This window comes from Natator depressus, chromosome 27, assembly GCF_965152275.1.
Source record: "Natator depressus isolate rNatDep1 chromosome 27, rNatDep2.hap1, whole genome shotgun sequence".
Taxonomy (NCBI): domain Eukaryota; kingdom Metazoa; phylum Chordata; order Testudines; family Cheloniidae; genus Natator; species Natator depressus.
In genome coordinates this window covers 3,692,176-3,974,528 of record NC_134260.1, presented here as the reverse complement: position 1 = coordinate 3,974,528, position 282,353 = coordinate 3,692,176, and the positions used below count along the sequence as shown (strand labels likewise).

At 54.3% G+C, this 282,353-nt stretch overlaps 5 protein-coding genes across 5 annotated transcripts; 2 read left to right on the top strand and 3 right to left on the bottom strand.

Moving 5' to 3' along the window:
• Positions 1-29,250: 29,250 nt before the first annotated feature.
• On the top strand, positions 29,251-87,090 carry LOC141978708 (alpha-2-macroglobulin-like protein 1). Its single transcript, XM_074941036.1, has 36 exons — positions 29,251-29,368; positions 30,390-30,579; positions 31,026-31,188; positions 31,539-31,591; positions 32,636-32,656; positions 33,473-33,626; positions 35,513-35,597; positions 35,865-35,994; positions 45,739-45,853; positions 46,799-46,908; positions 54,681-54,845; positions 56,181-56,411; positions 56,858-56,921; positions 57,067-57,212; positions 57,609-57,758; positions 58,398-58,577; positions 64,009-64,132; positions 68,168-68,324; positions 70,358-70,583; positions 71,716-71,842; positions 72,402-72,523; positions 73,077-73,128; positions 73,736-73,810; positions 74,209-74,385; positions 74,609-74,690; positions 74,968-75,124; positions 76,359-76,433; positions 77,037-77,193; positions 79,433-79,644; positions 79,898-80,113; positions 80,264-80,388; positions 84,921-85,011; positions 85,434-85,502; positions 85,951-86,053; positions 86,490-86,531; positions 86,873-87,090. Exons 1-36 carry the CDS (start codon positions 29,298-29,300, stop codon positions 86,905-86,907), a joined length of 4,452 nt encoding a protein of 1,483 aa, XP_074797137.1. The 5' UTR covers positions 29,251-29,297; the 3' UTR covers positions 86,908-87,090.
• Positions 87,091-124,186: 37,096 nt separating this feature from the next.
• FTSJ3 (FtsJ RNA 2'-O-methyltransferase 3) lies at positions 124,187-141,894 on the bottom strand. The gene is made up of 22 exons (XM_074940802.1): positions 141,615-141,894; positions 140,016-140,193; positions 139,610-139,715; positions 138,614-138,660; positions 138,310-138,389; positions 137,831-137,930; positions 137,105-137,299; positions 136,905-137,020; positions 134,769-134,873; positions 134,416-134,516; positions 134,248-134,328; positions 133,911-134,057; positions 132,995-133,130; positions 132,527-132,723; positions 131,545-131,656; positions 130,666-130,756; positions 130,093-130,228; positions 129,825-129,901; positions 128,613-128,715; positions 127,309-127,492; positions 127,098-127,192; positions 124,187-126,537 (listed from the first exon to the last, which is right to left on the bottom strand). Exons 2-22 carry the CDS (start codon positions 140,080-140,082, stop codon positions 126,348-126,350), a joined length of 2,466 nt encoding a protein of 821 aa, XP_074796903.1. The 5' UTR covers positions 140,083-140,193; positions 141,615-141,894; the 3' UTR covers positions 124,187-126,347.
• Positions 141,895-141,979: 85 nt separating this feature from the next.
• On the top strand, positions 141,980-153,673 carry PSMC5 (proteasome 26S subunit, ATPase 5). Its single transcript, XM_074940805.1, has 12 exons — positions 141,980-142,168; positions 143,291-143,362; positions 144,342-144,411; positions 144,997-145,094; positions 147,847-147,903; positions 148,245-148,475; positions 149,477-149,603; positions 151,100-151,290; positions 151,569-151,667; positions 152,015-152,125; positions 152,527-152,613; positions 153,603-153,673. Exons 1-12 carry the CDS (start codon positions 142,130-142,132, stop codon positions 153,654-153,656), a joined length of 1,236 nt encoding a protein of 411 aa, XP_074796906.1. The 5' UTR covers positions 141,980-142,129; the 3' UTR covers positions 153,657-153,673.
• Positions 153,674-154,259: 586 nt separating this feature from the next.
• Positions 154,260-190,832, bottom strand: SMARCD2 (SWI/SNF related BAF chromatin remodeling complex subunit D2). The gene is made up of 13 exons (XM_074940804.1): positions 190,671-190,832; positions 172,107-172,291; positions 169,878-169,920; positions 168,696-168,818; positions 168,113-168,232; positions 167,240-167,335; positions 163,444-163,545; positions 161,906-162,067; positions 161,332-161,429; positions 160,699-160,834; positions 156,767-156,889; positions 156,323-156,424; positions 154,260-155,471 (listed from the first exon to the last, which is right to left on the bottom strand). Exons 1-13 carry the CDS (start codon positions 190,830-190,832, stop codon positions 155,418-155,420), a joined length of 1,506 nt encoding a protein of 501 aa, XP_074796905.1. The 3' UTR covers positions 154,260-155,417.
• Positions 190,833-206,984: 16,152 nt separating this feature from the next.
• Positions 206,985-253,000, bottom strand: LOC141978356 (alpha-2-macroglobulin-like protein 1). Its single transcript, XM_074940390.1, has 36 exons — positions 252,930-253,000; positions 251,730-251,919; positions 251,121-251,283; positions 250,603-250,655; positions 249,533-249,553; positions 248,552-248,705; positions 245,580-245,664; positions 245,186-245,309; positions 243,965-244,079; positions 242,911-243,020; positions 231,912-232,076; positions 231,137-231,367; positions 229,569-229,632; positions 229,280-229,425; positions 227,906-228,055; positions 226,791-226,982; positions 220,989-221,073; positions 219,753-219,915; positions 218,687-218,912; positions 218,323-218,449; positions 216,732-216,853; positions 216,124-216,175; positions 215,442-215,516; positions 214,857-215,033; positions 214,551-214,632; positions 214,117-214,273; positions 213,562-213,636; positions 212,849-213,005; positions 210,417-210,628; positions 209,948-210,163; positions 209,673-209,797; positions 209,153-209,243; positions 208,662-208,730; positions 208,109-208,211; positions 207,353-207,394; positions 206,985-207,019 (listed from the first exon to the last, which is right to left on the bottom strand). The coding sequence occupies exons 1-36, from the start codon at positions 252,998-253,000 to the stop codon at positions 206,985-206,987; spliced, it is 4,425 nt and encodes a 1,474-aa protein (XP_074796491.1).
• Between the last annotated feature and the right edge of the window lie 29,353 nt (positions 253,001-282,353).

The window sequence follows — 282,353 nt, the reverse complement described above, 5'->3', positions numbered from 1 at the left end:
ATGGCAGTTTCTTGAGGAGGCAAGGGGAGAAGTGAGGAGGCCTGAGTGCCTAGTGGGAGGGACGGGACTTCCACCGAACACATGGAAACCCCCAATCCGTCCCCTGGGCCTCGCCTGTATCCAGCCTCTTGAGGTAGCTTGAGGTGGGTTGAAGGGGGCGACTGCTGCCCGCGGCAGGGGGAATGGGATGTTTGTGCAGAATGGGTGGGTAGGAAGGGGGGATGCATAATGAGTGGGGAGATGTGTGTGGAATGGCTGGGTGGAAAATACGTGGCAGTGTGGGGCAGGTATGGGAAGCATGCAGCATGGGTGGGGTGCGCCCTGTGGGTAGGGGTGCACCAAATGAGCAGCTGTATGTATTCAGGGTGTGGGCAGGTTGGGTGAACGGGGCGTGAAAGGAAGCGGGGGGGAGTACATTGCGTCTGGGGATTAAGTTGCATAGTGCATGTGTGAGTGCAAAGAAGGGGTGGCGAAAAAGTAGGTGCCCTGGGCTGGCTGGAATGAATGCACGGAGGGGGTGCAAGCAGGGCAGTCAGGCAATGTGGGCACAAATGTCTGCATAGTTATGAAAACTCAGATCCCAAGCTTTTCTGTTTGCCCGTACCTGCCAGGCGAGAGAACTGTGAAGCAACGCTGGCTGCTGAGGCTTGATTCCCTTCTCCCATCACCCGGGAGCTATTCAGGAACTGCTCTCAGCAGGCTGTCAAAACCCTGCCTGACACTGATGGAATAATTGTGGCTATTTTGTTAATGCAATAAAATAGGCCAATTTAATCCCTAATTAAAAGATAGCAGTGTGCCGTTTTACAGGCCTGCCTTCCTGTCCCTACACAGCCCAATCATCTCTCCACGTCGTGGGCAGAGAGCCCCTGATTATTTTAAATGCCTGCCACACGCTGGGTTTGGAGGCTGAGCTGGGGAAGTGACGGGTGGCTCAGACATGCCAACACTAAATGGACTCTGTGCCGTTGTTTGTATAGCCAAGTGCGCTATCGCACCTCGGCGGCGGCTGCTGCTGTTGGCTGGAGTCACGGCGAGGGCAGAGCCGCAGTGCATTGGTGCTGTTTGGAAGCATGAAAAGGGACGGATTTCATTTGTGAAGCAAAAGCCGACCTGCTGCAGTCTACGTGGGCAATGATCCTAAAACCCAGCACCCCCCCTCACCTGGCCTCCGCCTTTGTGCAAAGGGGTAAGTTACTGGGGAGGGTGAGTGGAGAAGAGTCCGGCGGAGCTAAAGAAACTTCTAGGGCCACGTCTATGCTACAGACTTTGCTGTTACATCACCATGGGCAGTATGTCGCTCAGGCTCATGTGTACTTGGCTGTTTGTGTAGGCACTGCGCGTATTTACCAGGAGTGCTTGTGTCAATGCAAAGTGCAGTACGCTGTGGGTAAGTATCCCAGTGTGCCCCACGCCCCACACACCCCCCGGCACAATGCGGTTTGGGGAAACGTCACACCATATCGTGGTGCAGAAACGAGTCATGCAAGGTGGACTGGGAGCAAGGGGACAAGTTCCCATCATGCAACTTTCTCCATCCCATAATGCCACCCATATCCTATATCTTTCCCACCTCTTTTTGAAAATCCCATAAACCCACATGGGGCCTGTCATAAATATAAAGGGAAGGGTAACCACCTTTCTGTATACAGTGCTATAAAATCCCTCCTGGCCAGAGGCAAAATCCTTTCACCTGTAAAGGGTTAAGAAGCTAAAGTAACCTAGCTGGCACCTGACCCAAAATGGCCAAAGGGGACAAGTTCTTTCAAATCTGGAGGGGGGGAACAAAGGGTTTGGTCTGTCTGTGTGATGTTTTTGACAGGAACAGATCAGGAATGCAGCCTCACAACTCCTGTTAAGTTAGTAAGTAATCTACCTAGAAATGCATTAGATTTCCTTTTGTTTAATGGCTGGTAAAATAAGCTGTGCTGGATGGAATGTATATTCCTGTTTTTGTGTCTTTTTGTAACTTAAGGTTTTGCCTAGAGGGATTCTCTGTGTTTTGAATCTGATTACCCTGTAAGGCATTTACCATCCTGATTTTACAGAGGTGATTCTTTTACCTTTTCTTTAATTAAAATTCTTCTTTTAAGAACCTGATTGGTTTTTCATTGTTCTTAAGATCCAAGGGTTTGGGTCTGTGTTCACCTGTACAAATTGGTGAGGATTCTCATCAAGCCCTCCCCAGGAAAGGAGGTGTAGGGCTTGGGGGGATATTTTGGAGGGGAAGATGTCTCCAAGTGGGCTCTTTCCCTGTTCTTTGTTTAAACGCTTGGTGGTGGCAACATAGGGTTCAAGGCCAAGGCAAAGTTTGTACCTTGGGGAAGTTTTTAACCTCAGCTGGTAAGAATAAGCTTAGGGGGTCTTTCTTGCAGGTCCCCACATCTGAACCCTAGAGTTCAGAGTGGGGAAGGAACCTTGACAGGGCCATTCACCGTCTGTGACAGAAGCATGGAGCCCGCACAGCTCTGCACTATTCTCATAGATGTTGCAAACACAGCATGCAAGTATCCTGTTGCAGATCACAGGATCCACCACTACAATGGGGAACAGGATGATTTCTCGGAGGACAGTTTGCCAAGGAACAGAGCCAAAAACAAGTCAAGGTTATTGGTGGCATTCACAGGGCAGCAGGGGACAATGGAGCACCGCGTCTGGGCCGGAGAAATGAGCACTGACTGGTGGGATCGCAGTGTAATGCAAGTTTGGGACAATGAGCAGGGACTGCTGAACTTTCAGATGTGCAAAGCCACATTCCTGGATCTGTGTGCGGAGCTCACCCCAGCCCTCCAGGGCAGGGACACCCAAATGAGAGCTGCACTGGCAGTGGAGAAGCAAGCGGCAATCACACGGTGGAAGCTTGCAACACCGGATTGTTCCTGGTCAGAGGGAAATCATTCTGGAGCTGCAGGGCGTGGCTAAGTCTGCAGAGCCATTAATCATCTGTTACACAGCACTGTGACTCTGGCAATTTGCAAGGCATCCTGGATGGATCTGCAGCAATGGGGTTCCTGAACGGTGGTGGAACAATAGCACGCACATCCTGGTTTTGGCACCAGCCCCAGAGTACATCAACCGAGAGGCCTGCTTTCCTGTGGCGTTGCAGGCATTGGTGGATCTCAGGGGACACTTCACCGACATCAGTGTTGGCTGCTCGCCTCTTTAAGAGCACAGGACTGTTCAGGAAGCTGCAAGCAGGGACATTTTTTTCACGACCGGCAGATTCCCATTGGCGATGCTGAAATGCCAAGAGTGATCCTGGGGGACCCAGTCTACCCCTTGCTGCCTGGCTCAGGAAGCTGTACATCAGCCTCCTTGACAGCACCAAGGAAAGATTCAGCTACTGGCTCAGCTGGTGCAGAATGACGGTTGAATGTGCTTGTGGGTAGCTGGAAGGAAGCTGGCAGCATGTACTCGCTACACGGGGGAGCTTTTCTCATGGAGATCCAATGGTGGTAGCTGCCTGTTGTGTTCCGGGTGACATCTGCGAGGCAGAGTTGCTGCGTGGGGGGAAGTGGAGCAGCTGTCTGCTGAGTTTGAACAGCCAGACACAAGGGCTGCTGGAAAAGCTCAGCACGGATCTATGCAGCTGATGGAGGCCTTGAAAAAGCACTTCAACAGTCAACCACAATAATGGGGTGTGCCAGGCAGGGCTTTACCTGTCCCTGAAGTTTCAGGGGGTGTTAGGAATTGAGTGTGGCTTGGTGTATATTTATCACCCTGTCTTTTAATGAAGCTATGAATTACGTGGTGCTTACTGTACATTTATAATTATTACACTGTTTGTCACTGAACCTCTGAGTTTCTTTGCAAGCAGTGCGTGCTTTGAGGAGCACGAGGCATTCCGCTGCGCACTTTTTGTGAAGTAATAAAGAGGAATTGATTTCCAAAAAATAAAAATGTATTGCGTAGCAACAACAACAGCACAAAGAATAATGTGCAACTAAAAACCAAGTCTGTGCAAACTTATAAAATAAATTAATGGAACAGAACTTTAAAAACCGGACGGTAGTAAACGTTCCTCTCCAGTTCTGCCAAACATACACCAACCGTGGCGCTCACAGGTCAGTCTGTGAAGCTGTGGTTGTCCTTTACTGTCGGGGCGTCAGAACTGGCAGGGTCAGGGGCCAGTGGGGCCCATCACTTTTAAAACTGGGTTCACTACACTTTTTTCTGGTTGTTAGGCCGAGTGCAGGGGGGGTGGAGAAAAGTGAGTGGAGGGCAGGGTCTTGGGAGGGAAGGGCAGGGCGGAGGGGTGGGGCCATGGTTCAGGCATGGTGGTTCCCTCACTTTTAGGAAGCTTCTGCCTCTCCTGTGGTAAGGATAGGGGCGTGCCCTCCCCCATACCACATGAATATGGGGTGTGGGGAGCCGATGAAATGCAGTTTTCCATTGCAAAGGGAGGCGAGCTTGTGATTGTTGGACCTGTAGGGGCATCTCCCTCTCCTGGTCCGGCTGGGACCCCCTGGGCCTTTCTCCTGCCTGTTTTTTCCTTCTCCAGGCTGTTGAAGAGATTCACCCTCCAGGCCCTTTGCTCAAGGCCCACTGCAGCGCTGACTTGCAAAATCTCACTTCTTTCATCAGGGTCAGGTGTTCTGTGGGTGTGGAGGGGGATCATTGGATTCACACTCACACTGGGAAGGGAAAGAGATGTTTCAAAACTCCCTTCCCTTATTCCCAGACAAGTTTTAAATAAGACACCTTATGGACGCTTCAGCTCTGCAGGGCCCGGCTCTCCAGCCACAACCTTGATAAGGGCCGGCCAGGGCCCAACGGCGGTGGAGAGGAATGGGAGGGAATTTTTCAGTTGTGTAAAACAAAAAAAAGTGTGGCCCCTACTTCCACAGGTATGCGTGCAAGGCAATGGCCCTGAATAATGGTGCTGTCTTTCCACAGGCAGTGGTGATCATAGCTGAGATCTCACTCCTAAGGGTAACAAAGGCACAGAGAGCCCAGCTGATGCTGGCGTCCCGAAGCTGCCTGGGTCCATGTACCGTTAGCCAGTGTGCAGCAATGGTGCCAGCCGAACTCATGGCGTGGGAAAGTACCCTACTGGGAAGGAAGAAATAAGGCTGCCATCCCTAGAAACCTTCTGGAGAGGCTTGCAGAGTACCTCCATGGATGTTGTCAGCGAGATCTCTCAGGAGGATATAAGGGACATCCCTGTGTCCGTAAACCCACTGCTGTGCATGGCTCCCCTCCCCCCACCTCACCCTGCAGGGGGAATGAAAAGCAGATAACAAGGCTCCCTCTGTTTGTTGGGAGGAGACTCTTCTCATCCACGTAAAACAATGGAATGCAGATATCTGCACCCTGATAACGAGGCTGGGCCAGGTTCCATCGTCCCATTTAAACACATGTACCCAGGTTCCTTCCCCTGCCTTAGGCTTGGCTGAGCTCAGCTGGCAGGACTGACTAGACTGCAATGGAGTTTTAAAGGTCCTGGCTCACAGCATAGCTGGACACCCCCATGTGCTGCATCTCCCCCTCCTCTACCTCCTCCTCGCTGGGGCTCTGTCTTGGGCTCCTCAGAGGTATCCAGGGTGGTGTGGGGGGTGCTAGTGGGGTATTGGTCGAATACGGCAGGCAGCTCATAGCACCGTTATACAAGGCACTGGTGAGACCTCACCTGGAATACTGTGTGCAGTGCTGGTCTCCCATGTTTAAGAAGGATGAATTCAACCTGGAACAGGTACAGAGAAGGGCTAGTAGGATGATCCGAGGAATGGAAAACCTGTCTTATGAAAGGAGACTCAAAAAGTTTGGCTTGTTTAGCCTAACCAAAAGAAGGCTGAGGGGAGATATGATTGCTCTCTATAAATATATCAGAGGGATAAATACCAGGGAGGGAGAGGAATTATTTAAGCTCAGTACCAATGTGGACACAAGAACAAATGGATATAAACTGGCCATCAAGAAGTTTAGACTTGAAATTAGATGAAGGTTTCTAACCATCAGAGGAATGAAGTTCTGGAACAGCCTTCCAAGGGGAGCAGTGGGGGAAAAAGACATATCTGGCTTCAAGACTAAGCTTGATAAGTTTATGGAGGGGATGATGTGATGGGATAGCCTAATTTTGGCAATTAATTGATCTTTGACTATTAGCAGTAAACATGCCCAATGGCCTGTGATGGGACGCTAGATAGGGTGGGATCTGAGTTTTTACAGAAAATTCTTTCCTGGGTATCTGGCTGGTGAGTCTTGCCCACATGCTCAGGGTTTAGCTGATTGCCATATTTGGGGTTGGGAAGGAATTTTCCTCCAGGTCAGATTGGCAAAGGCCCTGGGGTTTTTTTGCCTTCCTCTGCAGCATGGGGCACGGGTCACTTGCTGGAGGATTCTCTGCACCTTGAAGTCTTTAAACCATGATTTGAGGACTTCAGTAGCTCAGACATAGGTCAGGGGTTTGTTACAGGAGTGGGTGGGTGAGATTCTGTGGCCTGCAATGCAGGAGGTCAGACTAGACGATCATAATGGTCACTTCTGACCTTAAAGTCTGTGAGTCTATGATAAAAGCAGCAGCTCTGCGGCTTGGCACCAGATAAACTGTTGGCCTCGCTGGCCTTGTGGTACATCTGCCATAGTTCCTCTGCTTTCCCACAGCACTGCTGCTGGTCCTGGTGGTGCCTCTTCTGCATCCCTCCCGCAATCTGCTCGTAGATGTTCTACTGTTGGTCCCTAACTGGGTCTGCACAGCCTCTTCTCCCCCCAGGCCCCGGAGATCCAACATCTTCGATCCACCCCAGGCAGGAGCACAGCTAAAGGATGTAGCCAGCACGGTCAGCTGGGCTGTTGCACACAAGAAGGGAGAGCTGATAGATGTGTGTGCCAAGCTGGGCAAGCAGGAAAATCATTTCAAAACTACATGAGGGTTTTAAAGGGGGATAGCTACTAGTCTCCATCATTTCTGGGCAGCGGAGTTCACAGTTGTGACAAGAGTGGTCGCTGTCAGGCATTGTGGGACAGCTTCTGGAGGACTGCTAAGGTCAACATAAGTCATTCAGTGTCTACCCTAGCACCTCATTGCCCATCGTACGTCAACCATGCTCCAACGCCTTTTGGGGAGGTGGTGTTCCTGCGTCCCCGTAATGGGGCACTTACATTGGCAGGAGACAAATTTCAGTGTTGACAGGTGCACACACAGTGGTCGACACACAGTGACTTAGGTTGGCCTAACTTTGTAGTGTAGACCAGGCCAAGAGTATGTTTCTGGAGGAGGCAAACGAGTGACTGAGGATTGGGAGTGAGAAGGTAAATTAATCAAGGGCTGGTCTGTTCAGTTTAGATGACTTCTTCCCATTCCTCATGAAATTATTCCAGTTCTCATTTCATGGGGCAGAAATGGCCTGAGGAGATCAACAGTCGATGGTATTTATACAGCCCATGATGCTGCACTATCTTTGATATATCGACCCTCACACCCCCACCCCCACGAGGCAGGGTGGTGCTAGGAGCCCCCCTGTGCAGATGGGGAACGGAGACACTAAGTGACTGTCCCATTTGGATGTGTGTGGCAGAGCAGGGAACTGAAGCCAAGACGCCAGTGGGCCAGGCTGGCATCCAGTCCACTAGGCCAGGGGTTATCAAACTGCATAGCACCATGACCCCCTTCTGACAACAAAAATTATGACATGACCCCAGGAGGGGGGACCAAAGCCTGAGCCTACCCAAACTCTGCCGCCCCAGAGCCGGGGGGGGGGGGGGGTCAAAGCCAAAGTCCGACCCCCATTGGCCTGGGCAGGGGGGCCAAAGGCAAAGCCCAAGGGCATCAGCCCCAGGCAGGGGGCCTGTAACTTGAGCCCCAGCATCCAGGGCAGATGCCCTCGGGCTTTGGGTTTGGCCCAGGATGGTGGGGCTCAGGCTTTGGCCCTGAGCCCCAGCAAATCTAAGACTGCCCTGGAAACCCCATTAAAATGGGGTCAGGACCCAATTTGGGGTCCCAATCCACAGTTTGAGAGCTACTGCACTAGGCCATCCTTCCAGCCACAGTGACATCATTTCGTGTGATTCTCAAGGGGAGTAACTCTGAGGGACATGGCTCCATTCCGTTCTCTGCGTTTTGGGAGGCGGGATGTTGCTGTGACATGACTCCCTGGTACATTCACCCAGGGAGATTACAGGGAGTTTATGATGTTAGCGACTCATTTTTTACAATGAGCCACCGTAGGGTTGACCACCAGCCACTGATATTGCCTGCTCCTCCCATCCCCTGCCAACCTCCAGGCCACCTCTGAAGGAGGAGGGAAGCTGAAAGGTAAGAAAAGTGAGGGGCAGGCCTCGCCTGGCCTGGCCAAGTGTCTAGGGCTCTGGCTTGATTTGGCCTCAGAAAGACCTATGTTCAAGTCACACTCCACCACAGATGCTGGGTGAGTTAGTTAGTCTCTCTGCACCTCTGTTATCTACCTGTACAATGGGGATAATAGCTGTGTCCTGTCTTATGGGGGGTTGTGAGGCTAATTACACACACTAAGTGCACAGACAGACAATAACCATGAGATGTTTTTGCTCATCAAATCTGTGAGCCTCACTGCAGAAGCTCTTCCTTTCCTCTAGAGCAGTGGTCCCCAACTTTCTTGTGGGAATAGCACAACCTTTCTTGGGGACCCCTGTTCTAGAGCAGTGGTTTTCAGCCCATGGCCCCTGGAGGTCCTCAGACTAAGTGTAAGATTTCCAAGGGGGTCCGTACCTCCATTTGAAATTTTTAGTGGTCCGCAAATGAAAAAAGGTTGAAAACCACTGTTCTAGAGTCACAAAGCTGCTTTCCCAGCAGAGCTGCCATCTGCGTCCTCAGTGCTGAGTTTCTTCTGCCCTGGGCCCTCAGTACGGTATCTCCTAGAACCACGCATGGTCACCTTGTGTCCAGCTGACCTGTGGCTGAGAGAGAATTTGGGAAGGGGGCTTGAGTGACAGTGGCTTCCATCCAGCTCCACGTCTCCGAGATTGTCGGAAGCGAATGATTTGTCAGCCTTGTCTAGACTGTGCTGGAGGCTAAGACAATTTCCTTCACCAATGCAGCTGCAAAGCTGAGGCCAGCAGACTCTGGGCAGCCTGCTGGCGCTAGTTTGTCCCCCTAGTATACGGAGCCAAGTATTTGTTGCTGCAAAGACTTTTCCATCTCCACTGCAGATGAGATCCGTGGTGTTGGACTGTCTCCAAGCTGCGGAGTTCTAGTGGGACGGGCTGCGTGCACCTGCCCTCTCTGGCTGAGTTAGGGCAGGACTTGCACCTGTTCGGCGGCTGGAGCAGCATTTTTAGACACACACCAGCAAGAGAAAAATCGTCTTTCCCCTAATGCTGCTGGGAAAGTGACATTGTTTGCGACGCTCACCGTACATCTGTCCCCGCAGGATCCTGCTGACTTCTTCAAAGAGTGAATCCACCCGATCTGACTGGGCACCCTCCTTTTCTTCCTCCATCCCCACTTCCCCCGTCACTGAAACTGAGCTCACTTGTCCCCTCTCCACCTCTAAACCCCCCTCGGCCCCCTTCCATCCTGCCTCCTGATTTCTCTTGCTCCCACTCTCCTCCCCCCGCACCTCTCTCACTCCCCTCATTCACTCCCTCCCAAGACACTTTAGCTCATCCCTCCTTCAACGTGTTCCTGACCTCACCTGCTTCTCCGGCTACCTCTCGACAGCAGGACGGGTGTCTGTCTCAAAGATACACTCCAGCTCAGCCAGCAGGGGTGAGCACCCTGCAGAATTCCTGGCTGACGTTCTCTGCCCTGTGCTATGCAAACCAGACTAGATGGCCACAGTGGTCCCAGATGTGTGAAACTATGAATCTCTCTCCCTCCAGCCCTTTGCTGGCCATGCTGTCTGCAAGCACTGGAGCTTGCCTCTCCTTCAGCTCCATCCTAGCCCATCTCCACTCGAGCTTCTACCCCCTGCGTTCCACTCAAACGCCTCTCCCCAGAGTCTCTAATGACCTCTTCCTGGCCAAATCCCAGAATCAGCTTTCCAGCCTCATCCTCCTCGGTGCCTCAGCCACCTTTGACACTGTCAGACCCGCTCCTCTCCTTGGAATCAGGTCCTCCCTCAACCTTCCTGGCTCCGTCTTCTCCTCCCTCTCCAATAGCCCCTTGTTCAGTGGAACATCTGATCTCCCTCAAGAAAATCTCTATCCAGATGCCTAGATCTGCATCGAAGGGGCTGGCAGAGTGCCTCAAACCCCCCACCACTCTTCCCCACTTAAGGGCTAGACTCCCCCAGTGGGACACAGAGAAAGGGGCAAAGAGGAAGCCGAGGGAGAGTGAGGGTGATTTCAGACAGAGCACCTCATGGAGGGAGAGAGATGGGGGTCAGAGGGTAGATTTGGCAAGGAGGGAACTGGGCCCTGGGGAATAGGAGATCCCAGATGGGGAGCTACCTCAAAGACACAGCGCAGGGGGTGTTGTGTTAATTTAGATGGAATATATGGGACAAAGGCGTTAACATAACCCAGTGACTGTCCAACATTAGACAGTGTTAAACAAGGTCAGGGGTTTGGTAAACAGAGACCTCAGCCTGCTTCATACCATGGTGAACACCCCATTAAAAGTCCTCTGAACCTGTTATTAAAGATGCAGAGAAGAGAGGAAAAGAGTTGAGTGAGGATTTTATTGTAACAACCTGACTTGTTCCCCTTCCCTCTAACAGGAGGGAACTCTTGGAAGGAAAACCCTCCTGTTTGACAGTCTCTTAGAAGGTAGCAAAGATGCTAATAACTGTCCTTGGGAATGCAGGGGAAGAGAAGAAGTTACTTGAGATGGGCTAGAGCTGTGGTTGTTAGGGTCTGATCCCATTACATCTGAGGTTCAGCTGGAGCTGGTAGGGGTGGCGATGTTACCTGGGTCCCTCTCTCTGCCCTGGTCTGGTCAGGACATCACTCAGGATTAGAAAGAAGACAGTCCGGGACCCCAGGAGAGAGTTGGGGTGGGGGATAGCCAAAATGGTGAAGCTTGCTCCAGTAGCCTCCATCTGTTCTTCTGTCTATTCCCCCAAAAGTCTCTTTCTTTAAGGACCCCGGAAGGGAGTGGTGGGTAGAATTGCCCCTCCCCTCATTATTTTGTTCACCAGTTGGGCCTAATATCTGCCATACCGATTTTGGTTCATTAAATTCCAGTTCCACAACTTCTGTTTTTACCAAGCACGGTTTCAGCACGATCCTTGAGTTCTAGCAGGAGGCCTTTTTGGCTAGACTAATTCCGTTGATCTCCCTTTCATCCCTTTTGCCATCAAGATTTATTATTATAGGTTATGGTAACATTTTATGAACTTTCAGATACTTTCTATGTGTTTCTGCTGTTGCCTGGGCCCTGGGAGCTTTGTGATCTCTGTGACACCACCTAGCTCACCTGAGAAATAATAGTCTCAGCTGATGCTTTCATGCATATCTGTGACTGTTCATTTCTGTCTGACCTTGTGTGTCTCTTTCCCCAGGTCACCCAAAAAGCTATTCCATGATCTCTCACCCCACTCCCCTCCCTGAAGCACAAATTGGCCACCAGCAGAGATTTGCAATTTATATGTTAATTGAGACCCTATCATGGGACTGTTTTGACTCTGGAGAAAGGGAGTCTTAATTGGGAAATATGCAAAAGACGCTGTTTTAACTTTATTTCCCTAGTGGAAGTTCCCTGGTGTCTGTGTAAACAGATGAGAATGTATCCGCTCTTTGGAAACATACAAGGCATCTCCGTAGATGGGAGAAGGTGGGGTTGCTAATCAGATGTCAGCCTATGTCACGTGATGGAAAAAGAAACCATGATAATTATCTTTATTCCTAGCTGCCACAGAAAAAGCTCTTTAATGAGAAACCTGGTGTACTTTGACCCTATGCTAATGATCTGACACCTAGTGGGATAATGAAAAATGTCAAAACTATCAGAGGGCTTCTGACAAAGCTAATGATTTTTATTTTTTTTTTGACACTTCTGGGAAAAATGTCAGTGGAGGAGCTCAAAATATTGGTTCACTGTCTCTAGCTGAATAACTGGAGATGCACACACATACAGCAGTGTGTAGCTCTAGTGTGATGCTGTGAAGGATCAAACTCACAAAAGCTAAGGGTTTGTATTTGCCAGAGACTGCAGCTTTCTCAGAGCCATGACTTTAGCTTACAGAACATCAATATATGTCTGCAATATGAAGGACACAGTAAACTCCAGCTGTCTGTCACATGCAGGGACCAGTGGCTGCAGTGGGGACCCTGGGGTTTGCTGCCCGTCCTGCCTGGGGCGGCAGGTTCAGTGTAAAACAAAATACAAAACCCCACCTCTTTGTGAGGCTGTTTTGTCGCTTTGTGCCTGCCCTGCTGCTGCTCCTCGCACGGCTCCTGTGGATCCTGAGAGCAGCCAGATCCTGGGACCGTGGCTCTGTCCCCTTCCCCAGCCCTTCGGTCATTGCTGTAGGGTTTGGCTTTAACCCTGGGGATGGCAGAGTCAGCGACAGCCCCCCTGCAGGTTCCAGCTCCGCTTGGCAGAGCTGTTCTTGTTACACACGTCTACATGAAAATGGAACCAGTTGAACTGAAATTAGTTTTAAAACCAGTTTACTTACACCAGTGAAAACCCCAGTGTGGATGCACTTATTGTGGTGTGAAGGAGGGTTATTTTACTTTAGGTTCAATCAATTAGGAACTGAAGCTAACCCAGAATCTACTCTTCTCTCAGACTGACAGAAGCACCTCTACCAGCTTGCATGGGTTGAACTAAATTGATTTTAAAAGCCAAGGCCCAAGAGAAAGAGGAATAGTTTGTCAGATGCCTTACAACTCTTCCTTGTTTTGTTTGTGTTTACCATCTGTTTAATTCCAGGGACTAAGGAACATGGTGGGGAAAGGCGATCTCTGTGAAAGGTCTATCCCCAGACAAGCTAGGTGTGAGAGCCTAGTGTACATGCTGTGAGATACCCAGCCAGTCCTCCAGAGACCCCAGGGCAGATCAGACTTGACATTCCTGATACTTACAGGGTAAATAGGAAGCAAGAAAAATAAATTCATAGACCGTGCAGACCCTCCCTATCCATCGTAAAGAATCAAGAACTCTTTGTGGGTCCCCTTTAAAAGCAGGAAGCTCATTTTCCTTTGTGCAGATGTTAAAGGAACCTGCTGCAGTTTGTGGCTGCAGGGGCTTTCCCCAGGGCCGGAGTGTGAAAGATTCACCAAAAAGTCACGATCACGAGCTCAGTCGCACTTGGAAAGGATGGCACAAATACATCCCAGAGGGATCTAAGAGGGAAAGAGAACTGGACTTTAATATTTGGGGAATAGGATGTGCTCCCATATTGAAAGACGGTATTGTCCTGTGTACAGCCAGAGGGCAGTCACAAAACGACATTTCTTTTTCTCTTTGCCCGGGCCTGGCTTCTGTAACAATAATGTTACACTAACACCCCTGGTAGTATTTAATTCCTGTTGCTGGTTATGTTTATAGGGGGAGCTCATAGCAACCCCTATATTTAGGCTGCCTGACCCTTTCCATGATAAAATAGTCTTGCAATCTTTTCTTTGAGACAAATCTGAGGAAAACTGTCCCAGATTGAGCTGTTAGAGGAGGTTTTGGAACAAATTGATAAACTAAACAGTCATAAGTCACCAGGACCAGATGGTATTCCCCCAAAAAGTTCTGAAGGAACTCAAATGTGAAATTGCAGAACTACTAACTGTAATCTACGAACTATCATTTAAATCAGCTTCTGTACTGAAATGACTGCTCACAAACCGGGAAGAATTAGTAGGGGAAGTAAAAGTGGATGGGAACCTGAGAGGCAGTGACCATGCGATGGTCGAGTTCAGGATCCTGACACAAGGAAGAAAGGAGAGCAGCAGAATACGGACCCTGGACTTCAGAAAAGCAGACTTTGACTTCCTCAGGGAACTGATGGGCAGGATCTCCTGGGAGAATAGCATGAGGGTGAAAGGAGTCCAGGAGAGCTGGCTGTATTTTAAAGAATCCTTATTGAGGTTACAGGGACAAACCATCCCGATGTGTACAAAGAATAGTAAATATGGCAGGCGACCACCTTGGCTTAACAGTGAAATCCTTGCTGATCTTAAACACACAAAAAAGCTTACAAGAAGTGGAAGATTGGACAAATGTCCAGGGAGGAGTATAAAAATATTGCTCAGGCATGCAGGAGTGAAATCAGGAAGGCCAAATCACACTTGGAGTCATAGCTAGCAGGGGATGTTAAGAGTAACAAGAAGGGTTTCTTCAGGTATGTTAGCAACAAGAACAAAGTCAAGGAAAGTGTGGGCCCCTTCCTGAATGAGGGAGGCAACCTAGTGACAGAGAATGTGGAAAAAGCTAATGTGCTCAATGCTTTTTTTGCCTCTCTCTTCACGAACAAGGTCAGCTCCCAGACTACTGCACTGGGCAGCACAGCATGGGGAGAAGGTGACCAGCCCTCTGTGGAGAAAGAAGTGGTTCAAGACTATTTAGAAAAGCTGGACAGGCACAAGTCCATGGGGCCGGATGCGCTGCATCTCAGAGTGCTAAAGAAGTTGGCGGATGTGATTGCAGAGCCATTGGCCATTATCTTTAAAAACTCATGGCGATCAGGGGAGGTCCCGGGCAACTGGAAAAAGGCTAATGTAGTGCCCATCTTTAAAAAAGGGAAGAAGGAGGATCCTGGGAACTACAGGCCAGTCAGCCTCACCTCAGTCCCTGGAAAAATCATGGAGCAGGTCCTCAAGGAATCAATTCTGAAGCACTTAGAGGAGAGGAAAGTGATCAGGAACAGTCAGCATGGATTCACCAAGGGCAAGTCATGCCTGACTAATCTAATTGCCTTCTATGACGAGATAACTGGCTCTGTGGATGAGGGGAAAGCAGTGGACGTGTTATTCCTTGATTTTAGCAAAGCTTTTGATACGGTCTCCTACAGTATTCTAGTCAGCAAGTTAAAGAAGTATGGGCTGGATGAATGGACTATAAGTTGGATAGAAAGCTTGCTAGATCGTTGGGCTCAACAGGTAGTGATCAATGGCTCCATGTATAGTTGGCAGCCGGTATCAAGTGGTCGGTCCTGTGGCTGGTTTTGTTCAATATCTTCATTAATGATCTAGAGGATGGCATGGATTGCACCCTCAGCAAGTTTTCAGATGACACTAAACTGTGAGGAGTGGTAGATATGCTGGAAGGTAGGGATAGGATACAGAGGGACCTAGACAAATGAGAGGATTGGGCCAAAAGAAATCTGATGAGGTTCAACCAGGACAAGTGCAGAGTCCTGCATTTAGGATGGAAGAATCCCATGCACCGCTATAGACTAGGGACCGAGTGGCTAGGCAGAAGTTCTGCAGAAAAGGACCTAGGGGTTACAGTGGATGAGAAGCTGGATATGAGTCAACAGTCTGCCCTTGTTGCCAAGAAAGCTAATGGCATTTGGGGCTGTATAAGTAGGGGCATTGCCAACAGATTGAGGGACATGATCATTCCCCTGTATTCGGCATTGGTGACGCCTCATCTGGAGTACTGTGTCCAGTTTTGGGCCCCACACTACAAGAAGGATGTGGAAAAATTGGAAAGAGTCCAGCGGAGGGCAACAAAAATGATTAGGGGGCTGGAGCACATGGCTTATGAGGAGAGGCTGAGGCAACTGGGATTGTTTAGTCTGCGGAAGAGAAGAATGAGGGGGGATTTGATAGCTGCTTTCAACTACCTGAAAGGGGGCTGCAAAGAGGATGGATCTAGACTGTTCTCAGTGGTAGCAGATGACAGTACGAGGAGTAACGGTCTCAAGTTGCAGTGGGGGAGGTTTAGGTTGGATATTAGGAAAAACTTTTTCACTAGGAGGGTGGTGAAGCACTGGAATGCGTTACCTAGGGAGGTGGTGGAATCTCCTTCCTTTGAAGTTTTTAAGGTCAGGCTTGATAAAGCCCTGGCTGGGATGATTTAGTTGGGAATTGGTCCTGCTTTGAGCAGGGGGTTGGACTAGATGACCTCCTGAGGTCCCTTCCAACGCTGATATTCTATGATTCTATGATTCTCTGACTGGAGGATAGCTAATGTGACACCAATTTTTAAAAAGGGCTCTAGAGGTGATCCTGGCAATTACAGGTCAGTAAGCCTGATTTCAGTACCGGGCAAACTGGTTGAAACTATAGTGAAGAACAAAATTGTCAGACACACAGATGAACATAATTTGTTGGGGAACAGTCAATATGGTTTTTGTAAAGGGAAATCATGCCTCACCAATCTACTAGAATTCTTTGAGGGGGTCAAAAAGCATGTGGACAAGGGGCATCCAGTGGATATAGTGTAGTTAGATTTTCAGAAAGCCTTTGACAAGTTCTCTCACCAAAGGCTCTTAAGCAAAGTAAGCTGTGATGGGATAAGAGGGAAGGTCCTCTCATGGACTGGTAACTGGTTAAAAGATAGGAAACAAAGAGTAGGAATAAATGGTCAGTTTTCAGAATGGAGCACAGGCGCCGATTCCGTGGGTGCTCTGGGGCTGGAGCACCCTCGTGGAAAAATTGGTGGGTGCTCTGCGCCCACCGGCAGCTCCCCGCCCCAGCTCACCTGCGCCTCTGCCTCCTCCACAAGCACGCCGTGTGCCCGCTTTCCCCCTCCCTCCCAGCGCTTGCTGCCACGAAGTAGCTGGGAGGGAGGGGGTTCAATAGGGGCAAGGAGGGGGCGGAGTTGGGGTGGGGACTTTGGAGGAAGGGGTTGGAATGGGGGTGGGGCTGCGGGTGGGGCGCAAGCACCCACCGGCACCATGAGAAGTTGGTGCCTATGGAATGGAGAGAGGTAAACAGTGGTGTCCCCCAGGGGTCTGTACTGGGCCCAGTCCTATTCCACATATTCATAAACGATCTGGGAAAAGTAGTAAGCAGTGAAGTGGCAAAATTTGCAGATGATGCAAAACTACTCAAGATAGTTAAGTCCCAGGCAGACTGCGAAGAGCTACAAAAGGATCTCACAAAACTGGGTGACTGGGCAACAAAATGGCAGATGAAATTCAATGTTGATAAGTGCGAAGTAATGCACATTGGAAAACATAGTCCCAGCTATACATATACAATGATGGGGTCTAAATTAGCGGTTACCACTCAAGAAAGAGATCTTGGAGTCACTTTGGATGGTTCTCTGAAAATATCCACTCAATGTGCAGCAGCAGTCAAAAAAGCAAACAGAATGTTGGGCATCATTAAGAAAGGGATGGATAAGACAGAAAATAACCTATTGCCTCTATACACATCCATGGGATGCTCACAGCTTGAATACTGTGTGCAGATCTGGTCGCCCCATCTCAAAAAAGATATATTGGACTTGGAAAAGGGTCAGAAAAGGGCAACAAAAATGATTAGGGGTATGGAACAGCTTCCGTATGAGGAGAGTTTAATAAGACTGGAACTTTTCAGCTTGGAAAAGAGAAATCTAAGGGGGGATAAAATAGAGGTTTATAAAATCTTGACTGGTGCAGAGAAAGCGAATAAGGAATTGTTATTTATTCCATCACATAACACAAGAACTAGGGGTCACCACATGACATTAACAGGCAGCAGGTTTAAAACAAACCAAAGGAAGTCTTTCTTCACACAACGCACAGTCAACCTGTGGAACTCTTTGCCAGAGGATGTTGTGAAGGCCAAGACTATAACCGGGTTCAAAAAAGACCTAGATAAATTCATGGAGGACAGGTCCATCAATGGCTATTAGAATCAGAATTTTTAGACATGTCTGTGGAGTCGCAGGGGGCCGTGGACCACAGGTTGTAAACCACTGTTCCATCGGCACCGAGTGCAGGGTGCTCTGAGGCTGGAGCACCCATGGAAAAAAATAGGGGGTGCTCAAAACCCACAGGCAGCCCTGTGGGTCAGCTCCTCTCCCTCCCCCACCCAGGGCCTCCCACCTGCCGGAGGACCCTGCTCAGCAGCTCCTCCCCCTCCCTCCCTGAGCCTCCCGCCCGCCAAGGATCAGCTGTTCAGAGGCGTGCAGGAGGCTCTGGGGGGGACTGGAAGAGGCGGGGGGGCAGAGTGGGGGAATGAAGAAGGGAGGCGGGGTGGGGGTTTGGGGGAAGGGGTGGAGTGGGGGCAGGACCTGGCGGGGAGGGGGAGGAACAGGGACAGGAAGAGGCAGGGGGAGGGGTGGGGTGGGGCAGAGTGGGGGCATGAAGAAGCGAGACGGGGTGGGGGTTTGGGGGAAGGGGTGGAGTGGGGGTGAGGCAAGAAGAAGCAGGGTGGGGGTTTGGGGGAAGGGGTGGACTGGGGGCGGGACCTGGGGGGGAGGGGTTGAGCAGCCCCAGGGAACTGTCAAAGTCAGCGCCTGTGCCCTGTTCTGTGGGAATGACGGCCTTTCGCAGACTCCTTAGACGTAGTTTGCCAGCCCCCGTTTGTCCTCGGGCCACAGCTGGAGAACCACTGACATAACCTGTTCAGAACAATCCCCATTTCCCCTCCGGCATTTGTGCTCCTGCCAGAATCGCACTGAACTCGAACCTCCCACAGAGCCGCCTCCTGCTGCCCCCACCAAAGCACGGATGGGCTCACGCCGGGCACCGCCAGGCGTTTCCTCAGCGTGAGAGCCATTAGCCTGGTCAGCAGGGGGCGCTGCAGACCCATCCCCTGAGTCATTTCAATCCAGCCCTGGGAAAGCCCTGCACTGCCCGGGGACAGGGCCGGGTCGGGAGGGGCAGGGCGAGCTGTCCCCAGTCGCTCGGTCCCAGCTCTGATTTCCGGGGGGTAAATGCTGCTCTCGGAGACGCTCCCGCAGCTGTGCCCAGACCACACTGGGGCTGTGTAGCCTGTTTGGGTCGTCGGCTGGGGCTGTCTCGGGATGCCCAGCTCTGACCGAGGGCATAATTGGGCTCTGTGATGCCAGGACTGAGACCTGAGCCGTTCCATGGATGCCGATCTAAGAGATACGGCCCCAGGCCTGATGCCTGATACTCACCCCCTTCCTGAATCACTGCCCCCGGGGCAAGGGCCTCCCACCCCACCACCAGCTTCACCAGCTCCAAAGGGCCCTGTCTGCCTGTTGGTGCTGAAATCCCCGTTATGTTTGAACAGTCCCGGAGGACAGGTAAATATTTGAGGGTAAACCAGCAAGGGGCAGTGACCTGGGGTCAGATCTCTGCATCCCTGGAGCTGACAGTGAGCCAGGGCAAGCAGGCTGCTGCCTCACTGTGGAGGTGTCTGCGGTGGTGGGGGAGGGGAGGTGACAGACCAGCCCTCTCCCCTCCCCCTCTTCCCAATCCCAACTCACTACCTTGTGTTTTCTTCTGAGTCTCTCTCTGTAGGACCCAGCCAGTCCCAATGGATCATACATCCCTCTCCCGCCCCCGTCTGCCCCCTGCACTGGACGGGACATTCATGAGACACAATGCACCCCCACCCTCACTGCAGGGATTCAGAATGGACTGGGTGTAGGGGACTCCGGGGCAGTGCCAGGTTTACTATGGTGCCAGTGACTCCATGGCCCATGCTCAGAAGGGGCCCTGGCCTGCTCTGCTTACACTGTACCCTGAAACCCCGCCAGCCCCCGCACTCCACCCCACACACCACTTCCTTCTCGTGGCTTGTCCACCAGCTGGCCGAGGACTCCTCTCCGCCCTCTGGCCCCATCCACCGGCTTCTTGTCAGTGAGTTAAAGAAGTATGGGCTGGATGAATGGACTATAAGGTGGATAGAAAGCTGGCTAGATCATCGGGCTCAATGGGTAGTGATCAATGGCTCCATGTCTAGTTGGCAGCCGGTATCAAGCGGAGTGCCCAACTGGTCGGTCCTGGGGAGTGTTCCCACTAATTTTTCCCACCCATGTGCGAAATTAATTTTGTTATTTGCACCAATATGAAGGTGATACGTGAGGGTTGGGGTGCAGGGGTGTGAGGGCCCCAGCTGGGGGTGCAAGCTCTGGGGTGGGGCTGGGGATGAGGGGTTTGGGGTGTGGGAGGGGGCTACGGGGCCACGGTGGGGAGAGAGGACTCCCCCCAGCTGTCTCTCCCCACAGCAACACCTGGGCTGTGAGGGAGAGACACCTCTCCCCACCACGGCAGCTCCGGGGCTGGGGCTGCAGGATAGGCGCCCCTCCCCCGGCCCCAGCAGGTCCAGGCCGGGGCTGGGATTGGGCCAGGGGAGGGGCGCCCCAGCTGCACCTGGGTCCGTGCCGTGCCTCCCGGGCCGTGACTGGGGTTGGGCCACACTGCCCTGGCCATGTCTGGGGCCGGGCTGGGCTGGGCTGGGCCACGCCACCCTGGGTGCTCCTGGGTCCAGGCCGGGCCACTCCAGCTGGGCCTGGGTCCACGCTGCCCTGGCTGGGTCCACACTTGGGGCCGGGCCGGGCCAGGCCTCTCTGTCCATGCTTGGGTTTGGGCCAGGCCACTCCTGGGTTTGCACTGCCCCGAGCCGTGCCTGGGTCCGGGCCCGGCTGCTCGAGCTGCGCCTGGATCCAGGCTGGTCCAGGCCGCTCCTGGGTCCAGGCTGCAGCTTGGGCTGCTCCAGGCTGCCTCAGCAGGGCTGGGAGCCCCAGCCATGGCAGGTTGGGGGCCTGGCTATGTTGGGGCCGGGGAAGAAGCTCACCTCCCTCGGCCGGTTCCAGGCCATGGCAGGTCCCCAGGCAGATTCCCTGAGCACCTGTGTCGTGCGAAATAGGCTGCTGCATGGCCACACAGTTTACAGGGAATTTAGGGTGTGGGGTCAGTTTTGTTCAACATCTTCATTAATGATCTGGATGATGGGATGGATTGCACCCTCAGCAAGTTCGCGGATGACACTAAGCTGGGGCGAGAGGTAGATACGCTGGAGGGTAGGGATAGGGTCCAGAGTCACCTAGACAAATTGGAGGATTGGGTCAAAAGAAATCTGATGAGGTTCAACAAGGACAAGTACAGAGTCCTGCACTTAGGATGGAAGAATCCCATCCACTGCTACAGGCTGGGGACTGACTGGCTAAGCAGCAGTTCTGCAGAAAAGGACCTGGGGATTACAGTGGATGAGAAGCTGGATATGAGTCAGCAGTGTGCCCTTGTTGCCAAGAAGGCCAACGGCATATTGGGCTGCATTAGTAGGAGCATTGCCAGCAGATCAAGGGAAGTGATTATTCCCCTCTACTCAGCATTGGTGAGGCTACATCTGGAGCATTGCGTCCAGTTTTGGGCCCCCCGCTACAGAAAGGATGTGGACAAATTGGAGAGAGTCCAACGGAGAGCAACAAAAATTATTAGGGCGCTGGAGCACGTGGCTTATGAGGAGATGCTGAGGGAACTGGGCTTGCTTAGTCTGCAGAAGAGAAAAGTGAGGGGGGATTTAATATCAGCCTTCAACTACCTGAAGTGGGGTGTGACGGGTTGGGTCACAGAAACCCCCTTGGGAGCTGCCACCTGATGTGCTGAGACTACCTCTGAGCCTGTTTTCCCTGGCAGCTTGGGACTTCAGTACACTGCCTTGTTGTGCCAGACACGCCAGCCTGCTATAACCACAGACCCAGGTCTGAACCACATCCCCCAAAAGCTGCAGGCTTAACTGAAAACAGCTTAAGAAGTGCTCTTGTCTCCAGCACCCAGATCCCAACTCCCAATGGGATCCAAACCCCAAATAAATCCATTTTACCCGGTATAAAGATTATACAGGGTAAACTCAAATTGTTCGCCCTCTATAACACTGATAGAGAGATATGCACAGCTGTTCCCGCCCCGCCCCCCCCCCCCGGGTATTAATACTTACTCTGGGTTAATTAATAAGTAAAAAGTGATTTTACTAAATACAAAAAGCAGGATTTAAGTGGTTCCAAGTAATAACAGACCGAACAAAGTGAATTACCAAGCAAAATAAAATAAAACATGCAAGTCTAAGCCTAATAAGGTAGAAAACTGAATAGAGATAAAATCTCACCCTCAGAGATGTTTCAATAAGCTTCTTTCACAGATTGGATGCCTTCCTAGTCAGGGCCCAATCCTTTCCCCTGGTACGGTCTTTGTTCCAGCTCAGGTGGTAGCTAGGGGATTTCTCATGACTGCAGCCCCCTTTGTTCTGTTCCACCCCCTTATATATTTTTGGCACAAGGCTGGAATCCTTTGTCCCTCTCTGGGTCCCCACCCCTCCTTCTAACTGGAAAAGCATCAGGTTAAAGATGGATTCCAGTTCAGGTGACATGGTCACATGTCACTGTAAGACTTCATTACCCACTTGCCAGCCCACAGGTATAAAGGAAGACTTACAAGTAAACAGAGCCATCTACAGTTAATTGTCCTGGTTAATGGGAGCCATCAAGATTCCAAACCACCATTAATGGCCCACACTTTGCATAATTACAATAGGAACTCAGAGTTATATTTCATATTTCTAGCTTCAGATACAAGAACGATACATTCATACAAATTGGATGACCACACTCAGTAGATTATAAGCTTTGTGATAATACCTTACAAGAGACCTTTTCCATGAAGCATATTCCAGTTACATTATATTCACGCTCATTAGCATATTTTCATAAAATCATATAAAGTGCAATGTCACAGGGGGGTCCAAAGAGGATGGAGCTCAGCTGTTCTCAGTGGTGGCAGATGACAGAAAAAGGAGCAACGGTCTCAAGTTGCAGTGGGGGAGGTCTAGGTTGGATATTAGGAAACACTATTTCACGAGGAGGGTGGTGAAGCACTGGAATGGGTTACCTAGGGAGGTGGTGGGATCTCCATCCTTACAGGTTTTTAAGACCCGGTTTGACAAAGCCCTGTCTGGGATGATTTAGTTGGGGTTGGTCCTGCTTTGAGCAAGGGGTTGGACTAGATGACTTCCTGAGGTCTCTCCCAACCCTGATATTCTATGATTCTATGATTCTCTGTGCCCCCTGCCTCTCTGCCAGTGCACCTCCAGCTCCGGGCCGTCTCTGCTTTCCACCACCTGTGTAGCCCCACCTGTCTCCCTGGAGCTGAGCTGCGTGGGACTGGTGCAGAAGCCTGGCCAGTCTCAGCCAGTTGATGGGGGGCAGGGTGGGGAGCTGTCACGGAGTCCCCGGGTGATGCTCTGGAACTGCTCCCTATGAAGCCAGTCAGGACTCTGGGGAAGTCTTCTCTCTGTGAGCAGACTGTCTTCAGGACACACAGCTCACACAGCTTCCACCTTCCTGGGTCTGACCTCGGAGCATTCAGCATCCTCTGCCCCTCCGTGCGCTTCCCACAGCGAGTCCTCCCAGGCGGGGTCCTGGGGAAGCCAGAGGGTCCTGCCCCCCAACTCCGCAGTCAGACGTGACTGTCAGCCAGCCAGTAAAACAGAAGGTTTATTAGAGGACAGGAACATGGCCTAAAACAGAGCTTGTAGGTAGAGAGAACAGGACCCCTCAGCTGGGTCCATTTTGGGGGGCGGCAGTGAGCCAGACAACCACATCTGCACTTCACTCCATGTCCCCAGCCAGCCCCAAACTGACTCCCCCTCCAGCCCCTCCTCCTCTGGGCTTTGTCCCTTTCCCGGGCCAGGAGGTCACCTGATTCCTTTGTTCTCCAACCCTTTAGCTCTCACCTTGCAGGGGGGAAGGCCCAGGCCATCAGTTGCCAGGAAACAGGGTGTTGGCCATTCTCTGTGTCCAGAGCCCTGCACACACCTGCCCTCTAGGGCTCTGCAATGATCATACACCCTTATCCCCCCACCTAGATACTTAAGAACTGCATAGGGGAAACTGAGGCACCCCCACAATATTCAGAGGAAACATTAAGAACAGTCCCGCTTCGTCACAGGAGCTTGGCTGGGGCCCCTCCAGGCAAGTGGGTCCTGAGGGAGGCTGGTTGGGGCAGGCCCTGGCCGGGCTGATCGTGCCACTCCTGAGGGGCCAGAATGATTCTCCACCCCGGGACCAGCCCTGGCTGCACTGGCAGCTCAGCCTGGCAGACACAGTCGCCTCCCAGCAGGGCCGATGAGTGCGGCCGGGAGGCAGGACATGGGGGAGTGGGTCTCTGGGGGACCGGGGGGGGTGCTGGGCTGTGAGGGGGCGGAGAAGATCTGTGTGATGGGGCACTAGGGAGTGGGGGCTCTGTGTGGGATGCTGGGAAGTTGTGGTGGGGCTGTGGGCAGGGGGTCACTGGACCGGGTGGTGGTGTGCAGGGCACTGTGCATTTGTGGCAGGGTCTGGGGCGGGCGCTGAGCATAGCAGGTCCGAGGGGGCTCTAGCCATAGGGAATGGGGGGGGTGTTCTGGTGTCGGGTGGGAGAGATGTGCGGTGCGGGATGGCCCACCCCCGAGGGAAAGGGGCATGCTGGCAGCAAAGGGCCAGGCGGGCCACTGTGTGTCTGGCAACTGCCGGTTTGTAAATAGTGCCCTTGCACTGGGCTGGGAAGAGCGGGGCCACCCCTGCCATACCATACCCCTGGCCAGCTCCTCACTCCGGGGACTGCCCCCCCCCCCCCCGCGCTATACTCCATTGCCCCCATGGAAGCCAACATATATGTTTGGTGCTGGGCCCACAAAAGGTTAATCTGGCCCTGCTTGGGGCAGTGGGTATTTCTGTTACCCAACCGATTTCCCCATTGCACAAGGAAACCCAGTTCTCTTCCCCCCCGGAGCGAGGGCAAACATGGAAACTGAATTCTCCTCCCAGCCCAGCTGGGGCTCTGCTGGCGCGTGTGTGCCCGTGTGTGAGTGAGAGCGCTCAGCCAGCTGGTAGATTTTTGCACACCAGGTAATTATTTCATACCATAAACGAACATGATTCACGTGGCGAAGCTGAGGGCTGGAACGTTAGGAAATGCCCGACTCAAGGAACGGACAGGACGTGCTTGTGTCAGAACACACTGTACTATGACGTGCTCGCACGAGGGGGCCGAATGAAGGATGACACGGGCAATCTGCCTTCTGGCATTGCTGAACTTTTCACTTCTAGACTTTGCAACCTTAATGCTCCTGGGATGGAGTTTTTGTGTTTAATTTTTGTGCTGGGGGTAGGGGTTAAAGAAAAACAAACATTTTCTGGAATGCCCCTGTAAAGACCCCACCACTACAGCCCAGGGCCATGGAGTGTAAGGCCAGGAGGGACCATTAGATCATCTAGACCAGTGGTTCTCAAACTTTTCTATTGGCGACCCCTTTCGCTCAGCAAGCCTGTGTGTGCGACCCCCCCTTATAAATTACAAGTCCTTTTTTTATATTTAGCACTATTATAAATGCTGGAGGCGAAGTGGGGTTTGAGGGTGGAGGCTGCCAGCTTGCGACCCCAACATAATAACCGTGTGACCCCCTGAGGGATCACGACTCCCAATTTGAGAACCAGTGATCGAGACTGACCTCCTGCATAACACAGGCCAGAGAGTTTCATCAGTTATCCCTGCGCTGAGTCCATTCCTTGTGTTTGATTGAAGCCCGTCCTCCCGAAAGGTATCCAGTCTGGATTTGAAGATGTCCTTTGTTGTTCTCTGCATCCAAACTCATAAATAAGAGCCAGTGGAAAAATGAAAGTTGGCTCCAAGCACAATGCACCTTCCCCTAGGCCAAGGTGTATTTCGATGGGAACCCATAGGAGGATCTATTTTGTCTGTGCCCTGACCCATCCAGGGGGTCCATGGGGCTGGCTCAGTGCGGTAGAAGAGCAGGGTGAGTGCACATGGGTCTGTGGGGCTAGGAACAGGCTCAGCGGCAGTGGGTCTGTACAACATGTTCAGTGTGGAAGGAAGAGACCAGGGCTGGAGCCACAGGCTCTGGCTTCCTCTGTACCCTGGGGGTGCTCAACCCGCTGCTCTGCCCCAAGCCCCCACCCCGCCCCTTCCCACCCAGTACCACCCCTCCCCCTAGCGCATCCTGTCCCCGCTCCTCCCGCTCCCTCCAGCTCCTCCTGCACACTGTGGAACAGCTGATTATGGAGGGTGGGAAGCGCTGGGAGGGAGGGGGAAGAGTTGATCAGCTGGGCCTAATTTTTTTCCATGGGTGCACCACAGCTGAAGTCAGAGTCGGTGCCTAGGGCTGGAGTGTGCTCAGCGCAGATGCAATGTACAGAGACTTTAGCAGCAAAGATTTATAGATTCCAAGGCCAGAGCAGACCCTTATGGTTCATCTAGTCGCACCTCCTGTATAACCCAGGCCAGGGAATTCCCCCAAAATAATTCCTGGAGCAGAGCAAATCAAGGAAAACATCCAACCTTGATTTAAAAATTGCCAGTGATGGAGAATTCATCACAACGCTTGGGAAATTGTTCCACTGGTTAATTACTCTCCATGTTAAAAACATACACCATATTTCCAGGCTCAAAATTTTTCTAGCTTCAACTTCTACCCATTGGATCGTATTATGCCTTTCTCTGCTAAATTGAACAGTCTGTTATCCAATATTTGTTCCCTGTGTAGGTACTTACAGACTGTAATCGAATCACCCCTTGGCCATCTCTGTGGAAAGGTAAATAAGTTCAGCTCTTGAAGATATCACTATAAGGCACGTTTCTAATCCATTAGTCATTCTCGTGGCTCTTCTCTGAACCCTCTCCAATTTATCAAATCCTTCTTGAATGACGGACACTGGAACTGGACACAGTATTCCAGCAGTGGTCGCACCAGTGCCAAATACTGTACAGAGATAAGATCACCTCTCTGCTCCTACTCCTGATTCCCCTGTTTATGCATCCAAGGATCACATTAAACCTTTCGGACACAGCATCACACAGGAAGGTCATGTTCAGCTGATTATCCATCACTGCCCTGAAATCTTTTTCCTGTAAGTATGGCCTACAGTCTTTGTTCCCAGATGCATAAATTTACATTTAGCCACACTGAAACTCATATTGTTTGCTTGTGCCCAGTTTACCAAATGTACCAGTAAACTGTCCTCTTTGTTGTTTACCACTCCCTCAATTTTTGTGTTGTCTGCAGGCTTCATCACTGATGATTTTAGGTTTTCTTCCAGGTCATTGATAAAAATGTTAAATATCATAGGACAAAAAAATGATCCTTACGTGACCCCCTGGAAACTCCCCTGATCAATCATGGTTCCCCATTTACAATTACATTTTGAGACCTATCAGTTAGCCAGTTTTTAATCCATTTAATGTGTGCCATGTTAATTTTATATAATGTTCCAGTTTTTTAATCAAAATGTTGTGTCATATCAAGTCAAACACCTTACAGAAATCTCAGTATAGTACATCAACACTATTACCTTTATCTACCAAATTTATAATCTCATCAAAAAAACATATCAAATTAGTTTGACAGGATCTGTTTTCCATAAGCCCATGCTAATTGGTATTAATCATATGACTCTCTTCTAATTCTTTATTAACCAAGTCCTATATCAGCCACTCCATTATTGTGCCAGGGATCCATGTCAGACTGACAGGCCTCTCATTACCCAGGTCATCCCATTTACTATTTCAAGTATTAGCACAGCATTAGCTTTCTCCCAACTGTCTGGAACTTCCCCAGTGTTCAAGACTTACTGAGAATCACCATTAATGGTCCAGCGAGCTCCTCAGCCAGCTCTTTTAAAACTCTTGGATATAAGTTATCTGGAGCTGCTGATTTTAAAATGTCTCACTTTTGGTAGCTGCTGTTTAACATTCTCCCCAGATACTAGTGGAAGGGAACGAGTGTTCTCCCTTTAATATGATATGACAACTTTATCTGTTTTTTCCCAAATGCAGAACAGAAATATTTATTGAACCCTTCTGCCTTCTCAGCATTCAGGAGCAGCAGAAGCTCCCGAAAAGTGGGGAGCCACTGGTGACCAAGCAATGGCCCCACCTTTGCATCGCCCTCTCCACCCGAGGCCACATCCCCATGTCACCTCTTTCCCCCAAGACCCCCCCCCCCCATTCCCTCCTCTCCGCCCCCTTGAACCCATTGCTTGCCCTTACAGATAGTAAAAAGTGGGAGGGCATAGCCCTGCCACTTTTAAAAGTGATGGGGCCATGGCCCCTTGGCACCCCCATTCCAGTGCCCTTGTCTGCATTTTTATTGATAATTCTACCATTTCATCTAGTAACTGACCAATACCATTGTTAGAATTCAAATTGTTCTTAAGAACCAGTTTTTAAAGTATATTATTGTCCTTAACTCTGCTGGCCATATATTTCTTCTTGTATCGCTTTGCTTTCCTTATCAATTTTCTACAGTTCTTAGCTTCTGATTTATACTTATTACTGTCAACTTCTCCCTTCTTCCCTTTGATATACATCATTTTTAAAAATATTTTATCGTTGCTTTCATGTGCCTTCTAAGCCAGGTCAGTTTTTTAACCAGTATGGCTTCCTTCCTTGATGGTGGCTTTTGGAGCATCTAATAAAGTGTTCTTAAACAATTTCCAATTATCAGTCCCACTTTTCTGATTAAATTCTTCCTCCCAGCTGGTTTGGCTCATAATTGTTTTCAGCTTTATGAAATTGGCCCTTTCACAGCACCAAGTACATATATTTCTGGTTTGGACTTTATTCTGTTGGTGCATTATAAATGTGATTGTCAGGATCACTTGTACCTAGGCTATCGTTCATTTTTAGTTCTGTGATCATTTTCTCTGAAGTTGTCAGTGACTCAGAAACAAGTCTGAGACACCCTACTGACTTTGTGCACATGGCAATGGTCTGTACTTTATAATCTAGCCAGATCGACATGGATTTTCATGGCATCAGGAAAAACCCTTCTCTTCCCCTAGCACAATCCCCCTGCCAAATTTCAATTCCAGGCTCCGAGGCCTGGAGGTGCTAGAACTCCTCAAAGAAATGCTCAGAAAAATGGATTGCCCTGGAAAAACCTACCTGTGTTAATGCTAACCGTGTTCTAAGAAATGGTGTGATTAGTTTTTGCTGAAAGTTTACCAAAAACATTCAACCCAAGGCAGAGACTGAGCATGGAAAGTTCATCCCCGACAGTCCCAGTTTGGGAAAGTTAGAAGCGATCGTGAATGGGGTTTTCATGAGACATGCTCAGCAACCCCAATGTTCCTCTCATTTGCATTGCAGTAGTGGGGTAGCTGCCAGAACCCCACTTTAACGAACTCATTTCTCAGCAAGCTCCTCCTTCTCCCCCGCTCCCGCCAGGGCTTTCCCAGCATCCTGGCTTCTGCACCACCCCCTGCTGTGTAACCAATGCAAGGGGCCTCCTGGCCCACCTGAGACTTTGCCAGGCAGCATCCTCTGACTCAAGTTGCAACACGCTGTCAGAGCCTCGAATCCAGCAGTTGGGTGCGGTGGGTAAATATTGTCCTGGCTGCATCCCCCAGCTCCAGCCAGAGACCTGACACGACCCTTGTTTACCCTAGATCAAAGCGAAACTCTGGCTCCAGAGTCTGTATCAGGGCAGAGCAGGCTGGTCTCCAGCACAGAGCAGGGGAGAGAGGGAGGAAGAAAGACCCAGAGGGGGGTAACGTGTATGTGTCCCCTTGCGCCTGCCCGTCTGCCTGCACCCCAGGAATGGGGGCCCCAGTAACCCCGGCCTGCCTGCTGCTTCTCCTGCACCTCACAGCTGGGACGTCTGCAGAGCCGTAAGCCCTGTCCGTGTCTGTCTGTCTGCGTGGTGGGCAGTGGGGAGGGGTTGGAAACAGCCAAGGGCACCGATGAGGGGGCTGCTCGATCCGAAACTGACGGGACAGTTCCGTTCTCCCCTGGGAATTCAGACCCCGATGCTGGGTCCCTCCTGGGCCCCCTGGTCCTGCACCTCCCAGCGCCGGGGGAGGTTGGCTCTGGTTAAGACAGAGTCTTGGGGCGCAGGAGAGCTGGGTTCAGTGCCCGACTCTGCTACAGACACCCTGTGCACCCCCAGCCCGACCCCAACCCTCTGAGCCTCAGCTAGGCTCTGTACCATGGGGTGATAATCCTCTGTGGCTGCCTGCTCCATCAGCCTGTCACCTCCTCGGGCCACGGCCTGTCTCTGCCTGCGGGTCTGTCCAGCCCCAGTGCAGGGGGGCCAGGCTGGGATGGGTCTCTAGGTCCATAGTGAAATAGAAAACTAATTACCGACAAACGCAGTGTGTTAAACGAACGTCTCAGCCAGAACCTGGGAATGCCCCGAAGGTGCAAACGCTGAAGGGTCCCTGTGAGAGCGGGTGGAGGCCCCGGGGTGCAGAGTGGTCTGGGGGTGGGGTTGTATCTAAGCCAGTTACTGGCTGCAAAGGGCTCAGGTGCTCAGTCCAGCCCCAGACTAATCAGCCCCCCCCCACCGCCCACGCCGTGCACAGGGGTCTCTGCTCACTCTCAGGGCCACTAGCTGCCCCCTTCTGAGGAGACCGAGCAGCCGAGAGGACGGGGATGGACGGGGACTGAGCCCCTCTCTGTGCCCCTGAGGCCCCTCCAGCTCCGCGGGAGGCAGGCTGGGGCGGTGGATGCAGCGGGGGGCCTTGCCCTGCCCCTGCCCTGTGGTTAGAGAAACGAACCAGCCTCCAGCCCCGTCGACCCAGCCCTGTCCCCAGCAGGAGGGACACTCAGGAATCGGGAGTCACCCCCGGCCCTGGGAGAGGCTCTGGGCTGTCCCCTCCCGCACTGCCCATGGTGCTTTCCCCTCCCCAGGCACTATGTGGTGGTGAGCCCAGCCGTGCTCTACCACCCGCACACGGGGACGGTGTCAGTTCATCTCAGCGAGCTCAACGAGACCGTCCGGGTGAGCGTCCGGCTGGAGAGGGGGGATGGACCCAGCGCTATCCCCCTGCTGGAGAGAGAGGTCCAGGAGCCCCGTCTGCACGAGAACGTGCACTTCCAGGTGAGCCCCCGCCCGCAGCCATGGGCACGGCCCCGGGCACTGGCCATGGGCACGGCGCCCATCAGCCCCGGGTCTGCAGCCCCCACCCAGCCTCAGGGCCCGGGCACAGCAGGGCTCAGGGGACTGGCCCTGGGCACGGAGCTGGTCACTCACTGGGCAGCTGTAGCCGCAGAACTCGAGACCATCCCTCAGCAGCGACAGGCAGGAGGGAGCGGGGATGGGGTGGGGGGTACAGAGAGCGCCCTGGCTTCCAACTTCATCGAGCGCCCCAGGTTCATGCTCCCTCCCATTCAGGGCCCCAGGCTGGGGAGGGGGTTCCTGTGTTTTGGGGGGCTGGAACAGGGACTCACAAACACCACTGCCCCCCTGCCCACGCGATAGCGGGTCTGCACCACGACCGGCCCGTTACCAGCCGCTGTGGCCTTGCTGGGGTTCCCCGTGTGCAGGTGCCAGCCCCGTCCGGGGGGCAGCAGGAAGTGGCGGAGCTGCACGTCTCGATCCGGGGAGACGCCCTGCACTTCTCTGAGCGGAAGAAAGTACTGCTGCAGGCCCTGGAGCCCGGGACCTTGGTGCAGACGGACAAGGCCGTCTACAAGCCGGGGCAGACAGGTGAGAGGGCAGGAGCTGCTGGAGGGAGAGTCCTGGGGCCCCAACCCCTTGGGACGGACTCCTGGGCCCTGGGGTCGGGCTGGGGGCCTCGCGAGGGGCACGGGTCTCTCACTTCTAGGCCTGTCTGCACCTGGTCCAGCGGGTGAGAGGCCCAAAGCCTGAGGCCTGTTTGGGGGCCTGTATGGAACCAAGTGGGGAAGCTGGCGCTGCACTGCCCGGGCGGTGCCCATTCTGTGGGTTCACAGAGGCCGTCAGTGCCCGGGCGTCCGGCTGGCACCTTCCCCAGCTGGGAATTCACTCAGACAAACCAAGCCGGGGCTGATCCCATCTCTGCCTCTGCTCCTTTCCAGTGAAGTTTCGAATCGTCAGTTTGGACAAAGACTTCATTCCCAGTCCCAGGAAGGTGAGAGCTGGGGGCAGGGGCCGGGGGGCAGGTAACAGGGCCCTGGTGCACTGAACATGTTAGGTATGTTCACACCAGGCAGGCCATTCATCCAGTTTGAAATCAGACAGTCCTCTTCCTGGGTGGTTTGCCCCCGTCCAGTACATGCTTGTGTCTGGTATTGGATGGCGGGCGCCCTTTGGAAGAGCGCACTGCTCCGCCCCTGCTGGGGTGAACTCACACACACCGAGTGTGGGAGGTCACGCCAGCGGGGAGGGCCCTCGCCATTCCTGGAAACACCAGGATCTCCGGTATCCTGGGAACGCCTCAGCCGCCACCCCGGTCTTCACTGCTGCTGGGGGCGAGTCTCCCAGGGCAGGTTAACAGACTTGCAATCGCAGGGCTTGTGCTGGCCGGCTGAAAACAGCAGTGTGGACCCACCCCCTGGGGCCTAGTGCCTTGGGCAGTCGCCTCCGTTGTTTGCAGTCTCTTTACTACGCAGAGAGGGGTGATTGCACATGGCATGGAGCCTGAATGAGGGCACTGGGCACCCCCTGGCTTTAGTGAGGTCTGTGATTGGCTGTGGATGCCAGCCCCCCACCCCCGGCATGACAGCCATTAGCACCTTTCAGCCTAACCGCGCTGGGCGCTCTGAGTGAGGTGGCAGAATCGGGCCCAGTGTGGAAATACAGATTGACAGCTCCCCTTCCAGCCATCTCGCCCGGCCACTGGCTGCAACACAGACCCCCGGCCCTTCAACTGCCCCTTGGCAGAGACCCCAGCCTCTCGCCCTGCTCCTCCACGCACAGACCAGCCACCCATTGCCCTGCATCTGCCACTGCAGGGAGGGGAGGTGCGAGGTGCCAGCCTCATGGTCCCAGTGTGGGCAGGGCTGTGGGCTCCCCTTCCCGTCCCTGCTCTCTCGGTCACCCCCGCTGCTGTCTGCATGATCCCCCATGGCCTCAGAGACACCCCGGCCCTGGGGAGGTCACAGGCAGAGCCCTGGGCAGTGGGGGGTGTTTCCTGTCCCTCTAACCAGCCATCTCCTGTCTGTTTGCTTTGCAGCTGCCCCTGGTGACTCTGCAGGTCAGTCTGTGCCTCTCCAGCCTCCTCCTCATCCTGTCTGGCTCATCTGAGGGCACCCGGGGGTGTTTAGTCGTGGGGATCCCAGAGGAGTCTGGGCTGTGACCACAGTGTCCAGCAATCCAGCCCTAGACCCCTCTGCCCCGCTGTGCACAGGGTGTTTCTGGGCTGGACCACATGGGGGGCAGGGAGGGGACATTTGTGCCATCGGGTTACGTCCTCCTCACCCCCCCATTGCAGCGTCTGGGGCTGTCTGTCCAGGAGGCAGGTGGGTTTGGGGCTGGCTGGGATCCCTGCCTGAGTCGCTCACCTCGAATGTTCCCAGCCCCTGAACTCTGGGTCAGGCGGCGACTTGATCAGGCCAGTGGGGAACTCAGCGGGGAGCTCCCGTGGGAGCCTGAATGGGGGAAGGGCAGGGGAGGAGGGAGGGTCTCTGGGAGCTGCAGGGGCAGCGGGGAGGGTTGGAGGTTTGGGGGGGCTGTGTGGGGGGAGGGGAACAGGGAACATACCCACAGAGACCTAGCACTGAGATGGAAATGGTCCCTACGGCCTGTTCCCTGGGCTTCATCCAGGCTGGATATGGGGCGTCCCTTGGGAGCCTGTTCCCCCCTCAGGCGGTGCCCTCGGGTCAGGGCTGAGGGGTGCTGGCAGGGCCCCCTTGCCCAGCGGCTGCCCGGAGGTGCCTGCTCCAGGCTAAGGAGAAGGATTTGAGCCCCCAGCCGTCGATCCAGCCCCGTCGGCAGCACGAGGCACTCGGGGGCTGCCGGGGACGAGCCGTGTGTGGGGGCAGCTGCTGAGCAGGGCGTGTCCGTGTGCCAGGATCCCAGCGGGAACCGCATTGCCCAGTGGCGAGATGTGACTCCGCAGCAGGGCATCGTGGATCTGTCCCTCCCGCTGTCTACAGAGCCGGCCCTGGGGACGTACGCCATCGAGGCGCAGGGGACGAGGCACTCGTTCAGCGTGGAGGAATACGGTGGGCAGCAGGGCCCAGGGCAGCAACCGAGGCCACGGGTCCGGCATGAGTCTCCCAACTCCATCTGTGCACCTCCTGGAGCACAAGGGGCTCTTCACACATACTCACCCTTCCCAGAGCGGGTGTTGCTGGGAGGGGGAGGGAAGTGTCAGCTGCTCCCTCTCCATTCCCCCCTCCAAAAAAACCCTTCTCTGGCTACTGCAGGGGAGGGGGACAGATGAGCTCTGAGGTTTCCATTGAAACAGCTGGCACCTACCCCCACCCTCACCCCAGGCACCTGCCCCGACTCCCTCCCCACTGCCTCCCCTCCCTCGCTTCCCCACACACCCTGCCTGTGAGCCCCACTTCCCCAATGCTCCCACCTTTCCCCTGCTGGCCAACCCCCCATTCCGTAAGCAGGAGGGAAAAAGCAGGCACCCCACAACTTCCCACCCCACCCAGTGCCCCATCCCAACGCTGCACATTCACCCAGCCCCGATACACACTCCCCTCCTGGGACTTGTGGGCCTCGGAGCCATACAACCAGCTCTTGTCAGTGCCCCAGGATGGCCCAGACCCTGAGGGACAAAGTACCATGGAGCAGCCCCCCGGCTCCTCTGGGCTGAGCCCAGGTGTGAATTTGGCCCTGTTTGCCCAGGCTGCCTGGTGGGGCCTGGCAGGGGGCGAGGTCCCAGCCGAACACCAGCTCCTGGAAGGGAACAGCCAGGACCTCATCAGCCAGGAGAAACGCCCCCGTCCACTGGGCCCACGTGGTCCCTGGCCCTGGTCCCGCTCTCAGCCCCACATGGTCCCTGGCATGTCCCTGCTCTCAGGCCCATGTTGTCCCTGGTCCAAACCCCAGGTCTTGAGCTAGGCTGACGATACATTCTGGCTTGGCCAGGACAGTCCTTTTTTTTAAGCTCTATCCCGCTGTCCCAAGTATTTTTGGCAAAAGTGGGCATTTGTCCTATTTTCTCTTGCCAACTTGATCTGTGGGGGGCAGAGGAACATGTGGTGGGGGGCGAGCGGCAATGCCAGCCCCAAGCGTGGGGGAGGCAGGGCTCTTGCGGGGGGCAGGCAGGGCGTGAGCAAACAGTGACGCCATCCCCAGCCTTTGGGAAATATGATCACCCCATCTAGTGTGTGGGGTTGGGGCCGAGGGGTTTGGAGTGCGGAATGGGGTTCAGGGCTGGGGCAGAGGATTGGGGTGTGGTGGGGTGAGGGCTCCGGCTGGAGGTGTGAGCTCTGGGGTGGGGCCGGGGATGAGGGGTTTGGGGTGCAGGAGGGTGCTCTGGCCTGGGATCGAGGAGTTCGGAGAGGGATCAGGGCTGGGGCTGGGGTGGGGGTTGGGGCGTGGGAGGGGGTGAGGGATGCAGGCTGCGGGCATTGCTTATCTCAAGCAGCTCCTGGAAGCAGCAGCATGTCCCGCCCTCTGGCTCCCAGCCACAGTTTCCAGCCAATGGGAGCTAAGGGGGGCGGCGCTTGGGGTGGGGTTAGCATGCGGAGCCCCCTGGCTGCCCCTACAGGTAGGAGCCGAAGGGAGGACATGCCGATGCTTCCAGGAGCAGCATGTAGCCATGGCACACAGGGAGCCTGCCTTAGCCCTGCTGCCCCGCCAACCGGACTTTTAATGGCCCAGTCTGTGGTGCCAACCGGAGCTGCCAGGATCCCTTTTTGACCGGGTGTTCCACTTGAAAACTGGACAGCTGGCAACCCTACTGCTACAGCCTAAAGCCTCTTCCCAGCCCTGCTGCATTTCCAGGCCCTTCCCCTTCCCAGCCCTGCCGGCAGGTTGGTGAGGGGGCTGCAAGACCCGGGGAGAGGCTCCAAGGCCGAGGATCACAATGAAACCCCCAAGCTGGGGCTGCAGGTCGGTTTCACCCTGTCTCTCTCTGCCCCCGCCCCAGTGCTGCCCAAGTTCGAAGTGATCCTTGAGCTGCCCCCCGTGGTGACGGTGCTGGATGAGACGATCCTGCTGCGAGTGTGCGGCCGGTGAGTCTGAAAGCAGCCCTGCCAGGCCGATAAAAGGAAGGCTTGTACCGCCCTGGACCTGCCTCCCCACCTCTGCGCCCCCAGGCCAGCATCTGACCTGCCACTTCCCTGCCTGCCCCCTGCTCTGCCCCATGCTCATGGCCAGGGCTCCCTGGGGCTCTCACTCCCATCCACATGACCAGCCCCACCCCAGCAGGGACCCCCCATGGGCAGGGGCATTGGCCTCCTCCCCTCCCACTTACCATCTCCCTCCCCTCTGCTAAACAGATACACCTACGGGAAGCCCGTCCTGGGGAGGGTCCAGGTCAGCCTGTGTCGGGAGAAACAACCATCATATCTCTGGTACCGTCTTGATGCCGAGCTAACCAGGGCTCTGTGCACGGAGCTTTCTGGCCAGGTGAGTGTGACTGGGGGCGGGGGGAGGGGAGGTATATGGCATGCTGCTGGGGGAGACTCCTCTCCATGCTTTTCTTACACTGGCCAGAGGAGGCGCTGTGATCTGCCTTGATGATGTTGGTGACATTGGTGTAAGTGCAGGCGAATCAGGCCCTGGATCCATCAGGGTCCCCCATCTGGCAGGCTGGGGGGTGGGGACATAAGAACGGCCATACTGGTCAGACCAAAGGTCCATCTAGCCCAGTGTCCTGTCTTCTGACAATGGCCAGTGCCAGGTGCCCCAGAGGGAATGAACAGAACAGGTAATCATCGAGTGATCCATCCCTTGTCGCCCATTCCCAGCCTCTGCCAAACAGAGGCTAGGGACACCATCCCTGCCCATCCTGGCTAATAGCCATTGATGGCCCTATCCTCCATGAACTTATCTAGTTCTTTTTTGAACCCTGTTAGAGTCTTGGCCTTCACAACATCTTCTGGCAAGGAGTTCCACAGGTTGACTGTGCGTTGTGTGAAAAAATACTTCCTTTTGTTTGTTTTAAACCTGCTGCCTATTAATTTCATGTGGTGACCCCTAGTTCTTGTGTTATGAGAAGGAGTAAATAACACCTCTTTATTCACTTTCTCCGCACCAGTGTTTATAGACCTCTGTCCTATCCTCCCTTAGTCGTCTCTTTTCCAAGGTGAAATTCCCAATCTTATTAATTTCTCCTCATATGACAGCTGTTCCATACCCATAGTCATTTTTGTTGCCCTTTTCTGAACCTTTTCCAATTCCAACATATCTTTTTTGAGATGAGATGACCACATCTGCACACAGTATTCAAGATGTGGGCTTACCAGGGATTTATATAGAGACGATATGATATTTTCTGTCTTTTATCTATCCCTTTCTTGATGATTCCCAACATTCTGTTCGCTTTTTTGAGGGCCGCTGCACATTGAGTGGATGTTTTCAGAGAACTATCCACAATGACTCCAAGATCTCTTTCTTGAGTGGTAACAGCCAATTTAGACCCCATCATTTTATATGTATAGTTGGGATCTGTGTTCGCTGTAAGCTGCGAGAGATGAGATTTAAGTGCCACCCAGCTAATTAGCAGAGCAGACGTAGCCCTCAGCATGCGGTCAGGTCCCCCTCCCCTGTACCCCATCTCCACAGAGCAGGGTAGCAGGGACAGCCTGGCTCAGGAGGACTGGGAGCTGCTGCCCTCTGAATGGTGAGTGGCTGAGTGCCTTTCTTAAAGAGACAGTGAGTGCACTGTTTCTGAGATTTCCCCAGCAGCCAGCTCACAGAGTCTCTGTCTCTCTTCCCCTCCACCTCCCCAGGTACCCCTCTCCTCAGAGCTGGGGAGGGGAGACAACAGGGCTCAGGACAGAGCAGGAGAGCTTTTAGTGAGTGTCTTAAAGAGACAGCGCACGGCTTTCCCAGGCAGCCCGCACACACACTGTCTCTGTGTCATACACACAATCTCTGTGTCACACGCACACACACACTCTGTCTCTGTCACACTCACCTCCCAGCACATACTTGTATTATTGTTGTTAGTACTTCTTAGTACTTCCTGTAATGCACATATATTCTCTAAAAAAACAGGAGGACTAACAAATTTATTAGAGCATAAGCTTTCACGGGCTACAGCTCACTTCATCGGATGCATAGAATGGAACATATAGTAAGAAGATATATATATGCATACTGAGAAGGTGGAAGTTGCCATACGAACTGTGAGAGGCTAATTAATTAAGATGAGCTATTAGCAGCAGCAGAAAAAAAACTTTTGAATAATAATCAAGATGGCCCATTTAGACAGTTGACAAGAAGGTGTGAGGATACTTAACATGTGGAAATAGATTCAATATGTGTAATGACCCAGCCACTCCCAGTCTCTATTCAAACCCAAGTTAATGGGATCTAGTTTGCATATTCATTCAAGCTCAGCAGTTTCTCGCTGGAGTCAGTTTTTGAAGCTTTTCTGTTGCAGAATTGCCACCCTTAAGTCTTTTACTGAGTGGCCAGCGAGGTTGAAGTGTTCTCCTACCGGTTTTTGAATGTTATGATTCCTGATGTCAGATTTGTGTCCATTTATTCTATTGCGTAGAGACTGTCCGGTTTGGCCAATGTACATGGCAGAGGGGCATTGCTGGCACATGATGGCATATATCACATTGGTAGATGTGCAGGTGAACGAGCCCCTGATGGCATGGCTAATGTGATTAGGTCCTAGGATGGTGTCACTTGAATAAATATGTGGACAGAGTTGGCATCGTGCTTTGTTGCAAGGATAGGTTCCTGGGTTAGTGTTTTTGTTGTGTGGTGTGTGGTTGCTGGAGAGTATTTGCTTCAGGTTGGGGGGCTGTCTGTAAGTGAGGACTGGTCTGTCTCCCAAGATCTGTGAGAGTGAGGGATCATTTTTCAGGATAGACTGGGGGAAGGAGTTTATCCTACAAACCGATGCCTCTGATGTAGGGTTGGGGGTGGTACTTTCACAAATGGTCGGGGATGACAAACACCCCGTCCTCTTCCTCAGTAGGAAGCTCCTACCTAGGGAACGGAAAAACGCCGTTGTTGAAAAAGAATGCCTGGCGGTAAAATGGGCCATAGAAAGCCTCCGCTACTATCTACTGGGACGGAGGTTTACCCTTGTCACGGACCATGCCCCTCTGCAGTGGATGCACCAAAATAAAGACAAAAATGCCAGAGTGACGAGATGGTTCCTGTCGCTTCAACCCTTCCACTTCAGAGTACAACAGGTCTGGAATCCACCATGGCAATGCGGATGGCCTGTCGAGAGTGCACTGTTTGCCGACCCAAGTAGCCCAACCCCGTAGTGTTGAGCAGGGGCGGGGGGATATGTGGTAAACCCAGAACAAACAGCTACAAAAGGGGGGTAGCAATTAGTCCCAGGGGTTTAAACGGCCCCTCCCTATCCACTGAGGAGAGAGAACCACGGGGCAATAAGGTTCAGCGGGAAAAGGGGTTGCTAGGGAACCAATTAGGTTCAGCTAACTCCAACTACTTGGGACCTTTTTAAACCCTCCCCTGGGTGGGGGGGGGGGGAGAGTGAAGGAGGGAGAGGAGCAGGGAAGGGGCCAGTAGGCTGTTTGCAGCAAGACACCAAACCTTCCCAGTAGGGAGGCTGCACTCGCTCCCCAGGAGAGAAGGAAAATAAGCACAAGGGACTGACTGAGGAGAGGAGTAGCAGGACCCTGTGCCACCCTGTGCCTTGCCCCAAACCTGAGTCTCCAAGGCTAAAAAGGATGGAGCCTACGGAGGCGAACAAGGTATTTTGCCACAATATATTATATCTAGGTTTTTTGTTTCTACTGGTGGTACACATAGGCACATACCTCGGTACACATAACAAAATGTATTCCGCACATGGATGGAAAAAATTAGTGGGAACGTTGGCTGGGATTATGTTTTCCAATGTGCCTTACTTTGCATTTATCAACATTGAATTTCATCTGCAATTTTGTTGCCCAGTCACTCAGTTTTGTGAGATCCTTTTGTAGCTCTTTGCAGTCTGCCTGGGATTTAACTATCTTGAGTAGTTTTGTATCATCTGCAAATTTTGCCACTTCACTGTTTAACCCTTTTTCCAGATCATTTAAGAATATATTGAATAGGACTGGTCCCCGTACAGACCCCTGCGGGACACCACTATTTACCTCTCTTCATTCTGAAAACTGACCATTTATTCCTACCCTTTGTTTCTTAACTTTTAATCAGTTACCAATCCATGAGAGAACCTTCCCTCTTATCCATGACAGCTTACATTGCTTAACAGCCTTTGGTGAGGAACCTTGTCAAAGGCTTTCCGAAAATCTAGGTACACTATATCCACTGGATGCCCCTTGTCCATATGCTTTTAATTCCCCCCAAGGAATTCTGGTAGATTGGTGAGGCATGATTTCCCTTTACAAAAACCATGTTGGCTCTTCCCCAACAAATTATGTTCAACTATGTGTCTGACAATTTTATTCTTTACTATAGTTTCAACCAGTTTGCCCAGTACTGAAGTCAGACTTACCAGCCTGTATTTGCTGGGATCACCTCTGGAGCCCTTTTTAAAAATTGGCATCACATTAGCTATCCTCCAATCATTTGGTACAGAAGCTGATTGAAATGATAGGTTACAGACTACAGTTAGTAGTCCTGCAATTTCACATTTGAATTCCTTCAGAACTCTTGGTGAATACCATCTGGTCCTGGTGACTTATTACTGTTTAGTTTATTAATTTGTTCTATAACCTCCTCTAATGACACCTCAATCTGGGACAGTTCCTCAGATTTGTCACCTAAAAAGAATGGCTCAGGTTTGGGAATCTCCCTCACATCCTCAACTGTGAAGACCAATGCAAAGAATTCATTTAATTTCTCTGCAATGGCCTTATCGCCTTTGAGTGCTCCTTCAGCATCTTGATTGTCCAGTGGCCCCCACTGGTTGTTTAGCAGGCTTCCTGCTTCTGATGTACTTAAACAAATTTTTGCTATTACTTTCTGAGTCTTTGGCTAGCTGTTCTTCAAATTCTTTTTTGGCCTTTCTAATTATATTTTTACACTTCATTTGCCAGAGTTTATGCTCCTTTCTATTTTCCTCACTAGGATTTTACTTCCAACTTTTTAAAGGATGCCTTTTTACCTTTCACTGCTTCTTTTACTTTGTTGTTTAGCCACGGTGGCACTTTTTTGGTTCTCTTACTATGTTTTTTAATATGGGGGATAATTTAAGCTGAGCCTCTAATATGGTGTTTTTAAAAAGCTTCCTTGCAGCTTGCAGGGTTTTCACTTTTGGCGCTGTACCTTTTAATTTCTGTTTAACAAACCTCCTCATTTTTGTGTAGTTCCTCTTTCTGAAATTAAATGCCACCGTGTTGGGCTGCTGTGGTGTTAAATTTAATTATATTATGGTCACTATTACCAAGCAGTCCAGTTATATTCACCTCTTGGACCAGATCCTGTGCTCTACTTAGAACTAAATCAAGAATTGCCTCCCCTCTTGTGGGTTCCAGGACTAGCCGCTCCAAGAAGCGGTCATTAATTAATTAAATTTTATCTCTACATCCCATCCGGAGGTGACACATACCCAGTCAGCATTGGGATAGTTGAAATCCACCATTATTATTAGTTTTTTTATTTTTATAGCCTCTCTAATCTCCCTGAGCATTTCACAGTCACTATCACCATCCTGGTCAGGTGGTCGGTAATATCTCCCTACTGCTATATTCCTATTATTAGAGCATGGAATTTCTATCCATAGAGATTCTATGGCACAGTTTGATTCATTTACAATTTTTACTTCATTTGATTCTACGCTTTCTTTCACATATAGTGCCACTCCCTCACCAGCACGACCTGATCTGTCCTTCTGATATATGTTGTACCCTGGTATTACTGTGTCCCATTGATTATCCTCATTCCACCAAGCTTCTGTGATGCCTGTTATATCAATATCCTCATTTAAAATGGGGCACTCTAGTTCACCCATCTTATTATTTAGACTCCTAGCATTGGTATATAAGCACTTTAAAAACTTGTCACTTTTTAGCTGTCTGCCATTACATAGTGTAATTGAATGGGACTCTTTTTCATTTGACTGTTTCTCATCAGATCCTACCTGTATTTTATCATCTTCCATCCTCTCCTCCTCTGTTCTACTAGGACATAGAAAATCTCCATTAATAGATCCTCCCCTAAGGGATGTCACTGTCTGAACCATGTGCTCCTCCGCACCTGTTGGCTTTCCCCCAGGCTTTAGTTTAAAAACTGCTCTATGACCTTTTAAGTGCCAGCAATCTGGTTCCATTTTGGTTTAGGTGGAGCCCATCCTTCCTGTATAGGCTCCCCCTTTCCCAAAAGTTTCCCCAGTTCCTAATAAATCTAAACCCCTCCTCCCTACACCATCGTCTCATCCACGCATTGAGACCCTGCAGTTCTGCCTGTCTAACTGGAAGCATTTCAGAGAATGTCACCAGGGAGGTCCTGGACTTCAATCTCTTACCTAGCAGCCTAAATTTGGCCTCCAGGACCTCTCTCCTATCCTTTCCTGTGTCATTGGTATCTACATGTACCCAGTGATGAGCTGTCAAAATCTTAACAACCGGTTCCCTATAAAAAGTTCTGATTTAAGGGATGTGCCCCAGTATGTATTTTTTGCACCAACAGGGTTACCATATGTCCATATTTTCCCGGGAGGAATTTTTTAAATTTAAATTTTAAAATTTAAAAATTCCTCCCGGACGGCGATTTAAGAACCAAAAAACCTGACCTGTCCGGGAAAATACGGATGTGTGTTAACCCTGACTAAAAAGATGGGCCTGAACTAGAAATGAGCTCCGTTTCACAGGTGTGGGTCCCTGCCACTTCCTGGGGGTGTGCTGGGGGACCAGATGTCCCGATTTTATAGGGACAGTCCCGATTTTGGGGTCTTTTTCTTAGATAGGCTCCTATTACCCCCCACCCCCTGTCCTGATTCTTCACACTTGCTGTCTGGTCACCCTAGGGTGTGCACATGTGGGTCCCAGCTGCTCCCTGCCTCCCTCATTGATGCAGGTGTGCAGGGTTACTGCCCTGGGAACTGCAGGGCACCAGTGGACGTGGGGCCAGCTGCAGACAGGGCCGTGGGGCAGGGCTAGCTGGAGGCAGGGGGTGCAGGGCTGGCTGCGGGCAGGGCAGGGAGTGCGGAGCTGGCTGGAGACAGGAGGATGCAGGGTTGGCTGGAGCCAAGGGGCTGTGGGGCTGGCTGGAGACAGGGGCAGGCCGAGGGCAGGGCAGGGGGTGCATGCGGCAGGGGTTGGCTGGATACAGGGCAGGGGGTGCAGGGCCAGCTGGAGACAGGGCAGGGAATCATGCGGCAGGGGCTGGCTGTGGGCAGGGTCTGGCTGCGGGCAGGGCAGGGAGTGCATGCGGCAGGGTCTGGCTGCGGGCAGGGCAGGGGGTGTGGGGGTGGCTGGAGACAGGGGCTGGCTGCAGGCAGGGGGTACGGCAGGGGCTGACTGGAGGTAGGGGCTGGCTACAGGCAGGGCAGTGGGGGTGCAGGGCTGGCTGGAGACAGGGGCTGGCTGCGGGCAGGGCAGGGGGTGTGTGTGGCAGGCGTTGGCTGGATACAGGGCAGGGGGTGCGGCAGGGGCTGGCTGCAGGCAGGGGGTGCAGGGCTGGCTGGAGACAGGGCAGGGGTGCGTGCGGCAGGGGCTGGCTGTGGGCAGGGGCTGGCTGCGGGCAGGGCAGGGGGTGCGGGGGTGGCTGGAGTCGGGCTGGCTGCGGGCAAGGCTGGGGGTGTGTGCGGCAGGGGCTGGCTGCAGGCAGTGGGTGCGGGGGTGGCTGGAGATGGGCTTGCTGCAGGCAGGGGGTGCGGCAGGGGCTGTTGCAGGCAGGGGGTGCAGGGGTGGCTGGAGACAGGGGCTGGCTGCGGGGCAGGGCAGGGGGTGCGGCAGGGGCTGGCTGGAGGCAGGGGGTGCGGGGGTGGCTGGAGGCAGGGCAGGGGTGGCTGGAGACGGGGGCTGGCTGCAGGCAGGGGGTGGCTGAAGGCAGGGCAGGGGGTGCGGGGGTGGCTGCGGGTGTGGGGGGGCTCACGGGGAGAGCGGCAGGACGCCGCCCAGGCCCAGCAGAGCAGCCGGGGACCCACCCGGCAGCAGCGGGAGCCCCAGGGCCAGGGGAGCAGCAGCAGCACCAGGGCTCGTGCCCAGGGCCAGGTGGCAGCCCACTTGGCTCCCACAGCGCAGCGCCCCCGGCGGCCAGAGGAGGAATTACATCACTTCCCGGCCAGAGCCCATCAAAGCCTCAGCGCCCCCTGCAGCGAAGCAGGTTAACAACCGGCTCTAAAACTGGTTCAAAATTTACAACTGGTTCGCGTGAACCGGTGAGAACCGGCTCCAGCTCACCACTGCATGTACCACGACCACCGGCTCCTCCCCAGCACTACACATAAGACTATCTAGATGCCTCGAGAGATCTGCAGCCTTCGCACCAGGCAGGCAAGTCACCATGCGGTTCTCCCAGTCATCGCAAACCCAGCTATCTATGTTTCTAATGATCGAATCCCCCATAACTATTACCTGTCTCTTCCTAATAACGGGAGTTCCCTCCCACAGAGAGGTATCCTCAGGGCGAGAGGACACCACGACATCATATGGAAGGAAAGTCCCAACTATGGGATCGTTTCACTCTGCTCCAGTTGGATGTTCTCCTTCCCTGAGACTTTCATCCTCCTCAACAGCACAGAGGCTGTCAGACGGGGGGTGGGACTGTTCTACTGTGTCCCGGAAAGTCTCATCTATGTACCTGTCTGTCTCCCTTAGCTCCTCCAGCTCAGCCACTCTGGTCTCCAAAGCCCGTACACGGTCTCTGAGGGCCAGGAGCTCCTTGCACTGAATGCACACATATGCCACCTGCCGTAGGGCAGATAATCATACATGCTGCACTGGGTGCAATAAACTCGATAGCCCCCACTCTGTTGCTGGACCTCTGCCTGCATTCTCTTTTTACTCCTGAAGCTCGTTCCTTTGTTGTTGCTTTGGTTTTATCAGGAGGTGGTTTGGGCTTTAAATTTAAAGAATGTTAAGTGTATTTAGCCCCGTGGCTCACACTCCCTGCTCTAAACTCCCCCATAAAACTCCCCTGTTAGCCGCTCCTATTCACTAGCTCCTCTGGTTGCTTAGAGCAGGCTTTTTAAAGCCCGGGTCCTCCTGAGTAGTCCCGCCCCCTGGTTAAAGGTTGATGGGGGCTAAATGGCTTAGGGATCACAGCCTCCTTAAGCAGCTCTCAGCCTTGCCTAGCAGCCCGCTAGGCTCAGCACACACATGGTCAGCACAAACAAACAGACCACACAGTATATTTCAATCACACTACAGACAACTGGCAGCAGTTGAGCAGGGCTTAGGGCCTTATATGCCCCCCCCCTTCACCATAATATCTCAGGGCCTCACTGACCCTCCTAGCTCCTGGGAGGTGGGGCAGGCTCCTGTCCCCATTGTACAGATGGGGAACTGAGGCACGGAGATGCTCAGGGTCCGTCTGCACAGCAAAAACCCTGCGGCAGCAACTCCGAGCCCAGCTCTGCTGCCTGGGGCTTGCGCCGTGGGGCTAAAGTAACAGTGTAGATGCTCGGCTGCAGCCTGGGCTCCGAGACCCTCCCCCCTCCCCGGGTCTAGAGCCTGGACCCGAACGTCGACCTGCTGGTTTTAGCCCCGCAGCTGGGCTCTGAGACTCGGTGCCGCAGGGTGTTTCTGCTGGAGCCGTACTCAGAGGGACTTGCAGGCAGTCTGTGGCAGAGCAGGGACTTGCCCCCAGGTCTCTCCAGACCTAGGCCAGTGCCCTAGGTTACGGGGCCTCCCTTCCTCATCAGCAGCTCTCGTTAGGCGGGGGCACTGTAAAGACACAGATCTCCCCGAATGCTCTCAGTCCTGGGGGGTTGGGGGGCTGATTGGAATTATCCAGCGTTAACACAATGATGGGGGACAAGCACCAGGGGATGGTCACGAGTGGCCAGGGCCTCTGTTTTACGTCTCATCCATCCACAGCAGCTCCAGCTGCACAGCGCCCCCTAGCGCCGTGCTGGGATACCGGTGTCAGGGCCGACTCCAAGGTGTGAGCGCCCCCTGCTGCTGACTTCAGCACCCAGGTTTTCTTTGAGTGTCTCCCGTCCAAGCGCTAACCAGGCCAAGCCCGATTAGAGACCTGCTGAGCTGACACCTGCAGGGCCTGCTGCAGAGCTGCTGCTAACGGGCTGTGATTCTCTCCCTCCAGACTGAGAGCAACGGCTGCTTTTCCAGAGAGGTGGGGACGGCTCCCTTCAACCTGACCCACTCTGGCTACAAGAGGAGCCTCCAGGTCAAGGCCTCTCTCATGGAGGAGGGGACAGGTGGGACTGAAATCAAGCACACATGCACGCCCCCAGGCAGCCCCCAGCAGTAAACCCCCAGGGGCAGAGGGGTCTCACTTGCACATGTGGTAATGTCGTTTGTACCCCAGCTGCTTTACAGATGGGCCCAAGAGGTAGCGTCTGGGGGTTGGATCTGGGGTTCTGGTTCAGCCCATCTCTGGATCGATCCCTCATGAGGAGTTCAGACCTGGGTACATTCATGCAGAGACTAAACAGCCTCCCGCGAGTGGCCTCTGGCTTTGGACTGAGCTGGCAGAGCGGAGTGAAGGCCCAGCCTGTGTCGCTGGGTCCTGAGTCACGGCCTCAGTGACGTTAGCGCTTAGCGTTCAAAACTGCAAGTGCTAATCGCTTAGTAATGACCCCAGATAACTCCACATTTAACCCAGAAGAATCCTGATTTCCAGAGCAGTTGACACCCATTTGGCTGAAAACTGTAACTGTGGGGTGGCTACAGCGTTACCCTTGGGTGCTGACATCAGCGATGGCGAAGTGGCTGGAGGAGAGCGGGTCCAGAATGGCAACGGGTCACTGGGCACTTCTGAAAACAGCCCTTTCTGGGGGCAGGCACTGTGCCGAGAGGCCTATGTGCGGGGTCAGCTCTGGGGCCGTTCAGTTAAGAGCTCTCTGCTGGGGAAAGGGCTGCAGCGCAGGAGAGCCTGCTGGCAAATGTCAAGTGGCTGGTTTGGGATTAAGCCCCATGGGAAGGTGGATCTAAATTTTCTAGTTTCCAGATTCCCCAGGAAAATCCTTCTCCGACCCCAGCCGAACTTCCCAAATTCTCCACCAAGATCACACCCTCCAGCCCATAGCGAGAGGGGGTAGAAATGGCTGCACGTATTGTTATGGAGAGAAATCTGGGACGTAGCCTGAACTCTGGTGTCGCTCCCAGCACCTTCCTCCTATCGTCCCTCCCTCTCCTGCTAGGGGTGGAGCTCAACGCAACCAAGAGCTGCAAGATCACATCTGAAATCGCTACGGTGACCTTTGAGGACGCTGACGCTACCTACAAGGCTGGAATCCCCTACACTGGCAAGGTAACAGGATTACCAGTGTGACAGAGTGGAATATGTCTGAACCAAACTGTAACCTCCATTTACACTGACTGTTTGCCAGATGTGCTGCACTTCTGGTGCACATGTTCCCCATGCACTGGAGATCAGAATGCTTTAGCTGTGCTCTCCATGTCCTCAAGCCCCCTCTTACCGAGGGCACAATGGGGGTTGAGCAACCAGCCAACCCTCAGTTCCTTCTCAGGGCCTCTGGCTGTGAGACCAAGCCAGAAGCAGTGTCCGGGCTCCTGCTCCGCTGAAATTTTTCTCTTTATGTTTTGTAAATAGTAATTTTTGATAGTTAACAATTTTTACTGGAGATAGCGGTTTAGTTAGTTTAGCTGAACTCTCCGGTTTTAGGGAGGATTTGAGTCTTAGACGCCCTCTCCTCGGAGCAAAGAATGTCAGCCATACTTACAGGGTGGGGGGGTCTAGCTGGGAAGCAGGGACTCTGAAAAACACTTGGGGATCGAAGACAAATTCCCAGTTTGCCAACGGGGCCAAAAGAGCTAATGCAATCCTGGGATGTATAAACAGGAGACTCTCGAGTAGGAATAGACAGGTTCTGTTACCTTTATATTTTTCACTTGTGTGTCCACTGCTGGAACACTGTGTCCAGTTCTGGTGCCCACAATTCAACAAGGATAATGATAAATTGAAGAGGGTTCAGAGAAGAGCCCCAAGAATGGCTGAAATATTAGAAATCGTACATTATAGTGAGAGACTCGAAGAGCTGCATCTATTTATCTTAACAAAGAGAAGGTTAAGCAGTGACTTGATTACAATTTGTAAGTATCAACATCGGGAACAAATATTCAATAATGGGCTCTTCAATCTAGCAGGGAAAGGTCTAACACAATCTGGAAGTTGAAGCTAGACAAATTCGAACTGGAAATCAGGTGTACATTTTTTATAGTGAGGGTAATTAACTAACAATTTACTGAGGTTTGTGGTGGATTCTCCATCCCTGACAATTTGTAAATGAAGACGGATGTTGTTCTAACAGATAGGCTCTGGGAATTATTTTGGGGCAGTTCTCTGGCCTGTGCTATGCAGGAGATCAGACTGGATGATCACAATGATCCCTTCTGGCCTTGGAATCCATGAATCCTGGTATTGGGGGGGTAGGGCTCTGAGATGAGCAGTTGCTGTCTTCTCCAGGTACAGGAGGGTTTAGTCCCCAGGATTTAAATTATGTCCCTTACGTGGGTCTGCCATGCCGAGAACAACAGACACTCTAAGTGTCTGTATTGTTTGGGTACACAGACACACATTAGAGAGCTGTGCAGGGACTTCAGAGGCCTCCCAAAACGGGCTGTGAAATCCAGGGAGACTAGACAGAAAGTATTTCTCCTGGAGAAGTCTAGGAGTCCAGGCTCCGTCCCTAAAGAGATGCAAGATCATCCCAGGACCGGTCACCCTTGAGTAAAAAGTACCCTGGTAGCCATCTCTTCAGCCTCTAAGGCTGTGCCTGCCCCGGTTAGCAACCTCGAGTGTGATGGACACTGTCAGGGTTTCTTCCCCACTCTGAACTCTAGGGTACAGATTTGGGGACCCGCATGAAAGACCCCCTAAACTTATTCTTACCAGCTTAGGTTAAAAACTTCCCCAAGGTACAAACTTTGCCTTGGCCTTGAACAGTATGCTGCCACCACCAAGCTTTTAAACAAAAAACAGGGAAAGAGACCACTTGGAGACGTCTTCCCCCAAAATATGCCCCCAAACCCTACACCCCCTTTCCTGGGGAGGCTTGAGAATAGTATCCTAACCAATTGGTTACAAAATCATCAAAGACCCAAACCCCTGGATCTTGGAACAATGGAAAAATCAGTCAGGTTCTTAAAAGAAGGATTTTATTTAAAAAAAAAAGAAAGGTAAAAAGCATCTCTATAAAATCAGAATGGAAAATACTTTACAGGGTATTCAGATTCAAAACACAGGGGATCCCTCTCTGGGCAAAATCTTACAGTTACAGAAAACAGGAATAAACCTCCCTCTTAACACAGGGAAAATTCACATAAAACAACAGATAAACTAATCCGCCTTGCCTGGCTTACCTATACTGGTTGCAATATTGGAGACTTGGATTAGGATGGGTTGGAGAAGATGGATTCTGTCTGGCCTCTCTCAGTCCCAAGAGAGAACAACCACGTAAGCAAAGAGAACAAACAAAAGCCCCCCCCCCCCCCCCGCCGCCCCGAGTTGAAAGTATCTTGTCCCCTTATTCGTCCTTTGAGTCAGGTGCCAGCCCAGTTAGCTGAGCTTCTTAACCCTTTACAGGTAACAGGATGTTATCTCTGGCCATGAGGGATTTTATAGCACTTTATACAGAAAGGTGGTTACCCTTCCCTTTATATTTATGACAGACACCATCCTGCCAAGGGCATGGGAGTAGATCTCCTCCTCAGGTGCCTGCTAAGTCACCTCTTTCTTTGTGACTTAAGAATGGCAGCTCAAGGCCAATCCCTGCTCCCTCTGGCGCCCAAAGAGAAGGAGTTCTGAGTCCTTAGTTCCTCTGGTGACTGATCCCTTGGCACTGCAGACAGGACTTGGTGTCTAATGGGGTCCCTCAAGCATCAATCCCGGGTCCAGTACTACTCAGTATTGTAATTTAATGACTTGGATAATGGAATGCAGAGTGTGCTTATAAAATTTGCTGATGACACCAAACTGGGAGGGGTTGCAAGCACTTTGGAGGACAGGATTAAAATTCTAAACAACTCTGACAAATTAGAGAATGGGTCTGAAATCAATAAGATGTAATTAATTAAAGACAAGTGCAATGTACAACACTTAGGGAGTTGAAATCAAATGAACAACTACAAAATGAGGAATACCTGGCTAGATGATAATACTGCTGGAAAGGATGTGTGAGTTACAGTCCATCACAAACTGAATACAAGTCAACAGTGTGATGCAGTTACAAAAAAGGCTAATATAATTCTGAGGTGTACTAACAGGAGTACTGAATGTGTAGCACGGGAGGTAATTGTCCCACTCCACTCGGCACTGGTGAGACCTCAGCTGCAATACTGTGTCCAGTTCTGGGTGCCACGCTTTAAGAAAGATGTGGATAAAATTGGAGACAGTCCAGAGGAGAGCAACAAAAATGATCAAAGGCAAATGACCTGCCATATGAGGAAAGGTTAAAAGACTGGGCATATTTAATCTGAAGAAAAGAAGGCTGATGGGGGATCTGATGACAGTCTTCAAATATGTTAAGGGCTGTTATAAAGAGGATGGAGATCAATTGTTTCCATCTCCACTGAAGGTCAGACAAGGAGTAATGGGCAAGGGAGATTTAGGGTTAGTTATGAGGAAAAACTTTCTAACTATAAATTCACTTAAGCTCCGGAACACACTTCCAAGCGTGGTTGTGGAAACCCCATCACTGGAGGTGTTTAAGAACGGGTTGGGCAAACACCTGTCAGGGATGGTCTTGTCTAGGTTTACTTGATCCTGCCTCAGTGCAGGGGGCTGGACTAGATGGACTAGGAACCTCTCAATGTTCCTTCCAGCCCTACATTTCTGTGATTCCATGATGTTCCTCAGACACCCTTAAGATCAGCCCATCCATTAGAAGAAGAGTTTTCAGCCTCCTCTTCTTCTTGTGAGGGTAGTGAAGGGGGCTCACTATTCTGTTCTGCTAGGATACCCTTTTTTGGCCCTTATGTATTAGAGAAAGCCTTTAGGAATAAGGGTAGATATAGGTATGATAGCACTAGACCAGGGGTGGGCAAACTTTTTGGCCCAAGGGCCACATCTGGGTGGGGAAATTGCATGGAGGGCCATGAATGTAGGGCTGGGGTAGGGGGTTGGGGTGCGGGAGGGAGAGTGGGGTATGGGAGGAGGTGCATGTGCAGGAAGGGGCTCAGGGCAAAGGGTTGAGGCACAGGAGGGGTCCAGGGTGTACGAGGGGGCTCAGGGCAGGGGGCTGGGGTGCAGGGAGGGATGCGGAGTGCAGAAGGAGGCTCAGGGCAGGAGGTTGGGGTGCAGGAGGGGTGCGGGATGTACGAGGGGGCTCAGGGCAGGGGGTTGGGGTGCAGGAGGGGTGCGGGGTGTACGAGGGGGCTCAGGGCAGGGGGTTGGGGTGTAGGCTCCAGCTCAGCGCCGCTTACCTTGAGCAGCTCAGAAAATCAAACAGGACAAAGCCTTGGTCATACTGGCAGCCCCAGCTTGGCCAGACAATACTGGCATCCAGAACTCAAATCTCTGTCACTGAGCCCTCCAGTTGCACTACCTCTGTTCTTCACCCAGACCTGATATCCCTGTATCTGATAGCATGGAAACTGCCTGGTTACTGGACGTAGAAAAAACTTGTTTTGCAGATGTACAAAATATCCTAGTTCAGAGTAGAAACAGTCCAGTAGGTGTACCTAGGCTGCGATGTGGACACACCTCTCTGCATGGTCATCTCAACACAATCTGCCCCCAACAGGGCCATATACTTCAATATTTGCTGTCCTTGAAAACATCTGGCCCATCTGTGAGCTCAATATGGGATCATCTGGTGGTGAACTTGGTGCATCATCCACCAGCAAAACATTATACAGTTTTCTCTCATCGTCTAGTAAGCAAGATTTTAAGGGGACTTATCAGAGTCTTTCTCCTGGAGCAACAGCTTCCTCCATCATAGGACCTTAATATGGTGCTTATCTGTCTGATGGACCATCTGTTTGAGATGGTCTACATTGGTCTATGAAGACTTCATTCCTCATAACATTTACATCAGCTCATAGGGTTGGCAGATTACAAGGTCATCATAGACTGTCTTTCATAAAGATAATGTGGCATTTAAACCACATCCTAAATTTCTCTCAGAAGCAGTTTCAGACGATCATTTAAACCATTTCATACCTTTATCTGTATTCTTTCCTAAGCCCCGTTCCTTGAGAGGTGAAGTGGCCTTACACGTTAGATGTCCTTCAAGCCCTGTCCTTCTATCTGGAAGACAGAGCTTGAAGGGGTAGGGATAGATAACAAGACAGAAAGTATCCAAATACATCTATGTAAATCCATAGTATGTCCCCATCTTAAATACTGTGTACAGATCTGGTTGCCCCATCTCAAAAAAGATACATTGGAATTGGAAAGGGTTAAGAAAGGGCAACTAAAATGATTAGGGGCATGGAACAGCTTCCGTATGAGGAGAAATTAAAAAGACTGTGACTTTTCAGTTTGGAAAAGAGACGCCTAAGCGGATGATAAGATAGAGGTCTATAAAATCTTGACTGGTGTGGAGAAAGTAAATAAGGAATTGTTATTTACTCTGTCACATAACGCGAGAACTAGGGGTCAACCAATGAAATGAATAGGCAACAGTTTAACACAAACAAAAGGAAATTCTTCTTCACACAATGCACAGTCAACTTGTAGAACTCTTTGCCAAGGGATGTTGTGAAGGTCAAAACAGGGTTCAAAAAAGAACTAGATAACTTCATGGAAGATAGGTCTAGTGATGGGTAACAGCCAGGATGGGCTGGGATGCAAAACCATGCTCCGAGTGTCCCTAAACTCTGTTCACCAGAAGCTGGGAGTGGACAACAGGTCACTTGATGATTACCTGTTCTGTTCATTCCCTCGGAAGCACCTGGCATTGGCCACTGTCGGAAGACAGGATACTGGGCTAGATGGACCAGTGGTCTGACCCAGTATGGCCATTCTTATGAATAGGACAAAGCCTTTCAGGGTATCTCCTAGGCTATTTATTTCTGTAGCTGAGATGTCAAAGGGTCAAGGAATTTTGATTCGGAGGATTTCCAAGTGGGTGTCCAGTTGCATTAAACTAGCTTATGAGACAGAATTTAGAACAATCATGACAGGTTAAATTACATTCTATCAGGCAGCTTCCACTGCTTCCTTGTAGGGTGTTTCTTTAACTGATGTATGTAGCTGCTACATGGGGTAGCGTACATACTTTTACCAAAAAGAAAAAGAGTACCTATGGCACCTTAGAGACTAACAAATTTATTTGAGCATAAGCTTTCGTGAGCTACAGCGCATTTCATCGGATGCATTTACCAGACACTACTCGATTGTGAAAGCCTCTCCTTCTGATGCTTGGTTCGACAGAGATGCATGATAGAATGTTTCAGTAGACTCACTCCTCTCCATCTTTATGATACCCTGTGAGTCACCAGAAGTGGAGCAAATATAGACAAGCACTTGATGGAGAAAAGGAAGTTACGTACCTGCTAATAACTGGAGTTTTTGAGATGTGTTGTTTAAATATGCTGCACAATCCACCTCCCTTTCCCCGCTACTGACAAGTCTATTGTTATGGTCTTGACAGTTGGGGTGGAGCTGAGGGGAGGAGGTTTAGTGGGGGAGGTTTAGGTTGGATATTAGGAAAAACTTTTTCACTAGGAGGGTGGTGAAGCACTGGAATGGGTTACCTAGGGAGGTGGTGGAATCTTCTTCCTTTGATATTTTTAAGGTCAGGCTTGACAAAGCCCTGGCTGGGTTGATTTAGTTGGGGATTGGTCCTGCTCTGAGCAGGGGGTTGGACTAGATGACCTCCTGAGGTCCCTTCCAACCCTGATATTCTATGATTCTATGAGGGTTGTTTGGTTGCTCCTCCCCCTTTATGCCCTTGGTAAGGGTGTGCCCAAAGGAGGTATGCAGGGCGCAGGCACAACCAATGGCCACTGGAGGCTAAAGCATTCAGATCTGCATCACATGGGGCAGATACGCACCAGAAGTGGAGCACATGTAGGCACCACATCTCAAAGAACTCCAGTTACTAACAGGTAAGTACCTTCCCTTTGTATTATGTGCTGTACACACACATAAATTTACCCAAGGCAGATTATCTTATTGCATTCTCGACAGGTGCCCAGCCTAGGAAAAGTGTGTGACACTTTGTTGAAGGACTATCATGGAGAAGATCTCAAGATGGCAATCTAGCGCCATCAATATTGATTGTCTCTCAACTACTGACCCACCCCCACAAAACAATGTTATTTCTACAAAAGGGCCCGCAGGTGGGGTGAGCACGTCTGGGGGAGGGGGAAGGAGTTTTCCAGCTGAGCACATGGCAGAAGGGTCCAGAGAGGCTCTACTTAAGAAGAGGCGCTGCTCTGTGCAGCCGTGCCAACCATCGCCACATGCCAGAAGGACTGGCTGGGGACAGACAAGGCGGGAGGAATTCTGCCCATCCTCAACTGTTGACAAACCCCAGAGTCAGAGGCAGGATGAGATCAGACTAGAGAAGGGTGCTCATCAGGATGTTTGCTCTTTGGCAAAGATCTGTAACTCTTGAGCCATCTAACAGTAAAGTCACTGTGGTTTAGAAATTCCTTTGTTAACCCCAAGTTCTTTGCTTTCCTACCACGTTGTCCCTAAGGGATTAATCTTGAATCCCAGAGTGGCCACAGCTCAGGTGAGACTCTGAGAGAATGTGTGCAAGTAAAGCAACTGGGTGGGGTGAGGAGGTCTGAGGCCCTGGTTTCAGGGTCTGAGAGCAGTTGGACTGCAGAGTCCCACATCCCAAGGAAGGGGTCAGACAACCTGTTACCCCTCAGTGCTCACCCCAGCACCCCCAGCTATTCCAGTCCTGCCCCAACTTCTTCCCAGATCTGCTAATGCCCCTCAGTCCTCAGCCCCAACACCCTATCCCAGCTCTCCTTTTGCCTCTCAGTGTTGGATTGCATTGTCCCTTTCTGCTCCCATCCAGCTCTTTAGCCCCTAGTGGGCAACACTCTCCCAGAAGTCTGCTCCCTTGAGTTGTGAATCTCCCCCTTTCTCTCCTGGCTCAGATGCTCCTGAAGACGGCAGATGGCTCTGCACTGAAGAATGAGAAGCTGCAACTCTTTGTTAGCTACGGAGACGTGAGGCAGGACCAGACCTTCCTGACGGACAAGTCTGGCAGAGCCTCCTTCGAGCTGGACACCTCCGGCTGGACTGGGAGGGTCACTCTGAAGGTAAGTGATGGGCATCCCAACACCTGTGGGGACCCTGCACTCCAGCCTCTGATCATCTCCTTTGGGCTGGACTGGACACCCGCACTTGATGTACGAGGGCTCCCAGCACTGGGCCCAGCAACTCAGGGGTTGCTGCATTGCTTCTGTCGGGCTGCTTCATTTGAACCACGGGGGTTTTCCATGTCACTCGTGTTAAGTGCTGAGAAATGTTGGTTTTGCTGCGATTACGCTGTCTAGGCTGCTAAGCTGTTACAGCAGCTCAGTGCTTCTGTTCTTGGAGCTCCGTGTTAGCAGCACTAGCAGAGAGTGCCGAGAGACCACAGGCACGGTTCAGCGGCAAGGGCACTTGGCTAGGTTTATTGTCAGTGAAGCACAGTCCTAGCGCCTTGGCTCCGTGGTTACAGGTACACTAATGTATGTATAAAGAAAAGGAGTACTTGTGGCACCTTAGAGACTAACCAATTTATTTGAGCATGAGCTTTCGTGAGAAAATTTCGTGGGAAATTTCCACAGTATGCATCCGATGAAGTGAGCTGTAGCTCACGAAAGCTCATGCTCAAATAAATTGGTTAGTCTCTAAGGTGCCACAAGTCCTCCTTTTCTTTTTGCGAATACAGACTAACATGGCTGTTACTCTGAAACCTGTCATAATGTATGTATGCGCATGACAATGGACCAGCTCAGTCAGCAGCGGGACTGTCTGCTGCTCCCTCGGCTGGACAAAGGTGCCCTTCCTATGACTTCCCCTTTTATACATTGATGCAAACCAGTTACGTATGACACTCCTGACATGGTTAGTTACCCACCCTACACCTTGTACCTGCTGGTTCAAACAAAACATCCCCATTCATTACTCTGTCATCCCATTCTTATCTTACTTCAGGTCGGCGTGTTCCTATACCATCTCCAAGGATTGTGTTTATGCCGTTACTTGAGAGCTCTAGGTTAGGGTATACCTGTGCTAGCCTTCTGGAATGTGTTTACTTGGACATGTACTACTTCTTAGGACAGCCCATGTTTTAGCAATGCCAGTCACATCTTTGCCAAGTTCTTGTACCAGACAGTGGACTTGTAAGCAGGCGGCTGCTTTATGACAGGGCCTGAGTTTTACTCATAGCATGGCCTGGCTAGGCTGACTGTGGTTCAGGCCTCAGATCTTACACCAGGCCCAGTGCTCCAGATTCTCTCTCTTTCTACTCTAACTCTTATGGACACAGGGCAAGAGGTCTTGATGAAGAAATCAGTTAGCAAAGCCTGCCCTGCCCCGGCAGCATTCCTGTCCATGCTGGGCACTCTGCATCCCTGATGATCCCCATCGCTCTCTCTATCCCCCAGGGGCAGTTCAAGCAGGTGGATCGCAGCTATGTGTATGGGAGAGTCTCTCCCAGTTACCCGGATGCCTATCGTCACCTGGAGCCCTTCTACTCCAAGAGCCAGAGTTTCCTGAAGATCCGCTCGCTGGGTGGGGTGCTGCCCTGCGACCAGGCCCAGCAGCTCCAGGTGGATTATGTCATTGCTAGGGAGGCCCTGGGGAACATGTCCAGGAGCCTGGATTTCATCTTCCTGGTGAGCCCCATCCTGGGAGACTAACGTGTGTGTGTGTGTGTGTGTGTGTGTGTGTGTGTGTGTGTGTGTGTGTGTGTGTGTGTGTGAGCACAAGGTGTGTGTGTGCATGCGTGTGTGTGAGCATGAGATGAGCTATCAGTGCTCTGACCCCACAACAGACCACTGGGCAATAGAACCGTTCCTTTCAATGACAAGGGTGGGGCTAGATCAGGACGGGGCTTTTCTCCTTTTCCCACTCGGGGCTCTGGTTACAATCTGGCCTCAAAGTGGGGGCTGGCTGACCTGGGGGGCTGGGAAATAGGATACCTGCCTGAATATGCTTTCTTGCTCCCCTGCCATGGCTCAGTCCATGAAGTGGAGAGGCCTGTGTAGCCATCCCCACGTCAGGGAGTTTGTCAGCCCCCGATATAGCATCTGCTCTGTGACTCCCGTCTCCTCCTCCGCAGGTCGTGGCCAAGGGAGCCATCACCAGGATCCTCCACAAGGGGCTGGACCTCAGGGAGGGGGCTGGTAAGTGGCAGCGGAGGGGTCACTGCAGGGAGGCCCCTGCTCCCAGGAGCAACTGGGGATTGAGCCCCTGAGCAGGGGACAGGCTGGGGGAGGGGGCTCTGCCTGCTGGGCCTGACTTCCCCTCTGTGTTTCCCACCATCCCTAGGGCTGAAGGGCTCCTTCTCTGTGGAGCTGCCCATCGGTGCTGAGCTGGCGCCCACTGCCAAGGTGCTGGGTTACACGGTGCTGCCCGATGGCGAGATGGCTGCCGACAGCACCCTGCTGCGCATGGCCAAGTGCCTCCCGAACAAGGTGAGTCTGGGGCTCGGGGCGGAGGAGCCTTTGGGGTGGGGGAATCGCTCCCTGCCACATAACAGGAGCCCTGAGCAGGGGCATCACTGGGTGCCCTCGGCTCCTCCCTTCGCTGGCCTTACAGCAGCGCCAGGGTCGTTGCACCCCCATTCCCCTCCGCCGGGGTGTCTATGAATAACTGCAGCTCCATGAGCCGTCCCATGGGGGCACTGAATGAGCTTGGGCTGCCTCAACCCCCGAGCCCCAGCACCGACTCCCAAAGCCCCAACTCTTCATCCAGTGGGGTCTGGGGCCAGAGTGACCCTCGGTGCCTGCCCCCGCCCCTGCCCTGGCCTGTCTCCTCCTGCCCCTGGGGGTCTGTCTCCCCCTCCCCTCTGACACGCTGTGCCTCCCCAGGTGAAGCTGGCCTTCTCGCAGGACCGGGCCCTGCCGGGCTCAGAGCTCCAGCTGCGGGTGCAGGCTGCCCCCGGGTCCCTGTGCGCCATCCGCGCCGTGGATCAGAGCGTGCTGCTCATGAAGCCTGAGGCCGAGCTCAGCGTCGACACCGTGAGTCCAGAGCAGCTCGGCCGCTCGCCCGGCCACCTCCCCCTCAAGTCCTCCCCCCATGCAGGGAGGGGCGATGCACGGCTGCTGGGGGACCTCGAGGCCACCTCTGCCCGTCTGAGGGCTTCTCCCATGGCATTTGACAGCCCCTAACTCTGGGGGGTCCCCACTTGCCTTGCCTGTTCTCCCATCAGCCCATGCAGTGCCCCGCTCCCGGCACCCCCTCCCCCTGGCTCTGGCTGGGAACATGGAGCTCGGAGCTGAGATAATGGCCGGGGTAACCGGAGCTCGCTCTCCAGGGCAGAGCTGGTCCCCAGGGGCAGGGGCAGGAGAATTCCCTGCCCCCCATGTACAGCAGGGGACAACTGGCCAGGTGCACTGTGGGAGGCTCTACCTTCCTCTGCGGCAGCAGGAGTTGCCCCTGCCCAGGTGATAGTAAGGAATGGATCTGGGGGAGCTGCAGCAACAGACGCCCATGCGGGAGATGGAGTTGGGTGCTAGGGCTGGATGGAGGGAGGCATCTGTGCTGGAGATTGGCCAGGGCAATTGGGGAGGTTTGTGGGGTGATGCGTCAGTGAGAGAAGGGGCTGGAATTGGGCCCTGGCTTAGCTCACACACCTCATGTTGTCTGTTTATTTTTAGGTCTATAACTTGCTCCCCCGTTTTCCCCAAGGAGACTATCCCGCTGGGGCTCGAGAGCACGAGTCAGGCAATTGTCCATATTTCCCTGGGTACTCTGGATACATGCGTCCCTGGTGGCAGCATCACAGCAGCCCCTGGCCTGTCCAGTTTTCTGACAGTGACTCCTACCATTTATTTAAGGTAAAGTAAATGCGTAGGCCAGAGCGTGATGAGGCCACAGTTGCTGAACTGGAGCCTCAAAATCAGAGAGAGAAATATACGTAGGTATTGGGGCCAGATCCCCAGCTGGTGTAAATGGTCCCACCACCATTGGAGTCAAAAGGGCCAGATCCCCAGCTGGTGTAAATTGGCACAGCACCATTGGAGTCAATGAAATGACACCGATTATGCTGAGGTCTGGCCGATAGCGAGAGGGACATGGTAGTGCTAGCTTGCCTGAAATACCACTGATCATGAGCAGCTGTTGACTCACCTGTGGACCCTAGAGAGAGCTGAGAAACTCGCCCTCAAGTAGGCTTGTCCCTTCCGTAGAGATCCCAGAGGTTGGTGCTGGGCTATCGCTCCTGAGTGCGTTTCAAGGTCCTGCCTTGTCTCCCACTCCTATCCAGTGTGTCTGTGCAGTGCCAGGAGGGTGAGTGAGGGGCGTAGCTTGCAATGCCTTCTGTCTGCTGCCGACGTGCAGCTCTTTGTGTCCACCACACTAAGCCACAAAGGTTCAGTTGAGTGCTTACCCAGGGTCCAGTTGAGGCTGGGGCATAGCAGAGCTATCCGGCTGTTCAGGTAAGGCTGAGATTAGGTTGGGGAAAACAACCAGAAGAGATGGCAGAGATTGTATCAGCCCCTCCCACAGGGAGGTCACCCACAAGTTTGCAATGTGCAGGTCACAATGACTCTGTAGCTGCTTTGAGTTGATCAGATAGCAGCAGTAGCCAGGACGGCATTTCTCCATATAAGTCTGACCAAACTGTTGCAACCTTTTCAGTGTGGCGTGGACCTTGCTACCATTATCCAGGCCTTTGTCACCTCAAGACTTGGGTTACTGCATTGTGCTCCACAGGGAATGCACCATCAGTCCATTCAGAGACTTGGGCTGGTGCAGAACTCTGTAGCTGTGGCTAGTGGGGGGGCACAAATGAAAGATTCTGGGGGGGTCACTTGCCCCCCAGACTCCTCAGGATCATAGAATCATAGAATATCAGGGTTGGAAGGGACCTCAGGAGGTCATCTAGTCCAACCCCCTGCTCAAAGCAGGACCAATCCCCAATCAAATCATCCCAGCCAAGGCTTTGTCAAGCCTGACCTTAAAAACTTCCAAGGAAGGAGATTCTACCACCTCCCTAGGTAACGCATTCCAGTGTTTCACCACCCTCCTAGTGAAAAAGTTTTTCCTAATATCCAACCTAAACCTCCCCCACTGCAACTTGAGACCATTACTCCTTGTCCTGTCCTCTTCTACCACTGAGAATAGTCTAGAACCATCCTCTTTGGAACCACCTCTCAGGTAGTTGAAAGCAGCTATCAAATCCCCCCTCATTCTTCTCTTCTGCAGACTAAACAATCCCAGTTCCCTCAGCCTCTCCTCATAAGTCATGTGTTCCAGACCCCTAATCATTTTTGTTGCCCTTCGCTGGACTCTCTCCAATTTATCCACATCCTTCTTGTAGTGTGGGGCCCAAAACTGGACACAGTACTCCAAATGAGGCCTCACCAATGTCGAATAGAGGGGAACGATCACGTCCCTCGATCTGCTCGCTATGCCCCTACTTATACATCCCAAAATGCCATTGGCCTTCTTGGCAACAAGGGCACACCGCTGACTCATATCCAGCTTCTCGTCCACTGTAACCCCTAGGTCCTTTTCCGCAGAACTGCTGCCTAGCCATTCGGTCCCTGGTCTGTAGCTCTGCATTGGGTTCTTCCGTCCTAAGTGCAGGACCCTGCACTTATCCTTATTGAACCTCATCAGGTTTCTTTTGGCCCAATCCTCCAATTTGTCTAGGTCCCTCTGTATCCTATCCCTGCCCTCCAGCGTATCTACCACTCCTCCCAGTTTAGTATCATCCGCAAATTTGGTGAGAGTGCAATCCACACCATCCTCCAGATCATTTATGAAGATATTGAACAAAACCGGCCCCAGGACCGACCCCTGGGGCACTCCACTTGACACCGGCTGCCAACTAGACATGGAGCCATTGATCACTACCCGTTGAGCCCGACAATCCAGCAAACTTTCTACCCACCTTATAGTACATTCATCCAGCCCATACTTCTTTAACTTGCTGACAAGAATACTGTGGGAGACCGTGTCAAAAGCTTTGCTAAAGTCAAGAAACAATACATCCACTGCTTTCCCTTCATCCACAGAATCAGTAATCTCATCATAGAAGGCGATTAGATTAGTCAGGCATGACCTTCCCTTGGTGAATCCATGCTGACTGTTCCTGATCACTTTCCTCTCCTGTAAGTGCTTCAGGATTGATTCCTTGAGGACCTGCTCCATGATTTTTCCGGGGACTGAGGTGAGGCTGACTGGCCTGTAGTTCCCAGGATCCTCCTTCTTCCCTTTTTTAAAGATTGGCACTACATTAGCCTTTTTCCAGTCATCTGGGACTTCCCCCGTTCGCCACGAGTTTTCAAAGATAATGGCCAATGGCTCTGCAATCACATCCGCCAATTCCTTTAGCACTCTCGGATGCAACTCGTCCGGCCCCATGGACTTGTGCACGTCCAGCTTTTCTAAATAGTCCCTAACCACCTCTTTCTCCACAGAGGGCTGGCCATCTACTCCCCATGTTGCAATGCCCAGCGCAGCAGTCTGGGAGCTGTCCTTGTTAGTGAAGACAGAGGCAAAAAAAGCATTGAGCACATTAGCTTTTTCCACATCCTCTGTCACTAGGTTGCCTCCCTCATTCAGTAAGGGGCCCACACTTTCCTTGGCTTTCTTCTTGTTGCCAACATACCTGAAGAAACCCTTCTTGTTACTCTTGACATCTCTTGCTAGGATGCCTGTGGTGGGGACGCAGCAGCACTCTCGGTGTGTCTGTGCAATGCATGGAGTGAGGAAGCCACAAGCAATTCATTCAGACCTGCTAAATCACTCTCTGCGTTTGCTGGAAATAAGCTTTAAGGTTATTCCTGAGTGTTACTTAGTGCTGTATACTATAGCAAAGATGTTACTCTTGCCCCTAAAAAGTTAAAATCTATGTTCTACAATATCTGAGAAGCAAAACCAAGTAAACTTGAAGTTTAAGTGAGCAGTTTTTAATGCCCTGCCCCTCCTCTGAGGTTCTGCCCCCACTCACTCCATACCCCCCTCCCTCTGTTGCTCGTGGTGGGGCCAGAAGGAGTTTAGAGTGCAGGAGGGGGCTCCAGGCTGAGGCAGTGGGTTGAGATGCGAGAGCGGGTGAGGGCTTCAGTTGAGGGGTTTGGGGTGCAGGAGAGGGCTCCGGGCTAGAGGGTGCAGCCAAGGAGTTTGGAGTATGGGAGGGGGCTCTGGGCTGAGGCAGGGGGTTGGGGTGTGGGAGGAGGTACAGGCTCTGGGCTGGGGGTGCGGGTTCCAGAGTGGAGTCAGAAATTAGGGGTTCAGGGTGTGGGAGGGGGCTCTGGGCTGGGACTGAGGGGTTCAGAGGGCAGAAGGGGGATCAGGGTTGGGTTGGGGCGTGGGGGGGAGTGAGGGCTCTGGCTGGGGGTCTGGGCTCGGATGGGGCTAGGGATGAGGAGTTTGGGGAGCAGGAGGGTTCTCCAGGCTGGGATTGAGGGGTTTGGAGGGCGGGAGGGGGATCAGGGCTGGGGCAGGGGGTTGTGGAGAGGGTCAGGGGTGCAGGGTCCGGGAGACATTCCCCGCAAGCAGCTCCCAGAAGCAGTGGCATTTCCCCCCTCCGCCCCTCCGGCTCCTACATGGAGGCTCGGCCAGGTGGCTTTGCACACTGCCCCGTCTGCCGGCACTGCCCCTGCAGCTCCCACTGGCCATGGTTCCTGGGGGCAGTGCTTGGGGCAGGGGCAGGGGCAGCAGAGGAGCCAGCATGTAGGGGTCAGAGGGGGACATGCCGGCTGCTTCCTGGGAGCCACGCAGCGTGGAGGCTAGTGGTGCTGTCCGGAGACGCCAAAATCCCTTTTTGACCGGGTGTTCCAGTCAAAAACTGGACACCTGGTCACCCTACACCTCTGGTGGGGACTCCCAGTAGCGAGGACAGCAGCACTCTCCCTCTGTCCCTGCAGCCAAGGGGAGGGAGGAAGCAGCAAGGTGGCTGGCTGCTGACTGAGCTCTTCCCCCACACATGGGGCTGCTGCGCCTTCTCTGATGCTGGAGTCCCAGCGCTGCTGCCTCCCTTGCAGACCATCTGCCCAGGTGAGTCAGGGAGTGGAGGAGGAGGCAACACATGTGACTCCAGGAGCAGGGAAGGTGCAGCAGCCCCAAGTGGCGGGAGAGGAGCTCAGCCAGCAGCCAGCCACCCTCGTGCTTCCTCCCTCTCTGGGCTGCAGGGACACAGGGAGAGTGCCACAGTGGTGATCAGCAGAGCTGCTGGAGTTGAAGCCCCCTGTGTTAAAAAAGGAGGGGGAAACTGGCTGTGGGGTGTTCTCTGCAGAAGGCCCTCAGTCTAGTTGGGGAATCATAGAGGATTAGGGTTGGAAGAGACCTCAGGAGGTCATCTAGTCCAACCCCCTGCTCAAAGCAGGACCAACCCCAACTAATCATCCCAGGCAGGGCTTTGTCAAGCCGGGCCTTAAAACCTCTAAGGATGGAGATTCCACCACCTCCCTAGGTAACCCATTCCAGTGCTTCACCACCCTCCTAGTGAAATAGTGTTTCCTAATATCCAACCTAGACCTCCCCCACTGCAACTTGAGACCATTGCTCCTTGTTCTGTCATCTGCCACCACTGAGAACAGCTGAGCTCCATCCTCTTTGGAAGGTAGTTGAAGGCTGCTATCAAATCCCCCCTCACTCTTCTCTTCTGCAGATTAAATAAGCCCAGTTCCCTCAACCTCTCCTCGTAAGTCATGTGCCCCCGCCCCCTAATCATTTTCATTGCCATCCGCTGGACTCTCTCCAATTTGTCCACATCCTTTCTGTAGTGGAGGGCCCAAAACTGCATGCAATACTCCAGATGTGGCCTCACCAGTGCCGAACAGAGGGGAATAATCACTTCCCTCGATCTCCTGCCAATGCTCCTACTAATGCACCAGAAACCTGAGTCACCAGAACATGTTGACCTTCGAGGTCAATAGATGCTGCAAGGCCCATCTGTTTCTCCGGCACTTGGGGATGGGTTTGGGGAGGGCAGAGTGGCATGACAGTGAGTGGGGTATTTTGTCGAATTGAATTGCTAGACTGGTTGTTCGTTGCATTGTCCAGGTTGAGCCGTGCGACTGGGAGGGTTGTTTGTGTCATGAGTTGCTGTTATGAGAGCATCTGGACTTTAGAAGACTTGCCTCCTCTCATCCAAGCAAACTCACAGATATAGAACCACACTCTTGGGACTGCTAGTATTTCAGCTTTATTGCTTCATAGTTACTTTCCCCTTTAATGGCCAGCGAAAAACAGCCCCTTACTGCCTCTTGTGCAGTTTTTTGCTGGTTGTATTGTTTTCCCTTCTTTCCTTTTTCCCAGGATGCGGCTTTGAAAATTCTCACCAATGCCAACACCAAGAAACCTTTTATCTGCCCTGATATTCCAATCTTCAGATTCAGCAGTCAACCCAACTTTAACCGCGGCCCACCGGGAAGGCCGATGGGTAAGCTCCCATCCTTCTTGTTTCTGAAATTCTCCCTGAAGACCCAGAAATGGGATTGGTCAGGCTGGGGAAAGCCCTCAGAGTCGCTGGGGAGAGAGCTCTATGAAACCGTCTGCCCGGAGTGAAGCAGCACTCAGAAAAGCCAGCCCATGTTGGTGGTGGGTTACAGAGAATGTGTCTCAATGGTGTTAGAGAGAGCACTGACCACCTTCATGCGGAGCCCTGCACTCAGTTTTGGTTGTTGCTCCTGAGCTGAGGAAGGCCTAGAGAAGGGCAATACAGATGGGGAATTTCATGGCAGAACGAAGGTTGTTTAGTCTAGGAAAAAAAGAAGAGAAGGAGGGGACTTTGCTGAGATGTTTCAGATTCTGATGGATTTAGAGGAAAGAGCTCAGTCCCTGCTTTGGATCCTGCCCCACAATATGAGACCCAGGGGACATTTGCTTGAATGAACAGACAGCTGGGAGATTTAGAACAAATAGAAATAAATTCTGGGGGATTCACTGAAGCTTCAGGAGTTGTGGAGTCAGATACTGTGGCCACAGAGGGCCTGTCTCCACTGCTAGTAAACACCTGTGGCTGGCTTATGTCAGCTGACTCACGGGGCTCAAACTATGGGGTTGTTTAATTGCAGTGTAGACATTCAGGCTCAGGCTGGAGTCTGGGCTCCGGGACCCTCCCCCACGCAGGGCCTCAGAGTCCAGGCTGCAGCCTGCGCCTGAATGTCTACACCTCAGTTAAACAGCCCTGGAGCCCGAGCCCTGCAAGCCTGAGTCAGCTGACACAAGCCAGCCACGGAAATATACTCAGAGAGCTGGAGCTGTGCAAGGCTATCAAATCTCTTCCTTCAGGACATCAGCTAATCACTGCAGGGGTCAGGAAGGGCTCATGATTGGTTTGTTTATTTTGATCTGTTCCCAGCTTGGACCAACAGCCGGGACCAGATGTAAACTTTATCAACTGCACAATAATCAGACCCACCTAATGTCAGAGCCACTGCCAGGGCATTCCAACTCCACCTAAACCCAAGTTACAATCCCTACTCCCAGCCCATCAGAGAGGGGCAGGATCTCGGATACCTAGATCCCAAACCACAGAGAATTTTATATGTAACCCTTCTGCCCATCAGAGTTGGCAGCAACAAGGGCCGGGTTCAATATCTAGGGGATCCATTCCAATAGCACAATGCAAACCGGCTCGAGCCCCCACCCAGTGACCTGGGACAAATATATACCACCCCCGCTGGGCGCCTCCAAGAGGCAATACTTCCCCTCTTGCAAGCACATAGTCTGAGTGTAGCAAAAAGCCTTTTAATAACAGAGAGAAACAATGTGGCATTATGTTGTGGAAACACCACCAACAGGATTCATAACACAACCCATGAGCAAAAAACCCACTCCAAGCAAATTGGGGCATGCCGTTTCCCTTTGGTTCCTGAGTCCAGCAACCCCAAATCACCCAAAGTCCCAAAAGTCCAATGACCCAAAAGTCTCTGTCCCTGGTCAGGGCAGCCCCAGAGTTCAAAAGTTTATCTACAGAGCTTTACCTCCCAACCTGGGTGGAGATGGGGGCGGAGGCAAGAGGCACCTTACATGATCTGAAGCTGAGCGCCCCACAGCTCCATAGGCCTTCGCTCCGCTCCACCAGCCGCCCCACGAACTGCTTCGCTCAGCCCCGCAGCCCACACACAGCTCCTGCCGTCCCACGAACTGCTCCGCGTCCCACCAGCCACTCCTGCCGTCCTATGAACTGCTCCACCAGCCTGTCCACAAGGCACTCCAGCCGTCCCGCAAACCGCTCCACAATGTATCTTCAGGCTCCCTCTCTACTTAACACAACGCTCGGTGATTTCAGCTCTTAGTCAGTTCAGCTCTTTGGTGAATTCAGCTCGTAGTAGGGGAGCCTCAGTGCTGGTGCACCATTAGCCCAAAGTGAATTCAGCAGCCTGTAACTAGACTCCTAATGAAATCAAAGGTTTCAGAGCAGCAGCCGTGTTAGTCTGTATTCGCAAAAAGAAAAGGAGTACTTGTGGCACCTTAGAGACTAACCAATTTATTTGAGCATCAGCTTTCGTGAGCTACAGCTCACTTCATCGGATGCATACTGTGGAAAGTGTAGAAGATCTTATTATCTTATCTTATGTCTCACGCCGTGGGGGGGCGGGGTGTTGGTGTGTGTGAGGGGAGGGCGTCGCCATGTCTCACGCCGTGGGGGGGCGGGGTGCTGGTGTGTGTGAGGGGAGGGCGTCGCCATGTCTCACGCCGTGGGGGGGTGGGGTGTTGGTGTGTGTGAGGGGAGGGCGTTGCCTTGTCTAACACCGTGGGGGGGCAGGGGGTTGGTGTGTGTGAGGGGAGGGCGTCGCCGTGTCTCACGCCGTGGGGGGGCGGGGTGTTGGTGTGTGTGAGGGGAGGGCGTTGCCTTGTCTAACGCCGTGGGGGGGCGGGGTGTTGGTGTGTGTGAGGGGAGGGCGTCGCCATGTCTCACGCCGTGGGGGGGCAGGGGGTTGGTGTGTGTGAGGGGAGGGCGTCGCCGTGTCTCACGCCGTGGGGGGCGGGGGGTTGGTGTGTGTGAGGGGAGGGCGTCGCCATGTCTCACGCCGTGGGGGGGCGGGGTGTTGGTGTGTGTGAGGGGAGGGCGTTGCCGTGTCTCACGCCGTGGGAGGGAGGGCTCTTGGTGTGTGTGAGGGGAGGGCGTCACCGTGTCTCACGCCGTGGGGGGCGGGGTGTTGGTGTGTGTGAGGGGAGGGCGTCACCATGTCTCATGCCGTGGGGGGGCGGGGTGTTGGTGTGTGTGAGGGGAGGGCGTCACCATGTCTCATGCCGTGGGGGGGCGGGGTGTTGGTGTGTGTGGGGGCGGGCGTTGCCGTGTCTCACGCCGTGGGGGGCGGGGTGTTGGTGTGTGTGAGGGGAGGGCGTTGCCGTGTCTCACGCCGTGGGAGGGAGGGCTCTTGGTGTGTGTGAGGGGAGGGCGTCACCATGTCTCACGCCGTGGGGGGCGGGGTGTTGGTGTGTGTGAGGGGAGGGCGTCACCATGTCTCATGCCGTGGGGGGGCGGGGTGTTGGTGTGTGTGAGGGGAGGGCGTCACCATGTCTCATGCCGTGGGGGGGCGGGGTGTTGGTGTGTGTGAGGGGAGGGCGTCACCATGTCTCATGCCGTGGGGGGGCGGGGTGTTGGTGTGTGTGAGGGGAGGGCGTCACCATGTCTCATGCCGTGGGGGGGCGGGGTGTTGGTGTGTGTGGGGGCGGGCGTTGCCGTGTCTCACGCCGTGGGGGGCGGGGTGTTGGTGTGTGTGAGGGGAGGGCGTTGCCGTGTCTCACGCCGTGGGAGGGAGGGCTCTTGGTGTGTGTGAGGGGAGGGCGTCACCATGTCTCACGCCGTGGGGGGCGGGGTGTTGGTGTGTGTGAGGGGAGGGCGTCACCATGTCTCATGCCGTGGGGGGGCGGGGTGTTGGTGTGTGTGAGGGGAGGGCGTCACCATGTCTCATGCCGTGGGGGGGCGGGGTGTTGGTGTGTGTGGGGGCGGGCGTTGCCGTGTCTCACGCCGTGGGGGGCGGGGTGTTGGTGTGTGTGAGGGGAGGGCGTCACCATGTCTCACGCCGTGGGGGGCGGGCTGTTGGTGTGTGTGAGGGGAGGGCGTCACCATGTCTCATGCCGTGGGGGGGCGGGGTGTTGGTGTGTGTGAGGGGAGGGCGTCACCATGTCTCATGCCGTGGGGGGGCGGGGTGTTGGTGTGTGTGGGGGCGGGCGTTGCCGTGTCTCACGCCGTGGGGGGCGGGGTGTTGGTGTGTGTGAGGGGAGGGTGTTGCCGTGTCTAACGCCGTGTGGGGGAGGGCTCTTGGTGTGGGTGAATGTGGAGGGGGTAGTGTACCTAGTGGTGTTTTTGTGAGGGGGAGGGGCATTGTTGCAGGTAGGAGGGTTGGTGTGGGGGAAAGGCCTCTGTGCCCCTAGAGATGCGTGGGGGGGGAAGGGCCTGGATGTGCCTGAAGCTGCCTGTGTGCGGTGACAAGCCTTGCTCTTCCCTGTCGCACTTTTCTAGACTCTTCATATAGAGCCGGGATTTCGAGGGAGGACCTACTCGTAGGGCATGGTGGATTAGGTAACGCCCTGCCTGAGCCAGAGCCCAGCACCGAGTCGGAGCCAGCGCCACGTGCCTACTTCCCAGAGACGTGGCTGTGGGACCTGGTCCCCGTGGGGTGAGTGACGAGCTCCTGCAGACCTTCCCTATGGAGCAACCTCCATGCCTGGCCCTCTAAAGCAGTGGTCCCCAAACTTTTGAAGGTTGTGCCCCCTCTTCCCCTTCCCCCACCCCTTGCCCCCACTCTGGAGCTGGGATCAGGAGTGGGGCCGCGGCTCCAGGGGGTGGGAGCTGCAAACTGGGGTAAGGGAGCTGAGGCTGCAGCTGGGGGTGGGGCTGGGGCCAGGAGCAGGGCCAGGGACAGAGCCATGGCCAGGGGCTGAGGCTGGGGGCGGAGGCAGGCGCAGAGCCACAGCCACACTGCAGTGGGGGCCAGCAGCCAGGCCTGCAGCCAGGTGCGACTCTGCTCCTGGCCTCACCCCTGCACCCACCCTCCACCCCGGGCTGGGAACGAAGCGGTGGCCAGAGGCCAAGGCTGAGGGCGGGGCTGGGGTCCGCGGCTGGGGGCTGGCAGCCAGGTCCCTCAGCCGGGTGCAGAGCCGTGCCAAGGCTGGGGGCGGGGCTGTAACAGAGCTGGGTATAGGGCAGGAATGGTGGCGCTCCCCCACCCCCATGGGGGCTGGCCTGGGCCAGCCACGCCCCCCCTTCCCCGAACATTCCTCCATGCCCCCTTAGGGGGGTGGGCCCCACAGTTTTGGGACCTCTGCTCTAAACACTTCCCTTGCTGCTTCTGTGCTGAATCCAAATATCCTGAGTCAACCCCAGATAAAGGCTCCAGACAACAGGGACAGGGAAGGAGCAGCGGGACTACAAAGACTGGCACACCTTAGGAAGGGGGCAGCCATGGCATTGCATCACATTTCTGGCCTCCACATTCCTAGGGCACGCTGAAGGTAGATTCAGCCCCCCGCTTAGAGGAGAGATACCTTTGTGCTAGCCAGCAAACACACTTCCATGCTGGCTTAGGGCTGCTTTAAGCCCTCTGTGTACTCCTGTAGTAGCCCAAAGGGGCCTTATCAAGGGCAGAACTGAGTCCTGTGTCTAAGCTTGGCAGAATTCAAATTTAATTTTTTATAATTATAATTTTGATAGATAATATTGCTGTTTATTTTTAAGGGTTTTTTTTCAATTTTTATCAATTTAAATGTTCACAGTTGCACAGAATTATGGGCTTTAAGGAATGATTTTATTTTATCTTTATCTATTTGAATTTTCACATTTGCAGAAAATGATGGGAGGTCAGACAACAGGGCAAGCCAGACAGCAATTATTTAATGACAATAGACATTGGTAGTGGCTTTCACTCGGAGGCCAGCAGGCCTAGTGGACAGGTCATGGCTCAACAGTTTTTCCTACCCCGAAAGTCCTGGGATGGGCTTCTCTGATGGTGCCAAGCCGTCCAACAGTGGTACATTGTTCCCCAGATGAATGGGCGGAGGGGAAGGTAGTGGGACCAGGCCCTCCCTTTTCACCAGGTCCTGGCCCAGTGCACAAGGGAAAGAGGCATGGAGTGCCTCACTTGTCTCTTCCTAGCATACCTGACCAGTCTTCTATCAGTTACATCTGCTTCCGACCTCCCTGCTTTCTCTTCGGCTTGGTTGCAACCTCTATCCCCTGCTAGCGGGGAGTTACCAATCAGTCCCAGCAGCTCAGTTGGTCCAATAAGTGATCCCCAGTCCCCCTCCTAGTGTTCAGTTATTCTCCCTCATCCGCCTGCCCTGCTGTTAAGGACTTGGGGGGCGGGGGTTAGACGGCTGTTCGTCTGGAACCTCACCTTCAACCTTGCCGCCTTGGGTGACTCTGCCAGGAGGATGAGACTCCTGACAGCATCGCTCTCAGGATCATGGGAACACTCATGCCGCTCCACCACATCAAGGTCACAATTCTCTGGGACGGGGACATGAATTTGGAGGATGCCTGTGCGTAAATTCTTTTAATGAGGAGACACCATTGTACACAAGGGACACTCCCTGGGATTCAATATTACTGTGCAACATACAGCTGCCATCCAGAGGCTGAGGTGGGATGACAGACAGAGAAAACCTGAGTTGCACGTTTGTCTAAAATTGCTTTGTGTCTGTCCCGGCCCAGCGAGGGGGGCTCCAAGGACATCCCACTCTCAGTGCCCGACACCATCACGGAGTGGAAGGCTGGGATGTTTTGCACGGCAGAGGTGGGCTTTGGGCTCTCCCCCACAGCCACCTTCACGGCCTTCAAACCCTTCTTTGTGGAGCTGGCCTTGCCGTACTCCGTGATCCGGGGAGAGGCCTTCGCCCTAAAGGCCACCGTCTTCAACTACCTGCAGCAGTGCATCAAGGTGAGCGCCGCCCGGGGCTGAGCTGCTGGGGCTGGTGACCTGGGGCTGGGCAGCTGGGCAGTGGCGCAGGCTGACAAGTGGCACTGGCAGTCACTGGCTGTGACCTGGATGCCCCACAGTAATCCTGTGACCACTGGGGTAAACGCATCATAGAATCATAGAATATCAGGGTTGGAAGGGACCTCAGGAGGTCATCTAGTCCAACCCCCTGCTCAAAGCAGGACCGATCCCCGACTAAATCATCCCAGCCAGGGCTTTGTCAAGCCTGACCTTAAAATCTTCTAAGGAAGGAGATTCCACCACCTCCCTAGGTAACGAATTCCAGTGTTTCACCACCCTCCTCATGAAAAACTTTTTCCTAATATCCAACCTAAATCTCCCCCACTGCAACTTGAGACCATTACTCCTTGTTCTGTCATCTGCTACCACTGAGAACAGTCTAGAGCCATCCTCTTTGGAACCCCCTTTCAGGTAGTTGAAAGCAGCTATCAAATCCCCCCTCATTCTTCTCTTCCGTAGACTAAACATCCTCAGTTCCCTCAGCCTCTCCTCATAAGTCATGTGTTCCAGTCCCCTAATCATTTTTGTTGCCCTCCGCTGGACTCTTTCCAATTTTTCCACATCCTTCTTGTGGTGTGGGGCCCAAAAATGGACACAGTACTCCAGATGAGGCCTCACCAATGTCGAATAGAGGGAAACGATCACGTCCCTCGATCTGCTGGCAATGCCCCTACTTATGCACCCCAAAATGCCATTGGCCTTCTTGGCAACAAGGGCACACTGTTGACTCATATCCAGCTTCTCGTCCACTGTAACCCCTAGGTCCTTTTCTGCAGAACTGCTGCCGAGCCATTCGGTCCCTAGTCTGTAGCGGTGCATGGGATTCTTCCGTCCTAAGAGCAGGACTCTGCACTTATCCTTGTTGAACCTCATCAGATTTCTTTTGGCCCAATCCTCCAATTTGTCTAGGTCCCTCTGTATCCTATCCCTGCCCTCCAGCGTATCTACCACTCCTCCCAGTTTAGTGTCACAGTGAGTGGGGCCTGGCCTGATCCCCAGAGGAGCCACCTCTTGGGCTGGAGCTGGCGCGTCCCCCACAGCCCTAAGGGGGCTCTCGTGTTGGGCCCCACAGGTGCGGCTGACGCTGGCGGAGTCTGCACAGTTCCAGGTGCAGGCAAGTGAGGACGGCGCCTACACCAGCTGCCTCTGTGCAGACGAAGGGAAAACCTTCCAGTGGGAGGTGACGGCGAGCAGCCTGGGTAAGGGGCGCTGGGGGCTCTGTGCCAGAGGGGAGGGGCAGGGAAGGGGAGAGGGGCTCTGCACAGTGGGGGGGCAGAAAGCCTTCACAGGGGGGTGTTGGAGCCTTGACACAAGGGAGGCAGGGAGGGGCCTTTGGAGGCTCTCCATGGGGGGACAGATGGGTAAGGGGCATTGGAGGCTCTGTTCTCGGAGTGAGAAGGAGGGCGCAGGACAGGGTCACTGAGGGTGTGGTGCAAGGGGAGGGGATGAGAAGAGCTGCTGGGTTGAAGAGGCTGAGAGCACGCCCCAAGAGTGAAACCCCTTACTGCCTGCTTGCGATTTCCCACAGTCACCACTTCCCTGTGTCCTTTCCTTCCCCTCTGGCCTTCTCTCCCCCATTCTCTCTCTCTCCATTTTCTTTCTTTTTCTACTTTTCTCTCCCTTCTTCACCACCCTACCCCTTCAAGTATCCTCCCGCCCTCAGCCCCGGGGTTCTCTCTGCCTCAACCCGGGGTTCTGTCTCCCTTGGGCAGCGGCGTTGGTCTGTCTAACGGGGGCATCTCCTGCCTTGCTTGGCAGGGGAGGTGAACTTCACCATCAGCACCGAGGCGCTGCACACCGAGGAGCTGTGCGGCAATGAACTGGCCGTGGTGCCGGTCCAGGGGCGAATGGACACCGTGATAAAGCCCCTGCTGGTCCAGGTCAGTGTCTGGTCAGGGCCTCTGGGCAGAGCACAGATCCTGTGCCTGTGTCTCACCCCCTGGTAGCCGTGGGCTGAGTCTGCACTTGTGACTGTTCTTTGTCCTGCCACAGAAAATAATGTCCCAGCACCGCACAATCGGCCTCCCAGACTCCGACCTGCACTGGCCCCGTCACACGGCCCCGTCACAGCGAGATCAGGGAGCTGGCAGGAGAGTCCTGGGGCAGACAGAGATGGGGGTTAACCCCAAGGGGGGTGGCTGAGTGTGACACATGGGAGGGCTCGAGGGGGCGGAGGGAATTAGCAGAGGGAAACTCTGTGCTGAAGAGGAAGAAGTGGCAAGATCTGCTGGGCTGGGAACCGTCTCCCCGAGGAAGGGACGGGAGCCCCATCGCTGGAGCGCTGAGAGCTGGATGTGCCTGAGCCCCACAGCACGGGCTGTAGGGAATGATCCTGCCCTGGCTAGGGGCACTGGCTGACCTAGCAGGCCCTGTCAGGCTGTGACGTGCACGGTCCCTCGTCCTGACCTTCTGTCTGATGCTCCTTCCCAACAGCCGGGGGGGATCCTGGAGGAGAAGGCGCACAGCTCCCTGCTCTGCCAGGAAGGTAGGATCCCAGCGCCTGTGCGGGGCTCCGTGGGTGTCAGTAACGCGGGGAGACGCCCGAGCCGTCACTTGGCTGCAGCACGTCAGTGATGGCTGGGCCGCTGGATGGCTCAGCTAGGGGCACAGGAGCGGCCGGACCGGACCAGGGGGCATCCAGACCAATGTCCGGCCTGGGACAGGGTCCAGGCCCAGCTGCCCGGGGAAGATGCACCCCCTAGTGGGCAGTTATGGAACCGTCTGCCACGGGCCGAAGGCTCGAGTACGTCCGGCTCCTGCTCCCGAGTCTCACTGGACCCCTGTTGCGCCAGCTCCTCTCCCCTTCAGCCTGGCCCCTGTGTGTAGGATGCTCCCTGCAGAGCTCGTCCCACCGGCTCTCTGGGGCCAGGAGAGGGACCGAGTCCCACAGGCGGGACCCCACACTGTGAACCCCCAGCCCTCCCCCTCAAGGGCACGTATGTGCCACGGTGGGGGGAGCTTGGGATTGAGAGAGGGGCTGTGATTGGGCGAGAGACCCGAACGGTGAGGAATGGAGGGATCTGATTGGCTGGAGGCAGGGGCAGGTTCCCAACAGACCTTTAACGGTGTGTCTTCGCCTTCGTGTTACGCAGCATCCGAAGAAATCTCCTTGCAGCTGCCTGCGAACGTCCTGGCGGGGTCCGAGCGGGCCCACGTGACTGTCCTGGGTAAGGAATTCCCGTGCCCCCTCCCTGTCAGGGCACGGTGCCCTTCGCCAGCCAGCCCGTCTGTGGCCCAGCGCTCTGATCAGAGAGGCTGGGGCATCACAGATGGAAAAGACCAATGAGGTCTAGTGGGTGCCTGGGGCCGGGGCAGGACTGGTCCCTGCAGTCTGTGCTCCAGGGCCTCGTCCCCAGCAAGGGGCAATAGACTCCCACGGTGATGCCATGAAGCTGTGCCAGGGCATTGGCGTCTTAGCCATTCAGCACCACGTATCCACATAACCCCACCAGACGGGAATCGAACTGGCCCCCGTGAGCCAGGGCTCCACAGACATGGTGTTAGGGACGGGGCAGCTGTTGTGCAGCCTGGTAATTCTCTGCTCCCCCAACTCCCTTGGTGCCAGGAGACATAATGGGCACGGCTCTGCAGAACATAGATCGCCTGCTGGCCATGCCCTACGGCTGCGGAGAGCAGAACATGGTCCGGTTCGCTCCCAACATCTACATCCAGCAGTACCTGGAGAAGAGCGGGCAGCTGAGCCCGGAGATCAGACACAAGGCCCAGGGATTCCTCCAGAGCGGTGAGTGTCCTCCCACCTCTCCACCTCCAGGATATGGAGGGATCAGGGCCCCTATTCAGCCTTAACTCCATCCCTCCATTCAAACCTCCCCCGGAATCTCTGAGTCTCAGGGTCGTGGGGGAGGGGAGGGCTAGCGGGCCCCATGGGGCGCAGGCTGGGGGTGGATTCTAGCCCCCGGGGGTGAGCGGATCCAGAACTCGCTGTCTCCCTCCTGTCCCCGCAGGCTACCAGCGCGAGCTGCTCTATAAACACAACGACGGCTCGTACAGCGCCTTTGGGGAGAGCGACACCGTGGGCAACACCTGGTGAGGGGCCGCACGGCACGGGAAGTCAGGGCTCTGGGTGGGCAGGGCCTACCGGGCTGCAGCCTGACCCCCAGCCCCTCTGCTATCCCAGTCCTGCTTCCCACACAGCTCTGCCCCACGTACTCACTCAACCCCCCCAATTCCTGTCCTGGGCTCCCCTGACAGCTCTGCTCACCTCCCACAATGCTGACCCCCAGCTCCGTCCCCCATGCACCTCCCTCCTGGCCCGCAGCATCAACAGCAGAGTGTCCCTCTAACGGGGTCTCTCCCCGCCCAGGCTGACGGCCTTCGTTCTCAAGTCCTTTGGCCAGGCCAGACCCTACATCTCCATCGACGAGAAGCACCTAGAGGACGCCCTAGGGTGGCTGCAGCGTCACCAGCTGGAGAGCGGCTGCTTCCGCAGTGTGGGGAAGCTGTTCAACAATGCCCTGCAGGTGGGAGTCTGGGGGGATGGGCTGATGGGATGGGGGAAGAGGGGACAAGCTGGGGAAGGGGACGGGGGCCCCTCATGGCAGCTGGTTCTTGTTACCCGGTTTGGTCTGGGGGATTTCCCTTGGTTTTTAGCAACGGCTGAATGGGTTGAACGGCCGAGGCAGCAGGTTATTGCACCGAACAAGGGAGCAGCCCTGGTCCAGCCACCCCTGGCTCCTGTACAGCCCGGTCTCCCTGTCGGCACTGAGCAGACCCCACATTCATTGCATGGCATGGAGAGCCTGATAGGCAGGACCCAGCCCAGCCCTGAAGTCATGCAACTCCCACAACTCCCCATCAGCTCAGTCAGAAGGGCGGCTGCAGTGCATCATGGGAGATGTAGTCCAAAGGCGCCCAAGTCTATAGGGGAACGGGGGCACAAGGCCGGTGCAGCTGAATGTTGAACCGGTTTGCAGTGGAAGGTTTCGGTTCAGGTTGCCAACCCAAGAGGCTGCGATTTGGGCCCCACCGACCCACAGCAGAATGTTGCGTTTCCATTTTCCCAACAGAAATCAAAATGTTTCAGCAAAAATAACATTTTCTCTCAAAGTTTTGGTTTTGTGGAAACTGCATCGTCTGTGGAGAAATTTCAGCAGGAAATTCCCACCCAGCTCGAGTCACAGCCTAATTCCTGCCACTGCCCTGGAGTTTGCAGGGATCCGGAACTGTATGGGAGGGGCCGGGGCTGTACCCGGCTGTTTGGGAGCTAGGAGGAGACAAATTTTAATCAAACGCATGGGGGGACTATTTAATAAGCAGGAATTCGCCCAGCAAGGGGCAAATCCCTCAGCCTCTGCAGAAACAGCCCCTGGTCTTCACAGGAAATCTGGTAAATGTCAGTTCAAACCAACTTAACAGCCTCTGGTTCCAGGGGGCCTCGGATATGATTTGATACTGAAATTTTATACAGCCTTGACAGTGGAGCAGCTACTGGCACTGCCTCTCCCTATAACAAAGCTGTGGAACTCACTGCCACAGTGTGGCCTCCCTGGCTGCTATGACTGGGGGCAGCTGCTCGGGACCCAGAGGGCCTGACAGGTCCCAGCAGGAGGCAGGACCCAAACCCAGCCACTCAAAGCGCTGGAGCCGGTTCTGTTCTGGCCCAATGGGCTTGTGCTGGGCAGCGGCTCACCTGTTCCTGGCAAGGTGGCCCACAACTCGGTCTGAGCCGGCTCCCGGTGTCTCCATCCCCTTCAGGGCGGCGTGGTGGACGAGCTCTCTCTCTCGGCTTACATCACGGCAGGGCTGCTGGAGCTGGGGCAGCCGCTCACGGTGAGGCCAAGCCCTGCTGTCCCAGGGGAGGGGCCAACAGTCAGGGGGGAATGGAGATTGTTGGTGATAGTGAGGGGGGAGTTAGTGCCAGGGAAGGGTTTGGGGTAAGACGGGGGAGTCGTGGGGGGTTGGTACCAGGGAAGGGTTTGGGGTGAGACGGGGGAGTCCTGGGGGGGTTGGTACCAGGGAGGGATTTGGGGTGAGATGGGGGAGTCATGGGGGGTTGGTACCAGGGAGGGATTTGGGGTACTGTTGGGGGCCGTGGGGAGAGGGGTTGGTACTGGGAAGCGGGTGAGGGAGAGATTGGGATGGGCACAGTGGAGTCAGGGCATCAGAAAGATTCAGCAGCTCGGTCAGTTTCTGGGTCCGGCTCCAGCTCTGGCTCTGGGCGTGGCTTGGGCGGGCAGTTTATAGATGGGCCCAGGGCACAGGTGGCGGTGGGGAGGGATGGGTCAGGGGAGGTGACAGATGCCTGCCTGGTGGAGCATTGTTAAGGCCCCATGGGGTGGTTGCCGGGGAACGTGCGCAGACCCCAGGCGCAGGGTGTCTCCTCTGGCCGGCTCAGCCTGACGGGGAGTCTGTTCGGTGTCTCCCCCGTCCCAGGACCCCATGATGACCAGGGCCCTCCAGTGCCTCTGGGAGTCGAGCACCAGTGACCTCTACACGCAGGCACTGCTGGCCTACACCTTCGGGCTGGCGGGGAGCACGGAGCTGCAGGGCGTCCTTCTGCAGAGCCTGGCCCAGCACAGCGTCAGCGCCGGTACCGGCAGCCCCTCACTCTAGTGCTCTTCTCGCTGCCGGCCTCTCGACATGGCAGGGCCAGCTGCCCCCCACGGCTCTGCCCACCCAGTTGTCACCCCTGCCCCGGGGCCTTCTCAGCCTGGCAGGGGAGCTGGGTCTCCGTGGCCCAGTCAGTCCGTGGTGTCTGCTGAGGCTGCCAGTGAGGGGCCGACGCGCTGGGCTCTGTCATGGGGACACTTGTCCCCTCAGACCTGGAGTGAGATCGGCCCGCCATTTCCCAGAGCCCAGCGCATGGAGTGAAGGGGGACGAGTCTGTGTCGCTTCCAGGCTGGGGGGATCGGAGCTGAGAACCTAGAGGGGCAAAGCCCCATGTCCCACCCAGCCCTCTAAAGCACCCGGGGCCAGGAGCGTGATGGGATCCAGTGGGCTCAGAGTCTGTGGGACAGGGCTTTGCGTAGGCAGCTCCCAAGGGGAACGGGCCGTAACCGAGCCCTGGGGAGGTGCCGCTGGATTCCAGCACCCATCCTGTGTTGGGGACATCCCAGCTGGGGAGTCCCTGCCCGAGTCTCTGCTTGGCCCAGCTAATACTGAGAGGGGAACAGACTGCATTGGGCCAGGGCCGGCTAGGCCCTGCTGTCTCTGTGTGTGGGAGTTGGGCAGAGGAGGAGGTTTCTGTCTGCATCATGTGCCCCCCATGTTCCTGCTGGGCAGTTGCCCATCCCCCAGCTCCAGTTCCCCTAGCCTTTCCCTGCACAAATGGCCTTGTGCCGCTCCCGGCCCAGCCCCCGGTGTGAGCTATGCAGCCTGGGGTCAGCTCCCCATAGGGTGGGCGGTCCCATGGGAAGCATGAAGCCCACTGGGAGCGTGGCTGGGGACACAGGAGGTGGTGCTCCTGCAGTGCTGAGCTGAAGGAGCCCTCGTCATGAGGCCAGGAGGCGCTGGGAGTGCCAGGTTGGGTCCCTCACACTCGTCATGAACAGGCCCCGTGATCTCTGTGCATCTCCTCGGCTCCATTTGAGCTCAGACTGAGCCGTGCTGGGAGCTGAGGCCTGGCGCGCTCGGTTCCTGCCGGGCCCTGGAGAGATATCCCCCCACAGAGAGGAGCCGGCTGCGTGGTCTAGGCAGCTTGGTTGTGTCATAGCTCAGATGAAAAGTCCCTTCTCTGCAAGCCCCAGCACAGCAGCTGGAGATGGTCTGTGCCCACAAGTCGTGTGTCTCGCCGCCTGCCCCGCCCCGAGGTGGATAAGAATTTCTGGGGCACATGGCTCCTGCCCCAGGGAAGGGAGAGGTGGGTGCTCTGCTGCTGGGGTCACCAAGGGGCCACCAGGCACTGTGGTAAAACAGCCCTTGGGTAACAGGACACATCTGTGAGGTCCCTAACACCCCGTGGGGTCTGGTGATAACCCAGTGTCTGCTCCACCGCTGCCCTTCAGCTGGGTCCAGCTCCCGCTCCAGCCTCAGGGGGCCCACATTAACTCAGGGGCTCTCTGCCCCCCTCTAGCAGTGGCAGCACTAGGCATAAGCAGACAAAGCAATTGCTTAGGGCCCAAGCAGCTCACAGCCCTGCCAGCTCTGTGCGTAGGGGTGGGGCAGGGAGGAGACCTCTGGGTGCGACCCTGTCTGCACCCTACGCCCCATCAGGGCTTCTCACCGGCTCCATTTGAGCTCAGACTGAGCTGTGCTCCTAGGGGCGCACTGAGGGCCCATTGGACACTGGACAGAAACAGCCCTTGGGTGAGGGTCCCATCTTCAAGGCCCCAGGGATCACTCAGGAGGGGGGTGTTAATCCGGCATCAGCTCTGCCCCATGCCCTTTGGCTGGGTCAGGCTCTGGGCAGGGGCCCAAACAGGGGATCTGGGCAGGGGCCCAAACAGGGGATCTCTGCCCCCCTCTAGTGGCTGCACCCCAGAGGCTTAGGGGTCGCCTGGAGCCGGTGACCCACCTGGGCTCAGCTTTTAGCTCAGGCACCAGAGGTTCAGGGGTTTCAAGCTCAGCAGAGGCTCAGGGGTTTTGAGCCAGAGGTCTAGGGTTCAATCCCTGCTGATGACCCACCCAGTGGCATGATGTTACACTTGTGTAGCCCTCCTGTGCGCGCTGAATCAGCTGCCGTGTCCTGCCCCAGAGGTGGCTGCATTCAGTGCAGGGCAGGCGTCCCTCTGGCCTGGGAAGCCCCTGGGGCCCCTTTGGAAAGCAAACAGGTGACCCACTGTATTGTAACTGCAGCCGTGGGGCTGCCCTTCCCTCGGCCCCTCTCCTAGGGGGACAGCTCCACTGGCAGAGGAAGGTGAAGGCCCTGCCCAGCCCCTACGGGAACAAGGCCCCGTCGGCGGAGGTGGAGATGACGGCTTACGTGCTCCTGGCCTATCTCTCCCTGCCCAATGTGTCTGCTGCCGACATGGCGACCGCCGCCCAGATCGTCCGCTGGCTCAGCAAGCAGCAGAACCCCTACGGGGGCTTTGCCTCCACACAGGTAACACCCCTGCCCTCGGGGCAAACCAGCGCGGGGGCCCTGGTGCAGGAAGGGGCCAGGAGCTGCATCTCCACAGCTGAGCCGGGCCCTTCCTGGGAGAGGGAGTCCTGGGTGCCGAGCCCCCTGCCCTCAGGGGCCGGGAGCCGGGGTCCCGGTGTCAGTGCCCCGGCAGGTCCCGATGTGGCCGCAGTGAGTCTGAGCCGGGCTCCTCTCCCCAGAGCGTGACAGCAGCTCGGTGACTCTCCTTCCCCAGGACACGGTGGTGGCCCTGCAGGCCCTGGCCAAATACGCAGCCCTGACGTACAGCACGAGCGGGGCTGTGTCGGTGACAGTGAGCTCCCAGGCCGGGGCCCGGCAGCAATTCCACGTGGAGAACGCCAACCGGCTGGTGCTGCAGCGAGCGGCCCTGCAGGAGATCCCCGGGCAGTACACGGTGCGGGCCAGCGGCGAGGGCTGTGTCTTTGTGCAGGTGAGTGCAGGGGCCCCTGGGGACCAGCCGGCCCAGCGGTGACTGGCTGTGCCCTGGCACTGCCCCACAGCACCTGGCTCTGGGCCCAGGCTCTGATCTGCTGTGGCGGACGCAGCAGGCTCTGCCCCAACCCTCCTGCTTTTCTCCCAGCTGACTCTGCGCTACAACGTGCCGCCCCCAAAGAGCGCCGTGACCTTTGACCTGCGGGTGGAGACGGAGCCGAAGGAGTGCACCGAGAGCGCCAGATCCCACTTCAGCCTCATCCTGCATGCCCGGTATGAGCCCCAGGCCCCCACCCATCTGGGTCTGAGCTCCCAGGGGCAGGGACAGGCCCCTGGCAGTGGGGAAATGGCCGGGGCAGAGCCGCCCCACTGCAGGGCTGGGGCATGGCTGGAATCGCTGGGGGTCCCATCCCCCCCCAGGGCTCGGGGCAGAGGCAGGGGCCCCCTTGGAGTGTGCCAGGGACTAAAGAGCTGGTCCCGGGGCTGATCTAGAACAGACAGTCGGGCTCCCAAGACACTCCTGGGGCCAGGACCCCTAGCCTGGGGAGCTCAGGGCTGGCTGGGGGCTAGTGGGGCTGTCATAACCATACAGCTAAGGGTAGCCTAAAATTCCTCCATTACCTGTAAGGGGTTAAGAAGCTCAAATAATATGGTTGGCACCTGACCAAAAGGACCAATGGAGAAAGAAGATAATTTAAAACCTTGTGGGAGGAAGGCTTGGTTTGTGCTCTTTGTTTGTGTGTTTTCTTGGGAGGCAGAGAAGCACCAGGTCAGGCAGAAATCCATCTCCTCCAAACAATCCTGAAATGAGTCTCTAATCTTACAAAAAGTGTAAGTAACCAAGGTAAGGCGCATTAAGTTATCTTTTGTTTGAGCTTGTGAATTTTTCCTTTGCTAGAGGGAGGTGTATTCCTGTTTTTGTAACTTTGAAGTTGCCTAGAGGGAATTCCTCTGTGTTACCCTGTAAAGTTACCTTCCATCCTGATTTTACAGAGGTGATGCTTTTACCTTTTTTTTTCCTTAATAAAATTCTTCTTTTAAGAACCTGAAATGATTTTCAGTGTCCTTAAGACCCAGGGGTTTGGGTCTGTGCTCACTTTCTAACCAATTGGTTAGGATATTATTCTCAAGCCTCCCCAGGAAAGCGGGTGTAGGAGCTTGGGGGGATATTTTGGGGAAGATAGGGCTTCAAGTGGCTCTCCCTGAATGTTTGTTTAAATCACTTGGTGGTGGCAGCGATACCAAGGGCAAGGAAGGAATTTGTGCCTTGGGGAAGTTTTTAACTTAAGCTGGTAGAAATAAGCTTAGGGGGTCTTTCATGCGGGACCCCAAATCTGTACCCCAGAGTTCAGAGTGGGGAGGGAACCCTGACATGGTGGCAGCATGGAGGGATCATTTTGAACCAAAAGCACAGAGCTTAGGATTTTAAAAGAACAATTTTTTTTTTTCCTTTTGGCTGCTTGGAAAGCAGGGAGGTTTTTTTTTAAAGGACACCTTTTTTTTTTTTTAAGCTGAGAGCAGCTGGAGTTATTCTTTCTCAGCCTAAGGGCAGAGTAGTTAACTTCCTGCAAGGGAATTCCCAAGTGGGGTTTTTTTTTTTCTTTCTAGCTCTTGGGTTAGGCTAAGCTAAGCACATGAAGGCTAGGATGATGGAAAGTGAGGTCCAAAAAAAATTAGAATTAGCCAGATTGGAAGCTGAAGAGAGACAGAAAGAACATGAAAGACAGATGGCCTTTAGGTGCTTGGAGTTGGAGGAGAAGGAAAGAGAGAGGCAGCATGCTGAGAAGGAGATGGATTTCTGTCTGATCTGGTGCCTCTCTGCCTCCTGAGAAAACACATAAACAAAGAGCACAAACAAAGCCTTCCCCCCTGACCCCCAAGATTTTAAAGTATCTTCTTTCCCCATTGCTCCTTTTGGTCAGGTGCCAACCAGGTTATTTGAGCTTCTTAACCCCTTACAGGTAACAGAGGAATTTTACGCTACCCTTAGCTATATGGTTATGACATGCCCCCCAAATCACAGATGGTGCTGGACAGCCTGTTCCACACTGGCTGTGATTTCTTCCTGATTATATAAAAACTAACAATATGTCCCACATTTCAAGGATGATTTTAACCAGTTGATTCTGGGAAACTTTCACGGGAGAGTGCATCAGCCACTTTGTTAGAAGTTCCTGGAATGTGTTATATTTCAAAATCAAAATCTTGGAGAGCTAAACTCCACTGAAGAAGTTTTTTGTTCTTTTCCTTGACGGTATGAAGCCACTTCAACACAGCATGGTTGGTTTGCAAGTTAAAACACCGTCCCCAAACGTATCGGCGTAGCTTTTCCAGAGCATACACAATAGCGTAACATTCCTTTTCGGTGATTGACCAGTGACTTTCCCTTTCAGACACTTTTTTGCTGAGAATCACGAAAGGATGCAATTCTTGATTTCTGCATTAAAACTGCTCCCACACCATGCTCAGATGCATCCGTGGTTACTAGGAAAGGTTTGTCAAAGTCTGGGGCCCTGAGCATAGGGTCAGACATGAGTGTCACTTTAAGCTAGTTAAAGGCCTTCTGACACTCTTCAGTCCACTGAATCATAGAATCATAGAATATCAGGGTTGGAAAGGACCTCAGGAGGTCATCTAGTCCAACCCTCTGCTCAAAGCAGGACCGATCCCCAATTAAATCATCCCAGCCAGGGCTTTGTCAAGCCTGACCTTAAAAACTTCTAAGGGAGGAGATTCCACCACCTCCCTAGGTAACGCATTCCAGTGCTTCACCACCCTCCTAGTGAAAAAGTTTTTCCTAATATGCAACCTAAATCTCCCCCACTGCAACTTGAGACCATTACTCCTTGTTCTGTCATCTGCTACCACTGAGAACAGTCTAGAGCCATCCTCTTTGGAACCCCCTTTCAGGTAGTTGAAAGCAGCTATCAAATCCCCCCTCATTCTTCTCTTCCGCAGACTAAACATCCCCAGTTCCCTCAGCCTCTCCTCATAAGTCATGTGTTCCAGTCACCTAATCATTTTTGTTGCCCTCCGCTGGACGCTTTCCAATTTTTCCACATCCTTCTTGTAGTGTGGGGCCCAAAACTGGACACAGTACTCCAGATGAGGCCTCACCAGTGTCGAATAGAGGGGAATGATCACATCCCTCGATCTGCTGGCAATGCCCCTACTTATACAGCCCCAAATGCCGTTAGCTTTCTTGGCAACAAGGACAGACTGTTGACTCATATCCAGCTTCTCGTCCACTGTAACCCCTAGGTCCTTTTCTGCAGAACTGCTGCCTAGCCATTCGGTCCCTAGACTGTAGCGGTGCATTGGATTCTTCCGTCCTAAGTGCAGGACTCTGCACTTGTCCTTGTTGAACCTCATCAGATTTCTTTTGGCCCAATCCTCCAATTTGTCTAGGTCCCTCTGTATCCTATCCCTACCCTCCAGCGTATCTACCTCTCCTCCCAGTTTAGTGTCATCTGCAAACTTGCTGAGGGTGCAATCCACACCATCCTCCAGATCATTTATGAAGATACTGAACAAAACTGAACGGCATTTGGCTGTTTCTTTTTGGTTACGTCTGTCAGTGGGGTGGCGATTTGGCTGTAGTGTGGTACAAATCGCCTTTAATATCCAGCCAAGCCTAAGAAGGATTGGACCTGTTTCTTTGACTTTGGGACAGGCCACTTTTGGATAACATCCACTTTGGCCTGCAGGGGGTTGATAGTTCCTTGACCCACCTGGTGTCCAAGGTAAGTCACTCTGTTTAAGCCTATTTGACACTTTTTAGCCTTAACAGTTAGTCCTGCCTCCCTTATGCGCTCGAAGACCTTCTGGAAATGCTCCAGGTGTTCTGCCCAGGAATCACAAAATATAGCCACATTGTCAAGGTAGGCGACTGCAGACTCTCCCAATTCCACTAGGAGACCATCTACAAGTCTTTGGAAGGTGGCAGGTGCATTCCGCAGCCCGAAAGGGAGTACATTAAATTCATACAGCCCGATGTGTGGTGAAGGCTGACCTTTCCTTGGCGGATTCATCTAGTGGTACCTGCCAGTACCCCTTGGTTAAGTCCAAGGTAGAGATGAACTGGGCACGTCCCAGTTTCTCCAATAGCTCATCTGTGCGTGGCATTGGATAGTTGTCTGGGCGAGTTACAGCATTTAGCTTACGCTAAAGTCCACGCAAAACTTATTTCCCCATCCGGTTTGGGAACTAGAACCACTGGAGATGCCTATGCACTGTTAGAGGGGCAGATTACACCCACCTGTAACATATCCTGGATCTCCCATTCTATAGCAATTTTGGCTTGAGGAGCCACCCAGTAAGGTTGGGCTCTAATTGGGCGAGCATTACCTGTGTCAATGGAGTGGTATGCCCGTTCGGTCTGTCTGGGGTGGCTGAGAACATTGGTGCGAAGCTAGTGCACAGCTACTTGATCTGCTGGCACTGCATACGCCCAAGGGTCATGGAGAGGTTCACCTCTTCCACGCCACCATCACTTTTTCCTTCGTAGTAGACACCTTCAAGCCACTAAACATCATCTCCTCCCTGGGCTGCAAACTGACAAACCTTTAATTCTCTGGAATAAAAGGGCTTTAGAGAATTAACATGATACACTTTAGGCTTTAGGTGGGGGATGCTATGAGATAGTTAACAGCTCCCAGATGCTCTGGGCTCACAACCCAGAGCAGGCAGAGGGCATTAGAGATGCTGGCAGGTCTGAGAAGACAGGAGGCCTCCCCTCCTACTCCATCCCCCTGGGGTCTGTATCCAGAGCAAACCCCAACCTCAGCGCACGGCTCCTGTTGCAGGTACAGCGGGGAGCGCTCAGCCACCAACATGGCCATCATCGAGGCCAAGCTGCCGTCCGGCTACACCCCCGTCAAGAGCTCCCTGCGGCAGGTGAGCTTCCCAGGGAGGAGAACAGGCCGGGCCAGTCACAGCGTGAAACCAGGGGCTGATCCATGGGGGAGAGCCCAGACCCCCAGGAGAACACAGATTGCAGCTCTGACCCCCAGGGGGAGCTCCCCCTGCAGAGCCCTGCCCCCTGCAGCGGGTCACTGTGCAGCCCTGGGGTCTCCCATCCAGTCACTGAGCAGGTCCTGACCCTGCTTAGCTCCCCCAGAACAGGACGCCCATGTCTAGACTCTCGCCCCTCCCCCAGCAGACACCCAGTGCTCAGCTGTGACTGACGTGGAGGGTGGCAGCCAGGCCCCTTGGCCATGGGGGCACTTGGTGCCCCATGTCCCAGCCCCCAGCAGAGCAGACAAACCGGCCCCAGCCCCTCCGTTCCTGGCTCAGCTGTTTCCTCCCTCTGCTCCTAGCTGGAGAAGCAGCGTTTGGTGAAGAGGCTGGAGGTGCAGAACGACCAGGTGACGCTCTATCTGGACCAGGTGCGTGCGGGCGGCTCAGGGCTCGGGGGGGGCCTGGCGTGAACGGGGAGGGCATGTCCTGTCCTGGCTCCACCCCCATTACAGTTGCTCTCGTGGGCTCTGTGTCACACACCCGGCGTGGGGTCACTGAAATCTCCCCTGGTTCAAGTGACCCGTTTCCATAAAGGACGGGGAGATGGGACCAGACTCAGCCAACCCCAGAGAGGGCCGTGAACCAAGCGATGGGGAGCTCAGGGTTGTGGAGGCTGGAGCTGGGCCATGAGTGATGAAAGGGGTCACATTTTGCAGGGGGGTGGAACAGGGATTCGGGGGGAGCCTTTTCTCACTGCTCCAGGCCGCAGGGGCAGAGGGAAGTGGGTTGGGCCAGTCTGAGCCTCGGGGAGGAGGGGGTTAGAGCTGCCAGGGCAGACGTTCAGCCCAGGGGCTCGCTCTGTCGCTCTCTCGGTAGCTGACGAAGGAGGCGGCGAGTTTCACCTTCTCCCTGGAGCAGGATTTTCCTGTGAAGAATCTCAGAGCAGCCCCAGTGAGACTGTACGATTACTACGAGACGGGTGAGTCCTGCCCTAGTAGAGCTGTTCCCGTGGGCCCCCTGGTGCAGTCTGTGGCTGCAGAGCGGGTGTCCTGTCCTGGCTCCACCCCAGTGCTCTGTGGCACACTCAGTGGCTGGGTGGGCATGTCCTGTGCTGGCTCCACCCCCATTACAGCTGTTCTCGTGGGCTCTGTGTCACACTCAGGGCGTGGGATCACTGAAATCTCCCCAGGTTCCAAGTGCCCCATTTCCGTAAATCCCACTCAGGTCAGAGCTTTCCCAGGTTAGATCTGTGGGGTCGGCTCACCGCGAGGGACACAGGAGCTGTGTGCTCATCTGGCTAGTGGGGAGGGTGTGGCTGGTGTAACTGGGGCCGTCCCAGCAGGAGCAGCTGAGTCCTGGCCCTTCAGGGGCCCCCACATTTACCGTGCCATTCCTTTCATCCCTTGCTTTTGCAGGTGAACACACAGAGGCTGAGTACAGCGCCCCCTGCGGCTCAGGTAGGTGTGATGCACCCACACACAACTCCAGTCCCTACAACTTTATGGGTGGAGGGAGTCCATGGGCGGGAGAGGTCTGTGTGTGTTGTAGATGGCAAAGGATGGGGAGATGGGAGCATGGAACCCACCAGGACCATGTGTGTGGGGGGAGAGACATCTGGGGAGAAGGGTCTATGTGGGGCACAAGGGAATCTCTCTTGAGGGCGGGGGGTGACTCTGAGGGGAGAGTCTTTGTGGGGGTTGGGAGAGTTCTGGGGGGTCCATGTCTACAGGTGTCTGCCAGGTGTGGGGAGGGGGCTGATTTTGATCCTGTCTCAGGGAATGTTTGTGTTTGTTTAAAGCCCCTGATGTCGACACGATGGAAAATTCCCGCTGAAGCCCCTGCCCCTGCTGGGCAGCCCCCTCCCATCCATCCCGAGAGCGCCGCGCCAGCAACCAGACACCTCAGGATCAGGGCGGCACGGACAGGCCTCATCTCATCTGCTGCTCTTCCCCATACCAGCTGCCCTATCCCCCTTAGCACCTTCTTCAGCCAACGCCTCCCGCTTCGCTCTGCAAACATCCCACTTGCTATCCCATCTCTCGGCCTCCAAACCGGCCCGTGTGATCCCAGCTGTCTGTCACATGTGCGGACAAGTGGCTGCAGTGGGGACCCCTGGGGTTTGCTGCCCGTCCTACCTGGAGCGGCAGGTTCAGTGTAAAACAAAATACAAAAACCCACCTCTTTGTGAGGCTGTTTTGTCGCTTTGTGCCTGCCCTGCTCCTGCTGCTCCTCTCACGGCTCCTGTGGATCCTTAGAGCAGCCAGATCCTGGGACCGTGGCTCTGTCCCCTTCCCCAGCCCTTTGGTCATTGCTGTGGGGTTTGGCTTTAACCCTGGGGAGGGCAGCGTCAGTGACAGCCCCCCGGGTTCCAGCCCTGGCTCGCAGAGCTGCTCTTGTTACACACATCTACATGAAAATGAACCAATTCAACTGAAGTTAGTTTTTAAACCAGTTTACTTACACCAGTGAAAACCTCAGTGTGGATGCATTTATTGTGGTGTGAAGGAGGGTTATTTTAGTTTAGGTTCAATCAATTAGGAATTGAAGTTAAACCAGAATCTACTCTTCTCTCAGACTGACAGAAGCACCTCTACCAGCTTGCATGGGTTGAACTAAATTGGTTTTAAAAGCCTAGGCCTAAGAGAGGGAGGAATAGCATGTCTGACTCCTTACCACTTTTGCTTGTTTTGTTAGTGTTTTGTTACCATCTGTTTAATTCCAGGGACTAAGGAACATTGTGGGGAAAGGCGATCTCTGTGAAAGGTCTATCCCCAGTCAAGCTAGGTGTGAGACCCTAATGTACATGCTGTGAGATACCCAGCCAGTCCTCCAGAGACCCCAGGGCAGACCAGACTTGCCATTCCTGATACTTACAGGGTAAATAAGACCGAAGAAAAATAAATACATAGACCGTGCAGACCCTCCCTATCCATCGTAAAGAATCAAGAACTCTTTGTGGGTCCCCTTTAAAAGCGGGAAGCTCATTTTCCTTTGGGCAGATATTAAAGGCACCTGATTCGGCTTTCCCCAGGGCCGGAGTGTGAAAGATTCACCAAAGAGTCACGATCACGAGCTCAGTCTCAATTGGAAAGGATGGCACAAATATATCCCAGAGGGCTGCATGTGCCTGTCTAAGGGGTAAAGAGAACTGGATTTTAATATTTGGGGAATAGGATGTGCTCCCATATTGAAAGACAGTATTGTCCTGTGTACAGGCAGGGGGCAGTCACAAAAAGGCATTTCTCCTTCTCTTTGCCTGGGCATGGCTTCCGTAAGGATACGATTACACTAACAGAGCTGGTGGATTTAATTCCTGCTGCCTGTGACGTTTGTAGGGGGAGCTCGTAGCAGCCCCTCTATTTAGGCTGCCATGATAAAATAGTCTTTTTCTTTGAGATGCTCTCACCCCGTCATTGTTTGCTGTGGGTCTTTGATATTCAGCCCTCAGGCTGGCGAATTGGCTTTTCTTTGTGCCATCAGATTCCATTCAGATATTGCTTAGATAGGAACCCCAGGGTTTCTACCTTTTTTTCATTTGTGGACCCCTAAAACATTTCCAGTGGAGGTGCTGACCCCCTTGGAAATCTTAGAGTTTGCGGACTCCCAGGGGGCTGCAGACCACAGGCTGAAAACCACTGATCTGTGGGAATGACGGCCTTTCGCGGACTCCTTAGACATAGTTTGCCAACCCCCATTTGTCCTCGGGCCACAGCTGGAGAACCACTGACATAAACTGTTCAGAACAATCCCCATTTCCCCTCCGGCATTTGTGCTCCTGCCAGAATCGCACTGAACTCGAACCTTCCACAGAGCCGCCTCCTGCTGCCCCCACCAAAGCAGCAGCGCCAGCTCCTGTCCTGGGAACAAGTGGGAGCTGCTCTAGGAAGAGAGGTGGGCTTCCCTCACTGGGCACAGAACATGGCTCCAGTGGCCCATGGCACCTCTGGGCGATCACATGGAGCAGGACCTCCATCCCAGCCAGCCCACAGAGCCGAACAGCCCATCACCCATCCAGGACAGCAACCTGGTCCTGCTGCGACTGAACAGACTGCTGTGGCTCAAGTAGAAGCAGCCCGGGCTGAAGGCTCAAACACGCAGCGGGAGGTGCGCGCTTAGCAAATATTGGACGCCCAAGCAGTGTGGGAAGCCCTGCGGTGTGAAGCCTGGAGACTGAATTCAGTTGTGAATGTCTCAGACCCAGGGCTGGCTCAGCACAACCGGAACCTTGGAAGTAGTATAAGGGCCCTACCATCAATCAAACCCTGACCCCGCCCCTTGACCCCTTAGCCCCGCCCTCTTGACCTCTTAGCCCCACCCACCGGAAGTCCCGCCCCATGGGTTATTACTTCCGGGGTCAAGGCTGCCACATGACCGGAAGCAAGGTGTGTCATGTGACACCCACCACACCCCTTGACCCCTTTAACCCCACCCCTTGACCTCTGCCCCCCCCCACCGGAAGTCCTGCCCCATGGGGTATTACTTCCAGGGTCAAGGCTGCCACGTGACCGGAAGCAAGGTATGTCATGTGAACCCTCTAACAACTCCTCCCACTGCCCTCTACCAATCAGGATGGGTTTCGCCCCGTAGGACTTCCCCCCCAAGAGGAGCTTTGACCAATCAGGGCGAGTTCCGGAGGGGGGTGTCCTCTCCGGAAGTGGGTCTTGTGACCCCTCTAACAACTCCTCCCCCCCCCCCACCAATCAGGATGGGTTTTGCCCCGTAGGACCTCCCAGAGAGGAGCTTTGACCAATCAGGGCGAGTTCCGGGGTGGGGGTGTCCTCTCTGGAAGTGGGTCTTGTGACCCCTCTAACAACTCCTCCCCCCACCCCGCTACCAATCAGGAGGGGTTTTGTTCCGATAGGACCAAGAGGAGATTTGACCAATTAGGATGAGTTCCGGGGGCGGGGTGACCCGTCCGGAAATGATTCGTGTGACCCCTCTAACAACTCCTCCCACCAACCTCTACCAATCAGGCCGGCCCGAGAGCAGATTTGACCAAAATAGGGCAGGTTCTGGGATGGGGTGAACCACCCAGAAGAGGGGCGTATGACCCCTCTGCCAATCAGAGCGCAGCACCATCACCCCATAAGGCCCAGCGTCGGGCAGAAGAGGCTGTCTTTTACCAAGAGCGCGTGTTTTAGAAATCGTGGAAACATGGACTCCTTCACCACCCCCGTGAGAACTTCGGACTTTGTTTTAGCCCCGAGGGCCTTCAACAAACCGCGGAGAAAGCGCTACATCAGCGAGAGTTCTGAGGAGGGCCCTTTGGCCCAGCCGTTGATGGACACACCGGAAACCGACCCCGAAACCCGGCTGCTTGTGAGGCCCCACGATGAGCGTGATGGCCTCTTGTTGTCCACCCCCCGAGAGGTGGAAGGTGATCACGGCTTGGGGGAGTTACGGGCGGACAAGGTGAATGAAAAAGACGTGGCTCAGGTAAATGAATGTTTAAGAAGTGACGGTCGGGGTGGGGGTGTGTAATGGGGGGGGGGCTAGGAACCAGGGATTGTGTAAATCAAAAACCAAGCAGTGGTGTGCTTACGCTGTTTCTTTTTTGAAAAAAAAAATCTCTCAACAGCTCGATGATGCCTTTCTGGAGGCCTTTGAGAACTTACACATCGGTAGCCCTGTGGGAGTAAATGTATCATGCGTCAGCTGTTTTTGCTCATGTCTGAGACACAGATCTCAAGAGGAAAAGGACAAAATGGAAGAATGAACCAGCACAGACACCCTCATGTTAGGAGTCATGGCGTCCATTTTTACAGGCGGTTGTAAAAGGTTGTGTTAAACCAGGCGATTAATAAAACTTATTTAAACGTGTTAATATGAATGTTGTCCCCCACCCACACTTGTGTTAGTAAAAGATGGTACCAGTAACAGTCATGTCTCCACAGGCGGCTCTTTTAAAGAAAATATATTACACCCCCGGGGAAGTTGGGAGCTTTGGCAGGTTGAACCCTCTTTTTCAAGTGGCCAAAAAGCATAGTAAAACTTTAAATAGAAGACAAGTAACAGCTTGGCTTTCAGACCAGGATGCTTATACTTTACACAAACCGGCTCGAATACGTTTTAAAAGAAACAAGACCATTGTTTCAGATGTGGATGCGCAATGGCAGGCAGATTTGGTGGATATACACCAGTTCTCCAAACAGAACAGCAATTTTAAGTACATCTTAACAGTGGTAGACATTCTATCCAAATATGCCTGGGCCTTAGGCCTAAGGGACAAGACGAGTGGTGAGGTATGCAAGGCCTTTAAAGCTATTTTTAGCGAAGGGCGTGTGCCTCAAAAATTACAAACCGATCGGGGGAAAGAATTTTTAAACAAACCCTTAAGCAGATTGTTAAAACGGCATGGCATTCACCATTTTGTTACTAATAATGAAGTCAAAGCAGGGGTTGTGGAGCGGTTTAACAGAACTTTAAAAACTAGGATGTGGAGATATTTTACAGCCCATAACACCTTTCGCTACATCGATGTGTTACCTGACTTTATAAAGAGTTACAACCAGAGCTTTCACAGAACTATACATACCAGACCCGCTGATGTTAACCCTTCAAATTCTCTGAAGGTATGGAAAATGGTTTATGGAGATGATTTTAAAATAAAACCGGTTGTTGCCCCTTTTCGAAAAGGCGACCAAAGGAGCTTTTGAAAAAGGTTATGAACAGACATTTACCGATGAGATATTCATAGTGGATGAAGCCTTAACCAGGGGTCAGAGACCTGTATACCGATTAAAAGACTACGAGGGTGAGACAGTTACTGGATCTTTTTACCTTGAAGAATTACAAAAAGTAAACCCCAAACGAGACAGGATTTACAGGGTTGAAAAAGTTCTAGCGGAGAAAGGAAAAGGGAGAAAAAAGCAACTACTGGTAAAATGGTTGGGGTGGCCTGATAAGTTTAACAGCTGGGTGAAAGCTTCTCAACTCTGTGACATTTAGACACAAACAACAAACAAACAAAAGTTATTCCTCCCCGCAAAGTCAGAGAAGATGAGCGACGGCGGGTTTTACATTACTTTGCCCAGCAACGCCAGCGCTGCAGTTTTTCCCCAAAACACCAGCTCGAACTTTACAATACGGCTAATTAAGCCCTTGGATCTCCGGGGTGCCTGGGAGGTGGGGTTAGTGGAAATACAATACCCGCACAGCTGGAACACTATCAACGAAGACACCCCTTTTGAAGTCACCTTTGGAGATATGGCATGGAGTTTCATCCTACGACGAGGTTATTACGCGTCCATACCCGAATTACTGGATCATATGAACAGTATCATAGCTCGTCACCCCGGACCGCCTGAGATGGTCATGAACTATGACCCTGTGGGTAGAAAAATTAGACTTAAATCCGCCGCTTTTACTTATATGTTTTCTACCAGCGGGGAGCTAGCTAACATTCTGGGCTTGGGCCCCAAACACAGCGTCCAAAAATTCCCTTTCTCGGCAGACATTACAGGGGGTTTTAATTCCTTGTATCTGTACACGGATATCGTAGAACATCAGTTTGTGGGGGATTTTTCTGTTCCCCTGTTACGTTGTGTCCCCGTCCAAGGAAGGAACAACGAGTCTGTCACCATCACCTACGATAAACCTCATTACGTCCCTATCAGTAAACACCACATCGACACAATTACCATTGAAATAAAGACAGATCAGAACAAAAGCGTCTCATTTCGCTTTGGCAAGGTGATCATCAAGCTACACCTGCGCCCCCGGAGAGAGCGAGTTTTCTAAAAAAGCAAAACAGTATTATGGCGATCCTAAAAAATTACGGCGACCCCAACGTCTACAGAAACTATTACAAAGCCCAGGCGGGATACGCCCTTCCCGGATATCATGGGGCCCCCGTGATGTATGGGGCAGGCGTGGGTGGAATATTCCGTAGCCTCTTTCGAAAAGCCGTACCGCTTTTGAGGAGGGGGCTAGAGATTATTAAACCCCACGTAAAAACCGCCGCTCAAAACATAGCTAAAGACGTGGTAGGTCACGTCTCCCGCGCTGTTCTGGAGAAGGTGGGGAACACAGCTTCACAGGAAGGATCGGGGCTGATGTACATTAAAAGGAGGAAGAAGAGAAAGAGAAATGCGTCATACCCGCGACGCGCAGGTCCCCCGAAACCCTTTAAAAGAAGGGCTTTGACCCGCAGGGTCGGCCATAAGCGAAAGTCCAAGAGGAAGCCTGGGCGAAAGAGGAAACACTCGCCGGCTGATACAAGAGATATATTTTAATCAACATGGCTTTCGTTCACTGCGGGTCTGAAGAATGCACCAAATCCGAACTAGACTTGTTCCAAATAGCCCCTACGCAGACCAGCATTGAGAAAAGCATCTACATCGAGGTGCCACCTCTGTCGGCCGTTACGGAGTCTGCCCCCATTGACTTCTTTATAGCAGGGAATGGCGTAGATTATATGGATTTAAACAACACACTGCTGTACCTGTGTTGCAAGATTGTAAAAGGAGACGGAACTGAACTCAACGCGGGTGCCGAGGTGGGCCTGGTGAATTACCCAGTGGCCTCTATTTTTAGTCAGCTGGATGTCACGCTCGGAGACCGTCTTGTAAGCCAAAGCAACAACTGTTACCCTTACAGGGCCTTTATAGAATCGGTGCTCAATTACAGCAACGACACCCTCGCCACGCAATTTTCCGCTGGCCTCTTTTACAAAGACACTGCCGGACAACAGGAAGACACAGACTTGGATGGCGAGAATCTAGGGTTTGTGAGGCGTGCAAAGCTGACTGCTCAAAGCAGAACAGTAGAGCTTCTGGGTCATCTACACAGCGACCTGTTTTTTCAAGAAAAACTATTGTTGAACGGAGTGGATGTGAAAATTAAACTGACGCGCAGTAAAGATCCTTTCTGTTTAATGGGCAGCGGAACCGAAGGCTTTAAACTGCGCATTCTATCAGCATCCCTTTTTGTGAAGAAAGTACGTGTGGCCCCGAGCGTTCGTCTGGGGCATGCCGAGGCCCTGCTTACCGCTAATGCCAAATACCCCGTGGACCGTGTGGGAATGAAAGTGTTTAGCATCCCTGCGGGCAGCAGGGTCAGTAACCAGGAGAACCTGTTCTTGGGACAGTTGCCCAAAATGCTTGTCCTGGGGTTCGTGGATAACGATGCCTTTAGCGGAAGTTACGCTAAAAATCCCTTTCATTTTAAGCATTACGATATTAATTTTGTGGCCTTGTATGTGGATGGTGAGCAGATACCGACCAAGCCTCTGCAACCAGACTTCGAGGCAGGATGCTGCGTGAGAGAATACATGAATCTGGTACAGACGGCCGGTAAACACATGAAAGATCGTTCTCTGTTAATCGACCGTGAGGAGTTTGCACAGGGTTACACCATGTTTGCCTTTGACCTGTCCCCCGACCAGGAATGCGCCGATCACTATTCCCTGATTAAAACCGGGAACCTGAGAGCAGAAATTCGTTTTGGGAAGGCTTTAACCATTACCGTCAATATGATCGTGTATGGGGTTTTTGACAACGTCATAGAGATAAATCAGAGGAGAAATGTTCTGTTTGACTACATGTGAACATGGACACCGTGCAGCTCTCACGTGTCTTATCAACAGACCCTTACACGAAAAAGAATTTCTTAGACGTGTTTCCCTGCGATTGGCTCCCTGGCGGCAAGCTGTCTCAGAGACCCCTAGGTTTGGTGGTCAACACACATCCACACAGCCGACCGGGTGAACACTGGCTTGCCGTGTATCTGGTGGAGCGTAACCTTGGAGAGTTTTTTGACTCATACGGGCATCCCCCGAACAGTGTGTTCTTTCCTAAAAGCATTATGAAATTTTTAAACAAAAATGCCACAGACATTGTGTTTCACAACAGACAATTACAAGACCCCAGCTCCGTTGCCTGCGGCTATCACTGCGTGTTTTTCTTACACCATCGTAGCAAGGGTTTATCTTTTGACCGGATTTTAAAATTGTATTCTAATGACTTAGTGCAAAACGACCGGATGGTGATGAATTTTGTAAAAAATAAATTTAAATACTTGGCCATGCCTAGCCTTGCTCAAAGCATGTTTCAACAAGCCCAGACATGCGTATCTTGCAACGATTTTCATAGTCATGTTACCCAATAAAGCACCCCAGGTGGGGAGTTTAAAGACAATCGATGTTTGGCGTGGTTTTTTTTTTAAAAAAAACAAAACACAATGACCCAATTCAGAAATGTTTTATTTAAAGCAAAACATTACCAGTTTTAAAAGAAAATGGAACGTGAAAAAGATCACAAACTGAGCCATTCGACTCTTTTAGCCAATTTTCGTTTTTTAGATGGCAAAAAAGGGGTCACTGTTTCTTGGTCCACACCGGTGTCGGCGATTGAGGCCTTGAGGCGTTCCAAAAGATCTCTGTTGGTCGCGTTGCCCATGATGGAAGATGGCATGTTCAGTTCCGCCATGGCATTCATAAACACATCCCATCCTTTAGGTACATGTCTGCTAGGAACAGAGCGCGTCTGGGTGACGGCCCTGACTAAGTCGAGCATGTTAGAACCATTAACCACAGAGCCTTTGTACACAAAAGACCCTTTATCGGTCCATGAAGAAATGTTTTTATCTTGGCTCAGCTTATTTAGCAATACTGATGCATTTTTCTTATAACGCTTATTCACATTATCCAACACCTCCTGAGCAACAGAGTCTGAGGTCTTTGGTGTTTCGGAGGGTTTGGCAGTCACACTCTGTTCCTGTTCTGGTAGAAACAGACTTAGTTTTCCTTTGTCCACATCGCTCTGCTTCACGTACGTTAGGTACCTTTGAAGCACGGTGCTGTAAAGTTTAGCCTTTTCATATTCACCTAAGTCAGTTCTTTGAAGAACAGATTTCATTTCAGCATCCAGTAAGCGAGTTGCAGTCGTTCTGATATTTTCCTCTGCCGGAGGGGGAGCACTTAATTGCTCCAACTGCCGGCTGGGCACCAGGTACATTTTTTCTGCATACTCCATTATCGATTAGTTAAAAGCCCCGTTATCAGAGGGATAGCAAAACTTAACAGGGGTCCTATAAACCCCCCAGACTGCTTCACCAGACGCTTCTTTCTTTTAAGTGAAACCCTTTTATTACACAAAGTTTTTATAAGCGTGTGTTTCTTTTTCAGCACACGCACTTGCTTCGGTGTTAAAGGTACGTTTCCTTTTAAGGTGTTGAGCGCTATTTCTGAGATGGCTGCTACTAGATCGTCAGAGGCCGAGCACAGTATAGCCCTCCTTTGCTGTGGGGACGATTGGCTAAGTTATTTTAAAAGGCCCAGGTTTCTTTTCACGCAGCTAGACATGTTTTCAGTCAGCAACCCCGGCTGCTAAAAAGGGACCTGCCAATAATTCATCTCTTTTTATACAGGGCTGTTGTTCTTTTTAAAGTATAAACTGCCGGCCAGTCTGGAGGGAAAAGACCAGTTCTTAGCCTATAAGCTTCTGGTGTGGAAGCATTTAAATCCACCACCAGGTAGCCATAAGGCCTTTTGGTAGCATCCTCAAAAGCTTCTAGAAAGAACTGAGCTTTGCCGGGGTACATTTGCCGAGCGAGTGTAGCAATTTGTAATCTGTCCCTGGGGTTTTTGAACAGAACCATGTATTTTGTGTTTAGGTTAATAGTGCGACTCTTTTTTCCCTGGCAAAATACGTTCTGAACTATATACATAATGCTCAGGTTCCTGTGATGCACATACTTGGTAAAGGCTTTCTCGATTTCATCGCTTTCACAAGCGGAGTTCATCAGATCGTCTATGATAATCATGTTCACTTTATTGGTAGGAAACAAACGGTCATCGTCAAAAGCATCAGGCAGACCCTCCACAAAATTGATAAAGGGGTATTTACAGAGCAGTTCTTTATACAAGGGTTGCCAACAACTGTAACACCACACAATATTCTCAGGCGTAACAGACAATGTTTGTTTGGCATTATCCAATACATTTTTTATAAAGTAACTTTTCCCGCAGTTGCTAGGCCCCGCGAGAATTGCAGAAAAGGGGTGTCTCCACCTCGTATCCATTTTTCAAAAACCGTAGGGCAGGGTTTTAAACCCTTCTCCTAGGACCCTCTTGTTGTAAACGACTTTCTGTGTTTTTTTAAGGGTTTTTGTCTCTATTTGCCACTGATTTTTGTTTCTTACAATAGAGGGTTGCTGCACCTCTATCTTTTTTGAGGGGTTCTCTCGCAGACCCGTGCAATAGTCCAGGACTAGATCTTTCAAACTGTCAAAGTTGATCTTTTCACAGTTTGCTACGTTCAGGGTAATACCTTTGACCTTCATACAAGCCTTTCCTCCCGACAGTTTGTACCCGTATGTTTTTGGGCCTGCCGACACAAACTCGGTGATGTGTTGATCTGGTGGGATCTCGCTCGTGAGGTCCCCTAAATAATCCCCCAGAGGGGGATTCCAGGCCCCCTCCCTTTTCACAAATATCACAGAGTCAGTGTCGTGGTACAGGCACCGCTCTTGCAATCCGTCTAGGAGGTTGTATAGTTCTAAGCGGGCATAAGCGGTGGTGAAACAGGCTATGAAAACATTGGTATTGCCAGAGACAGAATAACAGTCTTTTGCGTGCTTCCAAGATACGCACGCTGTTTCATCGTCGATAAACTCACAGGATGAAACCTCGTAGTTGGGGGAAAATAGGTACTGAAAGAGTTCGTCAGGGTCTCTCACGATGCTGGTATTGGGTAGGTTGGTTCTTTGGCCGAATTTACCCCACAGAGAATTTAAAAACAGTTTAGCAATTTGGCGTTTAGCGGGGTTTAGCCTGATCTCGTGTCGGCGTAAAAGCACGCCTTCTTTCTGGTAGAAATCGTTAACATACTTATTTTGTTTGTCTTCGTCTGTGCACCAGCTGGGATACCCTGAAGCCTCTTGTTTCTGGCGGAGGTGTAATTTTATGTACTCCGAAAAGAGTTTATCAGATTTTTCATTAAAATGCCAGATTTCATAGATTTTAGCCACCACGTACCCCTTCGCTATGGCTGCATTCAATTCCACAGTGCACCAAGTCCCCAGGATGGCCCTCTCCTCGTCAGTGTGGGTGCACGTCTCCCGCTGCACGGTTTCCGCGCAGGTTCGGCATAGCGGGAACATAAGCTTGCCGCCCACTCTGACAGGTAACAATGGGAAAAAGAGGCCTCGTGGGGGGTACACTTTAACTTTTGCAATTCCAAAATAATTTGCAAGGGGTCCAAATTTGTCATAAACTATATCGGGGTGCCCGATAGGGTAGTCTTTCGTTTTGTTTACAAAAGGGTACAAGCTGGTAAAATCATAATAGTGGATTTCTTCCCCGGGCTTAGGTTTATAATATAGACGGATGGCGTTCGTCCTCCCCCCAAAAAGAGCATCCCTAGGCATGAGAGGCTGGGGTAACTGGGCTCGGTTTAAAAAACTCGCAAGCTCCCTGTCTGTTTCTTTCATCACCACCCACTCGTGCTCCCAAAGAGTCCTCACTACAAAACCAAGCCGTTTTAGATAGTCGGTCTTGAGCTGCGTCTTGTAATAAAGAAACCCAAAAGTTGTCCCCGTCATAGGATTTTGTGCTTTTTCACAATGACAGGCGACACAGCCGTGAAAAAAACACCCATTAAACTCAAAGGCTATGTGTACCCCGTCAATATTGGCATAACCGTCTAAAAAGTAGGGGCCTACCTGTAGTTCCCCACCCTGTAAAGCGTGCCGTATTTGTATATGTTCTTTTTGAGAGATATACAACAGCCACTGGATAGATGGGGTCGAATATCTCTTTTTCTGTCTGTGATAGTTGTCTGGAGGGAGAAGAGCTACCGTGTTAGGCTCCAAAAACATAAACCTGTACATAGCCATGCAGACGGATGCCAGCGTTATGTACCAGAACGGATCTATACACAGTTTTATCTCAGTGAATTTACCGGGTTCTCTCTCTACTAGATCGACCTTCTCCGTCATATTCATAATTTCTTTTCTGTATAGGATACAAGCCTGTCTCAAAATTTTTACATCCTGCTGGCAGTAATACGCAAGCTCTTTCTGCAGGTCAAAAGTCTCAGAGCTGTGGTCTTGATACCAGTCGAGAAACTCTGCTTTTTCCCTGGGCATCATGCTTTCTACACCGTAGTGCTCCACACCGGGCATAGGCCCCACATAATTTTGATTTTCTAAAGTGTTAAAAAAATGTGGAAAATACCCTTTGCAACCTTCAAACCCCATCGCCTGTGGGAGCTTGCTAAGCTTCATGGGCAAGAAGTTTAAAGAGTCTATAAAACGAATGCTAAGGGCCTTAACTTCCACACACATTAGTTTACTGCCCTGAGTGATCAGTTCTATGCACATCTTTTCCTTCAGTAACTGTCTAACGCAGAAATACGCATCATAACCTTTGGAATTGTGTGCTAGGAACGTGTAGTCCCGGAACTCTTTGCCAATAAAGGTCTTAACAAACATAGAAAGACATTCGTCACCCTTAAATTCCCAGGATTTTTCCGGCTTTAGGGACATTGCAAAAATATAATTGGGAGTGTGCAACCCAGTCTCCTGCATGCATTCAAAATCATAAAAAATATACTTTTCTGATGATTCGGGCTTTCTAAGGCTGTCCATAAAACAGAGGTGAATGTCTACATCTCCAACGATCAAACCCTGACACTGCTTACAGCGCCTCCCTTTACACCTGTGCTGCTTGTCCACGTACGCCTGACACTTACCGCACAAAGTTTTAGACAGGCATTCAACTTGGTTTTTTGACGCACAGTTGACATGTCTGTCTAAACACTCTTTGGACCGACAATACAGTTTACAGCTAGGACACCTCAGCTGCACACCCATGTTGTCAGAGCACGTTGCGCTCAAGCAGAGACGGCAACGATACCTGCAAGAATGGTCGTGACTGTACACCGTGTGGCAAAACTCACAGTAATTTTTTGCTCCGAACAACTTTTTCACATCCAGAACCCCATAGTAATGTTCATTGTGCAACAGGATGAAATAAGTCTTAGGGTACACGGGGCCCCCCGTTTTAAAAAAACCCCAGCCACCTTTCACCGCATACAGCACCACCTGTATGTTAACTCCTAAATGCTGTTCAAACTTTGCTACATCAGTGAGCATAACCTTTTTTTGATCTGACCACCCCAGTTTCTCGTGCAACTTTCTCGCCTCTGCTAACAATTCTGCATCTGTAGGTTTATGACCGGCCATGACAGCCAAGAGCCCTCCCGCAAAACATAGATTGGTACCGGTGTAAGTCAGGTCTACTTAAACATTGTCTCTTTTTATGAATAATCTGACTACTAAGGATAAAATTTAAAACTCTTCGAGCGCCCCCACCCCTATTTTTTACAACTGTCACAACAAGGCGCAACGTCCCATCGAAATGCAATTCTCTATTGCTCTGAAGCAGCTTTGAGGTCTGGTTCAAGAAATCCTCAGCGGACAGCTCATCCCTAGTTCTTCTGACTGAAAACAAAGGGTTAGTTAAACGACGGCTCTCTAAACGTAACTGTACGTAATCATCAGGGCCTACCCTACCATTAACATCATCAAGAACTAGCTGTATCCCTCTGTGTATGGCTTCAACAGCCTGTTGAGCTGAATTTATTTGCTCAAGATGGACAAAACGAAACTCCTCACAATACACCGACCCCCCAAATCTAGGTAATTCACGTTGCCAACTTCTCACTCTCTCCATATACACCTCTGCATTTTCAGGGTTACATGGGGGTTCCTCTACGGAACCATCAGTGGCATCTTCTACATCCGATACTAATTGAGAGTCAGACTCTGAGACGCCTCCGTGAGGGGCATTGGGAGTCGATGGGCCTCCGTCTAGAGAGCACTCTGGGGAATTTTCTAAACCAGAGTCTGATTTCGCCTCCCCATTTTCAGACATGCCAGTTTGAGAGCCTCTGGTAGGGGGCATCTCTTTTTGTTTTTTTTCCCTCATTACCTCTTTAGCCCTTTTTAAAATTTTTACAGCGACCCTGGCCTGGAATTTTTTGGCAGCCATCTGTTTATCCCCCAAGCGCCGTCCGCCCTTTTGTTTACACACGAGCTGATGTGCACCCTTGAGGGTACCCCTTTCCACACCTAGTCATGCCTGATCAGAGCCACCCTTTCCAGCCCCCCTTTCTTTTAGGCCCCCTGAGGATTCAGCGTCCATCAGTTTTCTGAACAAAGCGTCGTATTTTTTCCAAATCTTTTTAGAATGCCGTAGTTTTAGACTCCCCGAAGATACAGCGTCCATCAGTTTTCTGAATGAAGCATCAAACTCTTCCCAAATACTAGAATATGGGGGATCTTTGTCAGTCCTTAGTTTTTTATTCACAACCCCTAGAGTGCCTGCTCTGGGTTTGTGAATGTGTGTGTTTCTGCACACATTCAGAGCCCCTAGAGTGCCTACTCCGGGTTTGTGAATGTGGACGTTTTCGCTCACAGTTTTCTCAGGGCTTGGTGCGGCGGTGGCCACTGAGGAACTGGAGTTGTGTTTGCATGGTTGCAATACCTTGGCATCGCAGGTGTTTTCAATCCTTGGTTTTTTATTCACAATCCCTAGAGCGCCTGTTCCGGGTTTGTGAATGTGGGCGTTTTCGCTCACAGTTTTCTCAGGGCTTGGCGTGGCGGTGGCCGCTGAGGAACTGGAGTTGTCTTTGCATGGATGTTTTTTACCAGAGTGTTTTGTTTTGTCCTTGGGTTTGACGTAAATGAGGTTTGGACTGGGCTGATGCTTCATCTGCACTCTTGTGCTGTTTTGCGTTGATAAAGGTCTCAAAGCAGATTCCTGGTTCTTTGGTGGTTCTCGGGGAGGGGTCCTTGTAGCTCCCACTACAGCCTTGTCAGAAGGGCTGCATATGCCTGCTTGGGGCAGGAGGGGGGAAAAAAAGCATTTTACAAAAATGTAACTTTGCCAGCTTTCTCACCCACACCTATGTATGTACTTAAAATACAAAACCTCATAAATTAACCAGACTAATAAGCAAAATATATTTACCCGGCTTCATCCATCCATCTGTCACTGATACTTGTGAATTTTTCTTTTCAATTGTCTCTTTCCTTTTTCTTTTGAGCATTTTTACCCGCTCAAGTTTTGACCGTGCTGTAAAGCAAACAACATTCTAATAAAACACATGAAACTGTCTAGTAAACTTTAAAATAAAATAAAATAATATCCATTAGAGTGTTTTTTCTATTTAAAAAAGTCATAGCTTTAAAACAAAATAATCCATTTCAGGCTGTACAACAATCACAGGTTTTGAGTTTATTTCTACCACTTTGAAAACAACCCCCACAAATATTTTTTTTTTTAAAATACATCTCATTTTGCAAAGTAAAAACCCTGCTAATTGGAAACACACCATCACCATCAGTTTGTAGACATATACTTTTTAAAAACCGCCTATGTTTTACACACACACACACACACACACACACACAGAGTTTAAAACACTGTTTGCAACAAAATACTTTTCAATAAACCCACATGCTTTTAAAAAGATCCCTGGTTGTTCTGGCCCCCGCCCTGCCCCAGCCATGTGTGCTTGGGGTCTTTGGGGTAAGAAAAACAAGCCAAAATGTTAGTTAGTATTAGCTCCCAAATCCCTATTCAACCTCTGTAAAACCTGAAGTTATTAAGCACAACTACAGTTAAAAATGGTTTTTGCCTTGGCCTGGTGATGAACTGCAACTTAAAGTTACTGGCTCCATGCTAAACAGATCACACTGCAATACAGATATGCACCATTATTTACTAAGATAGCATGGCCAAAAAATGGCATTATATAATATATATATATTTTCAGAGTTAAAAAAAAAAACCAGGGAACATACCTCCACTTGCAGCCCAGCAGCAATTCAAGAGAGTTTCTGTTGAAAGAGACAGTCTCCAAGCTACCTGAGGTTTTGTTGTTTTTTTTTTACACCATCCTAACTCTTTTGTTTCAAAATAGTTAGCAGGTTGATTGGATCACCCCTCCCTAGCATTCCCTTTTGTGATCGGGGGTGGGGAATAAGTTTTTCTGCACAATTGGGCTGCTTTTCTTTTTTAAGTTCAAATACTTTTTGTTCCCCCCACCCTGTAGGGCCTTCTTACAGTAACCATTTCAAGTGAGGGGCCCTTTGCAGCTATCAATGAATGTCTTGGGGCTTGTTTTTGTTTTTAAAAACATGTTCTTTCATGCTTAAAGTTTGGTGGAACGGGGGGTGATTTCTAGAAAAAGTGCCCCGTGGCCTTCAACCAACTCCTGGGCCATATTTAGACTGGCCTATAGCGTTCCACCAACTCCAGGGGTTATATTTAAACTGCCCAATAGCATCTGCAAACTCCTGAGGTTTTATTTCATTTCATATTAATCAGAACTCACCATCCTCACCCACCCACCTCCCTTACTATGGGTGCACCCCCATCAAAATTAACCCTATGGCAACAAGGGTGAGTAATCACAGTCACCCTGGCTATTCAGTGAGGGGGGGGGGGTGGTTAAACCCGTTCAGTTCAACAGAATAAGTCAACTCTATTGTACTCAACCACATGTCTGAACCATCCCCGTTTGTTTTATTGTAAACACATTTTTAGGGTATTTTTCCCCCTCCCACAACATACATTTCAGCTTTTTTTTTTTTTTTTTTTGCTGTAAATGGGTCTCTCTTACACAAAAGACACAAGAGCTAGGTTCTCACAAACAATTTTTTTTATTTAAAAGACATACAGCTCCTTCAAAACAAACCAAGATGCTCCATTAAAAAAAGAAAGAAAGAAAAAAAGACTTTAAGCTCCCTTAAGGGCCAGAGACCTTTTAACAGAAATACAAATAGTCACAAAGCCCTTTTCAATAGATTTTTTTTTAAAATTTACAGCTACCAAGTTTTATATCGCATGTTTGGCACCTCACCATTTTCTAACTTAATCCTTTTAGATTTCTTACAAATAGCATTTTTCTTAAGCAGGGTTCTGTAACTTTTTGTGCGGACCAGACGGTCAATATAACGCTCTAAGCAGGCATCTTCCGGTTTGGTCATTTTCTTTAAAACATGGTCAGGGTCTCCACTGAATTGCACAGCATTTATCAAGGTCACCCCTTGTGCTAAATGTTCTTGGGTTAGGCATAGACATTGCATAGCATAACCTATGGCAATCACAGTGTTTAATAAGCTTTCCAAACACAGCTCAGCACACAGGCCCCGGAGCTTGCAGTTTATATCCACTGAAGTCCAAGTCACACAGTCATGGTGCCGCTGGCCTGGTGCATCTATGACACAGCCCTCACAATCTTCAAAAAGCTTTTCCCTAAGACAGTGATTAAGAACAGAATAAACAGCAACGCGTACAATAGTCTGCATGACTTTGTTACACTCACGACGTGGCACTGGCTCAGTCAGTTCCATGCCAAGCCTCCTCCTAAACTCCTCATAGCCGTCATCCTCGGAGTCCTCTTCAACATTTTGTATTGGCGTTGAGCAAAAACAAGGTGGGCCCGGTTCATCTTCGCTGCTTGGTGCAACGCTGTCTAGAGTCTCCGGGTCCTCTAGAAAGGCATCATTGAGCTGTTGAGAGATTTTTTTCAAAAAAGAAACAGCGTAAGCACCCCACTGCTCGGTTTTTGATTTACACAATCCCTGGTTCCTAGCCCCGTTACAACCCCATCCCGACCGTCACTTCTTAAGCATTCATTTACCTGAGCGTTCATCTTGTCCACTAGTGACTTCCCCGAGCTGCGATCACCTTCCTCCTCCCGGGGGGTGGCCAACAAGAGGCCATCACGCTCATCGTGGGGCCCCACAAGCGGCTGGGTTTCAGGGTCCGGGGTATCCATCAATGGCTGGGCCAAAGGGCTCCCCTGAATTGCCCCCTCCTCCTCCTCGGAACTGTCGCTGATGTAGCGCTTTCTCCGCGGTTTGTTGAAGGCCCTCAGGGCTAAAACAAAGTCCGAAGTTCTCACGGGGGTGGTGAAGGAGTCCATGTTTCCACGATTTCTAAAACACGCGCTCTTGGTAAAAGACAGCCTCTTCTGCCCGACGCTGGGCCTTATGGGGTGATGGTGCTGCGCTCTGATTGGCAGAGGGGTCATACGCCCCTCTTCTGGGTGGTTCACCCCATCCCAGAACCTGCCCTATTTTGGTCAAATCTGCTCTCGGGCCGGCCTGATTGGTAGAGGTTGGTGGGAGGAGTTGTTAGAGGGGTCACACGAATCATTTCCGGACGGGTCACCCCGCCCCCGGAACTCATCCTAATTGGTCAAATCTCCTCTTGGTCCTATCGGAACAAAACCCCTCCTGATTGGTAGCGGGGTGGGGGGAGGAGTTGTTAGAGGGGTCACAAGACCCACTTCCAGAGAGGACACCCCCACCCCGGAACTCGCCCTGATTGGTCAAAGCTCCTCTCTGGGAGGTCCTACGGGGCAAAACCCATCCTGATTGGTGGGGGGGGGGGGAGGAGTTGTTAGAGGGGTCACAAGACCCACTTCCGGAGAGGACACCCCCCTCCGGAACTTGCCCTGATTGGTCAAAGCTCCTCTTGGGGGGGAAGTCCTACGGGGCGAAACCCATCCTGATTGGTAGAGGGCAGTGGGAGGAGTTGTTAGAGGGTTCACATGACATACCTTGCTTCCGGTCACGTGGCAGCCTTGACCCTGGAAGTAATACCCCATGGGGCAGGACTTCCGGTGGGGGGGGGCAGAGGTCAAGGGGTGGGGTTAAAGGGGTCAAGGGGTGTGGTGGGTGTCACATGACACACCTTGCTTCCGGTCATGTGGCAGCCTTGACCCCGGAAGTAATAACCCATGGGGCGGGACTTCCAGTGGGTGGGGCTAAGAGGTCAAGGGGCGGGGCTGAGGGGTCAAGGGGGCGGGGCTAAGGGGTCAAGGGGCGGGGCTGAGGGGTCAAGGGGGCGGGGCTGAGGGGTCAAGGGGGCGGGGTCAGGGTTTGATTGATGGTAGGGCCCTTATACTACTCTTGGAGATGCAGCTGAAAACCGCAGAGCAGATCAAATGGAGACAGCGCAAGAGAGAAGTGGGTCCCTGCGCAGCCCGCGTGGGCTTAGGTCCCACCCGCTCTGCTTTCCCTTTATGGGGACCCTCTGCACCGATCGTGGCTCCCCCCCAGGGGCTGTCTCGGGATGTCCAGCTGTGACCGAGGGCAGAATTGGGCTCTGTGATGCCAGGACTGGCCATGACTGAGATCTGAGCCATTCCATGGACGCCAATATAAGGGATATGGACCCCAGGCCTGATGCCTGATGCTCACCCGCTTCCTGAATCACTCTCCCCTGGACAGGGGCCTCCCACCCCACCCCCGGCTTCACCAGCCCCAAAGGGCCCTGTTTGCCTGATGGGACTGAAATCCAATTGACTTTTCAACCATCCCAGAGGGCAGGTAAATATTTGAGGATAAACCAGCAAGGGGCAGTGACCTGGGGCCAGATCTCTGCATCCCTGGAGCTGGCAGAGAGCCAGGGCAAGCAGGCAGCAGCCTCACTATGTAGCAGTGGTGAGCTGGAGCCGGTTCACACCGGTTCACTGGAGCGGGTTGTTAAATTTAGAAGCCCTTTTAGAACCGGGTGTCCTGCGGGGGACAACTGGTTCTAAAAGGGCTTCTAAATTTAACAACTGGCCAAAACTGGCGCCTTAGGCGCCGACTCCGTGGGTGCTCTGGGGCTGGGGCACCCACGGGGAAAATTTGGTGGGTGCAGAGCACCCACCGGCAGCTCCCCGCCCTGTGCCCGACCCCAGCTCACCTCTGCTCCACCTCCTCCCCTGAAGGCCCCCCCAGCTTCCCGCAAATCAGCTGTTCGAGCGGGAAGCCGGGGAGGGCTGAGAAGCAGACGGCGGCTTTGGGCTCAGGCCCAGGGAGGTGGAGCGGAGGTGAGCTGGGGCAGGGGGGGGCATGAGGAGGGCCGCCCGCACCGCAGCAGGTAACCCAGGGGGGGGGAGCGCACAGGGGAACTGCGCCCCGCCCCCGCTCACCTCCACCTCCCTGGGCCTGAGCGGGAAGCCGCCGCCTGCTTCTCAGCCCTCCCAGGCTTCCCGCGCAAACAGCTGATTCGCGGGAAGCCGGGGCCGGGGGGTGGACAAGCAGAGCAGGGCGGCGCGTTCTGGGGAGGAGGCGGAGGTGAGGTAAGCTGGGTCCAGGAGCGGGGCGGGGAGCTGCCGGTGGGTGCTCTGCACCCACAAAATTTCCCCCGTGGGGGCTCCAGCCCCAGAGACCCAGGGAGTCGGTGTCTAAGGCACCACTTTTGATGTGATCAGTGGTGGGAGCGGCCACTCCCCCCCTAGCTACGCTCCCCCGCCCCTAGGAGCCAGAGGGACCTGCCGGATCCTTCCTGGGAGCTGCTCCAGGTAAGAACCGCCAGGACTCCCCACCTTGCCCCCTGGCAGGACCCTCTGGCTCTTAGGGGTGGGATGGGCACCCACTACAGTGGCCCACAAGACCCTCCTGCCCGGTTCTGGGGGCATTTAGGGGACAGGGGAGGGGGGGTGGATTGGGCAGGGGTCCCGGTGGAGGGGGGCATCAAGGAACGCAGGGGGTTTGATGGGGCAGGAGTCCCGGGGGGCGGGGGTGGGCCACGACCCCTTTGTGGGGTGAGGAGGGAAACCGTTGTTAAGATTTTGGCAGCTCATCACTGCTGTGTAGGTGTCTGCAGTGGTGGGGGAGGGGAGCCGACAGAACAACCCTCTCCTCTCCCACTCTTCCCAAACCCAGAGCTCCCTTGTGAGTCTCCCTATAGGTCAGGACCCAGCCAGTCCCAATGATCGTATATTCAATGTGGATGGAAGAGACCTGGGCTGAAGCGTGCTCATCGCAGATGCAATGTAGAAAGACAAATATTCATAGCTTGATAGATTCCAAGGCCAGAAGAGAACATTGTGATTGTCTAGTCAGACCTCTTTTATAACCCAGGCCAGGGAATTTCCCAAATATAATTCCTAGGGCAGATCTTTTAGAAAAGCATCTCATCTTGACTTAAAAATTACCCTCACTGTTAAAAATGTACACTATATTTCCAATCTCGATTTGTCTAGCTTCAACTTCCAGCTATTGGATCATGTTATACCTTTCTCTGCTAAATTAAAGAGCCTGTTATCCAATATTTGTCCCCCATGTAGGTACATATAGACTGTAACCATATCACCCTTTAGCCCATCTCTGTGCTAAGCTAATAAATTCAGCTCTTGAGGATATCACTATAACCCATGTTTCCAATCCGTTAGTCATTCTCGTGGCTCTTCTCTGAATTCTCTCCAATTTATCAAATCCTTCTTGAATGACGGACACTGGAACTGGACACAGTATTCCAGCAGCAGTCGCACCAGTGCCAAATACTGTACAGAGATAAAATAACCTCTCTACTCCTACTCCAGATTCCCCTGTTTATGCATCCAAGGATCTTATTAACCCTTTTGGCCACAGCATCACATTGGGAGGCCATGTTCAGCTGATCCACACCACCCTTCCCAAACTTTTTCAGTCATCGCTTCCCAGAGCAGAGTCCCCAATCCTGTGAGTATGGCCTACATGCTTTGTTCCTAGATGTGTACATTTACACTGAGCTACACTGAAACACATATTGTTTGCCTGTGCCCAGCTTACCAAGTTATCCATAGAACCCTGTATCAGTGACCTGTCTTCTTCGTTATTTAACACTCCTCCAATTTTTGTGTTGTCTGCAGTCTTTATCACTGATGATTTTAAGTTTTCTTCCAGGTCATTGATAAAAATGTTAAATAGCACAGAACCAAGAACTGATCCCTATGCAACCCCCTCGATCAATGATGATTCCCCATTTACAGTTACATTTTGAGACCTATCAGCCAGTTTTTAATCCATTTAATGTGTGCTGTATTACTTTGTATCATTCTAGTTTTTTAATCAAATTGTCATGTGATATTAAGTCAAACACTTCACAGAAATCTTAGTAAATTACATTGACATTATTACCTTTATCTACTAAATTTATAATCTCATCAAAAAAGATATCAGATTAGTTTGACAGGATCTGATTTCCATAAACCATTGCTAATTGGCATTAATCATGAGAGTCTCTTCTAATTCTTTATTAATGAAGTCCCGTATCAGCCACTCCATTATTGTGCCTGGGATCCATGTCAGACTGACAGGCCGCTAATTACCCAGGTCATCCCATTTACCATTTAAAGTATTGGCACAATATAAGCTTTCTTCCAGTCTTCTGCAACTTCACGATTAACAGTCGAGCGAGCTCCTCAGCCAGCTCTTTTAAAACTCTTGGATATAAGTTATCTGGAGCTGCTGGTTTTAAAATGTCTCACTTTGGTAGCTGCTGTTTAACATTCTCCCCAGATACTAGTGGAATAGAACAACTTCAACTGTTTTTTTCCCAAATGCAAAACAAAAATATTTATTGAACCTTTCTGCCTTTTCAGCATTCAGGCATGGGGGATGCTTCCTAAATTGGGGGAGACACTGGCACTGAACTATGGCCCACCCCAGCGCCCCTTCCCCTCAGGCCCTGCCCCCACACTGCCCCTTCTCCCCAAGCTCCCACCCTCACACCACTCCACTCATTCCATCCGAGGTGCCACCCCCACACTACCTCTTCCCCCAAGGGCCTGACCCAATGCCACCTCTTCCCCTCAGATTTCTGAACGTAATAGAGCCAAGGCCCGCTGTCCCTCCCCCGTCCCTGTTCCGGCTTCCCGTCTGCATTATTATTGATAATTCTGCCATTTGATTTGATAATGGACCAGTACTACTGTTAATATTCATTTTGTTCCTAATATACTTTAAAAGATCCCTCTTACTGTCCTTAACTTGGCTGGCCATAGATTTCTTAATGTGTCATTTTACTTCCCTTATCAATTTTCTATAGTCCTCATTTATATTCATTTCTGTCAACTTCTCCTTGTAGCTCACGAAAGCTCATGCTCAAATAAATTGGTTAGTCTCTAAGGTGCCACAAGTACTCCTTTTCTTTCTTCCCTTTGATATACATCATTTTTAAAAATATTTTATAGTTGCTTTCATTTGCCCTCTGAGCCAGGTCAGTTTTTTAACCAGTTTGATTGGTTGTGGCTTTTGGGACATCTAGTAAAGTGTTCTTAAATAATTCACAATTATCATTCACATTTTTCTGATTAAATTCTTCTTCCCAGCTGGTTTGGCTCATAATTGTTTTCAGCTTTGTGAAACAGGCCCTTTCAAAGCACCGAGTGGAAACATTACTGGTCTGGATGTTACTCTCTTGGCATATTATAAATGTGATCGAGTCAGGATCACCTGTACCTAGGCTACCGTTCATGTTTAGTTCTATGATCAGTTCCTCTTAGCTCATATAGAACACTCCCAGGGGGCTGGAACACTTTTTGAGATAGGAAAATATATAAGAAATTCCAAAGACATTTTAGTACTGGCAGCACCAGACTGCCAGCATGTGTCACTCACATTGAAATCCCCCATGATCACACACTTTTTTTTCCTACATTCTATAAATAGCCACATAAGGAGCCACTGATCCTGTTCCTTAGCGTGATTTGGTGATCTGCCCCAGACACCAGCTAACTGCAACCCCCCCCCCCCCATCTTGTGCTGTATCGGTTAGGACAGTGATCTATAACCATTCAAGATCATCTTCTACCAAGTTGTCAGTGACTGAGACACTCTATTGACCAGGTGCAAATGGCAATGTTCTGTACTTTATAACCTAGCCACATCAACGTGGATTTTCATGGCAACAGGAAAAACCCTTCTCTTCCCCTAGAACAGGGGTGGCCAACCTGGGGCTCCGGAGCCACATGTGGCTCTGCAGAAGTTAATCTGCGGCTCCTTGTATTGGCACCGACTCTGGGGCTGGAGCTACAGGCGCCAACTTTCCAATGTGCCAGGGGATTCTCGCTGCTCAACCCAGGACCGGCCCACAACATTTTGGCACCTGAGGCGGGGAGCTCAGATGACCCCCCCCCATGCCCCCTCTCTTGGGCCAAAACTTTGAAAGGTCTCAATTCTGCCTTCTTCCTGTTCTAATCCTCTCATGGTACTGCTCTACTGCCTACCCCAATAAAGGAGAACTAACAACTTCAAATGCCGTGTTAAAAAATTTTAAGTAACAGTTAACTTTCAAACGCCTGAACAGCAAATGTAACTTTTCTTGTCTGCCTAGTAAACACTGGCATTTTTATCTGTTTGAATAATCAAAGTGGGGCTTTCCGTGCCTTCTTGGTTGCACAGATTTGCACTGCTTCCTGAAGGTCCACAGTCTGGGCCAGCTCATGCTCTATTGAGATGGTTGCAAGGCTGACCAGCCTCTCCTGTGTCATTGTGGAGCGTAGATGTGTTTTTATTAACTTCAACTTGGAGAAGCTGCGTTCTCCACTGGCAGCTGTTACAGGAAGCGTTAGAAGTATGCACAGATCAACAAAAGCATTTGGAAAGAGGGTGGCCATCTTATCTGTGCACATATATTCCAGAACAGCCTTTGGAGTTGATCCTGCTGAAATGTATCTTGAAAGGGCTTTCAGTTCATTACCTAAATCACTGGCATCAATATTGCGCATGTCATCAGGTGTCAACACTGTCTCTAGTGCCCTGCATTGCTGGTGTAGGCCTTCTTCAGGTATAGTGAGGAGTTTTGGAATGTCAGACAACATCCCAAATATACTGCTGTGTTCCTTGAGCTGCATGAAACGTTCTTCAGCTGACTGCACAATCTAGCACCTGGTTAAAGAATTCAACTTTGAATTGTTATCTGGGGTCTCTTATGGGATTATCCCGTGCCTTGTAATCAAAATGTCGTCTTCTTCGGTGACTCTTGTATTCTTGAATGGGTGGGAAAATAGCTTCAGTGTGAAGTTCCCCTGCCAACTTCTGCGCACTCTTCAGAACGTTTTGAAATCCCCCATCTGACCGGTAAGACTGTAGGTCTGACTTTGCTTTGTCCAGTTGTTCCATTGCTCCAGATATATCAAGGTCAGCACCTTGGAGTCTCTTGCTTACAACATTTATTTCAAACAGTATGTCAGGCCACAACACTAAGCCACACAGAAATTTGCAGTTATGTATGTTTCTGGTGATTCCATTTCCCTCTGCCCCTGTTCTCCCACGAACAGTTCCTGTCATAGCCTTATCCTCCATAATGGCAACGGTGGCATCATCTATCTTCCCAAGCTGGTGTTTGAGAGGCTTTGTCGCCTCCACTCCACTTTCCCATCATGTGGCACTCGGTGGTTTCAGTGTCAGAGAGGATGTTCCCAGATGTTGCTTCAAAATTTGCCATCGATGAGTTGATGCAGAGAAAAATACATCGATGCTTTGAATTACATTCAAAAATTCAGCAGCCTCTCTAGAAGCTGATGCTGCATCACTGACCACCAAGTCCAATGAATGAGAACTGCATGGGACAAAAAAAGCTCGAGGGTTTAACTCTCGGATCCGTGTCTGCTCTCTTCTGTTCTGTCCTCTCATGTTGGCACCATTATCGTAGCCCTGACCTCTCACGTCAGCTATCGCAATTCCCGTATCTTCCAGCTTTTTAAGAAGCACATTTATCATACCAGCTCCATCAATGTCAATAAATTCTAGAAAATGCTCTCTGACAGTCACCATTGCAGGGACACTTTCACTAGCTTCTCTTGTTGTTACAAAACGCACCATTAAAGTCATTTGTTCTCTATGGCTGATGTCAGGTGTGCAGTCCAGAATAACAGAGGAATATCTTGCTGACTTCAGATCTGCCACAATCTTCTGTGTGACTTTTGTTGCCAGTAACTGTATGATCTCATTTTGAATTGTTTTTCCAAGGTAGTGGTGTGTGCACATTTCTTGGGTGGTGACTCTTCTTAGATGCTCCTGGAGTCCAGCATCAAACTCAGCCATCAGCTCCACAATTTTAAGGAAGTTTCCATTGTTCGGCACATACAGCTGATCTGAAGTGGCACGCAGGGCTAGGTTTTGGGTCGCGAGCATTCTCACAATGGCAGTGAGCCTTTTCAGAACATTTTGCCAGTAAAGAGACTCTGATGCAATCTTCTCTTGATGCTGATCATCTATGGTGGCTTTTAACCTTAGTCTCATCTCAAGCTCTTTCCACCTATGGAATGCTCTCTGGTGATTTCCTGCCTTCTCATGGCATGCCAGATTTCCAGCCAGATTTTTCCAGTCCTTTGTTCCTGTAGAACCCAGTGTGGCTGGAACATTTGACTGGAAGAGTTGGCAACAAAACCAGTATGCAGCATTCTGGGTTTTTGAGTACATAAGGCATGGCCTCTCCACTTTGTCACCATTGGGGATTTCACGCCAGTAATGTGTTGGATGGAAGCTTCTATATTCATTGTCTTTGGGGAACATGAAGTTTTTCACTTGCTGTGGCCCATGCAGTACAAGGAAGTCCCTCAGGCTACTGCTCAAGTGGGTCCAGAGTCCTGGATCATCTAGACTTAAGGAACTAAACTCAGCAGCCGCTGTTTCTTGCGCCTCCACCACACCCTTCTCTGATCTACACTTTTCTTCAGGAATGTGCATGGTTACATCCATTTGAGATGGAGATATGGATGCTGCAGTAGCTGCCAGGTCACCTGCACTCTGACTAACTGGAAGATCAGGCATCTCCTCACCACTCCCATCCTCCCTGGGGCCGGAAGGTTCACCGTGAACATTTGTGTCTATGTATCTCAGGAGAGCTCCTTCCTGCTTAGATAGAAAAGCTTCCTTTGCTTTCTTTCTTTTTCTGAATGCTGCCCCAGGGGGGCGTTTTCTTCTTTCACTCATGGCTGCTGTTCTGGGCCAGCGATAGGGGCTCTCAACACTCAATTGAAGGGGACAAATAAGCAGGCTGGTAGCAGGGCCTGAGCGAGGGAAGATATCAGAGTCTTAAGGACCTAACTGGCTCCTACTACTTCAGTTGATGATCTGTTCTCTTCAAGTGGGTTCAGGGAAGCAGCAGGACACAGGAAGCTCCCTGAGAAGCTGGGGTTAATCAGCCCAGGTTCCTGGGGGTGCTCGAGGGGTACATAAGAGGTGCCTCCTCCTCTCTCTCCCTGCAGCTCCTGCTGCTTTCTGTGATTCCCGCTCCCCTTTTCTCCTGCCTGCCTGTTCTGTCTCTTGTGCCCTCCTCCCTCCAGCCCAGCACTCCCCCCTCTCTGTGCGTCTGGAGCAGAGAGAATCCAGATGCACCAGCAGCAGACACCATCTTCTACACTCTGGGTCCTAGGGACGCCCCCTCCTCACCCCCCCCCCCCCACACACACAGTCTGGCACCTGAGGCGGCCGCCTCATGGTAAGGCCAGCCCTGGCTTAACCCCTGGCTCTGCCACAGGCCCTGCCCCCACTCCACCCCTTGCCGCCCCTTCCCCTGAGCCAGCCGTGCCCTCGCTCCTCCCCCCACCCCAGCCTCCTGCACGCCGGGAAACAGCTGATCAGGAGGTGCAGGGAGGGAGGGGGAGGTGCTCATCGGTGGGGCTGCCAGAGGGTGGGAGGATCTGGGAGTGGGGGTGGGGAGCTGACGGGGGGCTGTTGACGTATTACGGTGGCTCTTTGGCAACGTACATTCGTAAATTCTGGCTCCTTCTCAGGCTCAGGTTGGCCACCCCGGCCAAGCACAATCCCCCTGCCAAATTTCAATTCCAGGCTCCGAGGCCCGGGCGCTAGAACTCCTCAAAGAAATGCTCAGAAAAATGGATTGCCCTGGAAAAACCTACCTGTGTTAATGCTAACCGTGTTCTAAGAAATGTGTGATTAGTTTTTGCTGAAAGTTTTCCAAAAACATTCAACCCAAAGCAGAGCCTGAGCTTGGAAAGTTCCTCCCCGGCAGTCCCAGTTTGGGAACGTTAGCAGCGATCGTGAATGGGGTTTTCATGAGACATGCTCAGCAACCCCAACGTTCTTCTCATTTGCTTTGCAGTAGTGGGGTTGCTGCCAGAACCCACTTTAACAAACTGATTTCTCAGCAAGTGCCTCCCGCCTGCTCCGGCCAGGGCTTTCCCAGCATCCGGGCTTCTGCACCACCACTGACCCCGAGAGGGACCCCACCCCCTGCCATGTAACCAATGCAAGGGGCCTCCTGGCCCACCTAAACCTTTGCAACAACCTGTCAGAGCCTCAAATCCAGCAGCTGTGGGTGGTGTTTAACTATTCTCCTGGCTGCATCCCCCAGCCCCAGCCAGAGACCTGACATGACCCTTGTTTACCCTGGATTAAAGCAAAACTCTGGCTCCGGAGTCTGTACCAGGGCAGAGCAGGCTGGTCTCCAGCACAGACGGGGGGAGAGCGCAAGGAAGAAAGACCCAGAGGGGGAGCAGCCGAGGGCACCGATGAGGGGGCTGCTTGATCTGAAACTGACGGGACAGTTCCGTTCTCCCCGGGAACTCAGACCCCGATGCTGGGTCCCTCCTGGGCCCCTTGTTCCTGCCCCTCCAAGCACCGGGGGAGGTTGGCTCTGGTTAAGACAGTGGCTTGGGGCGTGGGAGAGCTGGGTTCAGTGCCCAGCTCTGCTGCAGATGCCCTGTGTGCCCCCAGCCCGACCCCAACCCTCTGAGCCTCAGCTAGGCTCTGTACCATGGGGTGATAATCCTCTGTGGCTGCCTGCTCCGTCAGCCTGTCACCTCCTCAGGCCACGGCCTGTCTCTGCCTGCGGGTCTGTCCAGCCCCAGTGCAGGGGGACCAAGCTTGGATGGGTCTCTAGGCCCCAATGAAATAGAACAGTAATTACCGATGAACACAGGGCGTTAAACGAACATCTCAGCCAGAACCTGGGAGTGCCCCGAAGGTGCAAACGCTGAAGGGTCCCTGTGAGAGAGGGCGGAGGCCCCGGGGTGCAGAGTGGCCTGGAGGTGGGGTTGTGTCAAGGTTCCTTCCCCACTCTGAACTCTAGGGTACAGATGTGGGGACCTGCATGAAAACCTCCTAAGCTTACTTTTACCAGCTTAGGTTAAAACTTCCCCAAGGTATAAACTATTTTACCCTTTGCCCCTGGACTTCCACTGCCACCACCAAACTTTATCTGGATTCCTGAGAAAACGTAGTATGGACATGTCTTTCCCCCAGAAATCCTCCCAACCCTTGCACCCCACTTCCTGGGGAAGGTTTGGTAAAAATCCTCACCAATTTGCATAGGTGACCACAGACCCAAACCCTTGGATCTGAGAACAATGAAAAAGCATTCAGTTTTCTTACAAGAAGATTTTAAATAGAAGTAAAGAAATCACCTCTGTAAAATCAGGATGGTAGATACCTTACAGGGTAATTAGATTCAAAACATAGAGAATCCCTCTAGGCAAAACCTTAAGTTACAAAAAAGACACACAGACAGGAATATTCATTCTATTCAGCACAGTTCTTTTCTCAGCCATTTCAAGAAATCATAATCTAACACATACCTATCTAGATTACTTACTAAAGTTCTAAGACTCCGTTCCTGGTCTATCCCCGGCAAAAGCAGCATACAGACAGACACAGACCCTTTGTTTCTCTCCCTTCTCCCAGCTTTTGAAATTATCTTGTCTCCTCATTGGTCATTTTGGTCAGGTACCAACGAGGTTACCTTTAGCTTCTTAACCCTTTACAGGTGAGAGGATTTTTCCTCTGGCCAGGAGGGATTTTTAAAGGGGTTTACCCTTCCCTTTATATTTATGACAGGTTGTATCTAAGCTGGTTACTGGCTGCAAAGGGCTCAGGTGCTCAGTCCAGCCCCAGACTAATCAGCCCCCCCCACCGCCCACGCCGTGCACAGGGGTCTCTGCTCACTCTCAGGGCCACTAGCTGCCCCCTTCTGGGGAGACCGAGCAGCCGAGAGGACGGGGATGGACGGGGACTGAGCCCCTCTCTGTGCCCCTGAGGCCCCTCCAGCTCCGCGGGAGGCAGGCTGGGGTGGGGGGTGCAGTGGGGGGCCTTGCCTTGCCCCTGCCCTGTGGTTAGAAAAATGAACCAGCCTCCAGCCCCGTCGACCCAGCCCTATCCCCAGCAGGAGGGACACTCAGGAATTGGGAGTCACCCCCGGCTCTGGGGGAGGCTCTGGTCTGTCCCCTCCCGCACTGCCCATGGTGCTTTCCCCTCCCCAGGCACTATGTGGTGGTGAGCCCAGCCGTGCTCTACCACCCGCACACGGGGACGGTGTCAGTTCATCTCAGCGACCTCAACGAGACCATCCGGGTGAGCGTCCGGCTGGAGAGGGGGGATGGACCCAGCGCTATCCCCCTGCTGGAGAGAGAGGTCCAGGAGCCCCGTCTGCACGAGAACGTGCGCTTCCAGGTGAGCCCCCGCCCGCAGCCATGGGCACGGCCCTGGGCACTGGCCATGGGCACGGAGCCCGTCAGCCCCGGGTCTGCAGTCCCCGCCCAGCCTCAGGGCCCGGGCACAGCAGGGCTCAGGGGACTGGCCCTGGGCACGGAGCTGGTCACTCACTGGGCAGCTGTAGCCGCAGAACTCGAGACCATCCCTCAGCAGCGACAGGCAGGAGGGAGCGGGGATGGGGTGAGGGGTACAGAGAGCGCCCTGGCTTCCAACTCCATCGAGCGCCCCAGGTTCATGCTCCCTCCCATTCAGGGCCCCAGGCTGGGGAGGGGGTTCCTGTGTTTTGGGGGGCTGGAACAGGGACTCACAAACACCACTGTCCCCCTGCCCATGTGATAGCAGGTCTGCACCACGACCGGCCCGTTACCAGCCGCTGTGGCCTTGTTGGGGTTCCCCGTGTGCAGGTGCCAGCCCCGTCCGGGGGGCAGCAGGAAGTGGCGGAGCTGCACGTCTCGATCCGGGGAGACGCCCTGCACTTCTCTGAGCGGAAGAAAGTACTGCTGCAGGCCCTGGAGCCCGGGACCTTGGTGCAGACGGACAAGGCCATCTACAAGCCGGGACAGACAGGTGAGAGGGCAGGAGCTGCTGGAGGGAGAGTCCTGGGGAGTGGGGAACTCAGCGGGGAGCTCCCGTGGGAGCCTGAATGGGGGAAGGGCAGGGGAGGAGGGAGGGTCACTGGGAGCTGCAGGGGCAGCGGGGAGGGGTGGAGGTTTGGGGGGGCTGTGTGTGGGGAAGGGGACAGGGAACATACCCACAGAGACCTAGCACTGATGGAAATGGTCCCTACGGCCTGTTCCCTGGGCTTCATCCAGGCTGGAGATGGGGCGTCCCTTGGGAGCCTGTTCCCCCCTCAGGCGGTGCCCTCGGGTCAGGGCTGAGGGGCGCTGGCAGGGCCCCCTTGCCCAGCGGCTGCCTGGAGGTGCCTGCTCCAGGCTAAGGAGAAGGATTTGAGCCCCCAACCATCAATCCAGCCCCGTCAGCAGCACGAGGCACTCGGGGGCTGCCGGGGACGAGCCGTGTGTGGGGGCAGCTGCTGAGCAGGGCGTGTCCGTGTGCCAGGATCCCAGCGGGAACCGCATCGCCCAGTGGCGAGATGTGACTCCGCAGCAGGGCATCATGGATCTGTCCCTCCCGCTGTCTGCAGAGCCGGCTCTGGGGACATACGCCATTGAGGAGCAGGGGACGAGGCACTCGTTCAGCGTGGAGGAATACGGTGGGCAGCGGGGCCCAGGGCAGCGACTGAGGCCGTGGGTCCAGCACATGGGGAGGGAGGGGGATTCCTGAGTCTCCTTGGGGCGAGATGTCCATGGGTCCAACATCATGAGTCAAAACCATGACTGTTTCATGTTTTTGGTCTGCTTTGGATTTCTCCAGCCACCCCACCCCCTGCCACCTCCCAGTGTCTGTGGGAGGTGGATGGGGGCAGTTACCATGTCACCCAAATTATCGCGGAAGCTGACCCTGGCCCCTGCTGATAGAGCTCGCTGGCTGCCGGATGGGACGGAGCTTCCAGCTTCTCACCAACCCCCCAGCATCTAACTCTATCCCCCCAGGCCCACCTTAGCACCCACCCACATCTGCCCTGTACCCCCCAGCCCCACCTCTGCTCAGCCCCTGAAGCACAAAGGGCTCTTCACAGATACAGACCCTTCCCAGAGTGGGTGTTGCTGTGAGGGGGAGGGAAATGTCAGTGGCCCCCTCTCCATCCTCCCCCCCACACACAAAAAACCCTGCTCTGGCTCATGTGGGGGAGGGGGAGAGAAGACTTCTGATGTCACCTACCCCCACCCTCGCCCCAGACACCTGTCCCTGACCCCCCCCAACTGCCTCCCCCAGACCCTTGCCCCTGACCTCCCCAAATGCCTTCTACCCTCACCCTTGCCCCAGACACCTGCCCCTGACCCCCTCAACTGCCTCCCACCACCCTGATCCCCCACGGGTGTTTGGGGCTGGGGTAGCGTGAGGAGCCCCCTGGCTGCCCCTATGAGTAGGAGCCAGAGGGGGGACATGCTGCAGCTTCTGGGACCAGCACATAGCCACGGCATGCAGGGAGCCTGCCTTAGCCCCGCTGCCCCGCCAACTGGACTTTTAACAGCCCGGTCGGTGGCGCCAACCAGAGCCACCAGGGTCCCTTTTCACCCAGGCGTTCCAGTCGAAAACTGGACAGCTGGCAACCCTACTGCTACAGCCTAAAGCCTCTTCCCAGCCCTGTTGCATTTCCAGGCCCTTCCCCTTCCCAGCCCAGCTGGCAGGTTGGTGAGGGGGCTGCAAGACCCAGGGAGAAGCTCCAAGGCCGAGGATCACAATGAAACCCCCAAGCTGGGGCTGCGGGTCAGTTTCACCCTGTCCCTCTCTGCCCCCCAGTGCTGGCCAAGTTCGAAGTGATCCTCGAGCTGCCCCCGTGGTGGCGGTGCTGGATGAGATGATCCTGCTGCGAGTGTGCGGCCGGTGAGTCTGAAAGCAGCCCTGCCAGGCCGATAAAGGGGGGGCTGGTACCGCCCCCAGGCCAGGATCAGACCTGCCCCTTCCCTGCCTGCGCCCCGCTCTGCCCCATGCTCATGGCCAGGCAGGGCTCCCTGGGGCTCTCACTCCCACCCACATGACCAGCCCCACCACAGCAGGGACCCCACCATGGGCAGGGGAGTTGCGCCCCTCCCCTCCCCTTTACCCTCTCCCTCCCCTCTGCTAAACAGATACAGCTACGGGAAGACCGTCCTGGGGAGGGTCCAGGTCAGCCTGTGTTGGGAGAAACAACCATCATATCACAGGTTCAGTTCTTAAGTGGCGCTAATTTGGTGCACAGAGCTCACTGGCCAGGTGAGTGCGACTGGAGATGGGGGGAGGTACATGGCATGCTGCTGGAGGAGACTCCTCTCCATGCTGCTCTTACACTGGCCAGAGGGGGCGCTGTGATCTGCCTTGGTGATATTGGTGTAAAGCTGGTGTCAGTGCAGGCGAATCAGGCCCTGGATCCGTCAGGGTCCCCATCTGGCAGGCTGGGGGGTGGGGACTGGCAGCTCTGTAGCAGGGCTTAGGGACTTATATGGCCCCCCTCCTTCACCATAATATCTCAGGGCCTCACTGACCCTCCTAGCCCCAGGAGGCGGGGCAGGCTCCTGTCCTCAATGTACAGATGGGGAACTGAGGCACGGAGATGCTCAGCGTCCGTCTGCGCAGGAAAAACCCTGCGGCAGCGTCTCTGAGCCCAGCTCTGCTGCCTGGGGCTTGCGCCGTGGGGCTAAAGTAACAGTGTAGATGCTCGGCTGCAGCCTGGGCTCCGAGACTCTCCCCCCTCCCCGGGTCTAGAGCCTGGACCCGAACGTCGACCTGCTTCGTTTTAGCCCCGCAGCTGGACTCTGAGACTCGCTGCCGCAGGGTGTTTCTGCTGGAGCCGTACTCAGAGGGACTTGCAGGCAGTCTGTGGCAGAGCAGGGACTTGCCCCCAGGTCTCTCCAGACCTAGGCCAGTGCCCTAGGTTACGGGGCCTCCCTTCCTCATTAGCAGCTCTCATTAGGCGGGGGCACTGTAAAGACACAGATCTCCCCGAATGCTCTCAGTCCTGGGGGGTTGGGGGGCTGATTGGAATTATCCAGCGTTAACACGACGATGGGGGACAAGCACCAGGGGATGGTCACGAGTGGCCAGGGCCTCTGTTTTACGTCTCATCCATCCACAGCAGCTCCAGCTGCACAGCGCCCCCTAGCGCCGTGCTGGGATACCGGTGTCAGGGCCGACTCCAAGGTGTGAGCGCCCCCTGCTGCTGACTTCAGCACCCAGGTTTTCTTTGAGTGTCTCCCGTCCAAGCGCTAACCAGGCCAAGCCCGATTAGAGACCTGCTGAGCTGACACCTGCAGGGCCTGGTGCAGAGCTGCTGCTAACAGGCCGTGATTCTCTCCCTCCAGACTGAGAGCAACGGCTGCTTTTCCAGAGAGGTGGGGACGGCTCCCTTCAACCTGACCCACTCTGGCTACAAGAGGAGCCTCCAGGCCAAGGCCTCTCTCATGGAGGAGGGGACAGGTGGGACTGAAATCAAGCACACATGCACGCCCCCAGGCAGCCCCCAGCAGTAAACCCCCAGGGGCAGAGGGGTCTCACTTGCACATGTGGTAATGACAGGTTTCAGAGTAGCAGCAGGGTTAGTCTGTATCCGCAAAAAGAAAAGGAGGACTTGTGGCACCTTAGAGACTAACCAATTTATTTGAGCATAAGCTTTCATGAGCTACAGCTCACTTCATCGGATGCATGCAGTGGAAAATACAGTGGGGAGATTTTATGTACACAGAGAACATGAAACAATGGGTGTTACCTGATCACTCTTGTTACAGTGTGTATGGTAAGGTGAGCTATTACCAGCAGAAGAGCGGGGGGGGGGGGGGAGGAATAGTTTTACTTTGTGTAATGACCCATCCACTCCCAGTCTCTATTCAAGCCTAAGTTAATTGTATCCAGTTTGCAAATTAATTCCAATTCAGCAGTCTCTCGTTGGAGTCTGGTTTTGAAGTTTTTTTTGTTGCAGAATTGCCACTTTTAGGTCTGTAATCGAGTGACCAAAGAGATTGAAGTGTTCTCTGACGGGTTTTTGAATGTTATAATTCTTGATGTCTGATTTGTGTCCATTTATTCTTTTATGTAGAGATTGTCTAGTTTGGCCAATGTACATGGCAGAGGGGCATTGCTGGCACATGATGGCATATATCACATGGGCAGATGTGCAGGTGAACGAGCCTCTGATAGTGTGGCTGCTGTTATTAGGCCCTATGGTGTCCCCTGAATAAATATGTGGACAGAGTTGGCAACGGGCTTTGTTGCAAGGATAGGTTCCTGGGTTAATGTTTTTGTTGTGTGGTGTTGGAATTAATTTGCAAACTGGATACAATTAAATTAGGCTTGAATAAAGACTGGGAGTGGATGGGCCATTACACAAAGTAAAACTATTTCCCCATGTTTATTTCCTCACACACACACACTGTTCCTCACACGTTCTTGTCAACTGCTGGAAATGGCCCACCTTGATTATCACTACAAAAGGTTTTCCTCCCCCCCCGCCTCCGCTCTCCTGCTGGTAATAGCTCACCTTACTTGATCACTCTGGTTACAGTGTATATGGTAACACCCATTGTTTCATGTTCTCTGTGTATATAAAATCTCCCCACCGTATTTTCCACTTCATTGGATGCATTCAGTGATCTGTAGCTCACGAAAGCTTATGCTCAGATAAACTGTTTAGTCTCTAAGGTGCCACAAGTCCTCCTGTTCTTTTTACATGTGGTGATGTCATTTGTAGCCCAGCTGCTTTAGAGATGGGCCCAAGAGGTAGCGTCTGGGGGTTGGATCTGGGGTTCTGGTTCAGCACATCTCTGGATCAATCCCCCATGAGGAGTTCAGACCTGGGTACATTCATGCAGAGACTAAACAGCCTCCCGCGAGAGGCCTCTGGCTTTGGACTGAGCTGGCAGAGCGGAGTGAAGGCCCAGCCTGTGTCGCTGGGTCCTGAGTCACGGCCTCAGTGACGTCAGCGCTCAGCGTTCAAAACTGCAAGTGCTAATCGCTTAGTAATGACCCCAGATAACTCCACATTTAACCCAGAAGAATCCTGATTTCCAGAGCAGTTGACACCCATTTGGCTGAAAACTGTAACTGTGGGATGGCTACAGCGTTACCCTTGGGTGCTGACATCAGCGATGGCGAAGTGGCTGGAGGAGAGCGGGTCCAGAATGGCAACGGGTCACTGGGCACTTCTGAAAACGGCCCTTTCTGGGGGCAGGCACTGTGCCGAGAGGCCTGTGTGCGGGGTCAGCTCTGTGGCCGTTAAGAGCTCTCTGCTGGGGAAAGGGCCGCAGCGCCAGGAGAGCCTGCTGGCAAATGTCAAGTGGCTGGTTTGAGATTAAGCCCCAGAGGAAGTAGGATCTAAATTTTCTAGCTTCCAGATTCCCCAGGAAAATCCTTCTCCGACCCCAGCCAAACTTCCCAAATTCTCCACCAAGATCACACCCTCCAGCCCATAGCGAGACCAGGTAGAAATGGCTGCACGTATTGTTAGGGAGAGAAATCTGGGACGTAGCCTGAACTCTGTTGTCCCTCCCTCTCCTGCTAGGGGTGGAGCTCAACACGACCAAGCACTGCGACATCATGTCTGAAATCGCTACGGTGACCTTTGAGGACGCTGACACTACCTACAAGGCTGGAATCCCCTACACTGGCAAGGTAACAGGATTACCAGTGTGACAGAGTGGAATATGTCTGAACCAAACTGTAACCTCCATTTACACTGTTTGCCAGATGTGCTGCACTTCTGGTGCACATGTTCTCCATGCACTGGAGATCAGAATGCTTTAGCTGTGCTCTCCATGTCCTCAAGCCCCCTCTTACCGAGGGCACAATGGGGGCTGAGCAACCAGTCAACCCTCAGTTCCTTCTCAGGGCCTCTGGCTGTGAGACAGAGCCAGCAGCAGTGTCTGGTCTCCTGCTCCGCTGAAGTTTTTCTCTTTATGTTTTGTAAATAGCAATTTTTGATAGCGGTTTAGTTAGTTTAGCTGAACTCTCCGGTTTTAGGGAGGATTTGAGTCTTAGACGCCCTCTCCTCGGAGCAAAGAATGTCAGCCATACTTACAGGGCGGGGGAGTCTAGCCTGGGAAGCAGGGACTCTGAAAAAGATGTGGGGGTCGTGGTGGATAATCAGCTGACCATGAGCTCCCAGTGCGACACTGTGGACAAAAGAGCTAATGCGATTCTGGGATGGATAAACGGGGGACTCTCGAGTAGGATACTCTGTATTTGGCAGGGGTGCAACTGATGCTGGAACACTGTGTCCAGTTCCGGTGCCCACAATTCAACAAGGATATTGATAAATTGAAAAGGGTTCGGAGAAGAGCCCCAAGATGGTGAAAGGATTAGACAAAATGCCTTATAGTGAGACACAAAGAGCTCAATCTATTTAGCTTAAGAGAGAGAAGGTTAAAGGGTGACTTGATTGCAATTTGTAAATATCGGGGAACATATATCCAATCTAGCAGAGAAAGGTCGAACACAATCCAATGGCTGGAAGTTGAAGCTTGACAGATTCAAACTGTAAATATGGTGTAAATTTTTTATAGTGAGGGTAATTAACCAACAATTTACCGAGGTTCGTGGTTGATTCTCCATCCCTGACCATTTGTAAATGAAGACGGGATGTTGTTCTAACAGATCGGCTCTGGGAATTATTTTGGGGCAGGTCTCTGGCCTTGCTATACTGGAGGCCAGACCGGATGATCACAATGGTCCCTTCTGGCCTTGGAGTTTATGAATCCTGGTACGGGGGAGTAGGACTCTGAGGTGAGCAGTTTGTGTCTTCTCCAGGTACAGGTGGGGTTTAGTCCCTAGGATTTAAATTATGTTCCTCATGTGGGTCTACCATGCCTGGAACGAGGGACACTAATGTGTGTCTGTATTGTCTGGGTACACAGACACACATTAGAGCAGTGCAGGGACTTCAGAGGTCTCACAAAACAGGCTGTGAAAACCAGGGAGACTAGACTGAAGGTATTTCTCCTGGAGAAGTCTAGGAGGCCAGGCTCAGTCCCGAAAGAGATGCAGGATCCTCCTAGGACCGATCATCCTTGGGTAAAAAGTACCCTGGCAGCCATCTCTTCCACCTTTAAGGCTGTGCCTGCCCCGGTTAGAAACCTCGAGTGTGATGGACACCATCCTGCCAAGGAGCCTGGGAGTAGCTCTCCTCCCCAGGTGTCCGCTAACTCACCTCTTTCTTTGTCACTTACGAAGGGCAGAGAGGATTTCACTTGGGGGTGGCCTCTTAGCACCACTGCTTCCGGCACAGTCATTGCTGCGGGTGCAGTCGGCACCACTGTTTTCCGCACCGACCTATCGCCTCCGGAGCTCTCGCCTTCGTTGCGCTAGGTGCCGCTCTCCTCAGCGCCTCTGCTACCCGCACCTGTGGCCCGGACATCCCATTTCCTGCACTCAGCACCCATCACATGGGTCCTTCCCCCACACTTGGCAACAGTGCCATTCCAGGTGCAGGATAGACCCAGGCCTCCCGACCTCCCCAATCCCAGGAGCTAGCACCCCACTGGCCACAATTCAGGGTGCTGCTCTGCAATTGAGGCCTTTCTCTGGAGTCACCAGCTCGGCTCCCTTTCCCCTATTGAGACAGGCAGAGCTGGGAGAGAGCCCCAAGAGGAGAGGCCACAGCTCATTTGGGGAGCTGCCCCATCTGATGCTGGCAGCTGCACCTGCTTTAGTGAGCTCTGACAGCAGCCCCAGCGTCCAGCTGGTACTGCAGCCAGGAGGCCAAAAGAGACACCCAGCCACAGAGCTAACAGAAGAGGCAGGATCCCCCGGCCGCAGGCTAGCAGAGCCATGGGGAACAGCAAACAGGCCCAGAGAACAGGGTTTAATTTCAGATCAAGCTAGGAGTGCTGCTTCCCCCAGCGAGACCAGACAGTGGAGATGAGAAAGGGACAGGGACGCCTCCCCCTGCCCAGCGTTAGCGCCTGCTTTCCCAGCGAACCCCTGCGCCATGCACCTGCTCGGTCTACAACCAAAGCAGGAAGCAATGCCGGACCGAGCTCCAAGGAGCCCCTGCTACTGGCCAGGCCGCGGACTGCACAGGGATTGGCCCAGCGCAGGAAGCCTGGCTGAAAGCAACAGTCAAAGCAGCCTGTGAACCTCCTGGCCTTGCTCTCTGGGGGGACCGGGACATGCACGCAGTGGGGGGCGGCTAGAAGGTGGATGTACAGAGTAGAATTGACAGCTGTGATGTCAACATAGCCACATGACCAGGGCTAACCAATCGTCTGGCGCACAGCAAGCCTGGGCAGGGCGGTGGTGCCCGGAAGCTGAGGCTGGCATGGCCAGTCCCCGTGAGGCTGCAGACAGGAAGTGGCTCCATTGCCCACAGGAAGTGACCTCTTTTGATCCAGAGCGTGTCTCCCTCCTCCTCTGGCTGAGGAGCCGGGGGCTCAGAAGTGGGCTGTCCAGCTACCCCAGCCTGGCACACGGTGCCAGGCGCCGGCCATGCCCAGCCCTCGGGGGCAGAGTCCTCACTTGCGGCGCCGTTTCGTCTTCTCTTTTCCTTTCTGAGCCCTCATGTCCTTCTTCATGCGGCTGTCCACCACCTTGAAGTGTCCCTTGACCCCTGCAGGGCGCCGCACGCGCCGGCCGACTCCCTTCTTGGCTACCAGGTAGGTGACCTCCCGCTTCTCCTTCCCCAGGCCGGCCTTCTTGTAGATGCTGCCAGAGGAGAGGGGAGAGAGGTTAGAGCAGAGACCCGCCCCCCAGCCGCTTGGGAACAAACCCAAGGAGGAATCAGACCAACAGGGAGTGTCAATGTGACAGCTGGTGGGAGCAACTCCCAGCTCTGGATTCCACATGCTTCCCAGGGCATGAACTGCTCTGGGCTGAGCCCCCATCTCCACAGCCCTAAGAGCTGCCACGTCCTCCAGGGCTGCAGCCTCAGAAAAGCATGGGGACCCCCTTCCTCTCTGACCCCCACCACCTCCCCACCTTTGTTCTCAGCTGCCTCTTCAGCCCGTCCAGCCAGCCAGCCCCCGACCCTCCCAGGTCACTGGCTGCACGACCCTCTTCTCAGAACCCCCCGGCGCAACGCCACTGCCCAACATTGGTGCCCCAAGCAGCAGGGGCCTGGCCAAGGCAGAGGTGGGGAGCTGAAACGACCCCTCGGGAGCCTCATGGCTGCTTGCCTGCCTGGCACAACTTCCGTTGTTCTGACAGATCCCAGGACAATCCAACCACCCCTTGCCCATGCTGTAGATCCCGACATCATAACTCACCTGCGCAGCTGGGCCACCTTTTCACGCTCCGAAATATCCACTGTGCTCACCACAGCCTCCGCCTTCTTCTTCATCTGTTCCATCTTCTTCAGCATCTGGGGGAGATGGGAGAGATTAGGGAGTGGCTGGGGGGGCCCGGGCAGGCAGGGAGAAAAGAGGGTACGGGGAAGGGCAACTCCGCCCAGGGACGCAGGCCACGCGGCTCACTTACCCGCCGCTTCTTCCGGGCCTTGGCCTCTGCCACCTTTTTGATGGGGCGGGCGTTGATCTGGCGCCAGCGCTGCTGGTACTCCTCTACCGTCTGCCGGTCCAGAGGCAGCTGCTTCCGGCGGTGCTGCTGTTCTTCCTGCTGGAACCACTCAGGCAGCTCCCCCTCCTCCTCGTTAAAGGCATACCTGGGGAAGGGGTGCCCCAGGTGACGGTGGGGCCCAGGGACAAGCAGAGGAGTAGCCCTTCCTCCGCCCCCGCCCCCAGCCTTGGGGCTAACAGACAGAAGACTCAGACTCATAGACATTAAGGTCAGAAGGGACCATTATGATCATATAGTCTGACCTCCGGCATAATGCAGGCCACAGAATCTCACCCACCCACTCCTGCAATAAACCTCTCACCTATGTCTGAGCTATTGAAGTCCTCAAATCGTGGTTTAAAGACTTCAAGGAGCAGAGAATCCTCCAGCAAGTGACCTGTGCCCCATGCTGTAGAGGAAAGCAAAAAACCCCCAGGGCCTCTTCCAATCTGCCCTGGAGGAAAATTCCTTCCCGACCCCAAATATGGCAGTCAGCTGAACCCAGAGCACGTGGGCAAGATTCACCAGCCAGATACCCAGGAAAGAATTCTCTATAGTAACTCAGATCCCACCCCATCTAACATCCCATCACAGGCCATTGGGCCTATTTACCATGAATAGTTAAAGATCAATTAATTGCCAAAATCATGTTATCCCATCATACCATCTCCTCCATAAACTTATCGAGTTTAATCTTGAAGCCAGATACATCTTTTGCCCCCACTGCTCCCCTTGGAAGGCTATTCCAAAACTTCACTCCTCTGATGGTTAGAAACCTTCATCTAATTCCAAGTCTAAACTTCCTGATGGATATAAACTGGCCATTTGTTCTTGTGTCCACATTGGTACTGAGCTTAAATAATTCCTCTCCCTCCCTGGTATATATCCCTCTGATATATTTATAGACAGCAATCATATCTCCCCTCAGCCTTCTTTTGGTTAGGCTAAACAAGCCAACCAAACCTGGTGTCAAACCTGACACCACCCCCACAGAAAGTGACCGCCAGACACAACTCACACCCACAGGGCAGGAGAGAAGGGGTCAAATGAGGGATCCACCTCCCGCAACACACCCTCTTCTCTCCCCAAGAGTGAGCAACCAAGGGGGAATGGATCCCTCAAAATCACAGCTGTCCGCCCGCCCAGCGCCGCTGCTCCCCCCCCCCACAGGACCTGCCCAGAGCAGCTGGTCGCCGCTGCTCCCATACTGACTGCTGCCCCGGTACCTGTTGAAGGAGTTGTCAATCAGGTCCCGCTTGGCTTTCCTGGAGGTGGCAATGACAGACCCCAGCGCGAGCCCCTCCGCATCCAGGACACGGGCTCGCTTCACTGTGGGGGGGTGGGGAGAAGATGGACAAGTATGGGCTCAGGCTGCTACAAACCCTCCCACCTGGGCTCTGGCACCTCCATATATGAAACCGTTTACTCCTGAGAGAATTCTGCACCAAAAAATGAAAAATTCTGCAAGTTTTATATGTCCAATAAATGTGGAGGCTCCAGCATGACAGTGGGGAGGACAGGCCACTGGCTGCTCAGGGGTGGGAGATCACAGTGCAGCTCCCCCAGGACACAGACTCAGTGGTGAGGCTGCACCCAATCCTGACGCAGCGCAAGGACCAGGCCTGCCCCAGAAACACCCCAGGGCCCTGCCCCTCCGTGCCAGGTGTGGACAGGCAGGCTCAGCCCAGCAGAATCCAAGTGTGGAGGGGCTTAGCGTGGGGGGATCCAGGTGTGGGTTGAGAGGGTTCTGTGTGGGGCAATCTGGGTGCAGGCGGCTCAGTGGAGGATCCAGGTGCAATGGTAATGGGACTCTGCAGGGGGGTCCAGGTGAAAGTGGTTGGGGCTCAGCGGGAGGGGGTGTCTGGGTGTGGAGGGCTCAGTGGGGTGGGGATCCAGGTGCAGCTGCTTGGGGCTCGTGGGATGAGGATCCAGGCGGCTCGTCAGGGTGGTCCAGGTGCAGGGGGAGCAATGGGTGCAGGATGCGCGGGGGAGGGGGGAATTTGCAGAGCTTCCTACAGCCGGGGGAGAAATCTGGGGGTGGCTCTGACAACCCCAGATGCTGTGCAGGGGAGGAGCCACCAGCTGGGTCTTCCCCAGTCCCGCCCCGTTCCCCACAGTGATTTACCTCTCTGCCGGCTGCCCTGGGCACCCGAAACATACTGCTGGAGAGGGTCACATGACAGCTCTTGTGGCTTCCCTTTACTTCCCTGTCAGAAAGTCATTTTTCTGCAGGGAAGCAAAGAAATCTGTGGGGCACTTAAACTCTACGCATGCGCAGTGGTGCAGAATTCCCCCACGAGTAGAAACCTCCATGGCCAGATATCCATGGCCTTATGCCCTGTGCCCACCACCCAGCCCTGAGCTCCATGCTGGTGTCCAGAGGTGCAGACACCCCAGCAGGGCTGCCTTTCCCTGCACAGAGCCCCCACTCAACTCACCTGGGTCCTCAATGGGCACCACCTCGAAGCCACCTGGCTCAACCAGCGCCCGCTTCCTTCCCTTCTGCGACGTCTCCCTGGGGGGAAGAGAGGAGCTGTCACTGCCGCTCATACAGTGTCTCCCAAGGCAACGGTGCTCAGGACTGGGGGGGAGGGGCAGCCCCCCCAGCTCATCCCTCCCACTGCCTAGAGTCTGGGGGCCTGGGGCCCTGCTACACCCACCCCGCCCCCACACCAGGCGGGCCAGCGACCCCCATTTGCTCCTCACCTCTCCTCGTCGCTGTTGCTGTCAGAGTCATCTTCGCCACTGCTCCCCCCGCCCTGGGCTTCGCTGCGACCAGCCTCTGCTGCAGCTCCATCCTGGGATGGGGGCAGCTTCTTCTGCCCCTTCCCCTTCACGTTCCCTGGGTGTGACAAGCAAGGCCAGTGGGTGAGGCGGACTGGGGGGCCCCCAAGGGAGCTCATTGCTGGGAGGGGCGTTGCTGCTGGTCATGCTGATAAGAGGAAATCCTGCTTCCCAGGGGCCCCAGCCACACCGGCTGAATGGACAGCATGGGGACGGCCTGTTAGCTGCAGGGGAGCCCTGCGCCCTGCCCTGTTTGGCTGGGCCCCTTTCCCTGCGGGGGCTGAGCCAGGGTCAAGCTTGTCTCACCAGACACTCCCCCCATTCAGGCGGTCCCGAGAGCAGGCCGGGGACCCAGAGCTCCAATTGCTTCTGTGACCTTGTGGCCAGTTCCTCACCTGGACAATGGGGGCCCAGCTTCCTCCCGGGCTTGGCTGCCAAGGGTGCTACCCCCAGGGACAGCAGGCCCTGTGCATCACACCATGGCCCCCTTCTCACCTGGCGGCGGCTCCTTCCTCTCAGACAGCACCTGCGCCTGGCTGATCTCCAGGGCCTCGTCTGCGTCGTCCTCAATGCCGGCAAAGACCTCCTAGGGACAGGGAGCGCTCAGTCACAGAAGGAAGGGCTGAGCTGGCAGGGAGGTGGGGGGCAGCAAGAGACACGTGAATGGCAGGGAGCTGGCGAGGAGGGGGCAGCGGGAAACACATGGGTAGCAGGGAGCTGGAGGGGGGAGACCTGTGAATGGCAGGGAGCTGGCTGGGGGGCAATGAGAGACACGTGGGTGGCAGGGAGCTGGCCGGGGGGGGGAGGGGGGGGAGGGAAAGAGCAGGAGACACATGGGTGGCAGGGAGCTGGCCGGGGGCGGGGGGGAGAGCGGGAGACACGTGGGTGGCAGGGAGCTGGTGGGAGGGTGGAGGGGCAGCGGGAGACATGGGTGGCAGGGAGCTGGCAGGGACGGAGGTGGAAGCAGGAGACACGTGGGTGGCAGGGAGCTGGCAGGGATGGAGGGGGCAGCGAGAGACACGTGGGTAGCTGGGAGGAGGGGGCAAGGACACAGGCCCTCATGCGTGGGCTGTTCCCACTGTGCTCCCCACTCTCCCCCCTGGGGTCGCTGGAGCCCATGTAATTCCCCAGCCCTGTGGCTGCCCAGCCCCAGGCAGGCCTCCCTGGGGTAGCTCAGGAGTCTCCTGCCAGCCATTAGCACCACAGCTCACACGTGCTGTCCTGCCACCAGAGGGCGCCAGGCCAGAGCCAGCGCAGACCTAGCTCCAGCCAGCAGAGGGCGGGTGAACCCAGGTGAGGCTGGAGCCGCTGCACAGGGGCTGGGACACCCCCCACCCCAGGGCCTGGCCCTTCCTGGCCAGCGGGGGCACTCACCTTCCCAAACCACAGGGTGGTCTGCCTCTCGTCCAGCACCGACTTCTCCTCCAGGGGCACCAGCAGGGGATTCTCCTCCCCCTCCTCCTCTGCCAGCTGCTGGAAGGTCCCTCTGCAACACAGCCAGCCAGGCACGCTCAGCCCTGGCGCCACGGACAGGGACCTGGCAGGGGCAGCCAGGCTGCTTCACACAGGGCTCCCCGAGGCGGGGCACTCAGCAGAGCTGCCCACCTGGCTACAACCCCTAGGAAATGGGGCAGAGCCTCCCACTGCAGCAGTGCTGCAAGGGTTAAGGGCCAAGCAGGCCAACTCCATCCGCCTGGTCATCACCCCAGCCAGTCTCAGCGCCTCCTACTGGGAGCCCAGAGCGGAGGGGCTGTCGTTTGCCCAGCACCCCTCATGGCCATGGCCCTACCAAATTCACATCATTTTCGTAAATTTCAGTCACAGAATTTTAAAAAGCTTGAACGTCACAGTTTCAGATACTTAAATTTCACGGTGTTGTAACAAAGCACGAATATGTATTTAAAAATGGCAAAATATAAACATGTAAAGCCCACGCCAACCCTCCCCCCCCAAAAAGCGATGACCCCCCAATGCCGTGCCACCCTCACTTCCGCGCTGCTGCTGGCGGCGGTGCTGCCTTCAGAGCTGGGCTCCCAGCCAGCAGCTGCCGCTCTCCAGCTGCCCAGCTCTGAAGGCAGCGCAGAAGTAGGAGGGGCAATGCCGGGAGCCCCAGTTTGCGAAATGCTGCTTAGGTAAAAAGTACACAAGAGACCAGATTTTACAGGGAAGACCAGATTTCATGGTCCAGGACGTGTTTTTCACGGACATGAATTTGGTAGCGCCCTACTCACGGCCAAGCTGGTTCACAAGCTGCTCCAACCGGGGGGATTTTACTGCAGCTGCCAGGATCCCTCACCTGCCCTCCAGCCCCAGGGCAGGTGGTTGAGTGCCCCCTGCTCCCCACAATGGCTCTGACCTCTTTGGGCCCAGTCCCCGCTTGGCTTCCTGCAGCCGCTCCTCGACGTCGGCCAGCTCGTCCGAGCCCAAGTCGCTGGCCAGAGACACATCGTCCGCATCGTCCTGATCCGAGAGGGCCACGTCGTCCTCTTCATGCGGCGCCTCCAGGAAGGCATCAGCAGACGCCATATCACCCCGGGCCACCTCGTTCAGCAGCTGAGGACCAGGGAGCGAGTTTCAGGAGCCAGGCCCCACAGAAATCAAATCATCCCGTCTCCTCTTCCTCCCCTGCCAGTTCCCCCTTTGGCCAGCCGCTCTCCCAGCCCAGCACCCACCTGGAGTGCCCCTCCACCCGCCACGCTCCTAGCCCTGCTCACTCCCCTGTAGCCTCCTCATTGCCCAAGGCCCACCAACCCCCCAGCTCTGCCCCAAGCAGACATTGGCCGTCACGCCGGTGGGGAGCCAGCTGTCGCCCCCGCAGCCTCACCCGGGTCTTGCCAATGGTTCTGAGGGAGAACATGCCAGTCTCGCCCTCGTCCGCGATGGAGACACCGGGCAGGTCCATCTTCAGCTCAATGCGCTCACGCTGCTTCCGCTGCTCCTTCAGGATCTTCTTCTTCTTCCTGGGGAGAACCCCGCCGGGGAAGGGGTGTCATGCTGCAGCCAGTGCCCCACGGCTGCTGTCACAAGGATGGGAGCCCGGCTGCCCAGGATGCCTCCCAGCGGGTCTGTCTGACTGTCCCCCCCAGATGGAGACCCCTGAGCTGCAGGGCTGGGCCCATAGCTCTCACAGCTCTCTACTGCTGCAGGGCCATGCTCTGCAGTCATGGGGGAAGGGGCACAATCCCCCCCACCCCCAAGGGCAACCATCATGCTGGGGTAGAGCAGTGGGCTGCCACCAGGCAATGAGCTCCAGCTGCTGCCGGGGACACATGGAGCCGGGTCTTGTGAGGGGTGTCAGAGAAGGCCTGGCTGGCAGGATTCCTGGGTTCTATTCCCAGCTCTGCTGCAGACCTTGGGAGCTTGGGCAAGTCACTTCACTCAGGGCCTCTTCTTCCCTCGTACGCTGGGGTGGGCGAGTGTCTGAGGTCCCTGGGAAGGGCAGCAGTCCTGAGGCCAAAGGAAACTGCTCCTGGAAATAGGTCTGAAGGGAGAGGAGCCATGGGGGCACTCAAGGCACATAGGAGTACCCGGGGGGGGGGCAGGCACCCAGGGAGCTCCCGGGGTGCCCAAGTGTGGCAAGGGAGAGCCCCCTGCAGCATTTCTGCTGGCTGGACACCCCAGCCCAGCTGAGGACGAGCCCATCACATGCCTGAAAATAGCGGGAGCTCACAGCACTGAGCTTCCCCCACCCCTGGGTGCCCAGATCCCCTCGCTCAGCCCCCTAGGAGGGCAGCACTCACCTCTTCAGCTCAGCCACTTCCTCTGCCTTCAGCTCTGCCAGCCTCAGCTCCATCTCCTCCTCCTCAGCGGCTCCATCCCCAGCTGCTCGCGATGTCTTCCCGACCGCCTCCTCGCCGCCCTCCTCCTCCTCCTCGCCGGAGCTCAAGCTGCCAGAAGATGGAGTCACTCAGCCTGGCCCTGCCCCACCAGCCAACCCTGGGCTAGGCTCCCCAGTGCAACCAGTTGGGGGGTACTAGCTATGGAGCTCCCAGTGTCACAGCACCCCCTGGTGTCACAGCACCCCCTGGTGTGCATGGAGGGGGCAGCTGATGTTGGAAGCCACGTTTCTCGTCCTACCTGATGTCCAACTCCTTGGCCTGCTCCTTCAGTTTTCTGGCCATAAAGCGACGGAGCTTCGTCCTCCAGTTCAGCAGGGCCCTGAGCAGAGAGGCAGCGGGTTAGAACCAGCCACCCCAGGCAATGCCAGACTCCCCAAGCCCAGGCCGCGTGCCCCCGCCCCCGTACCTGAGCTCCTTGCGGCCCAGCACACGGATGTCCCGGCAGCACTGGCGCAGCTCCTCGGTGGTGGTGCTGTGCCGCTCCAGCTCGCTGTCCCCCAGCGTGATCTGCACAGGAGCCAGAGGGGAAAGGCTGCAGCTGCCTCCTTCCCGAGGCCCAGCAGCCCCCGCAACCCTTCCCCTGCCCCAAGCCCAAGGTCAGGGCCCTGGGTCCCACCAGCAAGCCCCTGGGTGCTGCTAAGTGCACTGCAGGCATCCAGCAGAGGGGCTGAGCCAAGCCCAGCACACATGCCCATGGTCCAGCCTGTGGGCCCTGCCTTCTCCGCTCCCACGGGGGCCAGCCATGCCCTGGGCGCTCACCTCGTTGGCCTTGGAGAGAAAATCCACAGGGTTGGGGGCCTTGAGGAAATCCATCAGCGTGAAGCGGTGATAGAGCGTTGTGTCACCTTCTGCGTATCCCTCCGCCTGTGAGACGGGAGAGCGGGGTCAGAGCCGTACATTCACGGCAGGGCCATTAGATCAGCTAGTCTGACCTCCGGCCTAGCCCAGCTGTTTCACTTCCCCCCTCACACCCATATGGAACCCACGGCTTGTGGTGGCTAAAGCTCCTTCCAGAAGCCTCCAGCCTGGAGCTGGCGACACCGAGATGGGGCCCCCTCCCTTCCCTGGGCAGTCTGCTCCAATGGCCAGTCGCCCGCTCAGGGAACACTTCCTGCCTCATTTCTAATTTGAATGTGTCTAACTTCAGTTTCCAGCCAGGGGTTCTCGTTTTGCCTGTCGCCCTTAATGAGCCTGTTAGTCACCAGTATTTTCTCCCCGTGAAGATTAAATCACTGTCGTCATGTCAACTCTCAGTCTGCTCTGTGATCAGCGAAACAGAGTGAGCTCTGCGTGTCGCTCTCTGGCCTCTTCGCCAGCCCCCGAATCGGTTTTGTGGCTCTTTTCTGAACCCTCTCGAATACGTCAACATCTTTTCGAATGCGGACCCCTGACTGGGGTGCGATCTCCAGCGTCGATCCCAGCAGTGCCATACAGAACTCTGCTTCGACCCCCCTCTTCACACAGCCACGGGTCACATCAGCATCACACCTGGAGCTCCTGGGCAGCTACTTGTCCACGAAGACTCCTAGGTCCTGTCCAGAGTCCCTGCTTTCCAGGACACAGGCCCACATTCTGCAGGTACGGGCCTAGACACATGACCTTGCTTTTGGCTGAATTAAAACACCTGGTGTTTGAATGGGTCCAGATCACCCTGCGATCCTGATCGCTCCATAGCGCTACCCTGTCCCAATCGGTATGTCTCACTCCACAAATCTCTGGCTCAGTTGCACCTTTGTTATTTCCTTCCCGACTGATGAAAACTTTGAATGAGGTCAGGCCTAGTACCAGTCCCTGTGGAACCTCACTGGACACTCGCCCATTTGATGACGATGCCATACGGACAAACACTTTCTGAGATCTGTCAGTTCCCCAGATCTTAATCCACTCACTGCGTGCTTCGCAGGTACTGCTCAGTGCTACGTTTTTAGTTAGCCTGTTGTGCAGTACTAAGACAAGAACCTTTCGAAGAATGAAATCAGGTTTGTTTGACAAGAAACCCCCCCCCCCCACCACCACATCACGCTGACTGGCATGAATTAACATCAGTAGGCTAGAGATTCTCTCAGCCCACTCTTTTAGGACTTTTTGGGTGCTAGTTATTTGCTAGTGACTTGCTGATTTTAAAATGTTTGTTCCTAGTAGACGATTTTTAACATCCACCTTGGTTACTAATGGACTAGAAACTATTTCACCATCCTCATGTAATACGATAACATAATCCTGCTTCTTGCCAAATACACAAATATTCATTAAAAACTTCTCTGCCTTTTCTATATTAATAACTTTACCATCTCCCCCGAGTGTAATAGGCCTATACCATTGCTAGCAATTATTTTATTCCTAATATCCTTAAACTCTTTATTGTCCTTAGCTCTGCAAACCAGGGAGTTTACCCTGATCTCTTTGGCTTCCCTTATCAATTTTCTACCCTCCATAACTTTGAATTCATATCCATTGCTATGCATTTCCCCTTTTTCCCCCATGTGTTATATATTGCTTTTTTATGTCTAATTGTCACTTTCTCTTCACCACTGAACCAGGATGGAATTTTAGGCAAAATTCTTTCTTGATTGTAGAATTATGGCTTTTTGGCCACACTCCCTAAAAGGGCTCCCAATTTTCATTCATTTGCCTGTCTACATTTTTCCTCCCAGGCAATTTCACTCATAGTTTTCCTCGGCTTTGGGAAATTAGCGCGTTTGAAGTGCCAAGCATATATATTACTAGCCAGATGGGATGAGTAAGCAGCAGGCTCCACTCGGCAGGGTCCAAGTGCTACAGCCTCCCCCGGCCCCACTCTAAGCTGTGCACCCCTCTCCTCATCCCTGGGGGCTACTCTCCCTGACCCAAAGGACCTCCCCTCACAGCCAAGCCCCCCGGACTGCTCACTTGTACCTTTGGTTTCTTTTTGGTCACCAGCTCACTCACAGATTTGGCCTGAATCTCAACTTCCTTGAAGGCAAATTTGGGATCAAAAAATTTGCTGTCAATTTTATCTGGGGACAGATATCCTGGGAGAGGGAAAAGGAAAGGATCAGAGATGTCAGCCAGTGACTCCCCCCCTTCCCACCCAGCAACCCCTGGCCCCAGCTCACCCTGGCAGACGACGAAGATCTCGGCCGACTCATTGCGGGAGGCCTGTGGCTTGGTGGCCTGCACCTTGCGAAAAAACTGCTGGAAGATCCACAGGAGGGGCTGGTAGTCGCGGGAGCGGAAGACTTTTGTGATAAACCAGCCACCCTTGGAAAGGAATTCACAGGCCAACTTCAGGGCCATGAGCGTCAGGTTGGCTGAAGTGGAGAATGGAGGTGGGTCAGTGCCATAGCCAACCCCATTGAGCCCTCGCTCCCAGTGGCTCCAAGCGCAGCAGGCCGGGGCGTGGCTAGGGAGTGGGATCCAGCTTGATTCTGGTTCCCACGGTGCCTGTCATTGTGGTGCCTGAGGGGAAGGATAGGGCAGGGCCGGACTCAGCCCTGGGCCTGTTGAGGAAACAACTCCACAGACACTTGCCGGGCGCTGCAAGTCGTGCTCCTTTCCCTCCCCTGGGGCGTCTCACACTTCCACGGGACCCAGGCCTCCTGCCGCTCTCTGCACTGGAGCATCCGACCAACAGTGCCGGGCTACAGCCAGAGGGTCCCAATCCCTCGTAACTGGGCTGGCCCCAGCAGGCCCTTTGCTCCTGCACTGGGGGACAGGGGCGATGGGACACAGGACTGCTGAGCTGGACGCAGGGACTGCGCTGCAGCTCCAGGGTGCAAGGGATGGAGCTGAACCCTCGGCTATCACAGGGACCAGTGCTGCCAGGCGAGTGGGGGACGTACCTTGGGAATATGCATCATGCACCCAGCTGGCCCCCACATTGGGGGCCCCGTCGTTCAGCACCACGTCCACCTTCCATGTCTGCAGTTCCTTGCGCACAGCCTGGGGGGCGAGGGCAGGGGGTGAGCCTGGGACACCCTCCCTGCCAGGACAGTCCCCCTCACATTCCCTACAGCAGAGTGGGAGAGGGGGGCGAGGGCACATAGTGAGCCTGCCGCCCCTCTCCCCACGCCAGGCCTCTCCACCAACACCCCAAGACCAACGCTTTTGCCTGCCTACAGAATCTGCGCCCCAGCACTGAGTGGCTGAGCCACTCCCCCCAAGGGAAACCAGGGTTGGTGGCTCAGGGATCCCGCCACAGAGACGCCTCTGGGGGGCGGGTGGACATGATGCCCCCAATTCCCCCAGAAAAAGGAACGGGAGATATGCACTAAAGCATCCGGCTGTTGGGGTTCAGGAGGCATTGTGGGGTGGCAATTACCTGGCGACACTTCTCCGTGGTGATGTCCTCCTGCAGCGTCACCACGTTGGGGATGGGCTTAATGGGGACCAAATCCACCCCTAGGAGAGAGAGACACTCAGCATCTGCTGGACCCCCTCCCCCAACGGGGGTGCTGCCCCGTTCTCAACAGCCCCCAACTCCCATGAGGGGTGGCACCCGCCCCAGTCATCAGGAGGGACAGTGTCCCCTTCCCAACCAGCCCCTCAGCAACTGCCCCTTCTCTCCTAGGCCCAGCCCCCCAGACATGCCGTCCTGCCCCTGGACCCACGCTCCCCTCACTCACCAATAATGAGGCTCGAAACTGGCATGAACTTGGAGGCCACCTGCAGCCTGTGGAGAGAAGAGAGGGCCAGAGACAGCGTAAGGCCTCAGCTTCCTGCTTCGCCCCCCCATAATGACCCACACAGCCCCCCATCACAGGAAAGGAAACGAGTCCCACAGGACTGACTCTGACAGAGGAGAAACCCAAGAGGCGTGGGGCTCCGCAACCATCCCTTGGGGCCTGGCACCCCAATGAGTCTCTACGCAGCCCACAGATATGGCTGTTTGGGGTCACCCCCACTCCAGGCTGGTCCGAGACTGGGTGGAGGGCATAGTGGGGGGTCCAGCTTGGAGGGTCTGGTAGCATAGGGAGCTACTCCCCTGACTCACAGCAACCCCGCCCAGTCCACGCTGCCTCGGCTGGGGACAGATGTGTTGCCCTGGAGGACTCTACCCTCATCTTTCATGGGGAGACACCTGTGATACCTCATCTGGCAGAGCCAGAGCAGGGAGAGCTCCCTGGGGTCCCTAAGGACAGGCAATGCACCAGCAGCAGCTCCAGGCCTGGGCGCTGATCTCTTGCCAGCGACTGCCTGCTCTTGGGAGCTGCCCACTACCGGACAGCCACCCAGGGTTTGGGACAGGATAGCTCTGGCGTCCCCTGGAGTGCCACGAATTGCCCCCTGGCAGCAGCCTGCCATGGCCACAAGGCTGTTTGCCAGCCCGGGGGGGCGGGGATGTTGGACAGCGTGTGTCCGCCGCACAATTGCTCTTCTGCCCCAAGACTCAGTTTTGTTAGCCACTGATGGTGCCCAGGAAGTAGGCAGGGCTGCACATGGGCTCTGGGCCTTCCCAAAATGTAAGTGAGCAGGCTGGAGCTCTGCCAAGCCAGCCAGGACATTCCTGCCTCCTGTCACCAAGGGGCCCCCAGGGGTACCTGCCAGCCCCCGTTCCAAGAGCCGGCAGGCAGGAGGGTCCCCTGGGTTCTGACAGGGCAGCTGTGGCCCCTGACACTCACCAGCCGCCAGGGGCTGCACACAAGTCCAGCAGCGCACGGGATTTCGGCAGGAACTGGAACTTCCGGTTGAGCTGAATCAGCTTGAACGAGGATCGTGAGCGAAAGCCTAAAGGGAGGGACAGTCAGAGCTTTCCAGGGATCTGGGTGAGTCCCAGCTCTGCACTCTGCAGCTGCAAGGGGGGACAAGACCAGCTCGGTGCCTGTCACAAACTCCCCAGCAGCCGCTGCAGGGCAGGAAGTGTGGAAACAAACAGAGTAACTTATGGCAGGGAGCACAGCCCAGGCCGGGCCATGCGTGCGAGGCCGTGGCCCAGCAGAGGTAGGATGTGGGTGCTGAGGGGCAGAGTCACATCTCGGGAAAGACGCCCCCAGAACTCAGCAGATACCGACCCTTGCCCCCGCTCACCTGTCTCCTTGGCCAGGCGGTAGAACTTGTCCCGGCGGCTCTTCCCCACTTTGCCCTTCTTGCCCATGCTGGGGGGGGTGAAGGAGCCCGTAGGCTCGCTCAGGCCCAGAGGCTCCGCTTGCTCTTCGACAGGCGGGGGAGCCCCACAATCAGTCACAGGCAGCAGGGCACACGCCTTCTGTGGAGAGAGGGGAAGCGGCAGCAGGTTGAACCCAGAGTCCAAATTGCCCCTCATTGGCTCTGGACACCCCTGGGAGCACGTCACTCACCCCAACACTGGGCTGGGGGAAGGGAGGTCTCTCCCATCCCATTCTCTGCAGCTGCTCTCCAAGCCAGACTGCTACAGATCAAGGAGTGAGTAACCCCATGACTCCACCCAAGGCCCCACAACCCCATGCTGCCCCACCGGTACCCCAGTTCCAAACCCACTGCTGTCTACAGTAGGACAACCCTCTAGATGCATTTAGTCCCCCCACCCTGCAAAAAAAATCTACATGGCTAGATATGGGCCCCCCCACACTGTGACGCCAAGCTCCAAAGCAACCCGTACCCACCCGCCTCCCCCTGAGTAGCAGCTGAGTGGGGCTAGGACCCGTCAGACCCCCAGCCAGTGGCGAGACCAGATCCGCACTTGCTGGCTCTAGCCCAGCACCCCAGAAACCGAGTCAAAGGAGCGCAGGCTCCTCGCACCGCAGGGCTGCCAGAGGTCAGCACCCAGGGAGTGCAGGGGACCAAACCTCAGATAGCCCGGCTGCCCACGGGGAGGGGCAACGCCAACCCCCTGGCAAGGTCCCAGGCTGTGGAAGGGCTGGTCTGGTCATTCCAGCTGGGGGCAGCTTTGGAAGAAATAAATCCCCCCAAGTTCCCCCACCCCTAGCAAACCTCCCCGTGTCCCCGCACCCCCCCGCAAATCCCCCCACCCCTAGCAAACCTCCCCGTGCCCCCGCACCCCCCCCGCAAATCCCCCCACCCCAGCAAACCTCCCCGAGTCCCCGCACCCCCCGCAAATCCCCCCACCCCTAGCAAACCTCCCCGTGTCCCCGCACCCCCCCGCAAATCCCCCCACCCCTAGCAAACCTCCCCGTGCCCCCGCACCCCCCCCGCAAATCCCCCCACCCCAGCAAACCTCCCCGAGTCCCCGCACCACCCGCAAAGCCCCCCACCCCTAGCAAACCTCCCCGTGCCCCCGCACCCCCCCGCAAATCCCCCCACCCCTAGCAAACCTCCCCGTGCCCCCGCACCCCCCCGCAAATCCCCCCACCCCAGCAAACCTCCCCGTGCCCCCGCACCCCCCCGCAAATCCCCCCACCCCAGCAAACCTCCCCGTGCCCCCGCACCCCCCCCCGCAAATCCCCCCACCCCTAGCAAACCTCCCCGTGCCCCCGCACCCCCCCGCAAATCCCCCCACCCCTAGCAAACCTCCCCGTGCCCCCGCACCCCCCCGCAAATCCCCCCACCCCAGCAAACCTCCCCGTGCCCCCGCAAATCCCCCCCCCACTACTCCCCCCGGCGCTGGGGGACGCTGCGCTGCTCGCGGACACAGCGTCACAGCCCGGTCCCGCGTGACCGACCGAGCACTTGACCCCAACCCCGACTCACCCCGACCCCGATCCGGCTGGCGGAGCGGGCAGTCTGCACCCCACATGCACGCGCCACGCTCCGTCCCACACTGCCCCGCGCGAACCGTCACTTCCGTTTCCGTCAAGACGCTGCCCAGCCGCCATCTTGTGAGTGGCGCCCAGGCACTGAGGCCGCCCGGCGGAGCTGGGCACGCAGCAGAACATGGCGCCCAGGGAGGACTGAGGGGAACATTCACATCAGGGGGTTCCCCTTCTCCCTACATGATCGAAGGTTACTGGAGAGACCCTACCAAGATGGCGGCTAAGGACCGGTGGAGGCGGCCATCTTAGGTGTGGTCATTTGAGCCCGGAAGCGACTTGGGTGTTTTGAGTGTTCATAGTCAGAGAAAGGAAATGACGACTACGCTCTTCTTGCGCGTGCGCACGGGGAAGGGGTCGAGGCGGCGGCCATCTTGGATGTGGGCAGACAGCTCCGCTTGTCTCTCTACGCCTGCGCAGTACGCGTCAGTCCCCTGACTTGGTCACGGCGCTCAGATGCCGGCGGAGAAGATGGCGGTGGACGGGCCGGAGCAGGTGAGAGACCCCGGGGGGCTGAGGGAGCGGCCGTGGGGGCTCGTCCTACCCTGGGGGCAGCTCCGTGGAGCTGGGGTCCCGGTTCTGCTGAGTCAGGCCGGGGCTGGGATGGGGGCCGGGAGGAGGCGGGGGGGTCGGTGATTGGGGGGAGTGGGGAAGGGCGGGCGGGAGGGGGGAAGAGGGATAGGAGGGGGAGGGGGGAGGAAGGGGAAGCGGAGTGGTGGGCGAGGGAGGAAGAGGAGGGATGGGGGGAGGAAGGGGGAGGGGAGGGGACGGGGATGGGGGAGGAAGAGGGGAGATGGGGGAGGGAGGGGGAGGAAGAGGGGAGATGGGGGGGGAGGGAGAGGGGGAGGAAGAGGGAGGGGGAAGGGGAGGAAGAGGGGGGATGGGGGGAGGGTTTGTTGCAGATGCTCCTGCAGAACCAAGGGAGGAAGGGTTCCTCCCTCACCAGTGGGGTTCAGCCCCCTTGGGTGGGCTGCCCTGGATCTCAGTGCCTGCTGCCAGGGATGCCCCCCGGGCGGTGGGGCTGGAGCACCAGGGCTGGCCACACAGGTTCTCCCACCCACCAGCTCCTGTCCTCTTTGGATTCTTTGCCTGTGATTGGACCAGCCGGGTCCCCTGAGAGTTTGGGGAGCTCCACGGAAGCGACCAGAGCCCTGGCCTGCACCAGCCTTGTGGACCTGGGTCTCCTTGGAGCCTGGTGGCTGCAGATGTTAGTTACTCTGGGGCTGCCTCCTACCCTTTGGAAGGGGCCTGTGGAACGGGCTGAGCCTGCCTGCGCCGGAAGCTGTCCCTGGAGGGCCATTCGGATGCTCCCCACCCGATCAGAGGGTCTCTGGGGAGCCCTGGGGCCGCCTTCACCTCAGATCAAGCCTTTGCGGTGCCCCAAGCTCCAGCCGGGCCGTGGCTCTGAGAGCAGAGGCAGAGGCTCTGGGTTGGTTTATAGCTGGCAGCCAGCTCAGGGGGCTGTTCTGCCAGGCCTGTGGACGGCGCCCTTCTTGGATGGGTCTGCCTGTCGCCACCCAGCCTCTGCTCCTCTCAAGAATGAGCAGCACCTCCCCTTCGGCGCCGAGGGGCTTCCCTGGGCCGACGGACATGTCCTGATGTGTGCTCTCTTTGCAGATGGAGATGGATGAAGGCAAAGGGGGGACGGGTCTCCGCCAGTACTACCTGTCCAAAATTGAGGAGCTGCAGGTGAGCTGCATGGTGGGGGCTCTCTGGCCACAGGGAGTGGGATCTGGGCTGGGGCACCGTTTCTTCTAAGTGGGTGGCCGGAGGGGTACTAGGCTGATGGTGCTGAGGATGCGCATTCTGGATTGCGGCAGGGATATTACCATCTCTGCTGGGCAGTTCTTCTCACCGGACCTCCGAGGGAACCAGCAGCCTCTTCCAAGCGATTCTAGTCCATGCTCTGTGACAGCATCTCTGTCAGTAGGGCTGGGGCCTCAGAGGGCTCCCAGCAGGAGGTGTAGGCTGGGACCTAGGAACTAGTAGGCAGATGTGGGGCCTTCCTAGAGCAGCGTTGCTAGCTGTCAGTGGCAGGCGTCTCCAAAGCCAGCTGGCCTGACTCCACAGAAGGCAGGTCTGCAGGGCTAGAAGGGGCCATTTTGTCTGTTGTTCCTCGGAGCAGAGTGGCGCCTGCCTGATAACAGATTGGGGGAGGGGGCGTCACAGCAGCAGTTTGTCTAGGCAGAGGCCCCTTGCCCAGGTTTCAGGGTGTTGAGGTTGGTGGTGGTACCCCCACTCCTGTGGCAGGGACAAAGTGACCAGCAAACCCCTTCAAAACGTTCCTTGTTCCTGACGGAGAGGGGAGGCCATTAGCCTGGGTTTGGGTGCAGACCACGTGGTAAGAGACGCTCACAGCTGGGTCCCCTCCCCTTCCAGTGCCGGGCTGCTTTCCCGAGCGGTTCACACTGGAGACGCTAGGGAGGACTCAGTGCAAGGGCTGCTGTAGTGACGGGCGTGAGGCGGAAACGATGGCCTAGCGCTCCCCAGGGAGGAGCCTGGGCATTGCCAACCGGACACACATGGGCACTTCCTAGCTGCTAGACTGGCGGTTAGCCTGTGTTCAGGAGTGAGCCGACCCTGAGCTGAGGTGCTGTGGTGGGGGCGGTTGTGCAGGGGGGACCCCTGGGCTCGTGTGGGCTTATCCCTTCTCCCTATCTCCCCAAAGCTCATTGTGAATGAAAAGAGCCAGAATCTCCGCCGCCTGCAAGCACAGAGGAACGAGCTGAACGCCAAAGGTAGGGCTCCCGCTGGCCTTCCCCGGCCTCGTCCGCGGTCCCCGCACTCGGCCCCCCCGAATTGGAGCTTTGAAAACAAGAAAGTTTTCCGCATCCCACCCAGGGGGTCGGCCTGGTGGGTGGGATGCGAAGGGTGGCCAGAGCGTACCATGAGAACAGCCTCCTGCAGGGAGGGTTGGATTGTTCCATGTTCTGCCAGGGAGGGACGCAAATCTCACCGGCTGGGTGATCTCTTGTGTTCCTGGTGGTCACAGCCTCTTCATTTCCACCCCAGCGGGAAAGCTGGACAGCCCGTTTCCCAGGCGCACTCTCCCGGGGATACAAAGGCAGGGTGCTAGCTGTTATTCCCCGCCTGAGAAGGAAGCCGGCACTGACTCCGGAGCATGGCTGCTGTGTCCCCAAGGGGCTGGGGCATGTGGGAAGTTAGCAGCACCTGCCCCCTCTGAGTTAATGGAAGTGGCTGGTTACCCCAGCCCTGGAAATGCCCTTTCTGCTTGGGCCCTGAGCGGGGGCCCTGTGAACAGCTGCTGGCCTCTTTGCTCCTTGGTGGCCAGGCAGGGCTGACGTCTCCTTGTTGCGCTGCAGTGCGCCTGCTCCGGGAAGAGCTGCAGCTGCTGCAGGAGCAGGGCTCCTACGTCGGTGAGGTGGTAAGGGCCATGGATAAGAAGAAGGTGCTTGTCAAGGTACGGAGCTGGGGTGCTGCTTCCTAGGGCCGAGCAGTGCCAGCTGCTGGCTGAGGGCCTCGATGGCACTGCATGGGGGTTCGTGGGTGGGTGGCCAGGCTCATGAGCTCAGGGCAGCGCTGCTCTGCTCCCTGACTGGGGACCGGAGCTCTCCTGGCCTTCCCAGGCTGCTGGTGGGCTCACTCCACAAATGAGCCTGGGAACAGAATCATAGAATATCAGGGTTGGAAGGGACCTCAGGAGGTCATCTAGTCCAACCCCCTGCTCAAAGCAGGACCGATCCCCAATTAAATCATCCCAGCCAGGGCTTTGTCAAGCCTGACCTTAAAAACTTCTAAGGAAGGAGATTCCACCACCTCCCTAGGTAACGCATTCCAGTGTTTCACCACCCTCCTAGTGAAAAAGTTTTTCCTAATATCCAACCTAAACCTCCCCCACTGCAACTTGAGACCATTACTCCTTGTTCTGTCATCTGCTACCACTGAGAACAGTCTAGAGCCATCCTCTTTGGAACCCCCTTTCAGGTAGTTGAAAGCAGCTATCAAATCCCCCCTCATTCTTCTCTTCCGTAGACTAAACATCCCCAGTTCCCTCAGCCTCTCCTCATAACGCATGTGTTCCAGTCCCCTAATCGTTTTTGTTGCCCTTCGCTGGACTCTCTCCAATTTATCCACATCCTTCTTGGAGTGTGGGGCCCAAAACTGGACACAGTACTCCAAATGAGGCCTCACCAATGTCGAATAGAGGGGAACGATCACGTTCCTCGATCTGCTGGCAATGCCCCTACTTATACATCCCAAAATGCCATTGGCCTTCTTGGCAACAAGGGCACACTGTTGACTCATATCCAGCTTCTCGTCCACTGTAACCCCTAGGTCCTCTTCTGCAGAACTGCTGCCGAGCCATTCGGTCTTTAGTCTGTAGCGGTGCATGGGATTCTTCCGTCCTAAGTGCAGGACTCTGCACTTGTCCTTGTTGAACCTCATCAGATTTCTTTTGGCCCAATCCTCCAATTTATCTAGGTCCCTCTGTATCCTATCCCTACCCTCCAGCTTATCTACCTCTCTTCCCAGTTTAGTGTCATCTGCAAACTTGCTGAGTTTGAACAAAACCGGCCCCAGGACCGACCCTTGGGGCACTCCACTTGATACCGGCTGCCAACTAGACATGGAGTCATTGATCACTACCTGTTGAGCCCGACAATCTAGCCAGCTTTCCATCCACCTTATACTCCATTCATCCAGCCCATACTACTTTAACTTGCTGGCAAGAATACTGTGGGAGACCATGTCAAAAGCTTTGCTAAAGTCAAGGAACAACACGTCCACTGCTTTCCCTTCATCCACAGAGCCAGTTATCTCGTCATAGAAGGCGATTAGATTAGTCAGGCATGACTTGCCCTTGGTGAATCCATGCTGACTGTTTCTGATCACTTTCCTCTCCTCTAAGTGCTTCAGAATTGATTCCTTGAGGACCTGCTCCATGATTTTTCCAGGGACTGAGGTGAGGCTGACTGGCCTGTAGGTCCCAGGATCCTCCTTCTTCCCTTTTTTAAAGCTGGGCACTACATTAGCCTATTTCCAGTCGTCCGGGACCTCCCCCGATCGCCATGAGTTTTCAAAGATAATGGCCAATGGCTCTGCAATCACAGCCGCCAACTCCTTTAGCACTCTCGGACGCAGCGCATCCGGCCCCATGGACTTGTGCTTGTCCAGCTTTTCTAAATAGTCCCGAACCACTTCTTTCTCCACAGAGGGCTGGTCACCTCCTCCCCATGCTGTGCTGCCCAGTGCAGTAGTCTGGGAGCTGACCTTGTCCGTGCGCCCCAGGGGACTGCCCTGGAGCAGGCCAGGGGGAGGGTGAACTGCCCTAGGGTTGCCAGCACACTGCAAATCCATGTGGCAGCAAGGAGCCACCTGTCCCCCTTCCAGCGCCGAGGAGTGGCCCCAGAGGAAAGGGGGTGCTAGACCTGGTGGCAGGCGCTCCCTCCGACGGGGAGGAGAGCCATTCGAGATGGCCCGGGGGGCTGTAACTAGGAAGGACGGGCTAAATCTAAGGGGCTGGCTCTGCGGAGAAGTTGGTTACCAGCATGTTCTGCTGGCTGAGGAACCGTCCCCCAGGAGCAGGAGGCCCAGTGGGCGGGACGGGGTATTAGAAAAGGCTTGAGCCGGAGCAGCCCCTCCCCAAGCCCCTGGGGACCTTGCTGGGCTTTTCCCCCCACACCCTCGCCCGAACACCTGGAGCGCTCCCTGGACAGGCTGTGCCTTGCTGCCCTCAAGAGCAGGACTATGTGGACCCTGATGTGCCTGGCCCTCAGTGGTGTTCAAAATGAAGCAGGGCTGGGCCCAGGAGACCACCAGGGGGTCACTAGGGGCCCATTCAGGGCGACGGCCCCGCCCCAGGAACTGACTGCTTAGACTCTGCTTGTGCAGCGAGACCCACCTGTGTGGGGGCCAGTTACTGAGTGACGCGCAGAGTCCTGGCCCCTGTGGGACCTGCCCCAGGGCCTTGGCTCTCCTGCGCTGACTGGGAGGTTTGTGGGAGCTGTGCATGCCTGCTGGGGATGAGTGGGGTGGGGGGCCTGTGCATGCCTGCTGGGGGGAAGCCTGCACATGGGCTGGGCGGGAGGAGGCGTGTACGCATGCACTGGGGCAGGGAGGAGGCCTGTGCGCGCACACTGGGGCAGGGCAGGGGGAAAGCTGCGTGTGCTTCCCCAGCCCCACCCCACAGGTCTCTGCTCTCTCTGTTCCAGGTTCACCCAGAAGGAAAGTTTGTGGTGGATGTTGATAAAAACATTGACATCAATGATGTGAGTACCAGACCTCTTGGTGAACCCAGCCCTCGGAGCCGTGCGCCCAGTGCTGGGGGCAGAGGGAGGTGGCTTGGCAGCAGTTGCCTTCCCTTGTACCTGTCTTCACCAGCCTGCTGGGGGCAGCAGAGGCTGATGCTCCCTTCTGACCAGCTGCTGCTGCCCCTGCCCCGCCCAGGGGGTTCTGTGGGCCCCGCCCCTGCCCCAGCAGCTGCCCCAAGTCCCAGCTCTTGCTGGGGAGGTGCCCAAGCTGGGGCGCTGCGAGTGCGGCAGCTCCCGCCAGCTGGTGCTGAAGGTGAGTGGAGGCCACACGGTGAGTTCCTACCTGTCTGTCTCCAAAGGTGACCCCGAACTGCCGCGTGGCGCTGAGGAACGACAGCTACACGCTCCACAAAATCCTGCCCAACAAAGTGGACCCGCTGGTGTCCCTGATGATGGTGGAGAAGGTCCCGGACTCCACCTACGAGATGATTGGCGGCTTGGACAAGCAGATCAAGGAGATCAAGGAAGTAATCGAGCTGCCTGTCAAACACCCGGAGCTCTTTGAGGCCCTGGGGATCGCCCAGCCCAAGGCAAGCGTTCTAGGGCAGGACTCCCAGCATGTGCAGAGTGCACTCAGCCAGCTGTGCCCTGCCACCTGCCGCGGGGAGGGGGCTCTGCCAGCCGTGGGCATCTCAGATCTGCTGCTCAGAACTGAGCAGAAAACAGCTCTGCATTGCTGAGTGCTGGTGCTCTGCACACGTGCCCTGGATGGTTCCCGCCACCCAGTGGAGATTCATTACCAGCTCCCAGTAATGGGGATGACAGAGCAGCTGGTGCTGTTCACCACCTCTTGTTCCCACTCTCCCGTGACTTGCTCTGGTTCTCTGGCCGTGTGGAAGGAGGGAGCAGGGAACCACTCACGTACAAGTCACTGAGTGGGTGGGATACCTGTGCCTGCCAAAGGAGAGGCCCAGCACTCAGCCCCTGTGCACCCACTGGCAGGACCCCCCTGCAATGCTAGCTGGGGAGAGGGATGGCTACTCGAAGGACCTAAATGCTCCCAGTGGAAAGCAGCTGTAACAAGACCCTTTTCCCTGCCAGAGCCCAGCACAGCTCCCTGCTGGCAGCTGCAGCCGGGCCAGGGCCAAGAGTGGGTGCGAGTCTCCTCTAGCCTCAGCCCTTCCCAGGGGGTGGCAGCGCCTCGCCCATGTGGAGGAGGGGGTGATCCTCAGGGAATGCAGCACAGCGCCCCCTGCTGCCCTTGCTGGAGGAGGCAGAGCTTGAGCAGCCCCCCATGGCGCGAATCCCCGAGGGCACCGCAGGCCTGGTCCGTCCCCCCCGTCCAAAGCCAGGCTCCCCCCCTTCTGGTGGCACTGGGCATGGCTCTGGCAGCTGTGTTCCACTCCCTGCTGCACCCAGGAATTGTGGCCCTGGACGGCTGGTTGGGCCCCCCTCTCCTGCCTGGACGTGGATGGGGTTTATGGGTAAATTGCCCACTAGGTGGCACCAAATGCCCATGCCTGTGCCAGGCTGTGCAGTGTAGCTCCTGCACTGAGCGCCCTCAGCTAATGACACTGCATGGCCGTTGCAGGGGGTGCTGCTGTACGGACCTCCCGGCACCGGGAAGACCCTGCTTGCCAGGGCCGTGGCTCATCACACTGACTGCACCTTCATCCGAGTCTCGGGCTCTGAGCTGGTGCAGAAGTTTATTGGCGAGGGTAAGTGTGGATGTGGGAACACGGTGGGGTGGGGGTAGGATGGAGACACATGAGTTCAACCCCCCATCCCCAAGCTGTCCCTCTGCGAAGCCTGGTAGCAGGGCAGGGGGGCGATGTGGCCCCCCTCACAGCTGTGGCTGTGGGGCCGGTGTTCCTGTTCTGAAGAGCTGGGCCCAGCAGGGATAAAAATCAATGGTTACAAAAAACCCTACAAAATGGGAGTAGGTGCTGTAATTAAATACATTTTTCTCTTTAAAAATAACATGGAATTATAAAATTCAAGTTGAAATTATTCTGGCCTGTGTTCAAGCCTAAGAGCGTAATTATTAACATTTAAATAACCAATATGCCATGAGCTTTCAAAAGGTCCCAGTGTCATATTACCCATCTTACTATCAGTCCTTACAATGGAGCGAAGGCTGGTTATTTACATCTTTCCAAGTGTCGGTATTTCCAGCGTCTGGGGGAGCAGAGATGCTTTTGGGGTTCAGATTAGCTAACAGGTGCAAAGAATCCTTCATCTGGACTAGCTCATTCTAAATTGAGAAAGCAGCTGGGAGTTGGAAGCTTGAAGCTTGTTTCCCCTTCCCATCTGTGAATAACAGGCAGGTGTGGGAGGATGAGCTCTGCTAACTAAAACCTTGAAGGATGTGGGGCCAGATTTCCAAAGGGGTTCAGGCACCTAAAGATGCAGGGAAGCCGTAGGTATCTCAGTGCACCCATTACAGTGAATGCTTCCTTTATGTAATAAATCAAGCTGTTTTAAATGCAAATCACATTTGACAACCTGAATGTTTTTTCCAGCGCATCTGAGTTAGTTTTATTGAACTGAAACAGTTTTAAAATGCTGGTTTTGTAGATTTAATCAAAATCCAGTTTCCAGCCAAATACAGCTTGACCCCAATCCCAAGTCAAAGAATTAGCTAGTAAATAACTGAATCGTTTCGTGTTTTCGAACATCATAAAGTGTGACCGTCAAGAATCTGAAAACAAAACATGCCGTGAGCTCGTGTGTTGGCCTGGCTGGCAGAAAGCAGCACCAAGCGCCGAGGGAAGGTGGTATGGGTTGGCCAGGCGACGCTGTGTAATGGTTATACCAGCCAATGAGCATGAACCTGGGTGCAGGGAAATAGCTACAGGACAAACACAAACCAAGATTGCAATCAGTGATTTAAATCAGGCTTTGGTGGTTTAAATCAGTCCCTCCTGTTTTCATGGCCCGCAGCCAAGCCCTGCGCTGAATGCCTCTTGCCCGTGCCCGCAGGAACCAAGTCCAGAGGGCCAGGGCCTGGTCTCCTGGTTCCTGTGACCAGGCTCCTACCCTCGGGGGCACCATGGTCCCAGCCCCCGGGGCTGCGCTGACCAGCGCGTTGAAGGAACTCTCCATCCCTGCAGTGAGCATGGGGCCGGGGCGCAGCCCTGGGGCTGCAGAGCTGTGGTGGGCCGCGCGCTGTCCTACGGCAGGGCGTTCAGGGGCCCCTCTGCTTTGCTCTCAGGCGCTCGCATGGTGCGGGAGCTCTTTGTGATGGCCAGGGAACACGCTCCCTCCATTATCTTCATGGACGAGATCGACTCCATCGGCTCCTCGCGCTTGGAGGGCGGCTCCGGGGGGGACAGCGAAGTGCAGCGCACCATGCTGGAGCTCCTCAACCAGCTCGACGGCTTCGAAGCCACTAAGAACATTAAGGTGCGTAGAGCCTAGCATGACCCTGGCCTCCTGGCCACTTCTTGGCCCCTCTGCGAGTCTCCCCCACACGGCTAGGCCGGCGCCCCTCCCACATGCTCAGGGTAAGAGGGGAGTCAGCTGCCCCGTTTCTGAGCTGGGAGCTGAAGCCAGGTGACTTGGCAGGGTCACAGACAGTGGCTTGGCTGGCACCCAGAGCCCCAGTGGGAGGGGGGCACTTGCCTCTCACTGCGGGATAAAACCCCAGCTCCTTTGCACAGTGACAGCCTCCTCCCCTGCAGGTGATCATGGCCACTAACCGGATAGACATCCTGGACTCTGCTCTGCTGCGCCCAGGCCGCATCGACAGGAAGATCGAGTTCCCTCCTCCAAATGAAGAGGTAATGGGGGCGTTCCCCTGTGGCAGGCCCCTTGCAGGCTCCCAGGCCTGGGTCGCATTCCTTGTGTTCCCAGTGCTATTTATCAGCAGGGCATCCCCCCATCCCCAGCGTGCATTCGCCTGCAGGCCAGGGACAAAGGGATGAACTCTGCTTCTGTAGTGTCATGGCACTGAAAGGGTCTGAGTCCCAGCCTAGACCCACAGATGTTCTCCCTGTCCTGGCAGTTCCTTGCCCTGGCTGACCGCTCAGGTGCTGGACCCCCTTCTTGTCCCTCACCCCCCTTGCTGGGGCTCTCTGCGCAGGCTTGCCTAGGCTCTTACCCCCCCTTGCTGGGGCTCTCCCTGCAGGCTCGCCTAGACATTCTCAAGATCCATTCTCGGAAAATGAACCTGACGCGGGGGATAAATCTGCGTAAAATTGCGGAGCTGATGCCAGGAGCGTCTGGGGCCGAGGTGAAGGTGAGTAGCTGGGCCTGGAGCTCTACAGACTGGTGCAGGGGCAGCATGTGGGACAGGGAGCAGCTGCCCCTGATTAGCTCTGGCTGGAGCCCGGGGCTCTGGAGCATGTTTTGAGCCAGGACAGGCTTCCATTGAGCTGCCACGTGCCTGCTCCTTGCATGTTCCTGGGGCAGGCTGGGGCCCTTTCAGGAAGTGCTGAGCTCACTGCGTTCCCCTGGAGGGATGCAGATTGGCAGGAGACATACAGGACTCCTCCGTTACACGCTGCCCCTCTACCAGGGAACTGCTCTCCCCGTGTGAGAAGATGGCTGCAGTGTGTGGCCAGGCGGGTGTGTCCGGGGCGGCAGGACACTGTGCAGAAAGGGGAGTGACTGTTCTTCCTTGCTCTTGGTCCCTTGCAGGGGGTGTGCACGGAAGCCGGCATGTACGCCCTGAGGGAGCGGAGGGTGCATGTTACACAGGAAGATTTTGAAATGGCTGTAGCCAAGGTAAAATCCCCCTTGCTCTGCCCCAGCAGCGGGTGGGGGAGGTAGCTTCAGTGCGCCAGTCGCTTTAAGGGACCAATTGCAGGCTCTTCCGTTCCTTCAGAGGTGCTGGCCGTGCCCCTGGTCGCCTGCCAGCCCAGTCAGCCCCCTGCTGGAGAAGTGGGACACCCCGAGAGGTGTGGGGAAAGAGACAGGCTAAAGGAATGCAAAAAAATGAGGGGTCCCCCAAAGGTAGATGGAGGGCTGCTCATGCGCTTGTCCCCATGCGGCCAAAACAAGAGCCCACAATAAAACCCCGTGAGGAACTTTTACCCCATGCCCCTTCGGCCGTGAGTTCCACAGGTACCAGCATGACTCAAGTGGTAAAATCAGAGTGGAAAGGCTGAAACCCTCCTGCCACCTGCCCTGGCTCTGCTTCTCCCACCTTCCTCTGCAGCGCTGGGCCAGGTGCTGGCCGTGTCCCAAGCTGCTCCCTCTGGCAGATCCTGGGCTCCCAGTTCTGTTGCTGGCTGCTCAAGAAGGGATCAGCCTGGGGCTGAGTCACTCAGTGTGAAGTGAGAGCAGCTGAGAGGGGAGTTAACTGGCTTTAGGGGCAACCCCTGGGGCCTCCCTTCTGCACAGAGACCCTGCTGCTGTAGCGTGCTGGCCTTTGCAGCTGTGCTGGGGCAATGTGCTTCCCAGTAGCTGATTCCTTCCCTGAGCTGTGCACTTTGGGGGATGGGCTTTTACTGCTACTGTCATTGCCCTGCCTTTGGTGAATGCCAAGGGGGCTGTGGCCTAGGCAGTGCAGTGCTATGGTGCCCTAAGCTGGAGCACTGGGTCCTGCCCCTGCCTGCAGGGGGTACGAGGCAGGAACCTTGCCAGGCAGGCTTCTGGGGCCTAGCCTGGTTCCTGCCTCAGGACAGTGGCTGAGGATGCATGCAGGTGACTTCACTCAAGGCCTGAGTGCTGGATGCAGGGCCTAACCCTTCCCTTTCTCCTCCCCCATGCAGGTGATGCAGAAGGACAGTGAGAAGAACATGTCAATCAAGAAGCTCTGGAAGTAACCGGGGGCCTGAACCCTGTGTGCTGGGTACTGGCCCCCTCACCTTTTCTCTAATAAAGCTCTGTGCTGGCTGAGTTACTTCCCCTCAGACTCTGGCTGTTGGAGGGAGGGATATGACCAGGGGAAAGCAGCCTCTGTGCCTGCCAGCAGCTGGGAACCCTCACTCCCCCTTAGGTTACAGATCAAGGAGCCTAGAACCCCCCAGCCCAGCTCCTGGCTGTGGGATGGGGACTGAGCAGCCAGCAGGCTAAATGCTAGTGGGTCCCCATGTGGCAAAGGGGACACAGTGACTGGCCCTGGCTTGGTGCAGTCTGCTCTTGCCCAGGCTGGTGCTCAGTAACTGCTCTGCAGTGAGATGGGCTCCTCCCTCCTCCCATCCCTGAGGGGCAGGACTGGACTTTGGCCTGCTTACAGAGCAGGGATGGGCCCTTGGGGAAGGAGGGAAGTATTGACACTGTTACTCCCTAGGCCTTTGAGCTCCTGTCTGCAACCAGGGTCTCCTCCCCCCTCTGGTTACCCTTGGGCAGGCTTGGCACAGCAGGGCCACTAGGCTCCCATCTGCTCAGCAGGTGGTGAGGAAGGAGACACTGGCACAAGCTGCTCCTAAATGTTTTTATTAGAAAATATCCAACCCAGACAAAATGGTTACAACAGCAAGAGCAGGCAGCCATAGCCTGCATGTCTGTAAACACCCACCCTCTCCTGCCTAATTCTACCATGCGCCATAACTGCAAGGCTGCTCTGCCCCCCAGGAAACAGCCCCTGTTCCCTCCTGCCAGGAGCCCTTGGGCAGGGGTGGCTGGGGCTAAGGCACATGGGAATGCCCAGCTCCTGCTGTCACCTTTGGTGTAACAGACGCTGGGCCTAGTCCTGTGGGCACTACCCTGCGTCAGGGTGTCTGCAGCCAGTTGGCGCAGCATGCTCTTCCTGCCCTGGCTCCAGCTCCCCTGAGAGAGGAGCCCCCCACCCTGCTGTATGTGAAAGAAGAGGGAGGATGGAACATTCAGTTGATTGTCAGAGACTCCGACTAAGCTCAGCTGCCCAGGAGCAGAGTGAATCCATTGCATAGGTTTAGGCAAGTGCAGGACTAGCGGGAAACCTCATATTAATCAAATACAAACCCACTGTACAAAAGGCTTCCTTTTATAAACCCTGCTCACAAAAACATAGTGCAAAACGCCGCCAGCTCGGCCGGCCTTTGGAATGGACAAAGCTTTGGTTTCAAAAGTGCCAGCAGCCGCCTGCCCTTCCCCATGGAGGGGGGAGGCTGGCACAGCTCAGCAGGAAGCAGGCAAAGCCCTTGTCCTCCCAGTGCTGAAGCTCAGGAGCCCATGGGGCTGTTGCGATGCTCTGGCCACATCACTCGGAATGAAGAAGGGCCTCGGTGGCCCCTTGGCTCCAGCTCAGGGAGAGCTTGTACCCTCTGGTCAGCGACTCCGCCAAGGCTCAGGCCCAGGCAGGAAGGGGAGGGCGGAGCTCCAAGCCTGCAATGAACACTGGGGAGAGGCGAAGGCAGCAAGCTAGGCCAGTAATGCAATAAAGGGGCTGGAATGAGAGTGGCATGAACAGGGCAGAGGCTGCACAGGTTACCATGTGACCCATGCCTTTGGCTAGAGCTCCCTGACCCAGAGAAGCCACAGGGGTCGGAGCCCCTGGGCACACAGGCTTTGTGCAAGTGCTGTATTTGATTCCAGTAAGATGTACCGTAAGGCTCAGGCACTCTCAGAGGAGAGAGCAAAGCTCCTGAGCCGCGCCCAGCCCATTAGGTGAGGCGAATCCCAAGCACTTGTTCCAGTTCCTGTCTGCGCTGCTGAACCTGAAAGGCACAAGGGGCAGGAGGTCAGGCGGGCTCTGGGACCTGCCGAAGCTCGCCCAGGAGAAAGGCAGGGCTGGCTGGGGGAGCATTGGATGGGCACAAGCTCTCTTGCCCCTCGGAGGCGTTCTCCACTTCGGAGCGTCTCACTGGAGCTCAGCTGCCACTCAAGAGCCTCACAGCACCAAGCCGATGGGCGACTGAGCCACGACAGGGGAGGTACATTTCCTGACTCCGCTCAGGATTTTAGACAGCAGGCCTGATGCCCCCCCATGCTTGCTGCTCTGTCCCTGGCTGCAGTCCATTCCCACAGCATGCTGTGGGGCAGATCTTGCCTATTCTAGGCCTCCCATAGCTCTTCACCCTTGAGTCCTTCCTCCAGGGGAGGACTCCAGTACTTCTCGCCTCCCTGGGCAGCTGTGAGTGAAACCCACAGGGCTGTGTCAGTTTCATGCGGGCCCAGTGAAATTGACCAGGGTCTTGTCAGGTTCACTGCTGGCTGGGAAGGCCTGCAGAAGGGCAGGGACAGAGCTCTAGAGTGGGGGTGGGAAGGACCAAATCTGGTCAGGAAAGGGGAGGGGCTGAGGTGCAAAAAGGGGGTGAGCACTGATCCTTCAGAAACAGCCCAGTTCCCAGCTGGACATCCCAAACCTGGCTCAGCTCCAGGGGAGGGCAGGTTCTAGTTCGAACCGCGTGCTCACAGGAAAAGGCACAGCGTGACTGGGCCATGGAATACAGGGCTCTGCCCACCCCTCTAGCATTGGCTAGGGCAGGGAGGAGAGGGTGGCAGGGATGCTGGTAACAGCTAAGGGGCCAAGCCCAGGCAGCCTGGTCCGCATGGCAAGAATCCACACCTTGGCAAAGATGTGCCTCCCCGCAGCCTCCTGCGCCCAGGGCTGATGGTAGAAGTCGGCTCGTCTCTCCTCCTCGGGGTTCCCAATCACGTCCGTTATGATCTGCAGCACCACATGGGGAGGAGAGAATGGTCAGGGGGACGCAGATTGCTGGGCTCACGGGCAGCTGCTGCCATCCCAGGACCCACAGCAGGCTTCCCGGACACCCCGCCCCTGCCAGCATGATCACACGTCCCGCGGGGCAGGGCAAGCATCATGGCAGAGCCTGCTCCAGAGGGGAGGTGCCCCATGGCTTCTGGGCTGGATACTGCACTGTGCAGCATGGGCCCCATGCCGGTGTGGCTATGCTGCAGGGGGCTGTTACTGCATTACCCTGCAGGGTAATGCCATGCCCCAGCCCCTGCTCAGCAGCAGCTCGTCTCTCCAGTGGGGCCCCAGCTTTACCTTGAGGTCCCTCCTCTGGGATTTGATCCATTCCTGAATGAAGTCCTGCGGGTTGTTGCTGAAGCTCAGCATGAAATCTCGCTGTGTCTTCAGCTGGTTAATGGACTCAATGGTCTCGTGGATCTAGCAAGAGAAATTGGGTGAGGGGGAGCCAGCTGGGGCAGGACTGGCTTTGCCATTTTGCTTGCAATTGTCTGTAAAGGGCTCCAAGCCAGGACCCTCCACAGCATGGGGGAGAGGCTGGGCGGGGGCCCAAGGGAAGGCTCAGCAAGAAATGAGTGGAGCCCACTTCCTCCTCCTGCCAAAGCTCAGGAACACATGGGGTAGCAGCGCAGCGTAAAGCCAGGCCCAAGTCCCTGGAGCTGCAGTCCAGAGGGGTTAACTCGTCCCCCAGCCCAGCACCAGACACAAAAGGAGCTCCGTCCCCCAGGGGTTAGCGTCTCCACTGGCAGCTAGCACAAGGGATTCCAGGTTCCCAGCCCCGACCCCTTCCTTAATCCTGCCTTGCATGGCCTGGCCCCCGGCAGGCGGCTCTGGACTCCCAGGGCAGGGCTGGCTAGGCCAGCCTGCGGAGCGCAGCATGCCAACAGTGGGAGGAGGGTCAGGGGAGCACTCTGCAGTGAGAGCAGAGGGGGAGCGGTGCCTGCACCGGTACTGAATCTCCTGTGGTATGCTAGCTCACCTGATGGGAGGCTGCTGGCCTGGCACACAGCTCAGATGGTGCAGTGAATCCGACCAGGGGCCCATTTCCTCCTCCCCTGGGTGGGCAGCTGCAGCCCAATGGCTTGGCACACCGAGAGGCACAGGACTCTGCCTAGCTCCAAGCCAGAAGCAGCAGATTCCTGCCCAAGGCTCAGGTGCTGTGCACTCAGAAGCCCAGCCCTCACCCAGAATCGGGATCTCAGCTGTTACTCAAACAGGGGTCTAACCCGTATGGGGGAGGGGGAAGCTTGAAAACATGAACCAGGGTGACTGGTGCAGCAACATCTTTGTGAGGGAGGGATAGCTCAGTGGTTTGAGCGTTGGCCTGCTAAACCCAGGGTTCCGAGTTCAATCCTTGAGGGGGCCAAAGTGGGGATTGGTCCTGCTTTGAGCAGGGGGTTGGACTAGTGCTTCCGCTGACGTGCACGGGCTGAAATTGTGGAAAAGCAGCATCACTTGCCCCATAACCTCAGCCGTGCAGAACACAATGCCATCCACAGCCTCAGAAACAGCTCTGACATCATAATCGAAAAGGCTGACAAAGGAGGTGCTGTCGTCATCATGAATAGGTCAGAATATGAACAAGAAGCTGCTAGACAACTCTCTGACACCACATTCTACCGGCCATTACCCTCTGACCCCACTGAGGATTACCAAAAGAAACTACACCATCTGCTCAAGAAACTCAAGAACAAATGTTCTGCATAGAGTTCAGAGTTCTGCACAAGAACAAATCCACACAGACACACCCCTAGAACCCCAACCAGGGGTATTCTATCTGCTACCCAAGACCCATAAACCTGGAAATCCTGGATGCCCCAACATCTCAGGCATTGGCATCCTGACAGCAGGATTGTCTGGCTATGTAGACTCCCTCCTCAGGCCCTACGCTACCAGCACTCCCAGCTATTTTCGAGACACCACTGACTTCCTGAGGAAACTACAATCCATCGGTGATCTTCCTGAAAACACCATCCTGGCCACTATGGATGTAGAAGCCCTCTACACCAACATTCCACACAAAGATGGACTACAAGCCGTCAGGAACAGCATCCCCGATAATGTCATGGCAAACCTGGTGGCTGAACTTTGTCCTCACCCATAACTATTTCACATTTGGGGACAATGGAGACCTTCAAATCAGCAGCACTGCTATGGGTACCCGCATGGCCCCACAGTATGCCAACATTTTTATGGCTGACTTAGAACAACGCTTCCTCAACTCTCTTCCCCTAATGCCCCTACTCTACTTGCACTACATTGATGACATCTTCATCATCTGGACCCATGGAAAAGAAGCCCTTGAGGAATTCCTCCATGATTTCAACAATTTCCATCCCACCATCAACCTCAGCCTGGTCCAGTCCACACATGAGATCCACTTCCTCGACACTACAGTGCTAATAAGTGATGGTCACATAAACACCACCCTATACCGGAAACCTACTGACCGCTATTCCTACCTACATGCCTCCAGCTTTCATCCAGACCACACCATATAATCCATCGTCTACAGCCAAGCTCTACGATACAACCGCATTTGCTCCAACCCCTCAGACAGAGACAAACACCTAAAAGATCTCTGTCAAGCGTTCTTACAACTACAATACCCACTTGCGGAAGTGAAGAAACAGATTGACAGAGCCAGAAGAGTACCCAGAAGTCACCTACTACAGGACAGGCCCAACAAAGAAAATAACGGAACGCCACTAGCCGTCACCTTCAGCCCCCAACTAAAACCCCTCCAATGCATCATCAAGGATCTACAACCTATCCTGAAGGATGACCCAACACTCTCACAAGTCTTGGGAGACAGGCCAGTCCTTGCTTACAGACAGCCCCCCAACCTGAAGCAAATACTCACCAGCAACCACACACCACAAACACTAACCCAGGAACCTATCCTTGCAACTAAGCCCGTTGCCAACTGTGTCCACATATCTATTCAGGGGACATCATCATAGGGCCTAATAACATCAGCCACACTATCAGAGGCTCGTTCACCTGCACATCTACCAATGTGATATATGCCATCATGTGCCAGCAATGCCCCTCTGCCATGTACACTGGCCAAACTGGACAGTCTCTACGTAAAAGAATAAATGGACACGAATCAGACGTCAAGAATTATAACATTCAAAAACCCGTCGGAGAACACTTCAATCTCTCTGGTCACTCAATTACAGACCTAAAAGTGGCAATTCCTCAACAGAAAAAAAACTTCAAAAACAGACTCCAACGAGAAACTGCTGAATTGGAATTAATTTGCAAACTGGACACCATTAAATTAGACTTGAATAGAGACTGGGGGTGGATGTGTCATTACACAAAGTAAAACTATTTCCCCATGTTTATTCCCCCCCCCCCCCCCCAAACTATTCCTCACACATTCTTGTCAACTGCTGGAAATGGCCCACCTTGATCATCACTACAAAAGGTGTTTTTTTTTCTCTCCTGCTGGTAATAGCTCACCTTACCTGATCACTCTCGTTACAGTGTGTATAGTAACACCCACTGTTTCATGTTCTCTGTGTATATAAAATCTCCCCACTGTAGTTTCCACTGAATGCATCCGATGAAGTGAACTGTAGCTCATGAAAGCTTACGCTCAGTTAAATTTGTTAGTCTCTAAGGTGCCACAAGTCCTCCTTTTCTTTTTATGATTCTGTGATCTGCCTGAGTCTGCTGACAGCCTGATACCAGCTCTCCCTTTCGCAGCCCTTCAGCCCTCCAGGTGGGTAGCTCCGTGTCCGCCCCGGGGACTCTTTCGCTGCTGCTCACCCCATGGTGCAGACATGACCCAGCTGCCCCAGCCCCCACTGACAATAGAGAGCTCAGGCCTCTATATGGAAACATGGGGAGAGCAGACAAGAAAGGGAATTTCTAATGGCTCCCTCTGGCTGCCCGGTCCCCCAACCCCCATCCATTGGGCACCCCATTAGCATCTCCCTGCCTGGGCTGGGTGCAAGCTGCCAGTAGGCCTGTGAGCTGCCAGGGCAGTCACCCCCGACCAGCCTGGATGGCGTACGCTCAATGCTGCATTGCGCTCTGGGACATGGAGCCTTCTGCAGAGAGAATTTAGCAAGGGCGCTGACTGGCGACCCTGCAAGCAAGCCAGGACCCCAGCCATTCACAGCCTCAGGCTCCGCCACTCGCCACAGCAGGACTCCTGCTCTCTATGGATGGGGGCAAAGGGCTGAGCCCCAGGGTGGCACAGACACGCCCCAAACCTTGGTATCCAGGGAGGCGATTTCCTGCTGGTTGGTGGTGGAGGCCAGGAAGTTGCTCATCTGAGCTTTCAGGGGGTCGTCCACCTCGACATCTATGTCATAGCAGGCCGTCTTCTTCTGGTCGTTGGGATCCACGCTGTGGGAGGGGAGGCTGGCAGTTAGGGCCTACACCTGGCACTTTGCAAACAGCAGCCAGCCCCCGAGCTGGAGACATGGTCACGTGCAGCCCCAGCCCCCGAGGGAGACCAGCTTCCACCCCCCACAAAACCAGCGGAAGCAGTGGCAGCGGCAGGGCAAACTTCAGCCTGGCAGGAAACAGAATGAACTGCACGGAGCTCACCACACCCTGGGGCCAGGCTAGAGCCGGTGCTCTGCCCCATCCCCTGGCCTCCTCCAGCCGTTCTGTCTCCCATTCCAGAGCCAGCCAGTCCTGCCCACCCCCCACCCCACATACACGGCTCATCCATCCCTGTTCCCCACTCCAGAGCCAGCCAGTCCTGCCCATCCCCACGTACACGGCCCATCCAGTCTGAGCACACTGAAGAAAAGAATCCCAGAAGCAAACCAAACCCCAGCCCGGCCCAGGTAAGTCCCAGCCCCAGAGCGGACAGCAGGGGCCATGCCCTGCCCTACCTGATCATGTGGTTGATGATGATGGGATCCGGATGCTGCAGCAGGCCTGCCAGCTTCATGGGGATCTCGGAGAATCGCATGCGAATGCAGCTGAAGATCTAGGGGGGGCAAGTCAGAGCATTAGCAGCCCCGGTGAGGAGGCTCCTTCAGCCCGCGAGGGGATGGGACCCAGCTTGCAATATGGGCAGGACCAGATCACCATCTGATGGTGTAAGGCAGGTAAACGCTTCAGTGACACTCATGGGAAGTGGGGCATGTTGCAGAGCAACTGGCATGGGGGCAGCCAGATCCTCAGCACTCCTCCCCCAGAGAACCCTGGCAGCCCTGGGCACGGCCCAGAGACACCTTCCCCTCACCCACCTTGGGCCCGGCCGCAGGCTGCTGAGCCCATTTCTGCATGGCAGCGACCAAACGGCAATGCTGGCCAGCAGGGAACGGTTAACCCGAGGCTGGAGAACCCCAGCTGGCGAAGGGCGGGAACAAGGGGCTGGTCTCTGCCGAGGGACGGCAGGGCCAGGCTGAGCTGGCTGCAGCTCTGGGCACACAGGGAGGGAGTGGGGAGGCCCAGGCCCACCTGGCGGAAGTATCGGTTGCAGTTGATGTACTCCTTCTCGTGGCTGTCCTGCAGCTTGTTGTGTTTGATGTAGAGCCACAGGGCCTGCATGATGCTGGCCCGGGTCTGGGTGTGGACACCCAGCAGGCGAGCCAGGCGAGGGTCCAGTTTGTACTGCGGAGGCTGCAAGGAGACACAGCGTCCGGCTAGAAACAAATACGGAGACAGTGCTCCCCCCCAGGGAGGGACCAGGCATCTTGGCTCCATTGAGGTACCCAGGTGTTCCCTCCCAGCATCACCTGCCGACACAGAGCTGCACCAAGCCTGCAGAGAATGGAGCTGTCTGCAACCACCCCTCCTCCCTTGGTGGGCACACCGGGTCCAGAAGGGTTTGTGGTTAGAGGGGTGAGGGGGTTGGCTTGCTATTGCCATTCGAAATTCAGGCTATGGGCGCAGCCCAGCTGGGAGCTGTCTGCACTTCTCCCAGGCTGGTGCAGCTCCAGCAGCGCTATCCCAGCATGCACTGTGGCTGGGCTGATAGGATCAGGATGGGACCTGTAGTCTTCCTGGGCCACCAGGGTGCTCTGATCTAAACTGATCTTCTCCCTGCAAGAGCCTCTCATGGACCCACCTGGCCACTGCCTTCCTCACCGACCCTGGTGACCTGGGTACCACTGGCCAAGGGCTCCATAGGCCACTGCGAGAGTGGCCCCCCATCCCTCTTGCATGGCGGCCAGCTAACCCCCTGGCAGAGGCCCAAACTCTGCAGTGCACTTGCTGATTATCCGCCAGGGGGGCAGAACAGATCACTGGAGGGGAGAGAAGTCGGTCCCATGGGAGCCAGCCCCTGTCTGGGGAAAGGACCCTTATGGGGGGAGGGACAGGCCTGGCTCCTTCACTGTTCAGTAAAGCCTGGGGCTGGGCCACACCAGTCTCTCCTGCTGTGGGACCAAGCACATGCCCTCCCCATCCATGGACAGTCAGCAGGTAGCCTCAGAGACTCACCAGGGGAGGGAGGGAGAGAGAGAGAGAGAGAGCCAGCCCGCCCCCGGGCTTTCTATAGCCTGCAGAAAGAGCAGGCTCTGGCAGGGTGCAGCCATTGACAGCTGAAAGGGCAGCCCCAGGACCCCCAGGGGGTGGTGCATATGGACAGGAGGTAGGTGTGGCGGGATGGCGACACGCTGGCAGTCAGTGCCGGGACATGCCGCCTGCCTCCGGAATTAATCCCCCCACTCAGCAGAAGCTGCCAAACCTGCCCTCCCTGGGGGGAGCTTTATGCCTGCTCAAGACAAGCAAATGTTTTGCCTTTGGGATGCCCCAGCATGCACCACATGGCAGGTATTTTTACATACCTTTGCTGGCCCCCCCCGGCTCCTTAAAGTCATTTGATGGGCTGCTCAGATCTGCCCCAGGGGCAGCCCCTGCCAGTCAGCCCCTCCCTGTGCTCTCGGCATAGCCATGCCATTACCTGCTGCTAGAGGGGAGGGACTTTCCCCAGGGCAGGCAGGTTAGGCAGTGGGGGGACGCCAGGCTGCACTGCTGACCCCAAAGGACCTCACCTGGTGATCCAGCATGAGCAGCAGGGTGCATTTCACATTGACATCACCAGGGCGCTTGACCTGGAAGCCGTCCGTCTCTTGGGTCGTGGGCATCCTGTGCCACTAGGGAAAAGACCAACATGATTAAAGATTTACTGCCAAGACCACAAGGGGGTGCTCTGCACATGTTATTCGCTAGTTCATCAACATCAGCCATTTGGAGCCTGACCCAGCGTCAGGTAGCTTGGGGCTAGAGTCTTCTCCGCACCCTCGGGCTGGCACCCTGACAGATTACTGACCAGATTGCTGTGCAAGGGTCTGTGAAAACCCAACTCCCAACTGCTCCGAGTGGACTTTAAACATCCCAGGGCAGTCGAGTTTGAGCCTGTCCTTGGTTGAAAACTCACCCTGCACGCTTGTGGAGCTCAATGTGTCCCACTTCCCTGCTGCCCTCTACCCCGGGGGGAGGAGGCCTGTTGCGTATGGTTTCTGAAGAGCTCCTGGCTCCGGCGGGCCAGGGGAATACAGAAACCCGAGAGATCACAGTTAGGGGTTCACACAAACAGCTCGTTAGCAGCGCGGTGGCTGGAAACACAAGAGCCCTGGAGCTGTGCAGCTATCACAGCCCAGCCCCTTGGTGGGCTGGAGCGTCAGAGTTGAGTTCTAGAAGCACCTCTGAGCACAGCACTGTGAATTCCAGGACCGGCCCTGAACCTTCCTGACAAAAGCTCAGAAACACGAACCAAGTGTAACTGGAGTCTGCAGCCAGCCTGGAACAATAGCGCTGAGATTGGGCCCTGCCCCACTTCTCTCAGAGTGAGCTGAGCCACCTGGAGCGTACAGCGGAGAACCCTGTCAAACACCACTCTGGTGAAGATAATCCCCCATGATTTAACGTCTCCAGATCAACTAGGAATCATAGCAGGAGAGGGTGGGTGGGGGGTGCTGAGGAGTATTGCAGTGGTTGAATACACTAGTGTCACTGCAGAATTTGGTCCCACTGTGCCATGGAGCACGATACCCCCCGACCCATTATTCCCAGGACCCAGCCTACCCTTCAAAATTGTCCAACAGGCAGATCTTGGCGATCACAGACCTGTTACAGCAGCTTCAGAAACTGTTCAGATCAACGATAACCGGGGTGGAGAACATTTTCTTTATCGGGGCCACTGACCCACAGAAAAAAAAAAAACAGCTGTGGGCCACACACAGCCCCACGGGGGGGTGCAGAGGCTTAGAATTCCCCTAGGCTCCTGGGTGGGGCCAGAAATGAGAGATTCAGGGTGTGGAAGGGGGCTCTGAGCTGGGGCAGGGGGTGCAGGCTCTGGGGTGGGGCTGGGGATGAGGGGTTTGGGGTGCAGGAGAGTGCTCCGGGTTGGGGCAGGGGTGCAGGTGGGGATCGGGAGGCGTGGTCTGGGAGGCAGTCAGGGTGCGGGAGGGGGTTCCGACCTGGGGTTCAGGGTGTGGGCTCCAGCGCTTCCCGCAGGTGGCTCCCGGTTGGTGGCGTAGCGGGGCTAAGGCAGGCTCTCTGCCTGCCCTGGCTTCAAGCTGCTCCCAGAAGCGACCACCATGTTCAGCCCCTAGGCAGAGGTGCCAGGGGGCTCTGTGCAGTGCCCGCAGTCCCCGCAGCTCCCATTGGCGGTTCTTGGCCAATGGGAGCTCACGGAGCTTCCCGGAGCAACCCTGTGCCTAGGGGCCGCAGGGACATCCCAGTCACTTCCAGTCGCTGTGTTTTAACGGCCTGGCAACCCTCCCCCCGCAGCAGGGAAAGGCAGCATTCGTGGCTCCAGCCCAGCGGGGGCGCACCAAGGCTCAGGACTTCCGGCCTACAGCACAGGGACTTGCCGCGGGCTGGATGAAATGAAGCAGAAGGCTGGAGGTTCCCCACCCCTGAACTGTAAGTGAACACAGAAACTGCCAGTCTGGGTCAGAGCTGAGGTCCATCTAGCCCGGGATCCCACACTGCATGCTGGAGGCTGGTGCAAGAAGCCCTGCAGGAGGCAGTTCTGGGACGATGTGCTTGGGGGGGGAGGGAGGGGGGGAGTCTGACCTCATTAGAGGTTGGCTGATGCCTGGGACCGGGATGGTTTTGAGTGTTCACTATCCAGCTCAGGATCCACTCCTTCTCTGCCACCCGCTAAGCTCTTGGCCCAGCGACATGTCTGGCAATAAGTTTCACAGGCTAGTCGCACATCACATTACCAGAGGTTTCCTTCTTCCCCCAGCCCCCAAGGGCTGACCAGGTAAAAAGCAGATTTATGATGATATTCACCTGAGGGCTGGGACAGGCAACATTAGCTCCAGACCAGCGACCATGTGGAGGTTGGGATTCTCATGCCCCACTAAGGCTGGAAGAGTCTAGCGCACACCCCACTGCAGCGTGGGAATCCTCCCCTCACATGGGGGGAGGGAGAGCACTGGGACGTTCTCTGAAGTTGCTGTACAGCCCCTTACACCACCCCACAGAGCCCTAGGAAGCTCGCCAGAGGACCCCTGGAGACCCAGCTCTCCATCCCTGCTCCATCCCAAGAGCCGAGATGCTGTGGAGTCACTCTGACCCCTTGACTCCCATCTTGCCTCAGAGCTCCACTTAGTGGATTTCAGGGCAGGTATTTGTCAGGAGCAGGTATTGGGCAGGGTAGTGCCCCATTATCGATAGGATTTTACAGCGTATGGGCCCCTGAGGCAGGATCTCCCGGGCCCTAGAGGCTGCAAGAGTCATTCTACGTGTGGGGTGTGGAGAGGTGACACACACAAGCTAGTGCCAGCAAAGCCACTGAGTGGCTGCTGGAGACACACCCTCTCTGCTGTCTGTGGAGCAGTATTGCAAGAGCCCCCCTTCCCGCCCCCGTTCTTTCTGAAATCTAGACACGACAAGCACAAGCATTGGTGCGGGCAGCAGTCGCCATCACGGCATGCCCAGCACCGCCCTGCCCAGACCCCAAGGGCCATTTCCACAGTGCTGGGGCACAGCCCAACTCCGGCCTCAGGCTACAATGGCACCAGGACCCTCCGACTGGTCCTGCTGGGTCTGCAGCTCGGACTGGGGCTGCCTCCTTCACCCAGCACCTCCCCTGTCCTTGGGCTCCTCTCCCACCTCCTGCTTTCTGCAGCTCAGGCTGCCAAGTTCCCCCACCCCTTGGTCTGACTGCCCACCCTCCCCTGCCCCACCTGAACCTCACCTCTGGTGACAACTGCACCCGGCCCACCGCAAGGGCCCCCAAGACTCCATCTCTAGTCTGCTCCTCTCACCAACACCACTTCTCAAAACCGCCCCATACTCCACTCCCAGTTCTCCTCTCCCCTGGGACCCAAGAGGTTAACAGCCAGGACTGCTGGGGCGGGGCAGCAAAGCTGCAGGCAGTTGCTGCTGGGAGCCTTCCAGGTGGGGGCGGGGGAGGAGAGGCAGGCCAGGCCTGGCTGTTGCCACTTCAATCTGGGCCATGGGCCAACACCACCACAAACAAAACAAAGCCCCAGCCACTCCCTGCAGGGAGGGCCCAGTGCAGCCGCTTAGATGCCAGCCCCAGCATTACTGCAGTTCTCCCGGCTCCCCCACAGGGCGGATCTCTGCTCCAGGCACTAGTCCTGGGGGTACCAAGTGCTCAGGGGGTAACTAGCCGGCTAATGGTCTCCCTTGGTCCATTTGGGTCTTGGTCAAAAGCATCCTTCCACCCCCACCACTGAGCATGCACCAGAGCCAGCCCCAGGCCTCCAAGGAGCCCCGGAGCTCGCAGGCTAGAGACCCGCCGCAGGGCGCTGCTAGGAGACAGCTGCTCCACCCCGAGCCGCGCAGCAGCTGCTAGGCGCACCGCACCTCCACCAGATGGTTGTCTGGTCCATACAGCTCCTTGTCCAGTTCGATGACGAGGCTCTTGAAAAAGGAGGAGAACTTCCTCTTCTGCTTGCTCGGCTGAAAGACAGGAACCGGTGCAGTGCTCGGCCTGACCTTCCCCAGCCCCAGGGCCCTGCAGCTGCAGTGCCAAGGGGGCACGAGTGCAGCAGGCCATTACCAGAGCCCCAGCACCCAGACGGACGGGGCGGGGGGAATTAGAGGTGTGGCTACACAGGCCGCTCCTCAGCGGGCTGCTCCCAGACGGTTGTGGGTACATCAGACTGCCACTGGTGCTGTGGGGCTCAGGGAGCACAAAGCTGTGCCAGGCCCCGATGAGGCTCCAGTGATGCATGGGGCACAGGGAAGGGGGGCTGGGAGTTTGCAGGGTAGGGCTATGGAAGGGGAATGATGGAGAGGCCCTACACAGCTAGAAGTGAAAGGCCACTCTGGGAGAGGGCCTGGGAACCTGTTGGCAAGGGGGGGGGGGGGGCAAGGGGGTGCCATCAGTGCTGTGGGGCTCCGCACAGAGCACCAGGTGCGGTGTGGACATTCACACAGCCTCCCACATTTGGGGCAGACGCACTGTAGGAAGTCAGGTCAGGCAGGCCAAGTATGGAACCCGGGCAGGGCCAGCATTGCTCCCTGTCCCGTGGCTATCAAAGGGAAGGTCTGGGCTGGGAGAGAGGCTCCGAACATGGGGTGGGATAGAGGGGGGCTGAACAGCTGCGTGCAGCTCCCCCAGCAGGCACTCGGCGGGGAACAAGGGAACAGTTCTCAGCTTCACTGTGCAGCACCAGGCAGCGTGGAGGTTGCAAGGCCGGCAGTCAGTTTACACTAGCGCGCCTGTGTCCTTACATCCTCCAGGAGCTTGCCTTCCACACGCAGCTCCCACGAGGCCACGCGCTCGCTGCCGTCCCCCTCCTCCTTGCCTGGGGTGAAGGTGTTGGAGATGTAAATTCGCAGCTTCCGCTTTTGCTGTGGTGCGGAGAGAAACAGAGGAACACTCAGGATTCAGTGAGCACTCAGCAGCACCCACACCAGAGCCTCTCCCTACAGAGACCCGCTGCCGGGAGAGGAAGCCGTGGCTGCAGTGGGAGCACCATCTCCCATAGCGATCGGGGAGGGGGCAGGAGAGAAGCATGCACACAGGAAACGACAAGGCCAGACCTTGGCTGCAATCTGCCATGCTGCCCCAGAGCCACACAAAGGGCTATGAAATTGCTGCTAGGCCACACGCTCCTCTTGGTCCCAGCTGCCTGGAGAGCCATGAGTATCTCGGGAAGGCCTGGGAGTGAGGTGGGCCCCACTCAGATGGGGCAACTCCATCCCCTATTTTTGCCCTTCCAGCAAGGCAGCTGCCTGCTCCTTTGTTCCAAGGGCTGGATCACAAGTAGGAGCTGCCCCAGCAGGATCTGACTTCCCAGGGGCTGCCACGCACCGTGAGGGGTTTCTTGATGGCCTCCTGGATTTCCATTCTCTTCCGGGCAATGGTCTGATCCAGCTTGCGCTCAAAGGCGAGAAGGTCCATGTAGGCCTGAGACTCTGGGACCAGCTCCCGGATCTACCAAAGACAGAGCCCATCACAGAACCGCTGTGGGCCCACACCACATGCCTGCCCCCTCCCTGCAGGGACAGCCTGCCTGTCTCCACCCTCACCAGGCCATGCACATGTCTCAGCTCGCTCCCCCCGCACCCTCCAGCAGCTCCCAAGTCATGGTGCCAGCCTCAGGAGTCACTAGCACCATCGAGCCCGACAAGGCAGAAGCCCAGCTCGGCCTTATGCCATTTGGAAAAGCTGTCCAGAACCCCACACAACCCCCGGGATACCCTGAAATCCCCACCCCAGCTGAATGGGACTGACCACCATGATCTGAACACCCCAGCTCACATCCCCACCCACAATGCCTGGTCAACCCATCTCCCACGCCTGGGGCGTCTGGAGCTAGGTATCCCAGCTGCTCGGGCTCCAGCTCTTTACCACTCTACAGCTGTGTGGCTTGCCCCGGCAGGCGGGCATGAAGACAAACCTTCCCCACAGTCCATCTCTGAGGGCCTAGTTTCGTTCCGGAGTACTGTTGCTGCAGGCACGCCCAGCGTGGGCCTGCCATGTATCTGCCAAGCACTCCAGCAGGGCTGGTGGCACGTTCCTGCCCCCATGGGCGCTGCCACACAGCTTGGAGCCTGCCTCTCCGCTCTGCAGCCAGCCTAGGGTTCCAGCCCAACAGGTGATCTCGCACCGTTGAAGGCAGGGCAGACCGAACACCCCAGGGGAATGGCCTTTGTCAACAAGACTAGAGGCTTAGAATGGGAACAACTGCCCAGGAGCTCCACCAGCGTTCTCGAATCCAAGGCACTGTTGCTCTCCCCTAGCCGCACCCTGGGTAGTCCCTATCCCATGGGCATCATCTTCCTCTGCTGCCTACAGAGGGCACTTCACCTCCCCCCATCTCCACCCCACTGAGGGTGCCTCAAGACCCTGGGCACCTTCTTACCCTCCGAGGGCAGGAAGGTGACAAAGAGAAACCATCTTCCTCCTACAATGCCCATTCCACTGGCATGAGCACACCCCACTCTGGGGCTGGGGCCCAGCACCCTCGCTCAGCAGAGAGGCAGCACTCACCCTCTGTGGTAGGACCTTGTCCGCCATCTTCCTTCTTTTCAGCCTGCAAGCAGCACACAGAATGGCAGCATTAGGCGAGCGCAGGCTGATCTCCCGAGCAACTTCTAATACCCACATCAGACCAGAGACCCATGCGCTGGGGCTTTGCAGACACAGGGCCTCCCTCTCCTCCCCAGCACATGCTGACCACCCTACCCCTCAGCACCGCCTCATTTGCACCACAGCTTGTTATTGGTTACAGTGGCCTGCAGATCTGGTAACTCCAGCCTAGAACTCAGAGGGTCACAGCGACTCTCAAATCATGGAGAGTCAGCCACCTAGCCATCCCTAAATCCCCTGGAGAGACTGCTCCTTGTTGAGGGCATGAGAATCAACCAAATAGATCTGGAGTTTCTAGGCCACGCCGTCTCACCTGGCTCAGGAGCGCACAAGACATCACAGATTGGTCAGTCAAGGGGTGGACTCAAGACAGCTCATTACGGATGGGCGTTGTCACCTGAATTACCCCAAGCTTGGGTCTGGCTACCTCTAAGCACTGCAGCAGCGCTCTGGCTAACAGCAAGGGGAAGGATGCAGAGAGCAGGGAGTATCCCAGCACCTCCCAACATCCTCCAAGAACGGGACGTTTCTGCTAAAGCAATCTGCAAAGCAGTTATTGTGGACACTTGAACTGTCCTCATTAGGTTTCAGAGTTCGTATCGTGCTGCCCCAAGGCAGCTTGGACCCTATGCCGATGCCCTCCCTGCTGACTGTCAGCTGGTCGCTGAGAGAGGAGTTCAGCACAGGAAGCCAGGAGGTCCAGTGTTTGGAGCTGTAGCTCCTACAAATGTACCTGCCCCTCTGGGAAGGAGGCAGAGCGAGGGAGAGGGCCACACCCAGGAGCTTCTGGACAACAGTTGCCTCCTGCATGACATCAGGCTCTTGGGGAGCCCTGGCCCATTAGCTCTGCAGCTCATACAGGAGCAGAGCCAGTGCAGTGTAAGCCATGGGGGTCAGAGCGCAATGCCAGACTGGCTAGGGCAAAGCTGCGCACCCCTCAGAGGCCAAGCTCACGCATGGGAAGGGGTCCCTCACTCCCCTTTTCCTCCCCCCAGCCCAGGCGTGGCTCGTGCTGTGGAGATCACAGGAGGCAAACGGAGGACTCCAGAAACAGGGACACTGCCAGTAATCGGCTACTTTCATGCCCCTCATTCAGCCAGCTGCATTTCCCCATTTATCTAAATTCCACCTCTGCTCAGGAACATCACTCAGACGCACAGACCCAGTGAGTTCCCTGAGCAAGTCTCTTCCCCAGATGCCTGCAGCCAGTCTGTGACAGCACGGAAAGCTGCATTGATTCCCAGAGCCTGGGAGCTCTGGCCTCATATAGTTACAGCTAGGCTCTGCTAAAGGGAATGCAAAAGTATGGGCTCAGTTTGACCCAGCGATCTGCAAAGCTGGGGTAATGCACCTTCATTCAGGTTTTAAATAACCGGGTCCCAGGGCGCAGCCTCCATTAGACCCAGGAGAACCTGCCCTGGGGCCCCTGAGAAATAATCAACAAACCCGCATGAAAACAGAAACAGAGCAAAGCGATGAACAGCACTGTAAACAACTCAGGATGTGCTGGCACGGCCGCTCACCTCGAACGGAGGAAGAGGCCAAGTGAACACTGCGTGCTGGAAAGCTGGCTGCCACAAGGCCATGACTTCGGCTGCAGTGACGCTCCTATCAGCCTCCAGCCCCACAGCAATCCCCAGAGGGCTTCCCTCTATTCGGCCAGCAGCCTGGCAGGGGCGTGGGGGAGACATTCGAGGCATGAAGTACACCATACAGCCCTCTCAGGAGAGGTCCATAGCTCCCATTGTGCCTGTGAGCCTGCCAGCACAGCGATACAGCAAGAGCCCCACTCGCACCAACACTGCTTTTGTTGTGGCTTTTTTGGGGGGGGGACGACGTGACAGTTCTCAGAGCCCCCTCAGAGCCTGTGCAGGGGGTGATGAGCAAGTGACAGACACTGGATCCCCACAGCTCCCCTGCAAGGGCACTAGCATTCCCCCCCCTTTGCAGTTGGGGAAATGGAGGCAGAGGTAGAGCAGTGACGTGCTCCCAGCCCGGAGCCCTGGGCAGAACGGGGATGGGATGCGGCAGCACAGCCCAGAGCCAGCGCACTAACCAGGACAGCGATGGGGACTTGGGCTCGCCCCGTCCCGAGGTCAGGCAGACCAGCAGCAGTGCAGACGCCCTTACCCTCGCCTTTGGCTTGCCAGGGGTGGCTGCGACTGCGGAGCAAGCAGGCGCTTTCTGAAGGGGTCCATAATGGACTGTGGCATTCCTGGTCGCATCGGAGAGACTGCTCCATAGGGGGGTCCTGAAGGGGATCCCACCTGCAATCCTGCCATGGGCATCCGGCTCCCCGGCGGCATCCCGGGACGCTAGCAGGAGAGAATGAGACACAGTTACCTTAGGCAAGCCTTTGACCCACACGGCCCAGGAGTCTGTGCGCCCAGCGGCTTGAGGCACAGAAGGGAACTCAGAGCAAGGCAGATGCGCTCTGAACACGAAGGCATCAGGAGCAGGCACCAAAGAGCCTCCAACACCCCACCCGGTGCACTCACGGGGGGGGGAGGTAACGGTGCGGAGCAGGGGGCACAGCCAAAAAGCCACGGTGCAGGGGCAGCTGCACAAGGTGAGGGCTCATCTACATTCGGGTTTTACACGGGAGATAACTGGTTGCTAATCGACACACAAGGCTAGACTGCGCTGTGGCGGGAGGTGTGGGGGGCAGGGCTGGGAGTACAGTCACTCACCGAGATGCGGGGGGGAAGGAGGGGGAGGGGCGCGGCTGGGCTCCGCCACACAGAGAGCCATCACCAAGTGGCAGCATGGGGGGCCCAGAGAGGTCACTTGCTGAGATGGGGGAGCACAGCAGCATCACCTGCTGAGCTGCAGTGTGGAGGGAGGGGCCATGCTGGCTGAGCTGGGGGGAGGGGCACAAAGCGCCATCATGGGTTGAGCTGCAGTTTTTGCTACTTTACAAGCAGGAAAGAGTAACAGAAAATGCAGAAGTGCAAGCCGCAGAGAGCACCCCCCATGCCAACGGACTTGTCACTACATGGGAAACCCCCTTTGTGAGTCTAGGCAGGTTCCACCACAGGCCTGGCCGCTTTCACTTCCCTCTGGGAGGAGGAGGGGGACACTGGGGCTCAGCACAGAACGAGAGCTCCCTGCTCTGGGGCAGGCCCTCCCTGCTAATGCCTTTGGCAGCCATATGCCACCACGCCGATTCCCTACAACACGGGAGCAAGGGCACCAAGGGGATGCGCACCCAGAGACCCATATCGTACTCGGCAGCTACTGGTGGGAGGTTCGGGCTCCGGACTGGCCTGGTGCCTGCCCAGTGCTGCAGTGTCTAGGATCAAAGCAGCTGCAACAACCTTGACTCAGGGCACACAATGGCCTTCACACAGCTCTGTTTATTAGTGTCATGTGCCCAGAGGTGGTGTGCATGGCTCAGGGCGGGTCCTCTCTCCTGATAGCCCCAGTTCTGGCCCCAGAACCATCATGATGGGGCTGTGCCAGGGAGAATCCAGTTCCCTAATGGCCCACTGGCCCACCGCTTACATGTACCTTGTGACGGACAGTATCTGATTAGGTGACAAAGGCTGCATGGGGGCCAGAGGGGTTTGAGAGACTTTAAATGAGCCCGGACAACACCTCAGGAGGTACAAGCTTGATCCTGTGACCTCTAGCCTCATCTCGCGATCCCCCCGGGGATCCAGCAGAGCATTCCTTGGAAGCTGTAAACCCTCAACTTCAAGCCTCAACCCTCCTCTCCAGGATCCACCTCCACCCAGAGTCAGGCCCAGACAGCTGCCCTCCCCCCACAGGGACAATCCAGTCTCCAGGGCACCCAGAGCAAACCGGAGCTTTGCGTGCTGGGATCCACAGTCTCTGCCGCAGCACTGCTGCACTGAACACAAGACTGTAATTGGCCCCAGGTTACCTACATTAGGCGCACCCTTGGGTGCTTGACAAACTGCCGGCGTGGTCGCTGGCTGGCCAACCACCTCAGGGCTCCCTAGTTTGCTTGGTCTGCTTTCCGAGATATCAAGAATGGGCTCCCTATTGCCAAGGCCGTTGTGTGGTTGGGAAAGTCACCAAGCCAGCAGGACAACATTTCATTGCTTCCGGCAGCTCCAGAACGTGCCGAGACAGCACCCACTGTTCTCCGGCTGCCTTTGTTCGGGCCCTGCATGTGACGGATTGCGTTGGAGAGCATGGAACAAGCCCACTGATGAAAGACGGACTGAGTTGTTGTGTGGCGAGCGCTCCCTCCAAGGGAGAAGAGCTAGGGGAACCGACTCAATGGAAGAGCCATGTAACGGACGAGCAGCAGTGCTGCCCAGGGGCTCGACAGGAGCAGCTGCCAGGCCTGGTGCATAAGGCCACCAATGAAACAACAGAGAGGGGCCTGTTTGGCTGGGCTGGAGAGAAGAGGAGTAGCTGCCTACGGATCTCTGTAATGCACATCACAGCCAGGTTCTGCACAGCTCTACATGACATTTTAGGTGAACTTAAAGAGCTTGTTTGCATAGAGCCATAACTTCAGCCTGAAGTCGGGTGACGTAGCGAGCATTTGAGAGCCCTAGTTAATAAAGCCTTCTCCAGAACCAGCCTCCTGCACACACAGCCAGAGGGGGTGAGACACTGCTTTTAGGAGTAACAGGAGCAGTTCAGTCCCCATGGCTCACACAGCTGTCGACCACTCGGCTGAGTTCACCAGTTAGCATAAAGCCTGGGTTTGGACTGGGGGAACTGGAACTGGTCCCACCAAACTCATCTCCTATAGAAGCCAAAGAGCCATTAAACAGGCACAGTTTTTATTCCCTGCTCAGCTGGACTGGATGCAAACTGGTGAGCTACAAGTGAAAGGTTCTGACAGCTGCCAGATATGCTCTGAGGCTCCCAGTTTCTCAACAAGTGCCAACTTCACAGGAGGTCCTATAAAAACATTTTAAAAGTCCACATTTAAACACGTTAAGGTTGCAGAGTCAGGCACCCAAAGTTAGCAAGTGCCAAGATTAAGGCTGCCCATGCAATCAATATCACTTTTTTCCCCCTGCAGGGGCTGTCAGCATGCTGGAACCCAGGACCTTCAGACCCACAGTACAGACCTCCTCCACTTGAGCTAAAGGAGCGACTAGTAGCAGAAGTAGGCTGTTGCCCAATATGCCATTACTGTTTCACAAATAGTTGTATAATCTACCGGCAAACCGTCATGTTGCCCTCTTGGGGCTGGTCCACAGAAGAGTATCAGAATTCCTAGGTTATATAATAGCTCTAGAATAGATAGGGTTACAGACAGGATAGACAAGCACATAAATGTGGCATATTCATTCTGAAAGGCACCATGGCAAACGGATAAGCCTTAGTTCTATCTTACTAGAGACCTGGGCTCTATTCATAGATCTTCCTGAAGTCACCTTGGGCAATCTTTTCGTTACCTCCATTGTGAAGCATGGAGAATTCCAGTCGTCTAGATTTTAACATTTAATTTCAACAATTTCACGTGTCACTGAAAACACAGAACAGAATGAATTCTAAGGGGCAATGCTTGTGTAGAACTTGTGCAAAATTAATTCATTTTGCTTCCGATTTCCTTTGTTGGCACCACAAGCAAGCTGAACAATATTCCCAAATGGAGAGCAATCACTGCTACATGCCAGCTAGTTCCCTCCACCCACAACTGTCCATGTGGTGGCCCCCACACAGGAGACAGCATCGCATGGCGTGGCACCTACTCCACAGTACATGGGCTGCGTTTCCTATAGTACCAGAAGGAACCTGCCAGCTGCCACCAGTTTAGTCAGGGACCAGTCAGTAAGGAGATACCTTTGATTACAAGATACTACTGGACAGATGGAGTAGTCCTGTTGGCTAATGACTAGATTGTTAAATAAACTGCTTATCATTTTACCTGGTAAATGAAATGAAGCTGTTCTGGGGACATATATGGACCTCGTTTGGTGGTTTCCAGCTCCCCCAGTTGGGCCCACTCCTTGCACATTCCCTCACAGCACTGTTGCCACTTTCTCTCTGCTCCCTCCCCATATTTCTTATTTTCTCTTCCCTCATCCCACATTTTTTCCTCTCCTGCCCTGTTAGCTTCCCCTCATTCCCCCAACTTGCTTAAAGGATAGATGCTGCGGAGGATGGAGAGCAGCCAGCTGCTGATGGCTCTGCAGAGCTGGCCACATGTACTCTTGTGACTGAGGTGGTGCTGTAGGAGCAAAAAGAGCAAGACGCTTGAGCCAGTGGCCCTGTCATAAAGCGCATCTCTGCTCTGATAAGCAACAACGTAAAGATGGCATCGTCAACAGATCCACACACAACCCCCAACACATGCACTGAAATCAGATCTGCTGGCTTTAGTGACACAAATCAGTTTTACTGCCTTTTACTCCAGATTGCCCAACACAGTCAGCAATGGCAGGAATCTATTCCTTCTTGGACATCACCACCACAAAACGTTTCCCTCGTTCCCGTCAGTTCCATTTGCACAAGCCCAGCCGCCCCCGAGCTCTCTCAGTTCCTTCTTGCCGGCCAGCTCTAATGCAGAGGTAGGAGGACGGGCCATGGAATGGACATGTGCAACACATCTTGAAGAACAACAGTTACAAAAGGTTAGTAACCATTTTTTCTTTTCGAGTGATTGCACATGTGCATTCCTCTTTCGGTGACTCACAAGCTGTAATATGGGAGAAGGGATCGGAGTTCACGTACGCACAGACTGGAGTACAACTCGTCCAAATTTAGCATCGTCTCTGGAATACTGAGTAATGGCATAATGGGATGCGAAGGTGTGAACTGAAGACCAGCCACTGCTCTACGAATGTCCTGGTTAGGGACTTGCACAAGGAATGCCATCCTGGCTGCCTGTGATCTTGTGGAACGTACTATCGGTTTACCTGGCAGTGAAATGCCTGTCAGGTCATAAACATGAGTGCAGGAAGTTCCACGATGAAATTCTTTGCAAAGGGAGCAGGAGACCCTTCATTTTATTTGCTATGGCCACAAGTAGTTGGACTGTTTAGTCCTGTCTACGTAGAAGGTCAATGTTCTTCTGACATCTGAGGTGTGCAAACATTGCTCCTCTCTATTGGCCTGTGATTCTGGGTAAAATGTAGGTAAGTAAACTGACAGGTTAATACGAAAATTAGATACCAGTTTAGAGAGACATCTCGAACAAGGGTGCAAGTACACCTTCTCCTTAAAAAAGATCATATAAGGCAGCTCGACCCCCCTCCTGGCTGAAGAGAGAGCTACCCAGAAAGCTTTCTGGCTGGGGCTGCAGGGTACTATCCCCAAGACTTTAGAGTGGTCCTAGAGCCCCTCAAGCCATGGAGCTTAGACTCAGTTTGCTGCAAAAACAGCAGAGCCCCTTCCAAGGGCAGGTGCCGTAAAGGCTGTTGGACCCCTTGGGGAAGCCCCGAGGCTTGCAGCCAAGAGCTACCACGCGTGGCCACTGCAAAAGCCATGGACCGAGCCACCAAGTCCACTGCCTCCGCACAGCCTACCGAAAAGATCTTGCTACAGATTTCCCCTCATCAACTAAGGAGAACTCCCGCCTAGCGTCCTCCAGCTGCATGTCTCTGAACTTTAAAAAGGAGTCCCACATGTTAAAAATCACACTGGCCCAAAAGCATTTGCTGGCTGGCAGTCCTGAGCTGCAACCCGCCCCTAAAATAAGCTTCTCTACCAAACAGATCTAGTTTGTGTGTGTTTTTTGATTTAGGGGTCGCCGCTTGCTGCTCCCTTTCATTAGCTGCTGACACCACCAGTCAGCCCAGAAGGGTGGATGAGGTATTCAAACCCCTGGGAAGGCACATAGTATTTACGTTTCGCCCTTCTTGAGGTGGGGGAAGGGACAAAGGGGTCTGTCAGAGAGCCTTAACAGGGTCCCTAATTGCCCTGTTAATAGGTAAAGCCACACAATGGCCCTGCTGGGGCCAGAATGCCAACAAAGCAATGAGGATTCCGGTACTGGGCTCAGGAACAGGCGGTGCCTGGTGAGCAGGTGTCCCCCACCTCTCTGAGGACACAGAACAGGAAGTCTCATGTACGACCTAGAGACTGGTGGGAAACTCCAGGGGTTCCAAAAAGGCCATTGGTCTGGTGGTGGGCCCCAGAGTGGCCACCCCCCTCAACGGTACTCCCGCTGAAGGTAGTGCCTCAATGGAGAGTAGTGAGAGCAGCTCTGAGGCTGGGAGACACAGGAGCCAACCTCTGATTCAGAGGACAATGACTCTCCCTCCGCTGACGAAGGAGGGGCTGCTCCCAACAGTGCCAAAGACCAATGCCGAGTTGGAGAATGACACAGCACAGCCCATATTGCAGGGATCCCCTTGGATGGTACCGATGGATGTGCAATTTGAGGTAACAGAGGCTGACACAGTACCAAGTGGTGCACCGATGTTGCTGGTGCCCTCCCCGTCTGCTGGTACCAAGAGCATGATCTCCTGCACCACTGGAAATACCAGCACCGAAAGGTTCAGCAGATCTCTTGCTGCTGCAGATGCATCTGGCATAGTCAGTACCGAGACGGTCTTGGGACAGCGCGGTGCCGCAGATGTAGAAGGACTCCCTCAGGCTATGGACTCAACATCACCTGCCTTGGTGCTGGAGTCAATGCTTGCCAGCTTTGGCAGTGCCAGAGAAGAGGCGTGCTTAGCTCTGGGCTGCCCTCTACTCTTATCCCCATGCCTAGATGACTTTGGTGAAAGCAACCTTCCCCTCTCAGCGGCCTGCTTAGCGGTCTTATACCTCTTCCTAGGCACTGGGGAGGATGAGCAGTGCTGGGACTCAGGCAACTGGGAGGCATCTAACTGATGCCAAGGCACTTGGTGCAAAGTCTGACCTACTGGGCTCTGACAGAGGTCTTAGCATAAGCAAAACTTTACCCTGGCTTCTCTGTCTTTCCTTGCCAGAGGCTTAAAGTCTTTGCAGATCTGGCAATGATCCGGAATATGAGCTTCCCCTAAACACTTCAGGCAGCCTGAGAGTGGGTCACTTAGGGGCATCGGCTTAACCCGAGAGACACAGGGCTTGAAGCCGGTGACTGAGGCATCCCTTGGTACAGAGTAATGGAAAAACCCTAACTCTGGCCAAAAGAGAAAACTTACACTATTAACTAAGTACTAACACTATAAATCTAGAAAACTCTCTACAATTAATTTACAATGAACACGCAGAGCACTCGCTAAGGCAAGCCAAGCAATTCCAACAACCATCACCGGCAGTAAGAAGAAACTGAGGGAGCTTGGGAGCAGCTGAGCCCTTTATACTGGCACGCAGCAGCTGAGGGGAGTCAAGCCGCACTGACAGGTACCACCAGAGGAAAAGTTTCCAGGGACTGTGTGCAGGGCCCATGCTCACCAAGAATGGAATGGACGTGTGCAACCACTCAAAATAACCTTCATTGTGGTGAAAGAAAAGGGGAATGCCCAACTTGACTTTCAGGATTATCAACAGCAAGGAAATTCACACAGGGCAGCTATGTCAATGCAGCCCTAAAGCTGACTGGTGTAGTTTATGCAGGTAATTTTTCTGGCATGTGACAAGTTTGCCCAAGTGAGAGGATGTCACCAATGGCCAGGGCCTGGCCTGGCCAAGTCTCTGCCAGCCAGAGTGCAATGGTTCTGCAGTATCCCCAACTCCTAATCTCATCACTTGCTATTCCTCTCACATACACACTCTAAAGCAGTGTTTCTCAACCAGGGATCCGGGGCCACCTGTGGGTCTGCAAAGCATGACTGGCGTGAGACTCACTAGGGTCCAGAGCACAAAGCCAAAGCCCCATCACACAGGACTGCAGTCCAGGGCCCTGACTCTGACACGTGGGGCTGAAGCCTAAGCAACTTAGCTTTGCGGGAACCCGGGCAATTGCCCAGCTTGCTACCCCCTAACAACGGTCCTGGCTTTTATATACAGAAAAATGGTTGCTGTGGCACAGCTGGGCTGGGGGGGGTTTATAGCATGTTGGGGGGGGGGGGGGCTGAGAAAGAAAAAGGTTGAGAATCCTGCTCTGAAGTAGCCGCCCCGACTGTCACTCTTGGGACGTGTCCACCTCACCCCTAGCTTTGGTCACTGTGCTGTTTTATTTGGTCAGATTTCTGAAGCTTGGGCAGGAAAAGGAGATCTCTTTGGGGAGGGACTTGGAAGAGCCTGGAGTCAGCTCAGAGGGTGTGTCTGAAAGCGTGCCATGAGTGATAACATCCTGTATGAAGATTTCTTGAAGCTGACCTGGCATGGGGAAGCCTGCAGAGACCACATGGCTCCAGTGGGGAGAAGAGAAGCCTCAGGTTTGTAAATGAAGTGTCAGCACCATGACAAATGATGCTCTTTGATGCTTGACTTTGGCATCACCTCCACTAGTGCTTGAGCAGTCTTCACCCACAGCTCAGATTTAGCCCTCTGTCCTGGCAGCACATCACAGAATTGGGTTCAATCCGTTGCGTGAGAGGAACTGGAAAAGTGGAATCACACAAGCAGATTCCCCATGTCCTTGTTTACCCTTGCAGCCTTGTTAAACAGCTGCTTAGAGAATCCTCTCGAGGACAAAGCGAAGCCCCTACTGGTTTGAGTTCTACCAGCGGTATCCATGGTACTGGCTTGTGTGTGTTACAGCCAGCATCATCCAAGCGACTCCCAGCTCTTAGAACATAATGCCCATCCTGACTGGGGTCTGCAAGGGTCTCCACAGGCCTCTGCAGTCCTCGATCAGTGACTCTGCCACCTAGATCTCCTCACATTACTCCAGCTGATGGGTTAAGCTAAGGGCAAAGCTTGGAAGTTACATTCCAAGGAAGACGTTGCCAACAGAGAATGAGGGGAGCCATTTGAAGTGGGATAGAAAATTTTTGTTTCTATTCCCTCCCGAAGCTGAAAGCATGGACTACAGTTGAGTGGTTCATTCCAGATCAATGCACAGGCCTCTTGGGAGCCCTGCTTGGAGTCAGCTTCCCTCAGAAGTAACATGAGTTTGGAATGCTCCTGATGAATATTTGCCTGCATGACAGAAACCTACATGCCTGCCAAGGGCTCCTCTCGAGAAGCGGGAGGCCAGGAACTGGAGACGCTGCAAGTAGGGAAAAGAAGGGGAGAAAGAAGGCTCTCTGCTCCTCGTGCTGCCCTTCTTAGGTCAGTGGAAGTGCTCCTGGTGAGGACGTGCACCACCGACCCAAGGAGGGTAGCGTGGACATGCGCCACTGCAGTAATTAATGCGGTGGCTGTAAGTCGACCTAACAAAGGGCGACTTATCTTTGTGGTGTAGACATAGCCTGAGTCACACTGTTAAAAGAAACAGAGTGATTCAGAAAGTAATGGGAAGAGACATTCTCTAATTCTTTGTTCTTCTTTATCCCAATGTAATGGCTCTTCTCTACAACTTAACACCAAGGAGCAATACTCCCCTCAGTGCCCAGGGCTAAGGAAAGGATGATCCAAAAGACCTCATCTGTCTAATGAAAATGAGGAGTGGTGCCACTAGGATGCAGTATCAAGTACTCGCAAAAAACACATGCACAGAGAGCACTTCCAAGGCAGGTAGTGGGCAAGGCACATGCTTGAAAGTTGTAGGAAATCAACTGTGACTGAAACAGACAGGTTGCTGCCACAGGGGCAGGTCCATGGGACGCCTGGTGCAGATCAGAATATGTTCCTTGCTCTGGTTTGCATTTCAGGATCCTGCAGGCCGTAGTTACTGTCACTAGCCGTCAGTTCCCAAAACTGAATCTAGTGTAGCCTTTAAGAACAAAGAGCAAATGGGGCTTTCCTGACATGCCAGAAGCATGTGATCCAACTTCGTACACACTGACATTTATGGAGAGAGCCACATGTATTCTTGCTCGGGGCTTTGGAAGCAAGGCCTGGATGGATGCCCAGTGAAGGCAATTCCTGCATGTTCCTCCAGAATCCCCATAAGCCAAACAGCAATGTTTACCATTCTGACATGCAAAACAAACCCTGTTCAAACAGGATTTCAGCTCAGCTTTCAGGCTGATGCGAGGGATCTCTTGGATTTTGAAGCTACATTATCCATGCTGCAGATGGGCCCAACCCCCACGTGGCACTCTGAGTCCATGGCTGTTTCACTTCCCCTCGATTCAGTTTGCCAGTCCGTAGAACAGGAATAATACCTGCCCCACAGGGACATCAGGAAGCTCAGTTTGTTCAAGGGCATTGAAATCTTCAAACAGAAGGTATCAGAGGAAGGCAATATTAAGATGTTGCCTGGTCTCCTGGAAATCCCAGTACAGACTTCTCCCCTAGCAGGACTACAGCTGTGTAAGGAGACTGCTGCGGGTTCAGGACTTGCATGACTGGAGATTAGTCGTATTTTATTACGAAAGAACTCCAGAAGTCGGGCTATTCCTGTGCTAAAAACTGAAGGGTAGTGAATAAAAGGGGCTGGGAACAAAGCAATGGCCAGAACCACGGAGCAGAATTTAGTCACGTGCTGGCGATGTGACCCAGCTGAGATATTTCAGTCCAGACAGATTTGCTTGCAAAGCCACAGATGTTACAGGTCAGAGGATTCTGCCTTCAACTCAATCTAGACATGAAACAATGCTTGTGCCAGAACCCACAATGGCAGCTTTACTGCTCGGTGCTACCGCAAGGTCCCAGTGAGAGAATGGGGGAGACCGAGGGAAGGGAGAGAAACAAGTCAGTTTATGCTGCACATCAGGGTCCATTTAATACAAGTAAAAAAAATCCATTTCTGACATTCTGTTCCCCCAGCGCACTGTACAAACGGATGCACAAGTTATAACCTGAGACTTCTGCACCTGCCATTGAAACACACTAGGCTAGACCCAAGCCATCCTTCATGTAAAGCATCACAGAAGAAGACAGACTCACACACTTCATGATCTCAGACAGGCAGAAGGAAGAGACAAACTGAGACAGCACAGTAAAAAGTAAATGCAAGAGTGAAAACATCACAAGCAAATCCGAGAAAGGAAGGAGACAGCAAAGGGGGAAGAGAAAAATCACTGGAATTTAATCTATCAGAGGGTAGCCATGTTAGTCTGTATCCACAAAAACAACGAGGAGTCCGGTGCCACCTTAAAAACTAACAGATGTATTTGGGCATAAGCTTTTGTGAGTAAAAAACCCACTTCTTCAGAGTTTTGTGGAATTAAATCTGTAGCACAAGCATTAAGGCAAAATGAAATAAGGAGAAAGGAGTAAGATTCTCACCAAAAAGAGAATACTGAGAAGACTAGCTTTCTACTCCAAAGGCCACAGTTAGCAGCAGCATGAGAAGGAGCACTAAGTTCCCACAGGAAGCTCAGAAGGGAAACAGATCACTGAACTGGCCCTCCAAAAGGCTGGACTGGTAAGGACTGCCCTTTCCAGACCATGGCTAAGCAAAGGAAGACTACAGAAAAGAGAGGAGTTGAGGGGATATCTGCAGAAAGTGGGGGGCTTCTCAAGAGAGGCAGCAGAGACAGAACTGGTGGTGGATGGAGCGGAAGCCTCAGACAGCAAGTTTCACAGAGATTTTACATCTAGATTAACTCCAATCTCACAACCGCAGGTGCTTTCCTCTTGGGGGCGAAGGGCTGGGTATGACCCAACTGGTGCCTCTCCCTGCCTCCCTCCTCAAAAGGAAAGCAGATGATTGAAACGACAATACAGAATTCAACTCAGATGTATAATCTCTCTGATGAAACCTGCTCTCTAAAACCACTGCCATTCAGGAAAGGGAGGGTTACACGCCAGCGTAACAGCACATCCATGGAGCTGTTTTTAAAGGGCAGATATTCCCTTGCTTGGCTAGAACCCTAGTCCAGGTCATTTGCTCTCATCTTGACTCCTAGCAACCCTGATCCCTTCTCAGATTCATTCAAAATGCTGCTGCTGCTGAAATCTTCTTGGCCTGGCACTTTGTCCATGACACCCCACTTTGAGTCCCTCCACTGGATCAGTCTTCTCTACTGCAGACAAGTGGCCTGGTGCAGATTCATATTAAAAACTCCTCTGAAATATATAAACTGGATAATATAGCTTAGATAATCATGTATTCCTATTACCGATACTCCCTTCACTGTGCATTACACCCACTAAATCGCATACCAGTGAGACTGCAAGCTCTCTGGGGCAGGGACTGCCTCACTGTGTGTACAGCACAATGGGGCCTTTGCGTGCTACTGCAATACAAACAAACAACCTTATTTCAAATAGCCTCTAAACACCTTGGAAAGAAGTTCTCTCTCATTCAGCAATTACTGATCAAACCATTTCTAATGGAACATGTACCTTTCTGTTCTCTTATTTCTATTCTGGCATAACATTAGTACACGAGAGAGTTAATTTATAGGGCAGAGCCACTCGGGGCATAAATAATAGGTGCTACATAAAAGAACTGAAAGCCACTGCATCAAAGCTGGCTCTTTCTTCACCAGAATACAACCATTTTCACATGGTCAGATAGCTTAGGCCCAACACTAGATCTGTGCCCTTGCACATGAAGGGTGCCCTAATTTTGAGTGAATTAAACCATCACCTAATTTGCATTAAAGAGCACAAATGGCACTTGGGTCCCTGTGTGATCAAGATGGAGCATTTCATCCTGGGACTCAGGCTCTAATGGCTGCATTTCCACCTTCAAGGTGAAAAGCACAACAGAAATGCTGCAATTAAATTCCTCCCCCTCACCGGTTCCTCAGACCACACCGCTCCCTTATTGGAATCCCTTCGAGAGCTTCCCTTGCCAGCTGCAACAAGCTCAGGCGTCACCTCCTCACTATCAAGACTCTGCCTGTCTCCAGGCTTGTCTTTTTTCTACTCACCAGTTGTCTTCACTCTAACCAAGCCTCCCCTTTTGTAGCCAGTTTTCTGTCTGACTCCTTCTATGCTTAGGACAGACTTCTCCTCATGATCGAACAGTCCTCAGCACCACTGCTCACACCCTTCCCTCAAAACCGCTTCTGCTAAGCCCTTCAGCTGTGATCTCTGCCAGGGCCCTGCACTGCCTGGAACTCCTCTGGACACCCATGTGTCAGAATTAGCTGGCAGGCTCATGGGGGGCACTGACCTGGTCTCCTCATTCTGTACTGTGCCAAGCACCTTGGCAAAGCTTGAATAATCGTCCATTTTCTGATCCTCTTACTCAACCCCCCTTTGTTTTCTAAACTCGACTGCTGAGTGCCATGCAAAGGACCAAGGTCTGGCTATTCTGGAAACACCAGTAACTAGCCACCAGGTTAGAAGACTCTGGTGCCCCTAATACATGGAGGATTAACAGAGACAAAGCCCCCTAACGCCGAGACAAGCCACCTGCTTAAACTCCCTGCTTGAGTTGTTAACGAAACAGCCAAGTGATACACAAGGATGTAGAAGGTTTAACATATCATGTTAGTAATCCACCAATTAAAGAGCCCATGAGTACTCCCTGGCACAGACCCGAGTCACTGATGGTTATTGTGTCCCTCAGAGCCTGAACTGTGGAGTAAGTCCCCAACTAAACCAAGGCACACCAGGTCTGAATCTAATGTGTCCATAGGGCCTACACCAGCGTTCTCCAGATGCACAGAACAGACGGCAGCAGCTTTGCAAGGCACGTACCCCCTCTGATCTAGTGCTGTGAGGCACCAGTGAGGAGCAGTCATGGAAGAGAAGGGCTGATAGTACTGCCTACAGCTAGCCAGCGTGGAGACAGTATGTAGCCTCCCACCTCCCCCATAGCTCTATTAATGCACCCCAATCATGACCCACAGCACCCCTTGTTACCCCAGCCCTAAATCTCAGCAAACCCTTGTCAGCATACCTCTGTCCTGCCCTATGGCATCTTCCACAAATTTAAGATGTGGGTCTTTATTGACTAGTTTACTGACACTATCTTAGCATCTCCACATACTCTACACCAGATAGACAGAACAGTATGCAAAGATGCTAGGACTGGAGCATTGTGGGTGATACTGTTGAAAGGAAAGCACAAGTTACAGCATATTAGTGTGGTCAAGAGTTAGGACCCTAGTGGGTTAATGCTCAGAGTTTTGTATATTATCTTGATTTGAGATTTCCTCGTTTTCTGGTGTTTGAGGGAATAACTTGAACAGCTTTAACTCTATGTTAATGACATTTTCAATGTGGAAATTTCCTAGGCTGGTAGATGTGTTGTTTTTTAATTCGTGGATATAAATGGGGGTGGGCTGTTGACGTGGAAGTGGAGACTAGCAGAGGGGTTGAAGATGGGCTAGCTGGAGAGTGTAGAACAATCAGGTCTCCTCCATTTAAACACTTTGCTTGCCTGGCAGAGAGCGTTACCCAACCCTTCAGCCTGCAGGAGCCTAGCAGCATGAACAGCTTTGCACGCTGAGGGCAGAGAGTTTGAGTGTCAGTTATAATATTACACTCCTCACAAAGAACACTTTAGACAGCAGACAGAATTGTTTCACTGACTCCCAAACTTCCCTAGCTCTGCTCACTGGCCAGCTCCACTCCAAAGACCAGTGTCCATTCCCTGCTTCAGATACGAAGCAGGAACCTTCTCCCTCCCCCTCCATTATTTTCCCACTATCTGTCCAACTTTCTTCAGGTAAACTATATGCAGGAAATCTAAAATTTGGGCACAGCTGTTATACCTGCAAAACATACACATTAATATTGACTTACATGAGAATGCTGCAAAAGGGGAAACGGAAAACAGGGGAACTGGAGAAGCTTCAATAGAAAACACCATTGTCGCCTGAGGTGGTTCACACTTAGCTGTCTTCAGAATGGGCTGGCTTTCACACAAACAGAATGACCATCCCACAAACCCCAAGTGAATCTCGGGGCTGCCCCTGATATGGAGTCATGTGCAGCAGTTCCTGCTGGCTGTTTACAGCAGACCCAGGCCATCATCCTATGTTGCTGACACAGAGAGCGTTTGCACAGCAACACCACGAGTGAGTCAGCGTTCACCTGTTAACGTTTTTCATGGACTTTAAGTGGCTAAAAGCCATTGAGAACCAGGGAAAAGGCGGCGCAAACAGAGGCTGTATAGGGGATAAATCTGCAACAGCATCTGGACAAAGTTTCTTTAACACACTGATCACATGCTCGAAGATTTCAATGGAATAAAATTCTCAGTTGACAATACAGAGCCTGTGATATCACCCTGCATTGTGACAGTTGCTGTCCTAAGGAGGAGATGTTAATCCGAGAACCAAGTCTGGTATGTGTTAGAGATCCCATAGCACTTTTTGGAAACTGTATAGGGAAGGAGAGTCCTGTACTAAGACACAGGGAAGGGAGTCAGGATTCTATTCCCAGCTCTCCCACTGGCTTGCCATCCAACTGTAGCCAAGCAATTCAGGCCAACATTATCTAAGTAGGTTCTAACATCCAAAGCTGCACACAGAGGGGCTGCTTGCTGGCCTACTGCACGTCCATGATCCAACTTACCACCTCAGAAAAGGTAAAGCAGCAAGTGGGCTGCCAAATAGCCAAATCAAGCCCCAAAGTGTTACCTCCTCTCAGCACCTGGGAAAGTGCAAAGGGCTGTTTGATGCAATCGGTTTGGAGAGGTGGGCGGGGGGGAGAGAAGAAGAGAGGTGTTGGCTGGATTCTAGCACATTCCTATTGAGTACTACAGCTACCATAGATATTATGCACACACTCCCCTACAAGACCCCAAAAAAGCAACCCCATTCTCCACCCCACCCCTCTGCCAACAGGCTTATCATCACCTCCACAGAACAGCCTCAGAGCGTATGTCTACACTGCAGCTGGAAGCGTGCCTCCCAGTCCGGGTAGACAGATATGAGAGAGACAGAGCTAGCAAGCGAGAAGAATCACTGTGGATGCTGCACCACAGGCTGGCCACCCGAGTACAAGCTTACCCAACTCCCCAGGTCAGTACTGGAGTGGCTAGCCCATACCGTCACCCGAGCCACAGCTATTTTCAGCATGCTAGCTTGAGCGGAGCTACCGTGTGTCTGTCTACCCAGGCTGGACGGGAGGCATGTTCCCAGCTGCAGTGCACATACCCTAAGAGTCTAGTTCATAGAATATCAGGGTTGGAAGGGACCTCAGGAGGTCATCTAGTCCAACCCCCTGCTCAAAGCAGGACCAATCCTCAACTAAATCATTTTTACCAGACCCTTGTACAGGGAACCCGGTCACGGCATCAAAACAGCAAAGAAAAGAATTGATTAGGAGTCTGTCTCTTGTCCTGTAATTTTCTAATGACTCTCGCGCACAAATCCCTTCCCCCAAACATACACAATGCTGTTTTAGGCACCATAAAAGCCATCAAACTTCTGGTCAATATCATCCAGTTACCTTTCAACTAGAAGCTACCATCTCTATTTTATCCTCTCCAAAACAAAATAACCCCCCCAAGTGACAGCTCCTACCAGGAGACACCCCACCCCAAGCCATCTGAAAAGGATCTCAGCCAAATTCAGAAACAGGAAGTGAAGCATGAGCTCACTCCCATGAGTCCCTGAGGGGGGAGCCACATATCTCTCCCAAGTTCCCCACTGCTTCAGAGAGCAGGGTGTCCATAAGTAGGACTGCTTCCGCCATTTCTTTTTAAACTAGTAAATGGAATGATCACATCCAGCCCAATGGTAAATCCACCCCAGGGCAAGATCTCCAAGCCTCAGGACCCAATAAGCAAAGTTACAGACTCTTCTTCAGTTGACATCTTAGACCCTTTCCCTACTTCTTCCAAATTACATTGTGGAATAAGAGCCAGATCGGAGGAGCTGGAATTAATGTAGTGTAACCATTGCCCACTTGATCCCGGGTTACTGCTGCACACTCTGTTTTAATTAGACCCTGGCTGCTGCTGGATGCACAGGCAGAAGAGGAGTCCATGAGCAGGTTTTTCCATCTGTGCCTGGCATGACAAGCGTGACATTTTTTTAGATGCAGACTTTGCTGCCACGACCCAGTGTTACCTAGCGCAACGTGCTCTGTGTGGGGCCACGTTCTGAGAGCACTTGGAAACCGAGGCAGGTGGCCACTTTGTAAAGTTGACCGTACCCAATGCCATCATGATTTAAGGACTTTGGACTAATGGTCTTGATAGCTGCTTTTAACTACCTGAAAGGTGGATCCAAAGAGGATGGCTCTAGACTGTTCTCAGTGGTAGCAGATGACAGGACAAGGAGTAATGGTCTCAAGTTGCAGTGGGGGAGGTTTAGGTTGGATATTAGGAAAAACTTTTTCACTAGGAGGGTGGTGAAACACTGGAATACGTTACCTAGGGAGATGGTGGAATCCTCTTCCTTGGAAGTTTTAAGGTCAGGCTTGACAAAGCCCTGGCTGGGATGATTTAGTTGGGATTGGTCCTGCTCTGGGCAGCGGGTTGGACTAGATGGCCTCCAGAGGTCCCTTCCAACTCTGTTATTCTATGATTCTATGACTGCTGCACTGAACAGTGTGAGACCTAGTTACCTGAGAGGCTGCCGTGCCACTGGGCCACTGCCGCAGCTCCAGTCAGGAGAGGCACTCCAGCTGGTGGAGAGCCCAACCCCATCAGGGCACTGGACTGGAAATCATTTCGTCCCTTGGGGCAGAGCTTGGACCCCGGGGGAGGGCTGCAAGGTGCGCAGGGGCAAATTGGAAGGATGGTGTTTAGCTACATATGGCTCTAGGAAACTTGCCATGGCAGGGAGCAGTGGGGGCTTCCTGGGGCTGCCACCGCCCTCCTCCTGTCCAGCACCACATGGCACCTACTCTCCCCACACACCCCCTGGTCCCCCCAGTGCCCTCCCACCAACACACACACAGTCCCTTCCACACATGGCCCCCGCCCAGTGCCCTCCTCCCCACACCCACTCCTGGGCTCCACACAGCTCCTCCCCCCACACACCTGGGCCCCCAGTGTCCCACCAGACCTCCAGTCCCCCACAATACCCCAACACCCCAAACCCCCCAGTGCCCTCCCCCACATCTCCAGACCCCCGCAGTGCCCTCCCTCAGCCCCCCCACATCCCAAACCCCCCAGTGCCCTCCTCCACATCCCCAGATGCCCCCCAGTGCCCTCCCTCAGCTCCCCCACATCCCAAAGCCCCCAGTGCCCTCCCCCATATCCCCAGATGCCCCCCAGTGCCCTCCCTCAGCCCCCCCACCACCCAAACCCCCCAGTGCCCTCCCCCACATCTCCAGACACCCCCCAGTGCCCTCCCTCAGCCCCCCCACACCCCAAACCCCCCAGTGCCCTCCCTCAGCCCCCCAGTGCCCTCCCCCAGATCCCCAGACCCCCCAGTGCCCTCCCTCAGCCCCCCCACACCCCAAACCCCCCAGTGCCCTCCCCCAGATCCCCAGACCCCCCAGGGCCCTCCCTCAGCCCCCCCACCGCCCAACCCCCCCAGTGCCCTCCCCCACATCTCCAGACACCCCCCAGTGCCCTCCCTCAGCCCCCCCACACCCCAAACCCCCCAGTGCCCTCCCTCAGCCCCCCAGTGCCCTCCCCCAGATCCCCAGACCCCCCAGTGCCCTCCCTCAGCCCCCCCACACCCCAAACCCCCCAGATCCCCAGACCCCCCAGTGCCCTCCCTCAGCCCCCCCACCGCCCAACCCCCCCAGTGCCCTCCCCCACATCTCCAGACGCCCCCCAGTGCCCTCCCTCAGCCCCCCCACACCCCAAACCCCCCAGATCCCCAGACCCCCCAGTGCCCTCCCTCAGCCCCCCCACCGCCCAACCCCCCCAGTGCCCTCCCCCACATCTCCAGACGCCCCCCAGTGCCCTCCCTCAGCCCCCCCACACCCCAAACCCCCCAGTGCCCTCCCGCCCGGCGCCCGCACCTGGTACTGGACGACGGCGGGCCCCATGGGCCGGTATCCAGCGGCCCCCGCTCCGGCCGGGCTCGCGCCCCGCATGAGGCCGGGCCCCGGGGCGGAAGGGGGCGGCGCGGCCCCGGGGGCGGGGGTCAGGGGGCTGAGCGGGAACGCGCCGCGGCCGGACATCGGCTCCGCGGCCCCGCGGCCCGCCTGTTTACTAGGAAGCGGCGGCGGCTCCCAGGGCGAGTCACCGCGCGGCAGCCAGAGCCCCGCCTCCTGGCCCCGCCCCCACCCAGAGCCCCGCCTCCCGGGTCCTTGGCCCCGCCCCCACCCAGAGCCCTGCCTCCTCCCGGCCCCGCCCCACCCAGAGCCCCGCCTCCCGGGTCCTTGGCCCCGCCCCCACCCAGAGCCCTGCCTCCTCCCGGCCCCGCCCCCACCCAGAGCCCCGCCTCCCGGGTCCTTGGCCCCGCCCCCACCCAGAGCCCCGCCTCCTGTCCTCTCTGGGCCCCGCCTCTGAGCTTCAAGCCCCGCCCCCCCAGCCCTTGAGCCCACTGGGAGAGGGAGTTGCCTGCTGCCTGAGGGTGCGCGCTGGGCACTGTAGCAGCCGCTGAGAGGGCAGGGGCCGCCCTGGGCTCGGTGCAGGGGCCTGGCCCAGAGCAGGCGGGTGGGGCTCAGACTGTGGGACCGAGGGCCAGGCTCCGCTGGGCTGATTTGCTGCTTTACCTGTAATTAAAGCAACGTGTGTGTGTGTGTCTGTACCTACACACACCCTGACACCCATGTGTGTACGCCTGTACCCCACCCACCTCAATATACACTCGTGTATGTCAGTACCCCCACACCCTCCATCACCCACATGTGTGCGCCTGTACCTATGTACATCCAACGGGCATGCATGTGCGCCTGTACCTACGCGCACACCCTGACATCTGCATGTCTATGGCTGTACCTACACACACCCACAAAGCACGTGTGCACCTGTCTATATGCTGTTTCTGCCAGGGATAGACCAGGAATGGAGTCTTAGCACTTTTAGTAAGTAATCTAGCTAGGTATGTGTTAGATTATGATTTCTTTAAATGGCTGAGAAAAGAATTGTGCTGAATAGAATGACTATTTCTGTCTGTGTATCCTTTTTGTAACTTAAGGTTTTGCCTAGAGGGATTCTCTATGTTTTGAATCTAATTACCCTGTAAGGTATCTCCCATCCTGATTTTACAGAGGGGATTTCTTTACTTTTATTTACTTCTATTTCTATTAAAAGTCTTCTTGTAAGAAAACTGAATGCTTTTTCATTGTTCTCAGATCCAAGGGTTTGGGTCTGTGGTCACCCATGCAAATTGCTGAGGCTTTTTATCCAACATTTCCCAGGAAAGGGGGGGGTGCAAAGTACTCCTTTTCTTTGTACCTACACACACACTGATATCTGTGCAGGTACACCCATACCTATGCAGACCTCAATTTGTAGGCATGTGTGCCTGTACCTACACACAACCCCTCAGTGCATGTTTGCCTGTTCCTACACACCCTGACATGCATGAATGTACGCCTATAACCCCATACCCTCCAACACCCATACATGTATGCCTGTACCGATACATACCCCAACAACCCCACACGTGCACCTATAACCATGCACACCCGACATCTGTGCATCTGCACCCATACACACACCATGACATGCATGGATGTACATCTGTACCTCAATACATAGTCAGACTTTTGATACTGTCTCGCATAACTTTCTCTTCAGCAAACTAGGGAAATACAACCTAGATGGAGCTACTATAAGGTGGGTGCAAAACTGGCTGGAAAATCATTCCCAGAGAGTAGTTATCAGTGGTTCACAGTCATGCTGGAAGGGCATAATGAGTGGGGTCCCGCAGGGATCAGTTCTGGGTCTGGTTCTGTTCAACATCTTCATCAATGATTTAGATAATGGCATAGAGAGTACACTTATACAGTTTGCAGACAATACCAAGCTGGGAGGGTTGCAAATGGTTTGGAGGATAGGATTAAAATTCAAAATGATCTGGACAAACTGGAGAAATGGTCTGAAGTAAATAGGATGAAATTCAATAAGGACAAATGCAAAGTACTCCACTTAGGAAGGAACAATCAGTTGCACACATACACAATGGGAAAGGAGTACTGCGGAAAGGGATCTGGGGGTCATAGCGGACGTCAAGCTAAATATGAGTCAACAGTGTAACACTGTTGCAAAAAAAAGCAAACATCATTCTGGGATGTATTAGCGGGAGTGTTGTAAGCAAGACACGAGATGTAATTCTTCCGCTCTACTCCGCTCTGATTAGGCCTCAGCTGGAGTCTTGTGTCCAGTTCTGGGTGCCACATTTCAGGAAAGATGTGGACAAATTGGAGAAAGTCCAGAGAAGAGCAACAAAAATGATTAAAGGTCTAGAAAACAAGACCTATGAGAGAAGAATGAAAAAATTGGGTTTGTTTAGTCTGGAGAAGAGAAGACTGAGGAGACATGATAACAGTTTTCAAGTACATAAAAGGTTGGTACAAGAAGGAATTGTTCTTCTTAACCTCTGAGGATAGGACAAGAAGCAATGGGCTTAAATTGCAGCAAGGCAATTTAGGTTGGACATTAGGAAAAATTTCCTAACTGTCAAGGTGGTTAAGCATGGGAATAAATTGCCCAGGGAGGTGGTGGAATCTCCTTTTTAAGATTTTAAGGATTTTAAGAGCAAGTTGGACAAACACCTGTTAGGGGTGATCTAGATCAGTGCTTCTCATGCTATCTGATGTGGGGGACCGGCAATTTTCTTTTCCAATGTGCGCACAGACCGGCAGCCGATGGCTCGCAGACCGGCACCGGTCCATAGACCACCACTTTGAGTAGCACTGGTCTAGATAATACTTAGTCCTGCCTTGAGTGCAGGGGACTAGACTAGATGACCTCTCGAGGTCCCTTCCAGTTCTGTGATTCTATGTACACATGTACCTACACACACCCTGACACGCATGTGTGTATGCCTGTACCTACATGTGTCCCAGGTGCGTCCCACTGCACCCCCAGATGCCCAAACATCCATGCATGTGTGCCTGTACCAACACACATGCCCCAACATGCATACATGTACACCTGTACCCCCCACACATCCTGACGAACATCTATGCCTGTACCCCCAACATGTGGACACCCACCCATGTACACCTGTACCCCCCACATCCCAATGCATACACATACGCACGTGTACCCCACACACCCCAACACCCCCACACGTACACACCCGACACCCATGCATGCACACCTGTACTCGCCCTCATACCCTGACACCCCTGTGTGCACACCCATACACACAAACCCCAGCACTCACATACACACACTCATACCCATGCACACACCCCAACACCCATGTGCATACACCGATACCCCTGCACACACTTCAATACATATGTGCACACACTCCTACCCATCCATACACACCCTGACACCCACATGCACACACCTGTAGCCATGTGCACACCCCAACATCCCCATGTGCACACCCCATCCAGACACACACCCCGCCACATACCCCCACCCCCTGACATCCCCACATGCACACCTGCACCCATACACACCCCGACACCCATACGTGCGCACACATGCACATATGTTCTGACACACACATGTTCCCTCACACACACCCTGTACACGTACCCCCATATGAACACACACCCAACCTCCCCTACACCCTCCATGTATGTACCAACACACACACGTGGCCCCCCCATGCACATCTGCATGTATGTGTGCGCACACATACACAGTAGAATACTCCTTATAGCCGTGTAGTTCATTCTGGTTCAGGAAGCTAAATAAGTGACGTCAATATAAGTCACCTTTCTATGGGCACAACTGCATCCAACTAAGGTTTGGATCCCTATAACTATACTGATAAAAAAAAGTCACACTCCTGCCTGCCTCGGTTACACCAGAGTAACTGTTCTGGTGCAGACCAGGCCTCAGGGACTCCTGGTGCTATTCCACTAGCTTCAGAGATGTTGCACCGGGGATGAACATAGGGGGCTTGCATCCATTTTACCCAGCTCGTTTCTCTTCTGGAGCTAGGTGAACTGGTGAAGCCCTAACTTCATGGAGTGATAGCTGCTGGTCTCTACAATACAGCAACCATTAGCTGTCCTCTGCCTTGTTCTGCCACCATGTGGCCATTCTACTTCCTTTCATTCATTTTAAGCTCACTGTCTCCCCACCCCACCTCCGTTATTAGGCTCTGATTCCCTCAGTCCGATCAGACAGTTTCTTGCTCCTTGGCTGCTGGGCTTGTTTGACTAAATCCAGGGAGCTGGACAGACTTTGGAGTGAAGCTTGGAGCCCGTCACCCAGATCTTCACGCTAGTGTAAGGGGACTGTTGCCCCCTTACTAACATTCAGTGGGGGTGTTTTGGTTGCTAGCTCCCAGTACTAAAAGGGGAAGGGTCTATGGGAAACCAGGACCCTGAGACTGATCGTCCCCAGGAACAATGGGGAGAGGCCAGTGCTCCAGGTCAGCCTGAATGACAGGGCGGGCAGGCTAATCGGGGAGTCAGGAGACCAGGGAGGTCCCGTCCTCCGTGTGAGCTGGATTTGCCTGGGTCAGACAGAGTGGGGCCGAGCTAAGGAGAAAGCAGGGGCCCAAGCTGAGCTGGGGAGCAGAGCGGTACCAGATCCAGAGGGACCAGAAAAGCAGCCCAGAGAGAGCAGACCTGTCCTGGGAACAGAGCTGCAGCAGCCAGAGCCAGAGGGGCCAGAGAAGCAGCCCAGGGAGCTGGAGGCAGCAGCAGCCGTGCAGAGACCGAGTGGTGGGGCTGGGCCTGGGGCAGTCTGGAGCTGGGTGCGGTGAGCAGCTGGGGAGAGCGAGGGGGACCCTGGGGGCCGGCCCAGCACAGGGAGACACCTCAGCCAAGAGGCTCTGCAGGCCAGGCTTGGATCATAACCCCGACAGGGCGGGGGCGACACAGGGCAGAAGGGTCCTATCACTTAGAGCCTGAGAGCATGTGGCCACCACCAGAGCAAGTGTCCAACCCCCAGCATCCCTGCAGCACAGCCAGGGCCTGAGCAGGAGGCCTGGGACTTACAAGGAGCAGACTGTGAACTGCCCTGACCTTCCAGAGACACTGTTTGTGATGTTCCCTGCCGCAGAGCGGGCTGATGTGTTTCCTTTAACCTTTCCCATTTCCCCTTATTCTTTTTAAAATTAATTGTTGATTAAGTAACTTGCATTGGAATCCTGGGCCCAGCCTTGTTGGGGTGACGAGGACTCTGCCAGACAGGAGGGGGAAGGGGAGTCCTCAAGGGCACGGAGGCCACTGGGTAGAGGAAGTGGGAGCGAGGACTCAGATCCTTTCGCTAGCCCACTTCACCAGGGTAGTGCAGAAGCCAGGAAAGTTCCCCACAAGAGCGGGACTATTCCCCCGCTTACACTAGTGGCAGAGGAAAGCAGGAATTGGCGTATCGGCTCAAACCAACCGTCCCACTAGTTCAGTCTCCGGCCAGTGCCACATACTTCAGAGCAAGGTGTCAACCCCTGTCATGGTTCTGGAAAACCACGCCTATATTTCCCCTCAGTGGGCCAGCAAGGGGCCGCCCGCCCCCTCGCAGGCTTCTGGCTTCCTTGGCCGTCGCCTCTCTCAGGTGAAGACACGTGTCTCTCTCCCTTCTCCAGGCTGAAGAGGTCCCTTCCTTCACTGTGTTATTCCCAGCAAAAGACAGACTGTCCTGTGTCCTCTCTATCCCAAAGGCAGCCAATCAACTCCCAGGAAATGGAAGCACCCCCGCCCCGCCCCATTCAAGTACAGCAGCTCGGCATTTAACTCTCCCATTTTATTCTGACTGCTGAGCTGCAAACACAGGGAATGTTCTGCACATGGGCGGTGGCGCAGCTGCGGCCGCTGGTTGCGGGTTGGGTGGGCAAAGTTTTTGCTTATTATTATGCCCCATGCAGGTTCCAGGGCGGCCAAGGGGGCAGTATCTGCTATTCAGCTTCCTGGGTTCACCAGTAATCTCCCTGAACCCAGGAAGCTGAGTGACACATACCGCCTCCTCAGCCACCCCGGAACCTGCATGGCTCATATCAACAGCTCAGGTTCTTCTTCTGGAAGAGAGACGAAACAAGAGCTTTTCCTGCAGGGCGGCTTGGGGTCTGGGGAGGCGCAGCTGGGGGAGGGGAGGGGCTCCAGCTGGCCCGGGGCTCCTCTGGCCATGGGAGGGGTAGGGGCTCAGGGCTCCAGCTGGCCCAGGGCTCCTCTGGGCAGAGGGGGGGGGGGCTTGTGGCTCTGGACGCAGGGGAAGGCAAAGGGTCTCAGGGCTCCAGCTGCAGGAGTGTTAGGGCGCTCTGGGCTCTGGCTGTGGCCGGGGGGTGGGGGGGAGGACAGAGGAAAGGGTGGAGCCGCGAAAGGCGGCCCCACCCATCACCAATAGTTCCTCATTTGCAATAGCCACCGACCAGAAGCCCTTTGCCGAATGCCCTGCTTCCTGGTGCAGGGGGCGCACAGACAGATTTTGGTGAATCTCTGTGGTGAAGCGCAGCAAACTGTTCAACTTGAACAAGAGTTCCAGCCAATGGCGAAGAAGCTGGCAGCGGTGGGGATGCACCCGCCAGGTGCCCGGTGCAGGGAGAGGATTAAGTGGCTTGGGGATGACGACTGCACCTCTGGGAACTCACCGTCACCCTGCTCCGAGGAGTTTGACTGGGTGCAGCAGCAGCGCAGGAGCCAGTAAACAGAGCTGAAAACGGGAGGTTGAGTGGAGCAATGTGGGAGGAGAAGGCCGGCAAGCCCCTTAGGGGGCCTGGTCCTTAGGGGCAGCGAGTGAGTTCCTGAGGGTGTTTGCTTCAATTTGCAAAGTCTGGTAGGGTGCAGTGTGTTGTGAGAGAAGCACACCTGAACCTTGACGGGATGTGGGCCTAAAAAGGCAGCCAACATAGGTGGTACGTCAACCGCCCTTTCCGGGAGGTGAGCCCCTGGCCCTGCCCCTTCCGCCTGAGGCCACGCCCCTCCCCTGCCAGAGCCCCGAGCCCCCCACTGCGGCTGGAGGAGCCCTGTCTCAGCTGCCCTGAGTCCTGGCCTGCCGACTGGCCCAGGCCATCCTGGCCCAGCCCCAGGCCACCCCGCCTGAGTGCCCCCAACCTCAGGCCGGCCCGCCCGATCGCCTCCAGGCCCAAAGCACCGGGCAGCCTGAGTGCCGGAGACCAGGCAGAACTAGCCCTGGAGCGCGGGGCAGGCCCAGTCCTGGCCGGCCCAAGCACCAGCCCCAGCCGCCCTGAGTCCTGGGCTGCCAGCCGGTCTGCCCTAGCCCCAGCCCCAGCCCCAGCCCCCGCATGCTTCTGGGAAGAGGAGCAGCCTGGGCTGGGACCATGGGGGAAGAGCTGAAGGTGGAGCATGGGTGGGACCATGGCTGGCTGTTTGGGGAGGCTTAGCCTTTCCTGGCCTACAATACCTGCTGCCCATGGGCCAACCAGCCAGCCAGTGGCACAGGGTTGAAATGGGCTGAAAACTAGGTGGGAATTTGTAAGGGGAGGGTGTGTATGGTGGTTTGTTTGTTTGCTTGCTTCCTTCTTGACGGGAAGGCTATGACACAGTGATAGTGACCCAAAGAATGGAAGAGACAAGATGACAGGATGTGCATTATCCTGGAGCGGGAACCTAAGAAGAGCTGCGTTTGTTTGAGGTGCCACCTGATAGAGCTGATGGAAGAAAAGAGCTGAGGTTTGGAGACACAGCTAGAAACTATGGTTGAGCTTTGAAGGGGATTTGAGCAGATGATGGAGGGAAGGAGAGAGGAGGCTGAAGGGAAACCTCAAGATTGGCAGATGCAAGCTGGGCCAGAGAACTGTGAGGGGAGACTGCTGGGTGAAGAAAGTGGCTGGGAAAGCATGTGACTACGAGAACAAGGCAGAGGAAAGACCGGCTAGCGAAGGAGAAATGGAGCTGAGGAACAGGTTGGCAGTGCTGGAAGATGAAGGGACGGGGCAAGCGGTAACAGAAGGTGGGAAGTCAAGGAAGAAGAGAAGAGCAGCTAGCTCTCCAAGAAACGGGGAAGAGTCAATGGAGATGGCTGGAGTTTGGAGCCCCAGGAGGATACAGGATGACCCACAGAAGATTGCAAGAGAGAACAGAAGATGAGCACTTGCCGCCAGAACAGAAGGGGGAAGGCTGGAGAATTGCACCAACTATATGACTGGGGACTCCCTACTAAGAAGAACAGACAGGCCTGTCACCAGAGCTGATCTGGAGCACAGAGGGATGTGCTGTCTGCTGGGGGCTAAGATAAGGGATGTGGACCTGAGGCTGAAGAGGATCCTAATGGGAATGGGAAAGAATCCACCGATTGTCCTTCATGTGAGAACAAATGATACTGCTAGATTCTCGCTGGGACACATCAAGGAAGAATACACCAGGCTGGGGAAGATGCTTAAAGAAATGGAGGCTCGGGTGATCTTCAGTGGGATTTTACCTGTCCCTAGAGCGGGAGAGCGAAGATTATGATGATCAACAGATGGCTCAGGCAGGGGTGCTATTAGGAGGACTTTGGGATGTTCATCCACTGGGAGGCATTCACGGACAGAGGACTGTTCTCATGGGATGGATTCCACCTGAGAAGGGAGAGAAATAGACTTCTGGCATGAAAGTTGGCACAACTGATTAAAAGAATTTTAAACTAGGAACTTGGGGGAGACAATCTGGAAATGCTCATGTAACCTCCACGCCTGATTCTAATACTGAGTAGGAAGGAAATCAAGTAAAAGAGAATACAGCAATGGAGAAAGAAACAACAGAGGGTAGGAGAATGGACATGAAGAGGAAAGATAGTGCCAATACCAATGACTGTAACAGTCAGGTAGGCAATACTGGCAGTAAAATGACCATGAGTAATTGAGTGAGGAATCTGGGTGAAACCAAGCAGAAGCAACAATGCCAGGAGCCTGGGTAACGCAATGGAGGAACTAGAATGACTGATGCAGGAAGTGAAACCAGATATTATTGGAATCATGGAAACATGGTGGAATAGTAGTCATAACTGGAATATGGGGATTGAAGGGTATGTCCTGTTCAGGAAAGACCGAAATAAGGGTAAGGATGGAGAAGTTGCATGGTATATTAATGATGTGGTAGAGTGTAAACAAATTTGAAATGATGAAATGAATAATACCAAATCTGTTTGTGTCAAAATCACTTTGGGGGAGAAAGGGAACAAAGGCTCCACTGGAACAGTGCTTGGGGTCTGCTACAGACCCCAAGGATCTGATTGTGATATGGATAGAGACCTCTTTAATGTTTGTAATGAAATGAATACGACTGGGGATTGTGTGATATGGGAGATGTTAATTTCCCAGATGCCGATTGCAGGAGAAGTGCAACTAATAATAGCAGGTACTAATAATTCACGGATGTAATAAACTGAGAGATTTCCGCACCAGATAGTCACTGAACCAGCATGAGGGGATGCCATTTTAGATTTAGTGTTAATCACTAGCGGGAACCTCACAGGAGAGCTGGTTGTAGAGGACAGCCTTGGTTCGAGGGATCATGAGTTAATTCACTTCAAACTAAATGGAAGGATAAACAAAAATAGGTCTGCAACTAGGGGCCATGATTTCAAAAGAGCAAACTTGAAAAACATAAGGGAATGAGCTGGGGAAGTGGGCTGGACTGAAGAACTCCAGGATCTGAATGTGGAGGAGGAATGACTTTAAGTCAGAGTTGCAGAAACTATTTGGAGCCTGCACTCCGAGAAAGGGGAAAAAAACTCATCGGGAAAGGTTGCAGATCAGACTGGATGAATAAGCATCTCAACCAGGTTATTAAGAGAAAGCAGAAAGCCTGCAAGGAGTGGAGGGAGGAGAGGTTACTCGGCCTGTGCAGTGACTGTAGTTCTTCGAGATGTGTGTCCCTACAGGTGCTCCACTTCACGTGTACATACATGAGGGTCTCGGGAGCCATGCCTGTTCAACCAGCACATGTACCCCGCCTCATGCACTGCCCCCAGCCCCAGGCCGGCTGTATGGAGCTGTGCAGGTGACCTGCCCTCTCTACTGCCAAGCTCCCTAGCAGAGAACTCTGAAGCCGGGGGGAAGGAGATCAGGTAGTGGAGTATCCGCAGGGACACATATCTTGAAGAACTACAGTTACTGCACAGGGTGAGTGTCTCTCCTTCAAGTAGTGTCCCTGTGGGTCAGTGGTTCTCAATTATATACCATTATATACCAAATATACCATTGTGGGCTGCATATGCAGCTCTCTGTGTGTTATGTAGGCCTCATCCACACAATAGATACACTACTTGTATGGGCCTTAGGATGTCACATGGGCCGCAGCTGTGTGATGATTGGGCCACAAGCGGCCCACGGGCCAGGGTTGAGAACCACTGGTCTGAGTTCTCCACTTCTCTAAGGAGGGAGGGGTCTTCAGAGTTGAGTCCAAAACTGAAGACTGAAAAGCCGAGCCAAACACAGCCTCAGAAGCTGAGTCATAAATTATTGCATAATGTTCCAAAAAGGTGTGAAGGGGGGGTTGTATAAATTGCAGCTCCACATATTTCAGTAATGGGAACGTTCTTAAGAGAGGCTACTGAAGTAGGGAGAGATCTCGCTGAATAAGTGAATACTCCAGGAGGAGGTTGGAGATCAGGAGACTGATAGCAAACGGTAATGCAGTCAGAGATCCATTTAGAGAGTCTTTGCTTGGGAATTGGAGATCCCTTTGATCTGTCCGCAACAGACATGAACAATCTGGGAGATTTTCTAATGGTTTAGTCCTGCCCAAGGAGAAGGCTAATGCCCTTTTGACATCATGGGTATGTAATACGTCCTCCTTATTCAGGTGTGATTTAGGAAAGAAAACTGGAAGATGAGTAGACTGGTTAATGTGGAAATCAGAGGACACCTTCAGTAGGAATTTGGGATGTCAGTGCAATATGACTGTGTCCTTAAAAAATACTGTGAGGGGGGTGGAGGGTATGCCATCAGATCCCTTGTCTACCCAACTCTTCGAGCAGAAATGCCATTTTCATCGATAAGTCAAGAAGGGAACTGACTCAAAGGGAGGTCCTGTAAGACACCTAAGCACTAAGTTGAGGTCCCAAACTGGGGTAGGATATTTGACTTATGGTGTGATTATATCTCATCATGAATGCCTGAGAGCTGGTGATTCTAAATGGCAGTGTCGCAGACAAATATGATGTGCACTAACTAAATCAAGACGTTTCCTTTCTTTATAGACTTGGTGGTGCTGGTATGCTGCCCATGGATCCCAGTATGGCCAGTCAGGGGGCCGGTACGGCATAGGTGGGAGCACCCAAGAGTGCCGTAGGTACAAGATGCCTTAGGTAGGAGCACTCTTGGGTGCCCCCAACACTAGAATGGAACTTGAATGTTTCTTTCATGAATACGTTCCATCTCTAGAATTTTCCAGAAAAATATTCCTCTGATAGTAAAGAGGAGAGCCCTGAACTGAAATGTGGGAGATTGATGAGAAATCCCCATCATCATCATCACCGTCCATGTCACTTTGTAGAGGTGGCGCTCTGGTAGAAGAATGTGGTGATTCCATTGGTGAATATCCGGAGACCTGGGTACCGAAATGGATCAGTACCAAACAAAGGTGAGTCAGGCATCTCTGCTGCCGGAAGGCCCTGTGAAAAGCTAAACTCCTGCAGTACCAACGTGGTGGCTGTACTGAGGTGGCAGCCTGACCAGCGGTGAGTGTGACAGAGGGAGCAGACAGTATCGTAGGCTTTATGCATTCCCAGGAATGTTCACTAGCTGTTAGCGTGATCTTCAGCGGTACCAAAAGGTTAGGTACCGAGGGCCTGGCCTATTCTACCAGTACCAACTTAGAAGAGGTAGACTTCTTCTCCTTTGTCGCCTTGATCCCCTGATGGAGGCAACCAAAGATCTTCCTGAGCTGGAACACTTAGAATCTTGGGGTTCACAGCACCTGAGGAAGCTGCAGCCTTGTGGGAACCAAGTCAGGAACTGGCAGGCGCTGAAGTAGTTGTCTCACTCGTTCCTTATCTGGGGAACCCGAGCTCCGTTTCCTAAAGTCTTTGTGAGAGGATCCCTGAGTTTTCCTCTTAGAAGCTCTAGGAGAGTGTTGTGCTATAGTGGTTGAAGTGGCTGACTTGCTCAGAGACTGGTGTACATGGGGGGCAGACAGTCCCCTGGCCTGGGTCAGAAGCCAGACGGAGGGAGCTCTCCATCATTAGGTCGCACAGTTCAATCGCCCGGTTCTTTCTGGCTCTCGATTTTTAAGGCCAGGCAAAAATTACACCTTTTGTGGCTGTGTGACTCCCTGAGGCAACGAACATACTGGGGATGCCTGTCGCTCACCAGGATAACCTCCCGGCACAAAAGGCAATCTTTAAAACCGGGAGAGCTGGGCATAACTTTCCAGCCATCTAAATTTCCCCACGGGGAAAAACTGAAAGGACAACGGTCCTTCCCACAATTTAAAAAAAAACTAAACTACGACAACTAACTAAGGTGTGACGCAGCAGGGAGTGGGGTGGATTTGACCTGGGAGTGTTGCCGGGGAGGTTCACTGGGACTGTCTGCATTGTGGATTGTGGATGGGAGACTTCCCCTGAAGGAAGATACCTGAGGCTGTAACATGAACCAGGAGGCGGGTTGGGAGAGCTGACACCTTTACCTGGGAAACTGGACAAAGGCTAGAGGAGGAGCTGGGGGGAGGGAGAGAAAGCCTGCTGGAGGGGTTTTTGGTTTCAGTTTGGAGCTGAGTGGTGAAACACAGGGAACCCCAGGGCTGGGGTCTAAGCTCTCTGCCCCCCAGAAGGACTTGACTGAGGGGTCCTGGGTGTACCCACAAGCTCTGTTTGGGACTGTGTTCCCGTCGTCCAATAAACCTTCCATTTTACTGGCTGGCTGAGAGTCACGGTGAATCCCAGGAAGAGGGGTGCAGGGCCCCGATTCCCCCACACTCCATGACAAAAGCTAAATACAAATATGAGGAAAAACCTGCAGTTGAGGTAAGCTCAACTCGGACTTTGCTCATGAGGAGAGGAATGGAGAGCCTACCTTATGAGACAAGACTTGAGCTTGGCTTGTTTCGCCTAACCAAACGAAGGCTGAGGGGAGATCTGATTGGTCTCTACAAACTCATGAGAGGGTTAACCACCGGGGAGGGAGAGGAGTTAAGTTAAAGGGCAATGTTGGCACAAGAACAAATGGATGTCAGCTGGTCATCAAGAAGTTTAGGCTTGACGTTAGATGAAGGTTTCTAACCGTCAGAGGAGTGAAGTTCTGGAGCAGCCTTCCAAGGGAAGTAATGGGGGGGAAAACCTAACTTGTTTCAAGACTGAGCTTGATAAGTTTGTGGAGGTTGCCTGCAATGGCCTATGGCCCATCTGTGACTGCTGTTAGCAAGTATCTCCAACAACCAGAGATGGGGCACTAGATGGGGAGGGCTCAGCGTAACTACAGTAAATTCTTTCCCACCTGTCTGGCTAGTGGGTCTCGCCCACATGCTCAGAGTCTAACTGATGGTTATATTTGGGGTTGGGAAGGAATTTTCCCCCAGGTCAGACTGGCAGAGACCCTGGGGAGATTTCACCTTCCTTTGCAGTGTGGGACACTTAGTGGTTTGAAGCAGAGTAAATGGCGGATTCTCTGTAACTTAAATCAAGATTTGAGGAATTCAGTAACTCAGCCAAAGGTGGGTGGGTGAGGTTCTGTGGCCTGCCATGTGTAGGAGGTCAGACTAGATCAGGGGGTCTCAAACTTCATTGCATTGCGACCCCCTTCTGACAAGAAAAATTACTACACGACCCTAGGAGGGAGGACTGAAGCCTGAGCCTGCCTGAGCCCCACCGCCCAGGGTGGGGGGGCCAAAGCAGAAACCCAAGGGCTTTAGCCCCAAGTGGGGGGCCTATAACCTTAGCCCCACCAAGCTTAGCCCCACCATCTTCAGCCCCAGGCAGTGGGGCTTGGGCTTCAGCAAGTCTAATGCCAGCCCCGGCAGCTCCATTAAAATGGAGTCACGACCTGTTTTGGGGTCCCAACCCACAGTTGGAGAACCGCTGGACTAGATGACCAGCATGGTCCCTTTTGGCCTCAGTCTCTCAGTGCTGGGTACCGCACCGAGCATGGGGCTGTCAGTGGGACAACTGGAGACCTGCTGACCCCAGAATCAGCATCGGAGGCAGCAGCAGCTAGATCAAGCCACTGACGTGACTCTGGAGATGACACCGGTCCCTGAGGAGGCTTTACTGCCAGTGCAGCACAACCTGGGCTGTACTCAGAGGAGCGCCCAGGAGCAGCCTGCTGGGGACCCAGCGGCAGAAACGGGAGAGGCAGAACTCGCCACGGAGCCGGGTAAGTTTCTGGCTCCATGTTTGTAGCTGCTAATACAGGAGTGGGAGGGATTTCTGGTTTATGTGCCAATGCGAAAGTAACGACAAGAGTGGGCCAGCGGCGTGTATCTGCCAATGGCGGTTTGCACGCCAGCACGTTGGTGCCCCACCCCACCCCTCCCGCTCCACCTGGAATTCAACGTGGGGAAGCAAACAGTCAAACAAACTTTTCAGCTTTAACTTTTATTAGGAACTCGCACACTCTTGCCAAAATGTGCTGGGATGTTAAAAATAAGAACCTTATATTGCCTTCCTGTGACTACGGTGTAATCATACACCTATAAACAATTAAATGTATGGGGTGGGGGAGTCCATTTAAGTTACATGTAGTCCATGGGTGAGGAAATCATGTGTCCGAAATATGGCTGGGGATTTGTAGGCAGCCCAGAAGTGTGCCGGGGTAGAGGTGGGGGTGTGACGGCCTGCGAAAGCAAGGTTGCGGGGGCAGAAGGGGCAGAGTGGGGATGGGGCCTTGGGCATAAGAGGCGGGGCAGGGGGCTAGGCTCCCCAAACGGGGGCTTGGGGGGGTGCACACACCACCCATGCCTTTGCACCTTCTCTCACTCTCAACTTCAAAATCACTCTCTTCTGGCTCCTTTCCATCAACTAGGCAACTGCTTTCTCTAAACTCAGACACCTTCCCTCTGTCCCCCTGTGGCTACCGCCCCATCTACTCCCCTGTTCCAGGGCAGCTGGCCTCTTGAAATGAAGCAGGTCCAGCTCCCCTTGCTAGAACAGGGGCTCCCAGTGCGGCCAATTAAAAGAGTGGGGCAGCACCTGGGCTATGGACAGCAAGGCTGGCAGTAAGGACGGGATGCTCATGGAGTAGGAGGCAGTGGGAACATGCTGGGGGAAAAGGGGCGCCAGGCAGAATGCCCTGGTAGGTGATGCTCTGTCAGAGGAACACAGAAGAATCTGCGAAAGGCTCTGAAGCAAGAGGGACTGAGAGGCAAAGGGGGAAATCCCTGAGCATGGGCTGAGGATTTGTTTTGTTGGTTTTGTTCATGTTTGGGAAATAAAATGGCCTGATAAAAGACGCTGGGCATGGCAGCGGCTCCTCCATGGGCTGGGGACAAGCCAGCACCTTACATGTCCTTTGCCTCCAAACTCCTGGACTCCACTCCATTGCCTTCCTCCCCTGGCTGGAGGGCAGCTTTGCTAAAGAGCTCAGCCCCCAACCTGCACCTGGCATGCTGACGGCTGAGAAATCTGGCCACCTGTTGGTATCCAAATGGAGCTGGGTTGGCCTGGATATTCTGGCCTTACTCTCTCCTGGATCCTCCCCGCATCTGGATCCTCTCAGCAAAGGTGAATTGGCATAAACCACAGCTTCCAAAAGCCCCTCTCCAGCAAACTGAGTGACGGCTTCCGTAGCATGACATACAATCGGGGATGGGACTGCAAGGATTGCTCTTTGGGACCAGGCAGCTGAGGCTGAGAACTACTAACTTGCTGCATGGGTGAAATGAAAAGGGTTGCCAAAGCCACCACAGAGGGGGCAAAGGAGGGGGCGGTCACCAGGTGCTGACACAATGAATGTGACCAGGGTCTAGACAGTGAGTCAGGCAGGGGCCATGGGTTCTCTGTCCATTCCAAGCAGTGCAGTTAGTGAGGGAGCAGGCCAGCAGCTGGTCCGAGCTGGGTAGGTCCCTGCCCAAGGTGTCCGTTTGCTTTGCACTAATCTCCCGCCGTCCCTCTCATTTCCGTGGTGAATTGTCACAGGAGCAGGTGGGATGTTTCCAGAGAGAACGGGGAGGCATTGGCCAAAGAAAGCGCTACGAATCCATGTCTCAACCGCGGGGCTGCAGCCTCCTTCCAGCCCAGGGCCAGGGCAGATGGTCCGGGAAGCAGCAGCTGAGACAAAGCCTGTCCATGCCCCTCGCCCCGATCCTAGGGTGTCTGGCTGCCGGCGGAGTGCTCTCGGGAGGGGAGGGGGCTGCCCAGCAGGGGTGAGGGCTTCAGAGGGAATTTCCCATCGTGTTGGCATCAGGAGCTTTAAACAAACACAAACATCCCCTGAGACAGGATCAAAATCACCCACACACACACCTGCAAACACCTGTAGACATGGCTCCCCAGAACTCTCCCAACCCCAACAAAGACTCTCCCCACAGTCACCCCCCGCCCTCAAGACAGATTCCCTTGTGCCCCACATAGACTCTTCTCCCCAGATGTCTCTCCCCCCCACACATGGTCCTGGTGGGTTCCATGCTCCCATCTCCCTTACTTTGCCATCTACAACACACACAGACCTCTCCCGCCCATTGACTCCCCCCACCCATAAAGCTGTAGGGACTGGAGTTGTGTGTGGGTTCATCACACCTACCTGAGCCGCAGGGGGCGCTGTACTCAGCCTCTGTGTGTTCACCTGCAACAGCAAGAGATATAAGGAATGGAGGAGAGACCCAGTGGGGAGATGTGAACCCCTCCCCCTAATCCCACACAGGCAGAGTCTGTTACCCCAGCGCCAGCGGATCCCTCCTGCAGGTCTGACCCCAAGAAGGCAGTGGGAGGTCGCCCCCAGCTGTCTGATTGGGGCTGTGAACTCCAGGCACCCATGGAAACCATCCTGCCACCTCCTGGCCCAGCACAAAGGATTCTGGGGGATTCTGAGGAGCTGCATTGCAGGGTAAATGTGTGGGGCCCTGGAGAGGAGGGACACACCTGCTCCGGCCATTCCTGCTGGGACAGCTCCAGTTACACCAGCCTCATGCGCCCCACGAGCCCGAAGAGCACACGGCTCCCATGTCGCTCCCGGTGAGCCGACGCCACAGATTGAACCCAGGAACATGCCTCCAGCAGGTGTCTCCAGCTTGACCCCCACAGGCCCCATGGCTGGTCATCTGCCAGCATCTGCCCAAGTGCTGCGCTCAGGCCCGAGCAGGGGGAGATCAGCCATGGACACGGGTCACAGGGAGCAGGGGGGATTGCAATGGCACCACCCTCTAACCAGGCACTGGTTGTGACACAGAGCCCGCAGGAGTGGCTGTAATTGGGGCGGAGCCAGGACAGGACACCCGCTCTGCAGCCACAGACTGCGCCATGGGGCCCGCGGGAGCGGCTCTACCGGGGCGGGACTCACCCGTCTCGTAGTAATCGTACAGTCTCACTGGGGCTGCTCTGAGATTCTTCACAGGGAAATCCTGCTCCAGGGAGAAGGTGAAACTCGCCGCCTCCTTCGTCAGCTACCGAGAGAGCGACAGAGCGAGCCCCTGGGCTGAACGTCTGCCCTGGCAGCTCTAACCCCCTCCTCCCCGAGGCTCGGACTGGCCCAACCCACTTCCCTCTGCCCCTGCGGCCTGGAGCAGTGAGAAAAGGCTCCCCCCGAATCCCTGTTCCACCCCCCTGCAAAATGTGACCCCTTTCATCACACTCAGGGCACAGCTCCAGCCTCCACAACCCTGAGCTCCCCGTCGCTCGGTTCACGGCCCTCTCTGGGGTTGGCTGAGTCTGGTCCCATCTCCCCGTCCTTTATGGAAACGGGTCACTTGAACCAGGGGAGATTTCAGTGACCCCATGCCGGGTGTGTGACACAGAGCCCACGAGAGCAACTGTAATGGGGGTGGAGCCAGGACAGGACATGCCCTCCCCGTTCACACCAGGCCCCCCCGGAGCCCCGAGCCGCCCGCACGCACCTGGTCCAGATAGAGCGTCACCTGGTCGTTCTGCACCTCCAGCCTCTTCACCAAACGCTGCTTCTCCAGCTAGGAGCAGAGGGAGGAAACGGCTGAGCCAGGAACGGAGGGGCTGGGGTCGGTTTGTCTGCTCTGTTGGGGGCTGGGACATGGGGCACCAAGTGCCCCCACGGCCAAGGGGCCTGGCTGCCACCCTCCACGTCAGTCACAGCTGAGCACTGGGTGTCTGCTGGGGGAGGGGCGAGAGTCTAGACATGGGCGTCCTGTTCTGGGGGAGCTAAGCAGGGTCAGGACCTGCTCAGTGACTGGATGGGAGACCCCAGGGCTGCACAGTGACCCGCTGCAGGGGGCAGGGCTCTGCAGGGGGAGCTCCCCCTGGGGGTCAGAGCTGCAATCTGTGTTCTCCTGGGGGTCTGGGCTCTCCCCCATGGATCAGCCCCTGGTTTCATGCTGTGACTGGCCCGGCCTGTTCTCCTCCCTGGGAAGCTCACCTGCCGCAGGGAGCTCTTGACGGGGGTGTAGCCGGACGGCAGCTTGGCCTCGATGATGGCCATGTTGGTGGCTGAGCGCTCCCCACTGTACCTGCAACAGGAGCCCTGTGCTGAGGTCGGGATTTGCCCAGGATACAGACCCCAGGGGGATGGACGGGGAGGGGAGGCCTCCCGTCTTCTCGGCCCTGCCAGTGTCTCTAATGCCCTCTGCCTGCTCTGGGCCGTGAGCCCCGCTAGTCCCCCCGGCCAGCCCTGAGCTCCCCAGACAAGGGGCCCCGGGCCCAGGAGCTCCTTGGGAGCCGACTGTCCATTAGATCAACAGTCCTTTAGTCCCTGGCACACTCCAAGGGGGCCCCTGCCTCTGCCCCGAGCCCTGGGGGGGGATGGGACCCCCAGCGATTCCAGCCATGCCCCAGCCCTGCAGTGGGGCGGCTCTGCCCCGGCCATTTCCCCACTGCCTGGGGCCTGTCCCTGCCCCCGGGAGCTCAGACCCAGATGGGTGGGGGCCTGGGGCTCATACCGGGCGTGCAGGACGAGGCTGAAGTGGGATCTGGCGCTCTCGGTGCACTCCTTCGGCTCCGTCTCCACCCGCAGGTCAAAGGTCACGGCGCTCTTTGGGGGCGGCACATTGTAGCGCAGAGTCAGCTGGGAGAAAAGCAGGAGGGTTGAGGCAGAGCCTGCTGCGTCCGCCACAGCAGATCAGAGCCTGGGCCCAGAGCCAGGTGCTGTGGGGCAGTGCCAGGGCACAGCCAGTCACCGCTGGGCCGGCTGGTCCCCAGGGGCCCCTGCACTCACCTGCACAAAGACACAGCCCTCGCCGCTGGCCCGCACCGTGTACTGCCCGGGGATCTCCTGCAGGGCCGCTCGCTGCAGCACCAGCCGGTTGGCGTTCTCCACGTGGAATTGCTGCCGGGCCCCGGCCTGGGAGCTCACTGTCACCGACACAGCCCCGCTCGTGCTGTACGTCAGGGCTGCGTATTTGGCCAGGGCCTGCAGGGCCACCACCGTGTCCTGGGGAAGGAGAGTCACCGAGCTGCTGTCACGCTCTGGGGAGAGGAGCCCGGCTCAGACTCACTGCGGCCGCATCGGGACCTGCCGGGGCACTGACACCGGGACCCCGGCTCCCGGCCCCTGAGGGCAGGGGGCTCGGCACCCAGGACTCCCTCTCCCAGGAAGGGCCCGGCTCAGCTGTGGAGATGCAGCTCCTGGCCCCTTCCTGCACCAGGGCCCCCGCGCTGGTTTGCCCCGAGGGCAGGGGTGTTACCTGTGTGGAGGCAAAGCCCCCGTAGGGGTTCTGCTGCTTGCTGAGCCAGCGGACGATCTGGGCGGCGGTCGCCATGTCGGCAGCAGACACATTGGGCAGGGAGAGATAGGCCAGGAGCACGTAAGCCGTCATCTCCACCTCCGCCGACGGGGCCTTGTTCCCGTAGGGGCTGGGCAGGGCCTTCACCTTCCTCTGCCAGTGGAGCTGTCCCCCTAGGAGAGGGGCCGAGGGAAGGGCAGCCCCACGGCTGCAGTTACAATACAGTGGGTCACCTGTTTGCTTTCCAAAGGGGCCCCAGGGGCTTCCCAGGCCAGAGGGACGCCTGCCCTGCACTGAATGCAGCCACCTCTGGGGCAGGACACGGCAGCTGATTCAGCGCGCACAGGAGGGCTACACAAGTGTAACATCATGCCACTGGGTGGGTCATCAGCAGGGATTGAACCCTAGACCTCTGGCTCAAAACCCCTGAGCCTCTGCTGAGCTCGAAACCCCTGAACCTCTGGTGCCTGAGCTAAAAGCTGAGCCCAGGTGGGTCACCGGCTCCAGGCGACCCCTAAGCCTCTGGGGTGCAGCCACTAGAGGGGGGCAGAGATCCCCTGTGTTAGTTTGGGCCCCTGCCCAGAGCCTGACCCAGCCAAAGGGCATGGGGCAGAGCTGATGCCGGATTAACACCCCCCTTCTGAGTGATCCCTGGGGCCTTGAAGATGGGACCCTCACCCGAGGGCTGTTTCAGTCCAGTGTCCAATGGGCCCTCAGTGCGCCCCTAGGAGCACAGCTCAGTCTGAGCTCAAATGGAGCCGGTGAGAAGCCCTGATGGGGCGTAGGGTGCAGACAGGGTCGCACCCAGAGGTCTCCTCCCTGCCCCACCCCTACGCACAGAGCTGGCAGGGCTGTGAGCTGCTTGGGCCCTAAGCAATTGCTTTGTCTGCTTATGCCTAGTGCTGCCACTGCTAGAGGGGGGCAGAGAGCCCCTTAGTTAATGTGGGCCCCCTGAGGCTGGAGCGGGAGCTGGACCCAGCTGAAGGGCAGCGGTGGAGCAGACACTGGGTTATCACCAGACCCCACGGGGTGTTAGGGACCTCACAGATGTGTCCTGTTACCCAAGGGCTGTTTTACCACAGTGCCTGGTGGCCCCTTGGTGACCCCAGCAGCAGAGCACCCACCTCTCCCTTCCCTGGGGCAGGAGCCATGTGCCCCAGAAATTCTTATCCACCTCGGGGCGGGGCAGGCGGCGAGACACACAACTTGTGGGCACAGACCATCTCCAGCTGCTGTGCTGGGGCTTGCAGAGAAGGGACTTTTCATCTGAGCTATGACACAACCAAGCTGCCTAGACCACGCAGCCGGCTCCTCTCTGTGGGGGGATATCTCTCCAGGGCCCGGCAGGAACCGAGCGCGCCAGGCCTCAGCTCCCAGCACGGCTCAGTCTGAGCTCAAATGGAGCCGAGGAGATGCACAGAGATCACGGGGCCTGTTCATGACGAGTGTGAGGGACCCAACCTGGCACTCCCAGCGCCTCCTGGCCTCATGACGAGGGCTCCTTCAGCTCAGCACTGCAGGAGCACCACCTCCTGTGTCCCCAGCCACGCTCCCAGTGGGCTTCATGCTTCCCATGGGACCTCCCACCCTATGGGGAGCTGACCCCAGGCTGCATAGCTCACACCGGGGGCTGGGCCGGGAGCGGCACAAGGCCATTTGTGCAGGGAAAGGCTAGGGGAACTGGAGCTGGGGGATGGGCAACTGCCCAGCAGGAACATGGGGGGCACATGATGCAGACAGAAACCTCCTCCTCTGCCCAACTCCCACACACAGAGACAGCAGGGCCTAGCCGGCCCTGGCCCAATGCAGTCTGTTCCCCTCTCAGTATTAGCTGGGCCAAGCAGAGACTCGGGCAGGGACTCCCCAGCTGGGATGTCCCCAACACAGGATGGGTGCTGGAATCCAGCGGCACCTCCCCAGGGCTCGGTTACGGCCCGTTCCCCTTGGGAGCTGCCTACGCAAAGCCCTGTCCCACAGACTCTGAGCCCACTGGATCCCATCACGCTCCTGGCCCCGGGTGCTTTAGAGGGCTGGGTGGGACATGGGGCTTTGCCCCTCTAGGTTCTCAGCTCCGATCCCCCCAGCCTGGAAGCGACACAGACTCGTTCCCCTTCACTCCATGCGCTGGGCTCTGGGAAATGGCGGGCCGATCTCACTCCAGGTCTGAGGGGACAAGTGTCCCCATGACAGAGCCCAGCGCGTCGGCCCCTCACTGGCAGCCTCAGCAGACACCACGGACTGACTGGGCCACGGAGACCCAGCTCCCCTGCCAGGCTGAGAAGGCCCCGGGGCAGGGGTGACAACTGGGTGGGCAGAGCCGTGGGGGGCAGCTGGCCCTGCCATGTCGAGAGGCCGGCAGCGAGAAGAGCACTAGAGCGAGGGGCTGCCGGTACCGGCGCTGACGCTGTGCTGGGCCAGGCTCTGCAGAAGGACGCCCTGCAGCTCCATGCTCCCCGCCAGCCCGAAGGTGTAGGCCAGCAGTGCCTGCGTGTAGAGGTCACTGGTGCTCGACTCCCGGAGGCACTGGAGGGCCCTGGTCATCATGGGGTCCTGGGACGGGGGAGACACCGAACAGACTCCCCGTCAGGCTGAGCCGGCCAGAGGAGACACCCTGCGCCTGGGGTCTGCGCACGTTCCCCGGCAACCACCCCATGGGGCCTTAACAATGCTCCACCAGGCAGGCATCTGTCACCTCCCCTGACCCATCCCTCCCCACCGCCACCTGTGCCCTGGGCCCATCTATAAACTGCCCGCCCAAGCCACGCCCAGAGCCAGAGCTGGAGCCGGACCCAGAAACTGACCGAGCTGCTGAATCTTTCTGATGCCCTGACTCCACTGTGCCCATCCCAATCTCTCCCTCACCCGCTTCCCAGTACCAACCCCTCTCCCCACGGCCCCCAACAGTACCCCAAATCCCTCCCTGGTACCAACCCCCCATGACTCCCCCATCTCACCCCAAATCCCTCCCTGGTACCAACCCCCCCAGGACTCCCCCGTCTCACCCCAAACCCTTCCCTGGCACTAACTCCCCCCTCACTGTCACCAACAATCTCCATTCCCCCCTGACTGTTGGCCCCTCCCCTGGGACAGCAGGGCTTGGCCTCACCGTGAGCGGCTGCCCCAGCTCCAGCAGCCCTGCCGTGATGTAAGCCGAGAGAGAGAGCTCGTCCACCACGCCGCCCTGAGGGGGATGGAGACACCGGGAGCTGGGTCAGACCGAGCTGCGGGCCACCTTGCCAGGAACAGGTGAGCCGCTGCTAAGGACAGGCCCATTGGACCAGAACAGAACCGGCTCCAGCGCTCCGAGTGGCTGGGTTTGGGTCCTGCCTCCTGCTGGGACCTGTCAGGCCCTCTGGGTCCCGAGCAGCTGCCCCCAGTCTGTGGCAGTGAGTTCCCCAGGCTAGTTCAGGAGAGGCAGTAGTGGCTGCACTGGATGCCCAGTATAAAATCCTACCTGAGCCCCCCAGGAACCAGAGGCTGTTAAGTTGGTTTGAACTGACATTTGCCAGATTTCCTGTGAAGACCAGGGGCCCTTCCTGCAGAGGCTGAGGGATTCGCCCCTCGTTGGGTGAGTTCCTGCTCATTAAATAGCCTCCCCCACCCCTTCCCCAGCTTGTCTCCTCCTCTCCCATCCCATCAGCCCATCCCCCCAGACTCCCACCTGCAGGGCATTGTTGAACAGCTTCCCCACACTGCGGAAGCAGCCGCTCTCCAGCTGGTGACGCTGCAGCCACCCTAGGGCGTCCTCTAGGTGCTTCTCGTCGATGGAGATGTAGGGTCTGGCCTGGCCAAAGGACTTGAGAACGAAGGCCGTCAGCCTGGGCGGGGAGAGACCCCGTTAGAGGGACACTCTGCTGTTGATGCTGCGGGCCAGGAGGGAGGTGCATGGGGGACGGAGCTGGGGGTCAGCATTGTGGGAGGTGAGCAGAGCTGTCAGGGGAGCCCAGGACAGGAATTGGGGGGGTTGAGTGAGTACGTGGGGCAGAGCTGTGTGGGAAGCAGGACTGGGATAGCAGAGGGGCTGGGGGTCAGGCTGCAGCCCGGTAGGCCCTGCCCACCCAGAGCCCTGACTTCCCGTGCCGTGCGGCCCCTCACCAGGTGTTGCCCACGGCGTCGCTCTCCCCAAAGGCGCTGTACGAGCCGTCGTTGTGTTTATAGAGCAGCTCGCGCTGGTAGCCTGCGGGGACAGGAGGGAGACAGCGAGTTCTGGATCCGCTCACCCCCGGGGGCTAGAATCCACCCCCAGCCTGCGCCCCATGGGGCCCGCTAGCCCTCCCCTCCCCCACGACCCTGAGACTCAGAGATTCCAGGGGTCGGTTTGAATGGAGGGATGGAGTTAAGGCTGAATAGGGGCCCTGATCCCTCCATATCCTGGAGGTGGAGAGGTGGGAGGACACTCACCGCTCTGGAGGAATCCCTGGGCCTTGTGTCTGATCTCCGGGCTCAGCTGCCCGCTCTTCTCCAGGTACTGCTGGATGTAGATGTTGGGAGCGAACTGGACCATGTTCTGCTCTCCGCAGCCGTAGGGCATGGCCAGCAGGCGATCTATGTTCTGCAGAGCCGTGCCCATTATGTCTCCTGGCACCAAGGGAGTCGGGGGAGCAGAGAATTACCAGGCTGCACAACAGCTGCCCTGTCCCTAACACCATGTCTGTGGAGCCCTGGCTCACGGGGGCCCAGAGCCCCCAGTTGGATTCCAGTCTGGTGGGGTTACGTGGATACGTGGTGCTGAATGGCTAAGACGCCAATGCCCTGGCACAGCTTCATGGCATCACCGCGGGAGTCTATTGCCCCTTGCTGGGGACGAGGCCCTGGAGCACAGACTGCAGGGACCAGTCCTGCCCCGGCCCCAGGCACCCACTAGACCTCATTGGTCTTTTCCATCTGTGATGCCCCAGCCTCTCTGATCAGAGCGCTGGGCCACAGACGGGCTGGCTGGCGAAGGGCACCGTGCCCTGACAGGGAGGGGGCACGGGAATTCCTTACCCAGGACAGTCACGTGGGCCCGCTCGGACCCCGCCAGGACGTTCGCAGGCAGCTGCAAGGAGATTTCTTCGGATGCTGCGTAACACGAAGGCGAAGACACACCGTTAAAGGTCTGTTGGGAACCTGCCCCTGCCTCCAGCCAATCAGATCCCTCCATTCCTCACCGTTCGGGTCTCTCGCCCAATCACAGCCCCTCTCTCAATCCCAAGCTCCCCCCACCGTGGCACATACGTGCCCTTGAGGGTGAGGGCTAGGGGTTCACAGTGTGGGGTCCCGCCTGTGGGACTCGGTCCCTCTCCTGGCCCCAGAGAGCCGGTGGGACGAGCTCTGCAGGGAGCATCCTACACACAGGGGCCAGGCTGAAGGGGAGAGGAGCTGGCGCAACAGGGGTCCAGTGAGACTCGGGAGCAGGAGCCGGACGTACTCGAGCCTTCGGCCCGTGGCAGACGGTTCCATAACTGCCCACTAGGGGGTGCATCTTCCCCGGGCAGCTGGGCCTGGACCCTGTCCCAGGCCGGACATTGGTCTGGATGCCCCCTGGTCCGGTCCGGCCGCTCCTGTGCCCCTAGCTGAGCCATCCAGCGGCCCAGCCATCACTGACGTGCTGCAGCCAAGTGACGGCTCGGGCATCTCCCCGCGTTACTGACACCCACTGAGCCCCGCACAGGCGCTGGGATCCTACCTTCCTGGCAGAGCAGGGAGCTGTGCGCCTTCTCCTCCAGGATCCCCCCCGGCTGTTGGGAAGGAGCATCAGACAGAAGGTCAGGACGAGGGACCGTGCACGTCACAGCCTGACAGGGCCTGCTAGGTCAGCCAGTGCCCCTAGCCAGGGCAGGATCATTCCCTACAGCCCGTGCTGTGGGGCTCAGGCACATCCAGCTCTCAGCGCTCCAGCGATGGGGCTTCCGTCCCTTCCTCGGGGAGACGGTTCCCAGCCCAGCAGATCTTGCCACTTCTTCCTCTTCAGCACAGAGTTTCCCTCTGCTAATTCCCTCCGCCCCCTCGAGCCCTCCCATGTGTCACACTCAGCCACCCCCCTTGGGGTTAACCCCCATTTCTGTCTGCCCCAGGACTCTCCTGCCAGCTCCCTGATCTCGCTGTGACGGGGCCGCATGACGGGGCTGTGCAGGTCAGGGTCCGGGACATGCACGGCATAGTGCTGGGACATTATTTCCTGTGGCAGGACAAAGAACAATCGCAAGTGCAGACTCGGCCCACGGCTACCAGGGGGTGAGACCCAGACACCAGATCTTGCTCTGCTCTGCCCAGAGGCCCCGACCAGACACTGACCTGGACCAACAGGGGCTTTATCACCGTGTCCTTTCGCCCCTGGGCCGGCACCACGGCCAGTTCATTGCCGCACAGCTCCTCGGTGTGCAGAGCCTCGGTGCTGACGGTGAAGTTCACCTCCCCTGCCAAGCAAGGTGGGAGACGCTCCCATTAGACAGACCAACGCCCCTGCCCGAGGCAGAGAGGAGCCTGTGTCCAAGGGGGGGAAGATATTGGAAGAGGGAGAGGCAGGGGAGAGGGTGGTGAAGAAGGGAGAGAAAAGTAGAGAAAATGGAGAGAGAGAGAGAGAATGGGGGAGAAAAGAAAGAGAAGGAAAGAAGGGAAGGAAAGGATGGAGGGAAATGATGAGTTGAGTGTAATGGGTTTCTCTGCCTTAGCCCTTGTGCGGGAACAGCGAATGGCAACCCAGAAACTGCCCCCCTCCCTGCTGAAATCACTGACAGCTGCGTTACATGGGGGACCCTCGGAACATGACATCGCAGCAGGAAGCAGCAGCGGCCAGCGAGACAGCAGAGGGGTCCTGACCTACAGGGCTTGGTCAGTGAAACCGCTGGAAGCGAGTGGGGAGAAACTGTGCTTGAAGCTGATGTAGTTTGTTAAGTCAGGTAATAGTAAACGGCTTCTCTCTGTTTTTCTTGTAACCATTTCTGACTTTTATGCCCCATTCCTTGCACTCACTTAAAATCTCTCTTTGTGGTTAATGAACGTGTTTGATTGTTTTATCTAATCCAGTGTGTTTAAACTGAAGTGTCTGGGCAACTCCATTTGGGGTGACAAGATGCGTGCATGTTATTCTCGTAAAGGAATATCGGCCGAAATGTAACTTGTATTGTCCAGGAGAGGGCTGGGCAGGCAGGACAGACCTTTCTGGAGGAAGATCTCGGACTGGGGGTGTTGGGGTCGCCCTGCAGTATAACCCAGGCTGGCAAGAGCCAGAGTGTAAGCCAAGAGTGGCAGGCAGGCTGCAGTCACACACAGACGCTCATAGTGCGGCTTGCACACTGGGGGCTGTTTGTGAGCGGCCCAGGTGGGAGCTACTGAAGTCAGCCAAGGTGGCAGGGCAGGGGTGACAGAGCTGCTCATTCGTCTGGATTGTGCCTGGCTATGGCGCAATGACTCAGCGGCAGAGAGCCAGCGGCAGCTCTGAGCCAGCTGCAGACAGCAGCAGTAGAGGCGTTGGCAGTGAGTGCGGCCGAGCTGGCTCTGTGTCGTGCTCTTAAGGGGAAGCCCGAGATATTGAACCCGGCCCTTGCTGCTGCCAGCTCCACCTGGCAGAAGGGTTAACGTGAAAGGGGTTTTTCTGCTGGGGTGTCCTTCTCTCTCCCCCCGCCCCCCACAGCTCTTCCCATCCCCTCCCCTTCCCCTCGGCACCAAGCCCTCAGCAACCCTGTTCTGCGCCCTCCTTCTGACTCCCAGAACAGAGCCTCCAATGCCCCTTACCCGTCTCTCCCCCCATGCAGAGCCTCCAAAGGCCCCTACCTGCTTCCCTAGTGCAAAGGCTCCAGCACCCCCTCTGCCCCCCCGCTGTGCAGAGCCCCCCCACCCCTTCCCTGCCCCTCCCCTCCAGCACAGAGCCCCCTGCGCCCCTTACCCAGGCTGCTCGCCGTCACCTCCCACTGGAAGGTTTTCCCTTCATCTGCACAGAGGCAGCTGGTGTAGGCGCCGTCCTCACTTGCCTGCACCTGGAACTGCGCAGACTCCGCCAGTGTCAGCCGCACCTGTGGGGCCCAACACGAGAGCCCCCTTAGGGCTGTGGGGGACTCACTCACACGTGCCAGCTCCAGGCCAAGACGTGGCCCCTCTGGGGCTCAGGCCCCCTCACCGCGATGTGCTGACCCCAGGGGTCACAGGGTCACAGCCAGTGACTGCCAGTGCCACTTGCCAGCCTGCACCGCTGCCCAGCTCCCCAGCCCCAGGTCACCAGCCCCAGCAGCTCAGCCCCGGGCGGCGCTCACCTTGATGCACTGCTGCAGGTAGTTGAAGACGGTGGCCTTTAGGGCGAAGGCCTCTCCCCGGATCACGGAGTAGGGCAAGGCCAGCTCCACAAAGAAGGGTTTGAAGGCCGTGAAGGTGGCTGTGGGGGAGAGCCCAAAGCCCACCTCTGCCGTGCAGAACATCCCAGCTTTCCACTCCGTGATGGTGTCAGGCACCGAGACTGGGACGTCCTTAGAGCCCCCCTCGCTGGGCCGGGACAGACACAAACCGAGCGTCAGACACGCAGCCGCCCCATGGGAAGCACCCATGAGCATGGCCACCAGAGACGTCCCTGCCCTGCCCTCCGCTGGGCTGAGGCCCTGGGCCGGTGGCACAGAAACAGGGCAATCCCAGACAGCAGAGAGGGGAAGAGCTGTCAGTGCCCCCATCTCGTCCCTTCCTCCGCCCCACGCCAGCTGGCGCAGGATCCTTCCCTGCTCTTGGGCTTTCTGGGCTGGGCTCAGTGTCCCACGGGATGGGGATCCCCCCTTCCGCAGCCAGACACATCTCCCTGTCACGGTGCTATTCCTGGGTGTCAGCCTCAATTCCCCCTGCTCAGGATTCCCTGCCTCTCCCACTTGTAACCCACATGCCACCCTCAATGTCCCCCTTCCGGGGGTTCATTCCCCTCCCATGTTCTCAGTGCCGGAGCTCCCAGGCACCGCTTGGGAATGAAACCACCAGAAAGGGCAATGGGGTTGGGATGATAAATGGGGTCGGGATCCAGGGAACAGCTGGGGAGGGGCTGGCATGAACCCCGCTCTGCTGGCAAGACGCAGGGTCACGGTGCTGCCCGGGCTCCCAGCCCTCTCTCCCGCTCTGCGGGTTCGTTACATCTGTAAATAGACAAATCCCACAGCAGTGGGGGCTTGTTATTCTCCATTGCTGTGCTGGGTTCCTCTCCGCTGGCAACAGGGCGCAGGAACCAGCCCCACGCGGGCAGCCAGCCCTCCCCCAGCCAGTGCACCGCCTCCAGGAGCTGCTGCTTTCGAGGGTGTGGCCTGGAGGCGGCTCCGCGGGGACAGTTTGTGACAGCTCCTCACTCACCCCACAGGGACCAGGTCCCACAGCCATGTCTCTGGGAAGTACGCACGTGGCGCTGCCTCCTTCTGGGTGCTGGATTCTGGCACTAGCAGGTCATTGATCCGTGGGGTCCCTGCTGCACTATCCACACGTGCTGCCCCAGGGATCATGCCAAGAAAAGATACAAAGGCGGGTTGAGGGAGCCCCAGGCTGATTTGGAGGCAAATCCAGACGAGGATTCACGTGTGTTTGCACTTGCAAAATCTCGATGTTTGGGGACATTTTGGGGGACTGCACATGGCCACCAGGAGCTCTGAGAACTGACCCCTGCTGGCAGGACTGGGGCTGGAGGGGGCTTGGGCTGGGGGTGTCCTAGATGCAGCACACACTGGTGGACTCAGCACATGGGCAGGAGCCAGGGAGTCCTGAGCTCAGTCCCAGCTCTACCCTGAACAGCGTTAATGGTACGTTGCACTCCCAGAGCCCTTCACAAAGAGCCGCTAGCCAGGCAGGTCAGATCATTAGCCACACTGAGCAGCTGGGACATGGAGACCTAGAGAGGCTCAGTGCATTTCTACTGCAACCAATGAGCATGAAAAGCCATCGGTCTCCATGTGACCATAAGAACGGCCATACTGTGTCAGACCAAAGGTCCATCTAGCCCAGTATCCTGTCTTCCAACAATGGCCAATGCCACGTGCCCCAGAGGGAATGAACAGAACAGGTCATCATCAAGCGATCCATCCCGTCACCCATTCCCAGCTCCTCGCAAACAGAGGGTAGGGACACCATCCCTGCCCATCCTGGCTAATAGCCATTGATGGACCTGTCCTCCATGAACTTATCTAGTTCTTTTTTTAAACCTGTTATAGCCTGGCCCTTCACAACATCCTCTGGCAAAGAATTCCAGCCGAAGGAGGAGGACCAGAGCTGAATTGGAAGGGTCGGATGATCGTGTGTACCCATCCCACACTGAATACACTGGAGAAACCCTCCCATCCCTGCCCCATTGAGAACAATGGACAAACTCCCACTATCGGCGTCTTTGAGAACAATGGAGAAACCCCCACCCCCCACTCCATTGAGAACACTGGAATTGACAATGACAGTGTCAGAACCAGGATCAGAACCCAGGTCCCAGGCCCAATCCACGAGCCCACACGTCTCCCCTCGGAGGGCAGAGAGGGCATTTGGAATTGCTAATCGAGGGGGTTGGAAGCTCCCAGCCCATCTGACCTGCTATGGGGAATGACAGGCCAGTGTCTCTAGAGTCGAAGTACTGTAAGAGTCCACCTTCACAGGGCTGCCTGGTGTTTGTGTTGGTGAGAATTTTCAAAGCCGCATCCTGGGTGAGAAGGAAGACAGAGGAAAAAGCATCAGGAGCTGCTAAAATAGGGGACTGTGGCATCATACTTTGGCCTTTCTTCTCCCCCACCTATGCTGGAAGCAACAAGAACCCTGGGAGGACAAAGACTTCAACTGAGGACACTGGTCCCAGGCTTAAAAGGGGAAGCCTGTTGTGATGGGCTCGGTCACAGAGATCCCCTTGGGATTGTCACCTGATTTGCTGAAATTACCTCTGAGCCCATTTTCCCTGCCAGCTCGGGACTTCCAGAACCCTGTCTTGTTGAGCCAGACACACTAGCCTGCTGCAACACAAACCCAGGGTTTGGTCAATGCCCCCAAAGCTGCAGACTTAACTGAAAACAGCTTAGCAAGTTACCTGTCTCCAGCACCCAGACACCCAGCTCCCAATGGGATCCAAACCCCAAAGAAATCTGTTTTACTCTGTATAAAGCTTATACAATAACTCCTCACTTAATATTGTAGTTATGTTCCTGAAAAATGCGACTTTATGTGAAACGATGTTAAGCGACTCCAATTTCCCCATAAGAATTAATGTAAATGGGGGGGTTAGGTTCCAGGGAAATTTTTTTCGCCAGACAAAAGACATTATATACATAAACAGTATAAGTTTTAAACCATTTTAAACAAGCAGTTTAATATTGTACACAGCAATGAATGATTGTGAAGCTTGGTTGAGGTGGTGGAGTAAGAGGGTGGGATGTTTCCCAGGGAATGCCTTTCTGCTAAATGATGAACTAGCATTCGGCTGAGCCCTCACGGGTTAATACGCTGTTGCTAATGTAGCCTCACACTCTACAAGGCAGCATGGACTGAGGCAGGAGAGAGGAAACACAATAGCTGCAGGGCAGGATCTGCAAATACTTTCCTGCAAAAACTGAACACGATGATGAGCCCACGCTATCCAGCTGGAGCGCATCACTCCCTCCTCCTGACAGCACATGCACCTCTGCACAGGTGCTGACTTTCCAAAGTGCTGTGGGGTGTGTGCATGAGTGAGAGAGAGACGTGCATTGCCCCTTTAAGTACGCCGATCGCATTTCAAGTACGTTGCCCTTTTAAGCAGATCAGCCAGTTCAGACTGGAAGCAACAGCTTCCTGCAAGCTCCCCCGCCCGTCTTCTCCCTGAGCCCTGTGACTGTCCCCTCCTCCGCTTTGTGGAGAGGGGGTACGGAGGGGGTGGGGAAGGAACAGGGGGACATCTGACATCAGCAGCATAGGTGCCAATTTTTCCTGGCGCCGGTGGGTTCTCGCCCCTGGCCCCGCCCTGACTCCACTCCTGCCCTGCCCCCTCCCGCCACTGCCCCGCCCCCATTCCAACACCTTCCCCAAAGTCCCCACCTCAACTCTGCCCCCTCCCTGCCCCTATTGGACTCCTTCCCCAAATCCCTGCCCCGGCCCCGCCTCTTCCCAGAGCACGCCGCATTCCCCCTCCACCCCCTCTGTCCCAGCGCTTGCTGCTGCAAAACAGCTGTTTCATGGCGGCAAGCCCTGGTACCTAGGTGGAGAAGCGGGAATGCGGCGCACTCAGGGGAGGAGGCGGAGTGGAGGTGAGCTGCGGCGGGGGGGGCGGGAAGCTGCCGGGAAGTGCCTATGATCAGCACCCCTCTCCACCCCTCCACCAGCAAGCAGGAACCCCCCGGGAGCAGCTCCAAGGCAGAGGGCAGGGCAGGAGCAGCATGGCAGTGCGGGGAGGGCCACTTGAACTGATGCTGGGCAGCTGCTGAGCCACATACCTTACAGGGAATTTAGGGGAGCTGATGGGTGGGGGGGGGCGCTGCCGGCCTCCCCTGGTTCTAATCCCCACGAGGAGGGGCTGCTCTTCCAGAGAATCCTGCAAGTGGTGGACAAAGCAGGCAGCTGCCAAACGACATTATAAGGGAGCATTGCGCAACTTTAAACAAGCATGTTCCCTAATTGATCAGCAACGTAACAACGAAACAACCTTAACCGGGACAACGTTAAGTGAGGAGTTACTCTACATGGTAAATTCGTAAATTGTTTGCCCTTTATATCACTGATAGAGAGATATGCACAGTTGCTTGCTCCCCAGGTATTAATCGCTTACTCTGTTTATAAATAAACAAAAGTGATTTTATTAAGTATAAAAAGTAGGATTTAAGTGGTTTCAAGTAATAACAGACAGAACAAAGTAAGTTACCAAGCAAAATAAAACAAAACACGCAAGTCTAAGCCTAATACATTAAGAAACTGGTTACAGGAAATATCTCACCCTCAAAGATGTTCCAATAAGCTTCTTTCACAGACTAGACTCCTTCCTAGTCTGGGCACAAACCTTTCCCCTGGTACAGTCTTTGTTAGATCTAGCAGACATCTCAGCTGGTAAGCAGGGATTTCCTCATGACTGGCAGCCCCCTTTGTCCTGTTCCACCCCATTTATAGCTTTGGCACAAGGCGGGAATCTTTTATCTCTGCTTGTCCCCACCCCCGCCTCATCAATGGAAAAGTACAAGGATTAAGATGGAATCTAGTATCGTGTGACATGGTCACATGTCACTGTAAGAGCCCTAGTCTCCATTCTTCCTGGGTTGGCCCACACGTACACAGGAAGGTTTGCAGGTAAACAAACCATTTACAGTCAATGGGAGCCATCAAGATTCTAAACCACGATTAATGGCCCACACTTTGCATAATTAGAAAATGGACCTCAGAGTTATACTTCATATTTCTAGCTTCAGATACAAGAATGATACAGGAATATATTCAGTAGGTTATAACCTTTATTATAATACCCTACAAGAGACCTTTTGCATAAAGCATATTCCAGTGACATCATATTTACACTCATAAGCATATTTCCATAAAACATATGGAGTGCAACGTCACACCTGTGTATTAAGAACTATAACCTCTAGTGGGGTGAGAAAATTGCTTGACCCAAATACTGCCTAGTGTAATTAAGGTTTAAGATTTAGACTGTGCACTTACCTTTTATTTTCGTTGGTAACTATCTCTGACCTTTTGTGCCTACCACTGAATCGCTATCTTTCTGTAGTTAATAAATCTGTTTTATATTTTACAGAAAACAGGGTGTTTTGGTTGAAGTCTTGGAAAATCTCAGCTGAGGTTACAAAGGCTAGTGTGTGTCCCCTCTCCACATCGAGGGAGGGGAGGACTGGGTTATAAACTTATCCTGGTCAGGCTTCTGACTAGGGCAAGACGGTACAGTTCCGGGGTGCAAGGCGGGTGGTTTGCAAGACTGGCTGGTGCCTTTCTCTGTGTGATTTGTATGTGCTCTGGGAGCATTCATGCAATCTAGCTGGGTGGGGGGCTCCACATGCTGTTGTGCTGAGCGATAACAGCACCTGGAGGGGTTTGCTGCTTGTCACTAGCAAAGCATTGTGAGAGACAACCCAGGTTGGAGAGTTAAGCGGCCACAGCAGTATCCCAGTCCCAGGTTGTACCCGGGGATCCCATCACACAGAGCTCTGCCTGAGACAGGAAGAGAGGGGCACGTGAACCTCAAAGGCTCCAATCTGCCTCAGTCCAGCTCTGAGGAGCCTGCTTGGATTCTCCTAACCGGGTGCTGGAGCTTTGCCCTTCCCTCTGGTCGATGCTCATTTCCTTGACAACCCTCTGCAGGAATGGCAGCATCTGCACGTGGCTCTTTCAGCCCTTGAAAACATCACCCTCAGTCTGAGATTTCGGTCTCGGGCAAAACTCCACAGAGCCCCAGCCCGGCTGCACATGCGCATCCCACTCTCTGGGGCCTCAGTTCAGGTCGCCCCCGCTCGGGTTCTGACCGTTCCCCTCAGTTACGTTGGGAATATTGCTCCCCAGAGGCAGGGGTGGGGCACTAGCTGGGGTAAATCCCGAGCAGCTGAGATCACTTCGGGAGAATCAGAGCCAGAGCTGGAGCCCCAAGTGTGGGCAAACAGCACAATGAGAACTGGGCGGTTGTGTAAACACGTTTTATGAGGGGGGCTGTATCTTGAGTCCCCCCACCCCTGCTCAAATGACCCCACATTTGGCCCCCTAGCCCCACCCTGCACTGCCACGAGGCACAGCAAATCTCAGGCCAGGCTGTGGATGTCAGAGCACTCAGACACTCCTCTTTTAAACACCCAGTGACACTCAACCTCTGCTCGAGCAGAGCTGCCGCCCCGCTGCAACGTGCAGCACCCGCCCATGGGGCCGGCCGCGCCTCCCCGAGCTCCCCCCATGGCAGCATCTGTCTGGTCCCGTGGTGCCCAGAACCCAACGCCCCTGCCCGCCTGGGGGACAGTTCTGGGGAGTGACTTGGCTACTGGGCAGCCCCTAGATGCAGCGGTGCTGGGTGCCATGGGCACCACGCTCCCTGTACGGGGCTGCTGGCAGCGGGAGGGCGAGCTCGGCCCATTCCACTATGGCCGTCTGACTGGGATCCCAGGCCCTGGGGAGGCTGCCATCACTCAGAGCAGCCCCCAGCTGGGACAGAGCCCCCGTCTCCTGACTCCCAGCCCCCTGCGGGCTTTGGGAGGACGCCGTCCATCCCTCCCTCTCCTGGGGCAAGATGCCATCACCCCCACTCCCTCCTTGCCCCTCTTTACCCCTTCCCTCAATCCCCTCCTTGCCCCCCTGCACCTATCCCCCAGCCCCTCCTTTCCTCCTCCGCACCCATCCCCCACCCCTCCTTGACCCCTCTTTCCATCCCCCCAACTCCCTCTTGCCCCCTCTGCCCTATCCCCAAACCCTGTCCTTGCCTCCTCTGCACCCATCCCCTCCCCCTCCTTGCCCCCTCTGCACATCTCACTCAGGTGGCTTCCTCCTCCTCCAGGCTGCCTGGGACCGGCTGGGGAGCACTCGGAGCGCCAGAGGCACCGTCTCCAGCAGCCCCGTTCCCACACCCAGTGCCACCGCAGGTCCTGCTGGCCGGAGGAGCCATTTCAGGAAAATCCTGCTCTGCCCCTGTGGCCCCGGGCTGGAGCAGGCTCAGTCGCTCTGTGGCGAAGGTGCACACAGGCAGGTTGGCACGTAGGAGGGGATGGAGCAGGCGTGGTGCAGAGAGATTCCTCGCAGAATAAGGCTGCCAAACTCCAAGCCTCTGCTGGGCATGTGGGTCCTGCCATTCCCAGGGGCTTCCCATTCATCCAAATGGGGCCTGGATGCCATGGGAAAGGCAAAGGGCACCTCCCTGACCCCAGGGAAACCTCCTGGCCAAGGTTCAAGTCTCTGCTCCGAGGCAGGGACCTTTTCAATTAAATAGCTTCATTTTATCATAGAGAAACAGAGTATTTTCCCCACCTCCCCTTCTGAGCAACTGCTGAGCTGTGTTAGCTAAAATGCCTCAGAAAGTTCGGCCTGCAGCTGACCCCTGGCTGGAGGAATTTCAGTCTCAAACGTTTCAGTCAGACAAAGTTACAAGAAATGAAAACTTCTAACGGGAAGTGCCAGAGAACCGTAAGTGGAGGTGGTGCTGCCAGCGCCGCCTGTAACACCCCTGTGCCCAGGAGTGGGGCGGGATGGGGCGTTCCTGCTCTCTGAATACGTCCCAGGGCCTGAGCCTTGCCTGAAGGTGCCTGGGGAGGTGTTTCCCAGGCCTGAGTTAGCTGGGAGTGTCCCTGGGGATTCATTAGAAGAGGCCGGACTGTTTGGTGGGATGTCACCCCTGGGTGCCAGCAGCTCTGAGCACATTGGAGCCAGCTTAGTCCTTTCAGGCTACAGAGGAGTGTGAGGCATGGCCAGGAGCAATCCTACCTTAAACAGGCTGTAGGCGTCACGTGGTGGAGGAGTCCAGCTGCTAGTCCCTCTGCGACACCTCCACCTGCGACTTAAGCCGTGGCAGTGAAAAGCTGGACTTTGAGCACCGTGCATATTAGAACATGAGTCAGGCTCATGAGCTGCGGCGGGATAGTCTCCTTGGGGAAAATCGGGGAGCAAGTTATAGACCTAAAGACAAACACAGACCACATCAGCCACGAAACCAAGACATGAGCTACCCCAGAGCCAGCTCCTGCCCCTCCTCCCACTAACACATCACCCCACAAACCTCCGCTCTCGCCCCAGCCTCATCTCTAGCCTGGACACCTCCCCGCACCCTGCCCAGCACCCAGCCCCATCCCCCACGTGGGCGTCTGTCCTTGCATCTCCCCCACACAGTCCTAGGAGAGGGACCCGTGGCTCCCAACGCCCTGGGAGAACCTGAGGGAGGGAGGTCACGTGCCCCTTCTCTCTGTGAGGCAGTGAATGGCTTTTAGCGCCCCTCTCCCACTCTGTCCGGATCACAGAGGGGCCTCGCTGGGGGCTGGCACTGGGACCATGGCTCGCAGGGACACGTGACTCAGCCCCTGGCTCGTCAAGTCCCATCTGCTGCTGCCCCACGGGACTTGGGAGGCTCCACTCGCCGTGTGCAGAGCCCGTGAGCCCCTGGATGGCAGGCGCCAGCGATGGACCGAGTGCGATTCCGAATCATCAGCCGGGCAGGGACAACTCCCACAATGCACCTGGCCAGCTGACCCCTGGGGGGAGGGAATTCTCCTTCCTCTGCTCCAGGGGACCAGCTCTGCCCTGGAGAGTGAGCTCCTGTTATCCCGGCCATTATCTCAGCTCCGAGCTCCATGTTCCCACCCAGAGCCGAGGGCGGGGTGGGGGGGGAGGGTGCCGGGAGCGGGGCACTGCTAGGGCCAATGGAAGAACAGGCAAGGCAAATGGGGACCCCCAGAGTTAGGGGCTGTCAAGTGCCATGGGAGCAGCCCTCAGATGGGGAGAGGTGGCCTCGAGGTCCCCCAGCAGCCATGCATCACCCCTCCCTGCATGGGGGGAGGACTCGAGCGGGAGGGGCCGGGCGAGTGGCCGAGCTGCTCTGGACTTACCATGTCGACGCTGAGCTCGGCTTCAGGCTTCATGAGCAGCACGCTCTGATCCACGGCGCGGATGGCGCACAGGGACCCGGGGGCAGCCTGCACCCGCAGCTGGAGCTCTGAGCCCGGCAGGGCCCGGTCCTGCGAGAAGGCCAGCTTCACCTGGGGAGGCACAGCGTGTCAGAGGGGACGGGGAGAGAGACCCCCAGGGGCAGGAGGAGACAGGCCAGGGCAGGGGCGGGGCAGGCACCAAGTGTCACTCTGGCCCCAGACCCCACTGGCTGAAGGGCTGGGGCTTTGAGAGTCGGTGCTCGGGGGCGCGAGGATTGAGACAGTCCAGGCTCATTCAGCACCCCGTGGGATGGCTCATGGAGCTGCAGTTATTCATAGACACCCCGGGGGTAGCGGGATAGGAGGTGCAGGGGGGCAGGAATACGATGGGATCGCCAGCCCCCCCAGATAAAACTCATGCGTCAGACCCCTAAAAGTCCTGAGATTCTTGACAAGGACGAAGCCCTGGGCTGCTGTCTGTCCTCTGGCTTCTCCACTCCCCTGCCCCTCCCAGTGTGTCTGGACACGCACAGCACTGCTGGGGGTAGGGGGGGTCTGTTGACACTTGTGCCCCAGTCTTTAGAAGCCCTCTAAAGAAATATGGCCAGCTGGCGACCCACACAAGACTCCAGAGAGGAAGGGGGATCAGACCATCATATCCTGCCCCCCGCCCCAGGAATCTCGCAGGGTGAGCAGAGGCAGCGCAGTTTGGAGGATGGGCAGTGGGTAGGATTGAGGCGGCAGAAGTTCTGCGGGGTTGGGGGAGCATGTGGCTGGGCAGACTGGGGAGTGGGGAGGCTCAGGGCAGCAGGTCCCTGCCGGGGAGCCCAGAGCGGGACGGGGAGGGGCTGGGTCACAGGTACCTGCCTGGACCTGGTCAGTGGGGCGGGAGGGACAGGAGAAGCAGGAGCTCTGGGGAGCTGGGTACAGGGAGGACGAGGGGTGGGGCAGGCAGGCACCAGGTACCTGCTGGGCCCGGAGTGAGAGGCTGAGGGAAGCAGGGTGGGCTGGGGGAGGCAGGAAGGGTTTGGGGAAGCAGGTACTTGCTGGGGCCAGGGCGAGCGGAATGGGGGGGGGGAGTGTAGGCACCTGCTCCTACATTGTGTGGGGGCAGGAGCATTTCCTGTTACCGCGGGAACGCCTGCAGACGGGGATGAAATGGCTAGTGATCAATTCATCGGAGCTGGCACAATCACAAAGACCCTGGTGTTGCTGTAAGGCCGGGGAAGGGGGGGCCGAGGGCACCCAGCGATGCCCCTGCTCAGCGCTCCTGTTATGGGGCAGGGAGTGATTTCCCCACCCCAGAGGCTCCTCCGCCCTGAGCCCCAGGCTCACCTTGTTCGGGAGGCACTTGGCCATGTGCAGCAGGGTGCTGTCAGCAGCCATCTCTCCATTGGGCAGTACTGTGTAACCCAGCACCTTGGCAGCGGGCGCCAGCTGAGCACCAATGGGCAGCTCCACAGAGAAGGAGCCCTTCAGCACTAGGGACAGTGGGAAACACCCAGGGGAAGTCAGGCCCTGCCAGAAGAGCCCCCTCCTCCAGCCCGGCCCCTGCTTTGGGGCTTAATCCCCAGTTGCCCCCTGGGCGCCCCCTATCTGCACAGACCCCTCCCCCGCTACTTACCAGCCCCCTCCCTGAGGTCCAGCCCCTTGTGGAGGATCCTGGCGATGGCTCCCTTGCCCACGACCTGCGGAGGAGGAGACGGGAGTCACTGAGCTTGTGATGCTGTGTGGAATCTGGGAGACACTTTATGGTATGATTGATACCAACATTATAAAATTGCAGGGAATCTGACCAGATATGCCATGTGAGGTGTCTGTGAAAATGGTATGATTTGCCAAGTACGATGATCTTGTTTGTATCACCTTTGTATTGTGTTCTAGGCCTGTATGGTACATCTGTATTTCAAAACTCATGCTGTAGTTCTGGGTGACACCCCCACGCAGATTGGCATCAGCACTGCCTAGCCTGTTCGATGGCACATCACGGGTCATCAGCCCTACAGTGAACCCACTGAAAGGAACTAGGGGACACACCTTATGAGTCAGCAAGGCCTGTAGGGCAGGCTGGTGGGCAGAGAACTCTAAGGCTTTTCCATGCCATGTGCTGTGCGGCTTGTGTTTGGGACAAAGGAAGTAACAGCCGCATGGCAAAAGGACTATAAAGGGCAGCTGCATCGTCTCCATTTTGTCTCCTTTCCTGCTTCTTACCTCTGGAGTCACTTTTCCACAAACAAAGCTCTGAACAAAAGACTGAACGACCCATCCAAGCTGTGGATCTGTTCCAGAGGGACTTTCAAGCCAGCAAACTCACCAATACTGCTCAGAACCTGATATATGGACTTTGAAGTCTCTGAGTGTGATTGCTTTACCATTTAACAACTCTCCTCTTCTTCTTTCCTTTTTCCTTATAAGAAACCTTTCATTTCAGACACTAAAGGATTGGCTGCCAGCGTGGTATTTGGGTAAGATCCAAACTAACATTGACTTGGTGACGTGGCTCACACTTTGGGGTCAGAAGAACATTTTGTATAGTGAGTAGAGGTTTTAAATGACTTCTCACTGTACTGGACCTTGGCGCTGATTGGGAGCCAGAGAACTGGAATGCAGTAAAGGGGGCTGTGTGATTTCTTTTTTAGCTTCTTGACAACCAGTGTGGGGAATCAGGAACAGTTTGCGACTGGTTGGTGAGTCCAACTTCAGTGTGAACCACCAGTTTTCAGAGAATCTGCTCTTCTGTTTGCAGCCTGCCCTGATCTTGGCATTTCCAGTGAGGGCTACCCCAGGCAGAGTGGGTCACAAGCTGATGCTATACAGGGGGCTGACAAATGCCCCGACGTGGGGATGGCCACACAGGCTGGAGTCAGGGGAGGGTGCAGCCTCTCCTCCCCACGGACTGAGCCAGCAGAGGTGGGGGTGCAAGAAAGAACATTCAGGCAGGTATCCCATTCCCCAGCCCCCCCAGGCCAGCCAGCCCCCACTTTGGGGCCAGATTGGAACCAGGGCCCCTAGTGGGGAAAGGGGAAAAGTCCCGTCCTGATCTAGCCCAGCCCTTGTAATTCAAAGGAACCGTTCCATTCCCCACTGCTCTGCTGTGGGGTCACAGCGCTGACTCCGCAGCTCATGCTCACACACACACATGCACACAAACACACGGACATACACGCTTTAGTCTCCCATCATGGGGCTCACCAGGAAGGTGAAATCCAGGCTCCTGGACCCGTTCCCCAGGGCCTCCCTAGCAATGACGTAATCCACCTGGAGCTGCTGGGCCTGGTCGCAGGGCAGCACCCGACCCAGAGAGCGGATCTTTAGGAAACTCTGGCTCTTGGAGTAGAAGGGCTCCAGGTAACGATGGGTATCCGGGTAAATGGGAGAGACTGTGTCATCCTCAGCGCTGTCGTTCACCTGCTTGAAGTGCCCCTGGGGGACAGAGAGAGAGATGGGGATCGCTGGGGTGCTGAGTACCCAGCACAGGACAGGAATGCAGCCGGGGCGGGCCAGGCTCTGATGCTGCTGACTGAGCTCATCCCCATGGCCTCTTGCCCTGCGTCCGTAAGAGTGACCTGGAAAACCCCAGCGGTTCGAATGGGGCAGCCCGACAGCGGCAATGGGGCAGCTCCTGAGCTGAGCTGCCCGAAGGGGGCGACCTTCCTAACTAAACCCCACCCCGAATATGAATGAGAAGACAAGTGGTGGCACTAAGATGCCGTTTGTGTCACCCCTTTGATGACTCTGCTGGTGGGTTCTGCGCCTTCCTCCACCCACCGTCTGGTCTGGCTATTCAGCCTGCAGGCTCTTCGGGCAGGGCCGTTTGCTACGCTGAGTGTATGCAGCGCCCAGCACCATGGGGCCCCGATCCTGGCTGCTCCTTAGGCACTACCCTAATAAACATCACAAATCACAGACACAATAACAGAGGCTGGAGTGCAGGGGCCACACTGGGGCTCGGAGGCCCGTCTCTTACCTTCAGAGTGACGCTCCCGGTCCAGCCAGAGGTGTCCAGCTCGAAGGACGCTCTGCCAGACTCGTCCGTCAGGAAGGTCTGGGTCTTATTCTTATCTCCATAGCTAACAAAGAGCTGCAGCTTCTCATTCTTCAGCGCAGAGCCATCTGCCGCCTTCAGAAGCATCTGAGCCAGGAGAGAAAGGGGGAGACGCACCATTCAAGGGAGCAGACTCCTGGGAGAGTGTTGCTGCAGTGTTTACCCCAGGAATTGAAATTGGGGGGGGTGTTCGAATTAACTGGGCGGGGGGGAGTGTCAGGGCTGATGAGGGGCGAGACCGTGAGGGTGAAGGTGGGCTGTATGGCACCATAGTAAAAACGGAAAAATGTTTCACGAACAGTTTATTAGATTTAACTCATGTTTTAAAATCATCACACAAATTAAAGTTGGCTACTCAAGCCTTCTATGAAGCTCTACATCTACATCCTTCTTGGTTTCTTGTTATAATTTTGCACAACTCTGTTAACGAACTTCTTGAATGCAATGTGTTCATCTTTGGTGGCTTCTCGTGTGTCTGGTACTTCCATTCCTTCAATTGATATGCTCATTAGATCATTCACATGATCAGGCACAAGGCGACTTCTTTCAAAACACAAAATTCTATTCAACAAGGCAAAAGAACGCTCAACTGTAGCTGTTGTGACTGGGAGTAGCAAGAGATGAATTTCTACTTCTTTCATCCCAGGAAACAGCATAAAGATCAGGTGAAGCCACTAGTTATGATAAAAAAGAAGTTGAAGTCAAATCTTCATTCATTCGTCATACGATATTCCACCGTGTGTTCAAATTCTCTATTCTGTCCTGAGCGCATGGCAGCCCCATTGCCGGCAGTGCCTCACTCCACTCAGCTGTCGGTGTTTTATAGGACAGGGATCTGTAAAAGCTACGTAGGGGTTGAGTAGAATCTAGAAGTCGCTGTTGTAGATTTTTAAGAATCAAGTCTATGTACTTTTTTGGTTGTCTTAACAAACACTTCTTGTCCTCTTAACTCAAGGATTCAATATAAATGCCTTCATTAGTCAACTTCTGGACTGACGTCTTTGCTTCTTCCAGTACGTTTTCAATGGATAGCTCTCTGATCGATCCAAATGTAGCTTCTATTGTTGGACAAAGATCTACTCCTGTTGTAGCAGATGCCTGGATGGCATTGTTTAATGACCCAAATGGTTTCAACTGTAGACTTACAAGAGAGAGAATCGCAATAGTCTTCTATGAATGTAGTAGCAAAAGTAATCCACCAGCCTCACTACTTAGATCCACCCCATCTTGGTAGATACTTTCCAAAGCCAGTAATAATGGCTGGAGTAGTTTTAAGACAACAGCCAAGGATCGCTCAGCGAGTTTTCAGGCTCAGAAAGCCAGCGAGTTTTCCCAGGTTGGACTAATTTGAACTTCAGTCCTAGTGTATCTTCTATATTTCCAAGATATTAAGTCTTTTTGGACTCTTGCTGAAAAAAGAATATCATGAAGACATTAAATTTATAGCTTTTTAAATGTCTTTTGAAGAGTCTTCAACTCGTACTAGGTCTATTTGGAGTAGATGGCCTCTGCAGTGTGTATAGGAGAGATTAGGGTTATACTTTTCTCTGAGCAAAGCTTGTACTCCCCCATGTCTTCCAGAGAAGTTTGCAGCTCCATCAAATGCACAAGCAGCCATCTCTTTGGGGTCCAACTGACAAGCATTTAACTCTTCTAAGATGTGGGTTGTCACACATGCAGCCGATGTGTCTTCTATAACTTGAACATCTAGAAATGCATTTACTGGCCTACCACTGACATCAAGATAACGTACACAATGACTTAATACTTGATGACCATTTGCATCGGTGCATTCATCAGCCATGTATGCAAATTTTTTGAATGTGATGAGAGAGTTCTTCACTTTTTCAACTGTTGAGTCTTTCACTGTTGCACCGCATGCTTCTAGCCAGTCAGCTGAGTTTCTTGCAGAAAGATAGTGAGCATTTGCTGGTCTTGTTCGGAACCAGTGTTCAACTTCAGGATGAACAAGTAACAATGCGCTTAACATTGGCCTCCAGTTTGTAGTGTGTGGTATCTCTTGCTTAAATAGAAAGTAGGATGCCACAGCCATGTTTGTTCGCATGAACTGTGTTGTGTCTCCAGCATTCTTAACAGCCTCATTAAGTACTTCTAAAATTGGCTTTGAAAGGGGGCTTATAAGGCTTTCTGCATGTTGATGCACTCCAGAGACCTGGTGTTTTGCAGCCTTTTCATGTCGTTTGTCAGCATTGGCTTTGCTGATCGGTCTGACAAGCCCAGCTCCTCCACTTTTACCAACTGTAGCATTGGGAAGCTTTCCTTCTTCGTAAGCTTTTTTGCAAGAGGTGCACCAGTAGCCATCTTTTGTAACTTCAATAAATGGGAACAATTTGACTGAAAAACATCGGGAACTGCCTTTAGGTTTTGGAGACACTGTTTCTTCAGTACGTAGCTGTATTTGTGCTTCGGGCTGGTCGGATGTAGATACACCACTTGAACCTTCAGATGACATGTTGATATATTCTTGGTTCTTGATGTGTTCTTCACCTTTTTTTTGAGGCCTTTGAGTGGAAAAATTGTTGCATTATTTTTTGTCTTTTCATTTTCACTTTGACCTGCAATATATAAAAGAGATATGAATAAATTAAATGTTTTGTTAGGATAATGCAAATTTAACATAAGGATAATGCAAAATACACCAAAACACATAACAGTTCTAGATTTCTAAAGCAAATATAATTTCTTTTAAAAAAATATTTAATTTAAATTGACTTTTGAAAAGTAAACCATCATGGGATAAGAGGGAAGTCCTCTCATGGTTCAGTAACTGGTTAAAAGATGGGAAACAAAGGGTAGGAATAAATTATCCGTTTTCAGAATGGAGAGAGATAAATAGTGGTATCCCTGAGGGGTCGGTACGGGGACCATTACTGTTCAACATATTCATAAATGATCTGGAAAAATGGGTAAACAGTGAGGTGGCAAAATTTGCAGATGATACAAAACTATTCAAGATCGTTAAGTCCAAAGTAGACTGCGAAGAGCTACAAAAGGATCTCAAAAAACTGGGTGACTGGGCAACAAAATGGCAGATGAAATTCACTGTTGATAAATTCAAAGTAATGCACATTGGAAAACACAATCCCAGTTGTACATATCAAATGATGGGGTCTAAATTAGCTGTTACCACTCAAGAAAGAGATGTTGGGGTCATTGTGGATCGTTCTCTGAAAACATCCACTCAATGTGCAGCGGCAATCAACATAGCAAACAGAATGTCAGGAATCATTAAGAAAGGGATAGTGAATAAGACAGAAAATATCATATTGCCTCTATATAAATCCATGGTACGCGCACACCTTGAATACTGTGTGCAGATCTGGTCACCCCATCCCAAAAAGGATATATTGGAATTGGAAAAGGTACAGAGATGGGCAACTAAAATGATTAGGGGTATGAAACAGGAGGAGAGATTAAAATGACTGGGAATTTTCAGCTTAGAAAAGAGACGACTAAGGAGGGATATGATAAAGGTCTAGAAAATCTTGACTGGTGTGAAGAAAGTGAATAAGGAAATGTTATTTAATCCTTCACATAACACAAGAACTAGCAGTCACCCAATTGCATTAATAGGCAGCAGGTTTAAAAAAAACAAAAGGAAGTACTTCTTCACACAAGATAAAGTCAACCCATGAAACTCTTTGCCAGGGGATGCTGTGAAGACCAAAACTATAAGAGGATTAAAAAAAGAACTGGATAAATTCTGGAGAATAGGTCCATCAGTGGCTATTAGCCAGAATGGGGAGGGATGCAACACCATGCTCTGAGTGTCCCTAGCATGTTTGCCAGAAGCTGAGAGTGGGCAACAGGTAATGGATCACTTGATGACTACCTGTTCTGTTCATTCCCTCTGGGGCACCTGGCCTTGACCACTGTCGGAAGACAGGATACTGGCCTATATGGACCACTGGTCTGAACCAGTATGGCCGTTCTTATGTAAAAATTAATTATAATAATAAAAATGCTTAGTACAGAAACTCCCCAACATAATGGCCTCTCAAGATAGCAACAATGTGAGAAAACAATAATGTGTTTTAAAAATCTTGGTCTACTAGGAAACAGATTTATGTAAGTTTCCATTCCCTGTCACAAATCTAGCATTCTGGAGCAAAGTCACTAAAATATAGTCCAACAAACAAATGTTTATTTAACGTGCCCCTCACTTTCCCCTCCACCGCACCCCACTCACCGGTGTTGTCCTTGGTCAGTGGAGACTCAGAGTTCAGAGGCGCTTTCACGTGAGTTCACCTCCCACTTGGGGGGCAAGAAGGCACCTTGCTTGTTCCTCCAGCTGCTCACTGTTTGCTCTGGCCACTGTTGTTCATTGTGCCACCGTTCACTCCATCGCTCTGTTGACAATGGCCCTGCACCGTCACCTTCTGCTGCCACTTGGCACTGTGACCTCTGCGAGTTGGTCTCTTGAGGTTCCACCAGCTCTCAGTGATTTCAGCTGAGCTCTCAGAGGGGGAACCTCGCTGCTAGTGCAGGCTGGGCTGTCTCTTCCACAGAAACACTGTCCCCACTGCAGGTCTGAGCACGTAGACCTGATTCTCAGTGATTTCAGCTGTAGTGATCACTTAACAGAACAAAAGACTCTCTATGGAGCCCAATCAGCTCTGTCTTTAAACAGTGGAGAGGGGCAGGTCAGCTAGTACTTGTGACTCAGGCAGACCATCAAGCTAAACACCTCTCCCCACACTCTCTCTCGATGCCCTCAGTCAGCACAGGCTCAGGACAGTTCTACTGCCCTTTACTCCGACAATAAGAACAACAACATTTCATTCCCCCCCCCAACTCCCATTCAAGTGATTTGTAACCCAACCCCAGCCAAAATCTATCACTTGGGCAACACCGCTCTGTTTGCTGGATACCTAGGTAGATTAGGTGTGAATGTAAATACAATCTGGTCCTGAAGCCTTTTCCCCTCCCAGCCCCCAGCTCATCACTAGCTGTCAGGGAGAGCTCATTTAGACTTTGCTTACAAATCATAATTTGAAATTATTAGGTTGGCCAACATCGCCGAAATGAATGCACTGACATTGTCATAAAAAACAACAGCTGTAGAAGGAAGCTAGTCTATGTTCATACTTTTCAAATCTATTCGACTTTTTCAGATACATGTATTTTATCATACACTGTATATGCTTTTAAAGTATGTATTAATGTTTCAATTTCAATTCAAATTTCCAAACAATCACAAAATTGGCAACACTGCATGTAACTAGTTCACAAAACTGGGGCGGGGGGGCGTTGGGGAAATTCAGGGGGGGTGTAGGGAAATCCCTGGTGTTGCCCACTAGGGGCTAAAGAGCTGGATGGCGGCAGAAAGGGACAATGCAATCCAACACTGAGATGCACTGGGAAAGCCCAGGGCTGGGATGGGGTGTTGGGGGTGAGGACTGAGGGGCATTAGCAGATCTGGGAAGAAGTTGGAGCAGGACTGGAATAGCTGTGGGTGCTGGGGTGAGCACTGAGGGGTAACAGGTTGTCTGACCCCTTGACTGAGCCCTCCCTTGGGATGTGGGATTCTGCAGTCCAGCTGCCCCCAGGCCTGAAACCAGGGCCTCAGATCTCCCAGCCCCCTTGCTTTGTTTACACACATTGCCTCTGAGTCCCATCTGGGCTGTGGCCACGCTGGGCTTTAAGATTAACCCCTTAGAGACAATGTGGTAGGCAAGCAAGGAACTCGGGGTTAACAAAGGAATATCTGAACCACAGTCACTGAGACGGCTCAAGAGTTACAGATCTTTGCCAAAGAACAAACGTCCTGATGAGCACCCTTCTCTAGTCTGATTTCATCCTGCCTCTGACTCTGGGATTTGTCAGCAGTTGAGGCTGGGCAGAATCCCTCCTGCCTTGTCGGTCTCCAACCAGTCCTTCTGCCATGTTGTGATGGTCAGCGTGGCTGCACAGAGCAGCGCCACTTCTTAAGTATAGCCTCTCTGGACCTTTCTGCTGTGTGCTCAGCTGGAAAACTCCTTCCCCCTCCCCCAGATGTGCTCACCCCACCTGCAGGCCCTTGTGTAGAAATAACATTGTTCTCTGGGGGTGGGCCGGTAGTTGAGAGACAATCAATATTGATGGCACTAGATTGCCATCTTGAGATCTGCTCCATGATAGTCCTTCAACAAAGTGTCACGCACCTTTTCTAGGCTGGGCACCTGTCAGGAATGCAATATGATAATCTGCCTCGGGTAAATTTAGGCATGTGCACAGCACATCATACAGTGGGAAGGTACTTACCTGTTACTAACTAGAGTTCTTCAAGATGTGGTGTCTATATGTGCTCCACTTCTGGTGCGCATATGCCCTGCGCACTGGAGATCTGAATGCATTAGCCACCAGTGTCCACTGGTTGTGCCTGCACCCTGCATGCCTCCCTTGGGAGCTGGGATCTAAGACATAACTAGTAAGCTGTGAAAAGAAAAGGAGGACTTGTGGCACCTTAGAGACTAACCAATTTATTTGAGCATGAGCTTTCGTGAGCTACAGCTCACTTCATCGGATGCATACTGTGGAAATTGCAGAATGCATCCAATGAAGTGAGCTGTAGCTCACGAAAGCTCATGCTCAAATAAATTGGTTAGTCTCTAAGGTGCCACAAGTCCTCCTTTTCTTTTTGCGAATACAGACTAACACGGCTGTTACTCTGAAACCTAGTAAGCTGTGGTGCACTGGTCCTTTGGGAGCAGCAGGCCTGGTAATTCTGTGAGTGCCCAGTGGAGAAGGGGCCGGACACTATAGGGGACGCTCAGAGGACTGGGGGCTATTACTCCCAGACCCTTTCCAGCAGCACTATCACCTGGCCAGGTGTTCACCATTTTGTAGTTGTTCATTTGACTTCTCCTTCCTAAGTGACATCTTCATCATATGGATCCATGGGAAGGAGGCCCTTGAAGAATTCCACCTGGATTTCAACAATTTCCACCCCACCATCAACATCAGACTGGACCAGTCCACACAAGGGATCCACTTCCTGGACACTACAGTGCAAATAAGCGATGGTCACATAAACACCACCCGATACCGGAAACCTACTGACCGCTATACTTGCCTCCAGCTTCCATCCAGGACACATCATACGATCCATTGTCTACAGCCAAGCCCTAAGATACAACCGCATTTGCTGCAACCCCTCAGACAGAGACAAACACCTACAAGATCTCTATCAAGCATTCTTAAAACTACAATACCCACCTGGGGAAGTGAGGAAACAGATTGACAGAGCAAGACAGGTATCCAGAAGTCACGTACTACAGGACAGGCCCAACAAGGAAAATAACAGAACACCCCTGGCCATCACATACAGCCCCCAGCTAAAACCTCTCCAGCACATCATCAACAATCTACAACCTATTCTAGAAAACGATCCCTCACTCTCACAGATCTTGGGAGGCAGGCCAGTCCTCACTTACAGACAGCCCCATAACCTGAAGCAAACATTCACCAGCAACTACACCCCACACCACAGAAACACTAACCCAGGAACCAATCCCTGTAACAAACCCCCTTGCCTTCTCTGTCCCCATATCTACCCTAGCGACACCATCACAGGACCCAACCACACAAGCCACACCGTCAAGGACTCATTCACCTGCATATCTACTAATGTTATATATGCCATCACATGCCAGCAATGCCCCTCTGCCATGTACATGGGTCAAACCAGACAGTCTCTATGTAAAAGAATAAATGGACACAAAACAAAAGCCAGTAGGAGAACACTTCAATCTCCGTGGACATTCTATAACAGGTTTAAAAGTAGACGTACTTCAACAAAAAACTTCAAAAACAGACTTCAAAGAGAAACTGCAGAACTACAATTCATTTGCAAATTTAACACCATTAATTTGGGCTTCAATAGGGACTGGGAGTGGCTGGCTCACAACAAAAGCAACTTCCCCTCTCTGAGTATTGACATCTCCTCAACAATTATTGGGAGTGGACCACATCCACCCTGACTGAACTGGCCCTGTCAACACTGGTTCTCCACTTGTGAGGTAACTCCCTTCTCTTCATGTGTCCGTATAATAATGCCTGCATCCGTCATTTTCACTCCATGCATCTGAAGAAGTGGGGTTTTTACTCATGAAAGCTTATGCCCAAATAAATCTGTTAGTCTTTAAGGTGCCACCGGACTCCTTTTTGTTTTCCTAAGCGTAGTACCTCACACTAGTCTTTAACTAATTTCATCTTGTTGATTTCAGACCAATTCACTAATTTGTCAGAGTCATTATGAATTCTAATCCTGTCCTCCAAAGTGCTCGCAACCCCTCCCTGCTTGGGATCATCCACATATTTTATAAGCGCACTCTCCATTCCATTATCCAAGTCTTTAATGAAAATACTGAGTAGTACCGGACCCAGGACTGACCCCGTGGGACCACACTGGACACGTCTTCCCAGACTGGAGCAAACTATTGAGAACTACCCCTTGAGTATGGGGGTTTCAACCAGTTGTGCACCAACCTTGCAGTAATTTCATTTAGACCAGTGATTTTCAACCAGGGGGACAGGGGCTCCTGGGGGGATGTGAGCAGGTTTCAGGGGGTCCAACAAACAGGGCCAGTGTTAGACATGCTGGGGCCCAGGGCAGAGGGCTGAAACCCCACCGCGTGGGGCAATTGTCCTGCTTCCTATCCCTTCACACCGGCCCTGACTTTTATATGCAGAAAACCAGTTGTTGTGGCAGAGGGGGGCTGTGGAGTTTTTACAGCATGTTTAGTGGGAGGCTCAGAAAGAAAAAGGGTGCGAACCCCGATGTAGATCACATTTCCCAACTTTGCTTATGAGGATGTCAAAAGCCTTACTACAAACAGGATATATCGCGTCTACGGCTTCCCCCAGCCACTAGGCCAGCTAGACGTGGCTTTTCTGACTGGGGCCTTTAAAATCTCCCCTATTGCTCCCCAGGGAGCCAACGAAGGGGCGTCTGGGAGTTCAGAAATGGTCCAATCGCCTGGCGCTGTGCCTGTCAGTGCGGGACGCGAAACGAGATTCAGCACTGCCAGCAGCGGCGCTGAAGGACCCATGCAATGGATGCTGAGTGCAGGAAATGGGATGTCCGGGCCACAGGTGCGGGTAGCAGAGGCGCTGAGGAGAGCGGCACCTGGCGCAACGAAGGCGAGAGCTCTGGTGGCGATGGGTCGGTGCGGAAAACAGTGGTGCCGACTGCACCCGCAGCAATGACTGTGCCGGAAGCAGTGGTGCTGAGCGGCCACCCCCAAGTGAAATCATCTCTGGGCTTCAAGGGATGAGACAGCAGTGGAACCAAGGACTCAGGACTCCCTCTCTTTGGGCACCAGAGGGACCAGGGATTGGTCTCGAGCTGCCCTTCTTAAGTGACAAAGAAAGAGGTGACTTAGCAGGCACCTGGGGAGGAGAACTACTCCCATGCTCCTTGGCAGGATGGTGTCCATCACACTTGAGGTCGCTAACCGGGGCAGGCACAGCCTTAGAGGTTGAAGAGATGGCTGCCAGGGTACTTTTTACCCAAGGATGAATTGGTCCTAGGAGAATCCTGCATCTCTTTCGGGACTGAGCCTGGCCTCCTAGACTTCTGCATGAGAAATACTTTCAGTCTAGTCTCCCTGGATTTCACAGCCCATTTTGGGAGGGCTCTGAAGTCCCTGCACTGCTCTCTAATGTGTGTCTGTGTACCCAGACAATACAGACACACATTAGAGTGTCCCTCGTTCCAGGCATGGCAGACCCACATGAGGAACATAATTTAAATCCTAGGGACTAAACCCCCCTGTACTTGGAGAAGACAGCAATTGCTCACCTCACAGCCCTACCCTCCGGTACCACGATTCATAGACTCCAAGGCCAGAAGGGACCATTGTGATCATCCAGTCTGACCTCCTGCATAGCACAGGCCAGAGAACTGCCCCAAAATAATTCCCAGAGCTGATCTGTTAGAACAACATCCCGTCTTCATTTACTAATGGTCAGGGATGGAGAATCCATCAAGAACCACAGTAAATTGTTGGTTAATTACCTTCACTATAAAAAATTTACACCATATTTCCAGTTTGAATTTGTCAAGCTTCAACTTCCAGCCATTGGATTGTGTTCGACCTTTCTCTGCTAGATTGGATATATGTTCCCTGATATTTACAAATTGTAATCAAGTCACCCTTTAACCTTCTCTCTCTTAAGCTAAATAAATTGAGCTCTTTGTCTCTCACTATAAGGCGTCTTGTCTAATCCTTTCACCATTCTTGGGGCTCTTCTCCGAACCCTTTTCAATTTATCAATATCCTTGTTGAATTGTGGGCACCGGAACTGGACACAGTGTTCCAGCATCAGTTGCACCCCTGCCAAATACAGAGTATCCTACTCGAGAGTCCCCCGTTTATCCATTCCAGAATCGCATTAGCTCTTTTGGCCACAGCGTCGCACTGGGAGCTCATGGTCAGCTGATTATCCACCACGACCCCCACATCTTTTTCAGAGTCCCTGCTTCCCAGGCTAGACTCCCCCGCCCTGTAAGTATGGCCGAAATTCTTTGCTCCGAGGAGAGGGCGTCTAAGACTCAAATCCTCCCTAAAACCGGAGAGTTCAGCTAAACTAACTAAACCACTATCAAAAATTGTTATTTACAAAACGTAAAGAGAAAAACTTCAGCGGAGCAGGAGACCAGACACTGCTGCTGGCTCTGTCTCACAGCCAGAGGCCCTGAGAAGGAACTAAGGGTTGGCTGGTTGCTCAACCCCCATTGTGCCCTCGGTAAGAGGGGGCTTGAGGACATGGAGAGCACAGCTAAAGCATTCTGATCTCCAGTGCATGGGGAACATGTGCACCAGATGTGCAGCACATCTGGCAAACAGTCAGTGTAAATGGAGGTTACAGTTTGGTTCAGACATATTCCACTCTGTCACACTGGTAATCCTGTTACCTTGCCAGTGTAGGGGATTCCAGCCTTGTAGGTAGCGTCAGCGTCCTCAAAGGTCACCGTAGCGATTTCAGACACGATGTCGCAGCGCTTGGTTGCGTTGAGCTCCACCCCTAGCAGGAGAGGGAGGGACGATAGGAGGAAGGTGCCGGGAGCGACACCAGAGTTCAGGCTACATCCCAGATTTCTCTCCATAACAATACGTGCAGCCGTTTCTACCCCCTCTCGCTATGGGCTGGAGGGTGTGATCTTGGTGGAGAATTTGGGAAGTTTGGCTGGGGTCAGAGAAGGATTTTTCTGGGGAATCTCGAAACTAGAAAATTTAGATCCACCTTCCCATGGGGCTTAATCCCAAACCAGCCACTTGACATTTGCCAGCAGGCTCTCCTGCGCTGCAGCCCTTTCCCCAGCAGAGAGCTCTTAACTGAACGGCCCCAGAGCTGACCCGCACATAGGCCTCTCGGCACAGTGCCTGCCCCCAGAAAGGGCCGTTTTCAGAAGTGCCCAGTGACCCGTTGCCATTCTGGACCCGCTCTCCTCCAGCCACTTCGCCATCGCTGATGTCAGCACCCAAGGGTAACGCTGTAGCCACCCCACAGTTACAGTTTTCAGCCAAATGGGTGTCAACTGCTCTGGAAATCAGGATTCTTCTGGGTTAAATGTGGAGTTATCTGGGGTCATTACTAAGCGATTAGCACTTGCAGTTTTGAACGCTAAGCGCTAACGTCACTGAGGCCGTGACTCAGGACCCAGCGACACAGGCTGGGCCTTCACTCCGCTCTGCCAGCTCAGTCCAAAGCCAGAGGCCACTCGCGGGAGGCTGTTTAGTCTCTGCATGAATGTACCCAGGTCTGAACTCCTCATGGGGGATCGATCCAGAGATGGGCTGAACCAGAACCCCAGATCCAACCCCCAGACGCTACCTCTTGGGCCCATCTCTAAAGCAGCTGGGGTACAAACGACATTACCACATGTGCAAGTGAGACCCCTCTGCCCCTGGGGGTTTACTGCTGGGGGCTGCCTGGGGGCGTGCATGTGTGCTTGATTTCAGTCCCACCTGTCCCCTCCTCCATGAGAGAGGCCTTGGCCTGGAGGCTCCTCTTGTAGCCGTAGTGGGTCAGGTTGAAGGGAGCCGTCCCCACCTCTCTGGAAAAGCAGCCGTTGCTCTCAGTCTGGAGGGAGAGAATCACGGCCTGTTAGCAGCAGCTCTGCACCAGGCCCTGCAGGTGTCAGCTCAGCAGGTCTCTAATCGGGCTTGGCCTGGTTAGCGCTTGGACGGGAGACACTCAAAGAAAACCTGGGTGCTGAAGTCAGCAGCAGGGGGCGCTCACACCTTGGAGTCGGCCCTGACACCGGTATCCCAGCACGGCGCTAGGGGGCGCTGTGCAGCTGGAGCTGCTGTGGATGGATGAGACGTAAAACAGAGGCCCTGGCCACTCGTGACCATCCCCTGGTGCTTGTCCCCCATCATTGTGTTAACGCTGGATAATTCCAATCAGCCCCCCAACCCCCCAGGACTGAGAGCATTCGGGGAGATCTGTGTCTTTACAGTGCCCCCGCCTAACGAGAGCTGCTGATGAGGAAGGGAGGCCCCGTAACCTAGGGCACTGGCCTAGGTCTGGAGAGACCTGGGGGCAAGTCCCTGCTCTGCCACAGACTGCCTGCAAGTCCCTCTGAGTACGGCTCCAGCAGAAACACCCTGCGGCACCGAGTCTCAGAGCCCAGCTGCGGGGCTAAAACCAGCAGGTCGACGTTCGGGTCCAGGTTCTAGACCCGGGGAGGGGGGAGAGTCTCGGAGCCCAGGCTGCAGCCGAGCATCTACACTGTTACTTTAGCCCCACGGCGCAAGCCCCAGACAGCAGAGCTGGGCTCAGAGACACTGCCGCAGGGTTTTTCCTGCGCAGACGGACGCTGAGCATCTCCGTGCCTCAGTTCCCCATCTGTGCAATGAGGACAGGAGCCTGCCCCGCCTCCTGGGGCTAGGAGGGTCAGTGAGGCACTGAGATATTATGGTGAAGGGGACGGGGGCGGGGGGTGCATAAGTCCCTAAGCCCTGCTACACAGCGGCCAGTCCCCACCCCCCGACCTGCCAGATGGGGACCCTGACGGATCCAGGGCCTGATTCGCCTGCACTGACACCAGCTTTACACCAATGTCACCAACATCATCAAGGCAGATCACAGCGCCCCCTCTGGCCAGTGTAAGAAAAGCATGGACAGGAGTCTACTCCAGCAGCATGCCATGTACCTCCCCTCCCTCCATCCCGAGTCGCACTCACCTGGCCAGTGAGCTTCATGCACTCAGTTAGCCCCAGATAAAAATGGTACCACGGATATGATGGTTGTTTCTCCCAACACAGGCTGGCCTGGACCCTCCCCAGGACGGGCTTCCCGTAGCTGTATCTGTTTAACAGAGGGGAGGGAGAGGGTAACTGGGAGGGGAGGAGGCCAATGCCCCTGCCATGGGGGGCTCCCTGCTGGGGTGGGGCTGGTCATGTGGGTGGGAGGGAAAGCCCCAAGGTGCCCTGCCTGGCCATGAGCATGGGGCAGAGCGGGGCGCAGGCAGGGAAGGGGCAGGTCTGATCCTGGCCTGGGGGCGATGGGGACAGAGTCAGGCCCAGGGTGGTACCAGCCCCCCCTTTATCGGCCCGGCAGCGCTGCTTTCAGACTCACCGGCCACACACTCGCAGCAGGATCGTCTCATCCAGCACCGTCACCACGGGGGGCAGCTCGAGGATCACTTCGAACTTGGGCAGCACTGGGGGGCAGAGAGGGACGGGGTGAAACTGACCCGCAGCCCCGGCCTTGGAGCTTCTCCCCGGGTCTTGCAGCCCCCAACCAACCTGCCGGCAAGGCTGGGAAGGGGAAGGGCCTGGAAATGGAGCAGGGCTGGGAAGAGGCTTCAGCAGGAGCCTCAGCTGGCAGGACTCTTTTCAACTCCCCTTGACAATAAAGCTGAAAAACAGCCTCTGTCGCCCCGGCCTGATTCCCAGTGGGCAGGGGCAGCGCCAGGAATGACATGGGCTTGGCAGCTGGCGTTTGAGCCAGAGACCACGGGGGGCTGAGAGCGAGGACGCGCCAGGGTCCGTGAGGGGCTGAGAGCGAGGACACGCCAGGGTCCGTGAGGGGCTGAGAGCGAGGACACGCCAGGGTCCGTGTGGGGCTGAGAGCGAGGACGCGCCAGGGTCCGTGAAGGGATGGGAGCGAGGACGCGCCAAGGTCCGTGTGGGGCTGAGAGCGAGGACGCACCAGGGTCCGTGTGGGGCTGAGAGCGAGGACGCGCCAGGGTCCAAGTGGGGCTGAGAGCGAGGACGCGCCAGGGTCCGTGAGGGGCTGAGAGCAGGGACGCGCCAGGGTCCGTGAGGGGCTGAGAGCAAGGACACGCCAGGGTCCGTGTGGGGCTGAGAGCGAGGACGCGCCAGGGTCCATGTGGGGCTGAGAGCGAGGACGCGCTAGGGTCCATGTGGGGCTGAGAGCGAGGATGCTCCAGGGTCCGTGAGGGGCTGAGAGCAGGGACGCGCCAGGGTCCGTGAGGGGATGAGAGCGAGGACGCTCCAGGGTCCGTGAGGGGCTGAGAGCGAGGACGCTCCAGGGTCCGTGAGGGGCTGAGAGCGAGGACGCTCCAGGGTCCGTGAGGGGCTGAGAGCAGGGACGCTCCAGGGTCCGTGTGGGGCTGAGAGCAGGGACGCTCCAGGGTCCGTGTGGGGCTGAGAGCGAGGACGCGCCAGGGTCCGTGAGGGGATGAGAGCGAGGACATGCCAGGGTCCATGTGGGGCTGAGAGCGAGGACACGCCAGGGTCCGTGTGGGGCTGAGAGCAAGGACGCGCCAGGGTCCGTGTGGGGCTGAGAGCGAGGACGCGCCAGGGTCCGTGAGGGGCTGAGAGCGAGGACGCTCCAGGGTCCGTGAGGGGCTGAGAGCAGGGACGCTCCAGGGTCCGTGTGGGGCTGAGAGCAGGGACGCTCCAGGGTCCGTGTGGGGCTGAGAGCGAGGACGCGCCAGGGTCCGTGTGGGGCTGAGAGCGAGGACGCTCCAGGGTCCGTGTGGGGCTGAGAGCGAGGACGCGCCAGGGTCCGTGAGGGGATGAGAGCGAGGACATGCCAGGGTCCATGTGGGGCTGAGAGCGAGGACACGCCAGGGTCCGTGTGGGGCTGAGAGCAAGGACGCGCCAGGGTCCGTGTGGGGCTGAGAGCGAGGACGCGCCAGGGTCCGTGAGGGGCTGAGAGCGAGGACGCGCCAGGGTCCATGTGGGGCTGAGAGCAGGGACGCGCCAGGGTCCGTGTGGGGCTGAGAGCGAGGACGCCCCAGGGTCCATGTGGGGCTGAGACCATGGGGGCCCAGTGGACATGTTCATTTCTTCTGGCTGATGAGGTCCTGGCTGTTCCCCTCCAGGACCCAGGAGGGGAGCGTGTATCGGGGCTGGGTGAATGTGCAGCGCTGGCATGGGCCAGTGAAGGAGGGAGTGTGTTTGGGGGGGTGCCGCATTTTTCCCTCCTCCTCAGGGGTTGGGGGATTGGTCAGTAGGGGAAGGAGGGAAGTATTGTGGAGGATCAGGGGCAGAGTATCTAAGGTGAGGGTGGGAGTAGGAGGCAGTTGGGGGGCTCAGGAAGGGTGTGTGGGAGAGTGGGGGTGGGAGGTAGTTGGGGGGGTCAGGGGCAGGTGTCTGGGGCGAGGGTGGGGGTAGGTGGCAGCTATTTCAAGGGAGACATCAGAGCTCTTCTCTCCCCCTCCCCCACAGGAGCCAGAGGAGATTTTGGGGGGGGCGGGGATGGAGAGGGGGCCGCTGACATTTCCCTCCCTCTCCCAGCAACACCCACTCTGCGTAGGGTGTGTATGTGTGAAGAGCCCCTTATGGCGTTGCGGGGCACAGGGCACATGTGGGTGGGTGCTCGGCTGGGGCAGGGCAGAGGTGGGGCTGGGGGGCACAGGGTTGATGTGGGTGGGTGCTGGGCTGGGGCAGGGCAGAGGTGGGGCTGGGGGGCACAGGGCAAATGTGGGTGGGTTGCTCGGCTGGGGCAGGGCAGAGGTGGGGCTGGGGGCACAGGGCAGATGTGGGTGGGTGCTGAGGTGGGGCTGGGGGGATAGAGTTAGATGCTAGGGGGTTGGTGAGAAGCTGGAAGCTCCATCCCATCCGGCAGCCAGGAAGCTCCAGCAGCAGGAGCCAGAATCAGATCCCTCGATAACTTTGGTGACACGGTAACTGCCCCCATCCACCTCCCACAGACACTGCGGGGAGGTGGGAGCTGCAGAAATCCAAAGTCAGACCAAAAACAGGAAACAGTCATGGTTCTGACTGATGATGTTGGCATGTCTGGGGCTGGCCATACTGAAATTCCCATCTCTGTATCTCCCCAGCGGCGCTGACCTGAGGCCTCCCCAGAGGCCCTAGAGCAGAGTGGGGTGGGGCAGGGCCTGGGCAGGGCAGGGAGGCTAAATTCCCCCTGCTCAGTGTCCTGTTGCGGGAGGATTGGGCAAGGCGTGGCTGAGGCCCAGGAGAGCTTGGAGCTGCCTGGGCCAGTCCCAGGGCTCTGAGCTCCCAGGGACCCTCTGACCCGGATACCTCGCCCCAGGAAGACTCATGAATCCCCCTCCAAACCCACATGCCAGACCCGCGGCCTTGGTCGCTGCCCTGGGCTCCGCTGCTCACCGTATTCCTCCACGCTGAACGAGTGCCTCGTCCCCTGTGCCTCGATGGCGTACGTCCCCAGGGCCGGCTCTGTAGACAGCGGGAGGGACAGATCCACGATGCCCTGCTGCGGAGTCACATCTCGCCACTGGGCGATGCGGTTCCCGCTGGGATCCTGGCACACGGACACGTCCTGCTCAGCAGCTGCCCCCACACACGGCTTGTCCCCGGCAGCCCACGAGTGCCTCGTGCTGCCGACGGGGCTGGATCGACGGACGGGGGCTCAAATCCTTCTCCTTAGCCTGGAGCAGGCACCTCCAGGCAGCCGCTGGGCAAGGGGGCCCTGCCAGAGCCCCTCAGCCCTGACCCAAGGGCACCACCTGTGGGTCTCAAGGAACGCCCCATCTCCAGCCTGGATGAAGCCCAGGGAACACGCCATAGGGACCATTTCCATCTCAGTGCTAGGCCTCTGTGGGTATGTTCCCTGTCCCCCGCCCCCCACACAGCCCCCGCAAACCTCCACCCCTCCCCGCTGCCCCTGCAGCTCCCAGAGACCCTCCCTCCTCCCCTGCCCTTCCCCCATTCAGGCTCCCACGGGAGCTCCCCGCTGAGTTCCCCACTGGCCTGATCAAGTCACCACCTGACCCGGAGTTCGGGGGCTGGGAACATTCGGGGTGAGCGACTCAGGCAGGGTTCCCAGCCAGGCCCAAACCCACCTGCCTCCTAGACAGGCAGCCCCAGAGGCTGCAATGGGGGGGTGGGGAGGACGTAACCCAATGGCACAAATGCCCCCTCCCTGCCCCCCATGTGGCCCAGCCCAGAAACACCCTGTGCTCTGGGACGCTTTGCACCCCCACAGCGGGGCAGAGGGGTCTAGGGCTGGATTGCTGGACACTGTGGTCACAGCCCAGACTCCTCTGGGATCCCCACGACTGAACACACCCAGGTGCCCTCAGATGAGCCAGACAGGAAGAGGAGGAGGCTGGAGAGGCACATACTGACCTGCAGAGTCACCAGGGGCAGCTGCAAAGCAAACAGACAGGAGATGGCTGGTTAGAGGGACAGGAAACACCCCCCACTGCCCAGGGCTCTGCCTGTGACCTCCCCAGGGCCGGGGTGTCTCTGGAGACATGGGGGATCATGCAGACAGCAGCGGGGGTGACCGAGAGAGCAGGGACCGGAAGGGGAGCCCACAGCCCTGCCCACACTGGGACCATGAGGCTGGCACCTCGCACCTCCCATGGGCCCCTCCCCTCCCTGCAGTGGCGGATGCAGGGCAATGGGTGGCTGGTCTGTGCGTGGAGGAGGAGGGCGAGAGGCTGGGGTCTCTGCCAAGGGACAGTCGAAGGGCCGGGGGTCTGTGTTGCAGCCAGTGGCCGGGCGAGATGGCTGGAAGGGGAGCTGTCAATCTGTGTTTCCACACTGGGCCCGATTCTGCCACCTCACTCAGAGCGCCCAGCGCGGTTAGGCTGAAAGGTGCTAATGGCTGTCATGCCGGGGGTGGGGGGCTGGCATCCACAGCCAATCACAGACCTCACTAAAGCCAGGGGGTGCCCAGTGCCCTCATTCAGGCTCCATGCCATGTGCAATCACCCCTCTCTGCGTAGTAAAGAGACTGCAAACAACGGAGGCGACTGCCCAAGGCACTAGGCCCCAGGGGGTGGGTCCACACTACTGTTTTCAGCCGGCCAGCACAAGCCCTGCGATTGCAAGTCTGTTAACCTGCCCTGGGAGACTCGCCCCCAGCAGCAGTGAAGACCGGCTGAGGCCTTCCCAGGATACCGGAGATCCCGGTGTTTCCGGGAATGGCGAGGGCCCTCCCCGCTGGCGTGACCTCCCACACTCGGTGTGTGTGAGTTCACCCCAGCAGGGGCGGAGCAGTGCGCTCTTCCAAAGGGCGCCCGCCATCCAATACCAGACACAAGCATGTACTGGACGGGGGCAAACCACCCAGGAAGAGGACTGTCTGATTTCAAATTGGATGAATGGCCTGCCTGGTGTAAACATACCTAACATGTTCAGTGCACCAGGGCCCTGTTACCTGCCCCCCGGCCCCTGCCCCCCGCTCTCACCTTCCTGGGACTGGGAATGAAGTCTTTGTCCAAACTGACGATTCGAAACTTCACTGGAAAGGAGCAGAGGCAGAGATGGGATCAGCCCCGGCTTGGTTTGTCTGAGTGAATTCCCAGCTGGGGAAGGTGCCAGCCGGACGCCCGGGCACTGACGGCCTCTGTGAACCCGCAGAATGGGCACAGCCCGGGCAGTGCAGCGCCAGCTTCCCCACGCTGCCCTCTGCCAATGACCACGGCCCTGCCCTGCGTGGCTGGAGGCTGCCGGGGGGGACGATCGGTGCCCCCTGCCGCGTCTGTGCCATCACCAAGGACGGGCTGAGACCCCCACTTGGTTCCATACAGACCCCCAAACAGGCCTCAGGCTTTGGGCCTCTCGCCCCCGGGACCAGGTGCAGACAGGCCTAGAAGTGAGAGACCCGTGTCCCTCGCAAGGCCCCCACCCGACCCCAGGGCCCAGGCGTCCGTCCCAAGGGGCTGGGGCCCCAGGACTCTCCCTCCAGCAGCTCCTGCCCTCTCACCTGTCTGCCCCGGCTTGTAGACGGCCTTGTCCGTCTGCACCAAGGTCCCGGGCTCCAGGGCCTGCAGCAGTACTTTCTTCCGCTCAGAGAAGTGCAGGGCGTCTCCCCGGATCGAGACGTGCAGCTCCGCCACTTCCTGCTGCCCCCCGGACGGGGCTGGCACCTGCACACGGGGAACCCCAGCAAGGCCACAGCGGCTGGTAACGGGCCGGTCGTGGTGCAGACCCGCTATCGCGTGGGCAGGGGGGCAGTGGTGTTTGTGAGTCCCTGTTCCAGCCCCTCAAAACACAGGAACCCCCTCCCCAGCCTGGGGCCCTGAATGGGAGGGAGCATGAACCTGGGGCGCTCGATGGAGTTGGAAGCCAGGGCGCTCTCTGTACCCCCCACCCCATCCCCGCTCCCTCCTGCCTGTCGCTGCTGAGGGATGGTCTCGAGTTCTGCGGCTACAGCTGCCCAGTGAGTGACCAGCTCCGTGCCCAGGGCCAGTCCCCTGAGCCCTGCTGTGCCCGGGCCCTGAGGCTGGGCGGGGGCTGCAGACCCGGGGCTGACGGGCTCCGTGCCCATGGCCAGTGCCCGGGGCCGTGCCCATGGCTGCGGGCGGGGGCTCACCTGGAAGTGCACGTTCTCGTGCAGACGGGGCTCCTGGACCTCTCTCTCCAGCAGGGGGATAGCGCTGGGTCCATCCCCCCTCTCCAGCCGGACGCTCACCCGGATGGTCTCGTTGAGGTCGCTGAGATGAACTGACACCGTCCCCGTGTGCGGGTGGTAGAGCACGGCTGGGCTCACCACCACATAGTGCCTGGGGAGGGGAAAGCACCATGGGCAGTGCGGGAGGGGACAGCCCAGAGCCTCCCCCAGGGCCGGGGGTGACTCCCGATTCCTGAGTGTCCCTCCTGCTGGGGACAGGGCTGGGTCGAGGGGGCTGGAGGCTGGTTCTTTTCTCTAACCACAGGGCAGGGGCAGGGCAAGGCCCCCCGCTGCATCCACCGCCCCAGCCTGCCTCCCGCGGAGCTGGAGGGGCCTCAGGGGCACAGAGAGGGGCTCAGTCCCCGTCCATCCCCGTCCTCTCGGCTGCTCGGTCTCCTCAGAAGGGGGCAGCTAGTGGCCCTGAGAGTGAGCAGAGACCCCTGTGCACGGCGTGGGCGGTGGGGGGGGGCTGATTAGTCTGGGGCTGGACTGAGCACCTGAGCCCTTTGCAGCCAGTAACTGGCTTAGATACAACCCCACCCCCAGACCACTCTGCACCCCGGGGCCTCCACCCGCTCTCACAGGGACCCTTCAGCGTTTGCACCTTCGGGGCACTCCCAGGTTCTGGCTGAGACGTTCGTTTAACACACTGCGTTCGTTGGTAATTCGTTTTCTATTTCACTGGGGCCTAGAGACCCATCCCAGCCTGGCCCCCCTGCACTGGGGCTGGACAGACCCGCAGGCAGAGACAGGCCGTGGCCCGAGGAGGTGACAGGCTGACAGAGCAGGCAGCCACAGAGGATTATCACCCCATGGCACAGAGCCTAGCTGAGGCTCAGAGGGTCGGGGTCTGGCTGGGGACGCACAGGGCGTCTGTAGCAGAGCCGGGCACTGAACCCAGCTCTCCCGCGCCCCAAGACTCTGTCTTAACCAGAGCCAACCTCCCCCGGCGCTGGGAGGCGCAGGACCAGGGGGCCCAGGAGGGACCCAGCATCGGAGTCTGAATTCCCAGGGAAGAACGGAACTGTCCCGTCAGTTTCGGATCGAGCAGCCCCTCATCAGTGCCCTTGGCTGCTTCCAATCTCCCCCGCACCACCCACCACGCGGACAGACAGGGCTTACGGCTCTGCAGGCGTCCCAGCTGTGAGGTGCAGAAGGAGCAGCAGGCAGGCCGGGGTTACTGGGGCCCCCATTCCTGGGGTGCAGGCAGACGGGCAGGCGCAAGGGGACACACACGTCACCCGCCTCTGGGTCCTTCTTCCTCCCTCTCTCCCCGGCTCTGTGCTGGAAACCAGCCTGCTCTGCTCTGATATAGACTCTGGAGACAGAATTTCACTTTGATCCAAGGTAAACAAGGGTCGTGTCAGGTCTCGGGCTGGGGCTGGGGGACGCAGCCAGGACAATATTTACTCACCACCCCCAGCTGCTGGATTTGAGGCTCTGACAGGTTGTTGCAACTTGAGTCAGAGGATGCTGCCTGGCAAAGTTTCAGGTGGGCCAGGAGGCCCCTTGCATTGGTTACAGGGCAGGGGATAGGACCCCTCTGGGGGTTGATGGTGGTGCAGTAGCCAGGATGCTGGGAAAGCCCTGGCAGGAGCAGGTGGGAGGAGCGACCCCACTACTGCAAAGCAAATGAGAGGAACATTGGGGTTGCTGAGCATGTCTCGTGAAAACCCCATTCACGATCGCTTCTAATGTTCCCAAACTGGGACTGCCGGGGATGAACTTTCCATGCTCAGTCTCTGCCTTGGGTTGAATGTTTTTGTAAGCTTTCAGCAAAAACGAGTTGAGGCATTTCTGAGAACACAGTTAGCATTAACACAGGTAGCTTTTTCCAGGGCGATCCATTTTCCTGACCATTTCTTTGAGGAGTTCTAGCGCCTCCATGCTTTGGAGCCTGAGACTGAAATTTGGCAGGGGGATTGTGCTAGGGGAAGAGAAGTTTTTTTCTGTTGCCATGAAAATCCACGTCGATGTGGCTAGATTATAAAGTACAGACCATTGCCATTTGCACCTGGTCAATAGAGTGTCTCAGACTTGTTTCCGAGTCACTGACAACTTGGAAGAAAATGATCTTGAATGGTTATGGATCACTGTCCTAACCGGTACAGCACAAGATGGGGGGTCAGCTGGTGTCTGGGGCAGCTCACCAAATCACAGTAAGGAACAGGATGAGCAGCTCCTTATGCAGCTATTTATAGAGTGTAGGAAAAAAAGCTTTGTGATTCTGGGGGACTTCAATGTGAGTGACATGCTGGAGGTCTGATGCTCTTAGTACTAAAACATCCCTGGAATTTCTCATCGATAACATTTTCCTCACCCAAAAGTGTTGCATCCACCACGGGAGTGTTCTTTATGAGCCCTCACCTTGAGAGATAAGAAGAACTGATCACAGAACTAAAAATGAACCGTAGCCTAGGTACAGGTGATCATTACTCAATCACATTAATAATGTGTCAAGAGAATAACATCCAGACCGGTAATATTTCTACTTGGTGCTTTGAAAGGGCCTGTTTCACAAAACTGAAAACAATTATGAGCCGAGCCAGCTGGGAGGAAGAATTGAATCAGAAAAATATGAATGATAATTGGAAATTGTTTAAGAACACTTTACTAGATGCCCCAAAAGCCACAATCAAGGAAAGCAGCAATACTGGTTAAAAAACTGACCTGACTTAGAGACCACATAAAGGCAACCATAACGTATAAAAAATGATGTATAACAAATGGAAGAAAGGAGATGTTGACAGTAATGAATATAAATCAGAAGCTAGGAATTGTAGAAAATTGATAAGGGAAGCAAAGGGATACAAGAAAAAATCTATGACAAGTCAAGCTAAGCACAATAAGAAGGAATTTTTAAAGTAGATTAGGAAAAATATGAATCCTAACAATGATATTGATCCATTATTAGATGAAGTAGTAGAATTATCAATAATAATGCAGAAAATGATGAAGTGTTCAATACATATTTCTGTTCTGCATTTGGGAAAAAACAAATGATGTCATCATACCATAGGAACATGACAACACTCTTTCTATTCTACTTGTATCTGGGGAGAATGTTAAACAACAGCTATCAAAGTTAGACATTTTTAAAGCATCAGGTCCACATATCTTGCATCCAAGAGCTTTAAAAGAGCTGGCTGAAGAACTCGCTGGATGATTAATGGTGGTTTTCAGTAAGTTGAACACTGGGGAAGTTCCAGAAGACTGAAAGAAAGCTATTGTTATGCCAAAACTTTAAAAGGGTAAATGGGATGACCTGGGTAATTATAGGCCTGTCCGTCTGACATTGATCCCTAGCATTATAATGGAGTGGCTGATAAGGGACTTGATTAATAAAGAATAAAAGAGTGTGATATGATCAATGCCAATTAGCATGGGCTTGTCAAACTAATTTGATATCTTTTTTTTATGAGATTACAAGTTTGGCTGATAAAGGTAATAGTGTCAATGTAATATACTGAGATTTCTGTAAAACATTTGACTTGACGCCACATGTCAAGGCATTTTGATTAAAAAACTAGACTGATAAAAAATTAACACAGCACACATTAAATGGATTAAAAAGTGGCTAACTGATAGGTCTCAAAATGTAACCGTAAGTGGGGAGAAAGAATGAGGAGTACTTGTGGCACCTTAGAAACTAACAAATTTATTTGGGCATAAGCTTTCATGGGCTAAAACCCACTTCATCAGATGCATGCAGGGGAGGGATAGCTCAGTGGTTTGAGCATTGGCCTGCTAAACCCAGAGTTCAATCCTTGAGGGGGCCATTTAGGGATCTGGGGCAAAAAGTGGGGGGGGGGAATTTGGATGATTAGTTGGGGATTGGTCCTGCTTTGACTAGATGACCTCCTGAGGTCCCTTCCAACCCTGATATTCTATGAAAATACAGTAGGAAGATATATATAGAGAGAGAGAGAACATGAAAAAATAGGTGTTGCCATACCAACTCTAATGAGACTAATCAATTAAGGTGGGCTATTATCAGAAGGAGAAAAAAAAAACTTGTAGTGATAATCAGGATGGCCCATTTCAAACAGTTGACAAGAAGGTGTGAGTAACAGTAGGGGAAAAGTGGCAAAGAGTCCTGTGGCACCTTATAGACTAATGGATATATTGAAGCATAAGCTTTCGTGGGTGAATACCCACTTTGTCGGATGCAGGGGAAGTAGGGGGAAAATGTTTTGACTTTGTGTAATGACTCATCCACTCCCAGTCTTTATTCAAGCCTAATTTCATAGAATATCAGGGTTAGATGGGACCTTTTTGGAGGTCATCTAGTCCAACCCCCTGCTCAAAGCAGGGCCAATCCCCAATTTTTGCCCCAGATCCCTAAAAATGGCTTCCTCAAGGATTGAGCTCACAACCCTGGGTTTAGCAGGCCAATGCTCAAACCACTGAGCTATCCCTCCCTCTGTTTAATGGCACCCAGTTTGCAAATTAATTCCAGTTCTGCAGTTTCTCATTGGAGTCTGTTTTTGAAGTTCTTTTGTTGAAGAATTGTGACTTTTAGGTCTGTAATTGAGAGTCCAGGGAGGTTGAAGTGTTCTCTGACTGGTTTTTGAATATTATAATTCTTGAGGTCTGATTTGTGTCCATTTATTCTTTTGCATAGAGACTGTCTGGTTTGGCCAATGTACATGGCAGAGGGGCATTGTTGGCACACGATGGTAAATATCACATTGGTAGATGTGCAGGTGAACGATCCTCTGATAGTGTGGCTGATGTGATTAGGTCCTATGATGGTGTCCCTTGAATAAATATGTGGACAGAGTTGGCAATGGGCTTTGTTGCAAGGATAGGTTCCTGGGTTAGTGTTTTTATTGTGTGGTTGCTGGTGAGTATTTGCTTCAGGTTGGGGGGCTGTCTGTAAGCAAGGACTGGCCTGTCTCCCAAGATCTGTGAGAGTGATGGGTCATCCTTCAGGATAGGTTGTAGATCCTTGATGATGCGCTGGAGAGGTTTTAGTTGTGGGCTGAAGGTGACGGCTAGTGGTGTTCTGTTACTTTCTTTGTTGGGCCTGTCCCGTACCTGACTTCTGGGTACTCTTCTGGCTCTGTCAATCTGTTTCTGCACTTCAGCAGGTGGGTATTGTAGTTTTAAGAACACTTGATAGAGATCCTGTAGGTGTTTGTCTCTGTCTGAGGGATTGGAGGAAATGCGGTTGTATCGTAGAGCTTGGCTGTAGACAATGGATCGTGTGATGTGGTCTGGATGAAAGCTGGAGGCATGTAGGTAAGTATAGCGGTCAGTAGGTTTCCGATATAGGGTTGTGTTTATGTGACCATCACTTATTAGCGCTGTAGTGTCCAAGAAGTGGATCTCTTGTGTGGACCGGTCCAGGCTGAGGTTGATGGTGGGATGGAAATAGTTGAAATCGTGGTGAAATTCCTCAAGGGCTTCTTTTCCATGGCTCCAGATGATGAAGATGTCATCAATATAGCGCAAGTAGAGTAGGGACGTTAGGGAACGAGAGCTGAGGAAGCGTTGTTCTAAGTCAGCCATAAAAATGTTGGCACCCACAACTATTTCACATTTTGGGACAATGTATACCTTCAAGTCAGCAGCACTGCTATGGGTACCCGCATGACCCCACAGTATGCCAACACTTGGGAATTATGGAATTACGGAATTTCACCATGATATCCTCAAGAGCTCACTTTATTTGCTTAACACAGAGATGGCTAAGGGGTGATTTGATTACAGTCTATAAGTACCTACACAGGGAACAAATATTCTAAAGCGTACTCTTTAGTTAACAGAGAAAGGTCTAACATGATTCAATGGCTGGAAGTTGAAGCTAGACAAATTCAGGCAGTGGATAAGGCATACACTTTTAAATGTGAGGGTAATTAACCATTGGAACAATTTCCCAGGCATCGAGGTGGATCCTCCCTAGCTGGCGATTTTTAAATCTAGGTTGCATGTTTCTCTAAAACATGCTCTAGGAATTATTTTGGGGGAGTTCTCTGGCCTGGCCTGGGTTACACAGGGAGTTAGACTGGATGATCACAATGGTCCCTTCTGGCCTTGGGATCTATCACTCTGTGAATCTTTGCTGCTCAAGTCTCCCTACATTCCATCTGCGCTGCTCCTGCTCCAGCCCTGAACTGCACATGTTCTACAGACCCACTGCCCTGCATCAGCACTGAGCCTGTTCCTCGCCCCACAGACCCATGTGCACTCACCCTGCTCTTCTACCGCACGGAGCCAGCCCCAGAAGCCCTCTGGATGGGACAGGACACACACAAAATGGATCCTCTTAGTTATTCCCATCAAAATATGCCATGGCTTGGGGAAGGTGCCCTATGTTGCAAGGCAGGAAACCATGAGCTCCTGTCTTCTACTGACTGGTGTTAACAATTCTTTGCACTCTACAGCTGTTATTAATGAGCCAGCCCTTGTACATCACCTTAGATGAGAGGCAAGTGTCCATCCCACCAGTTTAACCAGAGTATCTCAGAGATTTTACAAGGTCACCTTTGGAAATGATCCCAGGTCTCTGATATGGCAAAGCCCAATCTTAGCTACATGGCCTCCCATAAAGAATCTACCAAATCCAGGTGCTTGGCAAAGCCATCTGTGCAGTGCTTAATTTGTAATGAAAGAGATGCTGGGGCTCAAGCAATATTTTTACTTTCCAAACTGATGCAGCAAGTCCAGAGGTGCCGGGGCTCTGAACTGCCAAGCCCCGAGGTGCCGGGGCTCTGAACTGCCAAGCCCAGAGATGCCGGGGCTCTGAACTGCCAAGCCCAGAGAGGCCGGGGACATGAACTGCCAAGCCCCGAGATGCCGGGGACATGAACGGCCAAGCCCCAAGGTGCCGGGGCTCTGAACTGCCAAGCCCAGAGATGCCGGGGCTCTGAACTGCCAAGCCCAGAGATGCCAGGGACATGAACTGCCAAGCCCAGAGGTGCCGGGGCTATGAACTGCCAAGCCCCAAGGTGCCGGGGCTCTGAACTGCCAAGCCCAGAGGTGCCGGCGCTATGAACTGCCAAGCCCAGAGGTGCCGGGGCTATGAACTGCCAAGCCCAGAGATGCAGGGGACATGAACTGCCAAGCCCAGAGGTGCCGGGGTTCTGAACTGCCAAGCCCAGAGGTGCCAGGGTTCTGAACTGCCAAGCCCAGAGTTGCCGGGGACATGAACTGCCAACCGCAGAGGTGCCGGGGACATGAACTGCCAAGCGCAGAGGTGCCAGGGTTCTGAACTGCCAAGCCCAGAGGTGCCGGGGCTATGAACTGCCAAGCACAGAGATGCCGGGGACATGAACTGCCAAGCCCAGAGGTGCCGGGGACATGAACGGCCAAGCCCAGAGGTGCCGGGGCTATGAACTGCCAAGCCCAGAGATGTCGGGGACATGAACTGCCAAGCCCAGAGATGCCGGGGACATCAACTGCCAAGCCCCGAGGTGCCGGGGACATCAACTGCCAAGCCCCGAGGTGCCGGGGCTATGAACTGCCAAGCCCAGAGGTGCCGGCGCTATGAACTGCCAAGCCCAGAGGTGCCGGGGCTATGAACTGCCAAGCCCAGAGATGCAGGGGACATGAACTGCCAAGCCCAGAGGTGCCGGGGCTCTGAACTGCCAAGCCCAGAGGTGCCGGGGTTCTGAACTGCCAAGCCCAGAGGTGCCGGGGACATGAACTGCCAAGCGCAGAGGTGCCGGGGACATGAACTGCCAAGCGCAGAGGTGCCAGGGTTCTGAACTGCCAAGCCCAGAGGTGCCGGGGCTATGAACTGCCAAGCACAGAGATGCCGGGGACATGAACTGCCAAGCCCCAAGGTGCCGGGGCTCTGAACGGCCAAGCCCCAAGGTGCTGGGGCTCTGAAATGCCAAGCCCAGAGGTGCCGGGCTATGAACTGCCAAGCCCAGAGATGCCGGGGACATGAACTGCCAAGCCCCGAGGTGCCGGGGCTCTGGACGGCCAAGCCCAGAGGTGCCGGGGCTCTGGACGGCCAAGCCCCGAGGTGCCGGGGCTCTGGACGGCCAAGCCCAGAGGTGCCAGGGATCAGCCCTGGCAAGCCCTGGCACAAATTAAGCCCTGCGTCTGTTAAATGTGTGACTGCTAGTCTATATGGCTCATTACATAACAAAGTTGCTCCATTAGATGAAGGGTTAAAGGTTTGTGCAGCAATGCTGAAGGTCCAGGGATTGAATCCTGTTGTTAAAGGGGTTGTTTGAGTGCATATACTAATATTTCTGTTTTCTTTTTTCCTTTAGAACCCTGTCCACCGCCCACCAAACCCCAGGAAATCACATAGGAAAAAATACATGAAAAGAACATTAAGGTTGCAAAGCCTAGTAGTCAGTAGTTAGGAAATGCCAGAACTAAGATTGTCCTCGTGCCACTCATTCAGCCCTTTCACATATACATTATCACATGCTACTTGTTCCTTCATTCTGGCATTTCCTAACTTTCAAGTGCTCGACTTTGCAACTGTAATAATGTTTTTCACCTAGGTTTTAAGTGTGTAATTATTATATTGGGTGTAGTAATCTACCTGCTGGCTGAGTCCACATTTATATGCACACACACACACACACACTCATAGGCGCACACACAAAACTCCCCCAGTAGAGCCCCAGCCCCATGCTGGGGTGGGCAAATTCAGTTTCCATGTTTGCTCTGTTTTGGGCTTCAGCACATACACATGGCTCCCCTTGCAGCCCCAGCCCTGCTGCATAGAGACCCCTCTGTAACAATGTGGGCTTTGGTGGGACACAAATGAGAGTATCAATTCACGACAAATTGCTTAGAGCAGGGCAGTTACAGCCCAAGGCTGGTGGTTCTCCACCTCTAAGGCTCACCAGACCAGCCAAACAGAGAGGACTTCGGTCTCACCCCACTGGCTAACCAGAAGTCATACTGTTAATTTTGGTTTTAAACCCCGTTTACTTCTGCCAAATTATTGAAATATATGTATAAAGTTAAGATAAGTTCTGTAACTCAAAAGGGCATTTTGTTTTGGTAAAAGGACAAGGTAACCTCCACCTTGTGTTAGGTTCTTGTTCCTTGGTACCAAGAAAAGGCAGGAAATCTCAGAGGTGGGAAACTAGGTTTGCCCGGCAACAGCTCCCTATAAAAGTGTGTGAGGGGAGGAGCTAGGGGCTCTTGGTCTTGGGAGCTTTCGCGTTGTCAGAGGTTCAAGTGTCCAGTTCTCTCTCGTGGTGTGATACCATCTTGGCACTAGCTATTGGCCTGCAATAGCTGCTTACTAATTAGTTTGGGTTTGTTTATTCTTTTATTTGGGGAAAGCAGACTTGCATACACGGACTTAGTCCGATTAGTTAGATCAGTCTCACAGACCCAGATGACGCAAAGTGGGTTAGGGCGGGAGTTAAGATAGGGATACATACCTGTCCATTCCATCTGCCATTCACGGTTGGTGTCCGTCAGTCCATCGCTGGCTTCGGTCATCTGGATCCTGCAATCTTCATCGTGGACGTATGGAAAGGTAGAAGAACATCTTAGTACCATTGAGTGTATGTGTGAGTGCAAGTGTCGAACCAAATCTCCAGTATTGTTAGTCCATTCCCCTTTCCTCCCTTCCTCTTCCCTTAGTTAAATAAAGTGTTGCTGTTTACTTTTACATTTGGTGTGTGTGTTGGTTTATGGGAATCCAGCTCTGATAGATGGGCTTAACAGGGGGACTCTGCCCGAGGTAAACTGTAAGGCTCCCTGAGATCTTCTGATCAGATCAGCCTCCAGCAATAAAAATCCTTAAAATACAAGCAATTCCCTTAGACACTCCAGTTTCCCAGTATCACCACCAGTGCCACTCGTTATGGGGACGAATGGTTATGAAAACCAATACCCCAGTAAAAGAAAAAAGGTTCTCTCGATCCCAAAGGACCAAGCCCTAGACCCAGGTCAATATACAAGTCAGATCTTACCCACAAATCACGCTGTTGCCAGTCCTTTAGAATCTAAAATCTAAAGGTTTATCCATAACAGGAAAAAGATACAGATGAGAGCTAAAATTGGTTCAATGGAATCAATGACACACAGGAATGGCAAAGTTCTTGGTTCATGCTTGTAGCAGTGATGGAATAAACTGCAGGTTCAAATCAAGTCTCTGGAGAACATCCACAGCTGGGATGGGTCATTCATTCCTTTGTTCAGATCTTCAGTTTGTAGCAAGGTTCCTCCAGAAGTAAGAAGCAGGATTGAAGACAAGATGGAGGAGATGCAGCTGCCTCTTATAGTCTCTTGCCATGTGGCCTCTGCTTTCTTTGTTCCAAAGACAAGCTGTCCAGCACATGGCATGGAAAAACCTTAGAGATCTGTCCATAGGCAGGTCTCTGCATGCCTTGCTGAGTCACAAGGTGTATCTGCCGTCTCTCAGTGCGTCAGTTGTGTAGCTGATGGTCCTTAATGGGCCATCAAGCAGCCTAGGCAGTGCTGATGCCACATTGTCTGGGGTGTCACCCAGAAGCACAGCACAAGTTTGAAATACAGACAGTACAGAGCCAATACTTATAACTTTAAATACAAAAATGATACACGCATACAGATAGCATAATCATAACTAGCAAGTCATAACTTCCTCATAGATACCTTACTTGACCTTCTTTGTACAAGATTTGGTACAGGATCTTGGTTGCAACAATGATCTATATGGTCCCAGTTCATGTCAATAATGTCATACCCTCTCCCTGGAGTGATGGGCAAACAGGTTGGGTACCCGAAACACCCACTTCCCCATCTCACCTTCACCCATGTGGGGGTGCATTGTCTCTTTCACTCCCCCATCCAATGCAGGGGTCAGTTGGGGGCTGGAGGTTCCACTGGGACCGGATGAGTCCTGCAGAGCAACCCGGAGACGCGAACCCTGACTATCCAAAGGAAGGGTTAGATTTGAGGAGAGGGTATGGGGAGAGGGTTGGTCAGTGTGACGATTTGGGGAACCTATGTTTCTGGTTGGTATTATGGAGTTATTATGAAGTTGTTGCCCTGAAAATTGCTGTGTCATAAATGCCCTTCTGTCTCTGTGTATCCACCATTGCTGACGAGGCTTTAAGCATGTCCCTCGCAGATCAGGGACAATCGTAGGTCCTCAGAACTCAACAACCACCTATTCAGGGTGAAGCACCTTGTGCCCATGGGTTTGCTGGAGTCTAGGAGGGGGAGGGATAGCTTAGTGGTTTGAGCATTGGCCTGCTAAACTCAGGGTTGTGAGTTCAATCCTTGAGGGGGCCATTTAGGGATCTGGGGCAAAAATTGGGGATTGGTCCTGCTTTGAGCAGGGGGTTGGCCTAGATGACCTCCTGAGGTCCCTTCCAACCCTGATATTCTAGGAGAAGCGACTTTCTCCCCTTGTCTAAAGCGAGGAGGGAAGCCGAGTGGAGATTCCCCAGACTGGACAAGGAGACAGGGGACAAAGCAGGCCTGTATAAAAGGATTCAAAAGGGGAAGAGTCACACAGGATGTCTGGGCAGGAGATAGCCGAGGTCAGAGTAGGCGATCTGTGGGAGAAGCTCCAGGTTTCGGATCACAGGCCGTGGACTGTAACAGAAGACCCAGGGCCATCCAGGACAACCCTGAGCCCTGCCCAGAGAATGCTCTGGAGCAGTGAGGAAAGCGAGGCAGGATAATGCACCTAGGGTTCACTGGTTTTGTACAGACCTGTGTATTAAGGAAAGAACACTACCGTACTAGACACCCCTGCAAAGGGTCTGTGCGAGGTCTATGCTGCACCAACCCCCTTGAAGCCAGGCACCGGCAGCACACCCCATCGGGCAGAGCGCTGGGACAGGGTGCATCTCAGCTCCGGCGTGAGTTTGAGGGGCCAGCTGGTTCTAGGCACTGCATGGTGTCAGCTCTCGGGAGATCTGCACCTCGAGCCTGTGCCCAGCGGCCCTAAGACAGGGGCAAGGCCTGACTCTGGTCAAGCTCTGGAGGGATGCTCTCTCAGCAAGCTGGTAAGTGGCCAAGAGGACGTGTTCAACTGAAGTCACCCTCCCTCCCCCACCACTGCAGACACCTCCACAGTGAGGCTGCAGCCTGCTTGCCCTGGCTCGCTGTCAGCTCCAGGGATGCAGAGATCTGACCCCAGGTCACTGCCCCTTGCTGGTTTACCCTCAAATATTTACCTGTCCTCAGGGACCGTTCAAAGGTAACAGGGATTTCAGCACCAACAGGCAGACAGGGCCCCTTGGGGCTGGGGAAGCTGGGGGTGGGGCGAGAGGCCCCTGTCCAGGGGAGAGTGATTCAGGAAGGGGGTGAGCGTCAGGCATCAGGCCTGGGGCCCGTATCCCTTAGATCGGTGTCCATGGAACGGCTCAGGTCTCTGTCACGGCCAGTCCTGGCATCACAGAGCCCAATTCTACCATTGGTCACAGCTGGGCGTCCCGAGACAGCCCCAGCCAATGACCCAAACAGGCTACACAGCCCCAGTGTGGTCTGGGCACAGCTGCGGGAGCATCTCAAAGAGCAGCATTTGCCCCCCGGAAATCAGACCTGAGACCGAGCGACTGGGGACAGCTCGTCCTGCCCCTCCCGACCCAGCCCTGACCCCGGTCAGTTCAGTGTCCTGTTTATACCAGCGCTTTCTCCGCACAGGGCACCTTGTGCCAAGCCATATCTCGGCTTCACCACATCCATTCTGGCCAGCCCCTGTCTAAGGAAGGATGCGGCTGCATCCCCGCGTGCCCCCCTCTCTACACACACAACTGAAGAGACTCCAGAAACCCACGGGGGATCCAGTGCTGACCCAGGATCGGTGCCGTGGATCCAGAGAACAAAGGGAAGTCATGACTGGTAGGACCTGAGCCCGTGGGGGCCATGCAGAGCCCTGCCCTGCTGGGGCTTTCCATGGCCTCTGTTGGTTTGCTCTGGGCTTGTCTATACTATGGAGGCATCGGTAGCCGCTCCTCTAGAGAGCAGGCTGTGCGGAGACGCTGAAGCCAGCCCAGTTTATTGCTGTAGCCTTAGATTTTCACTGAATTGGTGCGTGCCTAACTCCCTTGGACTCCCTTGGAAATCCCAGCCTGAGTGCCTAAACTCATACCCAGTTCCACTCCACATGGATACCACGTGAAAGGGGCAGCCGGACCGGCCAAGAGTCCTGATTGATTGGGGAGCTGGCCCCAGAGTCTTGGATGGCTAGATTAGGGGTGGTGGGAAATGCCACCCCTGATCTCCTTCTGCCAACCCCCATCCCATTGGCAGAGTGGAATGCCAGCCCAGAGCAGCTCAGTGGTGCCCCGACAGGGACAGGACTGGGTCAGGCCACCTGGTTTGTTCCGGGCCTCTCGGCTCACACAGGGACGGTGCTGGGTGAAGGCTGCACAGCTTGGGGGAGAGCACCCGTGGTGGCTGCGGCTGCTGGAGGGAGCAGGCTGGGGGAACAGCCACCGCCAGGCTAGAAAAGTGAAGGGAGCCCTGACCAGCTTGGGGGCGGGTACCTGGCAAGGTAGCAGAGCGCAGGGCTCTGAGATCGCACCGCACCGGAGGGGCAGGAGGGTCCCTCTTCTGGGAGCCAGGGCGGCAGGGCATGTGGATGGCTTGTCAGTGGAGCGAGGGTCATTGTGCAGCTGAGGCACCAGGCCTTGGGGCGCTGGGGTCTAGTGGGGATGGGGGTGTGATTCTCCTGAATGGTCCCATGTGCTGATGGGGCTTTGGCCATGTCCAGCTCATCCTCACGCTCCACCTGAGTGCGACACACAACTGGTCACTGATACCAGTCAGCTCTGTGTTCTTGGGGAACCAGGGTGCAGTATCCAGGCTGTCTGACTCACAAAAGACACCCCTGCCCCAGCCTCTGCTTGAACCAAAACCGATCAGAGAAAAGACTTGCGGAGAGCAGTGAAGGGCGGTGGGAGACACACCTAGACCCCTCCTGACAAGGGTGACAAGATTAAGGCAACTCCCCCAGCCTCATCTGCATCAAAGATGGGACAGGGAGTTATTTCCACTAGCATATGGAATGGAGAACAGAGATTCCAAGGAAAGAACCGCACTGAACTCTGGGCCCAGAAAAGCAGGGAAGCACTGCATCCTGGATGTTAATGAACCTACGCCTGCACACACCCAGCTCAGCAGTTATCAGACCAATTCTAGTAATAAATCCTTGACTGATATCCAAAATACTGAAGCAGCCTAGTTGCACTGTGAGCTCCCTGGAAGGAACACCACCCATAGCCAAGAGTGATCAGCTCCTATTGTCTAGCCTAAAGAAAACCCTTGAGTCATCAGTTTACCCATAAACAAATCTAGTGTTCTCCCTTGAACCACTGTTGTTTCCATACAAAAAAACCTACCCGCACTCCAGTCAGTGTTCTGATGCATGGATCCAAACTCTGCATCAGTTCCACTGGGATTTCATCTTCTCCTGACTGATCGTGCTGGGGGCTCTGCCTGTCTCCAGCACTCAGGACCCTGAGCTACCACCATCACCTGGGAACCCCGACCAGTTCCAGCTTCGTGGAGCGGTGGAGATCCCTCCCTCTCTCTCTGTGTTCTTTTCTAACTCAGGTATTAACCTTTCATAATGTAACTGTTATGTTGGTTTAGGCTCTCCTTGTGCGGGTATCACTATTATTCAATAAATAACTTTTATGGTTAGGCTGGTTTCTTCCCTCTCTCTCTGTGAGCTTTACTCTTTTGTGTCTTTAGCTTCCCCATTTACTCTGCAGCAACGCTTCTTTTACCTAAGCTAAAGGTCCCTGGAGTGCCCCAAAATACTGTGGGGTTTGCCCATCCAGTGGGTTACTGGCAGTACAACTGTAATGTGAACGTGGGGATAGGGACGTGCTGAACCTGGGACATACGAGGGCGGCAGCCTGGAAGTGCAGCTCGACCCCGCCTGCTCAGAGTTACTCTCTTCTGGTGCGGCACCTGGGGCACATAAGGGTGGCAGCTTGAAAGTGCTGATTGACCCGGTGCACTCAGACTTGCTCTGTTAATGTGTGTGTGTGTGTGTGTGTGTGTGTGTGTGTTCATCCAGTTCTGGGGCTGGAGGAACCCAGCCCGGGGGAACCGAGGTCCGGCAGGACAGCTCCATTGGGAGGGGACTTGCAGGAGGGAGAAGTCGAGCTCCGTATGAGAACACAAGTGACACAAGCAGGACATTAATAGAATTGCAGAACATCCCCCTCCCCCCCGAAGAGTAACCCTAATAAATGCGTGTATCCCAAAGTAGGGAGCAAATCTGGTAACATCATGGCCTCCTGCCAAGCAGGCAAGGGGCAGGGCAAGAAGGGGCCTTGTCATGGTGCCCCCCTGCCCAGCTCCCCCCACTGCCCACATCCTGGGCCCTCAGTGCCTCACTGCAGTGGAGGTGGGCACTTGTCGAGTGGAGACCCCCCTCTCTGCCCATGGCTCCTCTCCCACAGAGGCTGGAGGGAGGCAAGTCAGTGCAGGCCCAGCACCCTCGGGAGACCTGTCCCCATCTCCCTTGGCCAGGCCTGATGCAAGGCCTAGACTAGGAGGGGAAGAGGAACCCCTCAGCGCTGCAGGCTCCCCTCCCCTCATTTATCCGGGGTCCTGTGTAAGAGCAAGGGACACTGTAAGCAGGGATCCTCCCTGCTGTCCTCACCCCTCCATAGGGTTGCCAGCCATCCACTTTTTGACCAGAACGCCCCGTTGAAAAGGGACCCTGGCAGCTCCAGTCAGCACCATCGACCAGGCCGTTAAAAGTCTGGTCAGTGGTACAGCAGGGCTAAGGCAGCTTCCCTGGCTGCCCTGACTCCATGCAGTTCCCGGAAGCAGCCTCTATGTCCCTGCAGCCCCTAGGAGCAGGGGTGATCAGGGAAGCTCCCCGCACTGCCCCCACCCCGAGCGCCGCCTCTGCAGCTCCCGTTGGCCGGGAAATGCAACCAATGGGAGCTGCAGTGCAGGGGCAGTGCCTGCGGGTATGGGCAGCATGCACTGTGCAGAAGCACCTGGCTGCACTTCCGCCTAGGGGCCGGACATGCCAGCCGCTTCTGGAAGCAGCGCGGAGACAGGGCAGGCAGGGAGCCTGCCTTAGCCCTGCTGTGCTGCCCACTGTGAGCCACTTGAGGTAAGTGCCACCCGGCCAGAGCCCGCACCCCAAACCTCCTGCCCCAGGTTGGAACCCCCTCCCTCACCCTAACTCCCTCCCAGACCCCACACCCTGCCCCAGCCCTAAGCCGCCTCCCACACCCAAACTTTGTCCCGGAGCCTACACCCCAACACTCTGCCCCAGCCCAGAGCCGCCTCTCACACTCCAATCCCCTCATCCCTGGCCCCACCCCAGAGCTCACACCCCCAGCCAGAGCCCTCACCCTACACCCTCCTGCACCCCAACCCCCTGCCCCAGCCCAGTGAAAGTGAGTGAGGGTGGGGGAGAGCGAGCGATGGAGGGAGGAGGGCTGGAGTGAGAGGGGGCAGGGCCTCAGAGAAGGGTCCAGGCAGGGGTGAGGCAGGGGTGTTTGGTTTTGTGCAATTAGAAAGTTGGCAACCCTACCCCTCCAGTGCCCCAGGAGCTGCCTCGGGGGATCAGAGCCTCAGCTGGGATTTAAGGGTGTGATTTTTCAAAAGCACCTACATCCTTTCAGCTGAAACCCCTGGCCTCAGACCCTCGCGCTGAAACTGCTGTGACCCCTGCCCTGCTGGGGACTGGGGTGAGAGCAAACAGCCAGAGAAGGCAGTTAGTGGACGCCCGGTAAACCCCAGATCTCCTGGGTTCTCCTCGTTGGCTTTGATGCTGAATGCCCAGTAACACCCCCCCTGCCTCCCCCGGACACCAGGGGACTGCTGTGATGGGGGCACCCTCGGGTCAGTGCGCTCAGCTGGGTCCGGACGCTGGGACATGAGGGGTTAAAACGCTCTGCAGAGTGGCATGGTCTATTCATGTCAATAGAGTTTGGTCTGTTTGGAGTGGCAGGCTGCCTCTTTGTCTGGCTGAGCAGCACCCAGCGCAATGGGGCACCAGGTCTCTCTGGGGGGTCAGTGCTGTATCAGCAGTGGGAAGAACACAAATAGGATGGCTCTGTAGTGGAGCAGAGTGGTTCTGCTGGGAAGTCTCTTTATTCCCTTCGAAGTGGGACGTCCTAGGGTCATTGGGCTGGGTCTGGCCACACTCAGGCTTTGTACCCATATCACTGTGTCAGGCCATGACCATGTACCAGCTACTGCACAATGGGGCTTGCTGGGGTGCATTCCCAGGTTTGCCCCAGGGCCTTTTAATGAAGACAGGTGCCACCTGGCTACTCCCCAGCCCTTCGGGGCAGCGACTGATTTGAACGAGAGGTTGCATGTTGTATCAGGGCGCTTACAGAAAACGGAATCCTCATTGGCTGGATTCAGCAAGGGGGCCTGTCAAGGTTCCTCCCCCACTCTGAACTCGAGGGTACGGAGGTGGGGACCTGCATGAAAACCTCCTATGCTTATTTTTACCAGCTTAGATTAAAACTTACCCAAGGTACAAACTATTTTCCTTTTTCCCTTGGACTTTATTGCTGCCATCACCAAGCACCTAACAGATATATGACAGGGAAAGAGCCCGCCTGGAAACATCTTTTCCTCCAAAAAAGCTCCCTACACACCCTTTCCTGGGGAAGTCTTGATAAAAATCCTCACCAATTTGCACAGGTGAACACAGACCCAAACCCTTGGATCTTAAGAACAAGGAAAAAGCAATCAGGTTTTTAAAAGAAGAATTTTAATAGAAGTAAAAAAATCACCTCTGTAAAATCAGGATGGTAAATACCTTACAGGGTAATCAGATTCAAAACAGAGAATCCCTCTAGGCAAACCTTAAGTTACAAAAAGACACAAAAATAGGAATCTACATTCCATTCAGCACAACTTATTTTAGCAGCCATTTAAACAAACAGAATCTAACGCATCTCTAGCTAGATTACCTACTAAGTTCTAAGATTCCATTCCTTTCTGTTCCCGGCAAAAGCGTCACACAGACACATACAGAGCCTTTGTTTCTCCCCCTCCAGCTTTGAAACTATCTTGTCTCCTCATTGGTCATTTTGGTCAGGTGCCAGCGAGGTTATCCTAGCTTCTTAACCCTTTACAGGTGAGAGGGTTTTTCCTCTGGCCAGGAGGGATTTTAAAGGTGTTTGCCCTTCCCTTTATATTTATGACAGGGCTCCTCATTATAGAGCAGTGCTGTGCCTTATAATGAGGAGCAGCTAAGAGGTGTGAGAAGGTTCCCACCTATAGCTGCATGGGGGATTTGCTGAATGCACAGTCATTCCCACCCCAGCTGGGGAGGATAGATGGCCCCATTGCAGGGAGAAACCCTCCCTGACCCACATCTCCCCACCTTCCAAAGAAAGCTGCTCACTCCAAAGTGGAGTTCCCCTCTATGCCACGCATGTCCCAGGGATTGGGCATTTAATCCTGCACAGCTATTGACTTCAGAATTGCTGAATCTGGTAACCGAGCATGCAGGGGAAGGGCTGGGGCTTTGAACCATGCTAGCCAGCTTCTTCTTCTCCCTTGTGGCATTCATTAAATCCATTCCTACCTCACATGCAGCAGTGGAAGAATATTCTCCTTGTGTAAACAGACCTGGACAAATTGCAGAAGCCTGCTGCATATTGATTCTCTTAAGGCTGGGCTTCAAAGTGAAGTTGATTTCAGTTGTACATATAAGTTTTATGAGTTGAAACACACTGGGATTTATTCAAACTGATAAGTACCATTTTAAATATTAAATTTCAGCTTATGGTAAGTGCATTGTGCACTCGAGGGCACTGGAAATGCCCACTTGAGAGAAAAAGCCTTGCTGTGCTACAGGAAATTGTGTGTCCCTAAAATGTCCTTAAAATAACATGTGGTGCCTTGTTTTTCATGTGGTTTCCCCTTATTTCCAGCCAACAAAGGTGCCCAGAATACCGAGAACACAAAGGTGTCCCCACTGCAATTCTGCCCCGCACGCACGAGTGGAGACCAGGGCTGGAATAGTCGGCAGGTCAGGCCTGCAGGTGAAAAGTCAGGGCCGCGGGTAGAGCCACGCAAAAGGGAAACTAGTAGGTCTGCGAAAGGCAGAGCTGGTGAGCGAGGATGGGGGCAGCAGCTAATTACTAATGAGGAGTAAATGGATCTCCCAGCTCATCTACTAACACCCCCTTTGGTTAGTAACATGGCAAAGACTGGAACGTTTTCTTCCTGTCTCCTTTGTGCATCTCTCCCCATGCAGGCTATGGGAACCAGCCAGTTACGTTTCCCTTCTGCTTATGCTCCCTGCCTAGCTCCTTTCCCTTTCAGGTTCCCAGGCCCTGGCCTTGGCTGCAGTGTCCGAACTGCTGGGGAAAATCTGAGACAAAATCTCCCTGTGCAGGCTGGTCACTTCCTTGCTTTACAATCCAGGGGAAGCCGATGGTTCTCCCAGATGGCAGCTGAGTGTCTGATTTCACCAGGTGTTTAAAAGGCATTAACTAGCGCATGTAAGATCATAACAACTTACAAGGGCGTCCTAGCGCATCTGCAGCACGGCATCTGGCCTGGCAGCATGCTGAACTTTGTCGGGCTTTAGAAGCCATTTTCCTGCATTGTTAAAAAACAAATGGATTTAGCACAGCAAAGAAAGAGCAGCCACAAGCCAGAGCAGAGCAGCCCCGGTGAGAGTCCTAGGAGCTGGCTTTGAAGGACCGAGCTGGAGGCGCCTATGTCGGGTGTCTGGCAGGTGGGTGCTCCTGTCACTCCCCAAGCACACACACACCTGCCTTCTGCAGATCAAAGTAACATCCCCAGCGGCTAAGGAAGGCCGTCGTTTGAGGCCATCACCTGTCCCCAGTGCCCGCTCTCAGTGGGCACAGGCTTCGTGCCCGCGCTCGGTATCTGAACAGGCTCTGCCACAGCATTGCCAACTCATGAGTCAGACCCTCAAAAACCATGAGATTTAGAACCCCATCAGATCATGGTTTTAATTTGGCTTTTGACTTTTTAACTCCCCCCCCCCAGTCCTCTGCCAACATACGTGGGAGAATTTCAAGGTTAAAAGCCACCCTTCAATGCACACACAAATGCACGCTGCTTCCTGGCTGCTCAGATGGAGAAGGGAACCACCAGCCAGCCCCTGTTACTCTCCTGCCTTTCCTCTCCTAGGTTATTTTCTTTGATAAAAGAAAGGCTGGATGGTAAATAGTTTGTGAACCACTGACCAAATTAGTGCATCATGATTCACACTTGTACACAGAACGTATCTTATTTTGGGGGTTGGTGAGTTACAGATATACGTATTAAAGAACTTTAACTCCTGCTTTCTGACTTAGCTGCAGAGGGTGCAGAGGAATATCTCAGGAGCAAGTGTCTTAGGCAAAAATGAGCATTGTACATTGTATGGAACAGCAGGAGAGAAATACACTCCATCATTACAGATAAATAAACTCACCATGTAGCACAGCAACAAAAGAACAGATGACAAAGTCACAAAAACGTGTGAAATAACTGGGGTGAATTGGTTTAAATCAAGGTGATTTAATTCAGTGATTTAAATAAGGACTTAAGTCACCAAGTGGAAAGTCTCCGTTTAAATCAATTTTAATCAGCTTTTCCATTTATACTTCAGATATCTTCTAAAGAAAGATGCGTTTCCACTGGGTGATAAAACCATTCAAACATGGTGATGTGCAGATAAATAGAGCCTTTACACTAGATTTGGTACATATCGTTGCTAGCTGGGAGGGTATGCTATAAATATACATTTATTTAAGCAATTCTATAGCTTAATAATTTCAGATTCTTATGAATTGTACCTTTCTAGTATGCTGCAAATGGGGAATGAGATATTGCTTATTTACTAGAGAATTAACTTTTTGCTCATGACTTTGTCAAGCTGCATTAGGACGGTAACCGGAATTTCATTAAGCACCCAAAACAGCATACCAAATGTATTTTTACTAAACAAGACAACCTTAAATGGTTTGGCTCATGAGCTGGAGAGTAACTTTCCATAGTGGGTGGAGTCATATATATTTATAATTTGAGAAATGAGCCCATCAGAGCTCCGGTAGGGAGAGGCCTGGGCAGGGGTGATAAATGAGCCATGAACATGGGTCACTTGGGCTTCAGGGGAGATTACAGTGACCCCACCCCACCCTAATAACGGGAGCAGCCATAGCAAGGCTGGAGCCAGGACAGGACATACCCTCTGCAGCCACAGACTGCGCCATGGGGCCCGCGGGAGCGGCTCTACCAGGGCGGGACTCACCCGGCTCGTAGTAATCGTACAGTCTCATTGGGGCTGCTCTGAGATTTTTCACAGGGAAATCTTGCTCCAGGGAGAGGGTGAAACTCGCCGCCTCCTTCATTGGCTGGTGGTCACAGCCTGTTCCTGGGCCTCTCTCCAGCTCCCTGCTGCCACGTGGCTCCCACCCCCAAACAGAGCCTGGCCACCTCCTGGAACCTGACCTGAGGCAGGGGAAGTGCAGTGGGGAAAGGGGCTGATGGGCAATGGAGACCGTGCTCTGCAGATCCATCACACCAGACCCCCCCCGAACGGCTTCACCCCCAGTGACGTCACCATCCCTGGCAGGGACTCAGCTCCCCCAAATTCTCCAGAGACCCTGGCGCTTGGACACGCCGTTGGCCAGCACCTGTCCCCCCGCCCTTCGTCCCCGCACTGCTCGGCGGCACTTCGGGCACAATGCCTGGCTGCTTCCACCATGGGCAAAGGAGGCAGAAGGCATGTGCCTGCGACACCTGCTCTTGCTCTGCCCTGGTTTCTCTGCGGGGGTGGGGGTCACAGTGCCCGGCTATCATGGAAGACACAGCACCTTGGCCAGGCGAAAGCTGCCAGCCCGGAAACTGGGCATCAGGTACTGGGGTGCTTTCTTGGGGGGTGGGCCTGGAGGGGTGGTCGGGGGGGGCGGGGTCAGGGGCCAGAGATGGTACTTTACACGGCAGCACTGTCAGCTGATTTGCTGTGTGACGCGGGGGTGAGCGGAGGGGGAGGCAGGCCGTGGTGATCAGCATCATCTGCTCTGCGGGGGGAACTCGGCCTGAGCTGAGCCCCACCTGGGGGCAGCACAAGCCCCTTGGCCGGAATGAGAGTGACCCAGGGCAGCTCAGTGCTGCAGATGCTGCCTGAGCCGTGATAACGTGTCCACCCTTCCTGGCCCCCGACAGGAACCACGTCGCCCTGAGAACAGGCGCGGACGGGCCGGTCACAAGGCAGTCACTACCAGGTCCGGCCAGGCCTGGCGGGGCTGACGGGAAGGGGGGTGGGGCGCAGCTGGGGGCTCAGGCCCCTTTCCCCCAGGTCCCCAGGCCTGGCAGCAGCTGAGCTGCGTTGCCCGATTGCAGCCCTAAGTGGCACCTCTGCTCCAGGCAGGGTGGGCTGGTTCCGGCGCCTTGATGCCCGAATGAGCTGAGGCCCTGCGCTGGGCAAGTCTCGCTCTTCGCGCCACGTCCTTCCGCAGCACAGGGTGCTCCCGAGGTGCAGCAAGAACCCTTGTCTGGCGCCCCCTTTTCCACTGCCCCAGGGTGGGGAGGCTGCCCTGTGTGGGACGAGGGCTGAGAGGAACCTGTCCCCCCCGGGTCCAGGCAGACACAGAGGATCCAGCACACATCTGGGTGGGCACAATCTGACCCTGCCAAGCTACGAACGCCAAGTGTCCAGGCAGTGCCGTTCTCTGGGACTCCCCAGCAAGCTTCTCCCGCACTGGCCGGCCGCAGCAGCTCCGTAATGCTGACCAACCAGGAGCCCTTAGCTCTGCATCCCGCCAGCTAGGCTGCGCGGACGCACGGTGCTGAGGGCCGCGGAAGAACCTGCACAGGACAGAACAGCCGGGCGGGCGGGGAGATCAGAGCAGGGCTGAGCGCCGGACGCAGCTTCCACTGCAGCTCAGCACTCCCAGCCCTGGAGCTCCCAGGCGTGGGGGGGCAGCGTACACAGAGCCCAGAGCCTCCAATTCAGGGGCAAGCTCAACTGGTACCATGACAAACTAGCCAGCCCCGCCGAAATCAGTTAGCCCCTGGCCCACCTTGTCTGTATCCCCATTTTAGAGGGGAATTGTCAAGGTTCTTTCCCCACTCTGAACTCTAGGGTACAGATGTGGGGACCTGCATGAAAACCTCCTAAGCTTACTTTTACCAGCTTAGGTTAAAACTTCCCTGAGGTACAAATTAATTTTACCCTTTGCCCTTGGATTTCCACTGCCACCACCAAACTTTATCTGGGTTTACTGGGAAACGTAGTTTGGACACGTCTTTCCCCCCAAAATCCTCCCAACCCTTGCACCCCACTTCCTGGGGAAGCTTTGGTAAAAATCCTCACCAATTTGCATAGGTGACCACAGACCCAAACCCTTGGATCTTAGAACAATGAAAAAGCATTCAGTTTCCTTACAAGAAGACTTTTAATAGAAATAAAAAGAAAAGAATCACCTCTGTAAAATCAGGATGGTGAATACCTTACAGGGTAATTAGATTCAAAACACAGAGAATCCCTCTAGGCAAAACCTTTAAGTTACAAAAAAGGTACACAGACAGGAATAGTCATTCTATTCAGCACAGTTCTTTTCTCAGCCATTTAAAGAAATCATAATCTAACACATACCTAGCTAGATTACTTACTAAAAGTTCTAAGACTCCATTCCTGTTCTGTCCCCGGCAGAAGCAGCATACAGACAGACACAGACCCTTTGTTTTTTTCCCTCCTCCCAGCTTTTGAAAGTATCTTGTCTCCTCGTTGGTCATTTTGGTCAGGTGCCAGCGAGGTTACCTTTAGCTTCTTAACCCTTTACAGGTGAGAGGATTTTTCCTCTGGCCAGGAGGGATTTTAAAGGGGTTTACCCTTCCCTTTATATTTATGACAGGAACCATAAGGTCAGAGTGGAAGTGACTCATCCAAGGTCACACACAGAGTCAGTGGCAGCAGGAACAGAAATCCTCACTCCCATGTCCTTGCTCCACGCTGGACATAAACCAGTGGTTCTTAACCCCTCACCCCCGAATCCCCCCTCCCATGTAACAGCATGGGAAAGGCAGGGTGGTTGAGCCCCAGGTTGAGAACTGTGCTACCCCTGCCCTGGCAGAGATCCAAGCCCTGGGCACACCTGCTGCTTTATCTTAGATTCACAGATTCCAAGGTTAAAAGGGACCACTCGAGTCTGAGCCCCTATAGAGCACAGGCCAGAGACCTGCCCCCAGATAATTCCCAGAGCAGATCTGTTAGAAAAACATCCAGTCTTGATTTAAAAGCTGCCAAAGATGGAGAATCCACTACGGCCCTTGAGAAATTGTTCCAGTGGTTAATTACCCTCCCTGTCAAAAATGTGCCCCTTATTTCTAGGCTGCATTTGCCAAGCTTCCACTTCCAGCCATTGGCTTGTGTTGGACATGTCTCTGCTAGACTGAAGAGCCCATATTAAGTATTTGTTCCCCATGTAGGTACTTACAGACTGTGATCAAGCCACCCCTGAACCGTCTCTTTGTTAAGCTACATAGATTGAGCTCCCTGCATTTAGCACTAGAGGGCAGGTTTTCTAAACCTTTAAACATTCTCGGGGCTCTTCTTTGAACCCTCTCCAATTTATCAACATCCTTCTTGAATTGTGGGCACCAAACTGGACCCAAGATCATAGGCGCCAACTCCCTGGGTGCTCCGGGGCTGGAGCACCCACTGGGAAAAATTGGTGGGTGCTCTGCACCCACCGGCAGCTCCCCACCCTGCCCCCCGCCCCAGCTCACCTCCGCTCCGCCTCCTCCCCTGAGTGCACAGCCGTTTCGCAGCTCAAGCACTGGGAGGGAGGGGGGAGAAGCAGGAACACAACGCGCTCGGGGAAGAGGCGGAGCCAGGGTGAGGATTTGGGGAGGGGTCCAATAGGGGCAGGGAGGGGGCAGAGTTGGGGCGGGGCTGGCGGTGGGGGTGGGGGCGGGGGGGGGGCAAGCGCCCGCCAGTGCCAAGGAAAGTTGGCGCCTATGCCCAGGATTCCATACACGGCGCATGAGTCTTCCGTCTGGGGAGGCTTACATGTGGGCACTGGAAGCTCCCTAGAAGTAGGGGGGGAGGGGGGCGGCACTGGTGCTTTGACCATGGCCCCGTGGCCACCCTTCCACTAAGGCCCTGTCCTCACCCCTCCTCTTCCTGCCCCTGCTTTGCCCCCTCCCTCGAATCCCTCCTGCTCCTCTCTGCCTCCTCCCGTGAGGCTGCCTGCTGCTCACTCCTCTCTGCCTCTTCCCCCAAAGCCCACCCTTGCTTGCTTCTCTCCGCCGCAGAGGGGAGTGAGCAATAGCCCCAGGGGAAGAGGTGGAGCGAGGATGGCGCCTCGGGGCAGAGCATGGGTGGAGCCAAGGTCCAGGCACCAGTGGCCCCCCCCACACTTCTAGGGAGCTTCACTTCCGACACTCCAAAGGTGGTGTGCTGGAGTGCCTCCAAGGGAGGTGACCCGCCTCACATCTGGGGCATTTGCCCTCCTGCATGGCCAGCCTTTCTGGGGGAGGCTTAGCCTCCGATTTGCACTGCCCGGGCAGTTTTCCAGCAGTGGTCTCACCAGTGCCAAACACAGAGATAAAATCACCTCTCTGCTCCTACTCCAGATTTCTCTGTTTATGCATCCCAGGATCACATTAGCTTTTTTGGCCACAGCATCACACTGAGAGTTCATGGTCAGCTGATTATTCACCCCCACCTCCAAATCTGTTTCAGAGTCGCTGCTTCCCAGGATAGAGTCCCCCATCCTGTAAGTATGGCCGACACTCTTCGTTCCTAGATATGTATATTTACATTTAGCGGTATTAAAATACATACTGTTTGTTTGCGCCCAGTTTACCAAGAGATTCAGATTGCTCTCTATCAGTGACCTGTAAATAATAAATAACTTCATTATCTACCACTCCCCCAATTTTTGTGTCATCTGCAAACATGATCAGTGATGACTTTATGTTACATAGGGAAGAACCCAGAACCGATTCCTGTGGGACCCCACTGGAAACACACTTGATCAGTGATGATTCTCCATTTACAGTTACATTTCGAGATCTATCAGTTAGCCAGTTTTTAATCCATTTAATGTGTGCCAGGTTCATTTTATATCATTCTAGTTATTAATCAAAAGGTGCAGTACAGAGTCAAACACCTTACAGAAGTCTAAGTGTATTACATCAACACTATTACCTTTATCCACCAAACTTTTAATCTCATCAGAAAAGATACCAAGTTAGCTTGACAAGATCTATTTTCCATAAACCTACATTGATTTGCATTAATTACATTACTCTTCTTTAATTCTTTATTAATCAAGTCCCATATCAGTCACTCCATTTTCTTGCCCAGGAATGATGTCAGGCTTCCAAGCCTATAATTACCCAGGTCATCCTGTTCACCCTTTTTAAATATTGACACAACATTAGCTTTCTTCCAGTTTTCTGGAACTTCCCCAGTGCTCCAAGACTTACTGAAAATCAACGTTAATGGTCCAGCCAACTCCTCAACTAGCTCTTTAAAGTTATCTGGACATGCTGGTTTTAAAATGTCTGACTTTAGCAGCTTCTGCTTTACATCCTCCAGTGATACTAGTGGAATGGAAAGAGTGTTAGTATCACCTTATGATGAGAGGTTTCAGAGTAGCAGCCGTGTTAGTCTGTATCCAAAAAAGAAAAGGCATACTTGTGGCACCTTAGAGACTAACAAATTTATTTGAGCATGAGCTTTCATGAGCTACAGCTCACTTCATCGGATGCATGCAGTGGATATGATGAGACTATATCATGTTTTCCCCCAAATACAGAATAGAAATGTTTATTGAATACTTCTGTCTTTTCTGCATTATTATTGATAATTCTACCATTTCCAGCTAGTAAAGGACCAATACCATTGTCAGTACTCTTTTTGTTCCTAATATACTTACAAAACTCCTTCTTATTGTCATGAATTCTGATGGCCATAGAGTTCTCCTTGTGTCTGTTTGCTTCCCTTATCAATTTTCTACAATTCCTAGCTTCTGATTTATATTCATTGCTATAAATTTCCCCTTTCTCCCATTTATTATATATTTATTATTTTTATAGCTGCCTTCACTTCCCCTCTAAACCAGATAATTTTTTTTTCACCTTTAAGGCTGTCTTCCTTATGTGTGGGATTGTGGCTTTATGGGCATACAGTAAAATGCACTTAAATTATTCCCAATTAGCATCCACATTTGTCCAATTAAATTCTTCCTGCCAGCTGATTTACTTCCATCATCCCCTGATGAGATGCCCCCATGCCTGCCCTTGCGCTTATGCAGGACTCTGCTACAGACAGACCTCCTGCCTAGAGCTGGAGGGCCCAAGTCTTTAGCAGACAACAATGGCACCCCAGGGGTGGTGATCATCTCTGTGCCAGGGGCTCATTCCCCCAGAACCATGCACCCTCGGGTGCCATCCAGGGCCACACTAAAGGGGGTAGCAGAGTGTGGGCTCCCCTGCCTCTCTATGTAGCTGGGATGAAATAAGCACTAAGATGACTACCCTGACCATCAGGCTACAGAATCATTCTTGCCTGAGACTGACAGCCCCAGGCAGGTCCCTGTGGAAGCAGCTCCTCACACCACTCAGCCCCCAGGGGAGGTTTCGGGAATAAATTGATAAACTAAACAGTAATAAATCACCAGGCGCAGATGGGATTCACCCAAGAGTTCTGAAGGAACATAGATGTGAAATTGGAGAACTATAACTGTGGTTTAAAGAAGAGGCGTACTTGTGGCACCTTAGAGACTAACAAATTTATTTGAGCATAAGCTTTCGTGCATTCATCAGATGAAGTGAGCTGTAGCTCACGAAAGCTTATGCTCAAATAAATTTGTTAGTCTCTAAGGTGCCACAAGTACTCCTTTTCTTTTTATGAATGCAGACTAACATGGGTGCTACTCTGAAACCTAACTGTGGTTTGTAACCTATCATTTAAATCAGCTTCTGCACCAGATGACTGTAGGGTAGCTAATACAATGCTATTTTTTTTTTTTAAAAAGGCTCCAGAGACGATCCCGGTAATTACAGGCCAGTAAGCCCCACTTCAGTACCAGGCAAATTGGTAAAAAAACTATAGCAAAGAACAGAATTATCAGACACATAGATGAACTCAATTTGTTAGGGAAGAGTCACCTTGGTTTTTGTAAAGGAAAATCATGCCTCATTAATCTATTAGAATTCTTTGAGGGGGGTCAACAAGCATGTGGACAAGGGTGATCCAGTGGATATAGCGTACTTAGTCTTTCAGAAAGCCTTTGACAAGGTCCCTCAACAAAGGCTCTTAAGCAAAATAAGCAGTTGTGGGACAAGAGGGAAGGTGCTCTCATGGCTCAGTAACTGGTTACAAGATAGGAAACGAAGGGTAGGAATAAATGGTCAGTTTTCAGAATTGAGAGAGGTAAAGTGGTATCCCCCACGTCTGTACTGGGACCAGTGCATAAATGATCTGGAAAAAGGGGTAAACAGTGAGGTGGTAAAATTTGCAGATGATACAAAACTACTCAAGATAGTTAAGTCCAAAGCAGACTCTGAAGAGATGCAAAGGGATCTCATCAAACTGGGTGACTAGGCAACAAAATGGCAGATGAAATTCAGAGTTGATAAATGCAAAGTGATGCACTTTGGAAAACATAATCCCAAATATACATACAAAATGATGGGGTCTAAATTATCTGCTCCCACTCAATAAACAGAACTTGGAGTCATCGTGGATAGTTCTCAGAAAACATCCCCTCTCAGAACACAACAATGTACAGCGGCAGTCAAAAAAGCTAACAGAATGTTAGGAACCATTAGGAAAGGGATAGAAAATAAGACAGAAAATCATATTGCCTCTATATCCATGGTACACCCACATCTTAATTACTGCATGCAGATGTGGTCGCCCCATCTCAAAAAAGATATGTTAGAATTGGAAAAGGTTCAGAGAAGGGCAACAAAAAGATTAGGGGGAGGAACGGCTTCTGTATCAGGAGAGATTAAAAAGACTGGGACCTTACAGCTTGGAAAATCAGTGATGAAGAGGGGATATGATAGAGGGCTATAAAATCTTGACTGGTGCAGAGAAAGGGAATGAGGAAGTGTTATTTACTCCTTCACATCACACAAAACTCGGGGTCACCCAATGAAGTTAATAGACATCAAGTTTAAAACAGACAAAAGGAAGTATTTCTTCACAGAACCCACAGTCAATCTGCGGAACTCGTTACCACTGGATGTTGTGAAGGCCAAAACTATAACAGGGTTCAAAAAAGAACTAGATAAGTTCATGGAGGACAGGTTCATCAATGGCTATTAGCCAGGATGGTCAGGGATGCAACCCCATGTTCTGAGTGTCCCTGGTCTCTGTTTGCCAGAAGCTGGGAGTGGACAACAGGGGATGGATCACTCTGTGGTTGTCTGTTCTGTTCATTCCCTCTGGGGCACCAGGCACTGTCGGCAGACAGGATACTAGGCTAGATGGACCATTGGTCTGACCCAGTGTGGCCATTCTTATGTTCCTCCCTCCAACCCCGCTGCCTCTCTCCTGCCTTTAGTAACTCAACCCCCTTTGTAAATGTCATTTACACTGATGCCACCTTGCAACCCTGCGTCTGGTTGCCCTTCATTTTCTTATGCACAGGGAGCTGCTGCCCCTCAAGTGCCCTCTCAGGATCTGGCTCCTTTACAGGGAACAACAGGGCCCCATCTCCCCCAACCTCACCCTCTGAGGTGTTGGAGACAGGGCCTCGCCCGTCCCAGACCTGTCTATCAGCTGGTTTTGAGAAGTTCCCGTAAAACCAGGAAGCTGGTTCCTAAATTGATTCAGACCAAGGCCACGTCCACAACGTAGGGCTCTCTGTCCCCCTCTACTGGCAGTGGTGCCACATGGCAGTCACTAAACCATCACAGGCTTGGCTAGCAGAGCAGGGCTTTAGCTCAGGCAACAGGTTGCACTTTAAAATCCTGAGGTCCCAGGTTCAATCCCCCCATCGGTGGCCCAGCTGTCAGTGTGGCGGTACACCACCAGCTCCTTCCAGGGCAGTGTGAATCTTTCATAAAGCAGCTCCTGCCACCTCATTGTTATTTTTGACACACTCTGGAGTATTATGTCACCTGTCAAGGTAATTGTCTGTTTTGACGGTCTGTCCTGTTTGTGAGTCATTCGTCTGCGGTGGTTGGCTGCAGGCTTGGTTCCATTCGACAGGAGGCTGGCCGTGCAGCCTGCTGGGCTGGGGCCAGAGACCCTGGCACACCTTTCTCCAGGCACGTCTGAGCGGTGCGTTGCTGGTGCAGGATATGCCACTGTATAGCAGACAGCTTGTTCTGGCTGGAGAGCACAATGCTGGCAGTAGGCCAGGCCAGACAGGGCTCAGCCCAGGGACATGCTGGCTCCCAGCTGTGAGACAAGGTGGTTTCTTGAGACCGTATCTCTCTGGGCCCCATTGCATGTGGAAAGTTGGGTGTCCTGGAGGGCAACCAAGCACACAGGGACCATGTGCACTGGTGACCAGCTGGCTGCATGTGCCCAGTTGCTGTGACTAGATGTACAAGTCAAGCATGCAAATGCACATGCAATTCTATGGAGAGCTGGCCCAGGCTGTCAAGGTTCCCCCCTCCCCACTCTGAACTCTGGGGTACAGATGTGGGGACCTTCATGAAAGACCCCATAAGCTTATA

Coding starts and splice junctions, on each gene's coding strand:
- LOC141978708 (XM_074941036.1), top strand. CDS start 29,298: ATGGGGGCCCCAGTAACCCCGGCCTGCCTGCTGCTTCTCCTGCACCTC. Junction 33,627..35,512: donor GTTCAGCGTGGAGGAATACG/GTGGGCAGCAGG, acceptor CCCCCGCCCCAG/TGCTGCCCAAGTTCGAAGTG. Junction 46,909..54,680: donor GAATCCCCTACACTGGCAAG/GTAACAGGATTA, acceptor CTCCTGGCTCAG/ATGCTCCTGAAGACGGCAGA.
- FTSJ3 (XM_074940802.1), bottom strand. CDS start 140,082: ATGGGCAAGAAGGGCAAAGTGGGGAAGAGCCGCCGGGACAAGTTCTAC. Junction 130,229..130,665: donor GAGGAAGGAGCCGCCGCCAG/GTGAGAAGGGGG, acceptor TGTCACACCCAG/GGAACGTGAAGGGGAAGGGG. Junction 129,902..130,092: donor AGCAACAGCGACGAGGAGAG/GTGAGGAGCAAA, acceptor TCTTCCCCCCAG/GGAGACGTCGCAGAAGGGAA.
- PSMC5 (XM_074940805.1), top strand. CDS start 142,130: ATGCCGGCGGAGAAGATGGCGGTGGACGGGCCGGAGCAG. Junction 144,412..144,996: donor GAACGAGCTGAACGCCAAAG/GTAGGGCTCCCG, acceptor GTTGCGCTGCAG/TGCGCCTGCTCCGGGAAGAG. Junction 152,126..152,526: donor CGTCTGGGGCCGAGGTGAAG/GTGAGTAGCTGG, acceptor GGTCCCTTGCAG/GGGGTGTGCACGGAAGCCGG.
- SMARCD2 (XM_074940804.1), bottom strand. CDS start 190,832: ATGTCCGGCCGCGGCGCGTTCCCGCTCAGCCCCCTGACCCCCGCCCCC. Junction 167,336..168,112: donor AAGGCAAGCTCCTGGAGGAT/GTAAGGACACAG, acceptor CCTGTCTTTCAG/CCGAGCAAGCAGAAGAGGAA. Junction 155,472..156,322: donor GGAGGCACATCTTTGCCAAG/GTGTGGATTCTT, acceptor TGTGCCTTTCAG/GTTCAGCAGCGCAGACAGGA.
- LOC141978356 (XM_074940390.1), bottom strand. CDS start 253,000: ATGGGGGCCCCAGTAACCCCGGCCTGCCTGCTGCTCCTTCTGCACCTC. Junction 251,920..252,929: donor GCTGGGACGCCTGCAGAGCC/GTAAGCCCTGTC, acceptor TCCCCTCCCCAG/GCACTATGTGGTGGTGAGCC. Junction 210,164..210,416: donor GGGGCTTTGCCTCCACACAG/GTAACACCCCTG, acceptor CTCCTTCCCCAG/GACACGGTGGTGGCCCTGCA.